The following is a 275,246-nucleotide window of genomic DNA, read 5'->3' as shown; positions in this document are numbered from 1 at the left end:
ACGATCCCAGCCAGGATTGGCTGCAGCTTTGGGGCTGAGGGTGGATTGGAGATCCTGCACATCATCAAAAGGTTCAAGGGCCAGAGCATCACTGGGACCCTCAGTGTCCTCCTTGACAGAGGGATTTCTGCTGAAATCCTCAAGCCACATCCTCAGAAGAAGGAGATGAGCCTGCTCCATGCAGAGGATTAAGTGTCCACCGAAACCTTGCAGAGCTGTCACAACCTTTGGGGGATGTTTCAGATGACTTTGTCAGGCACAAACATTGACTCCAGACTGTGCTGAGTTGGGTCAGTTAAAAACAACCTGGCAGCAGCCATTTCTGAAGAAAACCAGATCAGTTTGAGAAATATTTTTCCTTTCACGAGTTAAAAAAAAAAACAAACAAACAAACAAAACAACAACAAAACAAAAAGTAAAAGGTATGCATTTGCCCCAGCTGAGGAGCTCAAAAGGGACACTGAAGGGTTTGGTACACACAGTTCTCAACATGGAAAACAAGGCAAATAAGGGTGAGAAAAGCAAGTATTAATTGGATTAAAATAGTTTGGTGGATGTTTTTAGCAGCCTCTTAGAAAAACAGCTGTAATAAATCACTGGTGTGGATCAAGAACTCTACAGTTTGGCCAAAACATCTTGCAGCATCTCCAAGTTTTCTTTTGAAAAGGACTTTATTGAGCTTTAACCCCCACTGCCAACCAGTGGCAGAGCCAGGAATAAATCCTGGCAGTGTGAAATCCCACCTGGAGCAAACCCTGGCACTGTCAAATCCTGCCTGTCCCTACTGAGCTGTGCCCAAACAGGGACTTTCCCACATCAGTCCTGGCTGTCCCACTCCTGCCCTGAGGGGAGGGAGAGCAGGGACTTGGCAGTGTTTGACTGTTGATGGCCAGAACGTGGGGAATTTCCAACGGGATAATGGCCCAGGCTGTCCAAGTGCCCCGTGGGGATGATGTTCCAGCCTGGATGGGTTCCTGAGTGTCTGCCAGCAGCAGCACATGTGGGCAAGGATGATGATGATGCCCATGTTTGCTCCCTGTGGACCCTGTCTGGATGCCCAGGTGGGTGAGGATGAAGATGATGATGAAGCTCATGTTTCCATGGACCCCACCTGGCCCCTCAGCTCAGCTCTCAGTAGCTCAGGTCACACCATGAACTGGCTGACCTGGGAAGGGTTCCAGTGGGTCCCACAGCCCCATCCTCTGTCACCATTCCCATAATCTCTGCTCCTCTGAATTTCTCCTGAGTCTTCCCACCAAACCCCAGGGATTTTGCCTTTCCCAAGAGGCGGGATGCAGCAGGCTGCTCCCAGCCTTGCCATCCTCACCCTGAGCCTTGGCACCACCCAAGCAGTGTGCCTGTTCCCACCAGAGCTGTGACTGTTGTGCTGGGGCTGTTCTGGCATCAAAATGCTCCATCCCAATCTTGGGGAACTCCAGGATCTTCTTTTGTTGAAGCCTCCAGTGCTCAGCTGTCGTCAGGTGTGCAAAGGCAGGAGGAATGGCACCGCAGCAGAGTGCAGGGACACACATGTCCCCTCAAGTGGTGCCATAAAACCCAATATTCCCATGCCAGGCCTCAGGGATGAACCTGGACCCTGCCATCAGGTGCCTGGTGGTTTCTGCAGGGCCGGCGGGAGTAGGTGGTTCCAGTCTGCTGGGGTGACTCTGCCATTTGCTGCACTGGGTTAGGGGAAAAAATGGACCTGAAATTGTCATTGTCATCGATTACATCTCCTAAAACCCCTCAGTAAATGTGGACAGGGTTGGAAGAGGAAAGGGACTACCTGGGTTTGGATTTCTCCTTCAAAACTACCGCCCTGTTTTCTTTCCCTTGGTTTTCTCCTTATCCGAGAGACTCTGCCATACCCATCTGTGAGGACACCCTGCTCAGAGATCACAGCACCACAGCCTGGGAGCTAAACTTTATTGTGCAGAACTTGTGCCCCGGCTGGTGCCAAAGTCAACCTTTGAGTTTCTTCTGAGCCTTTTTTACCCTGTTCCTGCTCAATCCTGGTGCTCCTGCTCCCTCAGCTGACCTGGTAACACTTCATCAGCTCCACCACTGTCCTCTCCTCCTCAGTTTCCTTTTCCAAGTGGGTCTCCATGGGATGGGCTTCCCTCCCTGCCTCACAGCTGGCCAGGCAGCCAGGCTGGCCAGCAGCCTGACAATCCCTGCTCTGCAGCTTCCTGAACAAATCCTGGCTGCTCTCCTTCTCCGCCTGGCTCAGGAGAGCCACGTTCAGCCCGAAGCGCTTGGTGCCCGCCAGGCTCTGCAGGATCTGAAGGACGGCAGCTCTGTCTCCAGGATGGATGCTCTCTGCCAGCACTGTCAGGAATTCCCCCAGGAGGCCAAAGCCCACATCAGCCTGGAAGATCCTGCCCAAGGCCTCCCCTCCGAGCTCCAGCAAAAACTGGTATTTCTCTGTCCCACTTTTCAGGCATCTGCGCCAGTCTCGGTGAAATTCCGCAGCGGTCCCAGGCAGCTGATCCAGCTCCTGAAGGAGAAAGGAGACACTCAGTTCCTTTTGTTTTGTTCCCTCTTGAAGACTTTGATCCCCTCGCCTCGATCAGCCCATGGACAGCCGAGATGTTTTTACCAGGGGCTTTGGCAGCACAAGGAGCTGCTGAGGGGGAAAAGGGGAAGACAAGGAAATGCCAGGTGCCTTCAACCCTGAGAAACCAGGGAACTCCAGGGGGAAAAGGGAAGTGTGGATGAGGTGTGACACCCAGTATGAACACAGATGGCTGTGGAGTGGCCCCAACCCCAGCCAGAGTCAGACTCTGCCCAGCCTGGATCCACCAGCACTGCCTGGGAAGGGATCTCACAGAGATCGGGGCAGGGCAGGGAACACTCTGAGCACACAGAGGAAAAGCCAGGGAGTGGCAGAGAAAAGGTGGGAGATGAAAACCCCAGAAAATGTGCAGATGCCCTGTCTGGTACCACCTGGCATTGGTGGCTTTGTGGCAGAGCAGAGGCTGAGAGCTGAGCTCCAAGTGGCATTCCCAAGTAAAGGAAATCCCATTTTATACCAGTTCTAATGAACTGCTGAGCCCAGCCCCACTGGGTCACCAACACACAGGCTGAAGGAGGAGGCAAATGTGCAGCTTTTCTATAGCCAGGGAACAAAGCAAAGTGACACCAGCTGGGGCTGAGCACAGATGGAGAAGCTCTGGAGATCTGAGCCTGGTGCTGATGGAACCAGGAGCAGGATTTGCTTGGGGAGATCATTGCTCAGTCCAAGCAAACACTGCATTACTCAGGAGAGTTGCAGAAGATCTTACAATAAACACACGTCAATGAAACCCAGCATCATAAACAAGCCTTGAGATTGTTTATAAAGCAATCCATGAAATCGCCTTATCATGGGAAACATGGCCAGAGCCCACGGCAGGGGCAGGAGATGACTCCAATCACAAATGACTTGGACAGAAAATGTCCTGTCCCTGTTTCCCACTGCTGAGGGTCCCAGTGAGCTGGTCAGCCTTGGGCAGGATTAACCCAACCCAGCTCTTTTCCATGATCATTAAACCATGGGCAATTCCCTGTGCTCAGGGAATCTCTGCAGCCAGAGGCTGTTCCAGGGAGGATCCTGGTGCACAGCCCTGGCTCTGGGTCAGGCTGCAGCTGCTGGGAGCTGCTCCCAGCCAGGAGGGACAGCTCCCACAGACTGCTCCTGGGCACTGGGAGCTCTGGGTCCAGGGTGTGCAGCCAGGCCTCCATTCCCACAGGGATGGAGCGGACTCTCCCTGAAGAGGCCCAGCCTGACCCCGTGCTGATCCAAATTCCGATATTCCAGGGGCCTGGAGCATTGGCTCGCACCCAGAGTGATTCCTGAGTAACTCCTGCATTCCAATTAACGCCCAGATGATTCCTGAGTCATTTCCAGCTGTGGATGAGGCCCCAGCAACCGCTCCCTCACCTGTGGGATCTCCACAGCGTGGGCAGGTGCTGCCTGGGCTGGGGCTGCACAAGGATTCCACAGCACATTCCTCCTCTGTCCCAGCCTGTCCTTCTTCTCCAGAGGCTTCAGGTGAGAAGCCAGGACAATCTCCCTAAAGGGAACAGGGACAGGAGGGACACATGGCAAGAGAAAACACTTTGAGGCCTCAAGCTGCTCCTCTGAGCCAATTTCTGACTTTGGCTGTGTGGATCACCCAGAGGGGCTGGACAGGCCGGAGGAGCAGGCCCTGACTGATACAAGGATAAACCAGCTTAAAATCCCTGGGGAATCCCATCAAGATATTTGGGGCAGAAGCCACTTGAAAGTGTTTTCCTGCCCCTCAGGCATCAGGTGGCATGGGGGAATGAGACAGACATGAATCCATGAATGGAGTTTGAGCTGGTCCCAGAATGCCTCTCAAGGGTGGTCAAAGTCCTGGATCTACCTATGGATCCTGGATGGAGATGGACAGGGAGCCCCCGGATGGATCCATGGGGAATCCAGGAGTTTGGAGGGCACTGGGAGTGCCTAACACTGCCCCTGGAGCAGCCCTGGACACAGCAGGGACAGGCTGGGAAGGGCACAGGGGACACGTCACCCTCTGCTCCTGCTCTCCCAGCACGGCCTGGGGCTGTGGGGAGAGACGGGGGGGCTGGGCTGGGCTGGGAGAAGGTGGCATTGTCCTGGGGAGGGGACAGTGCCACTCCACTGCTGGCTACAGCCAGGCCACCACGGGTCAGGCACGGAGCAGGGACAGATCTCAGCCCACACTGGGCCATCTGAGGAGCTCTGGGCCAAATCTCAACCACGGCCGAGTGGGCTCTGTCCTCGGGGCTGTTCCGGGCACCCCGAGGCTGCTGCCCCTCGGGTCCCCCAGAGCAGTGCTCGGGCCATCAGCTCTGCGCTCAGACCTCGAGGGGTCCCGGAGCCGCCAGACGAGTTCCCGGCTCCTCCCGGGCCCCTCGGGCCGCTCCCCGAGCCCCGGACCTGAACTGGCCGTAGTCGGGGACGCCCTGGCGCAGCGCCCGCAGCTTGGCCTCGCCCTCCCGCTGCCGCCGCTCGTCCTCCGCCAGCGCCGCCCGCAGCTCCCGCTGCAGCGCCGGGAGCGCTCCGGCCGGATCCATCCCGGCCTCCATCCCGGCCTCCATCCCGGGCTCCATCCCCGGATCCATCCCGGGGCGCGGGCAGGCACCGCCGCCGCCTGCGGGACGTGCGGACAGGGCCGGCCTGGGGCACAGGGACCCCTCCTGTGAGACAGCCCTGCCGGCGATGGCTTCGAGGACACACTTCTGTCACAACAGCGCTGCCGGACTGGCCCGACAGCCCCGACCTATCGCGACAGTGCTGCCGTGTGACCCCCACTGTGACAGCCCAAAGGCCGCGCACGTGGGTGGCAACCGGGAGCCTCTCCCCTGTCGGAACCCTCCAGGCCCTGACACAACCCCGGCCGCGGGCCCGCTCTCTCTATCGCGACAGCCCCGCCGGGTGACGAACACCTCGGCCGCGGGGCCGCTCTCTCTATCGCGACAGCCCCGCCGGGTGACGAACACCTCGGCCGCGGGCCCGCTCTCTCTATCGCGACAGCCCCGCCGGGTGACGAACACCTCGGCCGCGGGGCCGCTCTCTCTATCGCGACAGCCCCGCCGGGTGACGAACACCTCGGCCGCGGGCCCGCTCTCTCTATCGCGACAGCCCCGCCGGGTGACGAACACCTCGGCCCCGGGGCCGCTCAGCGCCGCTCCCGCCGCCGGAGCGCCGGGGCCGCGCAAGGTCCTCGGGGCTGCCCCGGCCGCGCCTGACAGAACCGGCCCCGCCGCCCCGCTCGCCTCGCGGCCCTCGGGACGCTCCGGGACCGGTCCCGACCCGGCCCGGACTCACCCGGCTCTCCTCCAGCGGGCGCGGCGCTGGCGGCGGGCGCGGGACGCTCTGTCGCGACAGGCGGCGAGGGCAGCCCGGGGCCCTTCGGTAGCGGCGGCGCCGGCGAGAGCAGCGGCGGGAGCGGAGCCGGGGCAGGTGAGGGAGAGCGGGGCCGGGGCCGGGCCGGGGCTTCGGACAGGGCCGGGGCTTGGGGCTGCGGCAGGGCCGGGCTCCTGTGCCACGGGCCCGGAGGGGGTTCTGTCACGGCCCGCAGTCTCTCTCCCCGGCGCCCCCACCGATCCTCTTCCCGCCCCCCAGCATGGACACCGACCTGTACGACGAGTTCGGGAACTACATCGGGCCCGAGTTGGACTCGGACGATGACGACGACGAGCTGGGCCGAGAGGCCAAAGACCTGGACGAGGTGAGGAGGGGCAGCGACCCGCGGAGCCGGCTGGGCTCGTCCTGCCCCGGACCCGGAGCGGGTTCGGGCCCGCGGCTGCTCCTGCCCCGGGCGGGTCCGGGGACTGCTCAGTGTGGGGCCCTGAATTCCTGGCGTTTAAAGAATTTACAGAACCTGTTCCTGGGTAAGGAGAAAGACAGAGTTCTTGCTGGATCGCGGAGGGAACCGGGAGCTCCTGCGGCTGGGCTGGGTTTGGCGTCAGGCCTGCGGCGGGTCCGTGTCCCGCCGGGAGCCCCTCGGGAGGGAGCTGAGGCTGCCGCAGGGAGCCGGGTCCTGCTGGGGCGAGGCAGAGCAAGAGCCCACGGACACGGGGGGAGCAGAGGGGCTGCTCCACGGGGGAAATGAGGGAGCCCCTTCCCATGTCCTGCTGCTCTGTGGGGTGGGGGTTGTGTTACCGGCTCTGGTTCTTGCCTTGTGCTCTGTGGGGTCGCTGCCTGGGCCGGTGTCCGTGCAAGTCCGGGGGCTGTTCCTGATGCAGGTGCTGTGGGAGGAGCTGCTCCCAGATCACCTCTGTGGGTGCTGGGGCTGCTCTGGGGGTCCCTGGCTCGGGGGTGACCCCAGGCCTGTCCCCTCGGGGGGCTCCACAGCCGCTCAGGGCGAGCCTTGGTTGCAGCTGGAGGATGATGATGATGACGATGACATGGGGGAGCACGATGAGGAGCACCCCGGGATGGAGGTGGTGCTGCACGAGGACAAGAAGTACTACCCCACAGCAGAGGAGGTCTATGGGCCTGAGGTGGAGACCATCGTGCAGGAGGAGGACACACAGCCACTCACTGGTGAGTGGGGAGGGGGTGGAGGGAGGAGAAGGCTCTTAAGGATCCTTAGAAAGGGGAAATAATATTCCCTTCTGTCCTGCCCCTTTGGAGCCCCCTCATAGCCTCAGGAGCTCTGCCTGCTGTGTGCAGATCTGGGCACTTGTGGTTTTTGCAAACCCAGACAAAGGCATCTTTGGAAGAACAGGAATCAGCAGAGATGGGAAAGCTATTTAAGGGAGAAGTAAATGCATTTAACTGATCTCCTTTGATCCCTCTATACTGGAATGGCTCAGCTGGAAGGGCCCTGCAGTGACCACCTCCTGCAGCTTTGACAAACAGCTGAGGGAATCTGTCAGCCAGAAAACTGAGGGGTTGTCAGCTCAAGTTCCCATTCCGGGACTCCTGACCCTGCTGGTTCAGGGGCTCTGGGAACTGTTGTTCTGTCTCTTGTTTCAGAGCCCATTATCAAACCTGTGAAGACCAAGAAGTTCTCCCTGATGGAACAGACGCTGCCGGTCACTGTCTACGAGATGGAGTGAGTGTGGGGCTGGGGAGGCAGATGTGGGGGCTCTGGCTTGGTGTCTCACTGCCCTGAGAGCAGCCAATTCCCAGGTTCTGAGCCCAAAACAAGAGGAAGTGCAGGACAAACTATTTCACAGACATTTTACCTCCCCACCAGCAGCACAGGGTAGGGTTGGACACAAAAAGGGAGTCTTACCTCAGGGGCTGAGATCAAGCTCCATAGCAGCAGCTTGCAGCTCAGGAAACCTTCTTGGAATAATTTGGGTTGCAAGGGACCTTAAAACGCACCCATGCCATGGGCAGGGACACCTTCCACTATCCCAGCTTGCTCCAAGCTCCAGTGTCCAACCTGGCCTTGAACACTTCCAGGGATGGAGCAGCCACAGCTGCTCTGGCCAACCTGTTAAATATCCACACAGTCAGTGTGAAGCACACATCATATTGGATATTTTGGGTTGATCCCAGTCTCAGATTAGGTCCCATCTATTCCAGTTTCTATTGGGAATTTTTATGCTGCTGAGGGAGTGCAGAGTGCTGTGCAGTCAGCAGGACCCTGCAGCTGTGCTGGGTGGGTCTATTACTTGTGTCCCAAAGCAGCTTCTTGGACACCAGAGATGGGAGAAAACATCCTGGAAAAAAGTCCAAATGCATTTAAAATTGGAGAGGTAATATGTCAAATGAGTTTTCTGTGGAATAAAAACCATCCTTGGCTTTTTTCTGGTAGAAGTCTGGTGTTGGTCTGTGCATTGTGGTTGGCAGAGGGTCCGTGGCCCTGTACATGCAGTGTGTGTGTGTTGTCTCTCTTTGGGATGAGCAGATGGAGCTGTGGGGGTCTCCTTGGGCTCATCTCCACTCACCACTTCGTGGCCTGTCAGGGCTTTTCCCAGTTTGAATGTTCCTCCCCAGGTCACAGGAGCAGGTGTGGCTAAGCAGCAGTTCCCTGGTGGTGAGCAGTGCCTGTGCCTGGCACCCAGCAGCCTCGTGTTTTCCAGAGGGGACAGGATGTTCCTGGAGCTGGTGCTCACTCAGGGCTCCCTCAGCTGCCTGGGGCTGTGCTCAGTGCCTGGGGTTCAGCAGAGCTGGAGCAGAGCCCAGGAGCTGCTGGGGCTGGTTTTTCTCAGCCCTTGCTTTGGCTCAGTCCCTGACCTGAGCTCTGCATTATCCACCACTTCCCTGATCCCTGTGTGCTCTGCTCATTCCGTTTGTAATTAATTCATTTTTCTCCTATTTGTTGATATAAATGGTTAGGATGGGCCACGAGAAATTCCTTGTGGGTGGTAGCCAGAAACCTGCAAGCTTGGTATTGATTTCCCATTTAGCCTTATTTTCAGACCAATTAGGAAGGTTCTAATCGGGGTTAGTATTGATTGCTGTATTTTTTAGCTCTTAATCAAAACGTTTTACATTAAGAAGTCTATTGCATCAGTGAAAATTTAATCTGTTTAAAAAGGAAATTATTTGACAGCACTTATTCTCTGCAGGCCTCTGGCAGTGGCTGCATGTTTTATAGCTTCCCATTATTTTTTAGGGTTGGCAATTTAGGATCTCAATTATCTTTTGGCCAGCATCCATCCAGAAGTGACCAGCTCATCATTACCCAGCTCAGCTGCTGATTTGAAAAATACTTAATTCCTTAAGTCCCTGGAATGTCACTGTTTTAAGGCTTGAAAATCAGAATTAATGGTCTGTGGAGCCCCTGGCTGCTTCCAAAGCTCCATGGGGTGCTTGTTATCCAGCACCACGATTTACCTGACTGCCTGCCGTGGTTTGAGTGGAAGTGCTTCATCATCTGAGTACATGGATGTGATTTTTGCTCCAGTACTGACTAGAAGAGAAGAAAAATATTCAATAATATTCAGTTGCTGGCAGCTTTACCAGCTCCGTATCCTCCCACCCACTGCCATCTGTCTGGGACTCCAACTCTCTTGTCCTCCCCATCTGGAAAGTGGGATTCTTCCTCCGCAGGGCACTGGCAGGATAAAAGTTTGGCGAAGATTCAGGGGGCACCTTGGATAGAAAGTGTAGCTGAAAAGCAGCACCTACTTTTCTTAGACACAGCAGAAGCCTCCAACAGCCTTTTGTGTTTTGTTCCTGCAGTTTCCTGGCAGATCTGATGGACAACTCGGAGCTGATCCGGAATGTGACTCTGTGTGGGCACCTGCACCACGGCAAGGTACTGTGAATGTCCAAAATGCAGGGGTAGTGATGGTGACCTGCTGCTTTGCCAGCCCTCCTGGCCCCTGGTTCTCTGCAGCAGTACCTTCTGCTCCTCCTGCTCATGCACTTATTTATAGAATCCAAGGATGGTTTGGGTTGGAAGGGACCTTAAAGCCCACCCAGTGTCACCCCTGCCATGGGCAGGGACACCTTCCACTGTCCCAGGCTGCTCCAAGCCCTGTCCAGCCTGGCCTTGAACGCTTCCAGGGATCCAGGGGCAGCCACAGCTGCTCTGGGCTCCCTGTGCCAGGGCCTCCCCACCCTCACAGGGAGGAATTTCTTCCCACTATCCCACCTAACCCTGCCCTCCTCCAGCTTAAGGCCATTCCCCCTTGTCCTGGCACTAGGTTTCCCTGTGAAATTTGTAGATCTTTTTGTAGGTTGACTTTGTAAGTTTTACAATAGCCTGCTCAGCGTGCTCTGTGCTGCTGCTGGAGGGATGGAGTTGTGTTTGTGTCTGTCTGAAGAGAGGCACCTCCTTTCTCTGCTCTCTTCCAGACGTGCTTCGTTGACTGCCTGATAGAACAGACGCACCCGGAGATCCGGAAGCGCGACGATCAGGATGTGAGTGAGCTGCTGGGGAACTCCTGCCCTGGCAACACGGGGTGGCTTTTACACCCCGAGGGAGGGGGACAGTGCATGGGGACAGGGTGGTTCAGTGACTGGAATGTAGGATTGGGAAGCCAGAGCTCAGTCCTAATTCTGCTTCTGTCCCTTACTTGTCACCTTAGTGATGTGTCAGAGTTATTGTGTCCTGCTTCTAACTGAGCATCTGATACCAAAATGTCAGACTCTGATTTTTGTTTTGCCTTTGCAGCTCTGCTACACTGATATATTGTTCACAGAGCAAGAGGTGAGTGGTCTTGTAGTGATTTTATCCAGTTGTCTCGTGCTTTACTCACAGTTGTTGTAGGCAGTTTCCTCGTCCATTTTAACACCTTTCTGTGCCTTTCATATTTTGGTTATTTTCTTTATCAATAAAACAATCCGCTCCTCTTGTTTGCCTCAGGAAGATTCCTGATCCAACTTTCTTCTCTCATCTCCATGTATGATTTTATAACTTGAGTAATGTTAAATCTACGGCAGACTCACTCCAGTCTGGGGCTAATTCTTACTTTCTTTGAGAGAAAAAGGAGGAAAGGATTTGCAGCAGTGGTAGATGAGGAAAAAATTACTTCAAAATAAATAAATTTCTGCTTGTTTTCCTTAGCTCTGACTCCATGTGGTTGGGCATGAGTGGGAATGTTATTTTGTGTCATGACCAGAACAATTCTTTGAAGCATTTTTTTTTTCTCCTCTCAGTGTTTATACTCTGTGTGATCAAATCTTGTGCTTTGCTGTGTAACTTGGTGGCAGCAGAGGGTGAAAGCACAAACAAACACCCACATTCTGTCTCAGCTATTGCCTGTAGTACCTCCTCAGCTGAGATCAGGTGTGGAGGGTGCAGTGGTGGCTCACCAGTCTGACCAGTACAGATGGGAGAGCTGGGCTGGGTGCTTTGGTGATCTAAGGTTATTACTCTCTTCCAGGATGAATGTTTACTTCTTTCCATCTTTCTCATTTTTCCCTGATCATCTTCTATATCTGTATGTGGCGATCCTTGTGTTTCTGTACATGGTGATCCTTTTGTTTATTTTTTTTTTTTACCTGTAATTCTGGTTTCCTGTGTTTCAGAGAGGGGTGGGGATCAAGAGCACCCCAGTGACGATTGTTCTGCCAGACACCAAAGGAAAGTCTTTCCTCTTCAACATCATTGACACTCCAGGTGATTGTGCAGTCTTGAAAATCCTGCTGTGGGAAGCACTTGGCTGTGTTTTGTACATTTTATTGCTGACTCCAGCCTTGTCCTGAGCCTTTAGCTGAGTTCATTCCTGTGAAGTCACTTCCAGCAGTACTGACCCATAATCACCCAGGATGGTTTGGGGTGAAAGGACCTTGAAGTCCATCTAGTTCCAACCCCCTGCATGGGCAGGGACAAGTCAGGCTCATGTCTGTGATTATAGCTGCCCTGATTGAGGGCTGGTGAGGCTGAAGAGGTGTTTCACTCAAGCAGCACAGGTAGAATTTTCTTTCCCAGATATGGCCATGTGCAATGGGACCCTGCTTTGCTCAAATGCTGTTCCCCCACAGTGAGACTCAGCAAGTTCCTCAGGCCTCTGATAGGCTTCTGTGGAGGGAACATAATCACAGATCAATTGTAAGAAACTTTAGGGAAGAGGGTCTTGGGACACATCTGCTGAGCTACAGCTCAGGATGAGGGAGGTTAGAGCGCAGGAGGAGGCTGGGAGGAGAAGCATCTGTTGTCTTTGAGAAGCAATCTTCCTCCTTTTCCCGAAGCACTTGCACAGAGCTGTGAGAAAAACAGTCACAAATGTGAGGAAAAGTGCCTGTTAAACAAGTTGTGTGCAGTCTCAAAAAATATCATTAGAGCTGAGGCTAAATCCCCATGGGGAGCTCTGGCAGCTGCTCCCAGGTCCCCGTCTGAGGAGGAGCCATCTCTGTTCTGCCTCTCTGGGTACCAGCAACCAGAGGAATCTGCAGAGCCCCATGGCTTCCCACCCTGTGTGCTGCTGCTGCTGCACCAGGGCTCACTGTGCTTCTCACTGCCCACCTTTGTGTGGTTTTGAAGGTCATGTGAATTTTTCTGACGAGGTGACAGCCGGCCTTCGCATCTCGGACGGCGTCGTGCTCTTCATCGATGCGGCCGAGGGGGTGAGTGCCACCTTCTCCTGGGGCTTGCATCCCTCCCTCTGGAGTCTGTGCTCCTGCCTTAGCATGAAGGCCTGGCATGGGTTCAGCTCTCTGGGGTGAAGGGTTTTTGAAGGACGGTTTGGGAAGTGAGGGTGTTTTCCATCTGAACAGGCAGCCAAGCCTGCGGCTGCTGTGTCCAGACTGATGTGATGCTGTGGCCTGTAGGCTGATTGTCTGACTTGTGTGCATCTCCATCCCCATGATCCCTAAAACTGAGCAGGTTATTTATATCAGAGATGTCCACAGGGTTGGATTCAAGGAATTTGGTTGGGTTAGCACCTATTTCTGAATTTCAGGAGGATTAGGTGGTTGCTGAGCTTGGGCTTTTCTGCAGCCTGGCAGCAGAGTAAGGGTCACTGGTTGCCTCTCACGCCCCAGATAGCATTCTGGGGAGGCTTTCCTGGGGCTCTGAGCTTGCTGCTCCCCGCAGGTGATGCTGAACACTGAGAGGCTGATCAAGCACGCGGTGCAGGAGAGGCTGGCAGTGACTGTGTGCATCAACAAGATCGACAGACTCATCCTGGAGCTGAAACTGCCCCCCACAGACGCTTATTACAAACTCAGACACATCGTAGACGAAGTTAATGGTCTGATCAGGTGAGGCTGCTTAGGGTGCTGCATTGTTAGTGCTGCTGTCCCTGTCCCATGGCTCTCTGTGAGCCCTGCACGTGCCTGAAAACTCATCAGTTTGTCTGTTGATGTGTTGAGTCATACAAAATGGGCCAGGAAGAACCACTGGGAGTTCATCTCAGGTGATACATTGAATTAAGTAGGATTAGCTCTTCCTGGCAAACTCCAGGAGATTTCATTTCCCCCGCCTCATTTCATTTTTCCTCCATTAAAAAGTAGAGAAAGTGGACATATGACCAGAGCAGGGAATTTGTGCTCCCAGATGTCTCAAATACACTGAAATTTATCCAGGTTTATCCCAAATTGGAGGTTGAGATGTCTCAAAGCTCCTAAATACTTGCTGCAGAACTAAAAGGGAGTTTACTGTCTTAACTTTTGAACAAGGATTATTATAATTACTAACACAGTCCAATCTCCTTGCCAGCCCTGCGCAGGAGAGGGAGGGACATCTTAGCAGCCATGCATCATTTCTGTGGGTTCTTCTGCATCCAGGGACTTTTTAACGGCATTCTGCTCTTCAAGTGTGTGTGTGTGTTTGCACACAAGCTCCCTAGCATGTCTCTGTTCAGTGTGTGCTGGCATCAGGCAGCTGGGAGCAGGGTAATTCACCCTGCCTAGCATGGCTGTGAGCTCATTAAACCTGTTTGGATTAAATTATATCCCTATATTATCTTTTCCCTTATTTGGTTGACCAACTTGGCTGTTTTTTTAGAGGAAGAGAAGTTATCCCAGATAAAAAATCTGAAGCATTTGTGCTGGTAACTTTTTTGTTCTAGGATCTTTAAATCTTTGCATTAATGCTTGAAATTTATAGGCAGAAAATGTTCCTGACCCTGAGATTCTGATGGCAAGCAAGCTGCAGCCTGTTTAAAGATGCTTTTTGGCAATGCAGGCTCCTTGCCTGTCACTGCTGTAGGGTGTGGGAAGTGGGCTGAAGTGTCTTCTTTGGTTCATAACATTGATTTGATTTTATTTTTCTCCTCTCAGCATGTATTCCACCGATGAGAACCTCGTGCTGTCTCCCCTTCTAGGGAACGTGTGCTTCTCCAGCTCTCAGTACAGCATCTGCTTCACACTGGGGTCTTTTGCAAAGATTTATGCAGACACATATGGTGAGGATTAGCCAGAAACCTGGTGCACTTCAACATCTCATTTCCCAACCTTTCTTGTGGGGGTTTTCTAAGCCATTCAGCTTCCCCTGCACATGGCCAGTGTTTGTGTTCTGGAATTGCTGAGGGTTGAGTGGTGCTGCAGAGCTGAGCCTCGGGGGTTAAAAAGCAGAAACACAGTTTTAGCAAGATATTTTCTCCTGATAAATGTTTCTTGAGTCAGAAGCCAAGATTTTTTTCATACCCTAAGCAGAAATAACAAGCAGTTGAAGGCAGGTGTGTGTGTGTTGTGCTTTGCCTCCCTGTCAGCATCTCAGGAGCGAAGCAGTTAAGCTCTTCCTGCCTTTTCCCAAAAGTCCAAGACTCAGCTGCAGCTGGGCACAAGCTTTGCCCACAAGGTTTTGCACTCTTGCCCTCTTTCTTTTTTAAGAAACTGTCTTTTTCTGGCTTGGATTTAATTTTCTGCTCCCCAGGTGCCCACTCAAGGCAATCTGCCGCGTGTAGCAGCGGGCTCCGTGCTGGCATTAGCAGCTGCACAGCCCAGGTTTTTGAAGTCCCCCACTGGGGAATTTGGGGATCTGTAGGAGCTGAGAGCAGGGGAAGAAGGAGGTTGTAAAGCAGCTGGGCCAGCTCTTGCAGAGAACTTGGCCTGAGGGAGGATGAAGTTGTAGAGGTCAGGGACTGATGGTGTCAGGACTGTCACGTGTCCTGAGAGTTTGGAGCAATAAATGAGCTCCCTGAGTGTGTCACAGCATTAACTCCGGGCCTGCTGGGGTGAAACCCCTCCCTGGGGAGCTGAGGACAGCACAGTTGGCAGGAGATGCCAACGAGGTGGGGAAGGCAGGAGCTGAATGGGTGCTTGGAGTTGGGAATAGTGGATTCTGGTCACCAGGAATTGTATGTGCAGCCACCATGTGTCAGCTAACAAGAGTTAGAGCAGCATCAGTGTCCAGACTGCAGCCACCAGGCAATTCCTTGTGTTCACACATCTGCCCACAGCAAAATCTTGTTTGGAACCTGCTGTAGGTTCTCATTCTACCCTGGTATTTGTAAATTCACCATGACAGCCAGCACTGCACTGGACCTTCAGCGCTGGGTGTTTGGCTGTGTGCTCCCTGAGAAAGAGAAGGGAACCTGGAGATGTTTAGCAGGGCAGAAAACGCTGCTGCTGAGCCTGCAGGGCTGATGGGTGGAGGCCATCCCAGCACCTTGGCACTGCAGCAGCAGTCACAGCGTTCTTGTTTGGAAGTGCAGCAGATGAGGTTGTGTTCCTGCAGCACTCCTCAGCTCTGACCCTTTGGGTAGCAGAGAGCTGGAGTGTTCCTGGGAAGTGAGTCTGTGAACTGCATCTCCCTGGGCTGCTGGGGACATCCCCAGTGGACTCTTCTGCTCATCTCTGCCTGGTCTCCCCAGGACAGCACTTAATCTTTCACTCAGAATTGGGATGAGGCATTCACTCATCAGCATCAGTTCATTAAATTGAATCCTCAGGCTTGTTTTAAAAGCCAAAATATAAAGATTTCTAAGCTAAGAAAAAAGCAGTGACATCTGAGAGGCTTTTTCATTTGCTTTTTCCTTTAGGAGACATCAATTACCAGGAGTTTGCGAAGCGGCTTTGGGGCGACATCTACTTCAACCCGAAGACGTAAGAACTCTGTTTTAATGTTGCTTTATTCCTGGGTTTTGGCCTCCTTTCCCTGTAAAATGTGGACTAGATGACCACCCAAGGTCACTCCTGACCCTATGATCCTGTGGTGGAGTAGTATCTGGGAAGGGTTGAGTCAGGCCTCCTGGCTAATGTGAGTCCATGTGGTCCTCCTGAATCCCACAAGCAGGAGCAGAGAGGCTCCTCTGGCCTTCATTTGGAGTAAGCCTGACCCATGTGTCCCTGACAGCTTCCCAGGGGATTGGGAGGGAGAAGAGGATAAGCTGGGAGGAGTAGAGGCTGCAGTTCTTGCTCCTCACTCGCCTCTCTGGTCTCCAACAGCCGCAAGTTCACCAAGAAGGCCCCAACGAGCAGTTCCCAGCGCAGCTTTGTGGAGTTCATTCTGGAGCCCCTGTACAAGATCTTGGCTCAGGTCTGTGTTGGATCATTCTCCCTCCCACAGCTCCAGGCAGGAGCAGCTGGAGCTGGGCACTGGGTGGTGGCTGGTGGGTCCGATTCTGTCCCGTTTTCCAGCGGGATCTGCACAGGGTGGCCTTGGGGGTGCAGATTAATTGTTATTTCTTGCAAGTGCAGCTCTGTATTTAAAGTGAATAGAAAGTCCTTGCTCTTCCTTGTGTGCTCTGATAGCAGCCAAGTGACAGTGCTTGGACTTGGAGCAAAGATTCGGAGCTCAAGTCGGTTGAGGAGGAGTTGGGGGGGGCTCAGCCTGGAGAAAATGAGGCTCAGGGGGGACCTTCTTGCTTTCTACAACTCCCTGACAGGGTGGGGCAGCTGGGGGACGTTGGGCTCTGCTCCCAGGGAACAGGGACAGGACAAGAGCAAATGGCCTCAGGTTGTGCAGGGAGAGGTTTAGATTGAAGATTAGGAAAAATTTCTTCCCCAAAGGGTTGTCCAGTCCTGGCACAGCTGCTGAGGGCAGTGGTGGAGTCACCATGCCTGAATAGATTTAAAAGCCATGTAAATGCACTTGGGGACTAACATGATTTAGTGGTGGCCTTGGCAGTGCTGGGGAAATGATTGGACTGGATGATCTTAGAGAGCTTTTCCAGCCTTAATGATTGCACGATTCTATGATTTGACCCATCTGGCTCTTGTGTGAGCTATAAACCAGTGCAGGTCCAGAGCCCTGCGGGTGGTGGCTGGCGTGTGATGCTGCACTGGGGAGTTACTGACTGGGACCCCCACAGTGAACCTGAGAGTGAGACTTGTTGTCTTGCAGGTGGTGGGAGATGTGGACACAACCCTGCCGAGGACTCTGGATGAACTTGGCATCCACCTGACCAAAGAGGAATTGAAACTGAACATCCGGCCCCTCCTGCGGCTCGTCTGCAAGAAGTTCTTTGGGGAGTTCACAGGTACAAGCTGTTTGCCTTCTCCTCCACAATCCTCCTTATATCCCCAGTACCTCACACCAAGACTTCAGGGCTATATTTTGGCCAAGGAGTGCTAACTTGCACAGATCCTGCTCAATTTCCCAAATCTAAACTATGACACCACTTGCCTGCAGGACAGCCTGAGACACTGCTCACCTCTCCCCTGCTGCTGTGGGTGCTGCAGTCACCGTGGCTTTGCCTTGTGTTTATGGAGTCCATTTCTTTCCTCTACACTGGTTAACCCTGTCCTCACCAAGTGTTCCTGTTGCAGGCTTTGTGGACATGTGTGTGCAGCACATTCCCTCCCCGAAAGTGGGGGCCAAGACAAAAATTGAGCACACCTACACCGGCGGTGTCGACTCCGACCTGGGGGAGGCCATGAGCGAGTGCGACCCTGACGTAAGGAAACTCCAGTGTTTGCTCTGAGTGTGCAGAACCAAGGCTGACAGGCTCTGCTCCCCCTGCCCTGCCAGGGCAGCTGCCTCCCAGCCAGCTATCTGCACAGATTTGACTTGCAGCACTCTGAAACCTCTCATCCGACACTGGAACAAATCTCTTCACTCCAAGGAGCTTCAGCTGCCTGCCAGGGCAGCCCTGGAGAGAGGGAATTGTTTCACAGTGTTCAGAGAAGAAGCGGACTAGGTCAGGACTCCAGAGCATGTGGGAGCTGCAGGGTGGTTTTGTGTCCTTTTGCAGTCTTTTTGTCCCTTTTCCTTGAAGTTTGATTCTCTCTCCAAACTCTAAAAAACTGTATGGTGCTGATAAAAATAACCCTGTGTTAGTTAGTCAGCACCTTTCCTCTCCCAGCCCTGCCAACCCTTCCTCCTCCAACAGCTTGCACTGAGCTGTCATTCGGAGTTGTCTGGAGCCACCAACGCTGGCAGCTGAGTGAGAAATTTGCCTGTGACTTTTGCTCTGATGTCTGCAGAGAAAATTATTTTAATGAGTTGTGATTATCCACATAAAACTCCACAGTGGTGACTGTCACCACATCATCAGTGTGGAGTGACCTTGTGGCACTGGAAGCTGTGATCTTGGGGCTCTACCCTGAGCAGGTTTGCAGACCAGCAGGTGACATTTTTCCTTGTGGCTTTGTCCCAGCCAACATTTGCTGCTCTACAGGAGTAAGGAGAGGAGCTCCAAAAGAGTCCACCATGGTCATTCCAGGGTTTTCCATACAGGGCAAGGGTTTCCCGTGGCAGGCACTGAAGGACTTGACAAATCAAAACAATTATTTCTAAATTCCAGCCCATTTATCCCTTTTATCCACAAATCATAGAATATTCTGAGTTGAAAGAGATCCACAAGGATCATCAAAGTCCAGTCCTGCTAGGTCTGTGTCTGTTTCTTGACTGTGTTTTGGAAGAAGCTCATTTCTGTCTCTCTGTGTCACGGGAAGGGTCCCTTGATGTGTCACACAACCAAAATGTACAGCACTGATGATGGTGTCCAGTTCCACGCCTTTGGTAGGGTGCTCAGTGGCACCATCCATGCTGGGCAGCCTGTGAAGGTCCTTGGGGAGAACTACACCCTGGAAGATGAGGAGGATTCCCAGATCTGCACCGTCGGACGCCTCTGGATCTCAGTTGCAAGGTACAGAAAGCTCTGGTGATGTGCTTATTGGGAGAGGAGTCACCTGGAGTTGAGTGAGGGACTGGGAGGGAGGGAGAGCTGCCAGAGAGAGGGAGGAGGAAGGTGCTGGAAGGTCTGAGGCTGCAGTGGTGCCCTCCTGCCTTTCAGGTATCACATTGAGGTGAACAGAGTTCCTGCTGGCAACTGGGTACTGATCGAGGGCGTGGACCAGCCCATAGTGAAGACAGCGACTGTGACAGAGCCTCGGGGCAATGAGGAGGTACTGGGCCTGGCTGGCACTGCTCAGCCTTCCAGGGAGGCAAGGTGATGGGGTACAGCCCAAAAACTCCTCTAGTGGGGTTAAAGAATCCCTGTCTGCTCCCATGGTGAGGCTAAAGAATCCCTGTCTGACATGGTGCCAGGGCACAAGAGCCACTGAGGGAAAGAGAAGAGCTTCACATGCTGTGTATTACCCTGAGGACACATAGGGATGCAGTTTCAGCTCTTTGTCCTCTTGTTCCAGGCTCAGATCTTCCGTCCCTTGAAGTTCAACACCACGTCTGTTATCAAAATAGCTGTGGAGCCAGTCAACCCCTCAGAGCTCCCCAAAATGTTGGATGGTCTCCGCAAAGTCAACAAGAGCTACCCCTCACTTACAACTAAGGTAACTGCTGGGGGCAGTTGGATTAGATGATTTCCAGAGGTCCCTTCCAGCCTTAACTGTTCTGTGATTTTGTGTGTGTGGCTGTTTCCAGCCAGTGCTGGGGGCAGCCTCTGGGCTGATCTTCAAAATAATCAGGTTTTTTACTATAGGTTATTACATTTGTTGTGGGTCTTTTCATGCTGTTACAGTTGATCTCATAAATTATGTAGAAATAGCAGAAAAGTGTAAATCCAGCAGAAAAACACACACCCTGCTGTGCCAGGGAAGTAGCTTTCTGCAGAGCCCAGCAGCACTTCCTCCTGGAAAAGGCTGTGGGAGCTTTCCTTGTGGTGTTCTGACTCTTAACAAGTGTATTTAAGGCTGATCCTTCCTCAGGCTTGAGTAAGAGCCTGGGAGGCAGGAGCTGTGAGCAGGGGGGCTGCCAGCTGAATCCCTCTCTTCTGTTCCAGGTGGAAGAGTCTGGGGAGCATGTGATCCTGGGAACAGGAGAGCTGTACCTGGACTGTGTGATGCACGACCTGCGGAAGATGTACTCCGAGATCGACATCAAGGTGAGGGAGTGAGAGAGGGATTTTCCTGCTGGAAACCCTGGACAGGGTTTTGGTCCCCTCTCTCAGAAGGATGAGAAAAAGAACCTATCTGAATATACAGCATGGATTTTGTCACATTCCTGTAAAAGTAAAAAAAGGCTGTTAGGGTGTAAAAGGGCCTCTTACAGCCTGACTGTCACACCAGTGGGACTGAGAGTGGCACATTGGCTTGGAGAGGAGTTTTCTATATTCCAGCCTTCCCCGTGCTTCAGCCATTGACTGGCTAGCATCAAATAAATAAATTGAGCAGGATTTTTCATACCTGGAATTGAATTTAAATTTCCTGTCTCATTGGAAAGCCTCAGTGCTTCATACACAACCCTGATTAAAACAAGGCCAGTTGAACCGGTTTTTCCTTGTAGGTGTTCTGAGGTTTCAAACAGTCTTTTTACAAACAAAAAAGTACTGAAAACCTTACAAACCTTTTGTTCTTTTAGGTGGCTGATCCAGTAGTGACGTTCTGTGAGACAGTGGTGGAAACATCCTCCCTGAAGTGCTTTGCTGAGACACCCAACAAGAAGTAAGGGCCCTGGGCAAGCTGGGATGGGAGGGGGCAGAGGGAGGGTCCCTCCATCCAAGGGGGCTGTTCCCACTGGCTGTTGTCCACATGCCTGAGTGAGCAATGTCCCATTGACCTGAACTCCTCAGGAACACTCCAGAGTCCCAGGGATGTTCCTGTGCTGTGTAGGAGCTCTGAGAATAGAGGGAATAAAGACAGATCCACATCCTCCTTTTTCCCTAAGTGTCACACCTTCTCAGCAGTTCTGAGAGCTGTTCTGGGATCCTGGAGCAGGTGCCAAAGAGCCCAGTGCTGCCTTCAATAACTCCCCCAGCAGTTTCATGAGCAAGAGCTATGTCTTCTCTTATCCACGTGTAATCTTGGATTTGTTCTTCCCAGTGATGCCCTGGAGCCTTGCAGCTGCTCTCATCTCCCTCCTCCAGCACCTCACAGTTCATGTGATTGGAAGAGGGAGGCCTGTGAGGGAACATGGGGGAGTCTGTGTGCACAGGATGTTCCCATACCTGAATTTTCAGAGAAATCATGATCTGCTGAAGTTGACTCTCCTGTGTTCCCCTGTGGTTTCTGGTTCTTCTTGCCTTCCTTTATTCTGAGACAATCTCGCCATGTTTGGCAGCACTATTTCTGGGAGCAGAGAGGTTCCAGTCTTCACAGAATCACAGAATGGCTTGGGTTGGAAGCAACCTTAAAAACCATCTAGCTCCAAGCCCTCCTGTGGACAGGGACAGCTTCCACCAGACCAGGTTGTTCCCAGTCTTAGGTCAGGCTTTGATCTTCTGAGCACATGTGCTGGGGGCAGGTTTCAGGCATTGCGGGGGGGGGGGTTCTCTGAGGCAGCATCTGATGTGTGAGATGCAGCTCCCAGAGGCACCTTGCCTGGCCCATGGGCTTCTCCTGCAGCCCTGGACAGAGGCTGGACATGGGACAGGAGGGCTGGAACCACACTGTCCCTCAGCTGTCTCCTTCTGGGGCTGAGCACTTGTGCTGTGTTCACAAAGACACAGGAACAGCAGTGGATGCAGGTGGCTTCATCAACCCAACTGCCTCCAAGCTGGGTGCAGTCAGAGAATCACAGAATTGTGGCATTAGTAAGGTTGGAAAAAACCCTAAAGTCCAACTGTCAACCCAGCACCACCCTCCTGTTTGCCACTAAACCATATCTACAAGTGCCACATTCACATGCTTTTTGAACAGTTCCAGAGATGATGATTCTGCCACTGCCCTTTGCAGCTGTGCCATGCCTTTACAACCTTTCCTGTGCAGAAATTGTCCCTAATATCTCACCTAAACCTCCTCTGGCTCAACGTGAGGCTTCTTTCTTTCTCATCCTGTCCTTCATTCCCTGGGAGCAGAGTCTGACCCCTACCCCTGGCTGCCCCCTCTTGTCAGGGAGTTGTGGGGAGCCAGAAGGTGCCCCTGAGCCTCCTTTTCTCCAGGCTGATTACCCCAGCTCCTCAGCTGCTCCTGGTGCTCCAGACCCTTCCCAGCTCTGTTCCCTTCTCTGGACACATCCCAGCCTCTCCAGGGCTGCCAGTCCCTGTGGTCCTCCCAGTTAGTCTCATTTCCATCACTGTGACTGTCTCTCCTCAGGAACAAGATCACGATGATTGCTGAGCCCCTGGAGAAGGGACTGGCAGAGGACATTGAGAACGAAGTGGTGCAGATAACATGGAACAGGTATGAGTGATCTGGGAGAGCAGGAATCCAGCTGGAAGTAAATAACTGGGGAAGAAGGGGATGCTGGAATCTGCAGGGTGCACAGTATCAGGCAGCAGCCTCTGGGCAGGGATCCTGGTTTGGTTTTCCTGCCAGCCACTCTGTGAGCATCTCTGGCTGAGACTGTTTTGTGCCTGGAGAGAACAGGGTTGTAAATACATCGTGAGTTCAGGTCAGATTCTTGTTTCCTAAATCTTCTTCCCTTTCTCTCTGTCAGAAAGAAGCTGGGTGAATTCTTCCAGACCAAATACGACTGGGATTTGCTGGCTGCCCGTTCCATCTGGGCCTTTGGGCCAGACGCCACTGGCCCAAACATCCTGGTGGATGACACACTGCCCTCCGAGGTGAGGAGTGGGGGTCACTCTTCAGTGAGACCTTTGTCCTGTGGTGCCAAGAGGTGCCCCCTCCTCCCAGAACTTTCAGCAACACCCTGGTGCCTTTGGGGTGCTCGTTGTTTTCCACAGCTCAGATCTGCTACACTTTCCCCAAAATTATCCTACCCTGCTTACCAGGTCACCTGTTATTTTTCAGGTATTCTGTTTGGGCCAATGTCCTTAACTTGCCAAAACTTGCAACCAAATGGCCTTGCCTTTCAGGATCACCAAAACATGAGCTCTTAATTTATAGTGCTCTAGAAATTTTATAGTGCTGATGCTCTTGAGCTGTGAGAGGGAGGGGTGGACATTGGGTGCACAGGGGAGCACTGCTGCTGTTTTAGAAACTGGCTTTTAAACACTGAGTGTTACTGGCTGTGATGAGGTGTGGTCTCTGAAGCTGTGTGTCTGTCTGTCTCTAGGTGGACAAGTCTCTGCTGGGTTCAGTGAAGGACAGCATCGTGCAGGGCTTCCAGTGGGGGACCAGGGAAGGGCCCCTTTGTGATGAATGTAAGTGGGACCTGTGGGGAAATTGAGACAGTGGGATTGGTTAAATTCTTCCATCTGTAAGCATTCAGGTGTTCCAGGCTGAACAGGCTTGGGGCAGCCTGGTCTAGTGCAAGGTGTCTCTGCCCATGGCAAGGAGTTGGACTAGATCAGCTTTAAGGCTCCTTCCAACCCGAATCACTCCATGATTCTGTGATATGCAGGGTTATGACGTGGTGATGCATTCCCTGCTGGAATTAAATTTAGGAGAACTGCTGGTGGCTCTGGGTGTTTGGGCATCTGGGGATGTGGTTGGTGCTGGCAGAGAACGTTCCCTGGGGTCACTGGCTGTCATTTCTCCCTTCCGCAGTGATCCGCAATGTGAAGTTCAAGATCCTGGACGCGGTGATTGCTCAGGAGCCCTTGCACAGGGGCGGAGGGCAGATCATCCCCACAGCCCGCAGGGTTGTGTACTCTGCCTTCCTCATGGTGAGGGCCTGCCTGTGCTGGGCTGATCCCCAGGGACCTGCCTGGGGTGTGGGTGCACACTGACTCATTCACCCATCAATGTCTGCAGCGCCCTTGTGGGCTGGCACACGAGTCCTGCAGGCCTACATTGCAGCCTGGTGTGCATCTGCTCACTCTCCCCTTCTTGCTGCTGCTGGGCTTGCTGGGAAGGGTGGGCATGGGGGAGAGGGAGGCATGTGACTCATGCCCAGAGGGAGAAAAGGTCCTTTCAGTGTTTGTGATGTTGGTTTGGGCAGCCATGGGGCAGCAGGAACCCTGTAATCTCATCAGGAGCTGAGTTTGACCAAAGAACTTGAGCTGTGCTGGTGCTCCAAGAGGCTCAGTGGCTCGTGTCCCTGTCCCCTCACAGGCCACCCCTCGCCTGATGGAGCCCTACTACTTCGTGGAGGTCCAGGCCCCTGCTGACTGCGTGTCCGCCGTGTACACGGTGCTGGCCCGGCGCAGGTGAGCTGCTCCCACTGCCAGCAGTGGGGGTTTGCAAAGCAGCAGCATTGGGATCTGGGCTGTTGGAGAATTCCTGGCACTGGTGCAGAGGGTGAAGTCTCTGTGAAGTGACAGTTGGAAGCTTCCTGAGTGATCCTGGCCCCAAGCAATGTGGGGAGGGATGTTCAGGGTCACACGCAGCCTTTGGGTTGTGCCTGGTTCTTCCTGAGTGTCATAGAGGAGAATGTGCAAAGCACTGTGCTCAGCCCTGGGGCCCCAGCACAGGAAGGACTTGGACCTCCTTCAGTGGCTCCAGAAAAGGCCAGGAAGATGCTCAGGGGGCTGGAGTGACTTCCCTGTAAAAACAGCTTGAGAGATCTGGGGTGGTTCAACCTGGAGAAGAAAAGCTGCAGGGAAACCTTAGAGCCCATTCTAATGCCTAAAGGGAAGCCAAGAGAGCTGGAAAAGGGCCTGGAGTGCCAGGATGTCAGCACAACGGGTCCCTGGCCGGGTAATGATTGACATAGACTCCATGTATTACAGAAGGCTGATCTTTTTCTTTATTAAGAAACCCATAGCTTTTTTATACCCTAGTTCGCTACAGGTGGATCTAATTAGTCCTTAAAACACCATCACCATTGGCTAAAGATGGTTTCTTATCTCCATAACACATTCCACATGTTCACAATACCAGATGCAGCAAGATAGGATAAGAATTGTTTCTCATTCTTTTCTCTGCTCTTCTCACAGCCTTTCCCAGAAGATGCCTGGGAAAGTTGTGTGTTGCTCTCTGTGGCCAGAGAGCTGCTGCCACACCAGGACAAGGGGGAATGGCTTGCCAAAGAACAGGGCTAGATGGGATATTGGCAAGAAGTTCTTCCCTGTGAGGGTGGAGAGGCCTTGGCACAGGTTGCTCAGAGCAGCTGTGGCTGCCCCATCCCTGGCAGTGTCCAAGGCCAGGTTGGACAGGGCTTGGAGCAACCTGGAATAGTGGAAGGTGTCCCTGCCCATGGTAGAGGGGGGTGGAACTGTGTGGGGTTTGGGGTCCCTTCCCACCCAGACCAGTCCATGATTCTGTGACACATGGGAATGCTGATCCTTTGACACGTTTGCAGAGGCCACGTGACCCAGGATGCTCCGATCCCAGGCTCTCCCCTCTACACCATCAAAGCCTTCATCCCAGCCATTGATTCCTTTGGGTTTGAGACAGACTTGAGGACCCACACGCAGGGGCAAGCCTTCTCTCTCTCTGTCTTCCACCACTGGCAGGTGAGTCCATACCCTGGGGAGATGGGGAAGGGGGATAGGTAGGATCAGGCACCAGGTAGGTGCTCTCAGTGCCAAAGCTCCAACAGCAGGAAAGCTGTGGAGAGCATCCTCAGAGGATCTTGGGCAGGCTTAGTGCACCAGCTGTTCCATGTCTGCCAGGGCTTTGTTCCAAGTCCTAGTCAGGGAGCCCTGGAAGCTGCTGCTGGCTGAGCGTCAGGGTCCTGCAGTGCCTGGGGAGAGGACATTCCCCTTGGGAGGTGGGAACCTATTCAGGTCCACTTCATGCTCTGTAGCTTGGGCAGCAGAAGTCTTGGGGTGAGGCTCAGACTCACTGATCTGCCATAGGAAGTTGGATCTGTGCCACACTTCAGCTTTGCCTCTAGAGGTGGTGTTTTTAACCTGTAGAAAGCAAAGTTTGGGACAAAACTGTTCTCTGGCTACTTCTGTGTCTGGGGCAGATCAGGTCCTGTGGGAGCCACAGCTGTGAGGTGCACAGTGGTTTGGGGTACAGCTCCATGAGAGCAGCTGCTGCAGTCTGAGCCCTGGCCTAAAGGTTGATATGTCAAAGACCAAGGCTCAGCTCTGAAACAATAAGCATGCCTGGTTTGTGGAGGGGGTTGTGCTGACCAGTTCTGGCATGGATTGTTCTGTTAGGAGGTGTTATGGGGTCTTGCAGTACTCCCTGGGGAAGGGACGTGTCCTTGGGACATGTCCTTGGCGTGAGTTCTCAGCACTGTGTTACTGACTTCTCACAGGCATGATCACCAGCAGTGACATGAGTTTGTGTGCCAGGAGAGCAGATGGGGTGTTGGGGTGTCCGTGGGACCCAGGCATGGTTCCTGTTGCAGTTGGTGTCTCCAGGAGGTTGAACCAGCCCCAACATGATGCTCACACCCTGGTCCTGTGTTTCAGATTGTGCCTGGTGACCCCTTGGACAAGAGCATCGTCATCCGGCCGCTGGAGCCGCAGCCAGCCCCACACCTGGCCAGGGAGTTCATGATCAAGACCAGGCGCAGGAAGGTATGTCTGGGACAGATCCCTGTGCTGTGCCTCTGTCCCAGCAGCTGGGCTGTTGCAGAGTTGTCCCTTGGCTGTGCCACATCCCCTCTGTGTTCCCAGAGTGCTCTGATGGCCTTTGTGCCCTGGGACCTCCCCTGTACTGCCCAGCAGTGCCCATCAGTCCCATCAGTGACCCCAGTCCAAAACAGGATCCTGTGGCCTCTGCTGAGCCCTGCTCCCTCCCCAGCCCCTCTGACTCCTCAGTGGCCTGGTGTAGCCCCCTTGTCCAGTAGAAACAGCAGAACTGGTTTCTGTGCTGGTTTAGTGAGCTGGACTGAGGAGCTGCAGAGGGAATCAAGCCCTCCTGTGGGGAGCAGTGAGCTGGTAGATGTGCTCAGCAGCAGAAACCACATGTTTATAGGTTCCTGAGGAGTGTTAGATGCCTTCAAACTGCAGAGAAGCACCTCATGCCTTTTTTGGAGCCTGAAAATTTATCTTACCGGTGGGACACAAGGTCTCTTCAGTGGGCTCTCTGGGCAGTGGCAGTATGGGGAACAACCCTGGCTTTGTGTTACCTGCAGGGCCTGAGTGAGGACGTGAGCATCAGCAAGTTCTTCGACGACCCCATGTTGCTGGAACTGGCCAAGCAAGACGTCGTTCTCAACTACCCCATGTAACCCTGCTGCCCTGGCATGGGGGCTGAGCCGAGCCCTGGCTGGCACTGCCAGTCCTTCCCCATCCCTGCTTGCCCAGCCCTGGCTCCTGGAGGCTCAGGGCAGGCAGGGAGCTGCTCCTCAGGTCACTTCCATGGCTGTAGGAGTCTCCATGGACCAGTTGTGGGAATTTCCATACGGGGAGCAGCCCAGACCCAGAGCCCTGATCCATTTTGTATTGTTAGTCTCCAGCTGCTGTTGCCTCCAGTGAGGTTTTCCTTTTGGATGGGCTCCTCCAGCTCATGGGGCTGAGCAGTGTCAGTATGGATTCAGTATGGATATGACACACTGGGCCTCAACTGTGTCAAGCATTTCAGGCAGCTGAAAAAGGAGGATGCTGGTGGGGCAGTGCTTTACCAGCCTCCCCAGGAGGAGAAATGTGGCTTTGACCTTTCTGTACCCCTTTTTTGAACCCTTTTAAACGTTTAGTACAAACTTCCAGGGTGGGCTGTTTGATTGTGCCCAGACATGGCAGTGTTGGGGGAGGCTCTGCTTTCCCAGTGTGTCCAGTACCCGCTGTCAGGATTTCTCCCACCCTCAGCCCCAGTTCCCTCTGGCCTCAGCCCTGTACCACTCCCAAGGACTCCCTGTCTCCCAGCCATCCCACGCCAGCCTGTGGTAGTGAATGGACCAGCCACCCCAGGCCTATTTTTTTCCTTTCTTGCTCAATCTTGCCAAGTTTTCAGGGATTTCATCAGCTGTTCATCCTCTGAGAGGTTTTTGGTGCTCCCTCTCCACTCCCCTGCTCTGTCTCTCTGAACTCTGCCCCAGTTCTGTCCCAAGTGTGTGCTGTGGAACCAGGGCTGATTTACAGGGCTGAATGTCTCCTGGGGACATTCCTGCCCTCCCTGTCCCCTGGCTGCCCCAGCCTGGCCTGGCCTGGCCCTGCCCTGATGCTGCTGTGCCAAGTTTGGCCCTGGCAGCCTCGTTCATCCCAGCAACACCCCTGGGAACCTGTCCCAGAGCATCCCTGTGCTCAGTGGGGCTTGAGATGGCCCTGGGGCACCAGCACAAGGGGAGCAGAGTAAAGCTGAGGACAACCTCCTCCCCCAGTCCCAAAACCTGCCAGCTGCTGGTGGAAACTGGGAGGCACTGGGCTGACAGAAGCACGGGATAGGAAGCATCCATGGGAAAGCACATCCAGCCATCCCAGCAGGTGCTGGGTCTCTGTGGAAACTGCATCTTGTGGGGGATAATTCAGGCCAGTGGAGCATCAAAAGCAGGGAGGGGAAGGATTTCCTGTCAGCCAACATCGGCATCGCCCCCCAGGCCATGCTGCTGCCCCACCCCACGACCGGAGCAGCAGGCTCAGCTTTTCCAGGGATGCATCCTGCTTCTCCAGCCCTATCACCAGGCTCAGCCTTTCCTGCAGGGCAGTGCCAGGAGGCTCCCCTTCACCTCCCACATCTGCCCTGGCACCATGGCCTCACCCATGGCATGTTCCCCCTCTGTCCTGGGGAAAAGTGGGGCTCAATCCTGGCTTGGTGCAAGCAGAATACAACCCTGTCACCCCCATGGCCACGCTGGGGTTGCTGTCACCTCCCAGTACAGCCCAGCACCAAACTGGGCCCCCAGAGACCAGGCCAGGCATCTCCTGGAGCAAACCCTGGGATGCTGCAGCGGGATCAGTGTCCAGGGCTTGGTGCTCGGTGCTGCCCTGCACGTCCCAGGGCTCGGGGATTGCCCTGCCTCCAGAGCCAAGTGCTCTGCGCGGGTTTGTAGGAAGAAGACATCCATCATCCCAGCCTCGGGCTCTCCAGGGCTGGATAACGGGGCCGGACAGGGCCCTGGGGACACCCGCGGACGGGCATCGGTGCCGGTCGTGCCTTTGGAGAGCAGAGCCCCGAGGCTGCAATGCCCGGTGGAGCCCTGCGAATGCGGGCATCGCCCCGCCGGCAGCCCGGGAGAGGGCGGCGGGACGCGGCCGGGCAGGCGTGGGAAGGAGCCGGTTCTCACGCAGGCTCTTCCCAGCAGCTGGAAAACGCTGGCCCTGCGCACGTGAGCTGGGAATTTTCCGCGGAAACTGCTCTGCCCTGGCAGTAGGGGATTGCGGCTGGACCCTGACCCCGGCTCCTGTCATGCGGCTGGAATTTCCCCACGCAAAGGATCTGTGCGGGTGCAGGATGCCCCAAGGGATGTGCCTGCCCGGGCCGTGGCGCAAGTAAACTGAGGCATGCGGAATCACACCCTGAGGAACCGGGGGCTCCATCCGTGACACGAGTTGGTCAGGGCTCAGCTCTGGGACACGCCCCAGGGGATGTGCCTCCACCCCCAGCAAGGCCATCAGCAATGACTGACCCTGTGCTGACCCCCCCAGTTGTTCCCGTTTGTCCCCATCCCCAGCGTCTTGGGAGGACCCCACACAATGTGGCACCTTGAGCAGCCATCTCCTCGTGGGATGAGCCCTCACCCTGTGCCGTGTCCCTGTCTCCATCCTGCTCCTGGAGACCCTGACTGCAGTCCTGCTTCTACTGTCCTCATGCCTGTCTTGCTCCCAGTGCCTCCACCCTGGTCCTGGTGTCCCTGTCCACAGCCCCATTCCCACTGTCCACTGCTCCCTGTGTCCTTGTGCCTGTCCTGCTCCTGATTCCCCATCCCACTTTGCTTTGGTGTCCCTGTCTCCATCCTACCCCAGTCCCTGTTCTGCTTCTCAGTGTCCCTGTGCCCACCCTGCTCCTGCTCTCTCAATTTCCATCTTGCTCCCATTGTCTCCATCACCCATTCTGCTGCCAGTGCCTCCATAATTTTCCTACTCCCCATGTCCCAATCCCCCGTCACAGTGTCCTTGTCCCTTTCTTGATCCCATTGCCCCCATCCTGCCCCTGTTGTTCATCCTGTTTCCACTGTCCCCTTCACTGTCCTGTTCCCTATGTCCTTGACCTCATCCTGCTTGCAGTGCCTGTGTCCCTGTCCTGCTTCTGATTTCCCCATCCTACACTTCTCCTGTCCCTATCCTGCTCCCAACATTCTTGGTTTCCTCCCTGCTCCTGATGTCCCCATCCCCATCCTGTTCCTGGTGTGCCTGTCCTGCTGCCCGTGTCCCTGTCCCAGACCTCCACCCCGCTCTTGGTGTCCCTTGTCCCCATCCTGTCCCTTGCCTGTGCTCCATGTCCCATGCTTGCTGTTCCTGATGCTCTCATTCTGCTCCAGATGCCCCCATCCCCACACCTCTCCCAGTGTGCTCCTGCTGTCCCTGTCCACAGCCCTGCTCCCACTGTTCCCATTCTTGTCCTGACCCTCATGTGCCTGTCCCCATCCTTCTCCCTGTTCTTTGTCCCTGACCTGCCTCTGATTCCCCCATCTCAGCCTGCTCCCAATGTCTCTGGTCCCCACCCTGCTCCTGACAACTTCATCTCCATTCTGCTCCTGGTGTCCCTGTCCACAGCCCTGCTCCCCATGTCCCCATTCTTGTCCTGCTCTCCATGTCTCTGTCCCAATCCTGCTTCCTGTGTCCTCATTCCCCTTCTGCTCCTGATGCCCCCATCCCACCCTGCCCCAGTTCCTGTCCAGCTCCCTCTGTCCCTGTCCTCATCCTGCTCCTGCTCTCCCCATCCCCATCCCCATCTTGCTCCCAGTGTCCCCATCACCCATTTTGCTGCCAGTGCCTCCATATTTGTCCCACTCTTTATGTCTCCCTCCCCCTCATAGCATCTTTGTCCCCTTCTTGCTTCCACTGCCTCCATCCTGCTCCTGGTCTCCATCCACAGCCCTGTTCCCACTGTCCCCATCAGTGTCCTACTCCGTGTGTCCTCGTCCCTGTCCTGCTTCCAATGCCCCCATTCCAACCTGTTTTGGTCTCCACATCCCCACCCTGCCCCAGGCCCTGTCCAGCTCCCTGTGTCCCCATCCTCATCCTATTCTTCCTGTCCCCACCCCCATCTTGCTCTCAGTGTCCCCATTCTACTCTGCTCCTGTCCCTATCCTGCTTCCAATGTCCTTGTCCACAGCCCTGCTCCAGTGTTCCTCCCTATTCCTGTCCTGCTCCCCATGTCCTGTCCTGCCCTGTGTCCTTGTCCCTATCCCCCTGCTGTGTCCCCATCCTGACCCCGCTCCGTGTCCTTATCCCTATACCCCATCCTGACCCTAGTCCTGTGTCCTTGTCCCTGTCCCCTGCTGTATCCCCTCTCCTGGCCCCAGTGCCATGTCCCTGTCCTCTCTCCTGACCCCAGTCCCGTGTCCTTGTCCCTGTCCCTTCTCCTGACCCCAGTCCCCTGTCCCTGTCCAGTGTCCCTGTCCCGTGTCCTTGTCCCTGTCCCCTCTCCTGACCCCAGTCCCGTGTCCTGTGTCCCAGTCCCGTGTCCCTGTCCCTGACCCCTGTCCCAGTCCCGTGTCCCTGATCCCAGTTCCGTGTCCCTGTCCCGTGTCCCTGTCCCTGACCCCACTCCCATGTCCCTGTCCCGTGTCCCTATCCCTGACCCCACTCCCGTGTCCATGTCCCTGTCCCGTGTCCCTGTCCCTGACCCCACTCCCGTGTCCGTGTCCCTGTCCCGTGTCCCTGACCCCACTCCCGTGTCCGTGTCCCGTGTCCGTGTCCCTGTCCCGTGTCCCTGTCCCTGACCCCACTCCCGTGTCCGTGTCCCTGTCCCGTGTCCCTGTCCCTGACCCCACTCCCGTGTCCGTGTCCCGTGTCCGTGTCCCTGTCCCGTGTCCCTGTCCCTGACCCCACTCCCGTGTCCGTGTCCCTGTCCCGTGTCCCTGTCCCTGACCCCACTCCCGTGTCCGTGTCCCGTGTCCGTGTCCCTGTCCCGTGTCCCTGTCCCTGACCCCACTCCCGTGTCCGTGTCCCTGTCCCGTGTCCCTGTCCCGCCCGCCCGGGTCCCTCCGTCCCCGCCCGCCCCGGCCCGCGCGCGCTGAGGGGGCTCCGCGCATGCGCCCCGCGCCCCCCGCCCGGGCTCGGCGGCCGAGGGGCCCCGGCGCCGCCACGGGCCGGACCCGGTGAGTGGGGACTGAGGGCGCGGCGGGACCGGACCGGGCCGGGCGGGCGCCTGAGGGCACCGAGCGACGCCACCCGAGGGGCCGGAGCCACGGGGGACGGCGGGGGGCTGAGGGGACCGAGCGGCCGTTCCGGGGGCACCGGGAGGCGGGAGCCCGAATGCAGCCGCGGGCCCCGAGGGGACGGAGCCGCGGTGGGCTGAGGGAGGCGGGAGCCCGGAGGGACCGAGCCGGGCGCTCCGGGGGGATCCGGAGGCGGCGGGACGAGCCGGGCGCGCTCCGCCACCGGTGCCGCCGCGAGGGGCCGGTGTCACCCCCCGGCTCCCCGCGTCCTCCCCCTTCCCCGCTGCCTTCCGCGCTCCGGGACGGGCCTCTCCGGGGTGTTTATCCCGAGGGAAGTGAGGCCCGAAGGGCTTTCCCGGGCGGAGCGCCGGGTGCCCGCCCGCGGCTGCACGTGTCGAGCCCCTCGGTGATGAACGGAGCGCTCCCCGCGCTGCCGAGCGCGGGAACGGCGTGATCGCACCGGGAGACGCCACCTGTGCCACCTCCGTGCCCCGCTCTCCTCCTGTGCCACCTCCGTGCCCCCCTCTCCTCCTGTGTCACCTCCGTGCCCCCCTCTCCTCCTGTGCCACCTCCGTGCCCCCCTCTCCTCCTGTGTCACCTCCGTGCCCCGCTCTCCTCCTGTGTCACCTCCGTGCCCCGCTCTCCTCCTGTGCCACCTCCGTGCCCACCTCTCCTCCTGTGCCACCTCCGTGCCCACCTCTCCTCCTGTGTCACCTCCGTGCCCCCCTCTCCTCCTGTGTCACCTCCGTGCCCCCCTCTCCTCCTGTGCCACCTCCGTGCCCCCCTCTCCTCCTGTGTCACCTCCGTGCCCCCCTCTCCTCCTGTGTCACCTCCGTGCCCCCCTCTCCTCCTATGTCACCTCCGTGCCCACATCTCCTCCTGTGCCACCTCCGTGCCCACATCTCCTCCTGTGCCACCTCCGTGCCCACCTCTCCTCCGGTGTCACCTCCGTGCCCACCTCTCCTCTGCTGTCACCCCCGTCCCCCTCCCGGCTCCGGGCAGGCCGGGGCTCACGGATCCCGTGTCAGCTGCTGCGGCTCCAGTGCAGTCCCTGGAAGCAGCAGCTCCTGCTCAGAATTCCTTGTCTGGATAAACCTTCATAGCGCCGCTGGCAGCCGGAGCCAGCCCTGCCTCGAGCTGACGGACCGCAGCCGTGCGGTTTGGCATTGCTTGAGGAAATACTTTTCCAGCTCCAGGAGCGTTTGGACAAAGCTCTCAGGCACGTGGTGGGACTGTTGGGGGTGTCCTGTGCAGGGCCATCAATTTGGCTTGATGACCTTGTGTGTCCCTTCTCACTGAGGACATTCCGTGATTCTCTGTGCTTGACCCCAGTGCAGAGCATGATGAGAAGAATCCTGCTCTTGTGTCAGATGAGAGTTTTGGCCTCTGTTGGGCCTAACTTTCACCCAGCGTCATAAAATTTCACAGGAATGACATTTGTGCAGCTATTTTTACTGGCCTTTTAAAGGCAATTCTCACTTCTGTTGGTAGGAATTAGTCCTGACACTTTCTGGTCAGTGTGACCTTACTTCACAGTGAAGTGCTGATTTTGTTCCACCATCAAATTAATTACAAATAGGAGATAGTTCATAGGGATTAATTAGGGCATGGATGGACCACATGGATTCTGAAGCAACAGTTGATACCACCAGGTTCTGATTTTTCATTGGGTGTTTGATTGATATTTTGAAATGAGAGAGAGAACAAAACCCTTCTGTGTGACAGACCGTTGATTGTTGTTATTATTTCCACATTTCCTGCCTGCTCTAAGTCAAGGATAATTGGTTAAGAAAAACCCCAAACTGTCCCTTCCTGTTAGAAATCTGTGTCCTGGGGATGTTCAATGAACCAGCTGTCAGTGCAGTTACCAAACCCTCTGTTCTTCAGGTCATTTAAGGGAAAAAGTTGTTTTCTGTCAAGACTCGTGTTTAGGAAAATGCAAGGTGCCTTTCTCTGCATTTTTGGTACTTTCCGTGTCTGTTCCAAAGTTGTGCTTGTGCTTTCCTGAGGGAACAGGTCAGCTCTGTGCTGGAAAGCGGGAAGGGTAAGGAGTTTTAAAAGGGAATTTGAGCCTTACTGTGCCATTTGACTCCGAGGGAAAGTCCTGCATTTCCAGCAGTGCTTGCATTAACTCCGGCACTTCCGCAGCTCTGGGGAGCAGCGGGGACGGAGCTCTGTGGTCACTGGTGGCTCTGTGGGGGTGGGCTGAGCTGTCACACATTCTGGTGCCTGCGAATGCGCCGACAGCTCCAGCGAGGGGCTGGTCCTGGGTGGCACCGAGGTGACACGAGGTGCAGCAGTGAGTGCTGGGCTCTCCCCGTGGCTGGCCGGGGCTCTGAGCATGTCTGCGGGCACGGAGATGGCCAGGTAAGAGCTGAGGGGCTGGGGCTGGGCTGAGCGTGGGGTCTGCCCTCTGAGCCCTTCTCCGGCTCCTTTGGGGAGAAGAGCCCTTTGCAGGGTATCTCTCCAGAAATGGGAACTTCTCTGACATTTCCAAATTGAAAAGCCAGCGCAGGGGGCAAAGCAGGAGCGCGGTGACAGGTCCCTTTGGAGGTTTCACATCACATGGAACTTGTTTTTCAGGAGCGTCTCTGTTTTTTGGACTGTGTTGGAAACACAGCTGCTCCTTGGAGTTTGTCACTCAGCACCTCTTGTCTTTTTGAAATGGGTTTATCAAGGTTTAGATCAGTTTGAGTGATGAGAAGTTATTAAAAACATTTTGCTGACAAAAAAAGGGAACCTTACCAAAGGGTCTGACTGCCTTTAGTGCTTTCAGACTAGAGTTTGTACATTTGTCCTTCCATTGATGGAGGAGACTATTGAGTTATTACTAGTAGAAGCATTTCCATTTATAAATCTAAGTGTTTTCTTAATTTATACAACAATATTACATTTTTTGGGGGTTTTTTAAAGCAACTCACAGGTCTGAATGAAGGATTCTACACAAGGAATTGTCATGAAATACCTCTTTTCTAGATATGTACCATCCTCAGCCCTTCATTAAGGGACTTGTTTTGCCCCTCACTTCAAAGCAAACACCCAGCTCATCACAAATAATGTGCAAGTGATGCAAATACTGGTAAATAACTGGAAAATTTGGGTCAAGGACTGAGAGCAAAGCGCTTGCTTTGAACAAGGCAGAGAGGAGCCCCAAGAGGGTTGGGAATGTGAGGAATTCCAGGGGTCCAAGCCCTTTCTAGGGGGAAAGTTAAAACCCAGATGCTGAGCAAATTGAGACCAATTTTAAGAACTTATTTTGGTACACCCTGGAGAGTTTTAATTATAGGCACAGATTTTCTAAAGAATTCTGTGCTCCATTGGTGTGGAAATTATACTGTTTAGGTGAAACTTCATCTTAAAAAGTCTTTTCTGGGTTTGGATGGTTCTAGAGTTTACAAGAACAAATTTCTTATAAGCCCTGAAATTTAATCACTGATGGAGAGTTTGTGATGAATTTTAACAGCTACATTTGTTGATTTAGTAATTTGCTGACTGCCAGCAACTTCTGTGAGTCAAAAAAATCCCCAAACTTTCCTCATCCACCACTTTTGCCAAGGAAAGGATGAGATCCAGTGACTGAGGTTGTACCTAGGAGTGATCCAGCCACTTAGGATCGACAGAGCAGCTTAGGAACACCCAGTTAGAAGCTGGATAATCCAGAAGCTGCCTTCCTTGAGTGTGTTACGGATTGGGTCACTGAAAATCCAGTGCCTTGGTGCTTCTCTGGGGAACTGGAGCCAGAGAATCCAGAGCCACAAGGGCTCAGTGGTGGTGCTGATGCCTTGTTCCTGACCCAGCTGTGATGCAGGAGAGCAAGCAGTCCTTATGGGATGGTGAGCTTTCCATGGAGAGCTGCTGGAGCACCACAGAGTGTGTGAGCCCAGGCAGACCCTGCTCGCTGGGGTGAATTTTGGTGATTTGTGGTCATTGGCACCTGCAAGGGGCTGCTGGCTGAGTAAAGAAGTGATGGAATCAGGAGCTGGACTTGGATGATCTTTGTGGGTCTTTTCCAGCTCAAGATATTCTGTGATTCTCAGAAATCAGGCTGCAGCTTCATCTCCAGCATGGAGCTGGGGAGAGGGGGCTGCTCTTGTGGCTCTTTCCTTACACCACTTCACATGTCCAGCACCTTTTTTGAAGGTGGAAACCACAAGGAGCGTTGCCTTATTCAAGGTGCCGCTTTTCACTTTTCGTACCTCACCCTTCCTGCAGGGACAGGATTCCCTGAACCCCAGCAGGAACCCGGACAAGGGTGGTGATCATTAAACACTTGGATTGAAACCCTTGTGGATAATGGACCCCTTTGTTGTCCCTGCCGGGGGATGGGCACTGCTGCCTCATTAGGGGGAAGGTGATCCTTTGCTCCCACCCTGCTTCCAGCCTTTGTGTTCTGTGCTGCCACTCCACAGAGTTGACTTGTGCTCCAGATTTATGTATTTTTAATCTGCTTAATAGGAAGCAAATTATTGCCGTTAAAAAAGTTCCACTACAACTCCCTGATTTTTATGGTGGCTCTACTTTGTCCCTGCTGACCTGCACAGGGAAGCACATCCTGCCCAGCCGGTAGGGAGACTCCCTGAGATACAGATGGTCCCTGGACCCCACTGCCAGCCCCTCACAGGGGGCTGCACGGCCACCTCTGTGTGCCCTGCTTTGGAAGGGAGTGAAGGTTTTATTGCAAAAGCCCCTGGCATTTATCAGTGTTTCCAGCTGGTCTCGGCACTTCCCGCGGGCAGCAGGAGTGCAATTCCACTGTCCCGTGCTTGTGCCATGGAATAACAGGCTGTGCTTTTTATCGACTCAAGTTATGGTTAATAATGGTCAAAATGTATTAAATCGCATTTTGCTTGCTGTGTTCAGTATTGCTCAATACGTAAATGCCGCTCTTGAAAAAACCCATGTTTTTAAAATGTCAAAATCACCACATTTCCCATTCACTGCCCATTCTTGGTCCTGGTTTTGGGAGGCTCGTTGCTTTCCATTAAAAGCTACAAAAAGGAATTTATCTCCAAAATGCTTCTTGGAGGCGAAAGGGCAATGTTAGCATTTCCTTTTCTGACCTCCTCATACCATAAATAAGAATTGTTTTTGCTGCTCGGGTAGTGACACACAGTTTTTCCCAAATTCAGGACTGTCTGGAAGATCTGGTTGGGATTTTTAGAAACTTGACTTTGTTTTGGCATAAAATTAAGATTTCAGGTTTAAGTTTCTGGATGTGGTGTGGGATAATTGACATATGCAACGTGTGGCTGGGCAGTTACGATCTTACTGGTGATTCCTGGTGAAGGACATACTGAGAATGGCAAAAAGAAATCCCTTTTCCTTCTGCAAACATAGAGAACTTGGTTTCATACCTCAGTACTGGCCAGTAATTCCTCAGTGATTCTGTTTCAAGGAAGAGCGTGATTCCGTTTCAAAGCAGAACCCAGGGTTTTCAGCAATAACACAAGTTACAAGGTTTTCTGGCTATAAATAAAAATCTATATTTGGAAAAAACAAATAGTGTATTTATGGACAAAACTGTATTAAAGGAAATGTGATGGAAAAATTGAGTCAGATGAGCTGATGTATGAAGCATTTCCCTCTGGAGTCATTGGGCTGAAAAATGTTTTATATGCCTAAACTTGAACAGATGCTTCAGCACACACACACACACAGAGTCCTCCCCCGGTTCATATTAGCAGTTCTGCTCATACCACTGTGATTAATTCTCAGACCAGCCTGGTTTAGGCTCTTTTCTGGGAGCTCCAGGGTATTTCCAGATCATCCAGGTACTTAAGCCATGCTTAGCTGTAAATAAGCAAGCAGCCCGGATTATTAGCGGGATTTGTTTCAAGCTTTGCATTAGGCATGTGTTTAAATGACTCACTGAGCTGGGATTTACATTTTTACACGGGAGTGAAGGATTTCTCTCTATTACCTTGCCTAGATGGAAATTTGTGGAGTCAGCCAGCTTTTTTGCCTAAACAAGTCCATGAAACCAGCTTTGGGCTCTTACAGTTATTAATTCCAGCTTTTTAGTTACAAATTTGTCAGAAAACAAGTCTGAGTGTGCGTGCCTGACCTCGATTGAGATACTGAGGAGGACTGAAGGAGGGAAGGAGGCATCCATATGGATGACCAGCAGATTGTGCCTTGTGTCCTTTCCAGTCCGAATGTCGAATGCGCAGTCAGTGGTGCTGGAGGAGGCTGACAACTGCATTTGGTTATTTTCCATTGAGTCCCCGCTCTGGTGTCCTGCTCAGCTGTAATCTGCTGTCCTGGGGTGCAGGGTTTGCCTTGTAGGTGGCTGTACACAGCATTCCCTCTCCTCTGAACATCCCCAAAGTCTTCCCCAAAAGTGCCACGTCTTGGGGATGCTTCTGTCCACTTTGCTTTTCTGATGAAGGAATGTAGAAAAATGACTTCTGGCTGTGGTGTGCCTTGGGAATGCAGCTCCTGCAGGATGAGGGATGATGCTGGTGGCAGCAGGGGATGGAACTCCTGCCTGCGGTGACATCCCGGCATGAGCGGTGCAGCCCTGCCAGACTCAGAGCAAGCCATCGCCTGTGAAGTTCTGTATCTCTCTCATGCTTAAAATAGTCAAGAGCCTGGAAGGGTGATTGTATGTCTTGTTTGCCCATGTTCCCTTGAGGGGGAGTTTTGACTCCTTGTTAACTCCTGGAAGCCTGGCTCTGCTGTGGATTCAGAGACAAAAATGACACCCAGCACTGCGTAGTCCTGAGGTTAGAGATGTGTCTGGAGGCAGGCAAGGGGGGTGGGTGGAGGTTGTGCACATGGGGCTGGCCTTGGTGTCAGTACATTTTTTAATGACATAAAATTAAAATGGTTGAAGTTCCTTATGTGTCTTGCAGCTGTGCTGCCCTGCATGCAGCATGTCCTCCTAAAAATCAAAAAATGTCCTGATTGTCATGGTAAACATTGAAGTAGTTGAGAAATGACTGAATTTTACTTGCAGCAGATTCATTTGCAGGAGTTACTCAGCTGGTGCTCAGATATGGAGTTTAACTATTTTGAAATGAGAAGAATTTTCGTGGTGGAAACTGTGATTCCTGAGATATTATAAAGCAAAATAAAATTGAAGTGTTTGGGAGGAAGCACATGGCGATCTTCCACAAAGCCATATGGAAATTATCTTTATTCCATGGTTCGTGTGAAGTCTTTGCTCCTTCTGGAGCTGACTTGGAGCCTCCTCCTCAGTGCTGTCCCCAGCTTGGTTTGTATTCCTCGCCTGCTCTTGCTCTCTTTGCAATCTGTGACCAAACCGTATCGATCCGGGTGTCTGCGGAACCCAGCTCCCTGGAGGGCTGTGCTGGAGAGCCGTGGACAGAAATAAATCATGGCTGCCCTTCAGGTGTTCTGATTGCCTGGGATTGTCTGGCACATGCAGAATTCCAGGGGGCTGGAACTGAGCAGTGATCAACAGCCCCTGTACCAATTCTGTTCCCTTTGGTGTCTGGTGGTGCTTCTCTTTCAGCTGGTTCATGGAGGGGCTTTTCCCCAGCACCTCGGAGTCACTCACTCCTGGCTCCTTTGGAGCAGCCACATGGATCAGATGGAATCTTGCCTGCTCCAGAGTCCTGTTTCTGACCTGTCCCATGTAGGGGCTGCAGCAGAGCATGGGGGAAGCTCTGGACTCTCAACATGTGACTGCTTTGTGCCTACAGACTTACCCTTGCCTGAGGCACTGCCCTGGCTTTCAGTTTTTGAGGGATTTTCTTTCTCCAGGCTGCTCCAGGTGTCACAGCTGTTTCCTCCCTCAGCCTTCTTGCTTTTTTTCACTGTCCTTCCCCCCCCTTCCATACCTCTTCTCCAAGCTCCTTCTCTTGTCCTCTCTTCCCATGATAGGAGCTGGCCAGAGTGACCAGAGCCACACGCTGTGGGTGAGCCATGGGCACTCAGGGGGACATGGCAGAGTGACCAGAGCCACATGCCATGGATGCATGTCACAGGCACATGGTGGCACAGCAGCATGTGCTGGATGTGCTTGTCCTCTGACATTGGTGAAACTGTTTTGGGGCTGTGCTGAGCAGTGCCAGAGCATTCACATTGCAGCCTGACAGCCCCAAGACCTCCTGCTTGCTGAGGCCATCTCAGGGCATATCTATTTTTAGGTGAAATTGAGAGTTATTATTTTTATTCAATGTATGCACCACTTTATCCATGTGGAATTCCATCTGCCATTTTATTTCCAGGTTGCATAGACTCATATGGTCCCTGTGCTGCTCTTCATGGTTGCTTATCCAACCCCCCTTGAATATTTCCTTCAGGATTGTGGGTCACATCCAGACAGTGTCCTAGTCTGGCACAGCCAGCCTCTCCCTGTGACCCTTGCTCTGACTTCCCTCCCTTGCAGGAAATGACTGTTTACTCCTACTCCCAACTGTCTCTATACAGGGACAGTCCCTTTTCCAGTGGCCTTTTGGGGTCCCTACAGGAAGCCTCAGATGAGAGAGACTCGCAGAGGTTAAAACCCAGAAGATCTGGAGCCCTCTGTGGGGCTGGAGGTGCCTTTCCAGAAGCCACGCTGACTTTTCCCCTGGTTTATTGTATTTATACAGAGCATCAATGCCCACTAATTCTGCTCAGTGTCATTAGTACTGTGTGAAAGTTGGGTTTGGAGAACTACACTTTGCCAGGATTTTCTTCACAACGCCTGTCTTGCAGAGTTGACATGGCAGTTGCTTCCCTGTCCCAAGACAATTTTAGGAATGGCTGTACTCAGGCTGGGGTCCATCTCCATGCTCCGTTAACCCCTTGGTGGATCCATCCAGCCCTTCCTACTGTTGACTCCTCAGTTTGGCTCTTTGCTCTGTAACCTCCCCTCCAGTCCCTGCAGTGGGAACCAGTTTCCCAGCGAGTCTCAGAGGAGAGGGCTGGCAGTGAGCCTGGAACTGTTCCTGGTGCTGTGGCTTGTGTGTAAAGGAGTCACATCATTTTCCCTGGATGGGTTTGTCATCTCTTTTAGTGACATTAAAGCTGAGCCTCTTCCTGATGGTGGCTTTGTGCAGGGAGATTCTGTCAAGGTGCAGGTGGGAATCTGAAGTGGGAGTGGTCTGAGGGCTGGAGCAGCTCTGCTCTGGAGATGGGCTGGGAGAGCTGAGGGTGTTCAGCTGGAGAAGAGAAGGCTCTGAGGAGACCTTACTGTGGCCTTTCAGCTTATAAAGGGGCTTAGAAGAAAAATGGGGACTTTCTACTGTCTCCTGTAGTAATAGGACAAGGGACAACACTTTTAAACTGAGAGAAGACAGGGCTAGATGGGACATTAAATGGAAATATTTTACAATGAGAGTGGTAAGGCCCTGGCACAGGGTGTCCAGAGCAGTTGTGGCTACCCCTGGATCCCTGGCAGTGTCCAAGGCCAGGTTGGACGGGACCTAGAGCAGCCTGGGATAGTGGAAGGTGTCCCTGCCATGGCAGGGGGAGGAATAAGATGGGCTTTAAAGTCCCTTCCAACCCAAACCAGCCTGTGACTGTGTTAGGCAGAGTGGGTTCGATTGCTTTAACGAGACAATCCACCAAACAGCCAATGGTTCCTTATCAGGAGTGATTATCTGCAGCTAATTCCCCTTTGTGAGAGTGAACGAGCTGTGGCACAGCAGATGCTCAATCTGCTTTATATTCTTTATATTAAGAATGTTTCTGCAGGCAGACCTGCTGGGCTGTGTTAGGAAGTGGCCCAGCCCTTGGTCATGCCGAATAGAGGTGATCTGCTGGCTCCTGGTTGGAGCTTGAAGAGAACAATACAGAATGAGCATGAAGTTCACTCCGTGATTAATAAGAAGTCACCAGCCTCCTAAAATCTCGGAAGCTTGGAAATAAGCAGCTGGGGGAAGCTTGGCACTGTTGCCCTGACCGTAGTTGTGGCTGCAATGTCTCAGTGGGTTTTTCCTGCCTCCAGCAGCCCCACAACACAGTGCACACCATTCCCTGGTCCCCTTGTGCTCCCCTGTCCAGTCTCACGCCTGACTTAAGCACTGGGGAGGCTGATCTGCCTTCAATTTGCTGCTAATTGTCCCAGTCTGTGTCGATAATAAGTTAGATAAAATCCTTGGCCAGGGAAAGCAGTCAGGTGGAAAAACTGACCCGTCTGCCACTGTGTGCTTGGTGCAGAGTGCCTGTCACTGGGAAAAGGGCTTCTGGCCTCCCTTCATAAAACAGGAGTTATTTCCAGCTGTTCTCAAGGGGAAAAGCCCCAGTTGGTGTGTGTGTTTCCCAGCTGGAGTGATGGAGCACAGGGAGTTCATCAGTGCTTCAGGTCTCTTCCCAAGGGAGTCTCTAAGTATTCAAGTCTTTCAGAAATGGACAGTTTTATGTTTCTTATTTCATTACAGGGATTTTTTTTTTTCAACAAATAAATCACTTAGTGAATCTATGCATATTTATATTCTAAATTTTATCTTTGGCAAAATAAAGCTGTTAAGACTCCTGTTGAACTCAAGCTGGAGTAACATTTTAATGCCAGTATGGCAATCTGCTGCCTTACTCTGCTCCTTGTCTCAGAATAAACTGTGTGTAAAACCAACTTTATTGAAACAAAACTCTTCAGCTGTTTCTGTGGTTTAGCAGCAACTTAGGAGAAGTTGAAGCAGCAGTAGAGTGAGTGAGGTGCTGGCTTGTTGTGGACCTGTTCTCTGGCAAGGTGCTGTCCTTGGCTGTCTGTCCCAACACCATCCCCAGGGATTGTTGTGCCATTTGGCACAGCTGGCTGCTGTCCTGCTCAGCTTGGTGCTCTCCACCTGGGGAGGTGCAGAATTTGGTGAAGTCACAGGGGGCTGTGAGGCTCTGTGCTGCTCCGTGTCCCAGCATGGGAACAAACCAGGCCCAGTTTAGCAGAGCTGTTCCGAGTGCTGCCTGAAAGCACCAGCACGGCAGGGAGGGCTTGCAGTGGAGAGGCTTTGGTTTGCAGTGTCCTCCTCTGCCTCTGAACATCCTTCCCTCTCTGCAGAGCTGCTGTTGGAGAAAACGTGATGTGGATTTGGTGGAGTTGCAGGCTGAGGCGGTGGCTCCCACTAGACCAGACCGAGCTGGGGAATAAAACTCTTTTTTTTGAATGTAGGTCACAGAGAAGCAGCTGCCATGTTGCAGGATGGGTGACTGGGGACGTTGTGGCAGACTGTGTCGGGGTGCGTGGTATCTGTTTCATTTACAAGCTGTTCATGGTAGTTTTTGAGGCTTATCTATGAAGCAAACACTGTTGTGGTTTCTCTTGGCTGTCGTAAGATGGTGGTGGGAGCTTTAGGTGTTCATCCCCATCCGATTGCCTCCCGCTCAGCCAAGTGAGAGCCTTTGATTTTGATGTACAGGAGCCGACAGAATTGCTCTCTTTTGGCTTCTCTCTCCTTTCCTGAAATGGCTGTGAGAGTGATATTTGGGTCAGCTGCCTCCAGTGTGTCATTTTCTTTTGACACTCATCCCTCTGAGCACAGAGGAGGAGCCCGGTGGGGAAATGCTGTGGAGCTGTTGGCTGCAGTGGAATCGGGTGTAGTTAAAGGGGTGTTGTGGTTGTTTGAATCACTAATCACATCAAGGCAGGGAGGTCTCTCTGATGCCTGACTGGAATGGTCTGGGAGTGAGGATGGCCTTCCCCAGACCTCGCTGCCAGAGAGCTGGAGGGATCCAGGTAAGCACGTGGATGCTGCAGCCTCTCCAAAGGCTCCTGCTCCCCAGCAGCACGTCCCTCAGTGCTTCCCAGGGATGCAACACCCAGAGGTGCTGTGTGTTCCGTGCCTTCTTCCCTTTGGACCCTTGTGGGTCTGTCTGGGGAAACAGGATTGTTCCTCCTTGCCTCGCTGCAGTGCTCGGGGTCGTGGTCTGAGGTCTCGGGTGGGCCCAGCTGCTGCCATTCCCTGGGTGTCACAGGTGGGTTTGCATTGTCAAGGCTCTGCTCATCCCTGCCTGTCCCCAGGTACAGCCCTGAGTAGCAGTGCTGGTGCTGGGCCTGCCCACACAGGCAGAGTTTGCAGCAGGACCCTCTCCTGCCCTTTCCTTCGTTCTCTCTGCTGTTCCCAGACTGGCGAGCACGTCCTGAAAGGGGCTGAAGCCCTGGGATTTGTTGGCAGGTGTGTGCAGGATCCCCAGCCCTGATCCATCACACTCTTGCTTGAATTGCTGTTGGCCACTCAGGACCTGCCTTCTGTCCTTCTCCTCACTGCAATTTTTCCATCTTCACCCTTCCATTTGCCATATTTGTTAAAATAACTGCTGGGAACACAGTTCCCAATAGGCAGCAGTACAATATTTTTAATATTTGAATAATGTATTGTTGTATCATGCCAGTATGAGTAGCACTGTGTGGCAGTTGTCCCACACTGGCAGGGGGAAGGATCTCTGGTCACAGTTTCACTTGCTTATGTGGCTCAAGTCCCTGCAAGTTGTCCCCTCTCTATTATGTTCATTCTTACAGGAAAAAATGCTAAATTGCTTTGCTTCTGTAGCTGTTGCCCAGACTGTTCTCCACGGTCCCCAGGGAATGGTGGGCAATTGATGGTTTTTGAATGGTGGAAAATTGATACACAGAAAATTTCACTTAAACATAAGAAAAGCTTTTGTTTACTGTAAGCATGGTCAGATGTAGGATCAGACTGCCCAATCTGACTTTTCAACGTTTCTGACTCTGGAGGTGTTTAATAGGATCAGGCTGCCCAGAGAGTTTGTGGTGGAGTTATTTAACACCTGGCTGGACATGGGCCTTCCAACCTGCTCTGGTTGACCCCGCTTTGGGATGTAAAATGTGGTGGTTTAAACTGCCAGTTATCAGGACATTGCCCATTTCTGAAAGGGATGCATTTGGTACAAGGGAACTTAGGGGTTAAGCACTTTCAGAAGTGACTGAAATAAAACTCTTATCACTTACAAAGGGTCTGTCACAGCCTGAGACCAGTCAGTGTTGGGGTGTTTGGTCTCATGTTTTGTCAAGAGGTAGCACATTGTGTGTCTGAGCCAGGGTTTAGTAGCCCTGACTGGGGAGCACGTGGTGCCTCATCAGATGGATGCCTGGTCCAGGAGCTGCTGCTGGGAAGGAGAACTCCGGTGTTTGGGAGATCAGTGCTGGCTGCGTGTGATCATGGAAAAGCCTGCAGGATCCCTGTGGCGTGGGAGAATGGGAATTGACAGCTCACACTCAGGAGTGTTCTGTGCACCTGATGCCACGCTCACCCAGTCTGATGGTCACTTCAGCTGGTGGGAACAGTGTTTCTCAAGGATGCCCTCCAGATCTTTGAATTTAAGGGTATCAGTCCCCAGCCCTGTTGTTTGCAAACAGCCTGGGCTGGCAGTCCAAAAGCTCAGCATTTGGTTAAACACTTGGTCTTGATTTCAGAACAGCAGTGTTGGGCATTTTCTCTAGTATGGCTTGAACTTCAGATTCAAATTGTTTAAAAAAAACCAAAATTGTCTTTTACCTACCCTGTAGTTCCTTGTTTTCAATATCCAGATGAATTACACAGGGAAAGCTTCCCTGTGCTTTACTGGCTCCTCTGCATGGAGGAACAAGTGCAGCAGCACCAGGGCCAGGGGCAGGCAGAGCCTGGTGGGTCGTGCTGGACCTGCCAGTGCTGCAGGAGCCCAGTTCCTACGGGGGCTGCTCAAACCGTCTGGGCTCAGTGGGGTTAAACTGTGGTGAAAAAGAGCTGTGAGATGTGTGAGGCTGGAGGAGAGGGGAGAGGGGGAGCGCTGGTGGAGTAAACACTGGCTTGGTTCTGAGCTCCAGTAGCTCTTCCTTGCTGGGTTATTCCTCATCTGCCAGCAGGTTGTGCGGGAGAGGATTTGTTCCTGCTGCAGGCTCCAGTGCCAGCACTGTGCTGATCCCCAGGGTTTGGTGTCGGCGTGGCCCGGGCTGCCCGGGGAGCCGGGGTTTCAGTGCAGGCTGAAGCAGCACACAAGTCTCTGACCACTTTGTTTCCTCCTTGATCACATTTCACATCACCGCAGTGCTGCCATCACCTGGGGCTCCTTCTGCCTCCTCATACCTGGCATCTGCAGGATGGGTGTGAGGAGCAGCCTCGGGCTGGTATTAAGCTACAAGAAATGCCAAACTGGGAGCTCATTCTCCCAGTCTCTGAGCTGGAACACCTCATTCCCATCCTTCAGAAGGGATGCTGATTGCTGAGTCTGTGTGAAGGGATTCAGGCTGACACAGACCCCACAACAGGCCTCCAAAAATCTCATGAGGTGACAGAGACTGTACAGCCCAGTGTCCATTTCCCGTGGAGCCTGTTGTCACTGCAGGCTCCTGCTCTCAGATGAACTCGAGGCAGGCTCAGCTCGTCCTGTCCTCGTGCTGCTCGGGCGGACCCTGCTCTGCCCCACCGGGATCCGCACGTCCCGGGGTGGACACGTCCTGCCCTGGGCACTCTGCTTCCTGCAGCAGCACGGTTGCTGTAGGTGCACTAAAAGCTGGTTTGGGCCAGCACAAAACACGTCGTGATTTGAATTTTGTCACTGCGGGGGAGTGTTGCTAAAATTGTCACTTGGCTTCCCATGTTAGCAGTACCTAGAGGGCACGCTGAGGCGACCGGAGGTTCATGTCTTAGCTGCAAATTCCAGCTTATCTGTAAGCTGAATGCTCGGGTGGGTATATGTTGATTTTCAAAAAGATACGTACTTGACATCTTTATTTTTTTGACAGCGCAAGAATCTTATTATATCCCTACCTCTTACCCATATTTTCCTGTTCTATTTATATCCCACATAGGATCTGTGGTCTCATAATTCAGCGTGGGGTTTTTTAGATTCGGGGAATTGGTCTGGGAATCAGCAGAGCCTTGTTAGCATGCCTAGGATTGGAAGGCACCATTCAGAAATGGTTTCCAAATTGACATTGACATTGTGGCTTTTTCCAAACCATTCTCTGCTGTTGCCACGTGAGCCCTGCCAGATGACAGAGGATTTATTTGAAAGAGCGCTGTGTGCTCTCCAAAAAGTCCCAGCCTTCTCCTTCCTAAGTATTCTATAAGATTAAAAATAAAATTCAGTGCACTCTTCTTATTCCTTTTCATCTTTATTGCTGAAAACAGGAGTAAAATTGGTGGTGATTGAACCCACTTCCTTCACAGAGGATAGAAGGGTGATAGCTGTGAGTTCTCCTTTCCCAGGGATATCCCCACATCCTTGCTCTTGTGTCACTCAGGACAATGGACACTGGAATTGCTGCTCAGGGAATGCAGGTGGCATCAGCACAGCACTCACCAGGGTTCAGGATGTGTTGGCACCATTCCAGTACTGGGTCTGGCCATGGCTCTCTGCTTCCTTGAGCAGTAAAGTCTTCTTGAGCAGTAAAGCTCATTTTCCAGGTTGAAAAAAAAAAAAAAAAGGAACCCCTCTGCTTCCTCAAAAGTACTTGTAAATCATGTAATTTCTTACTTTTCTATGTAAATGAGATCTGAATGAATAATTAGCATTATTCATTCATCCTAATTCAAATACTATTTTAATTAGCCTGTGGGCCCAATTTCACTTTCATGCAGCATGAAACCTCTTTTGATTAACAACAGAATTGCCATGCATTTCTTCTTTTTTTCCTGCTCAGCACATGTCTTTTTAAACTGCTTAAAAACAAAACAAAACAAATAAATCATGAATAAATTAATCAGATTTCATTAGCATGACCTGGGAAGACATAATTTAGGGAGGAAAAAGTCTTCTGTAGATATATTCATTCTCCTTAACTCCTTCGTAGCCTTGAGGCTACAAAGCCTTCAGAGAAGCCTTCTCTGAGGAGGTGTGATGAAATATGAAAATTTAGGGACCCTCCACCACTCCCTGCCATCAAAGGCAGGGACACCCTCCACTAGACCAAGTTCCATCCAACCTGGCCTTGGGCACTTCAGGGATGGGGCAGCCACAGCTGCTCTGGGCACCGTGTGCCAGGGCCTCCCCACCCTCATGGTAGAATATCTCCAATGTCCCATCTAACCCTCCCCACTCAGAGTTGGAAAGCATTGTCCCTTGTCCTGTCACTACAGGCATTGATTTTTCTTACAGGCTCTGTTTATACTGAAAGGATTTCCTTCTCCGTGCTGAATGACCCCTGTTGTCCCAGCCTGTCTCCACAGCAGAGGTGCTCCAGCCCTTGGAGCATCTCTGTGGACTCCCACCAACAGGTCCATGTCTGGGGGCTCCAGAGAATTGCCCTCTTGCCTGCTGCCCACACTGCTTTGGATGCAACCCAGGGGACAGTTGGATTTCTGGACTGTTGCTGGTTCACATCCTGTTCTTCATCCTCCAGTATCCCCAAGTCCTTCCCTGCAGGGTTTCTCTCCATCCACCCACCCCAGTCTGTGCTGCTGTTGGGGGTTGCCCCAGCCCAGATCCCAGACCCTCCCATTGGCCGTGTTGAAGTTCACGAGGCTGCCATGGGCCTGCTCCTCCAGGCTGTCAGGATCCCTGGGAATGGCATCCCTTCCCTGCAGGATATCAGCTGTGCCCCTCAGCTTGGTGCCATCCTTGGACATGCTGAGACTGTGCCCAGCCCCACTTCTGTCATTGATGGAATGACATGAAAAGAGTCCTGGTACCACAGAAACATCACAGGAGAGCTTGGATTGGACGGGATCCACATGGATCATCCAGTCCAGCTCCATGATCCTCACAGGCTGCCTAGTGCTGAACCAAACCAACACTCCTTGCACCCTCATGCTCAGATGCTTTGGGCTGTAGCTGCCAATTTGTACTGGGCTGGAGCCAAGGGGCTCCAGTTTGCCCTGGGCTGGGCCCAGTCTGTGCCAAGGCAGGGCCAGGAGATGGTTCCAAAGGTGTTTGGGATTTGACAGCCCGGAATGAGGCTGCCTTGACACCCACCTGGTGCTGGCTGTCCTGCCCTCCAGGTGCCCTCCTCTCAGGGGAATGGGGACACTGCTGGAGTGTTGCAGCTTCCTCCTCTCCCACTGCTGTCCCTGCTACAGCTCAGCTGTCCCATCCAAGGGCTGGATTTTGAGCATTTTACAGTAACTGGTTCTCCACGGTGCAGTTCTTCCCACCCTGAGTGGTAGGAGGTCATTGCTGTTTGAGGAGAAAGCTGAAAGGAAGCAAAAATTTAAATGTTAAAATGTTTAAACTCATAGCCACCCCCCCCATGGGTTGGGTAGAGGAGAGGGCACCCCTGAGGGGCCATTCCCTGAGGGGCTGTATGTGAACAACAGCTGTGTTAACTCCAGAAATTCTTCACCTGAAGCTGATTTCTTTTTTCCCATATACCTGCTCCAAATTCTTCTTCATTCTCTCTGGATGTCAGCGCCTGCAAAGCTTTAATTCAGGAGCCAGCCCACTGTCAGAGATAAGCCTCCTGGTATTTCATCATGGGTCCTGCCTGCTCCAAGGAGCCTCCTCCGCTGGAAGTGCTGAAATGAACTTATGACAAATACAAGAAATGAAAGTCTCTCTCAAATGCACTTTCTGGCATGACTTAAATTAGCTGAAATTGCTGACATTCTGCCTTTCTCAGATGCGTGTCAGTGTCCATAGACTTTTCTTTCAAACACTGGAAAATTATTGAGTTAAATGTTGCCAGAACCAGCAGATGCAGGAGCGCGGGTGTACGTTGGGTGAAGGTTACTGGGATGTGTCTGGGTGCTGCAGCACGTGGAGGAGAGGCTGAACGTGCCCCTCCAACCTTGGCTGATCCCACAGAACGCAAGGACACCACCGGAATTCCACTTGGAAGTCCTTGGGTTTGTACTGCATTGAATTTGGATGGGCTGAGCCTTTCCAAGACTTAATGACTGTCATTTTGCTTGAACTAAAACATTTCCTTAAAGACCAGGAAGTTCTTTGCTTGCTTGTGGGTCCTCCCATGTTTGTCCCAGCAGCTCTGCTCTGGACTAGGACTAAATGGACAAAGTGACACTTTCTTGGCAAAGAGAATCAGCTCTTGGGCAGCTTCAGAGCTCCACAGCCAGGACCCACTAATTGGCAGGTCCTGGTTGTTAACCACAGATTGGGTAAATCCTCCTGCATCCCAGGGCTGTGGGAGCCCCAGCATATGTCTGTATGTAGGTCTGGCACTGTGCATTGATACAACTGGTGGAATTCGGGTTGGAATCACAGGAATGATTCCTGTGTTGTTGTTGCTACCTGTCTGCAAGCAGAAAATGCACTGTGAAAAGCTGGCATGTACCTTGAAGAAATTTCTTAGATGGGAGGTAGCAGCTTGTCTAAAAGTAAAGATTCTCTTAATGAAATCTGCACTCATTTCAAACTTCCCTGTCCTTAACTCCTGAGGAATGTGACAGTATATGAAAATTTAAAGGCTGGTTCCTGCTGTTACTCCAAATTTACATTGGCAACAGTGTTTAATTAATTTCAAATTTACTTAGTAGTTTACTTTCAGTGAAAAGTGTGGCCCTGACATTTTCAGCGAATAAGAATTAGCCTCTTAAACTCCTTTGGGTTTTGTCTCTTTTTTAGTTGATGAATCACGAGGTGTCAGTGGGGACGTGCCTGTCCTGTCAGTGCCCAGAGTGATGAGATGGGCAGAGCAGTGTGGTGAGAGAGGGCTGTTGGGGCTCCTCCCCTCTGTTAACCTCCTGTTCCAGATGTGGGGTTCACCTGCCTTTGCTGCCCACTGCCCTTCCCGGGCACGTGCAGGACCCCCAGACTCATGTGCCCCTCATCTGGACCCCAAATCCCAAGTGGGAAATGCTGAGTGTGGGGTGTCTGAAGCACTGTCTCATCCCACTAACACAGAATTCGGGTGGCAGAGCTGCTCTTGGGTGCCTTTCTGAAATGGGGGTGCCAAGCCCTTGCTGCGGGAAGGGGCTGCTCTGGGATGGGAACCTCTGGTCTCTTTGCCTGTTAAGAATGTGTTATTTCAGCCAGTGCTCTATGGAATGATGGCAGCAGGGTTGTATTGAACGGGAGCTTGGATGGAAGCCTTGGGAGGAATGCCTGCACCTCTAATAGCTGTTATCTATGGAACACATCTGATTCAAACATGTCTTTCTTCAGGGCTGAGTGCAGGTGTCCTGTCCACCTGCGTGGGGGCCGGGGATTTTTGACCTAATTGGTAATTTTGATGACACATCATGATCCTGACTCGTTGTTGGGATTCACTTCCATTTTCTTCCTACGTTTCCCAACTAAACAAATTGATCTTTCTAAATCACTCACTTCTAGGCATCTTCCCTGTCCCTCAGCTGGTTTTGAGCCTCCTGTATCCACTCTCTGATGCTGGAGCAACTGCTGAAGGATGCAGCCGCAGGCGCCCAGGGCTGTCTCGCTAACAAGGAGGTAAGATCACCCCCCTGGCTCCTGATTGACACAGCCAGGGCTCAATCCATCACCTGCAGTGTATCAGCAGCTCTCCTTGAGACCCTGATCCTTCAGGGGCCTCGTTCCCTTCCCTGTTAACTGACACCCACAGCAACCTCTCCCCTCTGCTGCTCCTGAGCTGCATTGAGTGTGGTTCAGGCAGTGGGGCTGTTCCAGGGGCCTCAGCCTCCCCAGCAATCCGTGTTTCCCTGTTCCACTGGTAACTCTCATCTCCAGTTCTCAGCCTGCAGACTCGTGTCCCATGGGCCCATTTTGTCAGCAGCCACTCCTCAGCTGAGCTTGGGAAGATCAGCCTGCCTGCCATGGATTTTCAGAACTGCTGTAATTGGGGATCTGATCTTGGACCTAATGTGGGAATCATTTGTCAAGATTTTTGTTACTTCTGATCACTTAATATGGCCTTTTTTAATATTCTCCTATGCTATTTTTTTCTCCCACTGTCATGAAGTGATAAATCAAATGTTCTGCACAGCCCATCCACACCATATCCCTGCTCTTGGCTTTTCAGTGAAACACTGAATTCCACCAGAGGGAGATCACATTGATATTCTTTAATTCTGCATTGCTTGCATCTTCTCACATTTCATTAGTTTGCCTATAAACAACTCTGTAGTTATGTGGAAGAAGTTGAATAGTTCCAAGCACTAGTTTTCTTCCAGTCTCCTGGAATTTCTTCAGGTCAAGAATAAATCCCTTTTAAGATCAGAGTGCTGGAGATTTGTCCAGTTCTGGGTTCAGGATCTGTCACCAAATGTTTTTCTGATGTAATAATTTATTTTAGTAATCTTTATGTCAAACTGATATTTGACATCATCAAAAGTTTTAAAATGTCTCATCCCTTGTTGCTCTAACAGTGTCCAACAGTTCTTCCCTTGTTTTACCACTTTCACTCCTTGGAGCTCCAGGAGGGCCTGCAGTGTTGCTGGGGTTTGTTCTAAATGTTGCCAGACTGGAGTTTCCAAGGATGGGATTTTTACTGTTAGGATTGCAAATTTATCCTGGAGTCATGGAATGGTTTAGGTTGGAAGGGACCTTGCAGCCCATCCAGTGCCACCCCCTGCCATGGGCAGGGACACCTTCCACTGCCCCAGGTTGCTCCAAGCTCGGTCCAACCTTGAGCACTTGAACACTTTCAGGGATCCAGGGGCAGCCACAGCTTCTCTGGGCAACCTGGAATCTGCAGGCTGGAATTTGGCAGAGTTGCCTCTGGCTCGCTGTGCCAGCCCCGCTCGGGAGCGAGGCCAGGCCCGGCAGTTCCGGCGCTCGCTCAGCTCCTGCCAGCGCGGTCCCCTCTCCCCTCACCCACCCACCACTCACTGCTGTGCAGTAGCTCTTCTAAAAGTTCTGACAGGTAGCTCTTTCTAACCAGGTTTTCACTACAAAATCCACACTGAAATCTTTTCTGACCCTGGGAGGAAGGTTTTGAGCCTCCCAGAGGGGCTGGACCCAAATCCATCCACAGGATGGTTCAAGCATAGTTAAGGGTTTCTTGGCCCAGCCCTGTCCTTAGGCTGGCCCTGCAGGGTGACACAGCTCAGGCCACCAGGTTGTCCTGCCTTTGCATCACAGGTGGGTTGGGCCATCCCTTCCTGAATCAGGACAGCTGGTACTGCCCTTGGACACAGCAGTGTCTCCTGTAGGTTGTGGCTGAGACTGTGATCACCAGCCCAGGCTTTAACAAATTAAAATAAATCCTCTTGTCGGCGGTGGAATGTGACCAACAGCACCCAAAAATCTCATGGGCACTTGTCTTCCCATCCACTGTGTTTTGGAGTCTTTAGCTTCCACTTTAAATGTTTTTATCAACCCGTGACATACAGAGCAGCTGTGTCTCTGTCTTGGGCTGGGGAGTAGCTTTGGGAGCATTTTTTTAATGAAAATATACTGAACTGCTACTTTTTCTTACAGCAGATTCCTCAAAAGCCTGCGGAGGAGACGTAGGATCTTCAAGCAAATTCTGGCAGCTGGATCCCGATAGCAGGTGGTGGTCACAAACATGGATGGGTGTTGGGTGTAAAAGTCTGGAGTTTTCAGATTCTCTTGGTTGAGTTTGAGCCATTTAGGCTCAAGCTGATAAACTCATAAATATTTGGGGGTTCTGTTTCTTTTTTAGATAAACTCATTTGACCACCATGAGTTGGAGTTTTCTGACCCGCCTGTTAGAGGAGATCCAGAACCACTCAACCTTTGTTGGCAAAATCTGGCTGACAGTGTTGATTGTGTTTCGGATTGTCCTAATTGCTGTGGGAGGAGAATCCATTTATTATGACGAACAAAGCAAGTTTGTGTGCAACACGGAGCAGCCTGGCTGCGAGAACGTCTGCTACGACTCCTTCGCCCCTCTCTCGCACGTCAGGTTCTGGGTGTTCCAGATCATTCTCGTGGCCACTCCCTCCGTGCTGTACTTAGGCTATGCCATCCATAAAATCGCCCGGATGGTGGAGCACAGCGAAGCCAGCAGGAGAGCCAGGAGGAGGAGCTTGCCCATCCGCTGGAAACAGCACCGGGGCTTGGAGGAAGCTGAAGATGACCACGAGGAAGACCCAATGATGTACCCAGAGATAGAGGTGGAGAGCGTCCGGGAGAGTAAAGAGAAGCAGAGCCCTGCCAAAGCCAAGCACGACGGCCGGCGGCAGATCCGGGAGGACGGGCTCATGAGGATTTACGTCCTGCAGCTCCTGGCCAGGGCCCTGTTTGAGGTTGGCTTCCTGGTGGGGCAGTATTTCCTGTACGGCTTCCAGGTGAGCCCCGTGTTCGTGTGCAGCAGGAAGCCCTGCCCGCACAACGTCGATTGTTTCATTTCCAGGCCAACCGAAAAGACCATTTTCCTGCTGATCATGTACGGGGTGAGCTGCATGTGTCTGCTCCTGAATGTCTGGGAGATGCTGCACCTGGGGTTTGGCACCATCCGGGACACGTTGAATGCCAAGAAGAAGGAGCTGGTTGACTCTGGGACCTTTAACTACCCCTTCACCTGGAACACGCCGTCGGCTCCCCCGGGCTACAACATCGCGCTGAAGCCGGAGCAGATGCAGTGCACGGAGCTGTCCAACGCCAAGATGGCCTACAAGCAGAACAAAGCCAACATAGCTCAGGAACAGCAGTATGGCAGCAACGAAGGGAACATTCCCGCCGACCTGGAGATCCTGCAGAGGGAAATCAAAGTGGCTCAGGACCGCCTGGACCTTGCCATCCAGGCTTACAACAACCAAAACAACCCCAGCAGTTCCAGAGGGAAGAAATCCAAAGCAGGCTCAAACAAAAGCAGTGCCAGCAGCAAGTCAGGAGATGGGAAGAACTCGGTCTGGATTTAACATTGACTCAGTTGATATGCTGTGGTTTTTTCCCCCTAGTTTATCATAACCAGCAGTCCCATTAATAATGGCTTCCATTAAGGGAATATTTGACTCTGCTGATTTTCAGGGATACCGTTGGCTCGTGATTCAGCCCCAGAAAGGGTTTATACACTGACTCTAGGACTTTAGAACTTTGTTCTTTTGTCTTCCAAGTCAGGAGACAAATAGGTATATTTAATTCATTCTCATTGAACGGTTTATGCTGTATGTACAGTATTATAGTACATTTATTATGCACAATTTTTTTTGTATTTGTACACTGGATCTGATGTTACACTTTTTATATCAACAAGGACAAAGCAATGGATAGCCATTAGCATTTTGTTAATTTTATTATTGTTGTCTGCAGTTATGTCATTGTTCTTCCTTGTTTTCCAAGTAAAACTTTTTATAAAACTTTTCTATGCTGCGTTTCCAAAGTGCCTTGAACATGCAGAAGTGGAGTCCCTGGGCAGCTCGTGGGCGAGGAAAGATTTGGGAAATCTCTGTCAGTGGTGCTTCTTTACTAAATTAATATGCTGCTTGCAACCTGGAAGTGTCATCCCATAAGCTCCTGTGTCCTACAGGCTCTTTCCTCTCTGGAAAATTACTTATAGGAAAAATATGTGTGAGTGTGTGTGTGTGTGTGTGTGTGTGTGTGTGTAGGGAGCAGGAGTGCCAGTTGTGGGGCAGAGAGGGCTCAGGGCTCCCTTGTGCAACAGGAGAGAGGAGACACTTCAAATTCCTGCAAAACATCCAGAAAAAAACGGAATAGAAGTGGCTGGATTCAGTAACTCGGCGTGTTTCTGTGAGAGTGATGGGAAGAGAAGTTTGTGAGGCCTCCTGTTGTGTAACTCCCCGTGCCCAAGGGCAGGCAGTGGTACCTTTTGGGGAGGATTCCTCTGATTTCCAAATGAATCGGGTCAGGTGGAGTCATGGTAGTTCTGTCTGACTGTGGAATCCCCTCCCTCTCCTGCAGCAGCACACACGAGCTGTCTGGGGAGTCTCAGCCCTCTCGGAATATCAATGATTCTGCCTTATTCCAGACCCCTCTTCCTTCCCTTCTGTCCGAGGAATTTTGTTCAGACAGAGCAATATGTATAATTTAGCTTTCTGCTTGAGAGACCAGTCCAATCTGGCATTCTGTGGGTTTGGCATTAAACTTGAATTTACAATTAGCAGAAGGGGAATGAGGGACTGATGCCTTTGGCTCTGTCTTTCTGGCAAGGAGCCGGCTCGGCTGGGAGAGACACTGATAAATGTCTCTGCTTTCTGCTGCTATTTATAAGGGACTCAGGACCTTGCTCTGCTCCCTTTCTTTTTTCAGGTTTCCATGCATTTTAATATCTTTTGGGGGCCTGTTTCAAGCAGGTCTGTTCTCTTTCAAGGCTACCTCTATCCCTTGTCAGAGCTGGGTCAGGAGCAGGATTCATCCCAGAATGATTTGGGTGGGAAGGGACCTAAAAGAGCATCTCATTCCATGCCCTGCCATGGGCAAGGACCCTGTCCACTATCCCAGGGTGCTCCAAGACATGTCCAGCCTGGCCTTGGACACTTCCAGGGATGCAGGGGCAACCACAGCTGCTCTGGGCAGCCTGGGAGAAGTGAGGCTCCGTGGAGGACGCAGATAAAACCCTTCCCTATTCCTCTCCTTCAGAATATCAGGTGCAGTTCTCCACATTAGATTCGTTCCAAGGGGACATGAGCATGCATTTGCTGTTCCCCTCTGCCTGAGCACCTCCTGTAAATGGGTGTTGTGATGAGTTGTTTCATTCTGTTTTCCCTCTGGGACACCAGGCAGGCCAGGCATGGGTCCAGACTATCCCTGAGCAACCTGGGGAGCCCCTGCTGTGCCCAGAGCCAGCACAGCCCCCGTGGGAGCCCCTCTGGAGCTGTGGGGACTCTGGGAAGGGAATTGCCCCCCTGGCCTTTGGCACTGACCCCTGGCTGCTCCGGAGAGCCGGTGGAGGAGTGCCAGGGTGGTGTCTCCAAGGAAGTGTGAGTGACCCGGGACGTGTGCAGCAAGTGGATGTGGGCAGGGCTGGCCCGGTGAGCTGGGGCTGGCTGTGTGGTCCAGGGGCACTTCAGCAGTTGTGCTCCTCTAATTAAACTGGCCTGAAGAAAGTCACAGTGATGGGCAGAGGCTCTGCCAGAGTGAGCTGAGTGTGTTTGGGAAGCTGGATGGAAACCGTGTCTGAAAGTATGAGGGAGAGACATTTGGAGCCTGGAGACAAGCAGGGCTGGTGGCCACAGTCCACTCATCACCCCCAGCACTTCGGTTGCTCTGTTCAGTGTCCCACATGGGTGACATTTAACCCCGTGTGGTGCTTTGGGAACAGCCTTTCCCCAGTGAGAGCAGGGAAAATCCTCCTCACTTCTCTCTTCCCAAACTATAGCAAATTCCTATTAAGGACTTAGAGCAGGCTCCCACCTGTTGCTCCCTGGTTTTGTGTTATTTCCCAGTTAATGACCTGTGTGAAGCTGCTGCCTCAGGGCAATCCTGTGGGCTTCTGCCCACCCAGTAAATCCCTGTTAATGAGCAGAGTGTCCACAATATTCCAATCCCAGTGCTGGATTCATTCTGAAAATCCCAAGTAATGGAGCTGTTTCTTGTTTTTTGTTTTCACTTTCATTGTGTACAAAGTGCATATTTGGGTCGAAGCTGAGTGTGTGTTGCTGGTTGTGGGGTCTGTCGCAGCTCTGTTCTGGCTGTGGGTGGTTTTGGAATATCAGACTTTGTTTTTCCTTTTGAAGAAACAATATCTGCATTGCTTTCTTTAAAATGCTCTTGTTTTGGCTTAATTTAGACCATTTTGAAATAAACATCCAGGAGAGACTTTGGGACAAAAAATGCTGGATGGAATTTGGATTTGTGGTGACATTCTCTGGGTTTGGAAAAAAAAAAAAAAAACATTAAATCCAGTGGATTACTCCATTCTGAGTGAGATGGCTTCTTTTTTCCAGCAAGAGAATATGGGGGGGAGGGAGAGGGATATTTAGTGATTTGTCTTAGCCACAATTTGGGATTTTTGTACGTGTGACCTTGTTTAGGTCGATAAAGACTCAGCTCAGAATTACCTGTGCAGCGACAAGAACAGTCGCGTTAGAAAGGGGAAAACCCACCAAGCTGGGAAGTCAGACCTTGGAAAAGGGTGGAAAAGAGGGAAATCTGCATTTATGCCTATGGATGAGCAGGCGGGCAGTGCCCGGCGAACCGTGCGGGATTTGCTGCCCCGGCTGAGCCGCGCGGCTCCTGTCTCAGGGCACGGCCGGGTGGCGGTGGCTGTCACAGGGTGGCTCCGCTGAGTGTCCCCGCTGTCCCCTCGCTGCCAGCCTGACCTCGGGCTGCGGAAGGAGGCATGGAGTGTTTGTCCTGCGTGCAGCTGGCAGGGAGCTGGGAGGGAGCTGGGTTCTGTTCCGGGGGCTTGGAACAAGGGCTGTTTGTCCGGAGGGAGGAAAGCGCCGCGGTGCTGCCCTGCTCCCGGGCTGCTGGGGCAGGAGGGGTGGCGGCCACCCAGGCCAGCTCCAGCACTGACAACTTCTCTTTTCTCCACTGCCAGGGCACCCGAGCAGCCCACAGACTGCCCAGCCTGGGAGAGGAGCACGGGACAGGGAATAACTTTGCCAGCTCCATGCCCGGGAAGGGCAGCACCAGCCTGAGCCACGGCACAGGCTCCAGTACAGGGATAACTGGGGCAGGGCTGCTGCTGGACCAGTGCAGGGATCACCAGGATCTGGGCTCCTGTTGCTCCCAGACCCCCTGCAATATTTACACACGTGGTTATCTCTGGGTGAGTCCCTGCAGGCAGCCAGGGTCCTCCAGCTCAGCCTTGCCCTAGTGGTTTTGGGGACAGAAGCCTCCGTTGAACAGCGAATTCACAGTGAGAAGGTCTGAAATTATTTTAACCACAGCTGAAAATGTGGGTACGGCCCCAGTACTCTGCCCTGGTGAGGCATTTGTGGGGCAATGGTCTGGTAGAAGCCCATCCTGCGCTGGTTGTGTTGGATCCTGTGCTCGGGAGGAGAAGCAGAGGTCAAAGCTGGGATCACACACAGCCACTGCAGGCTCGGCTCAGCCGCCCCGGGCAGATGTGCAGAGCTGCTGGAGGTGCCCCTGGGTGTTTGTGTAGCCTCCAGCTGCTGCTCCAGGAGGGAGCAAAGCAGCTCCCAGGGGTCCCTGTCACATCTGCCAGCCCCGGGCGGATGCCTCGGGTGCCTGAGGAGCTCTCCCAGCACCACACGTCTAGACGTGATCCCAGCGGAGGCTTTGTGGTGCCTGCTGACAGCTCCACGTCCTTTTCCTCTGCTGTGATGTGAGGGTAAGGGTATTGCCAGTACGAGATCCTCTCTGCAGAGCGATTTTCCCTTTGGAAGCATAGGTTGGGTGTTAAATATCGTTAAGTGTTCCTACCTGTAGTTCAGCTACACTTTTGTAGCAGTTTGCATGGAAGTGTGTTACATTCCTGTAGCTTGATTTGTTAATAATTCAAGAATTCCTGTCCCAGGAACACAATTTGCTGCTGTGAGGTTCCATCCAAAGGAGCTGTTCATTGAGATGTGCTCAGTGCCCGATCCTTGTGAATGGGACGTGCTCAGCTCAGACACTGTGGAACAGTTCCTGAGGGGCAGAGCCGTTTGCATGAGTTAAAGGATGTTCTGTAAATCCATAACTCAGTGTAATCCACCCTCCAAAGCAGCAGGGGAAGGAGCTTGGGGGCTTCTGCTCCCAGGGAAATTGTCATTCATTTTCTCTGTATCAGAGGAGGCTCCAAATACCAGTTCATCACTGCTCGGGAAATGACATTTTGTTTTCTGCAGCATGACATTATCGCTGTTGTGTAAATTCCATGTTGATAGCTGGGCAAAATGCCTTGGAAGGAGGATTTAAAGACATCTGATCAGTGCTTTCTGGGACGTGGGAGCCATTTCTGTGCAGGCCAGGTTTTGCTGTCCTCCTCCCTGTTGTTTTTATTGCACAGGATGTTCCAGTGACTCTTTGGCAGAGGACGTGGAGCCCAGGAGTGGAACCCCTGCAGCTGCTTCCACATGGACCCTGGGAGGGTGACACCGTGCCTGAGCTGTGACTGTGGCTGCCCTGAGGCCTGGATTCCCTCTGTGGGGTGAAGCATGGCTGAGCAGGAGCAGGAGCAGAAGAGGGAACCCACTTTTCCCCCGGAGCCCCGGCAGAGGTGGGTGAGGCTCGGGGGTGAAGCGATGCACACCTGGGAGTTGTCTGGAATGTGCTCGGCCAGGAGGTTCCTCTGGGGGTTCCCCTGGCAGTCAGGATGATGGATGGGATTCCTTCAGCCAGCAAACAAGCACTGGTGTTCTTTAGCTCTGCTGGGAGTGTTGGGAAGCACCAGGGTGGCTCCTGAGCTCTTGTCTTGCCCTAATTTAAAGATGTATAATGACTGAAGGGAGTTACTTCTTCCCCCCCACCCCCGAGTGTTTTTTTATCCTAGAAAATTGATATTCCCATTTATGAATGTTTGTCAGACTTTTTATAACATTTTTTATGAAATTGAAATCACCTGAAAAATTGTGATCAACAAACTTCTCAAAACACCTGTTCTGAACTGAAAATAGCTTTGGGAACACACCAGGGCCTGGAGTGAGAAGGGTCTGGAGTGGCAGGGCAAGGGGGAATGCCAGAGGGCAGGGATGGATGGGAGATTGGGAAGAAATTCTTCCCTGTGAAGGTGGGCAGGCCCTGGCACAGGGTGCCCAGAGCAGCTGTGGCTGCCCCTGGATCCCTGGCAGTGCCCAAGGCCAGGCTGGACAGGGCTTGGAGCAGCCTGGGACAGTGGAAGGTGTCCCTGCCATGGCAGGGGTGGCACTGGATGGGCTTTAAAACAGTCTTTTCAACACAAACCAGTCTGATTTTTATGGTTTTATATATCTGATATCTATATAATATGCACAATATAATAACCTCCAACTCTCCTGCAGGTGCTGCTGCCTTCAAGAGAGTTAATGGGAAGTTTGGGACCCTTCCAGTGCCAGGAAAAGCGGTGGTGACCAGAAGTGCTGCTGCTGCAGACAGGTAAGAACAGGTGTGAGTGAGGAAATTGGGAGCGGGGCTGGGCAGGAGTCAGGGGACACACACGGACAGGGGCCTGGCAGTGCTGAGAACCTTCTGTGCTTCAGGCCCAGAGGAGGGGCCCAGTGTGGGGATGCTGAGCAGTGTCTCCCCACCTGGTGCTGCCAGGAGCTCTGGGTGCTGCTGGGCAGGCTGGGAACACGGAGCTCTGCAGGTACAAAATAACCACCTCACCCTAAAGGATGGAGGTTTGTGGTGAGACAGAGCCCTTGGCTTACCCAGAACGTGGGATTGCCAAGGTGCCCCAAAGTTTCCTTTGGCAGTGTCTCCAAGAGGTCACACTGTCCCTGGGGGCTTGTGCCCTGTGCACAGAGGAGGGGGACAGTCCATGGCTGGGAGGGGGTGAGCTCAGCAGGGTGTGATTTAATGACTTGGTGGCACTCAGTGCTCTGGCCTGGGTGACAAGGGAGGTGAAGGGTCCGAGGTTGGACTTGATGGTCTCAGAGGTCTTTTCCAACCTCAGTGATTTTGTGATTCTGTGAAATGAAATGCTGGTTTAATTGTTGGCTCTGAAATCTGGTTTCTTTTCCCCTCTTGCCTTCCCTTGCTGACCAGCTGGATGGAGCAGCATAAGGAGCCTGCTGGGTTTTTAACAAAACAGTACATTAGGATGCTCTGCAGTGCTCAAATTTAGCCATTTTGGGTGTTTTGCTATCCAGTGAGGGAAGGGGAGGATCCTTGTGAAAGGAGATCGCAGAGAAGGTGCCATAGCCAGAGCAGGATGAGGAGAGAGTTCCATAAAATTCTCTGACCTGGAGGCTGTGGCAGAGCCAGGACCTTAAGAGACCTCAAACCTGATTTAACAAACTGCTCATTCTAGTTGTGAATTTAAATTCTCAACGACTAGGAAGAAAAGCTCAGGAAATGGGAAAACAAACCTTCTCCTTTGTCAGCTGCCAGTTTAACTTGGCAACCTCTGCTCCCTGGCCGCTGCCTCCGGCCGGTCCGTGCCGGGGCAGGGCAGGGCAGGGCCGGGCGCTGCGGGTGCCGCTGCCCCGCTGGGAGCCGGAGCTCGGCTGCCAGGGTGAAACGGGGATCCCGGGGCCCCCTGGGACCGCAGGGAGTGCGGTGACCTGGATTTGAACCGGGAGCAGCCGCACCGCTGCCGTGCGAGCAGTCAGCCCGGGATTGGGGTCACGCCGGCTCCGCCGCGGCCGCGCGGGGGTTAAAGCCGAGCTGGGAGCTCGGCCCACGCCTGGGATGACACGGGCTGTGAGCTGGAAAAGACCTACAAGGGATGCAGGCAGCGCCTGGCAGCAGGAGATGGCTCCTTAAAGGGCATTGGGAAATGTTGGTCGGTCCAGCCAGGGAATTGGGTTTCCCCCGTTTTCCCCGGGAAATCTGCGCCCTCCCCCCGGAGCTGGCGGCTGCGCAGCCAAAGTTAAAGGACAGCAAAGCCTTCAGTCCTGTTTCCGGGCCATTGGCTGGTGAAAATCCTTCCCTTCCCCTGCTCATCTGGGCTCTAACAGGCACTGGTGTGACTGCGCTTTGACCCCTGAGCTCCCCATTGTCCCCGGCGCGGCTCCATCGGATTCCCGCTGGGATTCGGCCCTGGTGCCGTGGGGCTGCTCCTGCCTGCTCTTCAGCCGCTGAGCTGACCTCGAGGCTCAGCTCCCCTTTCCTTTCCTTTCCTTTCCTTTCCTTTCCTTTCCTTTCCTTTCCTTTCCTTTCCTTTCCTTTCCTTTCCTTTCCTTTCCTTTCCTTTCCTTTCCTTTCCTTTCCTTTCCTTTCCTTTCCTTTCCTTTCCTTTCCTTTCCTTTCCTTTCCTTTCCTTTCCTTTCCTTTCCTTTCCTTTCCTTTCCTTTCCTTTCCTTTCCTTTCCTTTCCTTTCCTTTCCTTTCCTTTCCTTTCCTTTCCTTTCCTTTCCTTTCCTTTCCTTTCCTTTCCTTTCCTTTCCTTTCCTTTCCTTTCCTTTCCTTTTCCTTTCCTTTCCTTTCCTTTCCTTTCCTTTCCTTTCCTTTCCTTTCCTTTCCTTTCCTTTCCTTTCCTTTCCTTTTCCTTTCCTTTCCTTTCCTTTCCTTTCCTTTCCTTTCCTTTTTCCTTTCCTTTCCTTTCCTTTCCTTTCCTTTCCTTTCCTTTCCTTTCCTTTCCTTTCCTTTTTTCCTTTCCTTTCCTTTCCTTTCCTTTCCTTTCCTTTCCTTTCCTTTCCTTTCCTTTCCTTTCCTTTCCTTTCCTTTCCTTTCCTTTCCTTTCCTTTCCTTTCCTTTCCTTTCCTTTCCTTTCCTTTCCTTTCCTTTCCTTTCCTTTCCTTTCCTTTCCTTTCCTTTCCTTTCCTTTCCTTTCCTTTCCTTTCCTTTCCTTTCCTTTCCTTTCCTTTCCTTTCCTTTCCTTTCCTTTCCTTTCCTTTCCTTTCCTTTCCTTTCCTTTCCTTTCCTTTCCTTTCCTTCCTTTCCTTTCCTTTCCTTTCCTTTCCTTTCCTTTCCTTTCCTTTCCTTTCCTTTCCTTTCCTTTCCTTTCCTTTCCTTCCCTTCCCTTCCCTTCCTTCCCTTCCCTTCCCTTCCTTCCCTTTCCCTTCCCTTCCCTTCCCTTCCCTTCCCTTCCTTCCCTTCCCTTCCCTTCCCTTCCCTTCCCTTCCCTTCCCTTCCCTTCCCTTCCCTTCCTTCCCTTCCCTTCCTTCCCTTCCCTTCCCTTCCCTTCCCTTCCCTTCCCTTCCCTTCCCTTCCCTTCCCTTCCCTTCCTTCCCTTCCCTTCCCTTCCCTTCCTTCCCTTCCCTTCCCTTCCCTTCCCTTCCCTTCCCTTCCCTTCCTTCCCTTCCCTTCCCTTCCCTTCCCTTCCCTTCCCTTCCCTTCCCTTCCCTTCCCTTCCCTTCCCTTCCCTTCCCTTCCCTTCCCTTCCCTTCCCTTCCCTTCCCTTCCCTTCCCTTCCCTTCCCTTCCCTTCCCTTCCCTTCCCCCTTCCCTTCCCTTCCCTTCCCTTCCCTTCCCTTCCCTTCCCTTCCCTTCCCTTCCCTTCCCTTCCCTTCCCTTCCCTTCCTTCCCTTCCCTTCCCTTCCCTTCCCTTCCCTTCCTTCCCTTCCCTTCCCTTCCCTTCCCTTCCCTTCCCTTCCCTTCCCTTCCCTTCCCTTCCCTTCCCTTCCCTTCCCTTCCCTTCCCTTCCCTTCCCTTCCCTTCCCTCTTTGTCGCCGACACTGAATGTTCAGTGCTCTGGGAGGGGGGACACTCCATCCCCAGTGCTCCCATGCAGCTGCCCCTGGCAGGTCTCTCCCCCTGAGCTCCCTAAGCCTCTAAGAATCCTTACAAGTGATTTGGGGTTTGACCTGAGTCTGTTTTGTGGAAGCCCGAGCTTCTGCTCGTATCCTTATTCTGTGCTGTTGAGGGATCCCCTCTGCTGGTAGAAATCGGGTCAGGGGTCACTCAAAGTGGGCAGCAAAGGTTTCAGCTCAGGTATCTTTACCTAAAAGCTGAACAATCCTGGCTCTCCCCTGCAAATTCCTTGAACACTGGGTAACTCTGGGTGTGTTATCACAGGGCTTCCAGCACTTAAGGGGATAAGAGGATGGGGACAAACTCTTGACTGGTGCCCGTTGTGACAGGACAAGGGGTGATTGTTTTAAATTGAAAGAGGATCGATTTAGATTAATTTTAAGAAAGAAGGTTTTTATTACTGGGGTGGTAAGGCAGAGCACAAGTTGTCCAGAGCAGCTGTGGCTGCCCCTGCATTGCTGGAAGTGTCCAAGGCCAGGCTGGATGGAGCTCTGAGCAGCCTGGGCTAGTGGAAGGTGTTCCTGCCCCTGGCAGGGGGCTGGAGTGAGATGGGCTTGATCTTAATCTTCTGTGATTCTGTGATCAGCCCGAATGGCTCAGCAGCACAACCAGCCTGGGAGGTCACTGCAGTCACTGCAGTCACCACGACCTGTTGGGTTTGCCAGGCTGCCACAAACCCACAGCAGCTTTGTAAAGCTTTGTAAAGCTTCTGTGACCCTTCTTCCTGATCCACTCCAGTCCAGCCTGCCTGGCCCCTCCTGGTGCACCGAGGTGGAGTCACCTCCACTGTGGATGTGCTGTGCTTGGCAGAGCCTTGGCAGCTGGGTGCTGACTCTCTCCTTCTCCCCATGGCTGTTTCTGCAGTGCCCTGTGGAGTGTCAGCTCCACGTAAGGCATGTGGAGCCAAGAGCCTCTTTCCCCAAATGGCCTCTTTCCCATGCATGGATTTGTTTCTTGTTTCCATCTGGAGCTAAAAAGCAAAATTCTCATTGTGGGCGAGACAGAACTGGGATCTGCTTCCACCTGAGGTGTGCATACTCCTCCTGCTGAGCTTCTCCATGGTGACAAACCCGTCAACTTCCCTGAATTTTCCATGTATCAAATAAAGGCCTCAACTTGGAGAGGCTCAGTGAAGATGATCCATCACAGGGCACACTGTACTGGGACTCTGAGAGAGAGCCAGAGTGACCTCTCCTCTCCTCTCCTCTCCTCTCCTCTCCTCTCCTCTCCTCTCCTCTCCTCTCCTCTCCTCTCCTCTCCTCTCCTCTCCTCTCCTCTCCTCTCCTCTCCTCTCCTCTCCTCTCCTCTCCTCTCCTCTCCTCTCCTCTCCTCTCCTCTCCTCTCCTCTCCTCTCCTCTCCTCTCCTCTCCTCTCCTCTCCTCTCCTCTCCTCTCCTCTCCTCTCCTCTCCTCTCCTCTCCTCTCCTCTCCTCTCCTCTCCTCTCCTCTCCTCTCCTCTCCTCTCCTCTCCTCTCCTCTCCTCTCCTCTCCTCTCCTCTCCTCTCCTCTCCTCTCCTCTCCTCTCCTCTCCTCTCCTCTCCTCTCCTCTCCTCTCCTCTCCTCTCCTCTCCTCTCCTCTCCTCTCCTCTCCTCTCCTCTCCTCTCCTCTCCTCTCCTCTCCTCTCCTCTCCTCTCCTCTCCTCTCCTCTCCTCTCCTCTCCTCTCCTCTCCTCTCTCCTGTTTTTCACCAGGAACAGAGGTGGCACAGCTGGATGAAGCCCCACTGTGTTCCAGGATCATTCTTGGAGTAGGAAGCACCCCTTACTCCAGGTGTGAGTGCTGTGGCCAAGGGGCAGCTCTGTGCCAGGCAGGTGCCAGCCCTGGGAGGGTTTCCCAGCTGCAATCCCATTGTCCTGGTCTGTGGTCAGAATTCAGGTTCTTTTATTTGCATGGCAAATCAGGCCATGGTTTTTGGGGTGCTCTTTCCCTCCCCTGGGAGATAACCCCGTGGATCCATGGATGTCCCCCCATGGCTCACACCCCTCAAGACACATTTCCCCACCTCTCCACACTGCAGAGGTGCTTCCCGACCATCTGATGTGTCCTGTGCTCCCAGGGTGCCCCAACATCCCAGCTCTGAGCTGAGGGAGCAGCCTGAGCCTCCCTCTGCTCACGTGGAGCCTCCTCAGCACCCCTGGCCTGGGCCACGACCCCTCCCTGGGGACTCCTCGGGGCTTCCGTCCTTGTGCTCACCCCAAAAGTGGTGCCTGCCTCGTTGGATTAGAGCTGGGAAATCGCAGCCAGATGGTCAATCATGAGCTTCAACAACCAGAGGAGCAGGGATATTTTAGGTTCGAGGGTTTCCCATTATGCAATGGCACAGACACAGCGTAGGGGAGGTGTTGGGTTCTTCTTGCTTTGGGTTTACTAATAATGAGGGATTTGCTTGGATTTTTTTTTCTCAAGTTCAGGGTCTTGAGCAGGAGTCTGATGACGAGCAGCTGGGGGGAGCTGGGGGGGCTCAGCCTGGAGAAAAGGAGGCTCAGGGGGCCCTTCTGGCTCTGCACAACTCCTGACAGCAGGGGACAGGTCGGGCTCTGCTGCCAGGGAACAGGGACAGGAAATGACCTCAAGTTGTGCCAGGGGACATTTATGTTGGATATTGGGAAAATTTCTTTTTGGAAAGGTGGTCAGGCATTGGCACACCTTCCCAGGGCTGTAGTGAAGTCACTGGCCCTGGGGTGTTTAAAAACCTGTGGATGTGGCACTTGGGGGCATGGCTCAGTGGTGGCCTTGGCAGTGCTGGGAATGCTTGAACTCAGTGATGTTAGAGGGCTTTTCCAACTCAACAATTCCCTGATTCTCTGGTCTCAGCACGGGAACAGGAGACTGTGGCTTCTCCCGTGGGCTGCTGTGGTTGACCTTTGGCAGGTGCAGTAAAAGCAGTGGGTGAGGAGTGGAGATCAGAGCTGAGCACAGGGCCTGTCCTTGACAGAACCAGTGAATCTGGAGAAAGAAGGAGCTTGAGGACAGGCAGGAATGCTCTGTGCCTGGGGCAGCCACGGGGGGAGCTGGAAAGGAAGGTTTGTGATGCAGAGAAAGGGCAGCCCGGGGTGTTGGGAGTCTCTGGGCACCAGACCTGCTGCCTCCTGCAGCTTTTGTGGTCCTGGGCAGTTGGCCAGGGACCATCTCCCTTCTGCCAGGCACATCCAGCACGTTGTGGTGTCCTTATGTCCCAGCCCCTGGCAGAGGAACCCTGCCCTGATCAAGAGCTGTGGGTGTTGTGTGACCCTGCAGGGCAGTAAGCTCAGCTGGGCCCACTTAAATTCGTGGTTTTTGCCCTCCTGACCCTGAAGATTTTGAATAACTCAAGATTCAGAAGCAGCCAGTGCATCTGGAATATTTCTGACTCACTCATCACACTGGTATCTCGACACCAGCCCAAAATAACTCCGTGCTGTGGCACAGCTCTGCTGTGGATGGAGCAAAACTGCACCAAACCCCTCCCGGGGTGCAGAGCTGCCCCTGCAGCGACCCCGGGGGGAAAACAGCCCCGTTTGCTGCCAGCCTGGGCCTGGCCAGGAGGACACAGGGGTGAGCGGGGCCCGGTGCAGACCCTCCCTCACCCCCTGGTCACTGCCACAGCCAGAGGAGCCACAACCTCTTCCTCGCCCTATCCTGCCACGGGGGCAGAGCAAGAGGCTGATGGTGATCGCTTTAGTAAGGTGGGCTGGAGGCAGAGAGAGGCCCCCGCCCGGGGCTGGGTGTCCTCCCGAGGGAGCAGCACCCCGAGGTGCTCAGGCACCCGCAGCAGCCCGGGCTGGAGCTCAGCCTCGTCCCCGCGGGGAGCCGGGGCCGCTGTGTTCTCCTGCCTCGCCCCGGGGACACCCGAGCGAGTCCCGCCAGGGCTCCGCGGGGAGAGGGGCACGGCCAGCCCCACTCTGGGGGCTCTGGGGGACGTGGGCACGGCAGGAATTGTCCTGAATGCCGCTCCTTGTCCCCGGCGGGCAGAGAAGGGCTCCCCCAGGGGGGTGACGCTCGTGTGGTGACCCCTGACCAGCGCAGGACCCCGAGCAGGGATGCGCTGGGGTTGGCACCGCGGGGACACGCGTGGCCCCGCAGCGGCCTGGGGACGTCGGAGCAGCTCCCGCGCGTCCATGGGCCGTGCTGGGAGAGCCCTCTCCTGGTCGGTGTGCGAGGAGAGCGGCTGTGCCAGGGAGCGTGCCCGGCGATCAGCCCGGTGTGCCGGGGAGCCCGGCCGTGCCGGTCAGTGTGGCCGCACTGCCCAGCTGAGCCCTGGTGCCCTGCTCCATCCTCGCGGGTCCCTCTGGGGGCTGGGGACCTGTCCCCAGTCCCCTGCTGCCAGGACCTGCAGGGTGCTCACTCAGCTGAGGGTGGTGTCCCCGCGCTGGAGCCGCGTCCCCGTGCTGGGACAGACGGAGCCGTGTCCTTGCGCAGGACTCGCCATCCCTGTGCAGCCAGGTGTCCCCACAGTGGGACACGGTCCCCAGCCGGGCAAAAGCTGACAGGGAGGGAGCTTGGTGACACTCACCATGTGCCATCATCCCCATACTGGGAGCCACACCGGGTGTGTTTCCTGACTCAGCACGGCAATCGTGAGGGACAGGCCAGGCTGGAACGTGGGACATGGGGAAGACGTCAGTGAGAGGAGCTGGAGGGATCCAAGGACCGGAGCATCCTCACAGGTGAAATCTGGGGACCCTCCCGCCCCGCTGGCCCCGTTCCCTGCTCCCCACGCGGGTGAGAAGCGGAGCCCCATCGTTTTCCAAATCTTTATTGTAAATAAATTCTGCGACATTGCAGGAGGCGGCCGAGGCCGGAGCCAGGGCCGAGCCCGGAGCGGCGGCTCCGGCGGCTCCGGCGGCGGCTCCCAGCGCGTGCAAAGCGGGAGCTCGAGGCCGGGGGGCGCGGGGGCCCCGCCGGGCCCGGCGGTAGCGGAGCAGGCGGTGCGGGGTGGCGGCGGTGCGGCGGGGGGGGGGACGGGGGCCCCGCCCCGCTGTGCCCGTCCCCGGGACGGGACGGGCCCCTGGGAGCAGCGGGGGCTGGGGGGGCTTTGCTCTCTTGGCTCTGGAAGCACCGGGTGCCCCCCCCGCGCCGTGGGCCCTCCCGCCCTGACAGCGTTAAAATCATTAAGAAAAATCCCAGTATTTATATATATATATATCTATATATATATCTATTAATGTCCCCAAACCCAGTGACAACGGTGGCTTCTTGCTCTGAACTGGGGGTGTCCCCTCGCTGCAGGGAGCACCCCGGCGCTGTGGCTGTGGCAGCTGTGGGGACACTGTGGTGACAGTGATAGAGGTGGGGGGTTGATCCCAGACCCCTGATGCCCACGGTGGTCCCAGGTCCCCACGTGTCCCAGCCCAGAGCTGATACGTCACACAAGAAGCCACCACCGGATCCCAGCCAGGGATGTCCAGCCACCCCTGCCCTGCTGTCACCTCCCACCCTGTCCCCTGGGTTGCCACCACAGCCACGGCACCCGCGGGTGTCCAGTGGGGCTGTCACACCAGGCTGGGTGCCACCACACACTTTGGCCATGGCTGGGCTTGGGGACACCCTTGGTCACTCTCTGTCTCCATGGCAAAGGGACCCGGTGGTGGGCAGGGTCCCTGGCCATTGGGCAAGGAGGGAACACAGAGGGGACAGCCCCACACTGCCATGGACAATGGGTATCATCCCCCGTTGTCTCCGTGCTGAGTGTCCCCAGGAGCGTCCCCACACAGACAGACACACACTGGGTTGTGTCACCAAGTGTCACCAGGGATGTCCCCCCTCCATGCTGAGTGTCACCAGTGTTTAAAGGGACCAGTGTGGCCCCCAGTGCTCCGTGGTGCTGTGGTTTGGGTGGCTCTATAGAGCCACCCCATGCAGGGTGACATGTGCCACGTGCCACAGGGAGAGGGTGATGCCACCCCCCGACCTGCCATGGGGGTAGCGGACAGCCAGTCTGGGGGGAATGGGTGCCATAAGCCTGCCCTGGGGCTGGGGTGACAAGTGCCACCCAGCAACCTGCCCTGTGTCCCCAGCCCAGGGCTCACCCTGTACCCTGGCCCCCGGGAGGCCCTTCTGTCCCCCCCAACCCCAGTGTCACCAGTTGGGGGCTCACCTGCCTGAGCTGGGGACGCTGGGGAGGTCTCGAGGGAGAGCTGTCACCCGTGGGTGCCTGTCCCACCACTGGGGACTTCGGGCTCCATGGCTTGGGGGTGCAGCCGTGACATAGGGGATCAGGGGAGAATTTGAGGGGACAAACCCCACACGGGGCTGCTGAGCTGCTCTGGGGGGCAGGGAGGCACATCTGGGGGTGCAGGACTTGGCCCCCGTGGGCCCCAGCCCAGGCACCGAGCCGGGGGGACACAACTCCAGGCCTGAACTGGGAAAGGGCGCTGGCCTGGTACTGGGGTATACTGGCCTCGTCCTGGGGACACTGGCCTTGTCCTGGGGTACACGGGCCTGCCTTTTGGGGTCCCAGGGCCCCGGCTGGAAGATGCTGCTGGAGGGCAGGGGGGGATGTGGGCCGGGGCTCCTGCTGGCCCCGCAGGTACATTCATTCCTTCCTTCCTTTATTCATTCATTCATTCATTCATTCATTCCTTCATTCATCCAGTGCCGAGTGCCGCCTGCCCGGGGGGGCCGGGGGTCCCCGTACATTCGTGGCGGTGCGGGGGGGGCCGGGGGGCGGTCCCGGGTGTCCCCCCCGCTGTCCTCCTCGGCCGGACCCTCGGCAGCGCCGCCCCATTTAATTGCTGTTAATGAGGCGCTGGGGGGGTGGGGCAGAGCGGCCCCGCTCAGGCCCCCCCGGACCTGCAACACAGAAGTGGGGTGCGTTTAGTGGGGGGCTGTGACAGGGGGGTGACACATGGGGGGACACTGAGCTGAAATGAGCCAGCACCGGGGGGGGGGCTGCTGCCAGGCCCCCCCAGCCGCTGCTCCCCTTCAGCCGTGGGGGCACAGAGATGGAGACAGCACGGCCGGACACACAGCACACGGACAGACGGGCCCGGGGGCTCCCACGCCGTCAGGCTGCCGGACGGTGACGGTGACAGGGACGGTGACGAGACGATGGGGGGGACACGGTTACACTCCCTGCTGCGCCGGGTCGTACCTTCCTCGGCGGATGTTCCTTGGGGGGGTGGCAGGGGGAGAGGAGAGGAACATTAGTGCCACCCCGGGTCCCCGCTGTCCCCCCTGGTGCGTGCCCCCACCCCAGTGTCCCTGGTCCCACAGGCAGCAGCAGTGTCCCAGTGCCAGGCAGGAGCACACCCGGGGGGCCCCCGCCCCAGCACCCCATGCTTGGGGACAGACACGGCCAGGGGGTCCGGGTGACAGTGACACCCCAACGGCACATGCAGGCAGGGCAGGCAGGGCCAGGGGGCAGGCAGGGGCTGGGACAAGGGACCAGGCAGGGTCAGGGAACCAGGCAGGACCAAGGGGACTAGAGGCCACACCACGGGGGATGCCCAGCCGGGGGGACTGGCAGTGCCCCAGCAGGGCATGGCCTGGCCCTGGCGAGGTGACGGTGTGCAGAGGGGACGTGGCCGGTGACAGCAGCAGAGGGGACGAGCCATGCGGTGGCTGCTTACTTAAATCCCCAGCCTGTCCCCCCTAGGACGATGGCAGCCACCAGCACGGCCCCCGCGATGGAGCCGATAATGATATTGGTGCCACTGGGACCTGTGACAGATGGGACAGGAGGGAGGGGACAGGGTCACATGTCAGTGCGAAGGGGACATGGGGACATGGGGACATAGCCCCAGGGATGCCCCAGTGCTCCCTTCCCAGGGAGTCGGGAAAGGGACAAACCCAGCCATAGGGAACATGTCAGTGGGGAGGGGACAGAGGGACACCAGGACACAATCCAGGGCAGTCCCAGTGCTGTGGGGACCCAGGAGGGAGGCAAACCCAGCCATAGGGACCCACCTCAGTGGGGACAGGATGCAGGGACATGGGGACACAGCCCCAGGCATGACCCAGAGCTGTGGGGACCTGGGAAGGGGGGCAAACCCAGCCATGCCCAGCTGAGCTGTGGCATCAGGGTGGCGGGACGCTCTTGAGCCCCGGTGTGGCTGGGGACAAAGCGAGACCCCGTGTCCCCGCGGGCACACGGACCCTTGTATCGCTCCGTCTCCCCCGTCGGCTTCGGCTCAGGGATGGGGTCGTAGACGCTGCAGTCCTTCCCCGTCCACTCCGCCCGGCAGATGCACTTCCCCTCGTTGCTGCAAACCTGTGAGAGGACGGCGTCACCCCCCGCGACCGCGACACTCCCCGGGTGTCCCCCTGTCCCCGGCCCTCACCCCGTGGTCGAAGCAGATCTTCCCGTCCCAGCTGCCGGGGCAGGAGCTGAAGTTAAAGGCGGTGGCTGGAAGGCATTTGCGGTCGAGACAGAGCATTCCGGGCCCGCAGGGCGTCCCGTCCTCCACGTAGCTCAGGTCCGAGCCATCCACCAGCTGCACGTGGCCGCCCCTGTGCCAGGACAGCCGCAGCGGGTGACACCGGCACCCCCGGCAGCCGGAGCCGTGCCGGTGCCCACGGTGGCAGCTACCTGCAGTCCACGTAGCGGTTCTGGTGGTAGAAGGTGGTGGTGGCGATCTCCCCGCTGAGCTCCCCCAGCCGCGGCGACCCCGAGATGTTGGCGCAGAGGAGGAAGCCGCAGAGGACGTCCCTTCAAGGCAGCGGTGGTGTCACCAGGACGGCAGGCGGCACCGGGAGGGGCCGCGGGGACAGGGGTCACTCACTGCTTGTTGCACTGCAGCCAGCCCAGGCCCTCGCGCCCGCAGTTCCCCCGCTCCGTCCCCTCCACGTTCAGCTTCTCGTAGCAGAAGCGCTCGGCCGAGCCTGGCAGAGAGCGAGTGTCACCTGCCCGTCACCCCCTGCGTCCCCCCCGCCCCCGGCCAACACTCACTGCGGCCCCACAGCGCGTTGCACTGACGGTCCCGAGTTTTGCAGCGCCCGCCGTAGCACCGTCCCTGCGGGGACGGGAGACGGGTCAGGGCTGGGGGAGGCTCAGGGGACAGGAGCGCAGTCAGGGGTCCTGGAGGAGGCTCAGGGGCTGGAGAGGGGTCAGGGGACTGGGCAGGGGTGACGAGGCTGGAGAGGGGCTCACACATGTGCCCTGCAGGGAGGTGCTGCAGGGACAATGAGCCCCCCCCACATCCCCCCATGCCTGGTCCCAGGAGCACTGCCCCGGCTCATGTGGTGCAGGGATCAGAAGCCACACGTGTGCCCAGCCAGGGGACAGCAGTGGGGACTCAGGGCCCCCAAAACCCACACCCAGGCGTGTGTGCGTGGCTCAGCTGTGGCTGTGACTGCTGACAAAAAGTCACAAACTGGTTTGGGTTGGAAGGGACCTTAAAGCCCATCCAGTTCCATCCCCTGCCATGGGCAGGGACACTTTCCACCAAGGAAGGTGCCAAGCCCACGCAGGCTGGCAAGCCCAAGCCCTGTCCTGCGGGGTCTTGAACAGACCCAAATGCACTTCCAACATGCACAAGCCCTGATGCTGGAGCCTGTGGGGATGTGCCCAGGCTGGGCTGAACTCACCTGCTCGTTCTCACAGAAGTATCCATCCAGCTTGTGGAGGTTGGGGGGACACTGGGGGGACATGGAGAAGAGGTTGGGTGAAGCCACAAGGCCCCACGATGTGCTCCACCTTGTCCCCCGGCCCCACTCACCTGGCTGGAGTCCCCGGTGCAGGTCTCAGGGATGTCACACTCATTCACAGCCTCCCGGCAGGACACTCCACGTGGCTCGTACTGCCCGGGGCACAAACCCAACTCAGCAGGAACGGGACAGGACCCCACTGGATCCACACCTGGACCCTGGCCCCCCTGAGCCCGCTGGATGCTCCCAGCCCCGCACCTTGCAGCCCTTGCAGCAGAGCCCATCGCTGCACATGGCGTCGTGGGTCAGGGTGCATTTCTTGCAGCAGTTTCCCCCGCTCCTCGCACACTCCTGCCAGGACAGCAGCCGGAATCAGCCCCTGGCAGCCCTGCAGCCCCCCAGAACGGGAGGAGCAGCCCCTGACCCTGCTCACCGCCAGCGAGCCGCAGTCGCACTCCTCGCCCGCCTCCACGAAGCCGTTGCCGCACTCCGGGGGGTCCAGGAGCTGCCGGGACCGAGGGGGGACAGGACACACACACAGGGGAGCTGCTGGGCACCCCGAGCCAGCTGCTGCCATGAGCCCCCCGAAAAGGGCATCACGTCCCCGGGGAATGGCAGCACCCCCAAACTGCTGCCAGGCACGAGATTCCTCCCCCTCTGGGAGCTCAGCAGCAGCCCCTTGGCTGTGGCGGGGACTGGGGACACTGCGAGGGACCCCGGGAGCCGCCCCCAGAGCATCGGTCCCCACTGTGACCCCCAGAGGGGCCGGGGGGGGGGCGTTACCTTCAGGGGTTTGTTGAAGAGGCAGCTGCCGCCGCCGTCCTGCAGGAACTGGTTGTACTCATCGATGCTGCAGCGGGAGAACTTCCGTGGGAGGTAGTACCTGCGGGATGGGGGTCACTGTCACACCGTCACACCCTGCCCGGGGGCACTGCCAAACACGCGAACCCGGCCAGGAACTCGGCGATGCCCCCGGCGGCAGCGGTGACACGAGGTGTGGCAGTGCCACCCCGAGCGGCACCCACCCCGTGTCCTCCATGATGCAGCCCAGCCACGCGTCCGGACAGCGGCAGTCCCCTGCGAGGAGAGGAGAGGGCTGCGGCTGCAGACTGTCCCGCCGCCAGCCTGGTGGCACCGCGGCGTGTCCCCACGGTCCCCATGGCCCCGCGGGAGGTGGGTACCTGCGGCCGTGCGGTGCTTGTTCCACATCATGCCCACGTTCTGCCCCAGTGTCTGTGCCAGTGTCACCGCCATGGCCGCCACGTTGCCGTACTGCGCGGGAGCGACGCGGTGTCACCGCAGGGACCCCCGTCCCTGTCCCCAGCCCCCCTCGCGGGGGTCTCGCCGCACCCACCTCGTTGACGCCGCCGGCGCGGGCAGGGGAGCAGATGCCCCCGACAAAGGCGGTGCCGCTGCGGCTGCTCTGAAACGTCCGACCCCTGCGAGGAAGAGGATGGTGGGGACGGGGGACGCTGTCCCCGGCCCCGGGGGGGACACGTGGCCACAGCGCTCACGAGAAGAGGTGGACGGTGTCACTGTGCTCTGCCAGCCCCTCGCGCCGGTACTTCACAAACTCGTTCAGGATCTCCAGGGAGTCTTGGCCCATCCGGATCCGGTCCTCGGCCGCCCACGTCTCCATGGCCACCAGCACGATGCGAGTGTTGAGCTGCTCCTTGTAGATCTGTGAGGACAAAGGGACGGTGCTGGGGACGCGACCCCTCCCAGGGACAAACCCACCAGCTCCTGGGGATAAACCCCTGTGGACAACTTCTGGAGCTGGGCACACACATCCGTCACCAGGGACAATTCCCCAGGGACAAAGGACGGGTGGGACAAACCCACCAGGTGCCAAAGAAAAAAACAAGTGTGGGACAAACTCCCTGGGGCCAAACTCTCAAGGGACCAACCCAGCAGGTGCTGAGGACCAAACCCCGGGATAAACCACCAGGAGCTAGGGACAAATCCCTGGGAACAAATCCACCAGCTGCTGGGAACAGTCCCCTCAAGGATAACCCCCCCCCCCCCCCCCCCCAGGGACAAACCCACCAGGATGCGGGATAAACCCTCTCTCCAGGAATAAGCCCACTGGGGATAAATCCCTTGGGAATGAAGGGTAATGAAGGCCCCAAGGGACAAACCCTTCAGATGCCAGGGATTGTCCTCCCAGGGACAACCCCCCCAGGGACAAATTCCTTCCAGGGACCCCCTCTCACCATGTCAGCCAGGTTGACCACGGACTTGGCGAAGTTGCTGGTGAGAACTACGGACTTGCGGAGCTGCAGGAACTGGGGGCACACCAGGGCCAGGTGGGATTGGGGGGGGGGGGCCAGACCGACCCCTCACGGTCCCCGCCAGCCCCGGGAACCCCCCCCCGCTCACCAGCTGATGGTCGTTCACCACGGCCAGCTCGATGTACTTGGTCTCGCTGTGCACCGTGTGCTGGGCTCGGCGGACCTGCAGGGGGAACCCGCGGCTGAGCTGGCACCGGCACCCGGATGGGGCTCCCGAGCCTTCCAGGGATGTTTGGGATACAGGGAGTGGGCAGAGCCACTGCGTGGTGTTGGGATGCAGCCCCACCAGTATTCCCTGCACACCCCTGAGCCCAGACAGGAACAGCACTCTGCAAACACCCATGGAGGAGCCCGGCTGCACCCGCAGCCAACAGGCAGAAATCAAGCAGGGTCAAGCACACTTGTCCCCTGCCCGTGTCCTCTGTCCCCTGCTCTGTGTACCCCGATGTCCCCACTGACCTGCCGCCGCCGCCGCAGCTTTGGAATCCCAGCCGGGACACGCTGGCTCAGCGCAGGGAAGAGGCAGCCTGAAGGGAAGGGACAGAGGTGGTGGGACACCAGGACACAGGGCCGCTGAGGCGAGCGCCGCAAATCCCCAGGGACAGCTTTGTGAGAAGGCTCACCCAGTCGGGGGCAGCTGGGGATGCGCTGCACGATGTGTGGTCGAAGACCCTGCCACGGGGAGAGGTGTGTCACGGCCACGCGTGGGAGGGGAGGACTGCCACGTCCCCGTGTCCCCATGGCTGTCCCCAAGCCACAGCCAGACCCGTAAAGCCGCCTCGGGGTACTGAGGCAGGCACATGGCAGTGCCACCGCTCACCTGCCCGCGCTCGGCGCCCGCCTGGGGCTCAATCAGGTACGTGGCTCGGCCGTCCGAGAAGACCCCGCTGCAAACAGAGGTGAGCGTGTCGGGGTGCAGAGGGGTGCAGCCCACCGGCCCCCATACCGGCAGTGGGGATACTCACCGCAGGCCCTGGCAGCTGGAGAGAGCGGCGAAGGAGCGGGGCTGCCCCCGGATCCGGCCCTGGTAGTAGCAGTGCTCCCCCGCGCCCTGCGGAGCCGGGACGGGCGCTGAGCCTCGGGTCCCGCCCTGCCTCGCACCCCAGAGCCCCACCAGGCTCAGGGCTCTGGGGTTCACTGCCAGGCACCTTCAGGGTGTGCCTGGTGCCCACAGCACCCAGGATCTCCCGCTCGAGGAGCATCCCCCAGCAGCATGGCAGCACCCCACCAAGCAGGGTCAGCAGGCACCCAGGGGCACCCAGGGGCGGGTGGGGGGATAATGAACTGCTGGGGACCATTCCTGGGCTTTTGTGGGATTTATGAACTGGCCACCACAACCCCTGCACTGGCACAGAATGGCACAGCATGGCACAGCATGGCACAGCACGGTTTGACACAGCATGGCACAGTTTGGCACAGTTTGGCACAGTTTGGCACAGTCTGGCACAGCACGGTTCGGTACAGCATGGCACACATCTTACCGTGCTGTGGCTGCCGTTGCTGCCCGCGCCGACGTGCCGCTCCACGTAGTGGGAGGCGAGGAGGTGGCTGCCAGGAGCAGGCGGAGGGTAAGAGGCCGTGGGGTGGGGAGGAAGAGGAGGAAGAGGAGGAAGAGGGAGACGACAGCAGCGATCCACGTGCAGGGCACCACCCCAGTGTGGGAGACCACCCACCATCCATATACAAGGCATCACTCTAGCATGGGACCACCCCAGTTTGGGAGGGTGCTGGCATCCCATGGGTCCTTCTCCTCTCCTCTCCACCCTGGCTGAGCCCGCACGGCTGGGATGGCTCTGCACAGCTCCCCCAGCCCCGAGCACCCCCAGCTCCTCCCCTCCGCCCGGGGGGCAGCAGCAGCCCCGTGCCGGCTGCCCTGCCGGGACCCCCGGGTCACTCACTGGTTCAGCCGGAGATCGAGGGTGAAGGCTGAGCCGAAGGCACGCACCATGAAGCTCACCTGTGCCAGGTGCAGCCCCTGCAGGACAGCCAGAGCAGTCAGCCCCAGAAAAAATCATAACTAAAATCATCATTAAAACCCCAACCCAAATATGCAGCCTGTGAAGATGCACTTTTTTTTTTTTTTGACCGAAAAATTCAGCATAAAGAAAAACCGTGTGGTTTGTTTTGTTTTGGTTTGGTTTGGTTTGGGGTTTTTTTGGTTGGGTTTTTTTTTGTTTTTTTTTTTTTTTTTTTTAAACCCATCTCCCCTGAAGCACTGGGATGGCATCTGCATCCTATCGCCCCCTCCGCGGCTGCCGTGCTAGGGTGGGGGTGCCGGAGGATCCCCCGGCACTGGGCCCAGCCCGGCCGCGGCAGCCGAGCCGCCGCTTCTCCCGCCCTGCGGCGCCGCCGCTCCTGACCTAATTCCTGCCGCCGGCAGCGGGAGCCGAGCGCTGCGGAGCGGCCTCAGACCCGGCAAACTCGGCGCACGGGAGAGAGCCCGGCACCGGCTGCGGCTCCCCCCGGTGCTTCACACGGGAAACGGCAGAAAAGCCAAACCCATCCTGGCGTGCCCCGTCCCTTTGCTGGGAACCCGGCGCAGTTCGGGATGAGGACTCAGGGATGAGGAGCCGTCTGTCATCAGAGGGAAGGGATGTCCCGGGCCCCGACCGCTTCCCTGGGGTCCGGCAGCACTGCTGGAGAGGGCTCTGGCGCCGGGAGCCAGCCCCGAATTCCCCCGGATCTCGGCTGCTCCCTCCCGCCGCGACACCCCGGTTTAACACCTCCCTGGGCCCCCGCCAGCGCGGCGGCTGCCGCCGCTTCCCGGCGTCCGGCGGTTTCACTCGACGCCGGGTGTAAATCACCTCTGCGGCGAGAGCAGCTCCTCATCTCGCCTTTATCCGGCGCGCACGGGGATCGATAGGCGCCGGCCTCCGCGGCTGCCAACACCGCAACTCCCCCGTGCCGGATGGGGCGCGTGTGCTGCTCCCCGGAACGCGGGGACAGCCAGCCATGGGGTGCGGGTCACTGCCCGGTGCCCGAGCCTGGGCTGGTCTGGGCAGCAGCACTGGCTGGGACCTGGGGGCCGCTCCCACGCGGCCTGAGCCCTCCTTGCCGGACCCACGAGTCTGTTCCTGTGGGAGCCCTGCTCGCTATCTGCCCGCTCCCGTTTCATCTCTCCCAATACCCGCGCGCCACCAGTTCCCAAATTTAATGGGATTTTGCGGCACAAGTCCGTGTTCCTCCGGGGAGCATGGCAGCGGGATGGTCCCTGGGGGGACGAGGGCTCCGGTTCGGGATGCCGGTACCCACGCTCACGCTGGGGTGTGGCTGGGCCAGCGACGGCGGCTGCCTGGGGACCTGGACCTGCCACCTGCCAGGAACCCCGGAAAGGGAGAGGGTTGGGGGCTGTCGTTCACTCACGGGTCCTCCGCCTCCGCCTCCTCCTCCTCCTCCTCCTCCTCCGGGCTCATGCCTGACCCTGGTGTCCAACTGATGCTTTGGGACTTCTCCACCCGAGCTCTGCCCCACCAGCCTGCTGGGGTGGGTGATTTGGGAGAGCACCCGCCCTTCCTGCCATGCGGCCCGAGGGAGCCTCCGCGGCAGCGCTCCAGCCTGGGTGGCAGGACCTGCGGGAGAGGGGACAGGGTCGCGGCCACCCTGGGAGGGCTGGGGGGACAGGGGCCTGGGGAGGAGAAGGGACGAAGACACAGGGGCCTGGGGACAAGGGGACGTGGAGGGCTGGGGACGAGGAGGGACAGGGAGATGGGAACACACAGGGGTGGGAACACGAGGGGACAGAGTTGGTGAACATGCTCAGGGGGTGGCCCAAGCATGGCACTGCCCCAGAAGGGGACACTCATGTCCTGGATGGGATGCCCAGGGAACGTGGAGGGTGGGTACAGGGATTGTCTCAGGGTGCACTGCCGGTGAACATCCAGGTATGCCCAGGAGGGGACAGCCCAGCAAGCACCGGCTGGGAGGGGAGCCCAGGAGATGGGGGTGACCAGGAGGGGAACACAGCTGGGTGGAGCAGCTCAGGAGGTCTCAGATACAGTGGCATGTCCTGGAGGGGACACACAGGGGACATGGACGGCTGATAAAGTGATGCATCCCAGAAGGGGGCATGCAGGGGAGAGGGGGCTCAGAAATGCCATCACATCTCGAGGAAAGGTTCGGGTGGGGGTCGGCATATCCTGGAGGGGACATGCAGGGAAAAGAGAGGGCTGGAATGGGGACACATCTCAGAGGGGACACCCAGGGGACAGAGAGGGCTGGGAAGGGCCCACCGAATGGGAAATGGAAGACTGGTATGGGGACATGTCCCCTAGAGGGGACAACGAGGGGACAGCAGGAATGGTGCAGGGACACCTTTGGAGGTGACAGGCAAGGGACGCGGTGGGTGGCCGCTATGGGGACACATCCCAAGGGGACGTGGAGGGCTGCTATGAGGACATCTATGGGGCATGCAGGGAACGGGGGTTCCGAGACGGGGACACATCCTGAAGGGGACATGGGGGGCTGCTATGCGGCCACCTGCGGAGAGGGAGCACGGCGGAGGCCGCTGCGGGGACAGCGCGGTGGAGGGCGCGGGGCCGCAGCAGGTGCGGGGCCGGGGCCGGGGGGGACGCGGGGCTGAGGGGCCGGTGCGGGGCCGGGGCAGGTGCGGAGCCGGGGCTGCGGGGCCGGGGCCGGGCAGGTGCGGGGGGATCGCGAGCCCGGCCCCTCCCGGGGCTCTGCGGGGCGGCGCTGCGGAAAAATGTGTCGATGCAGCGAAAAAGCCGCAGCGGCGGCGGCGGGGCCGGGAGCGGAGCGGGGCGATGCGGGGCCGGGAGCGGGGCCGGGAGCGCGGCGGGCGCGATGCGCTGCCGGTACCGGGGCCGGTACCGGGGCGATGCCGGAGCGGGAGCGGGGCCGGACCTACCTGCCCGCGGGGCGAGCGAGAGCAGCGCGGCCAGCAGCCACCCCCGCAGCGGGCTCATGGCTCCCTCATGCTCCGCCAGCGGCCGCGCCGGGCCCGCCGCGCCGGGGACCGTCACCGTCCCGTCCGGCCCCCCCGCCCCGGGCCGGGCCGGCAGCGCCGCCCCCGCCCCGCCCGCCCGCGGCCCCGGGCCCGCCGGACCGGACCGGCACCGGCACCGGCAGCGCCGGCAGCGGCACCGGCAGCGCCGCCCCGCGCCCGCCCCGCCCCGCCCGGCCCCGCCGCCCCCGGTACCGGCCCCTTCCACCCTCCCCGCCCCGGCTGCCGCAGCGCCGCTGGCACCCGCGGCACTGCAGCACCGGAGCCCCGCCGGCATCACCCCCGGGCCGGCAGCACCCCCAGCCGGTACCGGAGCTCCCGGTCCCATCACCCCCGGAATGGTACCGGAGCCCCGGGCCGGCGCTGGGCACCCCGCACCAGCAGGGACCGGAGTGGAGCCGCCAGTGCCAGACCCCTCCCAGCTAGGTCAGACTGTGTCCCCCCACAGCCACCCGGGACAGGACACCAGGACACGAACACCCATAGGAGAACTCCCCAGTCAATCCTGGACCTGCCGAGGTCTGGAGCTTCGGGACAGAATCAAACCCCCCTCAGCCACTGCTGCCCCCCAGGCAGTGCAGGACCCCCACACCAGTACCAGCCCCTCCAGCCAGTCCCAAACCCTCCCAACACCAGTACCAGGCTCCCCAGCCAGTGCAGGGTCTCCAGCGGGGATTGGAGGCCCCCAGCCTGCACCGTGTTCCCCTCAGCTGGTACCCAGTCCCTGACCAGTCCCCAGTCCCCAGCTGGTTCCCAGCCATTCCCAGAGCCCCTGTGGATTGTCCTGGTGCTTCCAGCCAGTACCAGGACCCACACCATTATCAGAGCCCCCCAGCTGGGACCGAAGCCCCCAAGCAGCACCACCCTCCCAGCTGGAGCTAAGCCCCTGACTGGTGCCAGGGCTGGTGCTGGCTGTGGCAGCCCGGCTGTGCCAAGGGGATGGTGCTGGAACCAGGGCGTGCTGGTGCCCACAGCACTGGGAACATGGGGCGGTTCTGGAGCATCCCCAGTGGCTGGGTGATGTCACCCAAGGATTCTGTGGGGTCCCCACCCTCAGGAAGCACCAGAAACAGGAGTTTCTGCTCCGATTTTGGGGGAAGGCTGTGTTCCCTCCTGGTGGTAATGGAACAATTTTAGGGATACAAGCCCCAGTAAATTCCTGTTTGTCGCAGTGGGAGCGTGGGACAGCAGCATGGAGGGTGACACAGCTCATGTGGGGAGGCAGCACAGCCACAGGCACCCCCAGGAGGGGCTGTCCTGGAGGGCACAGAGGCTCCAGCCTCAGGTGATGGATGCACCAGCCATCACAGAGGGGGGGAATGAGGGTGACACAGACCTGGAGACCACCAGCCCCAGCTCTTCCTGCTGGGGGTGCCCAGGGCCAGCCTTGGGCAGGTGCTCAGGCTCCTCGTGGAGATGATGGGCAACCTCTGCCTGTGTCTGACTGGGGCACAGGGGCTCAGCTGAGTCACCAAGTGCTCCAGAGAGCGGAGGATGCAGGTGCTTCAGCGGCCCCAGCTCATCCCAGAGGTCAGCTGCCCTGGGAAAGCCCTGGGGCCCCCCAAAAGAGCAAGCTAGGGGCCCTTAACTCCCAGTTCACATCCCTCACCCTCCTCCAGGACAATTTTTTGGACCTTTTTGGCCCATTTTTTTTGTTACGGCTCCAACAAGTTCCTCTGCAGCTCAGCCCGTTACCCCCAGTGCTGGCAGAGGAACCGAAAGCTGAGAGGCAGCAGCATCTCAGCCTGGTTTGAGCAGAGGATGAGTTGAGGGTCACACTTAGACTGGGGGCCTTGAGCCCCACCCAGGCCGTGAGCTGGGGGTTGGCACTCACACACAGGGACATCTCCCACGGGGGCTCTGGGGGCTACACAGGAACAGGCTCCAGGAAGCAGCTCCTCAGCCACACTTGGGGTTCCTGGCTGCCAAATGGTCCTTTCCAGGCAGATCAGCATGGGGCAGGCAGGGCTTCCAAACTGGGACCTGCTGCCCTTGGACCTTCCTCTTCCTCCACACAGCGAGGGGAGGAACTGCAGCATCAGAGATGATCCAGCACCTGCTTGGCTCCTCAGGAGCTCTGAGGCTGCCAGCCCGAGGGGGACAGTCCCTCCCAGGGCCCTTCTGGTGCTCCTCAGCACCACAGGGACAAAGAGGTGCTCAGCCAGGCTGGATCTACACCCAGTACCAGGGAACAGCTGTTCTAGGAGGTGTCCCTGCCCCAGGCAGGGGGTTGGAACTGGATGATCTTAAAGTCCCCTCCAACCCAAACCATTCCAAGATTCTGTATCTCCAGCCTGAACACCTGATCCAAGGCCTAGAGGGTACCCAAGGGGCCATGAAGCAACTGCTTCACTCCCCCAGAGCAGGGACTCCATGCTGTAAGTCACTGGTCAGCATGAGGAGGGGGCAGATGGCACTTGGGGGTCCCTCTCCCCTCCCTGGAAGGGTCAGGCTTGGTGAAAGACAACTGCTGATCTCCCAGGTCAGCTCAATACCATGAGGTATCCCAGTCTCCAGAGGGGTCACTTGGAGCCCTGGTCACACAGGCCAAGGGCCTGGAGGGGCCATTCCTCTGTCCCCAGGGCACTCTCTGCTGTCTGAGGGGCACAGAGCTGGGCACTCCCTCCAGGAGGCTGAGCACACCAGGCCAGTGCTCCAAGCCCCTCTCCCAGGGATCACCTTCCTGCTGGGCCAGCCTGTGGCTGCAGGGACATCTCCATGGCAGAACCCCGAGCCCAGTGGGGTTCAGCTCCTGCCACAGTTTTGATCAGCCCTTCATTACAGGGGCTGCAGCAGGTAAAGAACTGGAGTTTGGCTGTTGCACTGGAGAAGGATTTAGCTCAGGAGGAACCTCTGAAGCCTCGTGTGTCCTAAGTCCCTGCTCTCACTACACAATCCCACTTCAAGCCTTCCCTTTGAGTCTGGAGTAAAGGAGGGAGTGCTGTCCTTCACTCAAGGACTGAACATCTCCAAGGACAGACAGACTCCACTCCTCTGGGTGCCTGGCCCAGGGCTATCCCACCCTCCTGGGCCCTGAGCCTTTCCTTTTTCCAACCTGCACCTGGAAGCAGCTTGACACCTGGCACCACAGAAGGGCTGGCTCCACTCTGCTTGGAACTGCCCTTCAAGAAGCCACAAGCTGCTTTTAGACACTCCAGAACATCCTCTTAGCCAGCCCAGTCTGTCCCTGACCTCCATCCCTTGGCCCCACACCCAGGAGAGGTGAACAGGCTCTCCAGTTTCTCCACACCCCTCCTTGCTGGGCACCACCTCTGCACTGGGTACAACAGCTTCCCAGTGCCTGCTGGCCACACTCCTCTGGCAAACCACGTTTGGGGTGATGTTCTGGGGCTGGACAAACCCCTGTGCCCCCGTGATCATAGTGCCCATTGCCCACAGACCCCTTCCAACAAAGCTTCCTCCACCCAACCCCTACTGCTCTGCTCCTGCCCCCAGACACATTCCATCCACAGTAAGGCAGAGCAGAATCTCATCCCTCCATTTTATTTCAAAGTTCAAAAGTTTGTAAAAAAACCTCAGACAAGTTGAAACCACCTGAAAATATGCAAAGACAACCCCCAGACCACATGAAGAGCACAAATCTTATCCCCATGACCCTCTTGTCCTAAGTCTTTGCAGCTCTGGGGACCATGTGAGAGGAGGAACAGGCTCTGCTCTCCCTCTAGAAGGGCGAAGAGCACATTGCCATTGAAGAGAGACTTCCAGAGGCACCACTGTGTCAGTGTCTGTGAGGACTCAGAGGAAGCTGCTGGCTCCAAACATGGCCAGCAGAGAGGAGGGAAGGACAGGGAAGCCACTGCATCCCCATCAGTTCCCACCAGGAGAGCTGCCCAGGCTGCCAGTGCTGTCCTCACTCTGGGATGTGCCTCCTGGTCCTGGCACAGAGGGTGCCTTGGTAAATCCCGCCCCAACCACTTCTCAGCTCCCACCGAGGCTCCAGAGAGCAGCCTGGAGATGTTTTAGCTGCCAAACAATGTCCCAGGTATGGGGAAAGAGGCTCCTCTGGTCTCTGTGCAGCAGTTCCTGCAGTTCTTGTCCTCTCGGCTTGCCCAGGCCAGCTCCGACTCCTTCAGCACAGAGCAGAGCTGAGACTCGTACCCGCTGTCCTTCACACGGACGTGTGTCTGCTGGAGCAAGTCCCTGTCCACAGCTGGGATCCTGCAGCCCTGGACACCTGAGAGGCTGGGGAGCAGCTGCACATCCCAGTCTGACTCCGAGGAGCTCCTGCCGAGGCTGTGAGCAGCCTCTGGGCTCTGGGGAGCAGGCGGGAGGAGGCTGGGGCTCTGCACCCGCTCCGTGCCCTGCCTGGGCATGTTGGGAGCTCCAGGGGCTGCTTCTTCTGCTGCCCTGACACGGAGTGAGCAGCAACATCTGGCTGCAGCCACAGGCAATGTGGGAGAGGGCAGGCAGCCAGCAGGGCAGCTGGTCCTGCTTGCTGTGCTCTCCAGAGCAGGCCTGTTCCCATTCCTGGGTGCGTTGTCACTGTCCCCTCCGCACTGCCTCCCTTGGGATCTCTCCCTGCTCCAGCCACACTCGCTGGCAGTGCTGGCTACAGCTGCCTCCCCAGGATCCAAACCTGCAGCCACAGCTCCCGGGGCTCCTGGCTGGCATACAGGGTCCCCAGGGCTCTCACACAGGCACAGATCCAAAGCAAGGGAACTGTGAGGTCTGCTGGAGAGCTCTGTACCCAGGGGCAGGCTGCCAGCCCCCACCACAGCAGGCAGGGCTGGCTCAGACACCTGCCCTGCACCCTGTGCTCCCATCCCACCACTCACCGGCTCCATCTGCTCACCCAGAGGGGAGAGGCCAAAACCCAGCTCCAGCCTGGGCCTCTTTCCCACCTGGGAGCTCTGTCTGGAGCACAGCTGGCGCTTCCTGGAGGCAGGCTGTGCTTGGGGAGAGTGGCTGACAGACCCAGGCTGTGTAAGAGATTCAGATAAAGAAGCCATTGCCCCTCTGACAGGAGTGTGTGCTGCACGAGGCTCCCAGCCCAGCTCAGGAGCCAAGCCTAAACCTGAAGCCCCCAGCCCAGCCTCCTCCATGGTACCACAGACCCCTCTGCTGAGCCCTGCTCCCCTTGGCAGCCACAGGGAGCTGTGCTTTGACAAGCCCCCTCCTCCTCTGGGATCTCTGATCCTGTCTCTGGGCAGGCAGGGGGAATGTCCCTGGCTTTTCAGGCCATGATCCAGCTCTGTATCCATTACCAGTTCCACAGCACTCTGCTCAGGCTGCTCCCCTTCCTTTCCCAGCTCTGCTGGCAGCAGCTTGATTCCTCCAGTGCTGCGTGCTTGAGGCACTACATGTTCATCTGCCAGGCAGGACCAGGGCACCCTGAGAGGAACCATCAGTTAATGCTCATGCAGCCCCAGCAGCACTCCCCCCAGGGAGACAAGGCCTCTCCTGCAGGGCAGGGTGTCTGCAGCCCTTGCTCAGGAGCAGGGAAGCACTTTTAGCCTGGTGAGGCTCAGAATGACTCTGCTGCTGGCAGAGATCGGCAGCACAAGGGATCTCAGCCTCCTCAATCCCAGTGCCCAGGCATGGGGGGGGGCTACAGGCTACAGAGCAGCAGGGTTTGAGTCAGATACAGGGACAGAAGAGCTATGCTCAGCTGCCCTTTCTAGTTTAGGAGGTACATGGGAGTCCATGGGGAGTTCCCTGAAGGAGAACCCCATGGAAATGCAGGAACATCTCCCATGGTTTGTCTAAGCTTTGCCCAGCAGGTGCCAAGTTGGTCCTGCTTCAGCCTCTGACTCCCAGGCACAGGGACCCCATTCCATGGATGAGCCATGCAGCACCCTGCTGCCTTTGGGCTCCAGGAGTTCCCAGATCCCCAGACTTACTTGGCCGACCACTCCACAAAGCTGTTGGTGAGCTGGGAGATGACACGATCCACAGGGATGTACTGGAACCTGTCCCGGGCAAACCTCTGGTGCTGGGGGCTCTGGAGATGCTGGAAGGTGGAGGTGGCAGAGGCCCTTTAACAACACTCAAAGCTTTGCCAGGAGGGGAATTTGCAGTATCAGGTATTTCCCACAGCCTAACAGACCAGAGGGCAAAGGGACAGAGCCAATGTCTGCCAGGTTTGGGAACACACAGAGTGTCCTGTTCCCCGCTCTTGCTGATGAGGAGGCTGTGTCTGGATCCAAGAGCAGCCCACAGCCTCCCCAGCAGCAGGAAATAGACTCCACCACCACTGTCTGGCACTAACAGCTGGGCTCTGAAAGCCCCCATGCTTGGCACCTTCCAGGAGATAAAAAACCTCCTCCCACCTTTTCAATCTGCCTGTGCCCCATGGCTGCCATGGAACAGCCTCTTCACCTTATGGATCATGCAATAGGATGATCCTTGAGGCTCTTGCACCCCAAGAGAGGAGCATGCTGTGCTCCAACCCTCAAACCCCCTGTGCTCTGACCTGCTGGTCTGGGCACACAGATATACCACGTTCCCATCTCAGAGGCAGATCCTGCTGGATGCAGCAATTCCTCCCAAAGGAGCTCATAGTGCTAACAGGCATGACATGATCAACAAAGCCTCTGAGTGCCCCCCACAACTCTTGCAAGGAACCAGGTCCCAGGGGAACCTTTACCTTCTGCAGCTCTTCAAAGGTCTCTTGGCAGCACTCACAAAACCCCCTCCTTTTCCTGGGCACGGTGACGTGTGTGGAGCGGGGGCTCTTTCCCTCGGCGCTGTGCAGGGCACAGCCTTCAGCACCCCTGCAAGGGACAGCACGGGGTCACCCTGCCTGAGCTGCCTGCAGCACCAGCAGGACCAGCACAGGGCTCCTTGTGCCCACGTCCAAAGGCAGGTGGTTCCCAGAGCCCAGGACCCAGCAGTGAGCAGGAGCAGGGTTAAACACTTGCACAGAAGGAGCTGCAGCCTACCTGGTTTGGCAGAAATTGGAGAGGCTTTTCAGAGGTTCAAATGGGCTGGAGCTTTTGGGTGCCAGGAAGTTGAGGTCAGGAAAGCTTTGGAACTGGTGATGCAAGGGCTGGAATTGCCTGGAAACAGCAGATCAGGACATCAGACTCATGGCAGTGCTGGCAAGGCTTCAGAGCTGTCCCTCCTCTAGCCTGGAGGGGCTCAAGGTGCCACCTCAGTTATGATGAGATGCTGCCCAGTGCTCTCCTGTGGCTGTGCCAGAGTTCCCATTTCTGACTTCAAATGAGAATGAAATTCTCATTCCATTTAACACATTTAAAGTGTTAAACCCAGTTCCCAGTAACAGCCCCAATGGAGCATGTTTTGGACAGAAGGCGAGTTTGCCTGCTCAGCCCAAATTCCACCTTTTGCCGCAGGGCAGAGTGGTGCAGTAGTTCCAGCTATCCCACTGCACAGGAGGGTTTTGATTCCCAGGCCACATCCCTCCCCTCACACTTCATTGCATGCAGCATGTGAACCCCAATATTTGACTCTTAATTGAGATGCCTTAAATGTTGCCTTTGGAATAATTAATTGGCCTCGTGGATGCTGGTAGAGTTACAGACTCCTCAGAAACACCACAGGGATCAGGTCCCCTGTGCCCAAGGCTGTCCTCAAGTTACAGGCCCTGACCTCCCGGGCTTCAATCTCACTCCTCACTGCCGAGGGCTTGGGTGGATTAAGTGACCTGCTGAGATCACACACGGAATCCGAGCAAGGAAGGAAACTGCTGTCAAGTCTTGTTTAACACCTTTTTTCTCCCTGACACACAAGACACCTGGATTGTTTCTCCAAACTCCACCTGCTTCCCCTCTAGGAGAGAGTCAGCTTCCCAGTGTGGAACAGGGTATGCACAGAAACCAGGCTCTGCCTCATGGGCAGAACAGTCCCTGGGAACGAAACCAGTGAAGGAGAGACCCCCAGGTTTTAGGGTAGGGTATTTAGAAAGGTCTCATTTACCTGCTCTGGTCTTCAACTTTCAGAAAAGGGGGCTTCAATTTTCCTGCCAGAGAGAAACCTGGTTAGTTTTCCTGGCTAAATTCCCCTACTTAGTCACTCATTCCCGAACAGAACTGGGCTCCAGAGCTGAGTGCATCGAACTTCTGGCACTGGTGAATGCCAAGTGGTGGCCAAGCACAGACGAAACAGCTCTTCAGGTGATCCTCAACACCCCTGGCCCCAAGTGTGCAGTGGGGTGACCAAACCCTAGGCAGCCCAACCATGGGACATTTCCACCTTTGAAAGAGTATTCAGCCATCCCCTCACATCTTTAATGCCTCCTCAGCCATACAGCCACTGGCCTAACCCCAAGCCTTCTGACTCCAATCCCAAGAATTGTCACACAAGCTCCCCCACAGTGTGCCACTGAGTATGAGAAGGGAACTCAGGAACTGCAGCAGCTGCTGCACTGGCTCAGAGCTCTGCAACAACTTCCAGCACCTTTTCTTCCATTCACCCTGCCTCAAGTGCAGAACCTGGCTCATCACCCTGGCTCAGGCCAGGATGGTGATGTCAAAGCAGCAAGAGATGCTGGAGACAAACCAAGGTGCTGCCAGCCAAGCCTGGCACCAGGACACTACTTGAGAGCAATATCTGGCCTCTGCTCAGTTCCCAAGGAGGGCAAAGAGCAGCTTTGCTTCCTTTGGAGAGCAAGAAGAGAGCAAAAGAGTCTCAGCAGTGCATTGAGGGAAAAGGTTTTCAGAGCCAGGCTGGGAGGGGAGGTTCCAAGGTCCCTCCTGTCCTGCAGGTATGTTCCACTCACATTACGCTCACCTTGGAAACCTGAGTCCTGATCTGGCTAAGAAACAAAAAACACCAAGGTGTTCCCACAAGGCATCTGCCTGACCCTGAAACCAAGACTCCCTCATGGCCCCTGAAGGGCGAGGAGTTTTGTTTTCTTGTGATCCTAGCACTCGATGCTATTTTTTCCAAAGATATTTCACCCTCCTTCCCCAGAAAGGCTGAGCCCACCTGTCCTCACCAGCCTCACCCTCTGCTTGCCTCAAATGTGCTGCTACGTCACTGAAGCTGCTATTTCAGTAATGGATCAAGTTTTTTCCATGCAAACACTGCCAAATGCTCAGCACTTCTGAGAGAGAGGCCACGTGCAGGCTCCAGATCCAGCTCAGATGGGTGCACGGGTCCTGTGTGATCCCAGCAGTGACAAACGGCTCCGATGGCACTGCGAGACCCCAGGCAGGCTCTGAGGCTTGTGCCCAGCACAAGTCTCAGAGCTTGCAGGCACAATCTGCCACATCCAACAGCTTCTCACGCCTTTCTTCAGCACCTTCCCCTCACCCCAAACTGGGAAATAACTCCCAAGTGTCTCACACACCATCCAGGTTGGAGTCTGCTCCAAACTGACGCACGCAGTCAAACAAGTCGCAGATCAGCTGACGTCACCAGTGCCAATTTCAGCACCACAACTGGCTCTTGTCTAATTGCAGATGAGAACCTGGCTGTTCCCCCTCCCTCCTCCCTGGAAGAGGAAGAGCCATCCCCAGATCGGTGTCTCAGCAGCACATCTCAGCCCAACAGAAGTGAGTGGGCTGGGAGGAACACGCTCGCCTCTGCAGGATGCATTATTCCTCAAAACCTCCTTTAAGCTGCTGGATTCAATGTGCAGCAGCACTGTCTCAGGTGCCTTGGGATTCTGGGAGCTGGCAGGAAAGGGTTTTTAGGATTTTTAAACATTGTGAAATCAAAGGTCCTCAGCTGTCCTGGGAGGCTGCAGCCAGACTCCAACAAGGAGTAACAGAACCCATTCAAGGGGAACTACCTAAAGAGTTGGCATATTTTGGGATTGCCAAAGGTTTTGATGTATTTCAAATTCTAAATGAGGCTTCTCCAAGCAGCTCCACATCTGAGCATAAACAGCAGCACAACTTCCAGGCCTACCTTTGCGAATTTTGGATCTGGAGGCAGGGAATTTCACCTAGAGAAAAAAGGGGCATATTCAGCATGGGAGCAGCCCAAGCACAGCTGCTGTTGCTGACCCCAGAGCAGCAGCAGCAGCCTCACCCACCACTTCAGAGCTCCTGTACCACCTAGAGCACCTCCCCTCATTCTGTCTCCCAAGTTACCCAGGGTTAGTTGAAATACAACATAAAGGCTGCCATGCCCCGTCCTTACATCCCACCTTCCCTCTGACCTCTCCAATGCATTAAGCAATCCTTTGGTGAGCCAGTGTACCAGCCATTGTCATCTTGCTTCACTTTGCTTGTGTGTGTGGTTTTTGCTTTCCCTACTAAATCATCTTTATCTCAATTCATAAACTTTCTCACTTTGTCTCTCCCAGTTCTCTCCCCATCCCAGGGGGATGCCAGATGGTGACTGTGTGAGGCTGAGTTGCCATCTGGGGTTAAACCATGACCCTTAGGGTCAAAGTCAGTATCAGCTGTGCTATGAATGCTGATACTTAGCAACAGCTGCCTCATTCTCACCTGGATTTATCCCCAACTTTATAAAAATTCTTTGAATCTTTTCATCTTCATCACTAACACAAACACCAGATTGGATCCACCATCCCCCTGACTGGCCCACTGGCACTGAAGCTGCTACAAGAACTGTTCAGAGCTGCCCAGGAACCCTGAACTCCTGAAATTGGCTGCAGGTAAGTTGTTACCTCTGTCTTCTGGCACTGCTTCCTTGCTCCTGAGATGGCTCGCAGCAGCTGCTGGGCATAGGACAACATTTCTGTGCAAGTGAGACGTCAAAGAGCCAAAGCTCAGCCAGGGAAGGGAGCTGTTCCCCTCAGACTGCAGAGCACCCCCCATGGCACTGGGAAATGCTGGAGCCTGCAGCCCCTGGCAGAGCATCTCCCCCAGGGAATGGTCCAAGATGAAGCCAAAAGAACACTTTGAGAGATAGCCCCCCATTTGCTCTCTAGCAGAGCTGGAGGCTGCTGGGGCTCTGCAGGAAGGAGACACTGGCAGGAGCCCTGCAGCACACAGAGCAGAGCCCAGGGACATGATCCAGACAGGCTCAGCCACAGCTGTATGTCACTGTCATCAGACACTCAGGAACCTTTTACTCCAGACCTATTATTAGTATCAGAGTTCCACCATCTGCCTTTCCCATCACCCTCTCCCCATCCATCACGGGGACAGGAGGTGCCTTCCAGAACAGGCCCTCAAACACCAGCACTTCCTAATTAAACCCGACCAAGTCCTGCCCTTATCGTGATTGTACTTCCAGGTTAATTAGTAAAAACAGTCTTTTTGGAACAAATTGATGTACTGACCAAGATACTGACATTTCCTAGTGTTCCACCTTCAGTACATGACAATGTACCCCGTGTTTGCTGTTGCAAATGTGACAGTGGCACATTCTGTACACACAAATCTGGTGTTTGAGGGCAGACCCGGCCTCGGCCAGGATGGCATCATTCCAGGATATTTGCTTGCAATTTCTTCCTTCTGTTCTACTCTTCTTACATCACTTCTGCTCCACCTGTCTCCAAAATCCCTCATTACCAGCAGCCTCCTTGCACCCCACAGTGAAGGATACCATCCACATGCAGGATCTGGACTCCCCACAGGCGAGCGTTGGCGAGGATGCTGCTGCCACTGCAGGTGTCCTGTACAGAGAGGTTTGGCAAAGCACAGCTCAAAGCACAGCCACGTGCAGCTCTAAACTGAGCTCAGAGCCCTTCCTGCTGCCCAACTGACAGAGCAGAGCGTGGCTGTTATTAAAATCAGGGCACAGCAGTAAAGGATCAAGCTCATGCTTTATCCATCCCAAATTAACAGCAGCATCTTGGGCAAATGTTTCATCCCTGCTACAGCATGAGCTTCTAAGTGCGCACTGAGATTTATCTGGCCACTTGTGACCTCAGGGAAAGGACTGCAGGGGAGCCTTTTGCCCCAGCTACATTGCTTAAGTTCTTCTTAGGCTAAAAATTCATCTAACAACAGGCCTTGTGTTAATAATTCTCTTGTGTTGAGCACCCAAATGGCTGGGGCAGGCCTCAGAGTACAACACTGCATGACATGGCTCCAGAAACAGCAGTGACCAGGAGCACCACACAACGTTCTACAGGCCACAAGCAACTGCTCTGTGCCTTCCCCAGCCCCAGGATCTGCTCTGTCAGCAGGGCAGGGGCACTGCAGGAAGGCTGGCACTGGTTCTGCTCTGCTCAGCAGAGCTCTGAGCACACCCAGTCCCAGCAGAGCCCATCCAAGGCTGCTCACCTGGTTCTTCATGGCCTTGTTCAGCAGCTCCTTCCCCCGGCTCAGCAGTGCCTGTGGAGAGAGGAGACATGAACAGGTCATGGCAAAGAGCTGGAGAGCAACGATCCCTGGGGATGCCCTCACTCTGCTGGGCTCTCTCTGCCAGTGGAGAGTGCCTTTCAGAGAATGCAAACTGCAGAGAGGACCACTCAACTGCACCACCAGCACCAGCCAAGGCTTGGAATTATTGACCAGCAGGGAAATGAAGGCTCCAGAGTGAGCCAAGAGGAAGCAGCAATTTAGCTTGGAAACTGCCTGCTGCATCATGGAATTGTTCAGGCTGGAAAAGCCCTGTAAGGTCATCAAGTCCAACCCCTCCCCAGCACGGCCAAGGTCACCACTGACCCATGTCCCAAGTGCCACACCCACAGAGGTTTTCAATCCCTCCAGGGATGGGGACTCCACCACTGCCCTGGGCAGCTGTGCCAGGGTTGGACAAGCCTTTCCATGAAGGAATTTTCCCTAACATCCAATCTAAACCTGCCCAGCACAACTTGAGGCTGGTTTTCTCTTGTCCTGTCACTTGTTACCTGGGAGAAGTGACCAAGCCCCAGCTGCTACAACCTCCCATCAAGGAGTTGTAGACAGATCAGGTCCTCCTGAGCCTCCTGTTCTCCAGGCATCTCAACATGCTGGCCAGGGTTAGGAACATCCTGGGAACTGATCCAACAGTCTCAGCAGATTGGTTCAGCTCTTTGTAAGGCAAGGGACAGTGCTGGGAGCCAGGACAGGGGACAAAAACTGGGAGAAACCTCTGCAGCTCAGGTTTCCCACTGCAAGTGGTTCAGCTCCAGCTGGCAGATTCCCCAGGCCTGGACTGAGGCAGCTGCCTTTCCCCAGTCACAGCTTCCAGCAGACACCACATTCAAGGTGGGATGTTGGAGTTTGGCCACAAGCATTTGCGAGCAGAAAGCCCAGCTCCAACAGGCAAATGGGACCAGGAGAAGCCCCTTCCTGCAGGAGGCTATCACAGATCTCCTCCCAGGATACAGGGGCTTTGCCCTGTGACTGTGAGTACCCAGAGTCTGCAATGGTTTTCCCTGTCTGTATTTCTCTGGCTTTTCTCACCACACCTCTGCCTGTTCCCTCAGGAAGCAGCCAAGGCCTCCATATCCCCTGCCCTTCCAGCAGATTTCCTTGATTACAGCCCAAAGCTGTGACATGCACGTTTGAGTAGACAATGATGGCAGACACAAAGAACTCTGGTTCTGTACAAAGAACCAGAGTATGAATAAGGACAGCCAAGGAAACAGGATTAGAGCAGGGAAAAAACCACACAGAATATTTCCTTAGAGCAGGAACAACTCCACCTTCCAAAACTGGCCCCAGATTCTACCCCACAGACTCCTTGGACAAAACCTTTGTAGCTCTTACAGTGTATGGTGGCTTCTGGCGAGGTCTGGTTGGGGTCCCTTTGGGGGCAGCAGGCACTGAGCTCGTGGATTTTGTGCCTTCTGCAGCTGGGCTGCTCTGCTTCTCCTCCCGAGGCCTGGCCTGGCCCTGCTTGGCCTCTCTGTTGCTGGACACCACGCAGGTGACTTCTTTGCTGAGGAAGCTTTCGGTCACCTGCAGCGAGACAGAACAGAGCAGCTCTGCAAGTGTCTGACCCCGAGCTGACAGAGCCCTGCTAAACAAAGCTGCTGGCCCTGGCTCAACCCCCACACAGCCAGGGGCTGCTGGCAGCAATCACATTCCTTCTTTCATTCCATACTGACCAGGAGATCCCGTGAGGCCCCAGAGATTCACTGCAAATAGTCACCAGAAATTCAGATCCAGACATCCACAACTGTCACCACCACCTACTCCTCACACAGTGCTTTCAAAAAAAAAAAAAAACCAACATCTGAGGAAAAGGGCCTGGACATCACAGATCAGCCTGGAGGAGCTCTGTCCTCAGGAGAGCATAACCAGTTTTAGAAAAATAAAAGAGAAAGTAAACAACTGGGCAAACAGCTCCACAGACAACAGGGCAGGAGGGAAGCAGAGAGATGAAACATACACACACCTTTGCACAGGAAAGAGGTGGAAACCCAAAAGTTGGGACACTAATGGTATTGTAAGCCAATAATGTCTTGGCTTCTCAGAATCTGTGCAGGAGGCAGAGAGTCACAGGGCCCAGGTGTGAAGCCCTCAGGAAGATAAAGATCTGGGCAGCCCAAAATCACAGCTGCTGAACAAGCTGGTTCTGCTCCATTGCAGAATCCCTGTAGGAGGAGATTCCCAAACCACGAAGTGGGTGTGAAGTGCCACAAGGGTCACTGCAGGCTGTGCTGCAAGCACAGAAGAGACAAAATCACAACCTCCCCATCCAAATGACACTCCAGAGTGTCACGAGCCCCATGCCAAGTTCTAGGTGCCACATGCAAGCCCAAGGTCACAGGATGTCCTGACCTGTGTCCTGAATTGCACACAGAACCTGGGCTCAGATATTGCTGCCAAGGAGCTGCTTCACAGACAGTGGCTGTGGTGTAGGTCAGTATCTTCACAGAAAACAGAGGAATGAGAGCTCCACTGCCAGAGGAGCTCATTTCAGAGAGGGAGGGCCAGGATGCTGTGTGATAGGAACCAGAAGGATGGTCAAAGTCTAAAATTATTTCCAAGTAACACAGCAGCTGCATAGAGGAGTAGCTGTCTGCTGGGAGCATAGGGTTCTCAGACTTGAGGATGCCCAGCTGGGAAAGAGATGTCCCAAGAGTGGGTGGCACCTCTGGGGGAGGGCAGAGAGAAACCAGCAAGTTCAGGACAAAGGTGCAATTCATGAAAGGGAAAACAGTGCAAGTCACCTTCCCCAAGTGTGTGTGCAGCCAACACCTGCTCAGGGCTGAAGGGATACAGCATCAGCAAAAACTAGAAGATCTTACACAGTGTGTGTGGGAATCAGAAAAACAGAAACTTCCACAGACACTGAAGGATTTGATCTACAGCCTTAGAAGAAGCTTAGATTAATATAAAAACACAATATACAGACATAAGACAGAAAATAGTAAAATTATGTTGCTATAGTTGTAAGTAAGAATATGCCGTAAGTGAGAAACTATATTGATAAGATAGTGAAAAGTTTATAATGTAGAGGTGTAGTTGTATAGAATAAGCTAAGAGTTTAGAAGTTATAATAAAAGCATACGTGTACATGTAAAACAGAAGCCCACTAGACAAAAGTATCCATAGTACAACAAAATTAAGTAAAGATAAGTTAAAAAAGCAAAATAAACCTTGTAACATCTGTCTATTAGTTAAAAAAATAATATATTGTCTTGTAACAGAAAACTTATAACTACTCTTTAACTATAACCAACAACTTACTCCTTTAAAATCTCACGACCTCTTAAACCAATATTTATCGAAACAATAAATCGTTCTTAACCCAAAAATAATCCCATTCCTTCACTACTAACAGCAACAATAGTGTGTACATTGTAGGATTTAAATTTTGAGGTTACATGAGATGATCACCTCAGAGAAATTAAAGGGCTTGAAAACAAATAGTAGCAACTGCTAGAACCAAACTGCACAAGAGCAATAAAGAGACTGAAAGATGAACAACAGGTACAACCCCATGCTCAGCTCCAGCTTGAGGGACTGAGATGATGCTACTTTTTGAAGGGTTTTGGGACAGGATAAGGAACTGATGAGGAATATCAGCAGCAAAGAATCCTGGAGGCCATGAAGAATGCCACAGGGCTTGACCCAAATAACAGCCTGCCAGGGAAAAGGGTCCAGATGGCTTTTCTGGGAAAGCCGTGATAAAAGCACACCGCTCCGGGGTAAGAACCTTGGATGGCATTTCCCTACTTTACCCTATGTTGAATTCCATTTGGAAGTCCCACAACCTCCCTAAAAGATTAAACTGCCACAGGCTGTTGTCAGCGATGAGGGGGAACCACGCACCAGTTACAAGCACCTGGAAAACGCGCCCCTGGCCAGGAACCATTTATCACTGGGTGATGGGGCACCCATCACCCCACAACCAGTTATCACCTCTGGCAGGTGCCCTGGGAGCGGCAGTCAGTCCCCAGCCCTGGGAAGCGTCCCAGGACCGAGTGACCATCACTGGAAGCACCTCCATGGCCAGGGAGCTGCTCTCACGGTGGTCACCAGCACTGACTGGTGGTCACCAGCACAGCCAAGAGCACCTGGAATGCTGGGAGCGAAAGAGGCTCTGTCCCCAGGAGAACATAACAAGTTTTAGAAAAATAAAGGAGAAGGGCAACAACCGGGCAAGCAGCTCCACAGACAACAGGGCAGGACGGAACCAGAGATGGAACACATAAACACACCAGTCCTCCCAGCAGCGGCCGGACCAGGCAGCCGGGAGCACCCGGGATGTTGGGAGGGAAAGGCTGGTCCCGAGCAGGGAGCCCCGAGAGAGGAGCGACCTCCACCAGCCCCCCGGGACTCCGGCTGCGGGGGGAGCCGGGAGGGAACCGGTCCACCGGAAAAATGAGAAATTCAGGAAACATTAAAAAATGAGCACAGTCAGAAAAGGAGCGAGGCCGCCCCAAGACACCCCCCTAGACCGCCCCCACTACCGGGGACCCCGCAGTCCCGGGTCACCCGCAGCCCCTCACGGCCCCGGCCCGCGCTCACCCCACCGAGCCGCCCGATGGCCTCCGCCAGGTCCCGGGCGCTGCGGCCGCTCGGCAGGTCCAGGTAGAAGGACTGTCCGCGGAGGGGCCGAGGGGAGGCCGTGCCGGCCATGGCCCTGCCCGGGCTCGGGGCCGTCGGGCGCCCGCCGCTTGTCCGTGTTTAAATTCCGCCGCCCGCCCCGCCCCGCACGGCGGCCGCGCAGGGACGCGCCGCTCCCCGCGAAACCGCTCTCCGGAGGAAGGAGAAGCTGTGCCAAGGGCGCGGGTGGCGCAGGGCGCACACGGGGCACACCGGGCCGCCCGCCCGGCCCCGCCGCTCCCGTCCGGGCACGGCCGCACCGACCCCCGGCCCCACTCCCTCCGCTCCCGCCGGCGCCACAAGTTTGTCCCGCCGCGGCCGCCGTCCCCTCCCTCTGAAGGCCCAAGATGGCGGCGCCCGGCGGGGCGGGCGCGGTCCCGATCCCGATCGCGATCCCGATCCCGGGCCCCATCCTGGTCCCGGAGCCGCCGCCGTTCCCGGCCTGGCTCGCAGCGCGGCTGGACGCGCTGGGGCTGGACCGCGCCGTGTACGGCGCCTACATCGAGGGGCTGCTGCGGGAGGAGGAGAGCGACGAGGAGCGGCTGGAGGCGCTGCGGGCCGTCCTGGCCGCCTGCCTGGTAAGGGGCGGGGGTCCCTCCGCGGCCCCGGGCGAGCGCGGTCTCGCCGTCCGCCCCGCACCGATGAACGCGCCGTGCTCCCGCCGGGGCTCCCCTGCAGCCCACAGGCGCCGGGGGGCCGCGGCCTCCACGGGCTCCGTGGCTCCGGCGGGGAGGACGGGCGGGCGGCTCCCCGCAGCCCCGGGCGCATCGGCCCCGTCCCGGAGCGCGGTCCCCCCTTACTGGGAGCACACCCACATCCAGGGGCTTTTTTTGCCCCCACCCGCGACTCTTGCGGGGTTTTCGGTGCTTGTTTGGGGGTGTTGTTGGCTGGGGAGGGGTTTTGTGCCAGGCTCGGGCTGTTGGAAGCCCTGTGGAAGGGGCTGTTCGTGGGGAGCACAGGGATCCCCTTGGTTTGGCTGCAGCGCTCAGGGCTCACCGCGAGCTGGACGGCCTGGCAGCGCCAGGTGGGCGTCGAGAGGTGACTTTTAATGGTAAATCCTCCGGCAGGAGGGTGTGGGGCGGTGCTCTCGTGCCTCACACACGCGTTGTCTGTCAGGAATCAGATCCCGCTGGGGCTGGGACGGACAGGAACAGCCGTGGGAGGGCAGGGCTTGCCTCTGCTCCTGTCAGATTCCTGGGAGCCAGGAGAGTGCAGGGAGGGATTTCCCTTCGATAATCCTCCTTGTATGATTTTTACAGTGTCTGTGTCTCGAGATTTTTCATAAATGGATGTTTCATAGTGTAAAATGTTAAATCATGAGTAGTGCTGATGTTGGGAACTGTCTGCTCAGTGGCTGTCGCTGATTTCTTCCCAAAATATCAGTGTGGGAGCACAAAACCCAGAGGGACTGGGTGGGTACAGCAGCTTTTTGTTATCACAGGTATGACACCATTCCTTCTGTACAGTGACTGTGCCATTCCACTTTTAGGGTTTCCTAAAAGTCAGAGCACCCTTCCCTGCCGGCCCTGTCCCCTCCCCACCCTGGGGCACAGCAGTGAGCTCGTTCAGCTGCGGCAGTGCAGCTTTGAGCCTAAAAGAGCCGGAGAAGCAAACGGTGCATCCTGAGGGATGGAGCCAGATGTCTTTGCAAAGTGCTGCTCTGCAGTAGTCGAGGTTAATTAACCTCCCTGTAATTACCAGACCTCATTTCATCCCCGTCACTGTGCCTGGCCCTCTCCAGGCCTGGGAAGTGTGTCCTGGCTGACCAGTGCTGCCTGGCCCTGCCACTGGTATTCCTTTTTCCCGACATTCTGGTTTCCTGCTGTTTCCCCTTTTCTGCTCAGTGCTGAGTTCCCTTCTGTGCTGCTGCTGCCAGGACTGAGCAGCTCTGGGGTTCCCATGTCCCTCCAGTCCAGGCCTGCCCCAGTCACACCACAGCCACAGCTGAGCTGAGCCTCGTTTGCAGTTTCTGACTCACTTTGATTTTTCTGCCATTCCTGTAAAACATAATTGTCTCTTGAGCCCTCAGACTTTGTAACTACTCTTTGTAGTCTGTTCTTTTTTAATGTCTTTTTTGTTTCTTTATTTTTAGACTCTGTGCTTATTTCTGTACTGACTTTTGAAACAGTGTTTTATTTGGTGAATTTGGAGGTTTTCTTGCTAAGTCTCTTCTAGTTCCATACACAAATTACAAGGGATTTTTTGTTCACTTGTTTGTGTTTCACAAACATAATTAAAATAATGTGACATCTCAGGTGACATCTGCTCTGATGTCCATGGTTCCTCAGTCCTGATCATGTCTTGCACTAGTGATTTTCTACCATTCCTAATCAAGAAACTTCAAATTGAGTTCTCTTTCTGTCCAGTTCTTATCTTTAAACCAGACAGAATCCACCTCCCTTGTATTTTCCATGGTTGATTTTTCTCTGTATTTACTGCATGCCAAACCAAGATAATTTCTTGTTTTTTGGAAATATTTGGTGGTGGCCCCTGAGCTCTGTGAGCCCCATCAGTGGCGTTTGGCTCTCCTGTGTTCCATGGAGCAAATGCCAATCAGTTCCAAGACATCCAGCACCTTTAGGTAACAAATTTAAGCAGGGGAAAAAAACACCTTCAGGAGCACAGCTGGAGAGAGGAGCAAGAAGCTGTGAGAGGAGCAGCTCTGCAGGGTCAGGAGCTGCTCCAGGCACCATGGCTGGGATTCCCCTGAGATTCTGTGGTGAGACCATGGTGAGGCAGCAGTGCCCCTGCAGCCCCTGGAGATCCACGTTGGAGCAGAGATTCACCTGCAGCCCCTGGAGGAGCAGGGGGATGTGTCCCACTGCCACTTCTAAGTCGTGTTTAATGTTCAGGCAGGTCATGGTGGAGCAGGATGTCCCTGCAGGTGGGAAGTGATGGTCTGTCAGCAGCAACTTATGATTTATCCCATGTAATTTATTCTCTTTAGTGAGCTTGGCGTGGAGTCACTGAGTCACTTCCCTGTGGCCTTGCTCAGGAAGAGAGAGGATGCAGGGCAGGAGGCTTTGGGAGCCAAGACCCCAGTGGCCTCCTGGGTGTGGGCAGGGTCGTGGCACCTGCACAGCCACCCTTGTGAAACCCACGTGTGTCAGAGCTGTCCATGTGCACAGTGACCAGACGTGGTGTGCTTGTGTCATCCCAGGGAAACCAGAGTCCTGTGTGTGTTTAACAGGAAGATTTGGGGTGAAAAGCTGTTCTGAGCTCACTGCTGGGCGTGCAGATCCTTTGTAGCCTCTTCTTTTCTTGTCTGACTGGTGCTTGTTTGAAGCAGCCAACTCTGTTCCAAGTCTGAGGAGTCTCTTTTCCCTTTCTAGGAAGAAGATCTCTTGAACGATGTGTGCAGGGAGGTTGTGGAGAGGTGGTCTGACTCCCAGGTCGTTGATTCCAAAGAGGAGAAAGAAGGTAGAGTGCTGTGCCTTGGGGTGCTGTGCCCTGCTCTCAGTGTGGGGTGACCTGCAGGGCCTCAGCTCAAAGGGAACTTTGTGTTTGTCCTGGTAGGAGTTAAGCCAATGCTGCCCCATGGCTGCAGCTCTGACCTGCCTCTCACTCCATTGCTGCTCAGTTACTCTTTCACCTGGCATGGGGATGAGCAGCTTCATTGTGGGCTGCACCAGCATTTGCTGCTCCTTGGGTTCATCATCCTGCAGGGGAAAAGTGGTTTTTGGTGATTTTTTTTTTTTCCTTGTTTGTGGGGGTTTTTTGCCTTCTGTTGTTTTTTAGTTTAGCATCGTTTTTTTTGTGGTGGTTGTTTTTTTTTTTTTTTATTGTTTGGTTTGGTTTGGTTTTTTTGGTTGGTTTCTGTTTTGTTTGTTTCCCCCCCCCCCCCCCCCATGTGTGTGGTTTTGGTGCAGGGTTTTTTTTTTGTGTGTGTGTGTTTTTCTATAGGATTTTTTTTTCTGATGAGATGGTCATTAAGGTCCAGCCCAAACCATTCTGTGTTTTTTTTCAGAAACCTCCTTTCCCAGTACATCCAGGGCTGTCTCTGCTCAGTGCTGGCACTGCAGCTATTATGGTATAGAAACCTGTGCTGCTTCTGTCTATGGCAGTCTGGAAAGCAGCTGGTTTGTGCAGCTGCATTGCCCCTGTGGAGAGCTGAGCTCTCCCTGCTGCTGCTGACCCCACTCACGTGTGTGTATTTCCTCTTCCAACATTTTCCCTTACAACTCTTTTTTTTTTCCATGAATGCTTGTTGAGGAAGCGCTGTGAGGCTGCTGATAAACTGTCACTGCTCCTTTCCCAGCCCCACTGTGCCTGTGTCCCCTCCCTGAATCCATCCCTTATCCTCAGCTGGGAGCCAAGACCTGGCCTTGTCCGTGTGTGGGGAGCTTTGTCCTGGTCCCTGTGCAGGGCTCTGGATGCAGTGGAGCCGTGTGCTGGGAGGATTTGTGGTTCAAGCACGGATCAGTGACATTGCAGTGGCACAGACCTGACAGGAGATCGTGACAATGGAACATCCCTTTGGTTTAAATCCTGCTTTTTGTTTGCTTTGCATTTTCTTGTTGCCTCTGGTTGCAAACAGCACATTGTCAGTGCCCGGTGTCACCCAGGAATGGCTCTGGCAGCAAGTCCCTGGTCACTGCATCAGCACCAGCATCCCCTCTGCCTCACCCCCTGCATGGACACAGTAGCTCCACCACTCAGCAGCTCAGTGGCTTTCCCCAGAAATCCTGGAAGTCTGCTCTTGGTCTGACCTTGCCTTTGGCTGGGGATAAGGAGAAGTTAATGCTGTTCCATGCATTAAATAAAATAAATTTCTCTTGAGGACAAGTGACTGATATTGCTGGAACTGCTGCTGGGCTCCTCCTGCTCCTGCCAGTGCTCACAGGGATTTTTCTTGTTATAAAAAGGCAGCACAGTGTGTCTGGGTTCATGGAATTCCAGGGTGAAATTCTATCACTGGGGTTCCATAAAAGGATAAATCCCTACTGAACTGTGGATCCACTCAGAATAACAGAGTTCTGAGGATAAGTGATTAACAGACTAAAAAAAAAAACTGGCATAAAAACCCAGATGTCATTTTAGGAAATGGGCAGTGGAATTTCAGTGTTAAAAGGTAAATCAGCTGTTGGTCTCTCTTGGTTTGAAAGAAAGGGAGAGCATGGAACTGATCCCTCACTTCAGGTTTTCAGAATTTCTCTTTGATGGGGTTAAGTACATACTTAAATAAACTTATTAAGCTGCTTTGAAGTGGAAGAGAATGTGGTTTGGAGTCAAATGGATTTTCATTAGCCAGAGCCTTGACTGATCCCAGTTTCACTGTGAAACTTCCCTTACTCCAGGAATAACAGTGTCTGCTCCAGGAACAAGTGTCTGATGGTGGCTGGGTGCAGCACATGGAATTCCCCCTCCAAGAGAGAAGCCCTATCACCTCAGGGTGTCAGCCCCATACTGGCCCTAGCCAGCCCCGTCCCAGCTGGAATTTCCCAAAGCAGCTGGCTTTGACAGCACCACTAATGCCCTTGGGAGAAGCTCAGGGGTGTTTTTGGGTGAGACATCTCCCTTTGGGTGGGTGCTTTTCCCCAGGACAATGTCCCTGCAGGACACGGGCTGGGTGGAGCTGCAGAGGGAGGAGGCAGTGACACCAGGGGCTCGGTGGCCGTGTCTGTGGCCTGGGCTGACACTGTCACTCCTCTCCTGCCAGATGAGGTCCAGGCCATTGCCAGCATGATGGAGAAGCAGGCCAGGATAGTGGTGAAGCCCAAGGAGGTGTCCCAGGAGGAGAAGCAGAGGAAGGCTGCGCTCCTGGCCCAGTATGCCAACGTGACCGACGAGGAGGAATATCCTTTTCCTGCACTGCTCGGGGCTCTGAGGGACATCACCTGCTCAAAAGCTCCTTGAACAACAGCGCCCTCCCAGCCCTGCAGGGTCCGCTGGGGAGAGCTGGGGAAGCCTTGCAGTCTTCTTTGGATAAAATAACTGCCATGGACAAAGCATGGAAGCTCCTTGTTTGTGGAGTGATGCAAGCAGATGCTCCTGGGAGAATGTTTGTCCCCACCAGCACGTGGCTGTGGCGCTTTGCCCAGCCCAGGTGTGTGGCAGGAGAGCAGTGAATGCCCCCATCCCTCAGCAGCTGATGCTGAGTTTCTCTCTTGCTTTCCCAGGAGAAATCTGCTGAAATAATCCTTTACAGAGAGTGTGTGGAGTGGGAGGGTTAGAAGTTAACTCTTCGTGGTGCTGAAGAACGAGCTCTTCCCTGCCCAGCAGAGTGAATTGTAGGCAACTGCATCTGGCCCTGGAGCAGCAGGAGCTGAGGGTGGGAGCTGTGCATACCTGGTCTGTGAGAGTCCAGCTGCTTCTTCCTGGCTTTATAAGACTGTTATTTGAGTGAAGTGTAGCTGTAGAGAGGCACAAGATCATTACTGATGTCTGTGTTTCCTTAATTCTCTCACTGGTGGGGATGAACAGGATGGATTGACGACAGCTGTAAATATTGGATCAGAAAAATGTATCCTTTGAATTCCTGGTGACTCAGGCTGCTTGTCAGGCAGGCAGCCTCCATGGTGAGTTTCCTCTCCTTCTCTCCCTCTGCTAGTCTCCCTGTTTCTGTAGGGCCACCTTTTAAGCTTGGGGATTGTTTTTCCTCTCTGTGTGCCCTGACCTTGCTCACAGTGACAGTGACAGTCCATGTACTCTGTGTGCAGCACTCACACCAACCCTGCCATTCATTTCCTCTTCCCCTCTTTCCTCTTCCACCTTTTTGTAGCTTCATAGAACATGCTTATTGATAAGGACAATGCTCCCAGAACATCAGTTCAATGTTAGCTGGTGTCCAGAGAGGGAAATCGTGTCAGGAATGAAGCTTGGCAGGCTGTGGTGCAGCTGAACACTCAGGGTGGGCAGGACCAAGGGGCCTGTGTCTGTCTCAGAATTGGGACCGTCCTTGAGCTCCCAGCTGGCAAATTTAAGAGGGAAGCAGGTTTTATCACATAATTAAATATGAAACCTAAGTTATTCTTGTTCCTACATTAGGGACATGTGTGTACCTGTCTGTCTGCACATACACACCATGTATGTACACGTATGTATGTGTTCAGGCATGTCACACAGAGCTGCAGTGAACACACTCGAGGCTGTGCCCTGTGTGTTTGCTTCTTTTCAGGTTTGTGGAGGTTTAACATGTATTTTTACACATCAGTCTTAAGAACCAGTAGGCAACCTAATTTTTCTAGGAGAAAAACATAGAATCACTAAGGTTGGAACAGCCCTCTGGGATTGAGTCCAACCATTCCCCCATCACTGCCAAGGCCACCACTAACCCCTGTCCCCAGGTGCCAAAGCCTGACCACCCTTTCTGTGAAGCAGTTTTTCCAATATCCAACCTAAATCTCTCCTGGCATAACTTGAGGCTGTTACCTCTTGTCCTGTCCCTGTTCCCTGGGAGCAGAGCCCGACACCCACCTGGCTGTCCCCTCCCGTCAGGAGTTGTGGAGAGCGAGAAGGTCGCCCCTGAGCCTCCTTTTCTCCAGGCTGAGCCCCCCCAGCTCCCTCTGCCACTCCTCATCAGACTTGTGCTCCAGACACTTCCTTCTCTAGGAGTGGGTGTTTTTTCAACCTGACTTTTCTTTCTGGAAAAGCAACCAGAGATTCCTTCTCCTTTCTGCATTCCTCATTTCCCAATTCCTTACCTGCCTGGTGAGGAAGTAGGGAGTCAGAAGGTGAGGGGGGAGGTAGAACAAACTTCCCATATGCCAAGGCACCTTTTCACGTGACCTCGGCTAGAGCGTTGTCAGCCCTTAGCCTGCCCCAGCACTGTTCCGAAACACCAACGTGGAGGATGTCCTGAATGCCAGGAAGCTGGAGCGGGAGCTGCTGCGGGATGAGTTCCAGAAGAAGAAAGAGCAGGATAAACTGCAGCGGGAGAAGGACAAGCTGGCCAAGCAGGAGCGGAAGGAGAAGGAGAAGAAACGAACACAGAAAGGCGAGCGGAAGCGGTAGCTGGTGATTTCCAGATGGACTCTCAAAGGATAAAATTAATTCTGAATATGGTGTGTGTTTAAAAAGCAGCAAGAATTCCAGGCACGTGGCTGGGAGCAGTTCTTGGGAAGTGGTGCCTTTTTTTTTTCTTTTTTTTGTTTTGTTTTGTTACATAGCAGAACAGAATCTCTGAGCAGCTCCTGGACTCAGTGTGCCCTGTGCTTGTGGTATCAGTGCCCCAGTCAGTGTTCGTGGCCAGTGTCTCTACCAAAGAAGGGTGAAGTGATTATGTCCGTGTTGTTAAATTGATCCATTTTTACTTCTGACCACCTGGGAGCAGAGCATGGTGTAGGAGCTGCCCCTGTACTGGCTGTGCCTTGAGCTGAGCCTGTCCTGCCATGAGCCAGTACACACTGCCCCAGGGCACACATGAATTCATTGACACAAGCCTTGAAAAACGTCTTTGCAAATCACTGTGTTTGCAGTGCTGAGGCCAACGCTCTGGCCCTGCTCGGGCTGGGCTGGGGGAGCAGGACTGGAGCTGAGATCAGCACAGAGCAGTGCTGGGCTGCAGCAGAGGAGCGAGATGTGTGAAATAGAGGTGAGCTGCAGTGATGTGACTGCATCACCTGTGGACTGTGAGTGACGGAAACACTGCCCAGGCAGGAGCATTGGCCTCAGCAGCAGCAAACCACACTCCTAACACAGTTTTAAGACTCCAGAGAGCTGGAAAATGGTGCTCCCCGATGTTCTGTGGGGTGACCATGGACTGTTACTTCCACAGCTGTTGCCAGGGTGAAGCTCTGAAGCTGGTTTGGCACAAGCAGGGTGAGCAGGGGATGCACTGGGATCACTGCCCATTGGCACAGCTGCCATCAGAACTGCAGTGCTCCTCCTGAATGCTCCTCCTCCCTCCAAAGGGCTCATCCCTGCTGCTCCAGCCTTTTTGTGATGGTGTTGCCCACTGAGGAAGAAGAACACTAATCCTGTGAACTGAGGGGGAAGGAGGGGCTGTGGGAGGAACAGGTATGCCTGGGCTCTGTGCTGCAGCATGCTCTGGGTGCCTGCTTGCTGTGGTGACCTGTGCTGAGCTCCTGTGCTCCTGCACTCCCAGGGTGCCCAACCCAGCACTGCTTTCAGCACTGCTCTGGCTCCAGGGCTAGGCCTCCCCCTCAAGCTGCTGCTGTGTGTGCGTGTGAGTCTCCAACTGCTTTGTCTTTGGACTTGAATAATAAATCTTGATTGGCCAAGAAATGGGTTCCTCTGAATGATGTTGCCATTCGTGATGGCAGTGCCAGTGGTGTGTCCTTGCTGGCCCCTTGCCCAGCAGCAGCATTTCTGAAGGGTTGCCTGTTGCTGCCTTGGTGCAGATTCAGCTTCATTCATGCCTTGTTTCTCAGGGCTGTGGTGCCCTCTTTCCTGGGAGCTGATCCAGCTGTGCTGCTCCCCAGGGCTCTCTCCCCAGCCTGGCCTGGTGCACTGTGGCAGTTCCTGGTTGGTATTTCAGGTGGCTCAGGCAGCTGCCAGAGTGTGGGACTGCAGTGGAGCAGGGCAGGGGGCAGCTCTTGAGGGAGGGAGTATCACTCAGCCCCAGCTCCATGGGCCAGCTCTCACTTCCTGGTGCCCTGGAGCCCCACGCACCAGCCCTGGGCTGAGGCTGGGCAAGGCACTGGCTCTGCCTGGGCTGAGGCAGCCCTGGCCACCCGCGGGGCTCAGGAGGCTGGCAGCAGGGGGATCTCACCTCCTGCTGGCATCCCACTTGCTCTGGCAGCAGCTGCTGCCCATCTTTGTCAGTCAAAGTGGCTTTTCCTGGAGTTCTGTGACCTGGCACTGAACTACCCAGCCCTTGGCTTCCAAGGAAAATGCAAGCTGAGAGCTGGAGCTGCCTACCTGCACAGGCACAGCCCACCTGAGCCTGTCACAGCCTCCTTAGACCTTTGGTTGTGAGGGTCAAGGGAAGGGCAGCATTCACCTCTTCGGGAGAGGAAGCCCCAAGCCTGTTCTGCCCACTGCTGTGCTCCAGAGCCTGTCCAGGAACAACAGGCTACACCGTGTGCACATCCACAGGAGTCTGCATGGATGCAAGAAGGGCACAGTCACACACAGTGGGAACTGGCTCCCACAGCCCTGCAGATCCCTCTGCAGGCACCACTGTCCCCTGCACTTGCAGCCAGGCACAGGGCTGGGCCAGACTGTTACGTCTGTCTGGCTAAACCTCACTCTGCTGTTGTAAAAGGCCCTGTCAGGGACAGGGATCAAGAGCAAGGGCAACTCCAGCCCTCTGGCTTCTAGCAGCTGTGCTGGGGCAGAGTGGAACTGCAGCACCATAGCAGCAGCCAGTGGTGTTGGAAACTGAAAGTGAGCTGATGCTGCCCAGCCCATGAGGCTGCAGGGCTGCCCCCTCTGCCCACCCCACGGTCCTGCCCCTGCCCCCTAGAACTGTGGGCCCACCCCTTCCCGTGCCAGCAGTTTGTGCCATGGATCAGGTGCCCAGGCAGGCAGCAACTCAGCTTCTGGAGCTCCAACCACTGCTGCTCCATCCAGGACAGTCAGCAGTGCACAGCACAGAGTTATTTATAGAGCAGGAATACTCTGGACTCACCCCTAAGATTCCCAGTGCAGATGGCAGAAATGCTGCATCAGCCTTCCCTGGCAGTGCAGAGCTCGGAGCTGAGACATTTGCAGGGAAGAAACATTTCCTACTCTGGCTCCCCTGGCACGTCCGATGTTATGGTCATAGCTGTCTCCAGAGAGGCATTTCAGCATCCCCACTGCTTTATCCCAAACGCAGTTCCATAACAGGCTGAATGCTTCCCCCTGGTACCAGTTCAGGCTCAAGGAGCCCAGCTGGAAACATACTTGCAGAACAGAAGCTCTTCAACAAAAATGAATTTATTGCTTATAGACAACTCCAGTCAGCACAGTCAGTTTTGCTTTAACATCAACACAGCCTGGGCCAAACTGAACAACCCCCAGTGCAGTGGCTGTTAGGAAGCTGTGCTTCTTCTGCCCCACTCACCCGGCAGCACTTCTGTCGTTGCCGTCATCACACCCCACCTTCTGCTGAGCCTTTCTCAGTAGTTTCTAATGACAATTTATCTGATGCCATCACCCCTTCTGCATATCAGCATTCCCAGCAGCAGGAAGAACAGAGCCATATCGGTACCAGGGTGTGCAGGCATGGTCAGCTCAGTAACTTTAACCCACTGGTTAAATGCCACTCTGTCCCAAGCACCAGCGTTGGGTGCTGGTGAGTCCATCACTCCTGCTCCTAAAGACTGAGAGCTGCAAGCAAACACCAGTGCTGGGAGCTGCCCAAATGCAGAAGGGAACTAAGAAGTCTAGAAGTTGACAATCAAATTTCAAACCAAACTAGTAACTTTAAGAAAATCCAAATTTCAGAACTTGGCACGACCTTTTCTGAAGTTAAATTAAAAACAACGCTCATTATTGAAGCTCCTTCATAGCTCTGCAGGACAATCCTGTCTGCCTGTCGTAGTTTGATTATGCTTAAATACTTTACAACAGTAGTTCATTTGTTCCCAAGAGCATTCCAAATATCTGAACACATTCACTAAATTCATGGTTTCACACAGCAATTCTGCTCTACTGGTAATTTAGTGGCACCTGGTGCATATTGCCTTTCCCAAACGTAGACTTTAAAATCTCAAATTCATAAATACTTGTATTTTAAATATCTAGTTTTACATGAATATTGGGTATTTCTAGCCTTTTCCTTTCTGTTTCCAGGTTTTAGTTCAATAAGGAAACCATTTTACATCACAATCTGATCTGACACCAACCTCACACCCCATCACACCACAGTCTTTAAGAATCATTATTTAAAAACCTATTTCCTAAAGCAAAACTAAAAGGAGTTATGGGGAGAGTTGGACACCAGGCTTCACCTGCAGGAGTTAAATAATATCTTGGCTGTCAATGAATTAGTCTGATTATTTTTTTAAGTTAACATTCACCAGTTTGGCTTTACAACATTCTGACCCTGCCCATCACGTTAACAGCTTAACCTGAGAGCCCTTAAGGCAAATCTCACTTCTCATCAAGATACAGCTTTAAATATGAACTTTAGCAGTTGAAACTTTGAAGTAACTAAAAAGAAACAAAAATTATGAGGAATTCATGTCTCCTCTCTCATACACACTGCACAGCAGGTCTGTGCACGGCCCCGGGGCTCCCTCTGCACCCCCTTCCCTAGGCCCTCGTGGGGCTGCGGCCGCAGCCGGGGGGGTCTCGGCTCGCTTCTCTTCGGGCGCTGCCCCCTCCTGAGGAAGTCTGTCCCGAGCCCGTCTGCCAGCGGAGGGTTTGAGCAGGGTCATCTGGAAGGCGCACCACAGCACGGTGCGCACCTTGCACGTGACCAGGCACAGGGCTCGGAGCGCCGTGGCCAGAGCCAGCACCACTGCAGAGGGAGGAAACGGCCCTTTAGTCCTGGAGCACTGCTGGGGCTGCCCTCGGCCCACACCTTCAGTCCCTTTCATGTCTGACCTTGTCTGTCCCTTTACAGATTTATAAAAGCTGCATCTGAATTTCTCTGCCCTCACAGAGTGAGGCAGGTGTGCGGTTTTTAGGTTCCGAGTTTGTTACAGAACCTTCCTGCTGCAGCTGCACCCCAGGGCTGGGGTGCTCCTTGTACACACACACACAAATGGCACCTGGGCCCCCCTTCTGGGTCACAGTGGGGTCCTTCACCTGTTCTGCCAAGAAATCCTTAGCATGGGTGAAGGAACAGCTCGTTTGGGACATTGGATTAAGCACACAGGTCATGTTCTGTGAATGGGTATTGAACCATGGAGCTGTAAAAGGCCACCTGGGCTGTGGTCCCGTTATTCTGGCACAGCCTGCCCAGAGAAGCTGTGGATGTCCACCCCTGGAAGTGCCCAAGGCCAGGCTGGACAGGGCTTGGAGCAGCCTGGGATAGTGGAAGGTGTCTCTGCCCATGGCAGAGGTGGAACTGGATGAGCTTTACGGACCCTTCCCACCCAAGCCATCCTATGATTCTGTAATATTGGATCAGATGGAATAGAAAAGTGCTGTGGAAACAGGGCTGGGGAAGACTTGCTCCTGGAACAAACCAGAACAGCTTCAGGCCTTACCCTCAAGGTTTTGTCTGACAGAGCAAATACAGTTACGGCATCCAATAATTTACTGTTCAAAAAAATCCTCCCCAACTGCTGCTCCAGGTTCAACACCCCAAGACAGCAATGGGAGGCAGAGGACTAAGCACCATCCCTCCAGGTAAGTAATCAGATCCCACTGTGCAGAGCCTCCTCTCCTCTCCCAGCAGCTGCACTAAGAAGCTGGATTTCCAGGTCTGACAATTCCTTCCCAGACTACTCTGTTCCAAAGACAATTATTTTCATGGGCTACAACACCCTAAAACCCCCTTCACTTTAACAAGTCCCATAATCTTCAGTCAAGGTAAAGAGAAATAAGAATGATGGGGAACTGGTGAAAAGAAAGAATACTGCAATGTATCTTCTGAGGTAAACTTGAGAATTACAGAACTGCATGATGGGACACTCCAAAGAAGTAAAATAATCCCTGTAATTCAGATGTAGAAAGAACAGCAGAAAGGATCAGAAGATTCAGAAACATAAGACAGCTTCTGACACAAGGTAGGAGGTCAGAGTGTCGCAGGGAACAGAAATTTACCCTGACTCCCATCTCGGAGACAAGGGAACCTGCCACTCTGCCTGTGCACTGGTGAAAGGTTAAGCTGAGTATTTGGCTTTTTTGGGACACCATTAAGAATGAAAACTTTCTGCCCATTGTATTTTTGTGCATCCACTCAAAATATGATTTGTAATTATGCCAGTCTAAGACAGAAGATGCTTGAAGAGGAAGTCCATTTGTAACCTAAGGCTATCTCAGTCACTTTGGGCAGATTCAGTATGGAGATACCAAGGAAGTTCTAGACAAAGACAGAGCTGGAGGTTCCTAAGAAGAGGAATATGAGGAACAGGGAGAAGCAAGAGGCAATAGCTTAATAACACCTCCAACCCCTGAACGTGTTATCAAAAAAAACCCCACTAATTTTTATTCCTAGTCAGTTTATTAATGGAATGACCACCTCCAAATTGATTTAACCTATTTATCTCTAAAATCCAGTTTAGTGTCTCCTCAAACCCTCATCCAAACCCCACACAGTCTGCCCTTGACAAAATTCTAACATTGAAAAGTAAGTTAAAACTTGAATTACAACTCCCTCGCTTATTTTTGCAAGATGTTCAACTTCCCAGCTCCCTTATCAATGTACATAAGCACAGCTGTACCTCTCTCATCCTGGCACCTGGGAGGACCGTGCCGCTGCCGACTGGAAGCATTGACAATTTCATCCTTCCTCTGAGCCTGCACCACGTGGATCGACTCCAGGTGTTTATCCAGAGCAGCGGAGATGTTGGCGTGGAGCGGAGAACTGCGCAGGCGCTCCATCTTCCCCAGTAAAGTCACAACCTAATGAACAATTCACATCTTACAGGGGTTCACACTGTACTCATCCACACTTACAGGAAAATTGACTAACTAAGGAGAACAGATTAATGATAATCATTACTTTCTTTTGAGAGCAGTTCATGAAGTTACAGCTGAAGCAGTTTTAAGTTCTTACCTGGGATTTGTTATCTCCAAACCCAAAGCTGTGGTACAGCTGGGTGTGCAAAGCACAACAGCAAAGCTACAACACCCCAGTAAGGACCCCCAGGTTACTGGTTAATACCAGATCTGTACAGCTTTGAGACACCCATGAACAAAAGGTGGTTTCAGAACAATGTCCATTTCCCTGAATTCAAAGCACTGGGGTCCTCCTTTCTCACAGCACTGCTGCAATTTCTGGGTGAAAACCCAGATGGGCTCCTTGTGCTGTGCAGGGCAGCCTGGGCCAGCAGCAGTCACAGCTGCACTGGGAAAGGGAAACCTGCTGTGGAACCATGTGTGGGCTGACTTTGGGATGAACACTCAGCACTAAGGGAGCTGAGAACAAACATTCAGAAATAATTCAGGTTTGTTTAGTCCACTGAAAATGTGCATCTTTGTTGTCTTATCTTACATCAGTCACATCACTTGTGGGTTTCCCCATGGTGAGTGACTCCTCAGCCACAGTCACATAATGTTGAGAACCTCGTTACTGGTCTGCAGAAAAAGAGAAACTAAAAATCCCCAAACTGGGATGTTCCTCGGGCCATGGCTACATTTAATGCCTTAAAGAAATGCATGTGACTGTCAAGAAGATTTAACTGGATGCTCTGACTATGAAGAGTTAATCCCAGATTCAGCCAACTCAGCTTCCACTCAAACTTTTGTACCAGGGTTACTCTCTGGCCATCACCGAGATTCCTGATGTTAGAGTCCAGGTTTAACAGCCCCACTCTGCTGTTGAGCATTCTTAAAACTACCTAAAAAGGTACTTAACAAGGGTTTGAGGTGCTGTACACTGAAGTTTGGTTCCTCAAATGGCTACAGAGGCTTAAGCCATGTTTTGGAGGCTGTTTTAAATTATCAGGATAAGGGCAGGCAAGCCTTCTAAACATGGAAACTAAGGCTGTTCTTTTGGGATTTGTAGAGCAGGAGTTTTAGTACACTAAGCCCATCCATGTCTTTCAGTCCATCCCTCAGCTGGATGAGCAGCACAGGCAGCTCCTGCAGGCAGTGAGCAGACACAGCTCCAGGGATTATTTCTCCTGTGAGAGGCAGGTAGGACAAGCTGCTGCTCCTCCCTGCTGCCCAGTGGCTGGCCCAGCACTGCTGCTGCCTCCAAACCCAACATTTCCCAGAACCATTTCACCCCACAGCCTCTGGCAAGGGGGGACAGCTGACAGCTTGGCTTCTGCTTCTCCTTGCCTACAGCACCAGCACCATGGCTCTGGGCCTCAGGAGTGCCACAGCAGCCCCTCACCATTCTGATGGCAGAGTCTGTGTTCCCTCCTCCCCCAGCTGTCACCTCCCCAAGGACCCTGGGGCTGTCAGTAGCACCGTGGTTTGCCCACAGAGCTCAGCAGATGCCAGTCTCCCTTGCCCTACTGGGTTAAAGAGCAAATTGGTAACAGAAAGTCAGGCTGAAGGTGCATCAAATAATCATTTGATGATTAAAATATAAAATATATCAGACTCTCAAGCAAATATGCATGTCAGTATCTTCCAAACATTAACTAAACCTGTTTTTTCCCACAAATACCTCCTCCATCACAGTGTCTCCAAATCCAGAGTGAACATTTCCCTGCCGAGCTGCTCTGAATGCAGCACCCCTGAGAGCTGTGACAGGCTCCAGGACTGGATACTGCACCATGTGCACGCTCCTGCACCAGGAACCACATCCTCCTGACACATGGAGATGTAACTGTGAGCCTCAGCCCCTCTCTGGTTCCCTGGAAACAGCACCCTGGAGCTGCAGAAGCTCTAACAGAGACTGCTGAAATGCTATTCCCTGCACAGCAATGAAGAACAAAGCTATTTTGGGAAAAGCTGCTCTGATCATCTTACCTATCTCACACTGTACTCTAAGTTCTGTGGGATAAGTTCAATAGATTTTTTTTAGTCCTACAACTCACTCTGGCTTGTTCCCGTAGCTGATCCACAATTAAGCGATCAACCCTTGATGGATTTGATGTCAGCCTTGGAATTGGAATGTTGTTAGTACTGGAAACCTTCTTCCCTTGGAAATTCTTAGCAAGAGCTGATTCAATCTGCAGGAAAACAAAAGAACAGCTCCCTCAGAATGTACACGCAGAGTGTGCTTCATTACAGAAACAAGAAAAAATACCAGGTTCAATTTCTTTCCATCAGGGTTTTGGAGATTTTTAAAGGAGACAATGAGGATTCAGGCATTTGGGATTTAACTCTCTGGTGAGACAATCACCTGCTTTAAGTGAACAACTGCTTTACTCAAAGCAGTTCAACTAAAGCAATCGTGCCAACACACCGTGTTCCAGCAGTGCTATGTCTGCTCACTCTGACTACAGCCTGTACTGGTTTTGCCTGGAAATAAAATGGAGGCAAGTCAGAATTACAGGGAAAAAAAAAAAAAAAAAGACCAAACAGATGTGGATCTCACACATAAAAATAAAACTGTTTCAGTCAGCAATTAACCTAATTTTTGTACAGATTAAACTACAGAAAGATATTTTCCTAAGCACCCTGGTGTAGTGGAAGGTGCTCCTGCCTGTGGCAGGTGGGTGGAGCTGGATGGTCTTTAAGGTCCCTTCCAAACCAAACCACTCCAGGATTCTATATTTTATTTAGCCATCAGAAAACTATTTTGAAAACTGTTTGCAAGATTCCAAGTTTCCATCACTTGTATCCCCTTGTTATGTCACTCTAAAACATCCATAACAACATAGAATTAGCTAAAACTGATTTAAAACTGCAATTCTTGAATGGTTTCACAAGTGGTCCACTATCAACAAGAGCATGGAGTGCCAAGACAAGGGGGAAGGGCTTCACACAGAGAGAGAACAGCTTTAGACTAGATGCTGTGAGGGTGGAGAGGCCCTTGCACAAGTTTTCCAGAGAAGCTGTGGCTGCCCCCTGCCTGGAAGTGTCCAGGGCCAGGTTGGATGGAGTTTGGAGTAGCCTGGGATAGTGGAAGGTGTCCCTGCCCATGGCAGGGGGTGGGACTGAGGGAGCTTTACGGTCCCTCCCAACCCAAACTGTTCTGGGATTCTGTGATAAGGCTGAATTTCTCCCACCATGGCCCCTGGCCACGCACATGCCAGCTTTTTCTCTCTTGCACTTTCCATGCACCCCAGACACCACCTCTCCTCCTTAAGCTGGGCTCACTCTTCCTCAACCCCTCTATACAAAGCAACTACTGGCTTTTGTCAGGAAACACCACCAAAAAAATCCCCCATGTAACATCTTCTTGGAATTGGTTTCTTTGTAGGGGCTGGCACAGGAGAATTCCCCAAGGCCCCACTATTGCCAGGTGACATTTGGCCAGCTTCCCCCACAGACAACCCCAGGTACTGAAATTCCAACCCCATCTCAGCTGGTGAAACAAAGACAGGTTTTCCCACAGACCAAAAAAGGCAACTACTTTTAGTAGGGCTGCCCACAGCACTACCTGAGCCTTTTACTGCAAGGGTTTTAATTAAATGATCCTTCCCTCAGCCTCTGTTTCTGGGAAAAAAAAAAAAAAAAAAAAAAAAAAGAACCCCTTCAAATACACCTTAGGGTTTAAACCTTCAGGGAAACAGGAGATAGGAATTCAGTATAGCTTCTAAAAAATTGAATTGGAAGAATTAAAGTTTTGTTTCAATTCAAAACATATTTACTGGATTTGCTTTCAAAGTTCCAGAGGCACTGTATTTATCATATTAATAAAAAAGGTATAGCACATCTTTGTTCATCTTTGCACATGAACACACCTTCTCCAGCCCTGGGACTGGAAAAGCCCCTGAATTCCTGCTTTTAGTGCAACGTTGCATACAACATTAGCTATGCTTCCAGCCAGGCTACAAATCTCCACACCTTTCACTTTCTATCTCAAAACAAACAGAGAACCAAACCTGTAACTTTGAAGTCCCATCAAGCATTTAAACTCTTAACAGCAGAACTACCCATGGTCTGTGACTGCACTGAGCAGCATGAGATCCACATCAAATCTGTGATATAATTCTAGTTTGGTTTTCTTACCTTCTTTCTTTCTTTCTCCAAAGCTCTCCACTGCTCATAACACTCTTCCAGTCTCACATGCAGCTCGCTGGCAGGCCCGCTGCGACTTTTAACTTGCTTTTGAAATCCAAATGCTGACACAAAACCAGAAAGGGCATTGTCACCGTACATCTTCCCCGTAAAGCAGGGGTAGAGGCGTTTGAGATCATCCTGGGAGAATAAGGTGTGAGGCTCCATCAGAGGCACCACGGACCGGCCCAAGACGTGAGCAGATCTCATGGGGAAGGTGCTGGGGCCCAGCTGCCAGTTCCGCCTGAAGTCACCTACCACACAGTTGGGAATGCCTGGAGCCTGCAGGCAGCTCCCAGCACCAATGGCACTGGTGTCCCCGTTCTCTGCCCCGAGATGCAGCTGCCCCTGAGACTCCAATAACTCCTGGTACATGTCCTGAAACACCCCATCCGCCTGGTTCTGCCCTTCCAGATCACAGTGCTCACTCTGTGGCTTCAGCTGGAAACGCTGTTTGTTCAGATTGTCAATGATCCCCAACTGCTGAGCCAAGTAACTGTCACAGAATCCATTTGGCTGCTTCAACTTCTTCTCACTGAGGTACTCAATGAGGTTCTCTTCCCCACCCCTAACCAGGGCTTCCATGCACGCAGCTGCCCGAGATCGCTCTGCAGTGCTGTAGCCGAAGTCAAGGCTGGAGAGGAATGTGTTGTCTTGACAGTACTTGTGAAGTAAATTACTGTTTAAAGGCAAATTTGAAGATGGCAACTGAAAAAAATCATTAGAATGACGAGAGCTTTTTGGAAATGCAGGCGACTGATTATTCAGTTTCAACAAAGGACTTGGATTCTGGAAGGGGCCAGAAGCTGTGGGTTTGGTTTGGATGTTCATCCACCCTGGCCTGGCACTAGAGCCTGCTGAGGGGACTGCTGCACTGGGCAACAGTGGGAGTGATTTACAGAATTCAGGATTTTGAAGATCGGCCTTGGAAAACTGCTGCTTTTCCACACCATTATTCCCTGGACAAGCTGCAAAAGATTTTAGCCCATATTCAAATTTTTGCCCAAAATCAGTGCTGAAGGAAGATTCGCTTGCAAATTGTTTTTCTGATACAAGTCCTACAGACTTGGGAAATGTAAAGTCATGCTGATCTGAAATTGTATCTTCAAATTTTTTCTGAGTGCCTGATTTAACTTGAAATAACTTAGCATAGGGCTCTGCATCCAGAGATGGTGCCTCAGGGGTTCCATTTACCAGCTTTCTATTTTCTTGGAGGCTGCAACTGGTGCCCTTGTTGGGCTTTGCTTTACCAGCATGAGAATATTCAGTGTATCTGGTATAATCTGTGTTCTCATTGTATCTGTGACACTGTGGAAGGAATGTTTCTGCCCGCTTTGGGAGCACCTGTGCATCTGCTCCTTTGGGACACACCTTCTCCCTTCCATAAGAATAAGCATCGGCTCCTGAGTCTTTGATTGCTTCTGAGTACCCAGCCTGGGCTGCAAAGGTGTTTTTCAGGTAGGGGTAGTTCTGATATACAGGTGTTGTCTTCATACTCTCATTAGTCTGCAAGTTGCAGCCATTGGCACGATCGCTCCTGGCAGAGTACAAGCTCTGCTCTTCCAGGTCCACGCCGGCAAAGCCGCGGTAACAATCGTCTGCTTTCTGCTGTGCCACCAGAGTGGGACTCTGCAGGAACTGCTTGTCAGCAGCAGGGAGGGACTCACTGCCATAGAAACCCTGCTGGGGCACTGCTCCAACAACTGCCCTCCTGGCTTCTGGCAACAGGTCATGGTGCTCCATTCTGGTCATGCTCACTGGCCACACTGACTTCAGGGTGGGAGGGCAACTCCTTGAAAAACAAGAAACACGTGGTTAGACACTGATCTGTGCTGCTGCTCTTCATTTCCAAACACAAAACAAGGTTTAAGAAACAAATGATTCCCAAATAATTTCTCTCAAATGATTCCAAGATATCTGACTTCAACTTCTACCCGGTCCTGTCATCCTCAGTTTCCCATATCTAGCTGAGAAAACTGACTCTGCCTTGTCTAAACACACCACCACAGCTCAGGAGCTATGGACAGGCCCTCAAGCTGCAAGGGAAATGTACACACCAAACCCTGGTCCGTCAGTCCTGTCCATCATCACCAAAATACTCCTGGCTCAGCACCAAGTACAGGCACCCAGACTGCCCTCAGTCTTCCAAAGCCATGTCCCAGCACTCCAGAGAAAATCCTTCTCTCTCACCTCACTTGTGCACTGCTTCCTGCAGGTAAAGCCAGAGGCAGCATCCCAGCACACCTCATTTCTTTCTACTAACCAGAATGAATTCACACAGGACCATCAAGACCTGACTGCCAAGGAGAACTGTAAACAGACTAAGTGAAGGGGAAATTGTTCCTGGAAGCCACTGCAGGCCAAATCTGGGAGTACTGAACCAGCCTTGCTTGTCCATAGCAAAGGAATTACTGAGTTGTCTCATGATATCAAGACTGACTCTGAAGTTTTCCCTGATTTCAGCCACATAACTCAGCACCCATAGAGAAATCACTGGAATTGTTTGGGAAGACAGAAAGGAAAAGCAGTGCCTGGCTTGGGAACCTGAGAACTGGGCTCCCCTGTTTCTTAGACCTGGAAAAGACAGAGAACTCTGGAAGTATCATGGGGATGCTGGACCTGCACCCTTCTGTGTCATGTTGTTATGACTATGGAATTGTCTCTTCTGGTGCAGGAATAGAGGCAAAATAAACCTGACATTTAGAAACACAAATATTGCTTAGGTAGCACTAACAGGAAGAAACGTTAATTTTGCATGGAAATTTCTCCTGCCAGTTCAGACAAATGTGAAGAAGTCTGTGTATTTTTTCTGTGGATTGACATTAATTAAGAAAGAAACCTAAAGTCTGAATTCAGTCTTGATTAAAATTAAAAAACAGACCAAGGCATACATCCAGGGGATTCATCTGAATACAGCATGTCCACAACGCTTGTAAAGATCTTATTTAAAAAATGCCAATTAACAAGTTCTGTAAATACCAGAGAGCCAGAAGCTGCCATGCAATGTAAGTGCCTTGAGAAAAGCTTCCAAGTATCCCAAGTGAAACGCTGGAAGATGAGGGGAAGGGAGAGAAAGCTCACAGAGCATGAGGCCTGGCCAGCAGCAGATGGAGCTGACTCAGGAGCACAGTGAGATCAGAGAGGAGAATTTCTGTCACCTGCACTTCACTCACCCCTCAGCAAAGCACGGCTGTGGTTTGTCTTGTTCTTCCAAGATGTTTGACACGAGTCCATACAAATCAGTTTCACTGCCATAATCATTCCTTTCGGGCTGAATCCTGAAAACCAACTGCGTATTAATAAAAAGAATTCCTTCATTCAAAGTACTTCCTATGTTAAATTAAACAGAAAAATATAATCCATCTACTCCAACACACACACACACTCCCTGACAAGGATGACTACCTGGACTTCAGGTTAATTTGAGGAGCAGCAGGCTGCTTGGTGTCATCTGTACACGTAGACCAAGGGGGGTACAAAAGGGAAGGATCCACGGGTGCAGAGTACTCTGATGTTGAAAGGGAAGAACTGTAGGCCTGAGGCAACTCCACATTTTCTTCATTCTGCATTTAATGTACAATAAAAGCATTTGTTTAATATGAAACACATCAAACTGTCATTTTGTCATTGTACATGCTTGTAACTGAGCTCACTCTTGGAGGAACCAGCACATGAGAAGTAAGCAAGCCACACACTTGGAATACAACTATTTCAGGCCATGTTAATGTCTTTAAGCGGAATTCTCTGTCCCTTCCCTTGCTCTCTGCTGCACATAGAAGCTGATGGTATCATTCTCACCTTTCACCCCTCTCTTGAACACAAACAGATGCTCTCAGGTGTGCTAAACTAGTGTTGCTTAAGGCTTATGGAAAGCTTTCGTATTTTACATCCTGCCTGGCAATTGTTTAAGAAGAAGGTGCTGGAGCTGCACATCACAACTTTTTTGTCACTCAGCTTTGTGTTCTGTGTGTCCTGAGCTGACCTTTGCTGGAAACTGAGTGGGGGACACCTCCCCAGCCACCCAGAGAACCCCCCAAAAAGTCCTAGGCAGTCATAGTAACAAGTATTGGTACTGGACTTGTAAGATGCTCTCTTCTGTCCCACCAGACACCAAAGTCAGGAGCTGTTCACATCTGAATGGAGAATCCACAACTGGGGCCAAAGACTCAATTATGGTGGTCCTTACCACAGGGATTTAAGAACAGCCCAAGGTTTTTGGAAAACAATGTAAAATTGTGTACCCTTGGGACTGGAATGGGAGGCATCACAAAAAGTATAGCGAAGAAATATGAACCACAGTGTGCATCCACAGATCCAGCCTCAGCCTTCCCCAGGACAAGCTATAAAAGGAACACAACAGGAAATCATTGGCAAATAGATTTCTCTCATTGCCATGGCAGAATGGGTATCAATACTTATTGGTAATAGCTGATGCATTTCCTGGGGGCCTGAAGCTTTTCCCTGCCAAGCCAACCAGGCTGAGGAGTTTGGTGAGGTACTACTGAAAGAGATCATTCCTAGGCACACGATACCTACAGGTGTGTCAGCAAACTGTCCTAGTTCTGGCCAGGTCAGGGTTAATTTTTTGCAGTAGCTGGGAAGGAGCATGGCCAGGACCCAGAAGTTATTCTCTACCACCCAACTTCATTGCCTGGGGTGGGGGAAAGGGGCTCTTTTCCAGGGAGAAGGGGATCCTTCCAGTCAAGAAAATGTGCTAGAGGGAGCCATCCAGTATTACTGGAAACTTTTCCATGTGAATCCTTCCCTGTACCCTCTACAATGAGTGCTGTTGCTGTTACCTTCCCTTTTCTTCTGTCATTGCTGCTCCCAGTAAATTGTTCTTACTCAGCCTGTGATCTTTGCCTTTTGTGCCTCCAATTCTCCTCTCACTGTGCCAAAGCAGGAGGGGAAGGGGAGAGTAGGGGAGATCAGTGTGTGGTTTGGAGAGTCTCAGTGGAAGAACTGAACTGGGAAGTCTCATTCCCAAACCAGGACAGCCTTAACTGGCACCCAACAAACATGAGACACGAAGGGTTGGGTTAACAATGGATCTGCCCAGAGCAGGCTGGAAACAAATCTGATCCAAGCATTTGTTGTAGTGGGTATGGAGCACCAGGCTCTGGGGAAGTTGAACAGTACAGTGGACTGTTAAAAACCACACTGGAAACAGTGGGTGGTGGGACCTTCAAACATTGGGATCTACATTTAGTGAAGGCCACCTGGTCAGTGAACACCTGAGGCTACACCAATCCAGCTGGCCCTGCCATCAAAACCTCCATGTATCATAGAAGGAACAAAGGACAAAGAGGTCTGAGATGTTGCTACCAGCACTATTGAGGGTCAGAATAACACCTCGATCCAGAGATAAACTCAGTCCTTTTGAAATCTATACAGGAGACCTTATCAGGTAGTCTCTTACAAACCACGTTCTGTGAATATCTGGGCCAAGAACACTCGTGTAATTACGTTATCTCTCTAAGGAGAGTTTTGTCCTCTATCAGCAAGTACTTTCACTGCAGAAATCTAATTGATCTGGACCTTCCTGTTCATGACATCCAGGTGGGAGATTGGGTCTAAGACCATGGAACAATGAGGCACCAAAGGAACACGGGAAAGGACCATACCAGGTTCATTTCACAACATACACAGCTGTGAAACTTCAAGGACTAGAGCGTGGAAGCACCATTCAGGACTGAAAAAAATACAGGACCAGGTAAGTGAGAAGTCACCTCCTCTGGATCTTCAGGACTAAAAAAGTTAAAAAGTAACTTCATGAACTGTGCCCGGGAAGAAGGCCTGTCTCACACAGAACTTGAATGCCCTCAAGGGGTAGTAGCAATTCCAACTCAGTAATTATTTTAGACAAACACAATTGCACAGACCAGGATTGCCAAGACAGTGCCAGATGTCAAACTTGCTATAATGGTGGTATAATTTTATACTGGTTAGGATTCTTACTGTGACATGTTTCCCTGAATTACCTTAACCTTTCTGAATATGAAACTTATATATGCAATCCTTTTGTTCTTTCTTGTCCGATCAAAGACAGTAACAAGAAACCAACTGTACAATTGTTTAAGGAGGATGGAAGAGAATTTAAATTATTAATCATACAACTAGATGGGAATCTGACAACACACGCTCTCTAAAACTTCCTTTGATGCATAAGGAGGATGAAAGAAAATATCATTGCTGAGCTATAGGAGCTATAGAAGCAGAAGGCCATTGGATACAAGTAAAGGTAAAAGGAAACCCCTGACCATTAATACCTCCCAAAGCACCTCAAATCTGGGAAATCCGCCTGTATGCAATTAAGGAAGCAGGCAAACAACAAATGCTATTTGACACTGACTACACTTAAAACTATAGTATATAATATTCATGCTTTTATTGCTCCAGACCTGATCAATAATGGAACCACAAGGCATCTAACAGGACACAGAGCATGGACCCATTAAAAAAGAAACAGATGACAAATCACAGGTGTCAGCACCTGTGCAGCACATGAACAACAGCTGAAGGAAATACAATTGAAATTCAAGATTTCTGCCTAGATATGGAACAGAACATCTGTAATTTTGAAATTCCACCACTGATTAATATAAAAATGATACTCAGATACATGAGTAAAAGGTGAGTATGCTTTAGTACTCGTTGTGCAGATATAGAAATAGATAATTAAATCACATTCTAATTTTTGTGTTTGTAAATTTATCCAGCTCAGAGATTCTAACTATTCAACCTCCAGTAGCTTCCTTTCAACTAATAAGAAAACCCCTGCATCTTAATTTCAACTATACAACCTAGCCCTATGGGCATGAGCCTTATGCTAGTATAGAAATTGCTACAATGTAAAAAATTGCAAAGGCAGTTAAAAGCAGCTAAAAACAATAGCAGAAACGCTATCTTACTATCCATAATGGCACTAAAGAAATCCACGAGGTAATGGAATGAGCAAAGAAAGATGGAGATCGCCACAGGAGGGATATTTTATTTAAGGCTGCACAAGCTCAGTGACTGCATAAGGCAGGCAGGAACTGTGGATTAGGCAGGCAGGTTTATGCAAACTTTAGTGTGTAAATTCTCTCGCTTTTCACTCTTTGCTGTGCTTGGCTTGTGGGAAACTTCCCCAGGCACCATGCACAGAATAAACAATGTCTCCTTTCTCAACCCAACCCTTCATCTACACTTAGAAAGTTCTTAAAACCAGCAACAATATTAGTCTAAAACATCTGCTCCAGTTTCTACTGGTTGACCCCTGACATGAGTTAGGAATTAGATACTTTTTCTCCTCATCATTACAGAGTGTTAAGGTACTGAAAAAAACTTACAGCTAATTCTTTTCTTGAGGAAAGGCATTATATCCTGATTAAGTGAAAAGGAACATCTTTCTTATCTGTTTGGTTTAGACACAATAGGCCTTCTTAGCTCTCAGTAAGTGAAACAATAAATGGTATTTTTGCAGGGTTAAATGTCAAAGACTCACAATACACTCCTTTGTGGAGCAGAGTAGTCTGACAAAATAACAAGTCCTGGATGGAAGAAGGAGCAAGTTTGGTCTTGAAGGTACTGGGAATGAATTTTCATTTGAGTCTTTTACCTCAGCGAAAATTTATGCCTATGAAAGGCAAGAATTCCAAGAGAGCTGACATATTTAGCTTCTGTCCTGGCATTTTCTGCTGATCAGACTAAGAACTGGTTCATACAAACACTTGGACTAAAGAAATATCTGAGGCAATAGCTAACGTTCTCCTTCTTACTCACTTTCCAGTTTTCCTAAAAGAGGAAAGTCTTTGCTCCTCACTCTGCCTCCAATTGTTTATGCCAACAGAAGAACAATTACCATGAACATCTCACCAGAACAATGGTGAAATACCAGTTTAATAAACATCCCCTACAGCTTCATCAGTGACTGCATTAGAAAAGCCATTGTCCCCTCTGATGAAAGTTACAACAATGAATATTTACTACAGTTACATCAAACACTGTGATTTATGTTCACCAGTGTAAGCAACCACTTTAGAAACATCTTCTGACCATTTTGTTCACAAGCAATCCAAACTCTTACAGAGCTATAAAAATAATCAATAATCAACTGAACCTGTGACTTGTAGCAGCCATAGAGCGAGGCAGAGCCCGGCAGGGCGGTGCTGAACACGTCCGGCGGCCTCCCGCCCGCTTCCGCGCTGCCCCAGCAGCGGCCGCCGCCTCGGAACGCCACGTTGGGCTGCGGGGACAGAGAAAACGACAGGGACATGAGAACACACAGAACGGCATGAGGGGCTGCAGGGCAGGAGAAGGACAGGGACATGAGAACACACAGAACGGCATGAGGGGCTGCAGGGCAGGAGAAGGACAGGGACATGAGAACACACAGAACGGCATGAGGGGCTGCAGGGCAGGGACATGAGAACACACAGAACAGCATGAGGGGCTGCAGGGCAGGGACATGAGAACACAGAACGGCATGAGGGGCTGCGGGGACAGGGACATGAGAACACAGAACGGCATGAGGGGCTGCAGGGCAGGAGAAGGACAGGGACATGAGAACACACAGAACGGCCTCAGGGGCTGCAGGGCAGGGACATGAGAACACACAGAACGGCCTCAGGGGCTGCAGGGCAGGGACATGAGAACACAGAACAGCATGAGGGGCTGCAGGACAGGGACATGAGAACACACAGAACGGCCTCAGGGGCTGCAGGGCAGGGACATGAGAACACACAGAACGGCCTCAGGGGCTGCGGGGACAGGGACATGAGAACACGCAGAACGGCCTCAGGGGCTGCGGGGACAGGGACATGAGAACACACAGAACGGCATGAGGGGCTGTGGGGACAGGGACATGAGAACACACAGAACGGCATGAGGGGCTGCAGGACAGGGACATGAGAACACACAGAACGGCATGAGGGGCTGCAGGGCAGGGACATGAGAACACACAGAACGGCCTCAGGGGCTGCGGGGACAGGGACATGAGAACACACAGAACGGCATGAGGGGCTGCGGGGACAGGGACATGAGAACACACAGAACGGCATGAGGGGCTGCAGGACAGGGACATGAGAACACACAGAACGGCATGAGGGGCTGCAGGGCAGGGACATGAGAACACACAGAACGGCCTCAGGGGCTGCGGGGACAGGGACATGAGAACACACAGAACGGCATGAGGGGCTGCGGGGACAGGGACATGAGAACACACAGAACGGCATGAGGGGCTGCAGGACAGGAGAAGGACAGGGACATGAGAACACACAGAACAGCATGAGGGGCTGCAGGGCAGGGACATGAGAACACAGAACGGCATGAGGGGCTGCAGGGCAGGGACATGAGAACACACAGAACGGCCTCAGGGGCTGCAGGACAGGGACATGAGAACACAGAACGGCATGAGGGGCTGCAGGACAGGGACATGAGAACACAGAACGGCATGAGGGGCTGCAGGACAGGGACATGAGAACACAGAACAGCATGAGGGCTGCAGGACAGGAGAAGGACAGGGACATGAGAACACACAGAATAGCATGAGGGGCTGCAGGGCAGGAGAAGGACAGGGACATGAGAACACACAGAATAGCATGAGGGGCTGTGGGGACAGGGACATCAGAAAAGTCATAATTACACATAGAGACACAATTATAAACAGAGCTGACAGTTTTGGATTTTATACCAATGTTAACTTCTTTAACACTTCTAATTTACTGCTGGATTCTGTTCCATCTGAATTTTCAAGGATGTGGTTCTATGTATGGATGTAAAACACTTTTCTATTTACCCTGCAGGAAAAGCTGAACCTACCAAAGCACAAGAAACTCCAAAGGTGTTCAGAGACAGAGGGGGTGCAGATCAAGAGGAAATTTGCACTCTCCCTGTTTCTACCAGCTGAGCTTCCCAACATCAGAGCCTCCACAGGGGAACATCAAACACAAAAGAATGCTCACACAATCATGGCGTGGTTTGGAAGAGACCTTAAAGCTCATCCAGTTCCAACCCCTGCCATGGGCAGGCAACCCCTCCTCCAACAGCAGTAGAGGAGTTATTCAGCCTTCACACAATCCTGGACACCTCTTGCCCTTCCATCACTGCTCCCAAACACTGTTTAAGTTACGTGATGGCATGGATCTGCATTTCCAGAGGTCAGGACCTGGAAATTTCCTACAACACACACTCTGAGAGCTGCGGTAGGAATCTGCTCTGTCCTGTAACTATGGGAGAAACAACTCCAACTAGAGGGACACCACTCCAAGTGCCAGAAACCACAGGCCAGCAGGAGCAAGGAATAAGAACAAACAAAAACTGAGAGCTCTTCCCTTCTCCCAAGGGTGAGGCACAAAATGAAAAGCTAAACTGGAAAGCTAAAACCCCCTTTAGCCAACAAATAAAAAAGTGAAGTTACTGGCATATTACCATTGCAGCTCATTTGGAATGATGAATAAATTCATTAAGCCAAAGTTTCCCAGGATCAGGGTTCTTAATAAGTTCTGCTCTCTAGAAACACATCCTTCTGCAGCTTCCTGAGGATGCACCAAGCGATCTTCATTGTAGCTCACACCACTGTTATGCCTGGTATTTTTCTGTGGTTTTCTGGCACATTTTCCAAATAAATGAACACACTGAGTTATTGTGGAGCTCGGCTCTATGTCCTGAGCTTACTGTGCCATGTTTTCTCCTCATAGATTGCCATTCACAGGGACACCTAACTCGCAAAGTCTACGATCCCACAGAACAAGGGCAAACTTGTAGGGCCAGAGGCAGCCCTAAGACACCCCCAAACCCACACTTCCTTCCTTTTTCCGCAAACAGGTGTTTTTCAGGGTGCTGAGGCGTATTTTCCCCACAGGCCTGAGCTCCGTGTCTCACACCTGCTCCCACACGGGAAGGTGCCGGATGCCGGAGGGTGTAGCGGGGCTCGGACACCCGCCGGGGTCGGACCTCGATGCCTCCTCAGCGCCGAGGGGGTCACGCCCAAGACAGCCGCGGCGGCCCGCCGGGTGTGCAACGGGCGGAGGCGCACAGCCAACCGCAGTCCCCATCGCGGTCCCCATCTCGGTCCCTGTCCCGCTCCCGTCCCTCACCTCCATGGCTCCGGGCCGGTCTCGGCGCGGGCCCGCGCGGGGCGGCCTGAGGCGAGTTCCGGCCGTTGTCCTCGCGCCGGCCCAACGGCCGCCCCACCCCGCGCGCCCCCGTCCATTGGCCAGCGCCCGAGGCGCTCGGCCAATCAGCGCCCGCGCGGCCGCCTCGCACCTCCCCGCGCAACGTGAGCGGCTCTGCTGGCCATGCGGTGACGGCCGCCCGGCGAGCAAAGCGCTGCGCCGCGATTGGCCCCGCCCGCCGGCGCGCAGCCAATGGGAAAACAGATCGCTCGTGCCTCCCGCCAATGAGCGGCCGCGGAGGCGCCGCTCGCCCGGAGACAGCGCCCCGAGCGGCCCCCGGGCCCTGCCACCGCTTCGGGCCCTGTCACCTCCGGGCCCTGCCACCGCCTCGGGCCCTGTCACCTCCGGGCCCTGTCACCTCCGGGCCCTGCCACCGCCTCGGGCCCTGTCACCTCCGGGCCCTGTCACCGCCTCGGGCCCTGTCACCGCCTCGGGCCCTGTCACCTCCGGGCCCTGTCACCTCCGGGCCCTGCCACCGCCTCGGGCCCTGTCACCTCCGGGCCCTGTCACCTCCGGGCCCTGCCACCGCCTCGGGCCCTGTCACCTCCGGGCCCTGCCACCGCCTCGGGCCCTGCCACCGCCTCGGGCCCTGTCACCTCCGGGCCCTGCCACCGCCTCGGGCCCTGTCACCTCCGGGCCCTGTCACCTCCGGGCCCTGTCACCTCTGGGCCCTGCCACCGCCTCGGGCCCTGTCACCTCCGGGCCCTGTCACCTCCGGGCCCTGCCACCGCCTCGGGCCCTGCCACCTCCCCGAGCCTGTCACCTCCGGGCCCTGCCACCGCCTCGGGCCCTGCCACCGCCTCGGGCCCTGCCACCTTCGGGCCCTGTCACCTCCCCGAGCCTGTCACCTCTGGGCCCTGTCACCTCCGGGCCCTGTCACCTCCGGGCCCTGCCACCGCCTCGGGCCCTGTCACCTCCGGGCCCTGTCATCTCCGGGCCCTGTCACCTCCAGGCCCTGTCACCTCTGGGCCCTGCCACCGCCTCGGGCCCTGCCACCTCCCCGAGCCTGTCACCTCCGGGCCCTGCCACCTCCGGGCCCTGCCACCGCCTCGGGCCCTGCCACCGCCTCGGGCTCTGTCACTTCTGGGCCCTGCCACCGCCTCGGGCCCGTCACCTCCCCGAGCCTGTCACCTCCGGGCCCTGCCACCTCCCCGAGCCTGTCACCTCCAGCCCCTGCCACCCTGCCTGGGCCCTGTCAGGCCCCTGACCCTGTCACCCCCGGGTCCTGTCACCCCTCTGCACTTTGTCACCACCCCACATTCCACCACTGCCCCGGCCCAGTCACCCCTCCAGACTTTTCCACCTCCAGACCCTGTCACCCCCCGACCCTGATGCCCCCAGCCCCGTGCCGAGGCCGTCCGCAGCCGCTGCCCCCTCCCAGCCCGATAAGGAATCCATTCAGGGCCGGGCCTGGAGCTGTGGAATGGGCTCTCAGCCTGAAGCCTCTCCAAGCCTTTGCCCAACAAAGGGCCCCGGGGACCTGTGGCCAGCCAGGGACTGGCCACTCAGGACACAGCAGGAGCTGGTGACCCTGACTCTCCTGCACACATGCTGTAAGGGTGTACAAGCCAAAGATTTCCTTTGTTTGGGGTCCCTCCTCAGAGGCACCAATTTGAGCTGTTATTTTGCTATTTAATTATTGCACCAAGATTAGATAATCTGGATTGAGATGGCTGAGACTGTGCTGTGGGAAGCCTGGTCTGACTGTGTGAGTGTGGGGGCTGCAAAGGGGCTTTGGTGCCAGCTCAGGTGGTGACAGTGACGGCCGGAGTGGCTCCTGGATGGTCGGACAGCCCTTCCACAGCAGCCCTGACCAGGTGCCAGCTATCTCCCCAGTCCTCATCTCTCACAGGAGCAAGAGGAACCCTTTGTCACCCGTCACCAGTGACACAGCTGTCCCAGGTGCCCGTGGCAGGATCTGCGCCCTGCTGAGGAGTCCCAGAGCTGCTTGGCTGGAGGAGAAGCCGCAGGGGAGCTGGGACAAGCAGGGGGTCACAGCCTGTGTTTGTTTATACTTTTCATTGTTGCTGCTGGTTTAGATACTCTGCCAGTGCATGAATATCATTGTTCTCACTGAAAATGACTGAGAAAAACCCACAAGCTCTGAAGCCACACCCAACTTGTTTTCACTTCTAAAGATACTTTGTTTTGCTACTCCTCAAGCTGTTTTTAAGGCACGTGGAGACACCATTTTTGCTGCTACCCCCATCTGAGTAACTCAGGGCAGTAAGAACCCACAGAGGCAGACGTTATTTTATGAATTGTGGTCTCTTGTGCTGCCACACACCTCTCACTTCCTCAGTGTGTGCTGCCAGCCTGCAGGATCATGGGGAGGGCAGCAGGGCGAGCCTGGGCAGCCAGGTCTGCCCAGCCCCTTCCTAAACCCACCCAGGGACTGCAGACACAGATGTTCTGTCTGCTGGAAGCCAGAGGATTCACTCCAGGAGATGAGGGGGTTGTCAGCGAAGATCTTGGCTCCAGAGTGTGTCCCAGACCCCAGGTCCAACTGCTGCTCCCTGCCCCACGGAAGGGCTGTGGGTCAGAGCTGTGGGGCAGGGATTTGGAGCTGGCTCTGGAGCAGCCGGGTGTGGGCTGCCTTCCCCCTTAGTCTCAGATCTGCACAGGAGTCGGTGTGATCTTTGTGCTTGGTTTGGGGGAGCTTTGCTTTGTTTTTCTCCCCCTTTTAAAATGGTGAAAAGTGGGGAAGCACGACCACTGCCTCCCTGTCCCCCTCAGCTATTCCCTACAAATTCGTACATTGCTTTTCCTGCATTTCTTGCTGCAAGAGACTCTCTTAAGGCCACAGAGCAGAGATCTCGGAAGCTGAGAGCAGCCAGAATCCTCCCCAAAACTCATCATTGAGCCAGAGCTCACTGCTGGGCTGAGCCTCCTGGCTGGCCACCTTTTCCAGCTGTGCAGGACAACGGTGTCAGCACTGTCACCTGTCGGGGTCTGGCCACTGCCACCCCGAAGCACAGGGCTTGTCTGCAGTATTTAACAACCACCTCCCAGTGCTGTGATTTCTGTCGAGGGACAGTAAAAGTGCTCAGCTGCAGGCAGGGGCTGTTGCAGAGTCTCACTGCAGGAAACTGAATCCTTGCCCTGCTGGGATCGGCCCATGGCAGATTTAGGCACTGACCCCATTTCTTCTTCCCCTCAGGCCTGTGCTGTGCACTGAGGCACATCCACGGCCTGGGGCACCAACCGCTTTGGCCACTGTGGTGAAGTCTCCTTGGTGCTAGTTTTCCATGGACCTGGCAACCCCTCTGGGTCCCACCTGACTCTGGTACCTGTTCAAGGCAGTAACCAGCAGTTACAATCAGTATTAATATTTTATTATGCTGTCAAAGCCCACGCAGGAAGCTGCTGGGACAGGCTGCTAATGCGTTAAAGCTGCCAGGATGTTTGGGGTGGCTTTGCAGACACCACGGAGCTTTGGACTCTCAGAACACAAAGCCCAGAGCACAGCTGGGATTTCATCTCTGGCTGAACATCACACAGGGGGATGAGCTCTGTGAAGAAGCCATTGTCACCTCTCAGCAGCACTCCTGCAGTGTGATCTGCTTCTCCAGAGCAAAGCACAATTTCAGACACACCCCACATGGATCCCCATCCCGAAGCCTGGCTGGAAGCTCTGGGTGCTCAGGCAGGACCCGGCTGCGCAGGAGCAGATGCCCTGTGGTGAGCCACGGGCTGGAGGAGCCCTGAGCCCCGGGCACTGTGACACCTGCGAGGGGCTCGGGGCAGCTCTGAGCTCCCGTTACCGCCTCCCGGGCTCACACACAGCTGTGGCTGTTATCAAATATAAACAATTAGTGCCAGCCAGGTGCTGCCGAACGGGAAGTCCCGTCAGGGAAACAGTTAAGCCATTAGATGTCATGGAAGGAGACCACGATGCCTGGTTTACAACTGCTGCTGTGCGGCCTCTTTGGAGCAGGAACAGAATTAAAGCCGGATTAAAAATTAAATTAAAACAGGATTAAATAAAAAAAAATGTACAGAAAACATTAAATTAATAGTGTTTTATTCTATGTAAAAATACAGGATCCTATATGAATAACATACAAAATGCTATACAATATATAATGCAATTATTATTACTATATAAGTATTACTACAAAATTATGAGCAATTATTATAAACATTATTAATTAATCAACACCACATTAAAATAGAATTAAATAACTTAAATAATTAATCAGCGGTTGCCGGGCGGCCCGGCCCCGCTCACCCTCACAGCACGGCGCTCGGCCCATCCCGCTGCAGCGCGGGATAGGGACCGGGACCAGCCGAGCCGCCTCCAGGCTGCCGCGGCATTCCCGGCCGGGCACCCCCCGTGTCCAACCGGGCATACCGGCACCGCCGGACCCCGGCCCCGCCCACCCCGCCCTATTGACCAATCCGCGCGGCTCTCCTGATGACTGACAGCAGGACGTCCTGCCCCTCACCGCCAGGCCGATGGGCGGGGCGTTCCGTGACGCGCCCCTCAGTGCCTTGAGCGGCGGGCGGAGCGACCAATGGGAAGGCGGAGCTGCGCAGGGGGCGTGGCCTCACCAGCCTCGAGGCCCCGCCCCGGCGCGCCGCGGCGCCTGCGCTGCACCGCCCCCTGGCGGCCGCGGGGAGGGCCTGTCGGTCGGCGCTGCGGCAACATGGCGGGGCGGGTAAGTGGGGGGCGCACGGACCGGCCGCTGTCGCCCATCCCCTGCCCCCTCCTCCGCTCCTGCTCCTCCCTGCGCCCCGCGGCTTTGCGAGCTTCTCGCAGCCCCGCTGCCAGGAGATCGTTCAGCCCTGGCGGTCCCCCGGCAGCGCTGTGAAGCTGTGGTGACCCCCTCGCCCCCAGCGGCGTGGGGGGTCCTGACGGTCCTGTGAGGCTGTGGAGACCCCCTCAGTGGTGTGGGGGGCTGGGGGGTGACCCCTCTGCCGGTGTTCCCTCTGCCGGTGTTCCCCTGGGCTTTCGGGAGGCTGAGGTGGCCTCTTGGTGATGTGGCATGTGGGACAGGACTGGGGTTCCTTCAGGAGCCGGGGCAAGGGTGACCCGTCTCCTTGTGGGGCAGGATTTTAGGGTCCCCCAGGGGTGCTGTGGGACCTGGGTGGCCCCTTGGCGATGTGGGGTGTGGTACAGGACTGGGGTTTCCCTCAGGAGCAGGGTGACCCCTCTCCATGTGGGTGTGAGGCAGCATTTAGGACTCCCTAAGGGCGCCGTGAGGTCGCCTTGTGGGGTGCAGAGCTGAATTTTGGGGTTTCCTGGAGGTGCTCAGAGGCTGTGGTGACCCCTTGGTGCTGTGGGATGAGCTCCCTCAGGAGATGGGGTGCCGCCTGTCCCTGTGGTGTGGGGCAGGATTGTGGGGTCCCCTGAGGGTGCAGTGCAGCCCAGGGTGTCTAGGTGCTGCTGTCAGGATTTAGGGTGCCCGGGGTGCTGTGAAGCTCTGGTGACCCCTCTCTCTTTGGGCAGGGACCTTTAGGGATGCTGTGACAGGGGGTGATCCCTTGGTGCTCTGGGATGTGGGGCAGAATTCTGGGATTCCCTGTGGGTCTGGAGTGCTCCTGTATCCATGGGGTGTGCAGCAAGATTTTAGGGTCCCCTAAAGGTGCTGTGAGGCTCTGGTGACCCCTTGGTGCTGTGGGATACAGGGAGATTTTTTTTCCTGTGGGAATCAGCCAGGTGCTGTTTTATAATGTGGGTCCACCTTTTGTTGTGCGGAAACATCTTAAGGGTTGTGCAGTGTTTTTTTTCTGTATTAATGTAAAAAATAAAAAAATCCCTTATTAGTGATAGATCACATCAGCAAGTGGCCAGGAAGGCTTTAAAATGTGAAGGAACAGCCTTGACTGAAATCCCTTCTTGTGGCGCCTGCACATCCCCTCCTTTTCAGGTGTCCAGGTGCTGCAGGATGTGTTTGGGTTGCTCTGCTCTTTGCCAGGAGCTCGGTCATGCTTTGCTGGGTATCAGCCTGGGAAAGTCACATTTTTCATTCGTGCTTGCCTCTGGCTGGAATCTTGTCTCTAGGCCAAGTCATTCACTGGTTGAAATGCTGGAGAATTGGTTTTTTCCAAGTGCTTTTTGCACTGTGCTGGGCTGGTGGATGGAGGGCAGCTGGTGCAGTGCTGTGGTGCAGAGCAGGGGTGAGAAATCTGGCCTGGTGACGTGCTGTGCATCACAGGTGCTCCAGTGCCACCCCTGAAATGTGCTGAGTAATTGAGAAAAACCCCAGACAGACAGACAGACCCATTTTGTGGTTTGTCTCTCGTTGAGAGCTTTTCCTCTGTCCCTGCTCCAGATTCCTGGTCACACCTTCTTCATCTCACCCTTTGCACTTACCCAGGAAATTCTGTGAGCCTTGACTGGCTTTTTTCAGCGCTCTGTTGCCCAGAACAGGAGCCCAGTGCTCTGGTCAGTGGTGAGATCCTTTTACCCACACTGGATGTGGTTCTGAGACTCCCTGGGCCTAACCCAACCTGGCTGCAGTGGTCCTGCCCCCTGAGCCCTCCCAGCTGTGTCCTCAGGGAACACCCTGGTGCGTGCTGAGCGCTGGGATTGGTGACTGGGGATGTGGGGAGGAAGGAGAGGGATCAACCTCAACTTTATTCTTCTGCTTTGAGCTTTTCTGCTACTAAAAAATGTGAGACAAGTGTGCCTTTATTTGACCAGTCTGGAAGCCTGGTGAAGGAAAGGGGGATTTATGTGAATTTAAAGGAAAGATTGATGCTTAGCTGCATCCTAATCTGGCAGTTGGATGAGTGATGCTCTCCTTGGGTTATCAGGAAGCTTCTTAGTATTCAGTGTTTTCATGATTTGCCTACAAATGCAGTTGTTGCAGAATTATCAGGTTGTTTAATGCTGCAGAGAGAATCCCTAAGCTGAGTGTTCCATCTCACTCTCCAAGCTAGGTGTGATCCTTCGAATGCTTTTCCTCGTGAGCTACCAGGGGAGCTGCCTGCTCCTTCCAGCTGGCCCGTGGGCCAGCAGCAGTGCTGGGGAGGGTGGGGAGCAGGGGGAGCAGGCAGCAGCACCCCGGGGCTGCGACCCCGGAGCTGTGTCGGGGTAAACACGGAACATTTGGTGGGAGGATGGAGGTGTGTGATACCTCCAGGCACAACAGGTGAGGCTGATGCAGGAACACAGGTGCTGTTCTGTTGTCAGCGTTTTTAACAGGTGCTTCAACCTGCAAGATGGGAAGAGGAGCTTCAGGGACTCCTCCTGCCCTGCAAATCTGTTCTGCAATGCCATTTAAAGCTTAATCTCTTTTACTGGACTGGTGTGATTTGATTTGTGCAGTACATTCTCACAGGGAGAAATGAATGGCTGTCCTGATACACGAGAGAGACAAAATATTTAAACTTCTAGTAACATTTTGAATAATTCAGGTGAATGATAAGCCAAATCTGGTTAATTGTGTGATGCTGTTTCAGGTGTGTTACTCTGCTCCCCTAATTGCACTGGATCTCTCCACGACAAGGAAGAGATGGTGATTAGCAGTGATTGAAGTTTACAGGAAAAACAGTTTATGATGATTAGAAATAATGGCTGTTTCTGTAATAATTTATTCTGTATCTCTGCATGGGGATCATTAGGCATGCAGGCAGAGCAGTGAGGCATCTGCAGGAGAGGGAATGGTGGGAAGCTGCTGTGTCTGTAGCTGGTTATGGACCTCTTGCACCGAGTGGACCCCTGGAAGTTCACTGGCGCTGCCTGTAACTAATTGATTTGAACTACATCAGGAATTAGTTCCCAAAGGGATCTAGGAAGGCCAGATGATTTCTGTGCCTTGTTCCAGTGAGTGTCAAGCTGTGGATGCAGCACAAGCTGCATTTCTGCCTGTGTCTGCACAGGCTGGAGAGCTCCATGGGACTGGGGGGGGCAGGTGGGTCAGTGCTGCTGGCTCCTCTGACACCCTGTGTGTGCAGGTGCTCATGTGGATGTTGGTGAGGATCCCTCAGCAGACACTGGTGTGGTTTTCTTTAAGGAATATGAGATTTGTAATAGCTGAACTTGTGTAACAGTTCATGGTTAGAAATAATGGCTGGTTTAGGGGGTGTCCCTGGTGTAACACACCCATTTTTGTTCCTCTGCTCTTTGGGGCTCCTTTGGGGCAGTGCTGCCTTTAGCCCAGTGAGAACAGACTCTGCACTGTTGGCTCCTCAAGAAGAGATTCCCTTTGTGTTGGGTTGGAAATGCTTTGGATTCACTCAGGTACTGGATGGTGTCTGACCCTGCAGAGTGGTGCTGTCACTCCTCTCACGAGCCTGAGACTGAGCACAGGGTCCTGCTGGCATCTGGTGACACCAGGTGTCCAGTCTAGAGGTGCAGCAGGAGTGGGAAGGTGGTGAAGGACAGATTGAGGCCCTCGATGCTCTGTGCTGCCAAGGGCAGGGCTGGCCTAACCCCGCTCTCTTCTGCTCCCTGAAGCCAGCACAGAATCCCAGAATGGTTTGGGTTGGAAGGGACCTTAAGCCCACCCAGTGCCACCCCTGCCATGGCAGGGACACCTTCCGCTGTCCCAGGGTGCTCCAAGCCCTGTCCAGTCTGGCCTTGGACACCTCCAGGGATCCAGGGACAGCTACAGCTGCTCTGGGTGCCCTGTGCCAGGGCCTCCCCACCCTCCCAGGGAAGAGTTCCTTCCTAACATTTAATGCATATAATATACCTGAAACAACACTAAACAATTAATAATATTTGGTATATTATTTGCTTGAATTATTTAAAAATACTTAAAATGTAGACAATGTGGTTTTTAGGTTGGATGGTTTGGTAGGGACTTTGAAATAATGGGGGCTGGGCTTTATGTTTATGGGTTAAAGCTGTAAGGTGGTTTCTGATAACATATGGAACCAGCCTTCAGAGATGCAGGGGTTGTCAGGCAACTAAAGAAAGGTTTATGAATCAACTTAGCTCCTTCTTGCAGCCTGGTACGGTTCCTGCTATCGTCACTTAGTTTTTTTTGGTATTTCCTAGTGTGTAATATGAAGAAATGGGTTTTTAGCAATGTTTCGGGAAAATGGGAGAAAACTCTATTTGAATCTCTGTTTCTGTGATGACTTTTGCAACCTTGTAACTGTCTTACGAAATCATCACAAATCAACCTGTGGCCTGCTTTCAGGACTTCTGCCTTGCTGAATTATTTAAAATAAAGTCACATAATTTGTTAAAAACTCTAAAATTATTTAGAATAAAATTCTGAAGACTTTGTGAATGTTTGTGGGCATATCTGGCCCTGTCATCTTCGATTAATTTGTTGCTTGGCTCAGTGTTGCAGAAGCAATGTGTCCTAAGCTTGGGCTTAAAGACTCACTGCCAAAGGGAGATGTCACTGCTGCCTCTTCATCTCCAGTTTTTGGGGTGCTGGTGTGTCACACCTCTTCTATTATGTGGACCTTACAGAATAATTAAACTTAGGTAATATTTTTTTTTTAGTAGGAAAAAATCTTTTGAAAAAGTCAGAGAATCTTTTTGAGGATCATTTAAAGTGTGAACTTTGTAAGTATTACATTTAATGTTTTTTTTTTCCCCAGAGCACAGGAAGATCTTCTCTTTTCCTCTCCTGTTCTGGGTTCTGTGCCTCAGACCACAGAGGTCATTCAGGAGAAGACCCTGGGGCTCAGGATAAATCCTGACTGAATTTGGAAGAAGTTCTGGCATAAAAGCAGATCTGCTTGAGTCCACAGAAAAGCAGTTGCTAGACAGTAGTGGCACTTCTGTTTTGCTGGATTACCCACCAGGCAGGACGTAGTTTCAGTGCAATGAAATTACCATTGATTTTTTTTTTTTTTTTTTTTTTACATGAAAACAACTAAAATGTCAGTCCCCATGTCATGGAGGGACCTTGTGTTGGTCCAGCATTGGTGGACACGTTCAGGTGCCCTCACAAGTGCAGGAGGAGCTTTAGGGAGAGCTGGTGCAGTGACAGCCCTGAGCAGTGGGACAGAGATCTTGGGGACTGCAGTGGCTTTTGGAAGGATGAGGGTCAGCCTGGGGGCTCTGCACGATGTGTTCAGGATGCTGTCTCACATCAGGGGGGTTCTCTGGCAGAGACCAGAGTTTTGTGATGAAACACCTGTGTTGACCATCTCCAGAAGGTTTTCACACCCCCAGGAATTGGAGAGCTATGTTGGAGAAGGTCTGTGAACAGAAAAAGCCAAACAAGAAACCCAGTTGCTAAAATTAATGGAAGAGCTTCTGTTGCAGTGCCCTGGAGCTGTGTCTGAGCCAGCTGATTGTGCTGCTGCTCATAAACCAAGGCTGGGTGTGCAGTTCCTCAGGCACTGCTGCCCTGCTGCTCTGCTCCTTCCTGCGCAGGCAGATCCTGCCCTCAGGGAGGTCAAAGGTTTGAAGTATGAAAAGATTTAACACGTTTCACCTGTCTCCGGGGACGCACTAAAGCAATGACCTTCTATCAAAAAATCTGGAGTAATTGATGCCCTGGAGTTGTGTCATGTGCTTTTTCTGTAAAAAATAGAGCAATATTTGCAAGCTGCTGCATCTTAAACTGCTGGTGGCTGTTTGGTACCTCAGAGTCGTGGGGAGTTCAGGGCCAGGTGTTGCCCTGTGCCACTGCTGGGACAGCAGCATCCTGGGCTTTCACAGGGCAAATTCCAAGGGGGATATTTTTAACATTAACGTATATCGCATTGTCCCTGTTGCCATTGGGTAACTTTTTAAAATAAATGGAACAAAATTTGCATCCATGAGGTGTCCTCACTGCTCATGTGGCAAAATCCTGTGACCTGCATCCTAGGCCCTCAGCTTACTCTGGTGGGGTGCTGGTTCATTCCCTTGGCATTTTAAAAAGATGTTTAGATGCAATGCAACAAGCAACAATTCCCTGTAATTAAATTGTTGATCATCCTGGCTTGAGAAAGGAATGTGAAGCAACATCCACTCAAAAAATGGATGTATTAATTAAAATGCATGTATCCTGGGTCATTATTGCTAAATAGGAAGGTGGAGCTGCTGTTCCTGCTGAGCTGTCAGAGAGCAGCTCCCTGGTTCTGTGGCACAGCAGCTCAGGTACAGGTGTATTTCTTAAAATCACTGATTATATTGTGAAGAGCTGATCTGGAGAAGGACATCTCTGGGCAGAGCAACCTGTGTATTTCGACTGTAGATGCCCTGCTTGGAGAAACTCTCCTTTAGCACTCTTGTTTCTTCAGCTCTGTTGGATCAGGCAAACCCTTGGAGCTCTGTTCTTGGGACTGTAAATTGTCTTTCTTGTGATGTTGACAAATATTGGCAATAGCAGAGCTGGATTCCCAAAGCTGTGAGCACCTCGTAACTGCAGGTAAACAGCGTTGGAGTGACAGAGCTGCCCCTGCAGACCCGAGTTCACCTGAACTTTGCAAACAAAGGGAAGCAGCAGTAAAACCCTGTATCCTTTAATTGTGGGAGAGGCTCTTCTGCCCTGATAAGGTGGCTCTGGAGTGCCAGGACAGGCAGTAATTTCCGGATTCAGGCCCAGAGAGCACAGGGCTGCTCTCAGAGAGAGAAACTGGGAAATGTGTTGAGTGTTTGATAAAGAGTGCCCAGTGAAGGGTGTCTGGTTGATGCCTTGAGAGGCTCCCTGGAACAGAGGCTAGACTGTGTTAAAGGAATAAAGAAGGCCTTCAAAGGATACACCATGGGCAGTACGAGAGTCTGCCCTGGCTCCACCCAAGATGGACACAAGGTCACGAGTTTTCACACTTTTATAAGTTTTGGTCCATTTATTTATTGTTGTTAATTGTCCAATTACAGTTTCAGCTTATTAAGTCCCATCCTCCCAGTTTGCTCTCCTCAATTCGCTGCTGTTTGTACTTTTTGGACCTTCTTGGGCTGGAAAAGGATTGTTTTGTCTAACTAAACTGTGAACTTGCTAACACTTTATATGAAGTTCAGAGTTATATACTAATGCAGTACAGAATCTGAAAGCTAAAACTTTCCTGTGTCCTGCTGCCTGTCTGTGCTGGGGGAGAGCTCTTGCCAGGCAGGGACGTTACTGCTGCCACAGGCAGACAACATTTCCTGTTCCATTTCCAGCCCTGGCTGATGCAGGAGGTGCTGATGGGAGCTCTTCCCTCTCTCCTCCTCGGAGCTGTTTGGGTTTCTGCGGTGCAGCACGATCACGGGAGGTGATTCCTTTGTCAAAAATTTGAATATTACTTCTGAGATTTTAGCTTCCCAATGCGTTCCTCTTTATTAGGAGAAGAAAGTTGGTATTTCTGAGTTTGTTGTTGAGAGAGAATGCAGCTCCTTCCTGAAGAGAATAAAAGCTTCCAGCAAACACAGAGCAGGTAGAATGGCCAGGCCTGCGCAGGGAGTCAGGGCTGTGTGTTCCAGGGACAGCAGCTTATCCTGCCAGCACAGCCACTGCAGGTTTGGAAGGGCCTCTCTGGCCAGGCCTCCAGAAAGTTCCTTATGGGTTGATCTCCTCTTGTGGCTGCAGAAATATGAAAGCTTTATTCCGTATTTTTTGACATGTCCAGAAAAAGCCTCTGCAAGCTAATAAACTTCATTAGTTAATTAAAAAAAAAATATTTAGAACCACAGCATTTAGGACAACTTGTGTTCCTGAGCCTGGTCCCTGATGGTGAGAGCATGTTGTCATTCCTTTTATGAATATTACAGAATTGTTCTTTAGGGGAGCCTTGGTTTTGGCTTTGCTGTTTCCCCCTGTCACAGAGCCAGCTTCCCCTCCAGGTCAGGAACCCACTGTTACCTGACAGCCAGGAGCTCTGCTGGTGTTGCTGTTTTATGGCCATCTCTTGTGTCCTTTGGTGTTGAGCTGTTGCTCAGCTCTGTGGTGGGTGTAGAGAGCAGGCACAGTCCTTGGGCTTCCCCTGAGCCATCTCTGCAGCTCATCCTCCTGCTGCAGCTGCTGCTTGTCCCCTGTGTCCCCAGGTGTAATGTCCACCTTGGCTCCTGGTGTCCCTGGGATCTAGAGATGCAGGCAGAGCTTTGTGCGTGTGTTTCCTGTCAGGAGCATACTCCTGGATAATGTGTAGGGTCTGTGATTCATCATGTCAGTTCCCTATTTATCTTTGAAGCTCCTTTGACATCATAATTCTTCCTGTCAGTATTCAAACTTCATTTTATTGGCAGACCCGTGGTGGTGAGTGAGTGTTTGATTTGGAGTCAGCCGTGGTTCCACGCAGCCCACAGAGGCACCTCTGCTGGGGCTCTAGGGAGTGTGGACTGCACTGCTCACCAGGAATTACACCTCTGCAGGTGTGTTACACCTCTCTGCCCTCTTTGGGTGATGAGGCTCTGGGCTCGGAGAGACTTTGGTGCCCAGCAGCTGCTACAGGAAAGCTTGTGTGCTTTTTGGAGCAGGGATTCCCATCTCAGTGCAGCTGGCAGTGGGCTCTGCTGGGGAAATGGAAATGTCTGGTACCCAGAGTTGTCACGTCTCCTCTGCCAGCACCTGTGTGCCAGAAATTCCATCTCTGTGCACCTGCATATACATGGGACGTGTATCTGTGTCTGTTTTACACCATAGAGATTTTTGAACATACAGTACTTGAACAATGTTTGTCTTGTACAAACCATGTGAGAACAGGGCACAGAATCAAACCTGCCTCAGCTTTAGAGGCTGTTTCATAATCTCTTGCTCAGCATTAGGAAATAAAATGAGTTCAGTTGTCTTGGATGAGGAGCATCTTTGCCTTAGCACTTAATGTTTCAGCTCATCTCAGTACCAGCTGTCAGCCCTGCTCTTCAGTCATTACCACCACCTTATCTCTGTGGGGAGAAACATGTTTTTCCTTGGCTTCCTCTACCATCAGCCTTAATGATTCACAAGAGGTGAATTGACAAAACACAAAAGGTGTGGTTTATGTATGTGTGAAAATATCCAAATAGCAGCACCACTTTCTGGGCTTTGGCAGGGGTTTGGACTGGATGATCTCCAGAGGGCCCTTTCAACCCCAACTATTCTGTGGTTTTGTGAACACGTGAGTTTTGTATTTTCTGTGGAGGAAAACGAGTCCTTGCAGCTTTGGGAAAAAAAAAAATCTCTGAAAGATCAGATGTTGTGGTGATTGTTTCTATTATGTAGCTGTTTGTTCTTCAGGGCAACATTTCTTTGTTAAAATGAAATGTGCCATCGTCATTAAGCCTCCTGGGGTTTGAGGCAATGTTACTGCTTTGTCACAAACCCAGAGGTGGGGTCCTTCACGTTTGTCTCTCAGAGTGAGATTTATCAGTGCATCACATGGTCTTGTTTTCCTCTTGGCAAACAGAAGGAATGCTGGAACAGGCCTCTGTACAGGTCTGGGTTTAATAGCAGGTGCTGCCTGGCTGATGCTGGATGATGGATGCTGGGAATGCTTTAGCAGTGTGCAGTCACCAGCTTAGGACTGTGCTGTCCTTGGAGTCTCCTCTTTGCAGAAACCAGAACAATCCCTGGAGGTATTGGGAAGATTCTTTCGCCTAATTTAACCCCTAATTTGACTTCTTTAAGCCAAATTTATCTGTGTTGTGGATGTGGGTATAACAGCAGCCTGTGAGGGTGTGTGGGTCACCTCCAGCCTGGCAGTGCCAGGGAATGACTGCAGCAGGTGGCATCTGCTGTCACCTGCAGGAGCTTGCTCTCTGGTTTGTTAGAGCTGTCTTGCCTGGTTGCCAGCAGTAACATGCCAGTGTGCTTAAAATTAGTTTTTGTAAATCTACTTTGAGATTTCTAGGAATGCTCACAAGGATTTTCCTGCCCCTCTACCCTGATGTGGTGTGTCAGTGCTGGCAGTGGGTGTGGGATGGCAGAGAGGGGAGAGGGGCAGGTTCTGGGAGTCCTTTTGCTGCTGTCCTGGGAAGCTGGAACCCAAAATGCAAGAGCTTGAAGTGTTCCTGACAGCAGCACCACTGGCATATGCCAGCCATGTGTTCCAGCCCTGGACTGCTGCGTTTATGCCAGGAAAGCTTCCTCAGGAGCAGCCTGTGCCTGTGTCCTGGCTGTGACAGCTCAGCTGCTTGATAGAGACAAAGATCCATCCCTGGGAGCAGCAGCTCTGGGATATGAGCTCTGTGGGGAGGCCAGGTAAGAGGGAGCCCCTGCAGCTCCCCACAACAGCGTGGTCCTCCTTCCTGCCTGGGTGATTTCCAGTTTAATTGTCACCTCTTTGTGACCAGATTTCCTCAAGCTGTCCCTTGTGGAACTCCATGCCTGGGAGCGAGACCCCTGTCTTGCAGCTGTGTGATGTTAAAACCTTTTCAGAATATAGATAATCTTCTGAAGAGCTGCAAAATCTTGGAGCTTGAGGAGGGTGTGTAGTGGAGGGCTGGGAGCAGAGGTGCTACCTGAGATGTTGGCCAGGGAGAAATGGGCTCCTGCCACACCCCAGGAGGAGCATGAGCCGGGCTCTGGGGTGGTTGGCACGGCCTCTGCTGCTGCTGCAGCCACGTTATTTCACGTGTCAGACACCCAAGGGTGTTCTGCCTTCATCCCTGCTGTGCTGCAGAGCTTGCAGTTGTTGCTGGGTTTGGAATGCACTCCTTGCTATTCCTGCATTTCCTAAAGCTCTGTGTTCCCAGTGCAGCTGGGAATGCAGCTTGGCCGGGCGCTCGCCGCGTGTAGGAAGCAGTTTGTCACCGAGGATTAAAAATGCACTTGAGGACTAGTGCTGTAAAAAGGTTTAATCCAGGAGCTCCGTGTCCACTTTTCTCCAGAAATATCCCCTGTAATGCGTTTTATCAGGCCACGTCCTTCACAAAACTGTGCCCTGCAGATGATAGCAGAAGTGATAAAATGATGAATGTTTGCTGTGAAGTGCCCCAAGCCAAGGGGCCTCAGCAGACAGGCTGTGTATCTCATAAATCCACTGATGGCATATATTTTATTACAACAACGTTTGAGTCTTTTATTACACTCAGCATTCAGATAGATAAATCTGCTTCAGGTCTTGAACAAAAATGGAATCTTTTCTGGTTGTCACATATGTCAAGGGCAATTGAGCATTATTTAGTAAAATAATGAGTTGATCCTTTTCTAAATAGCAAGTACTTGAGATAAATCATGTTGTGCCATAAAACATGGATCATAAAAGTTGATCTGAACTTTAGAGCAGGCTGGCTGCGGGCCACACTGAGGGGGGAATTTCTCAGATTCTTGTCCCAGAGGGGCTGGGGGAGGAAAGCTGAGCAAGGCAGTAACTCCTGGGAAATGATTTAGATGTGTGTGTTGGGATCAGTGCGTTTCCTGTGCTTGCTGCTGGGATTTAAGGGTGTCTTAAGAGAAAATCCCTCCTGAATTACTTTTAGCAATAGGTTGACGCTGTCAAATAGTTTCTGTTGTGCTGCCTGCAAATTTGTATCTGATAGAGGTAGCTGTGCTTTGATTCTCAAAAATGACACCCTGGGGGGCACGTTTAGCTTTTCCCCAAATGAAATTTCTTCAGTTCATAGCTATGCTAGAAACATCCTGCCTTTTGCATCCCTTTCTCCACTTCCGGAGGCGTTTTGATCACAATTTTCATCGTTCAGCCATTGTTTTGTGGTATGATTCTGCAGCAGCAGGTGGGGTGAGGGTGTAGGATGGGGCTGAGGTCCCTCTGCTGTTCCCCCATGCTCCATCCTGCCTCATGATGGGGATGGGCAGCTTGGGCTGGGAGTGCTGCTATTTCCATTTTTAATTTCTGATTGATGAGTAACAGTGGAAGGGACAAAAATTAGCAGATACTCCTGAAAAAGGATTGGTCCTCTGATGTTAGAGAATAAAAAGAGGGGGAGGACTCCCCCACAAAATTTGTTGCAGTATTTTTTTCATATTGATAGGCTGGAATTAACTATTTTACCTAATTTTCTTCAGTGTGTTGCGGATCTGGGATGTTTCCTATAGAGTAGAAAATATCCACATGTGATATTTCTTTTGAGAAGTGATACAAAGGGATTGTGGGGTTGGATAGCAGCTGGCTGAGGTTAAACCTTCCTGTGGACTCTCAGTGCTGCCCTGTACTGCACTGGGTGAAGGGATTTATGGAGAATGGATATGCTGAAATTCCAGTTTTCTGAGTTGTGTTCAGGGAAGAGGGAAAGTCACATCTTTATCCCTCCCTTCCTCCCCACATGGGCTCTGTGACCCAGCCCAGCACTTTGAGACAGGGTTGTAGGGGAACTGCTCTGGCTCCAGGCTGCTTTTCCTTAGCAGCTTCCAGAAGATCCCAGTGCCCTGTCACTGTGCAAGAAACACCTTCCAGGAAATGCTGATTGCCTGCTGCCTTGTGCCAGCACTGGGGGAAGCTTCACAAGTGCCAGGGTTCACTTGCAAATTAACAGTGTTTGCCTTTCAGGCTTTCTCCCAGGTAATTTTAAAGTATTTGTGTAGGTAGGGTAGAAAATAGAAAGTACATATTAGTCCCAAAATGCAGTGCTTTGGGATACAAATGCCTGTGACATGTGGAAATGTTTGGAGGAGCTTGTTGATACCAGTGGGCTCTGAGAGTGTGCCAGGACTCAGGAGACCTGTTTTGTGCTTTTGCAGAAGTCTTCATGCTTGGCTTGGTAAAGGAAAACCAGAATTCTATTTGACGTTTTTTCTACCCCTCTCTTGTAGCCTATGCAAGCAGCGAGATGTCCCACTGACGAGCTGTCCTTAACCAACTGTGCTGTGGTGAACGAGAAGGACTTCCAGTCTGGGCAGTAAGTGTGCACTGTTGCTCTTTCAGCTTTTAACCAAAAAGGAATTGTTTTCAAAATCTGTGTGGAGGGGGAATGACATTTCATGTTTGGAAAGGTGAACACAGCAGTTTGATTAACAAAACTTGTGTGTCCTTAGAGAGCAGAACTTTCAATGTGGCTCTTTCTGGAAAAGGGAGATGCTGGAAGAAGTGTTGTTGTTTCTCTAATGTATTTCTTTCTTGGGAACTGCATCTGCTTAACTAATAGAATAATTATTTTAATGAAGTACTTCTTGTGATAATTTTTGTTTGTTTTGGTTTTGCTATTGCTCCTGCTACATGGTGAGAATATTTGAACTATTTAAAAAACGTTTTTATCATTTTATTGTGTTACTTGTGGCATCCTCTCACTTTCACATCATTTGGGAGTGCTGAGCAGAGCCAGGAGAACTCTTGTTCTCAGGGTTTTCATGCACAAGAACAAAAGGGAGAAGCAGCCAGAGTGTGAGCACAACAAGCTGGATTCTTTAATTGCAGTTTTGGGGTGGCTGACGGAACCCAGCTCTGGGGTTTACTTCTGTTAGGTGGAAAACACCTGCATTGTTCAGCTCAGCCCACACAGAAGGGTTTTGTGTTACAAGAAGCCAATTCACATAGTCAGATTCTTTGCTTTGCTGCAGCTTTAGGGAAGCTCTGACAGATTTCAGTGTGTAGGTTGTAGACAGAAGTCATTAATTTCAGCTGAAAGGGAATATCACGTGCAGCACAAGGCAGAAGGGCTTGGGTTTGAAAAATGGGAAAATTGTTAAAGGAGATACTGAATGATATACCCACCTTTATATAAAATACCTGCCCCAGGTGAGCTTGCTAAGGGTGGAGAACACAGCAGTGCTGAGCTGCAGGAATGCAGGGATGTGTTCAGCCTGTCCGTGCTGTCAGCCAGCTCTGCTGCCCTGGCATCTGTCATGGCTCTGGAGCGATGAGCTGAACTGTGAGCCCACCTGGGGTACAAAATGCCAAAACCAAACAAAACCACTCCCTAAACCAGCAGAACTTTTTGAGTCAGAAGCAGGTAAAAGTGTCTGCTTGGGCAGAAAAGTGTCCTGGTCTTTTCAAAGTATGGTTTTCCCCAGGTTGATTTTTTTTTTTCAACGTAATTGAGTTACAAAAATACCTGAACTGAGCATTGTACCTCATGCATTATAAAAACTTTAATTTCCTTCAGTATGGATGTCCTGCAGGGACCCAGCTGCCAGCCCTGCAGCCGGCTGTGTTCCTTTCGCTTCCGGAACCCTCTCTCCTGGCATTTGTGGCAGCATGCAGGAGGCAGTGCCCTGGGATGTGCTGGCTCAGCAGGCTGGATGTGGTTCTGGCTGTTCCCATGCCCCTGGGAGCTGTTTATTTCTAGCAGTGGTGCTCACACACCAGCAGTGTGTTTGGTCAGGAGCAGATGCTGCAGATGGCTGCGCAGTGTCAGAGGGAGCGCGGGCAGCTCCTGGTGTTGGCAGTGCTGGGGCTGGAGCTGGTGCTGCATTGCAGCTCCCTGGGGCCAGGCCTGGCTGCAGCTCCCTGGGGCCAGCCCTGCTGCAGCTCCCTGGGGCCAGGCCTGGCTGCAGCTCCCTGGGGCCAGCCCTGGCTGCAGCTCCCTGGGGCCAGGCCTGGCTGCAGCTCCCTGGGGCCAGCCCTGGCTGCAGCTCCGCCGGCAGCGCCCCTGGCTCGGGTCCCTCACCACGCTGCTTGCTCAGGAGGGTTTTTGGTGATATCTCCACAAGGGCTCTGCTCTGTTTGCTGCTGGGGGTGTAGAGCTGGAGTTTGCCCTTGGATCAAGGAGATGGTTTAACCCCAGGGTGCTGCTGATCATCTTCTCACACTTCGCTTCCTGCACCCTGTGAGCTGGGCAGGGATGAGTCAGTGCTCGGGAGTTCACACCAGGCCATGCACTGTATGGTCCCGGTTGTGGTCTGTAATGGTTTGGGGAGTGGCACCATCTTCATCCTGTGTCCTGCTTCTACCTTGAGGACTCTTGGTGCAGTTTGGAGAGAGAAACCAGTTCTGAACACAGCCAGGCTGTGAGGGGATAGCAGTCAAGGCAGGCTGTCTCAGTGGCAGGATTTTGTTCATGTTAAGAACTGCTTGTTCCCTTTCACATGGGAAGCCCATCCCTCCTAGGCCAGTTTAGTTTTCTGAGGAGCCCTTGCTGAATGATTGCTCTGGGTTTCCAGACACGCACTGCATGGGATGAGATCCCTGCTGGCACCTCCGCATGGATACCTGAGTCATCCCCTCCCTCACAGGAGCCCTGCTCGTGCTTCAGCAACAGAAAATCTGATGCATTCTCAGGTTAATTCATGTCTGCTGGAGTTTCTCTTGGTTTGCTCAGCCTGGCCAGCAAATTTCCCAGCAGTTTCCTGGGCCCAGTTTCCTGGAGCCCTTCCTAAGAGCTGGCAGCACATGGGTTGGATCTGACAGTTGCAGGCGAGGATTTACACATGGAAGAGAGCAGCAGTTCCTCCTGGGAGAGCTCCGGGAGCTGTCTGGCCCTGGTGATTTGTTGTTCCTTTTGTTAGTGTATAACCAGAAGCTCTTAATGAGTTTGAGATTTCCCCCCTGTGTCTTCATGAGCTCTCTGAGCTCCTTCCTGGTGAACATCAGTGTAGGAAAATGCATTTAGTTTTTCTGCTGTTGCCTTATTTTGAGCATTTGTAGTACTTAGGTTGCTTACAGCTTGTTGGAAGCTGCCTGTTCCCGTTGTCTTTGAGAAGAAACATGGTTGTTCCTGTGCCTTATGCAGATTTTTCTCACAGAACCTGTCAGGATTTGACCTTTCCTAGTATTTTCTTTCAGAAAGCTGATTTTTTTTTCTCATTTTTTTCTCTTTGCTTTTTCTTCCTGGCATCTATTTGTCTGTTGCCAAGCTCTGCTGTCTTTCTGCTTTGATGGAGATGGTGAATGGGATGTCCCAGCTTAGTAACTGGTATCAAATCTTTGTGGATACTCCTCCCCAATATTTTTACCAGGCATTGTCATTTTCTTGCATTTTGGGTTTTTGAACTGAAGCCCAGCAGTGATGGAGTTTGTTTCTTCCTTCAGAGATGCTGAATCTCTGCATGTTGAAGTCACTGTTGTGTGCACTGCTCAGGACCCACTTGGAGCTTTACAAAGCTTTAATTTTGGGTCTCTTCCTGTGCCATGAGCTGCTTCCAGTCAGGTGTTAGTTGTCATCAGGTGCATTTTGTGATATTCTGAATAAGTATTTCTGAATTGTAGCTGGAACTTGTTTGTTGCCTCCGGGCATGTTTCTCTCATACTCTGCAGTGTCACACCTTCCTTTCCAGTTGGTTGTGTGTTGATACTAAGTTGGATTACTCAGAGTGATACTGTGCTGGAAAACTCCTGCTTTCAGTCCTGGCCTCCTGGATAGTTCTCTGCTTTACCCACTGCTCAGTTTGAAATGAGCTGTCCTTGGAGCACTGTTCCATCCAGGGAGGATCACTGCCTGTTCCTGCTGCTGGTGCTCTCTCTAATCATGGAATAACACAATGGGCTGCAAGGAGACCTTGAAGATCATCCACTTCCAGCCCCTGCCATTAGCAGGGACACCTTCCACTATCCCAGGGTGCTCTGAGCCCTGTCCAGCCTGGCTTTGGACACCTCCAGGGATCCCCTGGGCACCCTGTGCCTGTGCAGCCTGTTCCTGGCTAATGCACCCCGAGGGGATCTTACCTACATGTGCTGCAGGGATGTGCTTCTGGCTCCCATTGAGCTCATTGTCCACCTGGTTCCCAGGGCTTCTTGGCCCCCAGTGGGCCCCCAGCCTGCCCTGGTGCATGTGATCGTTCCCCCCAAGTGGAGGACTTTGCATTTTCCCTTATTGAGCTTGATTGGGATCTGTTGAGGTCCCTCTGAGCAGCAGCACACCCAGGTGTGTCCCCTGTGGGCTGGCTGAGGAGCTCTGTCCCTTCAGCTGCTCAGAATGAAAGGGTTAAATAGTTTTGGCCCTATGTGGACTCCTGGGGTGACCTCCTGCAGTGGGATTTGCACATCCCAGTGACCTGCAGTGGATTTGATGATGTTTGCAGCAGTTCATTTTCCAGCCTGTCTCCCTGCCCAGTCTGTATCACTGCAGGCTCTGAGGGTGGTTGTGCCAGGCAGTGTGGAAAGTTTGCCAGTGTTGGGATAAATCCAGCTCTCCCTTCAGCCCCAGAACTCACCATTTCATTGGAGAAGGCTGTTGTGCTGGTCTGGATGGATTTTCTTTTGTAAATCCACGCTGACCATTCCTAAATCCATGCTCAGAGTGACTCCCAGTCACTTTCTTGTGCTTTAATCTGTTTGGCTGCCTGGATTAGTTGCTCCATCACTTCCCTAGGGAGTAAGGTGAGGCTGACCAGCCTGTAATTCCTTGGATCCTCCCACGTGAAGGCAGGAGTGACATCTGCTGTCTTCCAATCTTCATAAATCTTCCCTGGCTGCTGTGCAGCACCAATTAATGCCTTGTTCTCCCCTGTAACATTTGTATGGAACTTCACCACCTACACCAAGTTCCTGGATTTATGCCTGGGGCAGGAGGAGGAGGCAAGGGAAGGGTGTCCTGGCAGCTGATGGGTGATTTTGGGTCAGAACCAGTGAGGACTCAGCTCAGTGTCTGCCTGAGCTGGGAGCTCTGTTGTCACTTTGGTGAGTTGAAAATGCTTCTGACCCTGCCAGGCCACTGAGTGCCAGCAGTGGGTGGGGTTTGCAGGTGACAGCTGGCCGTGGCTCCTGCTTTGGGCTGCTGTGGCTCCTGCTTTGGGCTACATTTCCTCTTGTCTCCAAGGGCCATATGCTCCTTCCTGTGGTGTGGCTGGAGCTGTTCTGCACACAGGATGGAGCCAGTGCAGATCCTCACTTGCATGGTGCTGGATTGGCTGGGCATGTGCAAATGGAAGTACAGGGAGCATATGTGCATGGAAAACATGGGCTGCAGGGAGGGAGGAGGGCCAGGAGTGTGCACCTTGGCTGCCAGCACAGCTCATCCTGCCCTTCCTGACCATGGGGTTGGTGAGGGGTAAAATCCCGTGGAACTGCTGCCTGGTGTACCCAAGGGTGCTCACAGTGCCAGCAGCTGTGAGAGGAAGATGAGGTGAACCCTGATTCCACCATCACCCTGCTGCCAGAGCACACAAATCCCAGCCTCCTTTGGTTTTGCTTTCTCATGCCAGCAAGCTGTCTGCCTGTCACATGATAAGAGCTATCAGGCATAGTCTGAGGAGAGCTAGAAGCAGCTTTTGAGTATCTTTGTTGCTGACAGCGTCAATTCTGAGTGTGACAGACAGACACATGCCATGGCTGCTGCTGTGTCTGCTCCTGCCTGCTTGTATTGCTCTGGTTTTATAACTGTTCTATGATGGAATCACAGCACCACTGAGGAAAAGGTCTCCCAGATCATTGAGTCCAATGCCCACCTTGTCCCCAGCCCAGGGCACTGAGTGCTACATCCAGGTGTTCCTTGGGCACCTCCAGGGATGGGGACTCCAGAGCTCCCTGAGTAGCCCCTTCCATGATGTTCTTCCTGATGTTCAATCCAAACCTCCCCTGGCACATCTTGAGGCCATTTCCTCTCATCCTGTCCCTGTTCCCTGGGAGCAGAGGCCAACCCCCCTCCCATCCTGGCTGTCCCCTCCTGTCAGGGACTTGTGGAGAGTGAGAAGGTCCAGGCTGAGCCCCCCCCCCCCGCCAGACCCTTCCCCATCTCCATTCCTTGGACACGTTCCAGCCCCTCAATGTCTTCCTTGCAGGGAGGAGCCAGAACTCACCTGGGTCCTCGAGGTGTGGCTTCACCAGTGTTGCAGTAAGGTAGAAAAATTATAAAGCAAGACCTGATAAAATCAAGCGTGCTCTCCTAAAATCAGTGGCTGGTCTTGTCAAGCTAGCACTTTGCAAGTTCCCATGTGAAAGGAATCCTGGTGTGAGCAGTTAATTAGCATAACAATCTATTCCTGGGTGAAAAACAGCTAGCACCTGTATAAACTGTTTTTATACTGTTGGAAAAATGAGAACTATCTTTTATAAACCATTTTCCCTGCACATACACCCCGGGGGTTTGAGTGACCAATCAACACAGGGTAACAGCTTGTTACTAACCAATAAAGTAATTGGCAAGAAAGATACTGACCAACTGGAGTCACCCACGAGGTCTGTAAAAATGTATAAAAACCAGTTATGTGAATAAAGAGGGAGCTTTTCCACCATGAAGAACATGGAGTCTGCTGATTTATTCCGATACAGTATTCCTGGCACAGGGGACAATCCCTGCCCTGGGCCTGCTGGCCACTCTGTTTCTGATACAGGCCAGGTGCCCTGGGCCTTTTTTGCCCATCTGGGCACACACCAGCTCCTGTTCAACTGCTGTCCATCAGCACCCCCAGGTCCTTTCCCACAGGGCCACTTTCCAACACTGATGCTGTTTTTCCAGCCACACAGATGCTGTCTTGAGTTCAAGATCAGCTGGTCACTTGTGCCAGGAGGAACAGCCCCAGGGCCTATGTGATTTTACATTTTGTACAGAAATTCCTCCCATTTTTTCCTGCTATCAAATTTCTAAACAATACACTCAGATCCCTGTACAGGCTTTGTATCTACTTCTTGTTGGCATCACTGCTGGGGATGGTGTTGTGTGGGGGTAAAATATTGATGCTTTGAGATGTGAAACTTGTGTTGATTTTTAGCTGTGGCAGCCTTGGTGGTTGTGGTTGTGGTTTGGTTCTCTCTCATTTGTACAGTGCAATCCTGAAGTAAAGGGCTACTGGGGGGATGTAAATATTAATTTTTGGTGCAAAGTCTTGCAGTTGGGCTTTGAGATCACACTGTATCAGTGAGGGTGGTGGGCTCTGTCACCCTGCTGTGTGTCTGTGTTGGGCTGTGGCTCCAATACTTTTGGTTTTCCTGTGTAGCCCCAGAGATAAACTGGGTGTTTCTTTTGAGCTCTCACAGCACTGTGAGCAATGCAGAACCCTTATCGCCCTGATTTTTAAGACTTTTCTAAAGCCTTCTGAGTTTACATTCTTGTAGAAAACTTTCTCACACAACCTTCTGTAAACAACCTATTGTTTTGCATTCTTTCATAGAGGTGGAGAAATTTGATGTACAAGTAGTTTGTCCAGTGTTGGTGGAGAGGTGGAACGTTCACCCTCCAATCCACTTGGCACCTTTTGAGAACTATAAATAATTAGAGTCAGAAGAAATAAATTAGTCTCTTCATCATGACCATAGCTGTAGTGTGTCATTTTATCTTGTGTCATCTAGTAACAAACCCTCCTGGTACACATCGAAGTAAAAGACTGATCTCTTTTCCAGACATGTTGTGGTGAAGACCTCTCCCAACCACAAGTACATCTTCACGCTGAGAACCCACCCCTCGGTTGTCCCTGGCAGCATTGCCTTCAGCTTGCCCCAGGTATGGGATGGTTGGACTTCCTACTCTGCTACAGAATAAGCAAAATCTCTTTTAGGATCAGGATTGAAGATAAGTTCTCTAATTGGAATAAGTATATGCTGCAAATTTGATTTCTGCCAGCAAAAGTTCAAGGGTACTTGTACTGCAATCGAAGTGACTGTGCTTATATTGCTTTGATATATTTTTAGTGCATGGTGGGATAAAGATACTGGAAAATGTGCAATTTAACCTTTTAAAAATCCACCAGAAATAAACTATTTGGAAAAGAAAAGCCTAAGCAATATCTGCCCTTCCTTCTGAATCTTTATTCTTCCCCATTTTCCCTTGACTTTAAAGGGTTTCTTTGCTGTGTTTTTCATTTTTAAGACCTGCTGGAAGTTTTATTGACTACATTCAGTCATTGTTAGTATTTTTAGATGAAAAGTGCAATGAAATGCATAAAAAAACCTCCAAACCCCTTTGTCTCCTCTTTCTTAATTAAGTCATCATCAGATGTTAAATGATGGTTAGAATAAATAATGAATGTAATTAACTTCTAAACTGAAAAATGAAGCTTGTAGCTTTTTACTGCTCACGCTGTCTCATCCCATGAACCTGCAGCAATTGTCTCTGATTCAGTGCTTTCATATCTCCCTGCCACTCACTGCTCCAGAGCCCAGTCTCTGTGCTGTAAACACAGGAGATTTTTTTTTTCTCAGCACATCTTGGCAGAAGCCCTCAGATGACATTTTGCCTTTTGATGTGCTGCTGGAACTGGGTCTGTCCCGGTGAGTGGGTAGGGGCTGTTAAGTTCTCCAGTGTCTGGCTGTGGTTTGTGATGCCCAAAGTGCCCAGCAGTGACCAGCAGGAGATGTTTGTGCTGTTCAAGTCAGTGCACTCAGGTCTAGGGCTGATTTTTGTATGTTGCAGTGGTTGTGGAGCCAGGAGAGCCCATCTGCCAAGGGGTGAGGCCAGGTGCTTCCCTTGGAGAAGGGGCTGTGCAGGGAGTGTTGCAGCTTCTGGGAGGTGAATGCTTGATGTATAGGACTGCAGAGCTGTTGGGGTTGGAAGGGGCCTTTAAAGGCTGTCTGAGCAGGGACATTTCCCACTAGACCACTTTGTCTACAGCCCTTGTCCAATATGACCTTGAATGTTCCCTGGAATGTCTCTGGGTAAGGTTTTACCGTTTTCACCCTGTCTGAATTCACCCTCTTTTAGTTTAAAGCCACTTCCCCTTTTTCTTTTGCTACAGTCCCTACTAAAACTCTGTCCCCTTAAAAAGATTTAAGCCCACTTTAACTATTGAAGGGCCACAATGAGATCCCCCAGAGCCTCCTCCAGGCTGAACAGCCCCCATTCCCTCAGCCTGTCTCCAAAGCAGAGCTGTTTCAGCCCTCTGAGCACTGGGGCATTCCTGATACTGCATTTTAATTTTAAAATTCCCAGTATTTCCCAGAGCCTCAGATAGTTGCAGTCAGTCTCACACCCACTGTGTGTTTACTGCTCCTGTTCAGGGATGTCTGTGCTCTGAGGCCTCCAGAATATCTGTTTGTTGTGCACTCACTATTCACGTGGAGTTCTTGACCACCTTTATTCTGTGGTAATCTTGACTCTTAACACTGAAAGCTGTGACAGATTTTGTATCCTGAGAGCCTAAAACATGAATTGCTGCACAGTGATGACAAACCTTTAGCAGAAACCAGCCAAGTGAGCCTGGGGGTTGAGCTGTATCTCTTGCCACAGAGAAGATCCTGACAAATCCTCCCCCAGAGGTGCTGGCACTGCCCAGGCTCCCCAGGGAATGGGCACGGCCCCGAGGCTGCCGGAGCTCCAGGAGCCTTTGGGCACCACTCCCAGGGGTGCCCAGGCTGGCATTGTTGGGGGTCTGAGCAGGGCCAGGAGCTGCACTGGATGATCCTTTGTGGTCCCTTCTAACTCAGGGTATTCTGTGGATGTTGGGGAGGGTGTAAGGGGAGAAATGTTTGCTTTGTAAGCAAAGTTATGGTGTTCCTTCTCCCAGACAAAAAGGCAAATACAAATGACCATAAACTACAGCTTTTCAAATGTGATCTCCCTGGAGCTGTTTGTAACAATACCCACCTGTGACTGGTGCCTTTATTTGATACCTGAGGGGTTGTGAACATGGCATAGCCTGTGATGAGGGCTGTGAACACACTGCAGCCAGTCTGTAACACAGCAGCAGCCACTGGGAAAACCCATTTTTACAGTCATCAAGTCAGAACTGCTGGAATTGTAAAGGTTATAGATTTTTTTGTGTCACATAATTCATGAACCATTTCCCACTTCTGCAGTTCCATGCAGCACAAGCCTCTCAAAATGAATTTCCAAGGGACCTAAAAGATTTGAACAGTTTCATTCTTGCTGGTTCTCTTGGTTCAAGTAATACTGCACCTTGGAGCACATTAGAACAAGCTTTTAAAATGCTCATGGGGTGTGTAACAGCCATTCTGGTACCTCTGGAGTGCTCAGAACTTGGGCTTTGGTAGGAAATTAGCAGAAGGACAAAAAGCCCCATCCAGCACCACAACTTCTGCCTCCAGAATGATGAGGAGACCAGTAACCTGAAGGAGGTTGGACAGAACAACCTTCTGAGGTCACAAGAATTATTTGGAGAGATTATTCAATGTTTTTGACTTGTTTCCTGTTAATTTGGGGGTCTTTGGGATATTCCATTCTGCCCCTTTTTTCTGCTGCTGAAAGTTCTCCAGGGATCCTGCTCCTCTGGGTGAGGAGGCTGCCTTTGAGAGGGCAGGTGTTTGTTCTGCAGGGCAAGTGTTTGTTCTGCAGGGCAGGTGTTCTGACCCTTTTGTCTTGTTTTTCAGAGAAAATGGGCCGGCCTTTCCATCGGGCAGGAGATCGATGGTGAGTCAGTCAGAGCGATTGGGATGTGTTCATAAAGCTGAATTCATGTTTCCATCCTGAAGGGAAACTGAATTGGGAACTCACAGATCTCCAGTCCTTCTCCAGGTGATGTGAGGCCCTTGGTAGTGAAGGAGCTGCTCTCCTCTCCGCAGCTTTTCTGCTTTTAATGTTTTCCAGACCTGGGCAGACTGTTTTGGCAGTTTCTCCAGATACCTGCTGGTATCTCAGCGGGGCTCTGTGTGGGATGTCAGTGTCCACATGCAGATATGAACATTGAACATGTCCTGGATAGCCTCTTCTGGGTCTCTGGGGAACACCCCCACTAACAGAAGACACCTCTTGTCCTTGGGGAATTTCTTGGCACCAGCCCTGGGATGAATGGGGATGTTCTAGTTCCAGGAGCAGCAGTGTGCCCTGCAGTGCTGAGCTTTGGGAGCAGCACTGATATTTGCACCAGTAACTCACCAGAATATTCTGCAGGAATGGCTGTGAAGGGCTGAGGTGAATTTCTATCCCTATTTCAAGTCTTCCTTGAGCCTTCCTTGGTGAATGTTTGGAGGAGAGCAATTAGCTCTTTTGTCACTTTGTGCTGCGTGTCACTATTCCCTCTGCTTTGGATCACTGTCAGGTACAGGTGCAGCTGTTGAACCTGTCTGTAGCTGCTGGAATGCTGACCAGACTCCTGGCAGCAGCTTGTTACAGGAGGGTCTCCATGTTCTTTGCTACAGCAGGTCCAGGTAATGGATCACATTTGTTCTTTGGACCATCAGGAGTCACCTCTGTGCTCCTGGAGAGGGCAGCTCCTCCTCTGCCTTGCTGGGATCCTGCTCTCTGCACTGAACACACTGTTCAAGAGGCCACTGCTTTGCCTTAGAGTAGCTTGCAGTCGTTCCAGGGAATTCCCTCCTTTGGGCCTGTGGGCAGAGCTGATGTGTCAGGATGAGGAGGGCTGAGCCTGAGGAGTGGTGTGGCTGTGTGTCTTGGTTTAAAAGCAGGAGCCTTCCTTGAAATGGAAAATGTAAACCCTCTCCCTCCAATTTAATATAATTTTGAAATTAAGGGGCTCTCAGGCAAAGATATGGGAATAGGAATAACAGTTCTTTATTAGGAAAAATAAAAATACAAATGCAATACTACAAAAAAAGAAAACAAACCACTGGCAGAGTCAGAGCAGGCCCTGGCAGGCTGTGGGTCAGGGTGGTGGCAGCAGTGCCATTCCATGGTGGCTCAGCCCTCCTGCAGTGCCAGCTGTGCTTCTGCTGGAGCAGGATCCTGGACAAGGCTGGAGTTTTCCTCTGGAGCTCCAGGGCTGCTGGAGATGGGCCTGGGCTCCCTCTGGGAATGCAGTGGGGAAGGAAGCTGCTCCTCTGGGAATGCAGTGGGGAAGAGCTGCTCCTCTGGGAATGCAGTGGGGAAAGGCTGCTGTGCTGTTCCAAGGTCAGATTGGATCCAGGTAGGAATGCTTGGCTCCTCCCCTGGGCAGAGCCTCTCCCCATGGGATGATGGAATTTTCTCAGCCATGCAGGGACACTCAGTGGCCATGAACAGCAGAGATCTCCTGGAGGGAGGATTGGCTGTGGAAGAGAGAATGAAAACTGCCCAAAGAGCAGCAGAGAGCTGCCCCAGCTCTGACAGATGGCAGTGGAACACACACCCTCATTTCCAGCCTCAGACACTGTGGGTGTGAGGTGCTCCTGGGGAAGCTCTCTCCTGGCTGTTTGTTTTCCCAGCTCCTGTGGTCTCAGCAGGTCCCTGAGCAGGATCAGTACTCGGATGTGAAGTCTGATGTGTTTGTAGGGGCAGGCTGGAGTGGGGGGTCTCTGCCTCTCTGGATGTCTCACAGACCAGGATTTTAACCTGGAGAGGAAGGCTGGGGGAGACCTTCCTGCTCCATACAGTGACCTGGAAGGAGCTTGGTCTCTTCTCCCATGAGAAAAGGGACAGGATGAAAGGAAGCAGCCTCAAGTTGTGCCAGAGGAGGTGTAGGTTGGATATTGGGGAAAATTTCTTCAGAGAATGGGTTGTAAAGACTTGGAACAGGCTGCCCAGGACAGTGGTGGAGTCACCATTCCTGAAAATGTTTGAAGAACTGGTGGATGTGGCACTTGAGGGCATTATTTAGTGGTGACCATGGTTGTGGTGCTGGGTTGATGGTTGGACTTGGGGATCCTGGAAGCCTTTTCCAACCTTGATGATTCTATTAATCTGTGATTTTTTGCTAGCTGGTCTTATTCTAATTGAAGAAGGACCTATACGGGGGGAAGAGTCATAAATTAATTTGTTTCTCATCCTTGTTTGGCTGCTGATCATGTGCCAACTCACAGGTCAATGCTTTTCACTGCTCAGATCTTTTGGGGAAAGAAGCACTGATATTCTGTGTGATCAGCTCTCAGAGCAGTTTGTGACTGTCCTTGTCCTGGGCTGTGCTGTAAACCTTCCAGCTATGTGGGAGCCTGTGTTAACAAAAATAATGCAGTGATTCTGTACAGAGTGACTAAATGTCATCTGACTCCGTGCTGGGTGGAAGGGATTTGTAAAAACATTCTGCAGGCAGGGAGAAGTGTTCACAAACACAGTGATTTCCCAGGGCTTGTGCTTTGTCCTGGTCCCCTGATAATGTGGAAGCTGTGTTTTAAATGTCAGTGTAAATGCAGCCCACAGCTCTGTGGAGCAGTGATGAGTCCTGTCGAGCCCCTGATGATACAGTAAAGGTTTTCCAGGTGAGTGGTTTTCCTGGTGGGAAGGCAGAGTGCCCTGATGGATCTGTCTGTCCTGCCTTCCGTGCACTCCAGCTGCACCAGCTCCTGTGTTCCCAGCAGAGATGCCCAGCTGGAGCCAGGGCAGGCTGCCTCAGGTGCCTTCCCACCCCAGGGAGGTTCCTGCTGCATTCCCAGAGCCAGGAGGTCCCTGCTGCATTCCCAGCCTCTCTCTGGGACATTCCAGGCTCTTGGAGCTGGTGCTGTACTCTGCTGAGTGCACTGCAGCCCCATGCTGGGGGTTCCCCTCAGCACTCAGTCCTGCTGACACCTCAGGCCTGTGATGTGACCAAATCCAGGGGCTGATATTCCAGAAGCTTTTATTTGACAAAGCCATGAGGTTCAGCAAGGAGAAGGAAGCTGCTCAGAGGTGACCTGTAAGGTGAGAGGAGCTCCTGGTGTTTGCTTGCAGGACCAAAGGGATAACCCTGCTGCTGTATCCCTTTTGAAAGAGCTCAGTGCAGTAGATCAGGAGTAGTGTTGTCATCTTTATCCCTGTTTCCTGGAAGATCTGTCTTTGGCAGCTCCTCCCACGGTGGCCCGTGCCAGGAAGGGTGTTTGGTGTGTGTGCTGTGTGCTCTGGTCACACCTTCAGCAGGAGACAGGCTCTCCTTGTTCCCTTCTCGTGCACAAGTCCTGGAGCAGCCCATGCTGGGGGCTGGTTTTGCCATCACACCTCAGCATCTGCGGGTTTGTTCTGGAGCCATTCTGCTGCCAGGGGCTGGCCAGGAAATCACAGATGGAGTGAAGCACCTTTCCCACATTCCCCTTCTCCTACTTCATCCTTACTGCTGTAGCAGAGGAGACTTTGTTCTCCAGATTCAAAGCAAACCTTTAATGTTCCTCAGTCTTCTGGAGAATCTTTGGCTTCTGCTGCAGCCTGCTTTCTGGATTGCTGGGCCTGCCTCTTTGTGAGGTCCTGCCCTTGGGCCACCCATGCTGGGCAGTGTCCCTGGAGCTGTGGGTTGTGCTGCTCTTTCCTTTCCATCCTCTTTCCCTCTTTCCAGCCCGAGTGGCCTCGTTTCCCACGTGCTGTACCTGTGGGATCAGGGTGGCTGTGACTGTGCAGTGCCTTCCCTGCCCCTTGGCTTTCTGTTCAGGGGATTCTGCATCACTGAAGGAAACCTGGAAGTGTCAGCATGGGCCCAAGGGCACCTGTGGGGTAGGGGCTGTTTCCTCAGTGTCAGGGATGGACAGTTAATGATGTGCTTTGTTTGGGCTGACAGATTGCATTGCTCCATTTGAATGTGCAGCAATTCACTTTCTGCTGCCTCATCTGGAGAGCAGCTTGGCAGCCTGTTGCCACAGAAAACCAATGATGGCCTCTTGTCACTGCCTTTGGCCAAGGCTACCCTTAAAGCTGCTTTTGGGCTTCCTGGAGATCTGTCCAAACCCTTGGGTGGAGATACAGCCATGTGGGACCATAGCATGTCTGGATTTGCTTTCATTGTCTTCATCCCCCAATGTCTGTGTGGTGTTTGAGCTGTTATAAAGGTTTATTAAGAGTTTCTAGAGCAATGCAGGCATTTTCAGTGAAAAATGGGACTTTTCAGTGACAATTTTACTGTATTTTTGACCTTGTAGTTGAACATGGGTTAAGAGAAGTAAGGGTCTCTGTCAGAAATAATATATTCATTTTTACCAAGTGAAATTCTCAAGGGAAGGGTGTGTATTGCCAAAAGTGTTTAATGCACTGGGGGGACCTTGCTGTCCTTAAATGTGCTGTTTCTTGTTTTTTTTCAGTTTCCTTATACACTTTTGACAAGACCAAGCAGTGCATTGGCACCATGACCATCGAGATCGACTTCCTGCAGAAGAAGAACATTGACTCCAACCCCTACGACACAGACAAGATGGCTGCAGAGTTCATCCAGCAGTTCAACAGCCAGGCCTTCTCCGTGGGCCAGCAGGTGGGCTGTGCTCTGGGGCTTTGAGGCTACACTGGGCTAAAACACCTCGTGCAGGCTTGTGAGGGACCATCTGAGGGTGCCAAGAGCTCTGCAAAGGCTGGGTGAGGGGCAGGAATTGTTCTTTGTGTGAAGTGATGCCTCAGGTTTTAGATTTTATATTTTTCGGTGCTGCTTTAGTGGGTGGGTCTGGGCTTTATATTAGGGGATGGTGAGCTCTGTTCACAGAGCAGGGAGACAAAACAATTCCTTCTCCAGCTGGGCACCAAGGACAAATTATCCAGATCTCAGAGCAGAAGCAATGTGGACTGAAGAGAGAAAAACAAGAAGGATGGGACTGCATGGGCTGGAGCTGGAACTGGACAATGAACTCCAACATGCAAATGGAGCAGAGCTTATAAAAGTGAGAGACCCCGTGACCTGTGGGGCATTTCCTGACCATTTTGGTTCACCTGGGGTGTAGCCCTGGCTGGGCTCTGGTGCTGCCCAAAGTGGATCCATTGAGGCCTCCTAATAAATGCCTACTTTATTCTTTAGCTCCTGCAGTCTCTGCTCTAGCTCAGCCTTCTCAAGGCATCAGAAGGATGTCTTCATGAAAAGTAAAACCATTGTGACTTTCACTGAGAACATGGGCAGAGGGGTTTAGAATCTGCCCTATCCAAAATCTGTGAGGAAAATCTCAGGGCTTGGGAGAGTTTGGGTCTCTCTGCATGGTGGCCTGGTTGGATGTGAGCATGGCAACTCCTGGAATCTTTTGGGAAGTCACTTTTGTCTCCTTCTCTATAAGATCAAGATGAACACCAGATTTAATTCATTCTCAGTGGCACCCTCAAAGTGCAGTGCATTTTATTATTCTGAAAGTGTCCAAGGCCAGGTTGGACAGGGCTTGGAGCAGCCTGGTATGGTGGAAGGTGTCCCTGCCCATGGCAGGGGTGGCACTGGATGAGCTTTAGGGTCCTTTCCAGCCCAAACTTTTCTGGAATTCCATGATTTATTGCTGCTCTATGGACTTAAGCAGCGAAACAAGGATGAAGTATTTTTCTTGAGGACCTTGGAAAGCTGATGTCCCTGTAATTGAGCCTGCAGCAGATGGGCTTCAGCCCCTGCAAAGCCCTGTGTGATAGCCTCTGCTTTGCTGTGTTCTCAAAACAGGTCAAGGTTGGTCACTCATAGTATTTACACCTTGCACTTAAGCTGGTTGGAAATACAAACTCAAGGAAAGGAAGGCAAGGCTGCAGACCCAGCCTGGTTTTCGGTGGGATGGACCCTACTTCTCATTACATTCATTCTGTTTCTCATTAGCACTATTCCTGAAGTGTCCTTGTCAAGCTGAAACGCAAAAGATCTGAAAGTTTTGAGCTAAATTGTTCTCCATGACTAGCACCAATTATTGAAGTGAGAGAAAAATGTCATCAGATGATACAGAACACTGAGCTGGGGAGAAGGGAAGGGAACAGATGATTTTCTTGGAAGGAGAATTTTTCTTTGAGTTTTTTCTCCAGCTGACTTCATGTTCTGCAACTTTAGGTCTGTTACTCTTATATTGGGGCAGGGAAAGAACATGGTCAGCATTCCAGAGCTTTCCAGGGAAGAACCTGCATGGGAGCTGCTGGGTGGTTAACTGAGTGTTCAGGCCTCTCTCCCTTCAAATCTTAGTAGTCTTGTCAGAATCCTTTTTAGCTTTTTTAAATGAGATTTGTTTTCCCTTTCCACAGCTGGTGTTCAGCTTTAATGACAAGCTTTTTGGGCTGTTGGTGAAGGACATGGAAGCCATGGACCCCAGCATTCTCAAAGGGGAGTCTGGAACAAGCAAAAAGCAGAAGGTGAGCTCCCAGGAACTTCTGTCCTTTCCTTGGGGACTGCAGAGCTGCAAGTCCTACCAGGTCATGCTACCAAGAGCAGTTCAGGTGATCTGCCTTTGGAGAAGTCACACGTCTGGCTCATCTGCTGTGTCAGAGGAGACAAAGAGCATTGTTTGCAGTTCAGTGCAGCCTCCACTAAACTACAGGGCTGGGGAGGATACAGGAATAGCCTTTTGGGCTTTAAGTACTAATTCATGGAAACAGCCTCTCTTGAGTTTTTTTGTCTTCCACATTTGTCCAGTTTTGATTTTTCCTTCTGTAGAAAGGACATGATTTTATTATCTCCTTTGCTTGCTAGATCTTGCTGAAATAAAATAGTTGGGTTTGAACTGAACCAGTAACTTTAAAAAGCCAGGTTGTTGTGCCTGGTGAGCTTCTCCATTCAGTGGTGTTTGTTTTAGAGGAGGGGTTGGTATTTTTCATTCTTCCCAGGAAGCAGAGCTTTTGCTGCTTTTTCTTGCCGTCTGTGGTGTTCTTGGAGATACCAAAGGAGCAATCTGAAGCTGGGTCTAATGGTAATTAATGTAACTATTTATTTTCCTTCCCTTTGCAGATCGAGGTTGGTTTGGTTCTTGGAAACAGCCAAGTTGCCTTCGAGAAAGCTGAGAACTCCTCTCTCAATCTGATTGGTGAGTTCCTGCACCCACAGAGAAATAATGCTTGAGATCTTCTGCTTTTCAGGCCTAGGAGACTTCATTGCCTCTGGGTTGTTGTTTGTCTTCACTCCTAGGCTTAGATTAGCAAGGCCAAATGGACCAGTAGATCCAGCAGATCTGTTTGATCTGCAGCTGTTTGAAATATTTTAACTCTTCAAACATCAGAGAATGATGTTTTCAGGGACAGTAACAAGCCAACAGCTCTCTCATTAAATTTAATTAAAAGAGAAGGGATTAGGAAATTGAGAGCTTTTTAAAATGTGTGGTCAAAATGTCAAAGTCCTGCTGTTTGGAAGGCCATGGGAGCTGCAGAACAGCACTGGGGGTTGTGTGGAACTGCTTCCAGGAGTTTATTCACACTGCTGGGAACTGTGATTTAAAGAGACAGTTTCTAAAACCTCAACAAAACAAATCCCTGTGTGCAATATCACACTTGGCCATCAAAGAAATTAGGGAATAATTGGTGTGTCCTCCACACATTGCTTTAGAAAGAAACTGCTGTAGGGGTTGGGTTGGATCTGGAGTGTTCCATAGAGGCTCCAGGTGGAGTGGTGGGTCCTGGGCCCTGGAGTGGGCAGTGAGGCCCTTCCCTGCAGTGCCTCTGTGTGCCCTGGGACTGGGGGGTTTCCTGGGGAACAGGGACACCTGCTGTTCCTTTGGCTGCTCCTTTCTTACCAGTGGTATGAGGTGGGTGACTCTTTCCAAGCTGCAGCTGCAGATCCCTCCCTTGCTGCTGCTGTGGCTCTGGCTGTGATTCAAGGCCAAACAGTATTGTAAATGCAGGTGAACCCTGGTGGGAAGAAATGCTGATGTCTGACTCCAGCTCAGAAGGCTGAATGATTTCTTTATTGTAACTATACTATAATACTTTAGTATACTATTTAAAGGAAGATACTAAAACTACAAACCTACTTTTTCTAACTACCAAATCTAACTCAAAACTCGTGTGTTACTCGAGAGTCCAGCCACAGGTGGGTTGGATTGGCCATCAGGCTCAAACAATCCAATCAAGCACTCACCCCAGGTAAACAATTCTCCAAACATATTCCACGTGGGAAAACAAGGAGCAGAAATAGAAATTTTCTCTTTCTTGTCTCTGTGCTCCTCTATGAAAAAATCCTGAGAGATACAAGAATGTGCCTGCCACAGAACAGATACTTCTATTTAAATTTTTTCTTCCCTGTTTCGTTCCTTCTTCCCAGAATCCATGAGCTAAGGACACTCCTCCTTTTGCTGCTGCTGTTCCACAGATCAGGAGTGGCAGGTGCAGGCTGCTGGGAGGGGGCTCAGGGAGCCATGAGGTTTATTCTTGCAATAGGCTTCAAAGCACAGCTCTGCTTGGCTGGAAGTGCTCAGTGCTGTGAGTACTTTGTACAGGAATAAACCATCTGAGGGGAGCAGCCACTTAGGAAAGGAGAATTCAGCTCATCCAGCACTGCAGGAGCTTGTGGCAGGGGCTGAGGTTTGATGCTGCCCTGAAGGGCCACATTTGGGCTGGGACTTTGTGTCCTGTGGCTGCTTCCCGTGCCCCAGTCGCTGCAGGCAGCGGGAGGATGCGAGGCTGTTGTGTAACCACAGCTTGCACCTCACCAGAGTTTTGGTCTGCACACTCATCCTGTGCTGAAAGCCTAACACAGCTCTGTGGGCTGGGCTGTAGATGGCTGTAATTAAGCATCCTAACGAGGCTACAGCTGTTAATAGCACCAAATGGAACTTGCAGGGGCAGGGCAGCGAGTTCCCACCTGTGACTGTGGGATTCCACCCGTTCAGGTTTCACTCTGCTGCCAGGACAGCTGGGGGCAGTGTGAAATAACCCTGTTCACTGAGTCACAGCCCGCAGGGGATTGTACCTGGTTAATATTCAGAGCCATGTAATGACCTGGGATCTCCCTCTTGGCACCTGTGGTCCTGTGGGAGAGCTGCTGCTTTGGGAATAGGGACCCTTCCCCAGGATTCTGTTTCATTGTCTTCAGACAAGACAAAAGAGCTTCTTGTGCCTCAATTTACTTCTGTCAAATTGGTACTTCATTTAATCTCCTCATTGATCTGAGGCAGAGCTGCTTAATGTGCTTTGTTGGTCTCTGGGGAATTGTAAAGTTCTGAATAATTAAATTGTGAGAGAGGAGATGAAAGTGAAGTGAGTGTCACTGAGCTCTGCCTTCAGTAAAGGGCCTGCATTATTTCAATAGAAAAGAATTGTAATAATTTTTAAAAAAGCCAATTCTGTTTGTTCTGTTTAGCATAAAATTGTGTTATGAAACCATTGGAAGAGGTTTTAATCCAATCTGCAAGAATGTTACTGTGCTGAGGTGCAGCCAGAAGGGGGGAGTGTAGGCCAAGCTCTGTGGGAGCAGGAACAGCCCTGGCTGAGGGGTCTGACCTAAAAGCTGGAGTGCAGCACTGGGATAATGAACACAGGGGAATTGTGGATTGGTGCTCCCTGCAGGGCTGTAGGTGCTCTGTGTCCCAAGTGCTGCTGGGCTGTCCCTGGTATCTTACCCAGAGGCACATTCCTGTTTGTTTGTTTTGCCGCCCTTGGAATTGAAATATTGATTCCAGATGTGTTTAGACCAGGATTAAAGAGTCTGGTTGAGCTCACACAGAGCTGCTGTTTGCTGTACTTCTGGACTCTTGGTGCTCATTCATTATCTGGCTGAACTTGAAATACCTCTTAGAAGAGCTTGTGGAACAGAGCAGTAAAATGCACCCTTGTTTGCTAGGATTGGATATTGGGCAGGAATTGTTCCCTATGAGGATGGGGAGGCCTTGGCAGAGGGTGTCCAGAGCAGCTGTGGCTGCCCCTGGATCCTTGGCAATGTCCAAAGCCAGGTTGGACAGGGCTTGGGGCCACCTGGGATAGTGGAAAGTGTCCCTGCCCATGTCAGGGGTGGCACTGGATGGGTTTTAAAGTCCCTTCTGACCCAAAGCCACCTGTGACTCTGTGATTCTGTGGTGTTCTAGGGTGGGAATGCCCCCCATTGGGAAAACCATTAAGAGCCAACCCTTAAACCACTGTGCAAGCCTAAGGAAACATCCTATTTCTGCAGTAGTTGAGGATAATTGGCAGTGTCTTTGCTTTTTCTCTGGGTTGTCAGATCTCTGTGTGTTTCCCTGGAAGCTGAGGATGCTGACAGCCATATGGAAGGTTGATCTGACTGATAAAAGTGTCAGTGCTTGTCTATAGACTCCCTTGAATAAAGCTAAGGTGGGACTACATTGATTTGCCAGCATCCTTCCAGGAGCATTTGTGCCTGTTTTCTGCTTCCTGAGCACCCGGAGTACTCTCAAGCTCCTCTGCAGAGGGAGTGGGGACTCAGTGAGGCTGTGATGCCAGTGGCCCATCAGCAGCAGGGAAAGGAGGTGGTTAAAGGGCTGCAGATCTGTGTTCAGGGATATGGAGTGCCTCTGGAAGAGGTTGTGGAACAGCCAATGAGCTGTGATGGTTTGCCAGGACTGGCCTTTGTTCTTCTGAGTTGTAAAGGAATTGTTCTGTGTAACTTTGCTGCAAATTGCTCCGGTGTCTGGGGACTGAGTGGTGAGTGTGCTGCTCCTTTCCAAGGGATTCTGGAGAAGGTTTGGAGTGGTGCAGATCTTAGAAAAAAAATCAAGAGAAACTGTAATAAAGCATTAAATTAGAGGAAGAGGGTGATACACTGGGAAGGGCCAGCCTGTCTTGTCTAAGGGCAGTCCTGCCTCATGATCCTGCTGGAGTTCATTACAGCAATCAGAAAGCACTGGCAGCAGGGCTGACATGGGCTGATAGTCACAGCTCCTCCAGCAAAGTTCTTTGTCAAAGTTTCTTAAGAAAGAATCAAAACAGAGATCTGTGGGAGAAAAGGTCCTTGCATGAGTCAGTGAGCGATGAAAGGGAAGGAGGAAAGAGCTGATGTCAGTGGAGTTCAGTGGGAATCTCTGCTGGGCCTTTGCTGCTCATTGTAATTATTGAATAAGCTGGGAAAAAGCTGGAGCAGTGAGGTGCCCGGGCTGGCCCTGACTGAGCTCAGTGACTGAGGCAGGAAATGGCAGAGGAGATTCAGTAAAAGAACTGTAAATGATGTGTGGGAGGAAGAGCTCTCCTGACCTGGGTAAAACTGATGGCTGTAGAGGGCCCACATCCCAGGCAGGATCAAGGGAATGCTGCACCCATCTCTGCAGTGTGAGCCCTGTTGTTAGGAACTGTTAAATGTGGCTGCTAAGAATGATCACATATTGTTCTAGAGGGATATGAACAAAGCAGAGCATCCATCATTCTGTACCTGTATTGAAGGTACAACCAAACTGCAGCACCTGCAGGTCCATTAGCCTGTCAGAGGGTGTTGGGAGGAAGAGAGAAGACAGAGAGGAACAAGGGTTCCAGCGTGGAGCTGCTGCTGCACAGGGAAGAACAGCTGGGGACTGGGAAAGGCGGGACTGAGGAGGATGCAGGACAAACCTGTTGTCATCCCAGGTGGCCTGGAACAGGGTGGATACTGGTTCTGGCAGCAGCCACGTGAGCTGGGTACTGAGGTTATGTGGGTCCAGGGGCACCTGGGTGAATCTGTGGCAGAGAAATCTACTGTGGATTCTTCAATGCATAGGAGCAACACCTGGCTGGAGGAAACCCTGAACTGAGCAGTTGGGAGGCTGGGAATCATTTACCAAGCTGGGTCCCTGGTGTCCTGTCCTTGTGTCCTTGTCACAGTGTGTCCTCCTGGCCGACGTTTGAAATTGAGCACAGAGTTTGTGGGATGGGGTCTGACCTGCAGCGCTCTTCTGGTGTCTGTTCCTGTGTGTGCTGCAGTTCTGCTGAGCTGTGTGTTTGAAAGCATATTTTGGCTTTTGCAGGTAAATCAAAGACCAAGGAGAACAGGCAGTCAATCATCAACCCCGACTGGAATTTTGAGAAAATGGGCATTGGAGGCCTGGATAAAGAATTCTCAGATATCTTCCGAAGAGCTTTTGCTTCACGAGTTTTCCCACCTGAAATTGTGGAGCAAATGGGTGAGTATAACCTGGAAAAGTGTGGCTGGGGCACAGGCTAAAGGCCTGTCCCTGGTGTGTGAGGGCTGGACACAGCTGACACCCTTGTGCTCTGTAACACAGCAGTTTCTGAGAGATACAACTGACCACCAGAGCCTCTTCTTCCCCTGGTGCTCCCAGATGTATTTTGGACTCTTGTTGCTTGGCTGGGGAAGGGAGACAAACCCAACACAAACACTCAGCCCTGCACATGGAATGCCTGAAGGAATCAGACACATGGTTTAACTGGGTTCTGTTCTGGTGGAACTGAAACTGGGGCTCTGAGCACCCTGGTCTGGTGGAAGGTGTCCCTGCCCATGGCAGGGGGTTGGAATGAGATGGGCTTTAAGGTCTCTTCCAACCCAAACCATCCCATGGTTCTGTGAAACTTTCCCTCCTTGAGTGCTTCATTTATCCATAGCAGTGACACTGCTCCTGTTCCTGACTGCCTGGCCATGATCTATCCATGCAGCTCAGAGGAAATTTTGTCTTAATGCTCCTGCCATAATCTCTTTTACATCCCAGTTCTCCTGGCAGCTGCACCATGAGCCCTGTCCCCCCCAGCCTGAGCCCAGTAAACCCAGCCTGGGGTGTGAGTTCTGCTGGTCAGGCAGGATGCAGAGGCCAGGGCACGTCCTGGAGTCTGTGAAATAAAAGCACAGATTCTAAATATAACTTCTCTTTTTGGGTCAAGGGAAGGAAAGGCAGTCCCAGTACTTGGTAAACATCTTCTGGCAGGCAGATAAATGGTGCAGAGTTTAATTTTTAGTAAGCAGTGTGCAGCTGCAGGTGTCTGATTCTGTCACAGAACGTGGCTGGGGATGTTCTGGCTGCTCCTTGTTCTCGGAATATAATCTGTGTGGGCTCCTATTTGAACTTGGAATCCATAGCAGTATAATTTCTGTGTATGTTTATGTTTCTGATCCCTCTCCCCACAAATGAAGCAATCAAGATTTTGATTACAAAACAGATTTCCATCAGGAGATACATCCTGTTTGTGCGGGGGTGTGTGGAGCGTGTCCGCTTCCAGTGCCTGTGGAATTGATGCAAAGTAAACTTCCCTGGGATGTGCCTTCAGTCTTGTCTTGGGGGTTTGGACACGTATGAGGAGCTATGGAGAAACCCCGGGGCTGGGCCAGCCAGTGCCTGATTCTCTCTCTCCTGCCTTTTAATTCCTGTTGATCTGAGAGCTGAGGCCTTTGGGGGATGCTCTTGGGTCTCGTGGGTTTTGTGGCCGTGGGCAAGATGCAACTGCTCTGCTTCTGCTTGAGAACATAAAATGCTTAGATTTGTTAAATATTTAACTGCTCTGCAGAGAGAAGAAATAAGAGAAATGGTGCTGCCTGTGGAAAGAACAGCTTTTACCCAGAGGCACTGGTGTCCAGCTCAGCACTGTTGCTGACAGCCAGCCTCCTGTACTTGAAATATTTTTACCTTTTGAAGCAGCTATTGTGTGTATTCATGAAGTCTTCCCATGGAGCTAGGCTGAGAGAGCTGGGGCTGTTCAGCCTGGAGAAGAGAAGACTCCAGGAAGATCTTAGAGCCCATTCCAGTGCCTAAAGGGGGCTTATAAAACAGAGGAGAATGATTTTTTTACATAGACAGATAATGATTGGACAAGAATGGGAGTGGTTTTAAACTAACAGTGGAGAGATTTGGGTTAGATATTGGGAAGGAATTGTTCCCTGTGAGGGTGGGCAGACCCTGGCACAGGGTACTCAGAGCAGCTGTGGCTGCCCCTGAATCCCTGGCAGTGCCCAAGGTCAGGCTGGACAGGGCTTGGAGCCACCTGGGACAGTGGGAGGTGTCCCTGCCATGGCAGGGATGGCTTTGGGTGGGCTTTGAGATTCCTTCCAACCCAAACCATTCTGGGATTCTCTGATTCTGTGGCTGCAGTACAGAGCCCTTGGCTGGGACCACATGTGAAGGTAGAAGATAACTGGTGTTGTTTAATAAAGGAAGACAAAGATTATGTGAAGGACCACTGGTATTTGGATTACCCTGGGCAATGAATTAAAGGTGTGCCCCATTAAATTACATTAAATACAAATACCCTTACTGTGCATGTTTATACCCAGGCTGCACAAAGAGACATTTTTCAGGGAAGAAGTTGGACTGGGAGCAGAGCTCCTGAGCTCTGATTAACCCCAGGGCTAAAGAGCTTATCTGAAATTTGAAAAAACAAAAACTTACTGACATTCATTTTCTTTGCCTTAGTTTTAACTTGCTCTTAACTATATTTCAGATCTGAAATGTCAGTGTGACAGCTGTTCACCTTTGTGAATAATTTATTGGGAAAGGAAAAGATGGAATTTGCTTGCTCCCTGGTGCTGCAGTGCTCACCCAGTTGTGTTCTTTGCCCAGTGCTCCCAGACTGCAGCTTCTATGCCAAATGCAATAAATATTTCTGTCCATAACTACACAGAGGCTCTATAGACCCTTCCAGCATTACTTGCAATTTGTGTGTGGTTTATCTAACTTCCAAGGAATGCTCTGGGTTTGGAGCACATAAATCAATGTTAGTTAACCATATCATCCAAGGAGGGAAACACTGCTCTGCTGGTACAAGCCTTGGTTTATCCAAGAGCAGAAATGTTAGATCAGCCCCAGCTGGGCACTCACCCTGCCCAGGCTCCCTCCTGGCCTGGAAGGGGCAGTTTGCTTTTCCCATCTGTGGATGTCCCAGCCCTGCTCTGGTGGCTTTGGGCTTGCATGGCTCTCTAGGGAGCTAATACAGCTGGCAGCGAAAAGTACTATTGATAAAGACAATTTATAGGGTCAGTATTCAGCTAGATCTGCTCCCTGGTTGGTGTGATGTGACAGAATCCCAGAATGATTTGGGTTGGGAGGGACCTTGAAGCCCATCCCATCCCTGCCATGGCAGGGACACCTCCCACTGTCCCAGGTGGCTCCAAGCCCTGTCCAGCCTGGCCTTGGGCACTGCCAGGGATCCAGGGGCAGCCACAGCTGCTCTGGGCACCCTGTGCCAGGGCCTGCCCACCCTCCCAGGGAAGATTGATGCTTGACTCCTGATAATCCTGTGGCTGCCAAATGGAATTAAATCCTTACCTGGATGAGGTTTGAGGAAGATGTCTGGGAACATTTTAGTGCCTCACTCGTAGGAATGACACTTCTGAGGAAGGAGCAGTAGTACCTCGGGGCACTGTGGAGGGAGATACCAGTCAGTTCTCCCTGGGGGACAGCCCTTCACAGCCCTGTTTCCAGGGAATCCTTCTCCTTTCCAGGCCCTTTCAGGATGTCTGTGCCAGCTCAAAATAAAACTGTGTCACTCTGTAGTGAAGGGAGTCTGGCTTTGGTTACTCTCTGCTGAGTTCAGAGCATCCTCTTGCTCCAGCTAAAGCTCCTCTGTTTATTTGACAAATGTTGTGTTTTCTTCCCATCCATGGTAGATGCTGGTTTTCTGCTGAGACTTTAAACCCAGCTCATTCAGCAGCTTCTGCTCTTGCCTAGAACAGTCTTCTCTCTTCTTGTTGTTTTTTCTTTCCCCCTGACTCCAACAGATATTTAGACACTTGGAAGAACATTTTTGGCATTTGGTGCCTGGAGCTGTAACTTGCAACAAACCTGTAAAGTCCCTTCTCAGACCTGAAAACAAAACACTTGTGCTGACCCTCTTTTCCTTGTTTAAGAACACTCTGGTGTCCCCAAGCTCTGAAACAGAGTCTTGACTTACAGCAGGGAAGGGATTTCTCTGACTCCTGTGGCACATTAATTGTTGTAGAGGCCTCAAAGAGCAAATTCTGCATGGATATGTTGTTATGGTTTAATAACAGGTAGAGAAATGTTTGGTGTTACAGGTTATGTTCCGTCTAAGAGACTGAAATGGAACCCAAATTCCCCATCCTCTTCTGCTACCATAAATAAACCAAATCAGACTTTTTGAAGGTGGTTTCTGTTTCCTGGGAGCCATCTTCACCTGTGCTCTTGGCCTGCCCTCTCGGGATCAGTTGGTCTCAGAGCTCTGTAATTCTGAAGTCCAGCTCATGATGGAGAAGTGAAGTATTAACAGAACACAAGGGGAACATTGAAATGAGCAGACACTCAGATTATTTTCTTCCTCAGATTCTGTCTGAAGTGGAGGCTTGTCTGTTAAGCTGCCTTAAAAATTAATGCATTAATGTTCTCAAAGTACTCAGATACTGTAGGAGAAGAATAATGATGGAAAGGTTCTCACCCAGCTTTTCTGAAAATAGGGTAATTTTAATGAAAAATCAGTGTCAGGCATGTCTAACCTCAGCTGGGGTGCTGGGAATGCCAGGCCCTGCTGGGCAGCGTGTCCCAGGGCTGGGTGCTGCTCTCAGCCTTTGCATCCAGTCTGCTCCTGTCTCTCCAGCATTCTCCAGGGCAGCTCTGGGATTCTGAGGCCATTTCTATAACCTCTACATCACCCATCATTATTTCTCCTCCCTTCCCTGCTCAGGATTGTGGTGCCCAACCCGAACCATGGATCCATTCTGGATCAGCAGGTCCTGGCTGTGCCTCGCTGTCTGGGCTGGGGCAGAATCCTCACAGGGACTTTTTTTTTTTTTTTTTTTTTTTTTTTTTTTTTCAACATGCAGTTCATTATTCCTCTCCAGTTAGAATGCATCAGGTTACACGGATTTCAGATGAATTTAATCCTGCCTGTGTGTTTGTAGCTCTTGGCTTTGCAGTGTGCAGATTTAATTGGAGCATTCTGTTCTGTTCCATCTCCCAGGCACCACATGCCACTAAATTCAGGATGGATCATTTCTTGCTGTGCTTTAAAGTTTGTGGGGTTTAATCTGCTTTTCATCCAGCTCTAACTTCATTCAGCTAGTGCTTTTCCTGCATGTCTAGGAGGATGTCTTAACATGCATTTATATCTTTAGGGAAGTCTAAATGTCCTTCTCTTGCTTTCTTTGTTTCCTCAAACCCTTTGTGTGGGGACCCCCACATTTTCCTGGAGGGAAGTTGTCTCAGACTGGCCTAATAAAGTTGTTCTGGAGTCCTTCTGTAGTTGTTCTGTAGTCTTGTTTTCTTCTACCTACTTAAAAAGACATTATCTCAGAATTTTCCAGCTATCAGGTTAGTGCTAGGTCTGTACAACACAGTCAGAAAACAGCTGAGATTGAAAGGACCTCTCAATTTAGTCTAACCCCACAGTTCTCTCCCTTTTCCCTTTATAACACCAGGGATGACATTCACCATCTTCCCTCTGGTTTCTCACCCACCCTGTTCAGATTCTCACTGACTTTGAGAAGATTTCACCCACTCTGAGTTCCCTTGGGTGAAGTTCATGCCCAAGTGATCTGCCAGTATCCAACAGTTGTGGGCTCTTGTGTCCCTTGTTCTTTTTCTGCTTCTGTTTCCTGTTCCTACCCGTTTGTCACTTTTATTAATATCAGCTGTCACACAATGTGTCAGCTCTTCACTGGTGTAAATAAGTATGTAACAGCTTGAACTCAGCATTTGCTGTTGTCAACTCTTCTTCCTTGCTGAGAATGGACCAGTGCTTTCTTGCTCTTCTCCTCCTAGTGGGATTTAACCTGAAGTGCTCTGCTCACCCTGAGGCTCCTGGATCCAGGGCCAGCCAGGCTGAGTCTGGGCACTGAACTCTTCCTTTGGAGAGAACAGTGAAGAAGTCCCTGTCATCTGTCACTTGCCTCCCCTTCTTAAAAGCAGAGATTGACTTTGGTATCCCCCAGGGATGGAGAAGAAAGTGAAGGAGCTGATGTGTAATTTGTTCATGTGTTGGGTTGCTGGATGCAGCCTTTTTGTCAAAAGGGATGCAGTACAACTGGAAAAACTTTGGAGGAGGGCATCAGGGTGGGGGGACAGGAAAGCTTCTGGACACAGAGTGAACTGACTTGAAGGACTTCAGTCCTTGGAGAGATATGAGACAGGGGGCTTCCAAATTCTGCACAGTCACCAATGAAAATGATTCCCTTTTAACACAGGAATGTGGGAATGTGGCAGATGGTTTGGAGGGAGGGGAAGGGGCTTTACACCAAACCTGCAGCAAGGAATTTCTGCATCTGGTTCTGGGAGGGCTTTGCTCCTGCTCCAGGTGGCTGCAGGGGGTTTGTTGGTGGCATCACCATGGTCTGGCACCCCCAGTTTGTCCCCAGCTTGGAGCCCTGGGGTGTCCCTGTGCTCCTGGGGTGTCTGTGTGTGTTCACAAGGCCGAGGTGTTCTGCAGGTGTTCCCACATCCCAGCATGCTGGCTTTCTAAGCAGATGGGAATGATCCAGCTTTATCCCAGGAAGCAGGGAATGCTGGTGGCATCTGTGTTACTGGCATCCAGGTGGGATGGGGCTGTGAACATCCTGGCTGTGCTCAGCTTCCCACAGAACCTGCCTCTGGAATTAGGGATCTTTCTACAGCGCTGATGAGAGACATTTACTCTTTGCTACTGTGCTGACTTCCCTTAGTGCTTGGTTTTGTTTGTTTATACTCTTACCAAAATCCCTTTTCCTCAGCATCCTGATGCTGTTTTTGTAGCCAGAGGCATTCTGTTGGAAGTGTCTCTCTGAGATGCTGATTTATTTTCATTTCTAGCACATTCCCTCAGAAATGGATAAATGCTCTTGTCATAAATCTCATTATTGCCTCCTGATAGATGTATGCACTGAGCTCCTCAGAGCCAGTGGGATGTGGTGAGGAATCAGTTTCCAAAGGTACGTGGAGAATTTCACTTTGTCTTCTCTTTCCAGTGGCAAAAGATTTGATAAATCAAAACTCTGACCATTGAGAAAATAAAAATTCCGGTTCAGGTGTGGCCCTTTCCCAGCCCCAGCTTTGAATTCAAAGCAGACACTCTGGGCTTACAGCATGAGAGGAGAGGGAAATTCCACCCAGCTCTACTTTTAGGGAAATTTTGCCTGCGTGGCAGGTGAAGTCTGGGAACCCTGAACTTCCTGTAACCTGCCCCAAGATGAATGTGCAGAGATAAAAATCTCCCTGCTGTGCTGGGGCCTTACCATCCATGCAGGTTCCTGGTGGTGCATCCGAGTGATCCAATCACACCAGAATGCTTTGATTTTAATTAAAAGGGGAATTACACTCCCAAGTAGAAAATCCCTGTTACACTAAATCAGTTCTTCTGATCTCTCCAATAAATTGAAGAAGGAGAATTAAACAAATAAACTTTATCTTGTCTTTGGGCAGGTGATGTTCTGGGTCAAAACAGTTTGACTTCCATTGGTAACACCAGTAACTCTCCCATTCTCAGCAGTTTTTATGAATTTTCCCTCATATTTTTTTCCCATATTTGTATGTTTGAGTTCCTGTTAATGTCCCTATTCAGCCTCTTAACTGTCATTGAATGGCATAATTTAAGGATCAGGTTACAGCAATGACCTTTTTTTGGAGCTCATCAAATGATGAGCTGAACTGGTTGATGTCTGCACAGCTGTAATTTGTGTTTAGAAAGATTCTCATAATAGTATTGACATTTGGGCCACATTGGTGAAATCAGCAGAGGGGAGATAAACTTAATCAAAATTCCTGTGTGGTGCAGAGGATCCCACTGTGATTTGAGAGGTAACATTTGTGATTTGTCATCACCTGTCTATTTTAATAAAGTCCTGCTTGTCCTTAAAACTTTGATTTCAGCCAGGTGAACGTGGCTGTAAAGGGAAATGTCTGCTGGAGTTGCTCGTGGCAGTTTTAGTTGAAGAGGAACTAATTGCTTTGGGTTCAGGAATGTTCTGCCACCTGACTCAGACCCTGCTCTCAGTGTTGCCCATTCAGTGGCAACCAAGCCTTGCAGCAGGTGGTCAGTGATGTCCTCAGGGCTCAGGGAGGAGCTTGGATTGTCCAGCAGGGGCTGAGCTCATCTGGGTAAGGCTGGGGGATTGTCCCAGGGACCTGCTGGGCTCAGAGCTGGGGTTTCTCTGAGGAAGACTCCAGGACCCAAGGGAACAGCTGGAGCTGTGCCAGGGGAGGGTTTGGTTGGGTATCAGGGAAAGGTTCTTTCCCCCGAGGAGCTGAATTTTTAACCATTTGTGCCCTCATTTGGGGTTTTCCAGAAGATTGGGGATATTTGAGATGATTTTGCTGTGGAGTCGTGGATTTTTTACCTTGGGAGAGGAAAACCCAAAGCTCCAACCCACAGGGGGAGGGCGATGATCTGGATTTTATGTTCCTTTTATTGACTTAATCTTGAATTGCTGTGGGAAGTTGAGTTTTTATCCATTTCCAACCTCATTTGGGGTTTTCCAGAGGGTTTTGGGGTTGGATTTGGGATGATTTAGCTGTGGTGCTGTGGATTTTTTGCCTTCCTGGGTGTGGGATTTGGGGCGGAAAACCCAAGGGAAGGAGCTCAGTGTGGCTTCTATGTTCCTTTTATTGAATTAATCTTGAATTGCTGGGCACTGCCCAGGCTCCCCAGGGAATGGGCACAGCCCTGAAGCTGCCAGAGCTCCAGCAGTGTTTGGACAGCACTCCAGGGATGCGCAGGCTGGGATTGCTGGGCTGGGACTGGATGATCCTTGTGGGTCCCTTCCCACTCAAGAGTATTCCAGAATTCCTTTCCTTTTCCCTTGAACAGGAAGAAGGTGAACATTCTGGGAGGTTTCTAAGCAGATTTGGCCAAGCCAGTTTGTGTTTTGTGTTCCAGTCTCCCCGTGGGAGATGAGATTCTGGCTGTGGGTGTTCCAGCTGTGCCCTCTGCTGTGGCTGGGGCAGCTCATGCACAGAGGGGAATGTTTGAGCTTTTCAGAAAGTTCAGATTTTTTGGGCTGTGGAAGAGAAGCTTCTGGAGGGCATGACTCAGTTGTACTTTTTCTAGAAGAGAGGTTGGGAGCTGCAGGAATCCCAGAATCATTAAGATAGGAAAAGACTCCCAAGACCATGGAGTCCACCCTGTGCCTGATCCCAAACTTGTCTCTAGCCCAGAGCACAGAGTGCCACGTTCCTTGGACAAGGGCATTCCTGGGACATCTCCAGGGATGGGCACTCCAAACCTCCCTGGGCAGCCTCTGCCAAGGCTTGACCACCCTTTCCATGGGGAAATTCCTGCTGCTGTCCACCCTGACCTCCCCTGGCCCAGCCTGAGGCCGTTCCCTCTCCTCCTGTCCCTGTTCCCTGGAGCAGAGCCCGACCCCCCTGGCTGTCCCCTCCTGTCAGGAGTTGTGCAGAGCCAGAAGGTCCCCCCTGAGCCTCCTTTTCTCCAGGCTGAGCCCTCCCAGCTGCCTCAGACACTTCTCACAGGACTTAGAAGAAAACCAGAAGAACCAACCAGGCCTGGACTGTTGGTGTTTGTGTTGTGAACACCCTGGCACAGCCTCTCCCTGCGGTACCATGGCCCTGCCTGGCTGGGCTGGGAGCAGAGCCCTGACCTGCCAGAGCCCTTTGGTGGCCTCTGTAGGCCTTTGGTGGTCTCTGTAGGGCTTTGGTGGTCTCGTGCTGGAGCCCAGGAGCTGTTGGAGCATTGCTGTGTTGGGATTTCCCTGCAGAGATCACTTGTCAGCACCACCCTGCCTGGTGCAGTTTGGTTACAGAGGAGATCATGTTCCCCCACGGTAACAATGCCCTCATGACAGGGATTTGACAGGAAAAGCTTTTAATTTATCTGTGCCTCACTCTCTCCCTTGTGGTATTTGTCTTCACTGCCAGTTTATATTGTTTATGCTTTTGACTCACAGATGCCTCAATGCTGACTCATGAGTTCTTAGCCACAGCTCTGGATTTCTGTAGTAAATTTTTTATCTGCAGAGAAGCTCAGCTTTATTGCTGGGCTTACCCAGTGCAGCACTGCTGCTCTCTGGGCTTTGGGAGGATCAGCTGCTCCTCGTGGCAGTGTCCTCCTGGAACTTCACTGCAGTGAGTGAACAGCCAGAGAGAGAGGGAGGAGAGCGTGTGGGGTCACAGGAATTAAGTAATATTGAGCTGTTGTTCAGACTGAAATCAATTCTTTATTGCCATAACCTTCAGGAGTAAGTGAAATCACAGCAGAGTGTTGGGAAGGTGATAAGGGGTAAGTGTTTGTCCTTTACAGGCAGAATTGCCCTGAGGTGTGAGCAGCCCTGAGGGCTCTGTGGGATGGGGTGAGGTTACCATGGAGCTGAGACAAGCCAGACACCAGGAGGGAACTCATCCTGTGGGGTGACAGACAACTCTGTGTGCTCAAGCTCCTTAAGCCTGGCAGAAACTGAGCTCAGGTCCCCTCAGTCTGAGCTTGGGGCCATCAGTTTGCTGCTTTTTGTTGATTTTGCTTTTAATGTGCATCCCTAGCACTGCAGGGCTCTTGTTGGGAGGGTTGTGTTCTTAAAGAAGTCAATGCACAAGAATGGAGTAAAAAAGAGATTTTCATATATTCATTAAAAAATGGAAAAAACCCTCTGAGTCCCACCATTCCCCAGCACTCCTGAGGCCACCACTGACCCATGTCCCCTCTCTCCTCTGAGGCTTTCCCTGAGCCTGGTGCTCAGGTGCTGATACACCATCTCCTTCTGCAGGGTTTTCCAGCAGCAAAGGTTTAATCTGTGCAGTTAAAGGAACAAAAGAAACCTGGTTGTGGACAGGGGCTGGTGCCACAACCTCTCTTGGCACAGTGTGAGGCAGGGCAGGGAAGTTGGGGCATAAGGATATTCAGAGACAGCATAGTGATAAAACATGTGCGGCTCACAAGCTGTATGTCCACAATTCCACAAATCCTTCAGGGAAACTCTTCTTGTTCACACCTGCAGCCTCTCCCAGGAGCTGTGAGCACACCTGGCACACGTGTGCCTGTCACTGGCTGGGATGTGCCCTCAGCTTGCAGCAGTTGCATCCTCTCTTTCCCTACAGGAGGGAATTTAAATTCTCATACACAAAGTCCTGTTCTTGAACAAATTAGAATATTTCAGGTCTTTCTAATTACAGGTCAAGGATTTTGGGCTGATGGTTCTGATGATTCTTGGAAGGTATTTTTTCAGTTTTCTCAATATTTATTCTATGAACTTGCAGCCAGAACTGGATGTGGGATATGGGACTCGCCAAAGCCCAGTACAAGGGTAAAAAGTTTGGTGTTTTCACATAATATTCTTCATTTTCTCTGTCAAGAATCAGATGAGTGTGTTTGACCTGTGTCTGCTTTGCTTGGTGTGCAGACTGTAAAAACCAGTATCTGCAGCCCCTCTCTACCTGGGGGTGAGCAGCATCCCTAGAACCTCCTCTTGGTGAGAATTCTGTTATTCCCAACTTCCTAAGGGATCTCTGGTGCTGTGTTCCTGACCAGGAGTTACAGGTCAATGTGGCTGATGAATGGAGAGCACTTGAGTTGTTCTAGAAGTTGTTTTTCCTTGGCACATCACTGGGATGATGCTGATCCAGCCGGTGTTTGAATTTCTCTGACAGCAGCACCGAGCAGAGCTCAGGCCCATCTCTGCCAGCTCCCTGGAGAAGTGCCTCCCTCAGTGCTCTGTGGCTGTCCCCATCCTCTCTCAGCCCTTATGGTGCCTCAGGTTTTAGCTTTTCTATTTTTCAGGTTCTGTGCTGCTTTAGTGTGTGGCTCTGGGTTTCATATTATGGGATGGTGAGCTCTCTGCACAGAGCAGGGAGACAAAACAATTCCTTCTCTAACTGGGGACCAAGGACAAATGATCCAGATCTCAGGCCCAAGAGCACAAACAACGTGGGCTGAAGAGAGAAAAGCAGGATGGGACTGCATGGGCTGGAGCTGGAATTGGACAATGAATTCCAATGTGCAAATGGAGCAGAGCTTATAAAAGTGAGAGATCCCATGACCTGTGGGACATTTTGTGACCATTTTGGTTCATCTGGGGTGCAGCCCTGGCTGGGCTCTTGTGCTGCCCAAGGTGGATCCATTGAGGCCTCCTAATAAATCCCTGCTTTATTCTTTAGCTCCTCCAGTCTCTGTTCTAGCTCAGCCTTCTCAAGGCATCCCTTCCCTCTCCTTGCAGGCTGCAAGCACGTGAAGGGGATCCTCCTGTACGGCCCCCCGGGCTGCGGGAAGACGCTGATGGCGCGGCAGATCGGGAAGATGCTCAATGCCAGGGAGCCCAAGGTGGTCAACGGGCCCGAAATCCTCAACAAATACGTGGGGGAGTCCGAGGCCAACATCCGGAAGCTGTTTGCTGATGCAGAGGAGGAGCAGAGGAGGGTAAGGATACACAGGAATGGGGCGTGGTGGGAATGAGACCCGGAGAGGTCTGGAATCTCAGAATTACTTCTTGCATTAAAGGCAGAGTTGTTGGTACCCTGGTTACTGAGAATTTTAGACTTTCTGTGCTGTCAGGCACTGACCCCCAGGAGAACTCTGCACTTGACCTGAGGCTGTGGAGAAACTTCCAAACTGGAATGATAAAACTGGGGTTGTGGGTGTGGAGTTCATTAGAAATGTGTAATATCACATGGTGGAAAACTTAATGTTTTAGAATATAGTAACATATATATATATATAAAAAACAAGATAGAGGTTTTAGAGAGGAGGCTGGTCCTTCTTCTTCACCTTCTTCATAGGTTGAGGTAGTATTGTGTAATTAGATAAAAAAGTCTGCATTGTGGACCACAGGTTAAAAGTAAAAATAATTGGGTTAAAAAAAAAAAGTTATTGGGTTAAAAGTAAAAATAATTTCGGTGTCATTTCTTAATTAGACAGTTTATCCTTAAAAGACCTTACAGAGAGAGACGACTCGATTTTTTAGTTTGTTAGAGTGAAGTGCTGTAAAACTCACACTTTGTGAGACTCTAACATAGGTAAGAACTAATAAACATGTGAGTACAAACAAGAAATACCATCTCACACATTTAATCCCGACCCTAGCAAAAAGAAAATACGACTCAACACACAGCCACTGCTTGGCTTGTGGTTATGGTTATTCCTGGTGAGTTGTGGAGTATTGGTGTTGTGCAGGCTCACACACAGTCAGCTGTGAAAGGCAGCTGGGCTCCAGCCAGCCCTGCAGACAGGGACAGTGTGCTGAGATTCCATGCACAGTTATTTGGGAGTAATATATAATAATATATAATAAATACAGCAGTGCCCACCCTGCTTGCTTTGGGTCATGTGCTGTCACATTCTCCAAAACTCCTTAAAACTCAGATTGTGCAAATTTTCCTGTTTTTTTCTTTTTTTTTTTTTTTGTGGGAGAGACATAATTGAATCTGTTTGGATTTTTCTTACGAAATTAAACTGGCACATAAGCTTTCAGGTTTTGGGTTGCAGGCATATTGGTATGTTAGAGCACTTGAAGTGTTATAATCAATACATGGTTAATTTTTCTCAGCAGAAAACTAATGGATGAGAATAATGTCTTGAAACTAGAGATCTTTGAAACTGGAAGTGAAGATAAAGATTCTGTTTTTTCCAGTGATGTTTTTTATCCATTGCTTTAGCTGGCTTTCAAAACCCCAATCTTTAGTTTCATGTTGTAAGTACTTCCTTTTTGTGTGCTATGGTAATTTTTCTCTGTTGTGGATCACTTGATCTTGATAGATTTTTCTGATAAAGAAAATCAAATGTCAGGCTAGTCACAGTTAAATACAGGGAAGTCTTTTTAGAAGTCATTAGCAAATGATCCCTTAATTTTATTCAGCTCACAAGACTCAGATTTTGGTGGTGACTTGAAATAATTTAATTTCTTCAGCAAAGGGTTTATTAGTCAGTCAATCAGCTCTGTGTGGTAACACAGACCCACGTGAACAATCTCCTGCTCCCTGGTGGCTGCAGTATCTCTGGGAGCTGCTTTCCCTTGGCAGTAACACATCTGTTAAAATGCACTCGATATCGGCCGCAGGGGCTGCGCCTGATGACAGCTGGGAGATTAAAAAGGTCTCCAAAAGGTTGGCATTGTGCTGCCTGTGCTGGGGCAGATTGCCAGGGCCAGCACATGCACCCAGTGATAACATGGTCTGCATTGGCCACAAAAGATGTTTTAGAGGTGGAAAATGAAGGGGAAAAGCTTCATAATGTAGTCACAAAAAGCATCCTGTTCTCTTACCAGCTGCAACTGCCTCACCCCTGAGTGAACCTGGAAATGGCAGTTCTGGGCTCCTTAAAAATATTATCAACAAAGCTGCTCTGGCAAGCTGTGTATTTACCAAGTTCAGTCCAGCCTGGGGTGTTCCCACCCTGGTGCATCCCTCCCTCCACAGACAAGCCTTGTTCCCTGTGCCTGGTACCTGTCCCTTTCCCAGGTGCTGAGTGCTGGGACCCTTTGAGCTTTGGCCTTTGCTCGGCTTGCTCAACCTCGTGCTCTTCCTTAAAACCTGTGTAGCTGCAAAGTCCTGAGTTTGGGCAGAGCCCCCTGAGCCTCCTGATTTGGAGATGGGCAGGATGTTCCCCTGGAGAGGGGTGAGATAACACACACACACACACACACACACACACACACACACACATGTGTGATACTGAGCACACAGTGCTGTGTCTGCGTGGCTGAGCTTGGTGTTGATTTTGGATTGCTCTCAGCAATCAGACTGGTGACACTCCTGACACGTCCTCTCTCCCACAGCTTGGAGCCAACAGTGGGGTGCACATCATAATTTTTGATGAGATTGATGCCATCTGCAAGCAGAGGGGCAGCATGGCCGGCAGCACCGGCGTGCACGACACCGTGGTGAACCAGCTGCTCTCCAAAATCGATGGCGTGGAGCAGCTCAACAACATCCTGGTCATTGGTAGGTGGGGCTGCCTTGCTCTGTCCTAAGGGCTGGGTGGGCACTGTTGCCCTGATTTTTAAAAGTGTTAAGTTTTCTTTTATAGTTACTTTGAAAGTGTTAAAGTTCTCATAAAACTTCTTTAGCCTTCTGATAATGCTTACGTATTTGAGAGTCAGAGTTCCCACACAATTTCATGTATAAATAAAATAGTTTACATATTTCTCTGTGGGTGGAGAGAAATGATTGATTGATCTTTGGACCGGTGTGGTTGGAGAGGTGGTAATTCCATCCTCCAATCCACGGTCACCTTTGGAATTCTATAAATACCAGATGTTTGAATAAAACTGGGTCTTTTTCTCTTTGGAACTTACCAAGCTCCTGTGTACTCATTTTGTGTCCAATAGCGACAGGGCACTGCTGGGGTTTGCCTCACTGCAGGTCAGCTGAGGTGCCATGGCTGCTGTTGGAGCAGCATCAGCAGCGGGTTGAGAGGGAGATGCTGCTGTGGTTGGCAGATATTGCTGCTTTCAGCAATTTCCTTATTTAGTTTTTGATAAGGAGGGTTTAATAGTTTAGGGAAACCTGCAAGGACTGATAGAATTGATGTATCAGCCCGTGGGGGAGGGGGGCTGCTCCTGCTATGCTTGTCCTGCTGCAGGAGCCCTGCAGGCACTGCACAAGGACAGGCCATGAGCACAGGTTTGATCCCCCTTGACTCTCCCTCTGGGCATTTCCCAGCATTCCAGAAGATGAGTGCCTTTTGTCTGTTTTCTTGGGACTCTTTGAGTGTCTCCCTGGCTCTATGGGCTGTACCAGGGGCTGGAAACCCCCTCAGGAAGCTCAGGTAACAGTGTTTTGTTTTAACTTTGACTTCAGGAATGACCAACAGACCTGACCTGATTGATGAGGCCCTGCTGAGGCCAGGGAGGCTGGAGGTGAAGATGGAGATTGGTAAGCACACTGCAGATCCCAGTTCCTCAACTCCATGAACCTAAGCAGCAAAGCAAATACAGATCATAATGTGAGCCAGCCATCCCCAGCATGGCTCAGGTGCTGAACTTCCTGCAGCTCTCTCCAGAACATAAATTAAATCAGACCAATAAAGTTCCACTTTGCACTTCCCTACTGATAAACCTGATCTGAGTTTCTACCCAGCAGAGTGGGCAGGGATGGGCAGGCAGGACCCTGAATATTTGTGTGAAGGAAAGGAGGCAAATAATGGTACAGGTCATTCTTGGGTGGGAATTGCAGGAAGGCCAGGCAAGAGCACTGGGTGAACTAAAAGTGGGCCAAGAGCTTGGATTGCCATTTCATCTGGCAACTGGAAGAGCAGCTGTCTGTCAGTAACTAGAAAGCGACCTTTGTAACTGTGCACACCCAGTGCAGGGTAAATTAGGGAATATCTGATCATACAGGCTTTGTTAAGAAAGTAAGCCCAGGTCATCTTAGATTAATGAGAACAAATCACTGGCTTTGCATTTGAGATCAGAATTTGGTCAGTGAAGGTTATGGTGGAGCCTAAAGGGTGACTGGCCTGGGGCCTCAGTGCTGAGGTGACAATTCCCTGAAGAAAGATGGAGTAGAGAACAGCCTGGGACTGGTGAAAAGCTCAGTGATCCTGGAATGAATTATCAGGTGACAAGGACTGAATACTCTGGGTACTGTGCATGTTGTAAAATGTCCTTTCACATCCCCTCAACACAAACATTGATCAGTGCAAATATCAGATCCTTGGAGCAGAGCCTGGAAGGGGCTGAGCACAGTGGGGCTCAGGGTGATATGCCAGACTGACAGGTTACACTTGTAAGAGAAGGATCTTCTGTATCTTCTGAAGCCATTGTGGGCTTCAGAAATGACTTGCTAAGGTGCAGGCTGGGAAATGATCACCTCAGCTGATGAAAAGGAACATTTTATAGGAATGATATGGACCATGTGAAGAGGAAAGTCAAGGCTCTGGATTTTGGGATAGTAAACTTTCAGTTGATTCAGTAATTAGTGGATGTGACCCCTTAGGAAAGGGGATAGAGGAGCAGAACAGATTTTACCAGGGCCTGTGGTGACAGGGCAAGGAGCAGAGACTTAATGGACAGAGGACAGGGTCAGATGGGGTATAAGGAAGAAATCTGTTATGGACAGGGTGGTGATACCCTGGCACAGGTGCCCAGAGCAGCTGTGGCTGCCCCTGGATCCCTGGCAGTGCCCAAGGCCAGGCTGGACACTGGGGCTTGGAGCAGCCTGGGACAGTGGGAGGTGTCCCTGCCATGGCAGGGGTGGCACTGGGTGGGCTTTGAGGTCACTGCAACTTAAACCATTCCATGGTAATTGCAAGGTGGGAGCTGGATCGAGGGATGCCAGGGGACTGACCAGATTGTCATTCCTGGTGTGGAAATCTGAGAGCAACCAACTTGGAGAAACCCTGAGGAGAGAAACTCAACCTTGTGCTGTTCTCTCTGGTTTGGTGGTGACACTGTTCAGTTTATCAGTTAATGTAATTGAATGTTCTCAGTGAAAAGCATCATCAAATACCCTCATTGTGAGTGCAAGCTGCTTGTGGTGAGAAGGGGCCTTGGAAGGAAGGGATGTTGAGGGGAGGGACAGGGGATTTGCAGTGCTGTGCTCAGGGGCTTGGGTGTGTTCTCTTCCCCATCCCAGGCCTGCCAGACGAGAAGGGCCGATTCCAGATCCTGCACATCCACACAGTGAGGATGAGGGAGCACCAGCTCCTGGCTGAGGATGTGGACATTGCAGAGCTGGCCGTGGAGACAAAAAACTTCAGTGGTGCTGAGCTGGAAGGTTTGGTTCGAGCTGCTCAGTCCACTGCCATGAACAGACACATAAAGGTCAGTCCTGTCATCTCCTACTGGGACAAAAAAGGGAATATAATTATGTTTGGAATATTGAGTGTTTACTTGCAACTGGAAAGTGGCCTATCAGTGTACCTTAGGAGATGAAAGTCATGTGTGCACCACCTTTTCCCTGTGCTTTTCTTTCATTCTGAATTCCCTCTTCCCTCTCCTGCCCTCCAGGTGCCTCTTGCACAGCTTGGTGGGGTGGAAGGAATGGTTTTTGAGGATGTTTTGCCAAAACCTGAAAGTCTTGAGCACAGTTTGTGCATTGGACCCAGGAGACAAGGTGGGAATTAGAACAGCCATTTATAGGGAGGCTCTGCTGGAGCCTGAGCAGCTCAATGTGTTCATAAATGTTCTGTAAGGAGGGGGAGGTTACCATCTCAGAGCTGGTTTGGGGGCATAAAGACAAAGGTCACCAGTGGAGATCTGCAGGGGGCATTTGGAAGGATGTCAGTGAATTTTAGGTGTCCCCTGGGAGAGAGAATTCAGACAGGTGGAGGCAGGGATGGGGACAGGGGTCAAGTTCTTGGAGCTGGAATGGTCTGGAAATCCCAGCTCAGTCCTTGTGAGTGAAAATAGGAAAACAGCAAGGTTAGAATTTACCAGGAGAGGTGAACAGCAAAAGTGGGGCTGTGATTACACCATGGATCAAATCCCTGGTATACTTGGATCGTGCTAGAACCAGGGTGTGGAATGGCAACAGGGGGTTTGAGGTACAGGAGGGTTTTCTTTGGAAAAATGGTTCAACTCAGATTCCTCAGCTTGAAGAAAGCATGGGGAAGGGTAATGGAGAGTGTGCTGGGATCAGGGAATGGGGATGGCTGTTCACTGTTTCCTCATGCAAGAACCAGAAGAGCAGAGGAGATGTGCTTTGTGTGGAGAAGGGTTCCAGCCATGGAAGGAAGTAGTCTTGGCGGAATTCAGAGGGCTTTGTTCAGTCTTCCATTGCAGATAAGTGCTGACATGGTGATCCCCCCACGTCCTCTGGCTCATGCAACCTTCCCAAGTCCCTCTGTTCCCTGGGAACACTTCCCTGCCTTCCCAGTCCCACTGGCTGGGGGGGTCAATGTATCTGCAGGAGGGAGTTCAGGGCCATGAAATGTCAGGGGTGTGAAGGCAGATGCAAAGCTCAATATTCAGGGGTGTTGAAATACGAGATGATGAGGTGGTGAGGAAGGAGCCTGAGGCACAGCCCCTGCTCCCCTGGCCAGGACTGGGGGCAGCTCCTGCAGGGAGAAGCCCTGTGGACATCAATCCCACAGCATAGGGACTGTAAAAATCTGCTCAGCCTCAAATGTGAGGAGAGCAAATCACACTTTCATTTAAGTGAGAAATCATTTGCTGCTTAGACATTTGTATCTCCTGGGAGTGCTCTTTCTAAAGGGAAAATTACTCTTCCTGCTAATTAGTCTTGTATAACCAGAATATTTGACAAGTTATTGTTTCATATAGCAGAAAGCCACAAACATCATCACTTTCTCATTTTCTTGTGCTCTGTCTCAAAAAAAAAAAAACAAAACAAAACAAAACCAGCACTTCCCTTTGCAGGCAAAACATTTTCCTTAAATAATTAATTTTGCTTATAGCTGATGTTTTCTCAGTGCTTGAGCTTTGGGTGACTTTGGGGAGCATTGGTGTTTTGATCTATTCCCCGTTGTGCCAAGAAATCATGTGGGGAAAAGGGGAGATGGCAATGTGCAAATGTGAAAGAGCAGTCCCCTCCTCTGGGGTGCTTTGTGATCCACATCTCAGTAATGTATGGATGTATTTTCCACATGGGAGGTAGCCACGTGTTATTTTGCTTTTCAGACACTTTGACATAGTAATTTTGGGTAATATTCTTTATTCTGAAGTTGCTTCTAGCTAAATGATGCAGTAAAATACTTTATTCTTTCCTACAAGTACTGAAAACTTAAAATATACATCACAGGCCTGACCTAGTTTTCAGAAGCACCTGTGAGAAGCAAGAGCACGAATGGAAAATGAAGGGACATTGTCTTCTGAGTCATTTAAACTCTTGTGATTTTCTCTCAAAGTGTGTGTGTGAAAAATTAAAACATGAACTCATTAAAGGCTGGGGAAATAAGAGCCCCCCTGGTTTTAACTGTACACACAACTTCAGGAATTTATTGAGTGTTTCAGGTACCTTCATCTCCCTCTGCAAAGTAAAAAAGTGATCACCTGTACTGAAGATCCCCTCAGTTGTTTATTTGTATCTGTGTTTGTGCTTGGTGGGTGTTTTTGGGAGAAGGGACTCTCATTTCAGCCATTCTCTGGCTGCAGGTGTGTCTCTGGCTCAGCAGGATTGGCCAGGCTGTGGTTGCTGGTTAGGGGCTGCATTTGCTGCTCTTCAAGACAAGCACCATGTCATTATTTTTATTCTTATTTTTCCTTCCCATGCTCAGGTGCACTCTGTTCTTGCAGGTCCCTGTTGGAGGGGAATGTCTGAGACACATCCCTGAGGGTTAAATGCAGTTTATTTGTCTTAGTTCCCAGCTCCAAAGAGTACCTATGTAATCCCAGCAAGTTCTAGAAGTTTGAACTGGGGTGAGGTCAGTCCCACACTGGCACCAGTCTGAGCCTCACTGACTCCTGGTTTGCAGCACAGCAGCAGCAAGGATGGGCCAGAGCTCCAGTCCTGTTCTTAGCTGGGGTGGTGTCTCTGGAATGGGGGTCACAGACACCCTCTGCACTTGAGCATCACCCAGTGGGGTGGGACAACTGCCCTGAGTGGCTCTGTGGGGCTGGGATGTGGCGCTTGGAGGTGGGGATGGCTCCAGGGTACCCAGCAAATGCCCCCACAGAAGCATTTTTCTTACTGACCCAGAGCAGCCACAGGCTGAGGCTGTGGAGGGAAGCTGGGGATGAGCTGGGTGGTGCTGCTGGACCTCAGTGTCCTTTATTGCCTTTCTAGGCCAGCAACAAAGTGGAGGTGGACATGGAGAAGGCAGAGAGCCTGCGAGTGACCAGAGGAGACTTCTTTGCATCCTTGGAGAACGACATCAAACCAGTAAGTGGGCACTGTGGGACTGCAGGACCAGGCACCCAGTGCAGTCAGTGATGGGAGAGACACTTCCTTTGGGGTCACACAGCAGTGGTGCCCCATGGGCTGGTGTGTCCTGTGTTGTGAAACTGGGGAGCTCTGAGCTCTCTGCGTGCATGCTGCTGCCCAGAGAGTCATGAAGAGAGCTAGAACAGATAAAGAACAGCTGGGGGCTTTCTTCTCCTGGTCACAGCTTTCCATTTTAGGCCACTTCAGTTCCTGGGTGACAGCTTTACCCTGGGCTGTAGGAGGAGGTTTAAGCCTCATTTCTGAGAATTGACTCCACACGGTGTGGAGTCAGAACCCCCTGGTAACCTGCACTGACTAGAACTGCTTGTGAGGGCGTATGAAAAGATGATTCTGAACGTGCCTGGTCTCCACCTGTGTTCAGCCCTCTGAGCTGGAATGCTGTGAGTCACCAGGAGCTGTGACTGTCTCACTTCAGCATCTTCCAGAGCCTTGCTCCTGGTCATTTTTGTTTAATTGTTTCATGGTTTTTCTGATGGGATGAAAAATTCTTTGGTAAAAGAAGTGTTCCCTCTCTTCTACAGGCATTTGGAACCAACCAGGAAGACTATGCCAGCTACATCATGAATGGCATCATTAAGTGGGGGGACCCAGTGACGAGGGTGTTGGATGATGGGGAGCTGCTGGTGCAGCAGACCAAGAACAGTGACCGCACTCCCCTGGTCAGCGTCCTGCTGGAAGGTACAGCTGAGGGGAAACACGTGGGAAATCCCCTCTGGAGACTGCTCCTGCTCACCTCTGACATCCTGCACCTGCAGCAAACACCTTGGGGGAGAAATGGAATCGGGCTCTTTCAGTTTGCTGGGGTGAAACTGCTTTGGATACTGCAGAAAACTGTCTGCTCAGCCAAAGGGAATGCTGTGCTTGGAGCAAAGGAGAAGGGAATGTACCCACTAAATAACTAAAATGTACCCAGTGAAGAACCTGAATTTGGCTGGTTTACAGTGGAGATGTCTCTATCTGAGTCAGTTGCCTAAATTCTCTGAAGTCACTGGAGAGCTCATCAGTGCAATTAGCTGAGTTTAAACAGCCACATTTGGGTGTCTCTGTCAGTTAAAGGTGGATTCCCTCTATCCAGACTGTTACTGCCTAAGGAGAGTTTTCAGATATTGGAAACTGGTTCCAGTATCTGTGTTACAGGTTTTGGAGGAGAATTTGTTATATTGGAGTAGAATTTGTTACTTATCTCTTCCCTTTTTCCTTTCCCAAAGTCCCAAAAGATGTGTTACCACTGTTGCTTATACTATGTAGCTTTGGAGTTAACCCTGAGTAATTCTTTGTGTTAGTGCCCAGCAATTTCTTCTGTCCCTCCAAACTGATTCATGTTGGCTGCATGGATTCAGGTGTGTCTTTGGTCTCTGAATTACCTTGGTGTGAATTCAGGCAAATAACAAATTGCCTTTGCCAGCATTTCCCTGGTGTGCCTGCTGCTGACTTGTTTGCCAAGGTGCCAGCAGAGATCATACTGAGACAGGACATCAGCTCAAGAAATCTATCCTAAACACAAACTCACACATTTTGGTGCCATGGCTGCTCCTACAGAAAGTGTAATGGCCTCTTCTGAGTAGTGGCAAATCATTCTGCATATGCTCAAGTAGTTCCATTAATTGCCTTCACGTGGAGCATCGGGTTGCACCAGGAGTTAGTGTGTTCTTTCTGCAAGCAGGAAAAACATTCATTTCACACTGCAGATGCACTGGATGGAATTCTAAACATACCCTAAGTATCATTCACACTGAGCATTGTCAGAGCTGTTTTCTCCCTTGTTTATTCCTTGTTTGTCCTTTGCTTCAGGCCCCCCCCACAGTGGGAAGACTGCTTTAGCAGCAAAAATAGCAGAAGAATCCAACTTCCCCTTTATCAAGATCTGTTCTCCTGATAAGATGATTGGATTTTCTGAAACAGCCAAGTGCCAGGCCATGAAGAAGGTACGTGTGTGTCGTCCCCTGTGCCTGGTGACAGCCCAGTTCTGGGTTCTCTCCTGGAGAGAAAGGTGAATTACCCTTGGGATGGTGTTTCTGCTCTCTCTAGGCCTGGAAATCCTGCATATATTTATTTATAAGGTTGGATGAATCAGAGAATTGTAGAATGGGTTGGGAGGGACTTTAAAGCCCATGCAGTGCCACCCTTGCCATGGGCAGGGACACCTTCCACTATCCCAGGCTGCTCCAAGCCCTGTCCAACCTGAACTTGGGCACTGCCAGGGATCCAGGGGCAGCCACAGCTGCTCTGGGCACCCTCTACCAGGGCCTCCCCACCCTCACAGGGAGCAATTCCTTCCCAATATCCCACCTAACCCTGCCCTCTGGCAGTTTGAAGCCATTCCCTCCTGTCCTGCACACCAGACTCCTGTCACAGTGTTTGTGTGACACTGAGTGTCTCAGGGAAGGTTTCAAGTCTCAGTTCTGGTGTGTGATCCTGGCAAACAGTGCAGCAGAACAGATCTGGGATGAGCAGGTCTGGAACTCTGCCTGTGGAGGGGGAGGCAGGAAGGGCTTAGGGCTGCACCTGGGGGAACAGATCCTGCCTGGGTGGGACTGGGACCGTTCTGAGGTGGGGTCTTCAGATAAACGTGAGGTTTAGCAGCCTGGGGAGCTGAATGTTACTCTGAGTACATTGGTGCAGGGTTGTAGAGTTTGTAAGGGAAGGAAGGTTCTTAGGAGAAGCAATGGAGGTCCAGTTTGTGACTTGGATTCCAAAAGGAGCCTTTGGATTCACTGGAATCAGGGTTTGCTGGAGCAGGGCTGCAGCACCACTGCTGTCCTTAGTGCTGCCTCCTGCTCACACCCAGAGCTGTGCAGGACACTGTGCTGCTCCAGGCAGGGTGACTGGGGCCGACATCCACACCTGGGTCAGTCCCTTCTCTCTGCAGGCTGCTGTTCTGGGCAGTACCCAATATCCAGCCTGAGGAGAAAAGCTTCACAGCTGTGTTACAGCTGGGGAGGTTCTCTGTGTGTGTGTGTGACATTATCAGTGTTGCCCCAGCTCCAAAACCAGAGGAACAGTGCTGGTTTCTCCCTGGCTTACAGTGAACCTCAGGGCAGCTGCTTGTTGCCAAGGGTGGGGGGGTTAAATGAATAAATAAACTAAATTTGTGGAGATGGTAGTGTTTTATTGCCTGCAGGGAGCTTGGTCTCTCATTACCTACCTGTTTCATTCCCAGATTATTCCTCTCAGTGCTGCTGTGTTCAGCTGAACCCACATCAGCAGGCCCAGCTGTGACTGTCACAGTCCTGTGGCTGAGGTTTAACACTGAGATATTTCACTGTTTTTCAGATCTTTGATGACGCCTACAAGTCCCAGCTCAGCTGTGTTGTTGTGGACGACATTGAGCGACTTTTAGGTGAGTCAGGAGGAGGGAGAGCTGTGCTGGCTGCTGCAGAAATATTGATGTATTTGCAATGTTGAAACATTGCAAACTGGGAATTATCTGGAACCATTTACTTCAGGGGCATTGAACTGGTTTTGATACAGTGAAGTGGCTTAAATGTGCATCTGCTCCATGGACATTAGAATGTGTTTTTCCTTTCAGATTATGTCCCAATTGGACCTCGGTTCTCCAATCTGGTTTTGCAAGCCCTTCTGGTGCTGCTGAAGAAAGCCCCCCCTCAGGTAAGGCAGGGGTGCCCTGTTCCTGCAGGAATGGGACAGTGGGAGCTCTGTGGCTGCCTGAGAGCTGCCAGTGCCATTAATGCTTTGTCTGAGTCAGCCACGTTAATCCAGCCTGCTGCTCTTCATTCACTTGGACATTTCTAGGATAACCACAAGGGATTCAGCTTGAAATATCTGATTACTGGGGGCTGAATCTTCTGCAGTTAGTCCTAAAAATACTGACTAAGGAAACCAGTTTAACCTTCACCATGTAAAGCTGAATTGTGCCAGCTGCCTGCCCCCTGAGGAGCTGTTCAGGCCAGATCCACCCTTGGCTCAGCCACGTGCTCCCTCCCTATTTATAAATCAATTTCTGTGCAATCTGTGATTGTGGCTGTCAGGGGTTTAATTTGTTCTTAACTTGAAATATCAGGTGTTAATTACAATGATTGAGGGAAGCTTAAGATCTTGTCTCTCGTGCTGATCCTGTCTGTTTGCACTTTGTGTGTCGATGAGATTTAAGAACATCACAAGTGCTGAGGGTTCTGCAGCTCGTGCTGGGTGAGACAGGCAGGCTGAGACTCCTTTCTTGTTTGCCATTTTCCTGTCCTTCACTGCGTTTCTGCTCTGTGTGTGAGAGATCTGCATGAATAAATAACATCGTAACAGGAACACCTTGAAAGTTGGTGTCAGGAAAAAGCAGAGAAGCGCAGTCTGGCTGAAGTCAGTTTTTTGTCATGTTTAATATCCTGGCACAGGAGCGTGTGTGTGAGTGTTGTTTTCATTAGAGAGTTTGGTGAAAAGACCTTTCAAATCCAGGACTTTGAACTAAATTGTAATGCCACAGGCCTTGAGTTCCCTGTGTGACTGTCAGCCTGAGAGAACAAAGATTTTCCCAGCGAGCTTTCTAGGCCATGTGAAGTCTGTAGCACAACAGCATCCAAGTTTTATCACATGCTTGGAACAGAGCAGCTGCCTGTGTGCAGCAGCACAGCCAGTCCTGGTCACCTCATCTCCTGTAATCCCTGACCTGCTCCAGGCTGTTCCACAGTGCCAGGACATGGCTGTTCCATAAATCAACAGGGAAAACAGAACTTGATTTGGTTCAGCTTTCAAAGGAACTTAAAGTATTAAATTGTCCATTTGCTCATTGCATTTGGTGCTTGCTTGCTGCTGCTGGGCTGCACTTTGAGTGGCACCTGGGGCTCCCAGGAGCAGGACATGGGCTGCAGCTCACAGATATTTGCCAAGTTTGCACTTGTTGCAGAGATTTGTGCTCAGCAGGGTTTGAAATGCCCTGGGGGCTGGGAGACTCTGCCTTGACAGCCAATATTATGGTGACTTAAGCCATAAATTGTTGAAGGGTAGAGAGTGAGTTTGCTGAGGAAATGTCACTGGTTGATTGATCATGTGGGTTTTTTTCTTTTCTTTTCTTTTTTTTTTTTTTTTTTTTTTTTTTTTTTTTTTTTTTTTTTTTGTTGTTTTTTAAGTGTCCAGTGTTGGCTTTGTGGGAGTCAGGACATGGGGTGAGCTGGGCCCTTTGGGCTGCACTGCCCTGGCAGTTCTGGGGACAGGGCTCTTCCTGGTGTGGTTGTAGTGAGTTCCCTGGGATAGCTGTGCATGTGGGGATCTTGGGCACTTGAAAACCCAAAGCTGTGTGTGAGAAATAGAGTTGTGCAGGAAAGACCTTTTCTGCTGTGACAATTTACTGTTAAAAGGGTTGGATTTGGGCACAGAGACTCTTTGGGAGTTTTGAACTCAGTAAGGAATCCATGATGGAAATAATCCTGAGGGTTAATCAACACCTTCCGAGTCCCCTCTGTGATTACAAGTTGCCTTGAGGAGCAGTTTCTTTGAGGGAATGGCTGATCTCAGGGGGTTGCTGGAATTTGAGATGCAGATACAGGCTCTAAGTGCATGAGCAGCATCAGTGGGACTGACCTGCGTGGGGACAAAACACTGTGGATTTCTGTGTGACTGGGATCATGATTTAGGATCATTCCTTGTAAAAATGGGATGTCCTGGGACATCCCTGTGCTGAGAGGCTGGGGAGACAATACCTGTTACCCTTTGCTTCAGTGTTTCACTCGTGGGGGGCACCTGAAATACTGAGCTCATTTCAAAGAATCATTGGGTTGGGAGGGACCTTAAAGCCCATCTCATTCCACCCCCTGCACTTCCAGGGATCCAGGGCTTCTTTGGGAGTTCCATTCCAGGCCTCCCCACCCTGACAGGGAAGAATTTCCTTCCAATATCCATCTATCCCTGCTCTTCCCCCTTGTCCTGTCACCACGGCTGCAGCCACTGCTGTGGCCCAGATTATGAATTCACTGGGGTGTCACGTCACTTGCAGGGATATTCTTGATGTGCAAGCAGCTCCCTGCAATCACTGCAGGCTCTGTGTGGAAGAGAAGCGTTTCTGGGATGAAATGTTATTAATTATGCATCGAGGTGTGTGTCTCTGTTGAATTGAAGCTGCCTCCCAGGCTCCACTCTTCTGAGGGAGGCTGGATTATTGGAACGTGGTGTGGGAAGGGCAAACACTTGAAGGTTCTGGTTTTCTTTTGAGAGTAAACACTTTAAATAAACTAGAAACCTCTCTGAGCTTGCTTTAAATTGCCAGTCACAGCTCCTGCTTGTGGTTCCACTCAGCAGTGTTAAATAGTACTATCTGTTACTGCTGCTTCAAGAGGACTGAAAACCATTCCATTTTGTTCAGCATCTTTTTTTAAACCAATTAAAAATCTTTTCTGAAATGCCTTGAAGAGAAGAAAATAAACCATGTTCTCTTGGGTCTTTAATTCAATCAAGTTTGCCTGTGTTGTGCAGGAGCAGGGACTGGGGGATGGAAAGGCTGAAAAGGGCTGTCTCAGCAGGGAGCCGAGCAGGAGAAAAAGCCTTCCCTGAGAACTGAGCAGCAGCAGCTCCCAAAGCCGGGGCTGCTTCATCTACATGCAGAGTCACACGGGGCCTGGAGGCTCTCCCCAGCCCCACCGAGGTTCACATGTGCCTCCCTGCTGCTTCCCAACAATCGGCCTGGGCGGAGGGACCCTCAGCATCCCCAGCGAGCCAGAGCGGGCTGGGCGGGCTCAGGGAACGTCTGCCTGGGCAAGGTGCCCTCCAAGGGACACCTGCTCCTGGGGCTGCCCTTCCATCACTCCCAGAGCCCCCAGCCCCTTCCCTCCAAGGGACACCTGCTCCTGGGGCTGCCCTTCCATCACTCCCAGAGCCCCCAGCCCCTTCCCTCCAAGGGACACCTGCTCCTGGGGCTGCCCTTCCATCACTCCCAGAGCCCCCAGCCCCTTCCCTCCAAGGGACACCTGCTCCTGGGGCTGCCCTTCCATCACTCCCAGAGCCCCCAGCCCCTTCCCTCCAAGGGACACCCGCTCCTGGGGCTGCCCTTCCATCACTCCCAGAGCCCCCAGCCCCTTCCCTCCAAGGGACACCTGCTCCTGGGGCTGCCCTTCCATCACTCCCAGAGCCCCCAGCCCCTTCCCTCCAAGGGACACCTGCTCCTGGGGCTGCCCTTCCATCACTTCCAGAGCCCCCAGCCCCTTCCCTCCAAGGGACACCCGCTCCTGGGGCTGCCCTTCCACTGCTCTCTGAGCCCCCAGCCCCACTTTCAAAGTGAGATTCATGCCTGGGGATGTCCTTCCATCACTCCCAGAGCCCCCAGCCCTTCTTCTTGAAGGGAGACTCTCTTCTGCTCCCAAAACCTCCAGCCCCTTTTCTCACTGGGACACTGGAGGCTTTTGACAATTGATGAAAGTTACAGGGAAATAATCTCCTTGTTTGATGTAATCCCAGATGCATTCTTGATTCCACATCACTTGGTGTGAATTGGAAGCAATTCCAGTCACCAGTGATGTTACTTCTTTGTGCACAAACCTGGGGAATTGTGTGTCTCCCTTTGCATGTGAGGAATTCCCAAGACCCCAAACACAAGGATAAAGGTGTACAAGGGTCCTGGGCACAGTGAGCAGCTGGTGGGTGACAGAGGCACCTCAGTGTCACCAGTGCCTGGTTCCAGCAGAGCTCCAGCTCCCCTTGCCTGGGGCTGGCTGGATTTGCTGAAATTCTGTAGCTGGGGACTCCACTGACTTGTTGAGGCTCCAGCTGCTCACAGCAGAGTCTGTAACTGTGTCATGTTCTGGTTCCCCCTGGGCAGAGATGTGCTGCCTGCTGGCAAGTGGCTGCTGTGGTAGAGGAATCCATGCTGGAAAGTTTAATTGGTTCAAGAGGCTTCTTCAAGTCCCACAGTTCTGTGCATGAGAACGTTCTTCAGTCAGGTAAAATTCCTGCAGCAGAGGGGTCAGCTCTGGGCTCATCCCTTTCCTAGAAGGCAGAAGGGCAGGACACACACCTCTGTTCTGTCCCCCTGTCAGCACAGAGGGATCTTGGGCTCCAAGCTGGGCCACTTTGCCTAAAAACGGACAGGATGAATTCAGGTCTAAGGCTGTGCCTGTGTCTGATCTCTGGTGATGGAAGAACTGGGCTGGAACTGCCCTGGTTGTGAATCTGACACCAAATCATCTTAAGCTGTTCCTCCTTCCTTGGTAATTTACTCTCATGTTATGCCTGATTTTTGGAAGTTTGGCTTGAATCCTGATTTTCTGTGGGCTGAACACGTGGCACATTGCCTTCACTATGGCTGCTGTAGAAATTAAGGATGAAAAAAGTGAATTTTTCTGAAAATGGGACCACATAATCAGTACATGAAGGCCTGTGCTGTGTGCTCTGGGGTGACCCTGCAGGAGCAGGGAGTGGCACCATGGCTCCTTCCAGCCTGAGCCATCCTGGGATCCTAAAACAAGAGCAAATCCCAGGAAATCAGTGCAGAGGAGCTGGGTGAGGGCAGCCTTTTCAGTTTGATGGCCCTTCCTGCTGCCTCCATAATTCCTGGGGCAAGCAGTGCTGCCCTGGGGGTTCTCACTTGTTTGTTGGGTTGCCTGAAAGTCTGAGGAGCTCGAGGGACTCCTGCCCTGTCAGTGCTGGGGTCACTCTGGCTGCTTTCCAGGGGTCAGGTTTAAAGGATGGGAGTTGAAGGCATGGCTTCTGAGGAAAGCAGGGAAAAATCAGGATCTTTTGGGTGGAGCTGTTAAAAATTTGAAATACTTATGAGGAGTAGCCATCTGTTCTGAGGAGCTCCCAGCCACGTCAGTGGTTCAGGGACCTGGGAATAGATTTTAACAGAGATATCTAAAAATTTCTCATGGATCTGCCCTCTGGGAACTCATCCTGGTGCTTTTCAACCTTGTTAAGCCTTTCCATTCTTAGCACTGTGCGTGCCTGAGTCCAGCTGAGCTGTTGGTGAGAGCAAGCACACTTTAGTTCAGTTTATCTGATGCTTGAGAATTCCTTCTTGTGCTCCCTGGTTTCTGAAATGACAAGCAGCAGTCTCTCCCTCATCTCCTCTACACCACCTATGATTTTATAAACCTCTCTGTTTTTACCAAGGATCTATTTAGGGAAGTTATTCCCTATTTCTGATCATCCCTGGTCTTTCTTTGACTTCTCCAACTAAACAGAATTACAGAAACATGGAATGATTTGGGTTGGAAGGGACCTTAAAGCCCATCCAGTGCCACCCCTGCCATGGCAGGGACACCTTCCACTGTCCCAGGCTGCTCCCAGCCCCAGTGTCCAGCCTGGCCTTGGGCACTGCCAGGGATCCAGGGGCAGCCACAGCTGCTCTGGGCACTCTGTGCCAGGGCCTGCCCACCTTCATGGGAAAGAATTCCTGCCCAATCTCCCATCCGTCCCTGCCCTCTGGCAGGAGGAAACCATTCCCCCTTGTCCCAAGTCCCTCCCCAGCTCTCCTGGAGCCCCTTTAGGCACTGGAAGCTTCTCTAAGGTGTCTCCAGGCCCTTCCCTTCTCCAGGTGAACGTCTCAGCTCACAAATGGTGGATTTGAAGTTGTATTTGGAACAGGAAGGAACTCCTGGATTCACATGGCACAATGGTGATCCTGTTTTGCTCTTTTCCTGTTCTCAGTCTGTCCCAGTGGTCGCACACAGAGTGAGATTGAGCTGGTGTTCCCACAGAATTCCCACAGGGACCAGTGCCAGTGGTTCCCCCAGTGGTCACAGGGCTCTAGAGCCCTTCCTGTGTGTGCAGCCATCTCCCCCTGCCCTGCTGGCTTTGGCTCCAGCTGACTCGGGCTGGCACTGGCTGGGTTGGCCACCACTGAACTGGTCCTTTAGGAAATGTTTGCTGGATGAGTCCAGAGCATGGGCAGCTTTCCTGGGAGGAGGAGTGTGTCATCTGGGCTCCAGCAGCTGGGAAGGAAAGGCTGAGACTGAGATCAGTCATGGACACCTGAAGTGCCAGCAGGTAAAACTCCCCTCACTGGGGCATTCCTGTGCTGCCTGTGTCCTTTCCTGATGAAACTCCGAGCTAAATTCCATTTTTATTGTGATCAGGCACAGACTTCATTAATGTATGAGGGCAGCATCCCTCAGGCAGCCACTCTGAGGTAGTTATCCTCTTGATTGATGCCTGATCAGTGTGCCAGGCACTGTACACATGCTGGGAGCTATATTTGGGGAACAGACACTGCCTGGGTGCAGCTGAGAAGTTTTTTCCCTCTTAAATGCTCATAGTTCATGGGAAACTGTTATTAACACAGCCCCTTGCCCAAGCTGTTCAGGATTTTGAGAGTTCCATACAGTAATAAATAAGTTTTTAGGAGAACCACTTCTGAAGCAGATGGGTCTGGGTGTTCCAGCACTTGCAGGAGGGGTTGTTCTGTGTTTTGGAGGCCTCAGTTCTGGTCAGGAGTCTGTCCTTGCCTTCCTCTGTGTCCTGGTACCTCAGCTGTGTAGCAGTGAAGCTGTTGGAGGTGCGTGGCATGTGTATGGATGGTTAGGTGTCTTGAACAGGTTTGAACAGACAGGTGTGTGCTATGGAAGGCAGGAGCCTCCCTTGAAATGGAAAATGTAAACCCTCTCCCTCCAAATTATTATAATTTTGAAATTAAGAGGCTCTCAGGTGAAGATATGGGAATAGGAATAACAGTTCTTTAATAGGAAAGTTTAAAATACAAATGCAATAATACAAACAAAAAAACCAAACCCACTGGCAGAGTCAGAGCAGGCCCTGGCAGGCTGTGGGTCAGGGTGGTGGCAGCAGTGCCATTCCATGGGGGCTCAGCCCTCCTGCAGTGCCAGCTGTGCTTCTGCTGGAGCAGGATCCTGGACAAGGCTGGAGTTTTCCTCTGGAGCTCCAGGGCTGCTGGAGATGGGCCTGGGCTCCCTCTGGGAATGCAGTGGGGAAGAAAGCTGCTCCTCTGGGAATGCAGTGGGGAAGAAAGCTGCTCCTCTGGGAATGCAGTGGGGAAAGGCTGCTGTGCTGTTCCAAGGTCAGATTGGATCCAGGTAGGAATGCTTGGCTCCTCCCCTGGGCAGAGCCTCTCCCCATGGGATGATGGAATTTTCTCAGCCATGCAGGGACACTCAGTGGTCACGAACAGCAGAGATCTCCTGGAGGGAGGATTGGCTGTGGGAGAGACAAAGAAAACTGCCCAATGGACATCAGAGAGCTGCCCCAGCTCTGACAGATGGCAATGGAACACACACCCCCAGCTAAATCTTTCAACCTAAGACATTAGGATTCCTTGGCTAAGGGAGCAGGAATTCTCCTTTGCTGAGTTTCAGGGTCTGCAGCATCAGCCACAGCAGCACCATGGGAGGAGCAAGAGCTCCCTGAGGAGAGGGTGGTGAGGAAATACAGAGCAATGACAGCAAAAGGAGGCAGAGCTGAGATGAAATGTTCCCAGTCAGTTCTGCTGCTAATCCCTGAGTGCTCCTGGAGCAGTTCTGCTGCCCTGCCAGGGGATCTCAGCAGGCTGAGGCACCTCTAAGCCCTGTCTTTGGGAGCAGATGTCTCTGTTTGGGCCACACCTGTGGGCTCAGGAGCAGGACGTAGTTCTGGGGACTCATCTCACACAGCTTCCAGGTTGGTGTTTACACCCTGTTTTACCAACCCTTTCTGTAGTGGAAAGCTGCTGGAATATTGTCTTTGTGCAGGCAAAAAGCTTTTCTGCTGCTGAGCATCTCTTAATCCTCTTGGTCTATGCAGTGCTTTAGCTGGAAATCTCCCATGGGGGTGTTCCTGTCCATGGCAGGGCGTGGGACAAGAAAGTCTTAGGGTCCCTTCCAACCCAAAGCATTCCATGATTCCATGGTTCCTTGAAGATGGGGCCCCAGTGGGGCTTCCTGAGTTCCTGTGGGAGTGAGGATCAAACTCCTTTCACTTTCCCTCCACTGATTGTGTTGGGTTTTCATCTTGCCAGGCAGATCTTCCTGATTTGGCTCAAACTTGTAAAATGCTGTAATATTTTCCTGGCCTTGCTGGACCATCAAAAAGGAAACAAATCCTGTGCAGTTGTAAAGCTGTGGCTGTGCAGGATGTGGTGGGAGCAGCACCTGTGGAATGGGTCAGAAATACCATGGAGTGGCTGTGTTGCTGCTTCCTGAGGACACTGTGCCCTTCCCCAGGTGACCTGCAGGCAGTGTTGGGTCCTCAGCCCTGAAACATCCCGCTGCAGTTCTAAAGCTGCATTTTCAGTTCAGGAATTGGCTGGTATTCCCTATTTTCTCTTTTCCAAAGAGGTGGCTGAGTGGTGCTGTGGTGCCTCCTGAGCTGCCCACGGGGATTCACTCAGGAGGGGCAGCACAGTGTCCCCTGCAGAGTGTGACACTGGTGACCTGGGACGTGCTCTGGTTCCACCTGCCTGATGTTCCTTCCCTTTGCTCTCTTGGATTAAAACCAAACTTGGAGTGAGCACTGGAGCTTATTCCCAGCTCAGGATCTTGCTCAGTGTCCAACACCTGGAGCAGAATCTGTTCAGTGAGTGCAGGGAAGAACAGACCCTGTGCAGATGCACTGTGCATCAAATATGTGTTTAAATAGGTTTTCATCCTCTGTCAAGGGAATGCAAAGCAGTCACAGGGTTCATTATGGAAATAGATTTTAGGGTTTGGTTTTGTTTTTATAATGAGGAAGTTTTGTGTCATGAAGTTGAAATACAGAACTTGCACAGAATCACAGAATATCCTCAGTGGGAAGGAAACCCCAGGGATTATCAAATCCAGCTCCTGGCCCTGCACAGACACCCCAAAATCCCAGCCTGTGCATCCCTGGGAGTGGTGTCCAAATGCTCCTGGAGCTCTGGCAGCCTTGGGGCTGTGCCCATCCCCTGGGGAGCCTGGGCAGTGCCCAGCATCCTCTAGGTGGGCACTGGACATTCCCTTCACTCCTGGAGCCTCAGTCAAACTTCTTGGACAGCAAAAGAGGGGGGTCCTTGGCCAGCAGGCCCCTCCCAGCTCCCTGTGTACTGGGACAGAAAAGGGACTGGTGATCCTGCCTGACTATCCCAGCAGCTCCTTCTATCAGCCAGTATTGATCAGTGTCCAAACCCTGCACAGGAAATTCAAATAGCAGTGGAAAGGGCTCTGCAAGGTGAACAAACAGCAGTGGATTTGCATTTGCAGCTGATGTTTTGCACAACTTGCTCTGTTATTCAGAAACCCTGTTATTGCCTGGGCCAACTCGGGGTTGCTCTGTGCAGTCTGGATTGGGAATTGGAGGCTGCTGGAGTGGGACTGTGCTGTACAGCTGCAGGGGGAACTCAGGGACTCACAGCAGCCTCTGCTCAAAAGCCTGAGCTGGAAATCCACTGGAACTGCCTGTGCAGGAGCAGGGAATTCACTGTACCCACAGATTCCTAAAGACAGGCTGTTCCCCCGAGAAGTCATTTGTAATTCAGCTTTTGGGAGTGGGAGTTTGCTCAGGCTTTTAAATTTAATGAGGATCCAGCTATTTATAATGATGGGTTCAGAAGGAGCTGTGAGTGTGGTGCTGCTTTGTGCACCATAATTCTTGGACCCTGTTGGTGGCATTGCTCCGAGAGCTGATCCTGGTCTCCTGTGGCTGCTGTTGGTGACTTCAATTACTGACAGATTTAATCCCATTAATTTTGTTTGAAGTGGGTTTTTAAATGGCCATTTCCCATTCATCATTTGTAGTTAGCTGAACCTTCTCCAGGCTGGTTCTCTCCAGTTTTTCCTTTCCTGACTCTGGCTCCCTTGCCTGGACAGGGCCGCAAGCTCCTGATCATCGGGACCACGAGCCGCAAGGACGTCCTGCAGGAGATGGAGATGCTGAATGCCTTCAGCACCACCATCCACGTGCCCAACATTGCCACGGGGGAGCAGCTCATGGAGGCTTTAGAGGTAAGGAAAAGTTCAAGGATGACAAAAGACTCAAAACTTGCTGGCAGTGAGGGATTTTGCAGTAGCTGTGTCTGGTAACACCCATCCCACTTGTCGTCATGTCATAACATAGCAGTTCTGAGGCTTTTCAATTTGCTTTTTAATGAATTAAAATAAGGCAAAATTAGAGAACAGTAGGTCTGGGGAATGGTTTGTGGTCTGGATTGAAACATTCCAAGGGCAGGGAAGTGGGTAATGAGTATAATTGGGACACTTAAACAAAATGTGCCTGGAGGTGCTGAGCTCTGAATTGGAACAGCATCAGCTGAAGGTGTTTGGTGCTGAGGAATAATAAGTTCCTTATAAATTCCTACCTTCAGTGTCCCCTTATTCTGTGCCCTAGTGGGAGTTGTAGTGAGTACTGAAAGCTGTTAAAATAAACTGAACAGGCAAATCTTTGGTGCCATTGGCAAACTTGTCCCAGTGGTGGTATCACTGGAGCCTGAGAGACACAGACACTCCTGCAGCAGGTGTGGAAACTCCCTGTGACTTGACCCACTGTTTCCTTGTAGACCCTGATCTGGAGAAGACCTGGAGTGCAGCATAAAAGCACAGCACTAACTGTTGGCTAAGGGATATTATGGAAAAAAACATGAGGGAATTAAAGAATTTTTTTTGTGTGTTTTGCCTTGTCTTAAGATACATTGCAACAAATTTTCCTTCTCAGCTAGTAAAAGCTTCTAGCTACCCATTCTCTTTCTCCCAAGGTAGGTACCATTATTCCTACTCTCAGTCTCCTGTTGTTTTTTAAAATGATTTCCCCCCCAGCTCCTGGGTAACTTCAAAGACAAGGAGCGCAGCACGATTGCACAGAACGTCAAAGGGAAGCCGGTGTGGATCGGGATCAAGAAGCTGCTGATGCTGATAGAAATGTCCTTACAGGTAGGAATGGTTCTGGGGAGGAAGGACTGGGGCCCTAGAGCAGTCCTGGAGGTTCCCTTCTCTGCAGAGCCCTGGTGTTGGTGGGAGCCTTTGCATTGGTTTAATTGGGAAAAGAGTTGCAGTGAGGGGAAATGTTCAGAACAAAGAAATCACCACATCTTGGTCCACAGAGATGTTTAAATCCCCACTCGTGCCCATGGGCTGTTCAGAGCTGCACTTCAGAGCATCTGAGCATCTGGCTATGGGAGGGGTTGGATTAACTCACCTTTCATGGAATTTCTTTTCTCCACCCAGCATGTTAAGATTGCAGATAGCAATCACCTCAGTTTTTTTTTTTTTTTTAAAGAAGAAGGTGCCTGTGCAGGTGTATGTGCTCTTTCCCTGAAGAAGATAAATCTGTCAGGCTGTTCAGCTGCTCTTCTCTTTATTTACCACTTTCAGCACTTTAAAGAAAATAATTGCAGAGGGTAGAACTATGCATCTCTGAGCCCTCCCCCGCAGCAGCACCCATGCCTGGAGCCAGCCAGCAAGCTCATGCTCATGCTGACACGGGCTGAGGGTGCAGCCCTAATCCTCCCCTGACATCCCCGTGCTCCCCCAGCCCCCCCTGTTCCCATCAAATGGATTTAGTGCAGCTGAGTGAGCTGTTCTCAGATCTTCCTCACAGAGGCAGGGCAGAAGTGAAGAGACTTGTAGTTCAGAGCAGACGAGTCGTGTACCCCTCTGTTCACTCCTCACAATTCTGTTAAAACTTGCTCAGCACTAAGGATATGCTCTGACTGCATGTCACCTCAGGGAATAAAGTCATTTATCTAGATTACTTTTTCCTCTTCTTCCTTGGCTTTTAATTCCATACCTAGAGGCAAGTCAGTAAGTCATTGCTCACATGTATTAAATGCATTTAAGGGGTGCTGGCCTTCAGGGACTGCCGGGCTCTGCCGCGCTCGTGCTCCCTGAGCTCTGACAATGGCTCCCTTCTTGTGACACAGGACGTGCTCTTGTGCTGCTTTCTCCTCAAGTGCTGGTTGTTTTCAAAGCTGAAGGTGGAGGGTCTGTAAGTCATGGGCAGTTCTGAGTTCTGAGGTGGGAATGCTGACCCCAGCCCTGTTCCCAGCCTGGCCCCTGTGCCTGTTCTGCTCCTGGGGGACAGTTCTGGGCACCACAATGTCATAGGGATAGAAAGGAAGTAGAGAGTGTCCACAGGAGGGACCTGAAGATGGTGAAGGGTGTGGAGGTGAAGCTATAGGAGGAGCAGCTGAGGTCACTTGTTCAGCTGGAGCAGAGGAGGCTGAGGGCAGAGTTCAGTGGGGCTGCAGCTCCTCCTGAGGGGCAGCTCCAGTCTCTGCTCTGGAACAGGGACACGAGCCACTGTGACCAGTGACACTGTTGACACAGAATCCTCACTCTGCCTGAGGCTGTGCAGGCAAGCTGCTCTTGGGCATTAATTTCTTTCAGCAGACCATTGTTGTGTAGGTGAGTCCAGGACCAGCCAGGCTGGGAGGAGACAGGCAGAGCTGGGACTGTGCCCTTTCTCACACACTGAACATCAAGCATGAACTGGAGCCACTGAGGGTGTCCCTTTGCTTCCCGTGGAGGGTTGGCAGCAGGGTGGCTCCTGCTCTGGCACTGACTTAGGTGGTTGTGTAACAGCAGAGGTAACAGCATATGGCAGCTAAATATGAACCAACTCTGTTCCAAAAGGTCTGAGGTGTTTCCATGACTCCATCTGCTGAAGTGCTATAAATACAGGAGAGCAGTGCAGGCTCTCAGTGAGCAGAGCTGGGATCTGGGCACTGGGACCCACAGAGAGCTGAGATCTGCCAGGCTCTTACAGGAAAGCACAATTGCACTAGGTAAGAAATCCAGCACTGCATCTTGTTGTCACTGAGTTGTACTACAGCTTTTCAGAAGGAGAGTTCATCCTGAAATCACTTAAAAATTCCAAGTGATGGAAGAAATTTCTCAGAGCTCAGCTGATTAGATGCCAGGTGACTGAATTCTTTGTAAAAATGTGCACATTGTGTCTTCCTCTGAATCTAATGGTGGGCTTTGTTTTGTTAAAGCAGTGGCTCCACTCTCAGTTCTCTGCAGGGATTCCTGCAGAGGATTATTCAAATAACTTCCAGTGTGTTTCAGGCTAAAGTCACAGTGAACCAGACCCTCAATATCAAAATCCTTTCTTGCGATACCTGAACTGCTCTAGTCCCCTGGGTGAATTGTCACCTTGTTTATGAGCTGTGTAACCCCACAATTTCTGGCAGCCTAATTTCCCCCAAACTCTGTTATTTGTGTTCTTGACTTTCTTTAAAGCACATTTGTGTACACTGAGTATCCTGGAATGATTCTGTTCTTGTTCAAACAAAGCCTTTGATCCCTGGATACACTCAGGGCTTGCAATATGAATCCACAAGTGTTTGCAGTGGCCTTGGCTGCAGGACAGGGCCACCTCCAGTGCTCTTGGGTCCCACACTGGCTTCAGCCTGCCCTGGCTAGTGCTGGCTGCTCTCTCCATGGCTGGGGGCTGGTTCTCCTGCTTCCTCTCCCTGCCTGTGTTGTTGCTCTTGGACCTTGCTGGCAGCACTCCCAAAGCCAAGGTCTGTCTCCTGAGCCTGGATGAGTCAGGCAGTGTTCCCAAAAGCCCCTTCTGGCACCTCCAGGGTTTCCTGATTGGTAACTTCTGTTTAGCATAAATAAAGCTTAATCAGCATAAATAAAACTTAATCTAAGCTGCTTGTCTTTAATGTATCTTAACTTTCATGGGAACTTTGAAAGATCACTATAGAATATTGCCTGCTTTATTTTAAACCAAACACTGCACCTGGACATGCTGAGGGTTTGGGGTTCATGGCAGGTTTTCAGGAGCACTGGGGGCTGGTCACATCTTGGTGGAAGATCTCCTTCTCTGGACAGGAGACTTACAAGCTCCCTTCAGTTCCTTTGTTTCTTGAGGGGTCCTGGATGTCCTGGGGATGCTGCAGTACCCAGAAAGGAACATCCATGTGCTTGTCACCTCTCTGAGCTCTGTCACAGGGTCGGTCCCCACGCTGCTGTTCCAGAGAATCTTCCCCCCAGTCTGGCAGCAGCATTTCCTGTTTCACAAAGCACCAGAGGGGTCCAGGAGTCCTGACCCTGCTGCCCCTGTGCTCCACTGACTTCAGCTTCTGCTCCTTCCCAGGCAGATCATCCTCTGGGGTATGTGGCTGCATTTTTAATATGAAATTTGATCAGGTTTGAGTCTTTGTGGCCTTTCAGCTGCCAGCTGTAGTCTTCTGGACAAGGAGCTGTGTGTGCAGGTAAATGCTGTGTCTCCCCAGGAGCCAGTGCAGGTTTTGGACTCTGTGTCCATGGACAGCCTTGGTGTCCAGGTGGAGAGGGGTGGGAGGCAGCATCTTCCATTTAAGGAACAGAACAATGGCCTTGGCAAGTTTGAATTCCAGCTGGTGGCTTTGGAACAGGTTTTCTAAGGATGAAAAGAAGAGATTGTCTAACTGTGTCAGGTCCTGATGGGTTTTTAGCAGAACCCTCTGGCTGGACCTTTGTTATTTCCTGGTTGTGGTGACTTCCCGTGGTTTCCTAAAGTTTCACCTCAGCATCTGCTCTGAAGAAGCCCTTTCAGAAGGAGACACATTCAGTGTGGTATCTACAAACACACCCTGTGTCTGTCTGAGAAATCCCTTTCCAGGCAGTTGTCCCCAGACTGTACTGGTGTGTGGGGATGTCCCAGCTGGCATTTCCCTTCACTGAGCTGCATGAGGGGTGTGTGGGGCTGGATCTCCCTGCAGCTGAGGCTGCCTGAGTGGCAGCACCAGCAGCAGGGCAGGATTCTTCTCTCCTGATGCCATCCCACACCTGCAGGCTCAGGGTGTGCCTGGCCCCAGCCCTGTTGGTTACTGAGGAGCTTCAGGAATGTTGGCTCCAGATGATGCCTGGCATGTGGGCACACAGGGACTTGTGCCCCTGAGCCCAGCTCCCTGGGCCCAGCTGTTTGAGCAGTGTTCAGTCCATTGGGCTTGGTCTGTGAATGACACCTTGTTTGTGGGCCCACCTGGGGCTGGGCTCAGGCTTTATCCAGAAATGCCAGGGACATTCAGAAATACAGGAAGGGAGGTCCTGGAGTTGTCATGGGGCTGTAGGATAAGTGAGGTCAGAATGCACCTGGGAGTCTCATCTGTTGGCTGTTGGGAAAGGGGGTGTTGGGAAAGGGGGGTGCCCAGGCTCCCCAGGGACAGCCCTGAGGCCACCAGAGCTCCCAGGGATGCCCAGGGTGGGATTGTTGGGGTGTCTGTGCAGGGCCAGGAGTTGGACTGGATAATCCTTCCCCATGGGTCCCTTCCCACCCAGGGTGTTCTGTGCTCAGTCCAACCTCCTGCTTCAGCAGGATCAGCCACAGGGTCAGAGCAGAGCCCTGTGGGTGGGGAAGACTCAGGACCCTTTGCCAGGTGAGGGTCCCATGCTGGGTCTGGGGGTGTGGATTGACCTGTGGATGCCCCCAGAGGCAGGGGATGTCCAGGTGATCAGTTCAGGGCTCATGTGCCAGCTCCTGTGCCAGCTGCCTTCAGCCTTTCTGACAGAACCACGGAGTCACTGAGGTGGGAAGAGCCCTCCAAGTGTTCCCTCAGCACTGCCAAGGACACCACTGACCATGTCCCCAAGTGCCACATCCCCCACAGAAAGGGGAGACTGGCACAGTGACAGGTGAGCTTTTCCTTGTCAGCTGGGAGAGGCTGTGGAGAAGATTTAGGCTGGAGGGACCCTGCAGACACCCTCTCTCTGCTCTCCTGTTGGGTGGTACCACAGTCCCTCTCAGTCCCTGGGTATTTCACATTCCAAACACTCTGCTGGGGGAGTTCACCTTTCTTCTCTTCCTGGACCCTGACTGTTGCCAGTGCTCTTTGCTGCTTAAACCCCAAATGAAATGCTCAGTGATCCTCAGTAAGTTCCTCTAAATCTTCTTGTTTCAGTGAATTTATTTTTCTGATCTAAAAGTAGCTCAGCAGTTGGTACTGAGGAACTGGCCTTGCTCTCCTATCTCACAGCCATGGGAGATTTTATATTTTTAGGCTTTTCTTAGCACAAAGGAGAAATTCTTGCTGGCTCTTTCTCCCCCGCATTGCTGGGACACTGTTGCTGGTTTAGGATTTATTTTCTTCTGAGCTGTTTTTGAAGGCATTTGTGTTGCTCTCCCTTGCAGCAGTCAGAATTTTAAATAGATTGCTTCTGCACATCTGGGATGGCAGGAAATTCTCCTTGAGGGATGTAAAATGGATGTGATGTGATGTGATGGAGGAGTTGCAGACCCACGTGTGGCTTCACTGGTGGGAGGCCGGGGCACAGGCTGACACTGCTTCCCCACTCCAAGGATGAGTCCCCGTTTTATGTTTAAAGAGGCTGGCCTGTGTATTGCCAAGGGGGTGATGGAGCTGGGAATCTCACACCAGGTGACTTCATAGATCCATGTGCTGGCTGTTCCCAGAGTGAATCCCCTGTGTTGTGAAGATACAGTTGGTGATGGAATTTGCAGAGGGAACACAAGTTGGAGTTTATAGGACACAAGAACTTTTGGAATACGACACCAAGATTCTGAGAACCAGCAGCCTCTGATTTCCAAATATTTATAGTCCTCACTTACTGTATTTTGGTGCAAATCTAAGGAAGATTTCCGTGGAGTCATTCCATGAGAGGATCAGCAATCCTGTGCACCAGCACAGGGGACAGATCCAGCTACAGCTAGTGTCCTCCAGCAGCAGCTGGAGTGTCTCCTGAGCAGCTTGGGTGTCTCCTGAGCTGTCCTGCCCTGCTGTCCCTGCTGTGTCACGATCTGAATTTTCATTCAAATATCCTTGATAGGAAAGGAAAATTCATGAGATACAACATGTCAAGTGTTACAGGTGGTTACATCTTGGTGCTTGCGAGGTTTAGGGTGAACAGTAGGAAAAATCTCTTTGCTGGGAGGGTGGCACAGCTGAGAGCCAGGAATCCCAAGGGATGGAGGATGGCCGTGTTTGAGCATGAATCCTCCCTGCTTAAGCAGGGATGGGAACCCAGGGATGGAAACCCCATTCCTGTTGTCCCTGTCCCTGTCCTGGAGGAGGCAGGGCTGCTCCCTGGGCGCTGTTCCTGGTTGATGGATGCACAGCACTCACTGGTGCTGCCCCTTCTGGAGCCTTGTGCTGGCTCAGGTTTGTGCTGCCCCTGCCCAGCCCTGGAGCTGCTGCACCTCAGAGGGGAAAGGAGCCCTCAGAACATCCTCAGTCCCTTTCCTCCTGTTTGATTTGCTGCCCCAGTTCTGGGAAGGGGTAGATGGAAACAGACTGGCCTGGCTGGAATTGGCAGCAGGGTGTGGGTGTGAGGTGCCATGGGAACAGGGTCTGTGCGTGCTCCCATCTCCTGCCTGTGGCACACACAGCCTGTGCCACTCACCTTTTCTGAGCCTGCCCTGGCAGCTCCAGAACTCCTGCACAGCCAGGCTGGTCCCTGCTCAGGGCAGGACCAGGCAAAGCAAACACAGCTCCAGCAGCCTTTGTGCCCCAGTTCTACTCTCTGTGACCATTGACAGGACTCAGGGAAGGGCTGGAGCTGTGCCTGGGAAGGTTTGGTTGGATCTCAGGGAAAGGTTCTTCCCCCAAAGGGTGTTGGCACTGCCAAGGCTCCCCAGGGAATGGTCCCAGCCCTGAGGCTGCCAGAGCTCCAGGAGCTCTCAGGGATGCCCAGGGTGGGATTGTTGGGGTGTCTGTGTAGGGCCAGAAGAGGAAATGCTGTGCCCTGGAAAATAATCCTAGAAAGTCGCTGCCTGGCAATTCCTGTGGTCCCACTCCATCAGGAGGAGCAGGCACTGGGCTGTCCATGCAGGACTGGACACTCAGCCTGTCCCCAGTGGACACTCAGCCTCTCCCCAGTGGACACTTGTGATCCTTGTGGGTCCTGTCCAACTCAGGACGTTCCATGATTCTATACTTTCCTTTTTGGCTGCTGGAAGGATTGCCTGGCACTAATGGGGATCTGTTTGGTTTGGTGTTTAGATGGATCCTGAGTATCGGGTGAAGAAGTTCTTGGCTCTTCTGAGAGAAGAAGGAACGTAAGTACTTTTATTTTAAAGCAGTGTTTAAATTCTCTTTTCTGCTCAGAAATGAGCTGCTCTGAGGGGAGCCTGCAGTGGGTGGATCTGCTCTCATTGTTGGCCCCTCTGTATTGTCAGAGCTGTAGCAGATCAGTTCTTAGAGCAGTTTGGGAGGGGGGAGGTCCTGAAGTTTCGGGAACCTGCATGCCTGAATTCTCTGATTTTCTGAATTTACCCTTGACTTTTAAAATGTCCATGAAATACTGGGCCAAAATTTACCTTTCTTTAACTAAAGTAAATCAAAAGAGATTCTGCTTGAGTTAAAATCCAGCTGTTTATCTAAAATCTGGAGTTTTGGTTTCTTGTGTCTGCTGTCTGAGAGAAGGATGTCCTACTCTTTCCCCATAGGTGCCACAGGGAGTAGTTGAGCCCAGTGGGACAGTGGCATCTCCTAGAGAATGACTTTCTAATACATGTAGGGCAGTACCTGTGCTGGGGAAACACACCACTATCTATCCTGGCTACATGTGAGTGGGTTCCAGTGTGTGCTTGATGCTTTATACATGTGCATGATGCTTTCCTGATGGATCTGGCTTCTTTTGCAAGAGTCCCTACCCTAGACTGAAGGTGGACCAAGTGCAAGATCAACAGCTGGAAAAGTGACCAACCTGGAGAACAAACACTGGGATCTTTACTCTTCTGTGCTCAACACACTGGACAAAGTGAAATGCTCCCCTGATCCCCAGAGCCCCATGTGGAACCTGCATGTGTAGTGCAATACAGTACCTTTATTCTTTGTCTTTCATATTCTGATGTCATGTGGAAGTGTCTCCTGGAACACTGTGCTTCTGTCTCTGTGCATTTTGGGGTGAGCAGGGGGAATGTCCTGTGAGGTTTGGGGCTGACCCTCACTTGTGTCCAGCATTCCTGCAGTAGGAAAGAGATTCTGGCTTCCAATAAACCTGCCAGTCTGGTGGAGGGATGCTGAAACACTGCTCTGCCTGATCCTGGTCAGGTGAAAGCTTTTTGTGGTGTCACCCCAGCCCTCACTGAACTCTGAGCCAGACCCACGCCCCACAGACAGAGCCCACAGGAGTCCAGCTCCAGGAGTGCCTGGATGCTGCACCCACTTTGTTTATATCCAGGTATTTTGGGGCCTGATGGGACCCTGCTGGTGCCACTGGGGACTGGAAGAGGGCAGGGAAATGTTGATCAGAGTAGAGGAAATTTCCAAATCCAGTATTTAAGGCATCAAACCTTGTTGTTAATTCAACAGCAGTTTTAGCGATGCTGGTTCCAGCCTCCAGCTCTTCCTGAGTTCCTGTAGTTGGCAGCTTTGGTATCCTCCAGCCTCATTTTATCCCTTTTTCCTGCCATGTTACCAAAGGTTGAAATTCCTCCTTAGAGACAGAGAGGAAGCCAAGCTCTGCAGGTGCACGAGATGTGTATGGCCATGTTTTTGCACTGAAATAAAGGAATGTATCAAACCTTGCTCCGCGCTCCTTCCCGTGCTCCTGTGGCCTCAGGGAGATGCTGAGGCTGCTCCCCTGGGCTCCACTCCTTCCAGAAGGTTCCTGGAACATACCTCAGTGTGGTGGGGCATGAAATCAAAGCCATTTAGCAGATGTTAGTCAGTGTAGCTTCCTAAACTCGACCAGACCCACTGTAAGGGCTAGCAGTGGTGTCCAGAGGGGTGTTCCCAGGGAAGGAGGGTGCCCCACGTCCTCCCAGGCCCAGGTGGAGGTACTGTTGTCCTCAGTGTGCTCACAGCAGTTGGAGTGTTTCAGCCACTCCACTCTGCTCCTCTGGCAGTGCTGTTGTGTTGTGATGCTGTTGTGAGTCCCAGTGGTGGTTCCCTCTCATTTTGTGTATGATCTTGTGAATTTATTTGTTCCTCCCTTCCCTCTGCCAGTCTGAGTGACAGCAGCACACAGTAACTTATATTTCAGAGTAAATGATGTAAACCTTATCGTGTCTGTGTCCAGAACTATATTGATGAATAAATATCTGGTTTAATTGCACATTCAGTGGATTCAATAAAAAGCACAACTCCTTGTGATGACCTGGGTGCCGTCTGTGTCTGGTGCTGGTGTGTGTGAGGAGCAGAGCTGCTCCTGGGCTGCTGCTGCCAGAGGGGTGCTCAGAGTGTGCCTGAGTGTGGATGGATTGAATTTAGCCCAGCCTGAGTAGCTGGCCCCTCTTATTCTGACAGAAGTTAGTGAGAGCACTCTGGTCCAGCCCATTCTGGAGCTGTGTGGGCTCTGTGTGTGTGGGGTGGGGTGGGGGGTATCCCACACCTGGGGAAGGCTGGAAAACCAGGCTGGGCTGCTGGGTGTGACACCTGACCTACTCCAACCTCTATTCCAAGATCTCCATCTGAGATGTTCCCTGCAGGTGGCACAAGGGAAGGGCAGTACCTTCCCACCAGCTGTGTGTTCTCCGTGGCTCCTCCTGGCAGAGAGGCTTTAAATGTATAATAAATGCACAATATTGCTTTCAATGTAAGGGCCGGATTCTTCACCCCATTCCTTACCCTGTTGCATCTTGAACTTTCCAGAAATGTGGCCCTGAAATGGAGTTGTTGACCAGAGGCAGATTTGAAGGTGCTGGGATGGGTTTTGGGGGCACGGTGTGGGGTGGAGGAAGGTTTTGGGCAGGTGGGCAGACAGGGACAGCTTCACCCCCAGAGCTGTGAAATCCAGAACCCTCCATGGGCCAGGTTCTCTGGTGAGGAAGGACATGTCAGTGGTGGTGGCACCAGCAGAGACACCCTGGCCATGCACGTGGATCCATGGGATGGCTTTGTGTGTAATCTGGGGGTCAGGGCAAGAATATGAGTGATGGTGTATTCATTTTGCCCTTCAGACAGGTACATTTGGGACCAGTGCAGTGGAAAATGGTGTGCACCTAAAAGCATTGCTGATGTGAGGGGATGCTGCGGAAACACCCACAGAATTATTCATGGACAGGAGAGTAGGTTTTTATATGAGAAAATGTGGATCTTGGTCTGTCCAAAGCATTGGAAGGTGATTCAGAGGCAGCCTGTGAGTGAGTACACGTGGGGAGTGTGCAAAGTCTGGGGCCTGGTTTGATCCATTGCTTAATTTGATCTCCTGGCTCTGCACAGCTCCTGCCAGGAGGGGACAGCCGGGGGGGTCGGGCTCTGCTGCCAGGGAACAGGGACAGGAGGAGAGGGAACGGCCTCAGGCTGGGCCAGGGAGGGTTTAGATGGGATATTTGGGAGATTTATTCATGGAAAGTTGTCCAGCCCTGGCACAGCTGCCAGGGCAGGGGTGGAGTCCCCATCCCTGGAGGAATTGTGGGGTTGGGGACAGGGACCAGTGGTGGGAATGGTTGGACTCCATGATGTTAAAGGTCTTCTCCAACCCCAAGGGTTCCATGACTCTGTGCTGAATCTCAGTTGTGCACACTGTGCCCTGGCACTCCCTGAATCAAAATCTCAGCATTCAGCTGCAAAATCTCTTCTTTTTGCCATCATTGTCTTGATTTCTGTAACAGATACTCCTGCCCATGCCAGGGAGCTGGAACTGTGTGACCCTTAAGGTCCCTTCCAACTCAAACCATTCTGGGATTCCATGATTCCATGGCTGTCCCTGTCCATGAGCAGCTGGGTCATGACCCACTGCTCTCTAGCTGTTCAGCAGGACCCTCAGAGCCAAACCACACAAGCTGGCAAGTGCATATTTTTGAATTTTTACCTTTTCTTTAATGACGTACCACAAAAAATGGAAGTTGAAATATATTTTTCTCCAAATATATATATTTATATAATATATAATCTTAGTTAACTCAAGTATATACATTGTATAATAAATAATGCTTATAAAAAGAGAAATTTTCTGAATATAAAATAAAAAAAAATTGACCTCTACAACTTTATACAAAACTTTGGATACAGCAGATTGATGGAAAAAGATCTTCCATTCAGTGCTAGAATACCTGGCTACAGTAAAATAATTACAAGGCAATAAATGTTCTATTTAATATTAAATACCTTTTTCTTGATTAAAAAACAAACAAACAAAGAAGGGATTTTGTTTAAAGTTGGGTACTGGGAGTCTTTCCAGACATGGGATTTAATATATACTTTAAATAGATGCATATCAGAGGACAGCGTGGCTCGGCTGGGGGAGGCTTTTGGAGCTCTCTGGGATTTGAATTTTCGGGAGCAAAGGCTCCTCTGAAGGGGGTCTGGAGCTCGTCCTGACACTCTGCACGGGAGGGACCTGGGGTTCTGCTCTGCCTGAGGGCCCCCCTGCTCCCTGCCAGGGGTCTCTCCCCTTTATTGCTCTGTGCAGCTCCAGGGGCTGCTCATTCCCAGGAGAAGAGAGAGAGAGCGGAGCAGCAGCCCCAGCCCGAGTGGCCACCATTCCCTGGAATTCACTGACTGGGGTGTGTTTGAGCCTGGTTGTTGGTCCTGGAGCCCACCAGGACAGAGGGAGTATTAATTTTTTAATTTCACGGGTCAGTACTCCTGGAGAAGGTAAACCCAGGGAGAGGGGATGTGCTCAGGGACAGGAGGTGGCCTGGGGAGCAGGGGGGGACAAACACTGGTTCTGCTGTCTGGGAAGGGCCCTGGGATGTGGTGGGGCCCAAATCCTTGCTCATGGCACAGGGCCTCTGTGCTTGGGGGCACTTCCTGGATGATTGCTGACAGCTCAGTAAATGCCATGGCAGGGGAAGGCTCTGCCCAGCAGCATTGTGCTGGGGGACCACAACTGGCTGGAGGGAAGGCTGACAAGGAGGCTGGGACAGAGATTTCCTCTCTCCCTGGAGTCTCTCATGTTCAGGGCTGGTGCAGCAGCTCACCTGGCAGGTAACCTGTCCCCAGAGAGATCCCTGAGCTCCCTCTGGGATGTAAAGTCATGTTAGGGAATGTTTAGTCAATAGGTACTGCCCTGATCTTTAAAATCCTCTCCTGGGCAGCTGCACGGTGAGGAGGTGGCTGGGACGATGCTGTCCCCTGTAGGAGGTGGCAGCAGTGCCCTGTGCCTGCTCTTGTCCTGGGCCAGGTGCCAGAGGGTCAGCTCTGGGCTCTGCCTTCCTGAAATCCTCCATGGGAGATGTGGGGCTGTGGGGAACAGAGTGGGCAGAGGGGAGGGGGAAGGAGGGAGCACCCGTGGGCTCTGTTGGTGTGCTCAGACAGGTTTGGTTCTCCAGCATCACCTCGGAGCAGGAAGGAGGGAGCTGGGCTGGGATGGGGGCTCCTTCCTCTCCCCACTGCATCTGCTGAGACCAGGACAGCAGCAGCTGGGGGAGCTTTGTGAAAAATCCATTTCCACCTGACCCCCGGATTGGTGCCTGCAGGGGCTGTGGAGCAGGACAGAGCTGGGAGCTCGGGGGTTGCTGTGGCAGCAGCTCTGCCTCGTGAGGCTGTGCCTTGCTGGGACTCAGCTGACCCTGGTCTCTGCTGCCTGTCCTGTCCCTGCTCTCCCTGTCCTGTCCCTGCCCTCCCCAGACAGCCTGTCCTGCCCGAGGGATCAGCAGTCGCACCTCGCCTGGGTGAGGTGCCCAGAGCCTTCTCCGTGCCCTGGGTGTGTGCCCTGGCCAGGGCCACCAGGAGTTTTGTGCCATCCTCTGCAGTGTGAGGCCACGTGTGGGGCTGACCGTGGGGCTGACGGACCCCTGGGCCCTGCTCTGGAGCAGCCTCCACCAGTGCAGACCCACCTGTGCTTACTTGCAGGTGTGGACGTCGTAGACCCGCGTGCACTCCTGGCAGCTCACGTAGCAACACCAGTGGAAGATGCAGTGACACTTCTCCTTGCGCTTCTCAGTCCGGGTGTTGTGGCCCCGCCCGCAGCACAGGAGGTCGCAGCCGTCGATGCCGTGGGAGGTGACGTTGCACGTTCTGTCCCTCGTCCCAAAGGAGCCCGTCTCCGGGTTGGGCTCACAGAAATTGGGGGAGTTCTCGTAGTAGACCAGGTCCCGCTCCGTCGGCGGCTTGAAAAGCGCGTACTTGGCCCTGAGAGTTTCTACCCAGCCCCGGGACTCGCGGTGCTTCTCCACCACCATCTCCGAGGCGCTGTCATATTTATCCTTCAGGTAGTCCCCGATGGCCCGGAAATCGGGCTGGGCCCACCAGCAGGTCTTGACCTCGCAGCTCCCCGAGAGCCCGTGGCACTTGCACTTGAGGTGCATGTGGTCCAGGATGGTCTGTCCGGGGGAAAGCACAGTCAGCAGCAGCGGGTGGAACGCGGGGTTTGCTCTCCATCACCCGCCTGTGCCACCTGGCTTTAAATGTCTGATCTAAGCTTGGTCTGGGAAGCCTCACCTTGAGTTTTGGGGGCAGTTTTGGGCCCCACAACATTAAAAAAGGCATTAAACCACTAGACAGAGTCCAAAGGATGGGGAAGGGCCTTATGAGGGCACTTGGTTTGTTCAGCTGGAGGAGAGGAGACTGAGGTTGGACCTCACTGAGGTCCTCAGCACCCTCAAGAGGAGCAGTGGATGGTATCAATCTCTTCACTCTTGTGACCAGTGACAGGACCCAAGGCAATGGCTGGAGCTGGGCCAGGGGAGGTTTGGTTGGATCTCAGGGAAAGGTTCTTCTCCCAGAGGGTGCTGGGCACTACCCAGGCTCCCCAGGGAATGGTCCCAGAGCTCCAGGAGTGTTTGAACACTGCTCCCAGGGGTGCACAGGGTGGGATTGTTGGGGTGTCTGTGCAGGGCAGGAGCTGGACTGGATGATCCTGTGGGTCCTGTCCAGCCCAGGATATTCTCTGGTTCTATAATTCTGTAAGCACAGGCTGGTTGGAGATGCTGGGGGGCTTTAAAGATCTCCAGAGATGTCACACTACAAAAGCACAGCTGAGGTGGGCAGCTGCTCTGATCTTCCAGCCCATCTAACCCAACCCAACCCAACCCAACTCAACCCAACCCAACTCAACCCAACCCAACCCAATGCAACCAACCCAACCCAACCCAACCCAACCCAATGCAACCAACCCAACCCAACCCAACTCAACCCAACCCAACCCAACTCAACGCAACCCAACCCAACCCAACCCAACCCAACCCAACCCAACCCAGTGCAACCAACCCAACCCAACGCAATCCAACCCAACCCAACGCAATCCAATCCAATCCAACCCAATCCACTCTATTCTAATCCAGTCTAACCTAATCCCAATGTCTGATCCTTTTGTGGGGGTCCTTCCTGTCCTACATGTGTGGACAGTCAGAGCCCAGAGAAACTGAGGGCTGGAGATGTTTCTGAGCCCTGTGGATAGAGACTGATCCCTGTCCTCTCCTTGCAAATGACCCTTCATTTATATCCCAAGTCCAACAGTTTGTACGAAAAAGTGTGTGAAACTGGGAATCTACAGAAATCACCAAAATCTCCTTTGTGCAGAGCAAAATAATCACTGATTTTGAACAAAATTACTGGAGTTTGGTGGGGGATTTTTGTACTGGAAGCTGTCAGGCTTCTCTCCTTCCACCTCTACCTGCTGTGGTATGGAAAACCCATATCAATGTTAGCTTCAAGCACTGATGGAGAGGTCCCACTGGGTTTGAAATGACCCAGGGCAGGCAGAGGCCCAGGTACCTGCTGACTGCAGGAATGGAATGGAATGGAATGGAATGGAATGGAATGGAATGGAATGGAATGGAGTGGAATGGAATGGAATGGAGTGGAATATTCCAGTTGGATGTGACTGTGACTATCATCTACTCCAAGGAATCATTGGGTGGGATAATGTTATAACAGGGAACAAGCAGGAAGCAGGCACTGGGAGGAAAATTCTCTTCATCCAGTGCTGACCTGGGGTTGGGTTTCTATACACGGCCTTGGAATGTGCTCAGGATGTCCAGGGAAGCTGTGGCTGCTCCACCCCAGCAATGTCAAAGGCCAGGTTGGACGGGGCTTGGAGCAACCTGGGATAGTGGAAGATGTGCCTGCCCATGGCAGAGGTGTGGAACAAGATGGGCTTTAGGGTCCCATCAACCCAAACCATTCTGGAATTCTGTTTGCACTGGAATCAAGGAATATTTTAGCTCTTAACCCTGCATCTGTTTGGAGGGAGAGGAAATGCTGTGCCCTGGAAAATAATCCTAGAAAGTCGCTGCCTAGGAATTCCTGTGGTCCCACTCCATCAGGAGGAGCTGCACTGGGCCATCCATGCAGGACTGGACACTCAGCCTTTCCCCACTGGACACTCAGCCTGTCCCACTGCACACTCACCGTCCGGCCGGCCTCGTTGTTGTGCCTGTTCATGGCCGAGCGCGCGTCCGGCCGGTTCTCCCGCGCGTCTGCGAACTCCCGGGACACCAGCACGCCGAAGTCGGCGTCCTCGCTGCATCCCCCCCACTTCCAGCCGTCCCCCGGGGGCCCCTTGTGGTGGGAGTCACAGCCACAGATGGTGGAGGTGCCCTCGGCGCAGGAGCGGGTGACAGCGAAGGCCACCCCGGCCGAGGCGATGGCGTGGACGAAGGCAGATTCTCGTGTGGCTGCAGAGACACAGAGCCCGGGGGTCATTGGTCAGTGCTACACTGGTGTTCTCCTTCCAGACCTCCCCCAGCAGCACCTAAGCCTCATTGCAAAGCAGTAAGTTATTTTGTTAATTTGTTAATGAAGGTTTCCTGGGAGCTGCCAGCATTGCCCTTGGGCAGGAGGAGGTGGGGCAGAGGTGTGACTCCAGCTCTGGGGGTCACACGTGCAGCATGTCCCAAACACAGGATCCAGGATTTGATCCAGCATGGGTGCTCAGGGCTGAACAAGGCATCAGTAGCAGCTTGAGGGGCCTCAGGAGAGAGTTACTGGAGTAATTCCTGGCCTGGGAACCCAGAGAAGGGCTCCATGCCAGGGGTTAGAGATGGAGGAGCTCACTGACCTGAGGAAAGGTTTTGGATGATGCAAGACACACTGTGGGAGAACAGGAGTTTGACCCTTGGCCTCAGTGGCTGCACTGACCCAGGCTCTCCCAAGCACAGTCAGTATTCCAGAACCAACTTTCTCCCTGGGGACACCTTTTGGCTCAGAGCTCTGCAGAGGTGCAGCTCCCTGGGCAGTGACACTGGGCTGCTTCGGCCCATCTATCAGGATGGAGACTTCAGGTCTCTAAATCCAGAGCAGATGCTGGAGTCAATCCAACTTTGTGCCAGTGTGCAGGAGGCTGGGAGGGGCTGGAGGCCGGAGCTCAGGGGCTGTGGTGCCCAGGCTGGAGGGCTCTGACTGCCTCGTGGGTCTGGGGTGATCAGATCATGGGAACAGTCATCAGCGAGTGTGGGATGAATCAGAAATTTCTGCTGAGAAAACCACCTTGGAGCCAGTCCCCTCCTTCCAGAGCAGGAGCCACGAAGGAGCCATCTCTCAGCTGTCCCTTGCATCCCTGCCCTGCTCCTGCCTGGGGCCCGGGGACAGCAGGCCCCTCTCCCCAGCCTCAGTCTCTCTGCAGAGGTGGGTCTGGCTCCCAAAAGCCAGGTTTGCCAAGCTGAGCTGATGCCAGCAGAGCAGGCTCTCAGGGGAGGTGGCTGTGGGTGGGTGCCAGCTGTGGGAATGTGCAGCCCTGCCCGGGGACCTCCCAAATGGGATCTCCAGCCAAGGCTGCTCAGTCCTGGCCGTGCCGGCAGCACCCCGCTGAGGTTTTCATCTCCTTTCAGTTCAAACTCTTCCCTCCTTGCCCTTCCCATCTCTGATGTGCCAGCAGGGATCCAGCCTCTACCCAGCAAGGTTTTCCTCGGGGATCTTTCACCAGCTGCTCATTCTGGGACCACTGGGGGCTGTGGGCAACGGTGGAAGGTCCCTGCTCCCAGTGAGGTGTTTCAGCCTGACAAAGGCTCTTTGGGTGGCCCGTGATCCAAAGCAGATCAGATTAGAGGAGCCAGCGAGCCCTCCTGGCCCCAGCCCAGGACAGCCCGGGGACAGCGGGAGGACACGAGTCGCTCTCGGGACAGATGTGGCTCCGCTTTCCCTGGGAGGTGTGAACGGGCACGGGGAGCAGGATCACTGCGGGCTGGGCTGGGGCCGAGCCGGGGCTGGCAGTGCCCGCCGGGCAGGGCCGCGATGGACACGGCTCCCGCAGCTGCCCCATGTCCCCCGTGCCCCTCGTGTCCCCCGTGTCCCCTGTGTCCCCCGTGCCCCTCGTGTCCCCCGTGCCCCCTGTGTCCCCCGGTTCCCCCCATGTCCCCCGTGTCCCCGTGTCCCCCGTGTCCCCCGGTTCCCCCCATGTCCCCCGTGTCCCCGTGTCCCCCGTGTCCCCCGTGTCCCCATGTCCCCATGTCCCCCGTGCCCCCCGTGTCCCCCGTGTCCCCCCGGACGGTGCCGGCGCGGGGGGGAGCGAGCTGCGATCAAACCGCTCGCCTTGAAATTCTCGCCTGGGTCTGGGCGAGGAGCTGGGAGAATTTCCCAGAGATGAAATGCGGGAGCAGCGTTCCCAGAACCAGGGGAGGGGCTGGCGAGGGAGGATTAGAGCCGCCTTGACAGTGCACCACTGCGACTGTCTCCCAGCCAGGCCCGTTACCTGCTGGGACACTCAATTTGCCATTGTTCCCGCGGTGTCACACTGTATTACCAGCATAATGCGGAATGTTTCCGCCGGCCAGCGTACCCACGGCACAGAGCACTGGCATTCCCCAGGAGCACCTCGTAGCAACGGGGCAATGTTCCCCTGTCCTGCCGTCACCCTCCAATCCCGCCAGCCCGGCTGGGAAATCCCTATTGATGGCGCTCCCCAGCCCCCCAGAATGGCTAAAGGGCGTGTGAATGCGGCAGCGATTTGAAACGACTGCGGCGCTGCGATGGTATCGCTCGCCCTGCCTCACAGTAGGGGAGGAAGCTTAGCTCTTTCTCATCGGTATAAGCTTATTTTTCTCTCTCCCTCTCTCCTTTCCCTCCCCCTCCCTTTAAGCTGCTGAGTTTATATCAAGCCGGCCCCTGATCCCACACACCCCTGTTTAGATGCAAATGACTGCGAGTGTCATGGCTGAGAAAAGCCGTGGGTTATCGTGGTGCGGGTCTGCCTTTTCACAGCTCGTGTCAGGGGCTTAGCCGAGCTCACGGGGACCCCCGACGGCAGCCCGGGCCCAGCTGCCGCCCCTGCACCTGCCCCGGCCCGGGAGCATCTTCCCGGAGAATGTCCCCGGGCTCTCCCCGGAGCAGGAGAGGAGCCAGGGCAGCCCGGGCTGAGGGGACAGGAGCACAGCGAGCGGGGAAAGGTGCGAGCCTGCAAAGGCTCCTGCCGAGCTCCGGCAGGTCCAGCCCTGGCCGCCCCTGCTCCTCTTCCCAGCCCAGGAGTCGCTGTCCAGCTGCCCGCGGGGCACTGACAGCCGGCCCTGTCTGGGTGCCAGCTTTAACCAAAATCACGGATTTCATCGCTAGCCCAGAGAATGGCGATTGCTTCCCCCTCCCAGCAACGTGTGGCTGCTGGCTCAGCCCTGGTTTGGGCAGGACTTGGCTGGAAGAGCCATTGGCTTTAGATAAGAGCTGACCTTATTTTACAAAGAAAAGGGAAAGGAGGGAAGGGGAAAGCAGGTTTTTCTTCCCTCCTTATCCCAGACTGCACACCTGCAGTATAAATCAACTTGGGGAATCTGCTTGTAAAAACATGATCTTACCCCACATTCAGAGATTGGTTTTTGGATTTTTTTTTTTTAATGGCCTGGGTTAGAAAAGAAGACATGGAAAAAAGAAAACGTAGAATCACAGAACCATAGAATAGTTTGGGTTGGGAGGGACCTTGAAGCCCATCCCATCCCACCCCTGCCATGGCAGGGACAACCTTCCACAGTCCCAGGTGGCTCCAAACCCCATCCAGCCTGGCCTTGGGCACTGCCAGGGATCCAGGGGCAGCCACAGCTGCTCTGAGTACCCTGTGCCAGGGCCTGCCCACCCTCACAGGGAAAAATTCCCAATTCCCAATCTCCCATCCATCCCTGCCCTCTGGCAGTGGGAACCATTCCCTGTGTCCTGTCCCTCCAGGCCTTGTCCCCAGTCCCTCTTCAGCTCTCCTGGAGCCCCTTTGAGCCCTGCCAGGGGCTCTGAGCTCTCCCTGGAGCTTCTCCTCCCCAGGTGAGCACCCCCAGCTCTCCCAGCCTGTCCTTGCAGGAGGATCATCAGTGGCCTTAGGCAACCAAAGCCTGGGCAGCTACTGCAGCCAAAACCTTGTGAGTCTGACTCTGGGGTGGGAAATGTGGAGAAACCCGGGTGGGTGAGGGCAAAGCCTTGCCAGGGCTGTTGTTCAGCAGCTCCCAAATGGGTTCAGACCCTGGGGTTTCCCTGAGCTGCTTTTGGTGTTCTTTGCCCTGCCAGGGGCTGCAGGAGGAGAGGCTGGAGCTGTGGGTGACACTGGGGAGGGAAGTGAGGTGGGGATGGGAGGGGAGGACCTGGAGGCAGGAATCCCTTGGGTATTCTGGGAGGGCAGCCCTGTGCCCCCACACTGGCACCAGTGCTCACAGCCTGGAGGATGTCCCCAGGAGGAGCAGCCCAGGAAGGCTTGGACACATCCTTGGACACCGTGTGCCAGGGCAGGGTCTGCTCAGCTGAGCCCTCCCACACTGCTGCTCTGCAGGCTGAGCCCTCCTTCAGTGGAAGTGACCATGGTTAACATGTGTGCAGCTCCTTTAAAATGAAATTATCCTGTTTCTTTTCAGGCTCTGTTAGAAATGATTTTCGATGCTGTTGTAATGAGAACTGCACCTTTGAAGCTTTTCCAAAATAGCCTCAATTTACCTGAGGGAGCTGAGATTATGCAAGCTAATACTGACAGGGGATTTCACCCAGGTGTTTGTGAGGTGAAACCCCTACCCTTTGTTGGCCAAATGCAGCCTGTGAGCTGTGGCAGGGATTGTTTTGGTTTGGGTTTAGGTTTTGGTTTGTGGGGCTGCACCTCTGGGTGTGCTGGAAGTCAGGAAAAGGGAACATGGCTAGGGTGGCCACAGGATCCAGATTATGGGCCCAAAACTCTTGGTTTGAGGACCACCTAAAGGGCTCCAGGAGAGCTGGAGAGGGACTGGGGACAAGGGATGGAGGGACAGGAGCCAGGGAATGGCTCCCACTGCCAGAGGGCAGGGATGGATGGGAGATTGGGAATTGGGAATTTTTCCCTGTGAGGGTGGGCAGGCCCTGGCACAGGGTGCCCAGAGCAGCTGTGGCTGCCTCTGGATCCCTGGCAGTGCCCAAGGCCAGGTTGGACAAGGCTTGGAGCAGCCTGGGACAGTGGAAGGTGTCCCTGCCATGGCAGGGGTGGCACTGGATGGGCTTTGTCCAACCCAAACCAGTCTGTGACTCCTGTTGCTGCATCCAAAGAAGAAGCTGAGTTGGACCAGATGCTCTTTGAAAGGTCCCTTCCAGCTCAGGCTGCTCCATGAAGCCCTGAAGGCCCAGGAGTGTCCAGCAGCCCCTGTCAGGGACAGGCAGGGCTGCTCCCACCCTGCCCACAGCTGACAGCGCCTCTCACTTCTGTCACCAACCTTGTGAGCTCAGCCACATCCCCTTCTCTCCTCCCTCAGCTGAGGGAGCGTGGCTGGAAAGGTTCTGGTTCTCCCTGCAGTGACTCCTCTGCTGCAGACTGGGAATCTCAAAGGCTCCGTGTTCCTCACTGCCACACAATGACACCAGTCCCATCCTCAATCCGCTCATTAATTTTGAAGGCAGCAGGGAAAAGACACGAGCACAGTTCAAAAATGTGAATAATCCTCACGATCAGATGGGCTGGGCTTTGATGTGTCCTCCTTTGCAGATGATGCTGTTTATTTTTAACTGCTCCACTTACAGGTTAGTGAGACATGAGGATAAATACGCCCTGGGAGCCTGGCAGGGCTGTCTGGAGATGTGTCACAGTGGGATTGGGAAAGCTGAATATCCAACGAGCTCACTCATTTTTCTCCATCTGTCAGAAGAGTTTCAGAGCTCTGGGTGATATTTTACCTTGTCAGCTCGGGGTGCGTGGAGATGCTGAGGCAAGTCCACACATGAGGCTTTGCTCGAGTCCCTGCAGCCGAAAGAATCTTAAAATATTCCCCATAAATTCAAAGTTCAGTTTGCTCATTACAGGGAGGATGGTTCAAATCTAATCTTTAAGTGCTTTCCCGCTGACAGAAATGGTGGTGAGAGATTTTCAGTGTCTCAGTGCTTGAACAGTTCTTTCATAACTTGTTTAGAATTTTTATGACAGTTTCTTCGTGACTGTTTTTTAAGAAAATTAAAACTCTCTGATCTTTTAAGTGCTGAAATTTAGGACAGGCTTTTATGAGGCAGCAAATCAAGAGTGTGTTGAGCCCTGCTGACAAGTTATTTGGTAGTAAATACAACAGTTACCCCAAAATACACCCTGGCACAACAGAGGGGAAATGAATCTCATGGTGCCTATTAGTGCTCTAATAAGGTTTGACAATCCTGGTTCCTGCAAAGAATCCCACATTAACACAAAGGAATGATTTTCACTGAAATACTCGACTGACATTTCAGGGACCTGAAACGATACCTAGCCTTACTGGGAGGCTGAAACTTGAAAAAAAGAATATCATGAGCTGCTTCTTTGCAGAATACTGGGGCTTTGTAAGAAAGGTTCACCAGAACTCCTGCATTCTCCAGGGCACTGTTGGGAAAGAGTCCAAAGTCCTGCTCTCACCCCAATTTCTCCAGTTCCTTGAAGTTTGTACCATAAAATCCCCATTTCCAAAGCACCACTGGAAACAATAATTTCTGTGCAGTAATGAGAATCTGGGTTGCAGGGACCCAGTGCTGTCAACACCCAGGAAGAGGAGGAGGAAATGGTTTTGGTTGTGTTCACGAAGCTGTAAAACCAAGATATCACCTGTGGATGTGCCCTGTGCTGAATGTGGCACAGAGAGAACAGAATCCACGGGAGAAACTGGAGATTTTTATCCACTGGGAGTTTCTAATTCAGCACTTGGTCCAGTTTTGTGGGAATGCCTTTTAATCTGGGCTCTGGGACATCTGAGATGTGGGACAGGTTGTCATGGAGCTGTGCTGGGGAGGGTCAGGCTGGAGCTCAGGGAAAGGTTCCTCCCCCAGAGGTGCTGGCACTGCCCAGGCTCCCCAGGGAATGGGCACAGCCCCGAGGCTGCCGGAGCTCCAGGAGGGTTTGGACAGCGCTGCCAGGGGTGCCCAGGGTGGGATTGTTGGGGGGTCTGGGTAGGGCAGGGGTTGCACTGGATGATCCCTGTGTATCCCTTCAAACTCAGGGAATTTTGTGATTCTAGGATTTGGCCCTCTGGCACCTCCTTCCAGCCTGTTTTGGGGCCCTTTCTCACTTTTCCCAGTGTATTGCCCCATGATCTCAGTGGGAATTCCAATTTTATGGTGCCTCATCAATGCTCCATTGTGCCTGATCCGTGCCAGTTTAGAAAGGTGGCATTTCAGGAGCAGGGAATGAAGAGGAGTTTGGAGAGAGGAGAGGGAAAGCGAATTTATAACCTCTCCTTGTTTCCTGCTTTTTGGGCTCATTTGTGACAATATTCATTGAAATCCCATTGAAAAAAAAAGATTTATTGAACTAAGCCTGATCAGGACCATGGATTTCAACCATGGCTCCTCACTGGTGGGGAAACCTGAGCCCAGGAACCTCCTGGGGGGGCAGTTTGTGCTTCAGTGGCTCTGCCTTGATCCCAAAGAGCTCAACCACGTCCCCTCTCCTTGGCTTTTCCCACGGGTCTGCTGGACCCTGTTTGGAAATGCTGCATGCCCAGGGCAGGGAGGTGGAGCCCACGATTCCAGAACACGTGAGAGTGCTTGGGGCTAAACCTTCCCCTTCCTTTCTATCCTCCCTGGCTCTTCTCAGCTCCTGGATGAGAACCTTTCCCTCATTACCCCTTGTGGTGGAACACGCCAAAAACTTGGAAGAGAAAGAAATTGGAGAAATCAGGGTTGAAAGCTGGCACATCAGCCCCTTTCCCTGTGCAGCAGGACAATCGTGCTGTATCCCAAAGCCCAGGGGAGCCGTGCCAGCCCTGCCCCAGCCCCGCTGCCCCCCGGGGTTACCTTTGTCCAGGACGGGCCCGAAGATGGCCAGGCTGTCGTCGATGGTGGTGCAGTTCCAGCGGCGGCCCCGGAACTGGTGCTGGCACTCCTGGATGCCCAACTTCACCCCCTCGGCCACGCTGGGCATGATCTCGATGTAGTTGCGGCAGAAGCGGAGCTGCTTCGGGACCAGGCCAGGGATGGAGCCGCAGAGGATGGGCTGGGACCCCAGGGAGCTGTACTGCTGGCCCAGGGCGAGGGACCTGCAGGGACAGGGACAGGGGACAGCGTCAGGGCTGGGGAACACCCCCATGCCTGCCCATGCCTCGTCCTGGTGCCACTGATCACCCCAACCCTGCCCCCCACCATCCCCAGGGGTGTGGGAAATGGATTTGTAGGGAATTCTCCAAGCCTGGCAGAAGGCTCACACAGTGTGCATCTGTGTGCAAACCTTGAGATAAGAAATGCTGGCTCAGAAATGCCATGGAACAGGACAGACATTGCTGAGAGAGAAATGGAACCAGAAACAAGTTTCAAAGGATGGCCTTGCAAATAACACTAGATACTTCGGAGAAATAAAACTATGAAAGATGTATTGGAGTAGGACCCACGAGGGGTAATTTTAGATGATTGACTTTAAGGCATTTACAGCATGGGGTGGCAAAAGCTGATAGGCCAAGGAACACTTACAGTGTGTTGTAATTAGGGAATGGTCGGCTTCTGATTGTGATGGAGTGAATTATAACATCTGTACTGTCTCACCCTTCACATGAGACAGAAAATGGAATAAAAGTTTTTAAAACATCTCTCAGTTGCCCCATCTCTGGGTCAGAAAAAATGGATTAATCCAACACAGGGGGAGTTTGATGAGCCAAGAGCTCAGGGGAACAAAGTTCTGAAAGCCAGGGATTCCTGAGCACAGAACTGCTGCTGATGGCCCTGCTGTGGGAAGGTTTGACAATCCCGGGCCTTGGGGGGCACAGAGGGACCCCGCTCTGCATGGAGCCATCCTGGGTGCTCCAGAGCACCTGAGAGCTCCCCAAGGGGCTGGGGGATCTGACAGGACCTGCCAGGGACTGGACCCAGGGCAGCACCACCTGGAGCCTGGGGGACACCCTGTGATCTCTCAGCTGTCAGGAGAACTGACACGAGAGCTTCTCAGCTGTGGCCAAAGTGGAAAGTGCCCTGGCCAAGGCTGAGTTCAGCAGCAGGGGGATCAGCATTCCTGCACAGGGGCTGCTCTGGGGTCAGAGGTGTCAGTGCCTCTGTTCCAGGCTGGCTGGACACCTGTGCAGGTGACCCTGGCAGAGACTGAACCAGCACAGCTCCACCTGGATGGACACCAGGCTCAGGGAGCAGCTGTGAGCTGGGGACGGTGCCAGACAGGTTTGAGAGGATCCTTTTACTGCTCCAAGGAGCTGCCAGAGGTCCAGCATCAGACTGTGGCAAGACTGGGTCAAACTGCTTATTTGGCCAGGAATTGTCACTGAAGGGTGAAGACACAGAGCCTAAAGAGGCACTGAGGCACCTGGTGTTGCACAGCCTGAGGTGTCCCTGCAGAAGGTGGGCTCAGAAGTGTGTGAGCAGCAGCTCTGTGCCAGAGTGACCATCAGGAACTCAGAGCAGAGACCTCACTGTGCAGGCACCACTGTGGGCAAATGGAAGGAGTTCTGACTCAGCGTGTTCTCAGCCCGTGGTGGGATTGCTGGGGTGTCCTGAGCAGGGCCAGGAGTTGGCCTGGATGATCCTTGTTGGGTCTCTTCCAGCTCAGGAGATTCTCTGACCCCTTGATTCAGTTTCTTTTGGACTGGGAGTGCACAGGCAAGAGCTGAGTGAGGCCCCAGCAGTTCTGAGCAGCAGGGCAGGATCTCCTCCCTGTCCCTGCTGTCCCTGGGGCAGCCCTGGTGGCCCTCTGTGCTGTCCCATGGCTGCTCCACAGCCCGGTTTTGGTGCAGCAGCACACCCAGCTCTTGCTCTGCACTCTTTGCTGGCTGCCCCCAGCCTTTGCAGTGCACGGGGCTGTTTTCTCCCAGCTCCCTTGGTTGGAGTTCATCCCATTCCTGTCACATTCCAAGCACCTGTGGTACCAACCACTTCCCCCACTGCGTTTGTGTTTCTTCCTCAAGCTCCTGGAGACTGTGTGGAATAAAACAATCATTTGTAGTCCTTGGTTTATCCAGGCTGGGAGAGCCCTCAGGAGGGCTCGGAGCAGGGCCATTTCCAGGTCACATTTGGGCTCTCAGGGCCTTGTCCTTCCACAATTTGAGCCCCTCCAAGGACAGAGATGCCACGGGACACATGGGTGAGTGTCCTTACCCAGAGCTGCTCTTCCAGGCTGGAGGCTGAGCTGGCATCACTTGATTTAATTACACATGAATGATTTTAAGGATGTGAAGGGAATCCCAGGGTACCTGCTCAGGAGAAATGTGTCTGCTGGAGACACTGACTGGGGGGACCTGACTCCCACCCCTGCCCCAGTGCTGGCCTCTGCCACAGCTCTTGCTCCCTGCTCCTCCTGCCCCTCTCTGCCCCCTGGGGCACCTGCCTGAGGCTTCAGGCAACCTTTGGGCTCCACATCTCCCACTCTTGGATGGGACACGTGGAGGCAGCCAGATGTGGCTGGGAGGCAGCAGCACAATGGGCAGTGCCTTGGGACTGGCTCCCAGAGCTGCTCTGTGCTTCCAGCTCCCTCCCATCCCATGGGATGAGGGCTCAGCCCTGCTGGGACGAGCGCTGAGCTCCGAGGAACAGACCCTGCCCCACAGGTGCAAGGAACAGGCAGCACCTTCTCTCCAGCCATCACCTCATTTTCATTTTCCTTCTCGTGTCAGTCAATCTGTGATTTCCCCACTGAAACTTAGTTATAAAACCTTCATTCCTCTTGGCCCATCATCCAGGTGTCCCCAGGAGTGCTGGGAAGACACAGAAGTCAGGAGCTGTGGCTGAGGGGTCCCTGGGCCAATGATTTCCTCATAGAGTGGCTGAGATGTGAAGATGAAACAAAACCTCTTTGAAATCCAGATCTGGGATCCCAGGGACAAATCTTGTGTCCTACACAAGATGTTAAATCTAAAATCTCAATCACCAGAGTCAAATCTAAATCAGAGGAGTTAAATCTTCATCACAGGAGCTCATGGGGATGAAGGAAGCACGTAAGGAGAGGAAGTGTCACAGGGTGAATTTGAGAGATGGAGGAAAAGCACAGTTTTAAAGGCACAAACACAACCCCAAGGCTGGCAGCTGCAGGACTGCCAGATCCCATTTCCCTCTCCTGCTCTCTGTCCCTCCTGGCTCCCACGTTGCTGTGGCTCCCATGGTGTGAGGGATGGATGTGCACAGAGGGGCTGGCGCTGTGTCTGTGGGAGAGCAGGGCATGGCTCCAGGAGCAGTGCCTGAGGCAAACACACACACAGCACACCCCTTTACTCTTCCTCTGCTCCATCCCTTCAGCCCCTCAGGAGTCCTGGCCAGGCTCCTTTTGTCCCCCCTGACGGTGCCAGGCACAGCAGGGCTGTGGATCCAGCAGTGGTGAGCTGACTGTGCTCCCTTGGTGTGGGATGAGCCCCTGAAGCCCTGGCAGTGAAAGTTCTCGTGCAGCTCCTCCTTCTGTGGCTGCTCCTGGGTCCCCTCCACCCTTGGGGAGCTGACTCTTCCCACTCCCCAGCCTGGAAGGAGCTGTGCCTATTGTCCCTGCTGGGTAATAATTAGCATTGACTCACTGACTTTAGAAGGTTGATCAATTGCTTTATTGTACTATACTGTATTATACTATTAAGAAAAACTTCTCACTCTTGCAGACAGTCTGATACAGACAGACCAGAGTGGTTAATTGAAATCTAAACACCATCACTACTGGCCAATTAAGAAATCACCCTTTGGTAAACAAATCTCTATAACACATTCCACGTGTGCACAACAAGTGCAGCAAGTGAAGATAAGAATTATTTCTCTTTTTTTTTTTTTTTTCTCTGAGCTTTCTCACAGCCTCTCACAGCTTCCCAGGAAGCAGCTGGAAGCAGATGAATTTGAAGAACTCTTTTTTTCCCTCCCATGCCAGGACAGCTCCAGCCCCGTGGCAGGAGAGCTCTGGGCTGTCACTAAGGGCACATCTTGTCCCCTGGAGCACTCCCTGCATTGCAGCTCTCCCTTTCCCCTCCTGAGGGATCTCCCACGGAAATGGGGACAAGCTGCAGGGATCCTGGGCCCCTCTGTGCCACTTGCCCTGACAAGGCACATGGAGGGATGCAGGGAGGCAGGAAGAGGCTCTCCCTGTGGATAGACTGGCAGAGGATGGATTATTTTCACTCTGAGTGTCTGATCCAGTGTCTAAACCCACCTTTCTAACAATTTAGCCTGACAAAATTGTTAGAAAGATTTTACATTTTCCTCACTGGAGCCTCCAGCACACCTGGAGATGCACGAGGAGCTCCATGAGTGCTGCACAGAGGGTGCTGCTGGTCCTGGTGGCTCCTGCTCCTCCTGAATTCCTCCAGAGCCATGGCCAGCAGCACTCCTTGAGAACTCCCAGGAACTCCAACGAAGCTCTTTGAAACTACAATAGCAAAATCCCAGAATGGTTTGGGTTGAAAGGTGCCTTAAAGCCCCTCCAGTGCCACCCCTGCCATGGCAGGGACACCTCCCACTGTCCCAGGCTGTTCCAAGCCCTGTCCAGCCTGGCCTTGGACACTTCCAGGGATCCAGGGGCAGCCACAGCTGCTCTGGGCAGGACCTCTTTCCTCCCACAGCAGCACAGAGTTACTAACACGGTCCTGCTTGGCTTCTGACACCAGTCAATGCCTCAGATTGATCCTGAGGCTCTCACACAGCACTGGGGAACCAGCAGGAAAGAGCAGCTCACAGCTGGGACCTTGTTTGCCACCTGCTCCTTTGGGAAAACCTGTCTCTGCCTGGAGGGGGGTTTATCACACAGGTCTGAAATGTATTTGGTGTTTTCCAGTTCTGGTCAATGTTTCTGCTCTGAGCAGTGGCACTGGTGCCTCCTGGCCGTGCTGGCCTGGGGCCACAGCGCTGGGAGCAGCAGTTTCCATCCTGGCTCTTTCTCTGTCTCACACCTGCTGCAATATTCACCTATTTCAATTCTGGTACTGTGCTGACTGCAGCCCTTTGTGGGCAGGGGAGCACACAAATTCTTGGGTTTGTCTGAAGATCAAGAGCAGCAGGAGGGAAAGTTTTGCAAGTCAAAGCATGCAATGGATGTTCACATCTGAGGGGAGAAATGTCAGGTCTTGACTGAATGTGGAGAACAGACAAAACGTGACAGAATTCCAATGAGGAGAGGGACTGGATAGCAGCTTTTCACTCCAGAATCACCCTCTGAGTGTGTCTGGAGGTTGGAGCTTTTCCATAGAGGGGACACCTGTGTCACCACAGACTCCCCACCCAAATATGCAGTCCTTGGGGGTCAGTAAAACAGACTAAAAATTAATTTTTTAAAAGGAAGTTCAGCTGCCTGAGCATTAGAGGCTGATGGCCCAGCCAAGGGTGAGGGCCAGGGCAGGAATGGGATCTTTAACTGTCCTGGGAAGTGTCCACAGATTTTACAGCCCAGTGTGACCCCTTGAAGCAGAGAGCTCTTTTTCCACTTGGTGTGCTCGGAAATGACCTCGTTAAAGAGTGTGCATGATCTGAGTGTATGATCTGAACAACACTTAGCACCCACAAGGCCAGATCCCATCCCATTAAACTTCCCCCTTAATGTAGTCACTAAGGGCCATAATCCTTTTAAAAGGCAAAAGTCCATCTAGAAATCACTCCCAAACCTGTGGCTGCTTGGAAAGAATTTAATCATCACTCTGAGAGCTCCCCTCAGCTCAGGGTATTTAAATTCCTCTGGGTCCTGGGTGATTATTGGCCATGCACACGGTGGTGCCTCTCCGTGACCAGCACACCTTGGGAAGGGAAGCCGTGTGCAATGGGTGGGAAAAGGGGTTTGTGAGCAATGCTGGTATCACAAAAATGCCCTCAAGGTCACCTGAGGCTGGCAGGGCAAGCAGGTAAGAGACCAGGACTGGGCAGGCAGCAGTGGGAGCTGGAGGGTGGGATCAGCTCCTGGTGAGCCTGGCTGAGTGCTGGGCTCACTGCAGAGGGGCCCAGGCTGCTCTGCCACCCTCAGCTGGGCATTTGCAGCTGCCAGAGGTGGCGTGGGGCTTTCTGGAAAGCTCCCACTAAACTGCTCAGATCTGCTGGAAAAAGCAAGGAGTGAGGGCAGAGCCCTGAGCTGGGCACTGCTCGTGGCCCCACCGCTCCATCCCTGGGGCTGAGGCCGGGAATGCCCAGGCCACCCTCGGGGAGCAGAGAACAACCCCCAGGATGGCCCCAGGGTGGGGATCCCCTCCTGTCCCCTGGGGGATCAACCATGGAGGGATGGAGAGATGGAGGAAGGGAGGGAGGGATGGAGGGAGGCAGGAAGAGGTTCTCCCTGCAGACAGACTGGCAGAGGATGGATTATTTTCACTCTGAGTGTCTAATCCCAGGGAGACTGAAAGGGAAGGAGGTTCAGGGGTGCAGTGATGCAGCAGAAAGGGAAAGCCAAAACAGGGAAAATCCAGGGGGAAGCATCAAGGGCAGTGTGGGCCCTGCTCAGTGTGAGTGTTTGCACTCAGGGAATAATAACCAGCGTTTTATGTATTTCTCATTGTGCTCTATCAAACATTAAAAAAAATTGCCAAACGACACACAGTAATGACAGATCATCCTCCCAAAGAGAAGCATCTGGTTGTGCTTTATCTTCTTCCTGTACTCTAAAAAAAGTCACTGTGGGATGGGGTTTCCCTGTTTCCCTTTAAAAATGCACCCAGATCCTTCAGATTTAATGAAATTTAGGGGCAAAGAGGGGAGAACATCACTCAAGCCCCAAGCATTTGTTCAGGGCTTGTGTCACCAGGTGGTTTCTTTACTGAAAGCAGGAGTCACATGTGCTTGGCTGGGGCAGATTTTTGTGTCTAAACCCCAAACGTGTTTTCTCCAATCTCCCAGTGACCTACCCAATAATTGGTGCCACTTTTGCCATCTCCAAATCCTGAGTGCTGCTGACAATCACTGCTGCTCACGTGGCAGGAGGGTGCTCCAAAACCCCCAAATCCATCTGCTGGGCTGAGTCTCACACGGTGAGCAGCCCCAGGAGCCTCCTGCCCTGAGCACACGGGGGTGGGGATGAGCACAGGGCAGGTGAGAGAGGAATGCCACCGTGCCAAGGACATGCAAGCCAGGGAGATGTCCTGGGGTGGGACAGGAATTCTGGGTCTCCTGAGGCTGCTGCCAAGCACGGAGGGTTTGGGAACCAGAGGTTTTCCCCACTGAAGCTGGGTCTGCCCTGCCTGTGGGCTGAGGGCTCCTGCTCACACTCTTGTTCCCTCTCTTGGGTTCAGGACCCATCTTCTGTAAGAAGAACTGACTTACTGCCCTGTTAGAGTTCTAGATACTAAACATTTTACACTTTCTATGCTAACAAACTCTTAACTCCCAAGAAAACACTACATTTAACCTAAAGCTGTGGAAAAGGCTTCCAAAATTAATTGACAACAGTAAAATTACAAGTGTGTAATAACACCAAGTAAAAAACTTAGAGTTTAAGGGTTTAAAATATAGTAATATGTATGAAACAAAATAAAAGTTTTAAACCAAAAGCTAATCCTTCTTTTTTACCTTCTTCTTCCTTCTTTTTCATGATTTTAAGTAGTATTTTATAATTAGACGAAAAAGTCTGCATTGCGGACTTCTAGTAATTAGTTATTATGTTAAAAATAAAAATAATTAAAGTGTCAGTTCTTAATTAGTTATTGTTATTAATTAGTTCCTGGGAGCTCTCAATAGTTAAACTATTTCTTAATAGTTTAACCTTAAAAACATTATAACAAAAAATAGTTAACCATTTTATACCTTATTAATAAAATACTACAAAACTCACTGCCTATGAAACTATAACATAGATTTAAAAAAAATAGACATCTAAACCTAAACACAAAATATCATCTCAAAAACTTCAATCCCAACTTCAACAAAAAAACCCAAACAAACAAAGAAACAAAAAGAACCACACCAAAAAAAAAAAAAAAAAACCCAAAACCAACCAACCAACCAACCAACCAAAAAAAAAAAAACCAAAAACCAAAAACCAAAAACCAAAAAAAAAAAAACCAGAAAAAACCCCCAATAAACCTCCAAAACTCAACATTTAATGGTGTCCTCTGTGAGGACTGAACTCATGACCTTCAGAACATGAGATCACTCCCACAGCTGGGGCTGGCCCTTGGCAAGCACTGGCCTGTGTGGCTCCTGGATTTGCTGAACCATTCCCAGGGCCGGGGCAGAGCAAAAGCTGCTGTGGGAATCCCTGAGATCTGGAAGAGGCAGGAGGGGAGACCCCGGAATTCCCGGAGCTCAGCACCTTGGGATCCCCCTCTGCCAGCTCCTGGAGCAGGCAGTGCCTAAAACCCACCTGAGCAGAGGGAGCTGAGCTCTCCCTCAAAGCCCTGGGGAGTTTTGGGGTTTAGAAGAAGAGCAAATGCAGAAAAGGAGGTGAAGGTGTGGAGCTGCAAGGGGTGTGCTCATCACCACAGTGAAAGCGATTCCTCCCTCCCAGGGTTAGCCCCCCTCACATTTGCTGCTGTTTCTGGTCCCACAGCCATTCCTGATCCACACAAATCCAAACTCACCAGCTCTCCATGCCAGTGGGGTGCTGCCCAAGAAGTGCCCCCTCCACCTGGCTGTGCTGAGCAATTCCCTCTGCAGCTTCCCCAGCCCCACAGAGCTTCCCTGCCCCACAGAGCCCCAGCCCTGCCCCACCAACAGCTTTTCCAAACCTTTGATTAAATTTTGTGAATTTTTGGGGTCATTTGTCTCCTCTCACAATCTTCACCCACAGCTCCTGTGAGTGAATGGGCTGAACGTGCCCAGTTTGAACCCAAACCAGTCTGAACCCTCTCCTGATGGGTCAGCGTGGGCTCAGCACATCCAGGGGCCTCCCTGGTGCTGGTGGCACCCGGCTGGGAATGCTGCACCCAGAGGGATGTGCAGGAAAGGGACATTGTCCAGGAGATGTGACCATGTGCTCGGGGTTGTGTGGCTGAGGGGTCCCAGGAGAGGAGGAAGGGCTGGGCAGGGTCAGTGGGCAGGACAGGAGGCTGAAGGGGTCCAACAACAGCCCACAACCACTTTTGGGGCAGTTCCAGATGTGGCACAGCCAAACTCTTCCCAGATGATGGGAAACAACTGGAAGCACAGCTGGAAATGTAGGATGGGCATGAGGAAAAATTCCCTTTGCAGGTGCCCAGCAAAGAGGGGGGATCTCATCCATGGGGGTTTGGGTTGGACACAGCCCCCGCTGCCCTGGGATGGTGCTGGGGATGTCTCTGCCCCAGGGAGGTTGGGCTACAGACCTGTCTCAGGGGGTGTGTGTTCCACTGCCATCTGTCAGAGCTGGGGCAGCTCTCTGCTGCTCTTTGGGCAGTTTTCTTTATCTCTCCCACAGCCAATCCTCCCTCCAGGAGATCTCTGCTGTTCATGGCCACTGAGTGTCCCTGCATGGCTGAGAAAATTCCATCAGCCCATGGGGAGAGGCTCTGCCCAGGGGAGGAGCCAAGCATTCCTACCTGGATCCAATCTGACCTTGGAACAGCACAGCAGCCGTTGGCCACTGCATTCCCAGAGGAGCAGCTTTCTTCCCCACTGCATTCCCAGAGGAGCTGCTTTCTTCCCCACTGCATTCCCAGAGGAGCAGCTTTCTTCCCCACTGCATTCCCAGAGGGAGCCCAGGCCCATCTCCAGCAGCCCTGGAGCTCCAGAGGAAAACTCCAGCCTTGTCCAGGATCCTGCTCCAGCAGAAGCACAGCTGGCACTGCAGGAGGGCTGAGCCCCCATGGAATGGCACTGCTGCCACCACCCTGACCCACAGCCTGCCAGGGCCTGCTCTGACTCTGGCAGTGGTTCTTTTTTTTTTTGTTTGTATTCTTGCATTTGTATTTTTAATTTTCCTAATAAACAACTGTTATTCCTATTCCCACATCTTTGCACGAGAGCCTCTTAATATCAAAATTATAATAATTTGGAGGGAGAGGGTTTACATTTTCCATTTCAAGGGAGGCTCCTGCCTTCCTTAGCACACACCTGTCTGTTCAAACCAGGACACAAGGCAAAAGAGCAAACAGCATTTCAGCAGGGATAAAACAGCCCCACACTCAGAGGCTGCTGCTGTTGGACACAGAGCATTCTCACCCTGACCTGTTTCACAGCCTGTGTGCTCTGAGGGGCTGCGGTTGGCTCCTGTCACCTGGGAGAAGCCTTTTCCTTCAGACAGGAGCATGGAAAATCCACATCCAGCTCTGAAATGGCCACATGGCTCAGTTACCCTGAGGGTGGTGACTTCCAGTGGCACCACTGGAGTGCTGCTCCTGCCTGGCTGGGACAGCGAGGGCTGCAGGTCCTGGGAGGGATCAGTGCTACCTGAGAAGTTTAAGTTCTATGATGTGAAAGATTTTGGAGAAATGCAGATATTGGCAGTGCAAACAGGTGCAGACCAAGGGCAGAAGAGTCTCAGTGAGGTGAAGGTTTGTTGGGGAGGTGAGATGGGTGCCAGGAGGTGTGGGGTGCACCAGGGTTTCAGAGAACAGCTTTCCTCCTGAGCTGACACTGAGCTGAAGGGATCTCCTGTCCCCCTGTCACTGGGCAGGGTTCACTGCTCCCCTTTAAACTCCAGGGGCTGTAACCCAGAGAAAGTTCCCAGGAACTGGTGGAGAGAAGGAGGCACTGAGGGGGCTCAGGTACTCTGGTCCATGTAGAGTTATTGTAGAGAGGAGGTGTCACACCCCACAAAAGCTCCCCTGACCCCACAGAGAATTGGGGAAGGACTTGGATGAGGTCAGTTGAGCCTGCCCCTGGGTCCTGGACAGTGCAGTGCACATGGGCCTCAACTGGGTGAAGGATGACCAAGGACTGACCCCCAGAAGGTTTGTGGAGAGATTTTTGCCCCATGAACAGAAATAAATCTTGTTTTATTCCATTTTTTTCCCTTGCCTCCTTTTGCCCTGTAGCCATGGCATGAGCTGCTCTCCTGTGCGTGCACCCACCACCCACATCTCTGCTGCCATTGTTTGGCAGTTTTACAAAATAATGTAAGTGCAGGTGGGCTGGGCTGCAATAAATGGAAATAGAAGAGGGTGTCTCACAAGACCCAGGTGTTCCCCTGCCACTGACCCTGGGCTTGGGGTTGCTGAGTCAGAGTTCTGATGGTTTGGGAAGTCAAAGGGATTTTTGCTTTGATCCAAGAGATCACAGAACCACAGGATGGTTTGGCTTGGAAGGCACCTTAAAGATCTTGTTCCAACCCCCTGCCATGGGAAAGGATGTCACCCACTAGACCTGGTCCCCCAGGGCCCAGCCTGTCCTTGAACACTGCCAGGGCTGGAGCATCCTGACTCCACTGAATGGGTGGGAGGTGCTTCCAGGGAGGACCAAAGGGAGCAGAGATGGAGCTGCAGGTCTGAGCCCTTCTGAGAGGGTGAATTGTTACCTTGACCTTGCTGCATCAAAGCCCTTCTGGGTGGAAATCAGCTGAGTTTGGCTGAAGAAATGTAAAACCAACCCCCAGAGGACACCTGAGCTGCAGAGCTGCAGAGCCCATCTCTTGTACTGGAATTGTGTTTGGGACATGGGGAGCTCAGAAATTCCTATGGAAAGGGCAAGAGGAATGGGGGATGCCAGAGCATGAGGTCCTTCAGCAACGCTCTCCTGGTGGTCTGGGGGGAACAGGGAGCTCTCTTCTCCCCCAGCACTGGGCAGGATGAGCTGAGGGAGGAGTGACCAGCTCCAAGTTGAGCTGCCAGCCAGGAAAAGCCATTGTGACCCCCTGGTACTGAGCAAAGCCCAGGAAATGCTGGCAGAGGAGCCTGGTGAGGTGTCTGGGGGTGTGAGCCACAGCCTGGGCACAAGTGTCACCTCTCTGGGAGCAGGCAGGACGTGCCACAGCCCTGGGGCTGCTGCAGGCTGAGCCTCTGCCACCTGCAGTGGCATCTCCAGGGGAATGCAGCCACCCCTCACATTCAGCAGAGGTAAATGAGACATCCAGGGGCAGGAGGACAGGGTGGTGTTTATGGAATTGGATTCCTCAGCTCTGGGATTTGCCTACAGCTTCCCTCCTGGGCGTGTTCAGGGTGGTTCTGTCCTTCTGTTTCCTCCGTGGAGCTCTGGCTGGGGCTGTGCTGTCTCACCCAGCTCAGGATGCTGCAGGCACTGCTGCAGGAGCTGGAGTGGTTTAAGCCTCCTCCTTGTTGTAAATGGGATGTTAAACACGGGAAGGGGACAAAGGAGCAATAGCAGTGAGCTGAGGCAGAGGCTCCTTGTGCTGACAGTTTGATCAGTCTATTGGAAAGACTTCTGAGAGATTATTTAGTTACAGTGGGAAGAAGGGGAAGATTAAGACTTTGTGTCCAGCAGAAGAGGGCAGGACAATAGCTGGTGAGTGGGAATTCAGACCAGGGGACTGCAAAGGTACAAATCTCAAAGCAAAAGACCAATGCCCAACACTTGTTGCAGATTCTCTTACACTGAGTGTCCTCAAATCCAGCCTGTGCCTTTCTGAAAAGAGCTCTTGGAGTCAGGACAAGTGAACTGCTCACCCTCGGGGTGAAGGGATCACACTCAGGGGTCACACTGACCTGCCTGCCTTTGCAAGGGGGATTTTTCCCTGCCCCCTGTGCCCGTGAAGAGGGAGAGCCCACTCAGTGGGTGTTGTGCTAGCAGAGGAGGGTGGCACAGGAGCTCCTGTGTAGGGGGGATCAATATTATCAACATTCCTGAATGTATCAATATTCTCTAACTAAAGCTGAAGTCCTCCAGCAGCCTCTGGTAAAACCCTGCGGTGGGCAGGGCACAGGAGTTCTGCACACCATGAGTCCAAGGCGACTCAGTAATTTCAAATAACGCTGTGCTAACTGCAAAGCACACAGGGACCCCAGGCTCCCTCATGCAGGGCTGGAGGAAGGACAGAGGCTCCCCAGATGGGCTGTGCTGACCCCTCCAGTGCAATGGCTCACGGTGCTGCAGGGTTCCTTGAACTCACAGGCACTGAGGAAAATTCCTCTGTCCCCTGCCGATTTTTTCCCCTACTGCTCTATTCCTTTGTGACCCAAACAAGCTTTGTAAAGAAATTGGCTTGAAACCTTTCCCAAGTGCTCTGTCTGCAGCTCACGTTGCAGAAACATCCACAGCCTGCAAACCCCGGAATCCTGGGGCTGCTCCAACCCCCAGGTGAGGCTGGTCCCTTCCCTGCCCTGCTGTGTCCATCTTGGCACCTCTCCTACAGTCTCTCCTGGGTTTTGACTCCTGATGGCTCAGGAGCAGAAACAAATTCTGCTCCAGAGCCCTCCTGTACCTCAGGCTTCCTCAGAACTCCAAGTTCAGTGTCCCTGGGCCAAACCTGGGTCATTATTGACCTTTCACAGGCGTCCTGCCCACCCCTTGCCTCCCACCCATCCCCACCAGAGGTAATCTGCTCTGCAGACACAACCCTGCTTTGGCATTTCCAGAGCTGCACTAGAGAACCATGGAATCCCAGAATGGTTTGGGTGGGAAGGGACCCTAAAGCCCATCTCATTCCATCCCTGCCACGGGAATGACAGTCCCAGGCTGCTCCAAGCGCTGTCCAACCCGGCCTTGGACACTGCCAGGGATCCAGGGGCAGCCACAGCTGCCCTGGGCACCTCTGCCAGGGCCTGCCCACCCTCACACCAGGAGCAGGGAGCTCATCCTTCCCCTGTACCTGGCACTGGTGAGGGCACACCTGGAGTGCTGTGCCCAGCTCTGGCCCCTCAGGTTGGGAAGGACCTTGGGACACTCGAGCGCGTCCAGAGGAGACAACGAGGCTGGAGAGGGGCTGGGAACACGAACCCTGTGAGGGACAGCTGAGGGAGCTGGGGGTGCTCAGCCTGGAGAAAAGGAGACTCAGGGGTGACCTCAGCACTCTCCACAGCTCCTGAGAGGTGGCTGTGGGCAGGGGGGGTTGTCACTTTCTGCAGGCAGCACTGACAAATCCAGAGGACACAGCCTCGAGCTGCACCAAGGGAAATTTAAGTTGGATATTAGGAAAAGGTTTTTTACAGAAAGGGTGATAAAAGTTCTGGAATGGCTGCCGGGGGAGGTGATGGAGTCACCACCCCTGGAGGTGTTTAACAAAGCCTGGATGTGGCACTGGGTGCCAGGGTTTAGCTGAGGTGTTGGGGCTGGGCTGGACTCCATGGTCTTGGAGGTCTCTTCCAACCCAGTGATTCTGTGATTCTGTGAATTCCTTCCCAATATCCAGTCAAGCCATTCCTGTCACTCCATGCCAGCTGCAGCTTGCCCTGCCCACTCTGCTTGCCCTCCTGCTCTCAGATTGTTCCTGGCTGGGCAAAGCCTTTTGGGGAGATTCAGCGTCTCAGATGAGGACCTTGGTGGTCTCCTCTTGTTTCACAGAGCCCATGTGGAGCCAGGAGTGCTGCCTGAGAAGGGCCCTGGCTCCTGTGAGAGCTGTCCAGGCATCTGTCTGTTCTGGAACTCAGCACAGCCCTGCTGTGCTGTAGATCTCAGAAAGATCCATGGATTTTTTGTAATTTTTTTTTTCCTGTCAGAGAAGCTCACATTCATTTCTCACAGGCAGATGGAGATCCCTGGGCACAACAACTGACAAAGGGCTGGGGCAAAATGACACCCTTGGCAGAGAACAGGGGCAACCTGTGCTAAATCCCCACTTTTTTTTTTTTTTTTTTTTGCTTTTTTGTTTTGTTTTGTTTTGGTTTTGTTTGTTTGTTTGTTTTTGTTTTTGTTTTTGAGTGAGGAGGGTCTTAACTAAAAGAAAATAAATGCCTGATCCTCAGGAATGTTCCTTGTTGCACAAATAAAACTCTGGTCACATGGTGTGACTCAGTGGCCAACATCAGTTCTCCAAAAATGTGTTGGTTCTTGCCAGGGACCTGGCACCAAGAAGCACAAGAGGTTGTCTGGTTGTGGCTGGAAAACTAAGTTGGGTCTCAAAGTCCTGACAGTTAAAGAAATAATGAAATTCAGAGGCTTGTGTGGAGCACAGAAGGAAGATGAAGATATTGGCTTGTTGTTAAATGAGTTGAGCACAGGAATTTCAATCACAGCATAATTAGGAGATAATCCTCTCCTCTCCCTGCCAGCGGCTGGCTTTGGAGGCAGAATGAGGATCATAGAACCACAGACTGGTTTGGGTTGGAAAGGACTCCCAAGATCATCTTGTTCCACCCTGCCATGGGCAGGGACAACTTCCACTGGACCAAGAGGCTCCAAGCCCCATCCAGCCTGGCCTCAGACACCTCCATGAACCTCCTGAACCTCAAGAAAAGCAAATGCAAGGCCTTGAGGCAGGGCTGGGACAGCCCCATGCAGCAGGACAGGCTGGGGGCTGACTCAGTTTGCAGAAAAGGACTTGAGGATCCTGATGGGCAACAGCTGGAACAGCTGGATGATCAGTGGTGTCCATGCAGTAAAAAAGGTCAGCTGCAACCTGAGGCTGCATTAGCAAGACTGGAAAATCGAGGGATGTGATTTTCTCACTCTACTCAGCCCCTGTGAGACCACAGGTGGATTCCCACCTCCAGTCTGGGGCTCCCTAGGATGGGCAGGCCATGGACACAGAGGTGGGAGCGCAGTGGAGACCAGCACGGTGCTCAGGGGGCTGCTCTGGGCAGGCTCTCGTGGTGAGAGCCCAGCAGATGACCCTGGAGATCAGATGAACCTAAGTGATTGCTCTGTGGCACTGTAACTCAGTGAGCAGTGGCCCGGAGTGTGGCTGTGTGCTCAGAGATGGGGGCTTTACTGCAAACCCTGCTTGTGCTGGTTCCTCCTCCAGCCAGCAGAGAACAGGCACACCTGGGAGCTCACTCCCCATTTTTCCATGGGAAGTACTTGAGCTGGAGAGACCCACCCACATCAGTGCCTCATCCATCCACTGACACTGAGAGGTGGCTCAGGGAACCCCCTTTGGGTGTCCTTGTTCTGGTCACCTCCCCCCGAGCTCGTTTCTCAGGCTCCCCTTGTGCCAAACGGAGAACATTTACTTTTAGGCCATGATCCACTGCCCTGTTTCACCTGTTCCCCTCTGAGGAGGTTCTTGCACTGCACTCTGGACACGTGGGCTGGGCACTGGGTGTTTGATTTTCCCAAATGGCCCTTCCTGACTTCCATCCCCACTGGAGCGGGATGAGGCTGCAAGCACCAACCAGGCAGGTGCTTCACCTTTTAATCAGGTAACCTTTTGAACAGCTAAGCAGAAAGCCACCAGGCTGCTGGAAAAGCCAGGGGGATGTTTCTCCCACAAGCTGGTGCAGGAACACAGCCCAAAGTGATGCCTTGAGAGGGCTGACCTAGAACAGAGACTGCAGGAGCTAAAGCAGGGATTTTATAAACTCTGCTCCATTTGCATATTGCAGTTCATTGTCCAATTCCAGCCCCAGCCCATGCAGTCCCATCCTGCTTGTTTTTCTCTCTTCAGCCCACGTTGTTTGTGCTCTTGGGCCTGAGATCTGGATCATTTGTCCTTGGTCCCCAGCTGGAGAAGGAATTGTTTTGTCTCCCTGCTCTGTGCAGAGAGCTCACCATCCCCTCATATGAAACCCAGAGCCACACACTAAAGCAGCACAGAACCTGAAAAATAGAAAAGCTAAAACCTGAGGCATCACAACCCACAGCAGTGCCTGTGAGAGCCTGGAACCAGCCTGGCATTCCCAGATCATTCCAGAGGAGCTGTTTTGGAAGCCTTGGATGTCACAGCCTGTGCTCAGGTGGGGTGTGCCTCCAACAGAAATGAGGATGCTCAGGGAAGAGTCCCAGGGGTGGGCTGGGTCTCACTGTTGGTGGTACCACACTCAGTACCCCCTGCACCCTCAAACACCTGTGCAGGGGAACTGTGCAGGTAAATGGGGTGGGGTTGGCCCTTCTGGGGGCTTTTCTGCCTGGATAGGAGCAGATTCAGAGGATGAGACTGGGAAGAGTGGAGCTGGAGGAGAGCATCAGGGGAGCATTCAGCCCTGCCTGGCAGTCCTGGGTGTTGTGGGGGCAGGTAAGAGCCCTAAGGATCATGGAGATGATCTCTGCAATGGCCTGTGGGGCTGTGAAAGCTCTGCACAGCTGGTGGAGCAGCAAAGGTGGTTTAGGGTTGGAGCATCTGATGTACAAGAGACTGGGACAGCTGGGTCTGTGCAGCCAGGAGAAAAACCCAAGGAGAGACCTTGTCAGTGTGTGGAAATAACTGCTGGGGGGGAGGGTGGAGAAGCTGCAACCAAACTCCTCTGACAGGACAATGGGAACAAAATGAAAACCACGGAATTCTCTCTGAGCATGGGAAAACTCTGGTTCCCTGTGAGTGTGGTACAACAGGTGACCTAGAGAGCCTGAGGAGATTTCATCCTTGGAAACACAGCCCAAGTGAACACAGCCTGGGCACCCTGCTCTGTCTGACCCTGCTTTGAGCAGGGCTGAGCTCTGTGATCTCCAGAGGTCACTTCCAACCCCGACTACCCCTTGATTCTGTGATTAAAATTCACTTCTTTGGCAACACACCATGGATGTGTTGCTGAAGGACCCAAAGCATTTCTGTGGGGCTTTTAGGACAGATCTGCCTGAAATCATTCTGGGATCCACCACGTTTTGAGGGCAGGACAGGGAGACGTGGCAGGGTGGTGGTGGGGAAGAGTGGAAAGAGAAGAAGGATGTCCTAGGTGAGTTCAGTGTCATTGTCACAAAGACAAGGATTGTTGAAAACATTCCAACTTGCCTGCCTGAGCTTTCTGGGACAGCTGGGAGCTGAAATTGCCATGGCTCTGTCCAGAGCCAGTGTCACTGCTCAGGTGTTGGTTTCCTTAGCTTTTACAGAGGTGAGGCAACTGAGAGGCATTTAAAAAGATTTTACATCATTATCAGTCTTGATGAAGAGTGAGACACAAGAGATGTAAAATTCAACACTATTCTATTAGCAGCTAACCAATTTCTTGGTTACAATACCTTATAAATGTTTTTTAGCCTATTAGCTTTTGCTACACAATGCTGCTATTACTTTTAACACTAATCACTTCTATTTTTACTTCACATGGTCTTGTTACAAAGTATCTTTCACAGTTCTAATTCTCTAAAAATATCTGGCCTTTTTCAAAAGGCCACCTTTTGAAACTTGTTGAAAGCTGTTTCTGGTTCAGTCTCTCTCTCAATAATGTCACTTCTGCTCCATGGCCCCCCTGAGCCAGCACACCCTATCTCAGTGTTTACACACGAATAGACAAAACTATGGAAACTTTCTGTCAAGTTTTAAAAATCCTTTGCAAATGCATTTCCCACATTCGGGCAGCTCCTTCTCCTCCCCTCCCCACCTCTCCTTTCTGCCCTTTCCCTCCTGTGTCCTCCTTGGTCAATACTGAGATGGGAATGATCCAAAATCCCAGTTTTCCCAGTCTCCTGCTTTTTTAGCACCTGACCCTGAATCAGGTTCTGGGTTCTCATTTCCAGTTTGGGTTCTAACACCCAGCATCACTTGTGAAAAATCCCACCCTAAAAGCCATTAACTTTCTGATGGGAGGATGTCTCATCCCCAAAATGTCACCTATTCACAATCCCTTTGCTCAGTCACAATTTCTTTTCTCCATAAATCTCCCACCCCTGGATTTTTCTGCTCCACTTTGTTCTGTTGCTCATTTTAACCCTCTTGCCTCATGCTGCAATCTCAGCCCCCCCTCCTCGAGTCACCCTCTCTGCTTTTCTGTTGCCAGCCAGGGTGACAGAGCACCAGGGGGGTTTGGACACCACTCCCAGGGATGCCCAGGGTGGGATTGTGCAGGGCCAGGGGTGGGACTGGATGATCCTCGGGGGTCCCTTCCAGCTCAGGACATTCTGTGATTTCCTGGAGCGGGGCAGGACAGGAGGGGGCACAGAGAGGGGTCACTGCTGCAGTGCTGATGGCACTGGGGCCTGGGGGGGACAGAGAGATTGCTGGGGAGGAACTGGGGCCAAAATGCTCCTCAAATCAGACTGGGTGTGAAGAACAGCCCAGCTGAGATTTTGAGGCCTCAAGAGGCCTCGTGGAGAAGTCAGAAGTCGGCGCAGACAGCAACAGGAGCTCTGTCAAATCCCCATCCTGCTCGGTTCGTGGCAGAGTTTGGGGTCACTCAGAACTGCCCCAAGTCCTGACAGGGAATCCCCTCTGTCCCCTCCTGGCACAGAGAGGGCAGAGACAGCAGTGGTCAGTGGTCAGTGGGGGCAGTGGTCAGTGGTCAGTGGGGGCAGTGGTCAGTGGGGGCAGTGGTCAGCTGGGCTGCCCATCCTGGGCACTGTGGCTGAGACTGAGGCACCCGTTCTGTCTCAGCTGGAGGAACTGGATCTCAAAGTGTCTTGTGTCAGATCCAGAATGGAAAAACCAAATGGAACGAAGTCAGACCCGCCCCAAGTTCTAGCAGGGAATCCCTCTGCCCCCACAAGAAAGGGCCCGTGGCAGGGCACGCAGGTCCCTGCAGGGCCAGCAGCAGCCCCGTGCGAGCAGGGCCGTGCCGCATCCCTCGCAGCATCCCTCTGCCACCGGCTGTGGATTAGTGTTGCTGCAGCAACAGCACTTGTGTGAGATGAGCCCGTTCTGGGCGAGCTGCTGCACTTGGGGTGACTCAGGGCCCTGTCATGGGCTTCAAAGTGATTTGGCGTCTGCTTCCAGCGCTTTGTCTTGGCATCGCACACGGGCTGGCTCCGAGCGGTGTGCCAGAAAGGGGGAGGCGGGGCTGGGGCTGGGGCTGGGATGGGGATGGGATGGGGATGGGATGGGGATGGGGATGGGGATGGGATGGGGATGGGGATGGGGATGGGATGGGGATGGGGATGGGATGGGGATGGGGATGGGATGGGATGGGATGGGATGGGATGGGATGGGATGGGATGGGATGGGATGGGGATGGGGATGGGGATGGGGATGGGGATGGGATGGGATGGGATGGGATGGGGATGGGGATGGGATGGGGATGGGGATGGGATGGGGATGGGGATGGGGATGGGATGGGGATGGGATGGGATGGGATGGGATGGGATGGGATGGGATGGGGATGGGATGGGGATGGGGATGGGGATGGGGATGGGGATGGGGATGGGGATGGGGATGGGATGGGATGGGATGGGGATGGGATGGGGATGGGATGGGGATGGGATGGGGATGGGATGGGGATGGGATGGGGATGGGGATGGGGATGGGGATGGGATGGGGATGGGATGGGGATGGGGATGGGATGGGGATGGGGATGGGGATGGGATGGGGATGGGGATGGGGATGGGGATGGGGATGGGGATGGGGATGGGATGGGGATGGGGATGGGGATGGGGCTGGGATGGGGATGGGATGGGGATGGGGATGGGATGGGGATGGGGATGGGGATGGGGATGGGGATGGGATGGGGATGGGGATGGGATGGGGATGGGGATGGGGCTGGGATGGGGCTGGGATGGGGATGGGATGGGGATGGGATGGGGATGGGATGGGGATGGGATGGGGATGGGGATGGGGATGGGGATGGGGATGGGGATGGGGATGGGGATGGGATGGGGATGGGATGGGGATGGGATGGGGATGGGATGGGGATGGGATGGGGATGGGATGGGGATGGGGATGGGATGGGGATGGGATGGGGATGGGATGGGGATGGGATGGGGATGGGGATGGGGATGGGATGGGGATGGGATGGGGATGGGATGGGGATGGCGCTGACCACTGCTTCCTGCCCCCTGACCCCTCTGTCCTATCTGTGCCAGGAGGGGACAGAAGGGATTCCCTGTCAGGACTTGGGGCAGTTCTGAGTGACCCCAAACTCTGCCACGAACCGAGCAGGATGGGGATTTGACAGAGCTGGGGCTGGGGATGAGGATGAAGATGGAGATGAGGATGGGGATGAGGATAGGACTGGGGATGGAGCTGGGGCTGGGGCTGGGGCTGGAGCTGCTTCTCCTCGGCAGGAGCCTGAATGAAGTTGCTGACAAGGGACTGGGTGTGCCCAGAACCGGGTCCTGCATTGTTCCCCGCACCAGATAGAAATGTTATGTTCAGCAATGCCTGCTCAAAGCAGTGCCACTCTCGGTTTGGAAAACACAATCAACTGATTTGCCATGGGAGAGGATCTATTCTGCGGGGACTGTGATAATATTATTCGACCCGGAATTTACATAAATGCATATGATTTGCATATGCAATTGTAGGCTTCCAGGCTGTGACGGCAATAAACACAGCGAGATTTCCAGCGCTGTAAAACCTTTCCTCCAAAGAGAGGCGCTGGGGTTTGTTTGGGTCCTGGCAGGGCTGTGAGCGAGGCCACGGCACCTCCCAGGGCTGCTGTCCCCTCGCTGCCACTGCCAGCCCTGCCTGCCAGCCATTCCCAGCACCACTCACCTTCCTTTCCTGCCTCCCTCCCAAAGCTGGCACCGGGGAGGGAAATGTGTCCTGCCAGGGACAGGGGACAGGACACTGGGCCCAGAACGAGCATCAGAAACCCAGGGAAGGAAGGAAGAGCTCTCCACTCAGGCCAGTGAGAGTGCTGGTCATCTCCCACTGGTCATCTCCCACTGGTCATCTCCCACTGGTCATCTCCCACTGGTCAGCCAAGCCCTCCAGCCATGCCTCCAATTTCAGGAGTCCCTCTGGGGAGGCAAACTCCACTTTGGGGAGTCCCTTTGGTGGTGGTGGGTGGCCTCAAGAAGTGGTTGGTGCCAAGTGTCCCGAAATCACCCAGGGTGAATCACAGTTTGGCACTGGGAAGCAGCTTCCCAACACTCAGACATCATGGAAAACACCCCGTGGATGGGAGTTGCCACATCCACTCAGCTGTGCCACAGTCTGGGGTGGCATCAAAGGGGGATGCCTGGGCTGCCTCTCTTTGGAGGGTCCTTCCCTGCACCCTGAGACCAGCACTGGAGTCCCCAGGCTGGTTCTGCTCCTATGGACAGCCTGGGGTTACCCCAGGAAGGACAGAGGCATGGAGGGGACAGAGGGGACAGTGTGGGCAGTGGTCAGTGTGGTGAATGGTCAGTGTGGGCAGTGGTCAGCGGGGGCAGTGGTCAGTGTGGTGAATGGTCAGTGTGGGCAGTGGTCAGCGGGGGCAGTGGTCAGCGGGGGCAGTGGTCAGTGGGGGCAGTGGGCAGTGGTCAGTGGGGGCAGTGGTCAGTGGGGGCAGTGGTCAGCTGGGCTGCCCATCCTGGGCACTGTGGCTGAGACTGAGGCAGCGGTTCTGTCTCAGCTGGATCTTAAATTGTCTTATGTCAGATCCAGAATGGAAAAACCAAATTGAATCCTGTGGAAACCAGATCTAGAACCAGTGCTGGTGGTTTCCTGTGGTGAAAAATTAGGCTGCTTTACTACTGGGTACTGTTGTTTTCTTTCCATGGAGAGCAAAACACTTGGAGTGGAAGGTTCTGGGCTCTGGAAAGGTGTGAGACACAAACTGCCATGAATATTGCAGGAAAGACTGAAGCATGTGCCACACTGGCTCTGCTCCAAAGCTCAGTGTAGGTGGTGCTGCCTCCTTCCCAGCAAACCTCAGCTCTGTTGGGAAAGCACCACGGGGAACAAGGCAAGGGTAAAATTTGGCTCAGCCCAGTTCCAGTCCCAGCAGGGATGGGATGTGGGGATGATGCCTCAGGTTTTAGCTTTTGTATTTCTTAAGTTCTGTGCTGCTTTAGTGGGTGGGTCTGAGCTTCATATTATGGGATGGCGAGCTCTCTGCACAGAGCAGGGAGGCAAAAATATTCCTCCTCCAGCTGGGCACCAAGGACAAATTATCCAGATCTCAGGCCCAAGAGCACAAATAACGAGGGCTGGAGAGAGAAAAACAAGCAGGATGGGACTGCATGGGCTGGAGCTGGAATTGGACAATGAACTCCAACATGCAAATGGAGCAGAGCTTATAAAAGTGAGAGACCCCGTGACCTGTGGGGCATTTCCTGACCATTTTGGTTCATCTGGGGTGCAGCCCTGGCTGGGCTCTGGTGCTGCCCAAGGTGGATCCATTGAGACCTCCTAATAAATCCCTACTTTATTCTTTAGCTCCTGCAGTCTCTTTCTAGCTCAGCCTTCTCAAGGCATCAGGGTGGCCCGAGCTGAAGTTGGCTCTGGATTGTTGTGCTCAAGGACTGTGAGTGAGGTGATGCTCAGGGGTTTTCTCAGCCCATGGTTTGTGCACCCCCTCAGCCCTTCCTGGGAACATGCCCCACAATCTGACTACACACTTGTCTCAGTTAATTTTAATCCCAGAAGTCCAATATTTTCACCAGGCAGCAACAATAAGCTTTTGAATAAATGAAATGGTGGCTTCTGGGCCACTCCAGTCAGGACAAGATGTGAGAAATGTGCTTTACACCCTCCAAATGGAAAAGGGATACCAGCAGCATCCCTAGGGTTTAGGGTTGGCCCTGGAGCACAGCTCCTCTGGGCACCTCGACTGATGTGCTGGGCTGGATGTTGGGAGGAAGGAAAATATCTGGGAGCATCCCCAGGGGAGGGGACTCTTGCTGAAGAGGCCCCTGGATGATGAATTTCCAACTAACCAAAAATCTGGGGAAGAAGGAGGAGGTGGGGGATGTTTGGAGTTCTGGTATTTGCCTCCCAGGTAACGCCCCCAGGTGATGGAGCCCTGCAGGAGGCTGAACCCCTGCCTGTGATGGGCAGGACTGAAGGAACTCCTCACCTGGCTTTGCTTGTGTGTGCAGCAGCTTTTCTTTCCCTATTAAACTGCCTTTAGTTCAAGCCATGAGTTTTTATGCTTTTATGTAGGAAATGGATAAAAAAAAACTTATTAAAAACTACATAAAAAACTATAAAAAAAAATACAGTGTAGTAGGGCCCAAGAGGGGTAATTTTAGATGATTGGCTTTAAGGTATTTACAGCATGGTGTGGTCTGATAGACCAAGAAATGCTTACAGTGTGTTGTAATTAGGAAATAGTTGGCTTCTGGTTGTGATTATGTGAATTATAACATCTGTATTGTCTCACCTTTCACATGAGACTGAAAATGGAATAAAGGTTTTTAAAACACCTCTCAGTTGCCCCATGTCTGGGTCAGAAAAGGACCTAATCCAACACTTTTACTCTTCTGACTCTTTTCCCCATGGCCCTGGCAGGGAAGAGCAGCAGTGTGGGGCTTGGCTGCCCACCTGACCCAGCCCACAACAGGTTCTTAAATCTGAGCAACAAACTGTTCCTCACCACACTCTTGCCATCATTTGTGATCTGCAGGATCTGTTTTGTATTCACTTGGAATTGTGCAAGCAAGAAATCTAAATATTGTCTCCTCACCTGAAGAAATTCAGCCCTTCCAGTCCCTTGTTGGGTTTTTGGTGTGCTTTCCTCATTTTATAGGAAATGCAAAGATCTGCAAACACACTGGGGCTGCAACAATAAGATAAATAATGATTGAAATAATGTCATGCTGGTATTTTCTGTCCTGAGACAAATCCAACAACAGCTCCTAAGAGACCTTTCCTATCACTTACCAGCCAACATGGCCCCAAAAATCTGGGCAGGAGGAGGAACAGAAAAGGGAATTCTTGTAGATTTTGCTCAGCTTCACTTCTTGGTTACTGAGCACTGAAACAGCACCTGCAGACACCATCCCATAATTCATGTCTGTCAAAGTGGCCCTAACAGAAAATCTGACCTGTATCAATGTTGTGCAGATTTGGGACCCTTTTCCCAATTTGCATTATTTCATGGCCATTTGCAATTAATTTGATTATTCACTGGGTGCCATCCACTCCTGTCTTCTGAGGGTTTTTTTTTTTGTGCTTTACCACCCTGAGCAGTGTGGCCATGACCAAACTTGATCACAGAACCCCCACAAAATCATGGGATGGTTTGGGCTGAAGGGATCTCAACGCTCATCCCATCCCAACCCCTGCATGGGCAGGGCCAGCTTCCCCTAGCCCAGGTTTGTTCACAACTCTTGATCTCTTTTCCCCCACCCCAACCCTTCTCTGCTGGACACTCTGTGTCCTTGCAAAACTCTGACGTTGTCTCCTCACCAATGTAAACAATCACATTTTCTCTATTTTGTAAAAAAAAAAAATCTCATCTGGAGTTATGAGAAATATCATTTACTGCCAGAGTTTTTGGTCAGGAACAGAGATGAATCAATTTGAAAAATTAGATCTTTTCTTACAGGTTTATTATTGCTGACAAATTTATTCTCTTTAATCATTGGGAATATGGATTTTTCCCAGCCCAAAACCAGCTACAGTAAAGTTTAACTGAGTTTGAAGCTGGGGAGGTGGGTGAAGGGATGGGGACCCTTTCTTAGTATTTTGAGTAAGGCCAGGGAACTGGGGAGTTACTGGAGCCTGATGTGACTCAAGAAACTGAAAGCCCAACCTTAAGGCAGGTGTTCTTTGAGCATTCTAAGTCTTTTCCCACTGAACACTTTCCTAATGTAATTCATTCCAGCACTCAGGGGAGATTTTACACCCAGCTGTTCATTTCCCCAGGTGTCACCAGCAAGCCTTGAATTCACAGCCTTCAGAACCACACCAGAAGCCTGATTTTCCACTTTGTGTGTGGTTTCCACCCAAGCAGAGAGGTCAAGGCACGTCTTGAGCCGAGGTCTCAAGGCTCGAGGTGGAACCCAAGTGTTTCCTGCTCCAAGCCCTGGTCCACGGAGCAGCCTCAGGAGCTGGCTGGGTGCTGGGCTCAGGGCTCTAGGGGGAGGCACAACTAAAGCTCAGCCTGGGTTTACACCACAGACCGGGGCTCCTGTCCCACGAGGAGCATGGGCAGCGTTAGGACTGAAACGAAACCCCTTGAGCCAGGACTCCTGGACTGGGCTGGGCAAAGGCAGCTCCTGCAGAGCAGGGCTGTGGTGGGAGGAAACATCTGCACTCCACAGGGTCACAGCACAGCTGGGCGGGCTCATCTGTGTCCTCTGGGCACCAAAGGCTGATTTTCAACAACTTCCAGAGCCTCTGAGCATGGCCATGGTGCTGCTGTGCCCCTCTTGTCTGGCTCTTCCCAGCCCTCCTGGCTTTGGGGAAAGGGACGTCACAAAGGGGCCACTGCTCCCCAGAGGATGTGAAAATCACAGCCCCAGCCCCAGCACACAAGGGAAGGGTCTCCTTTGGGGGTTTTGCCTCCAAAACTGTGATCCTGAGCACTGCACCACTGTTTGAGGCAAAAGGTCTCTTTAATATCAACTCCCAGCTGCTTTTACGTTCTCACTGAACCAACAGAAGCAGCAGCCTGTGCCCCACCAAACCCACAAAGCAGGACTTGGTTTCTGGAGATCTTATTTGTAGATTTGTAAGGGGAAAAATGAGCAAATTGAAAGGAAAAGTAAAAATATAGACAGCCATGGCTCGGTGTTCTGCATAAACTCCCTGTCAGACAGACAAGAGGTGAATTTCATTAAAAACTTATTAAAGAGGACTTGGTTGTCACCAAACCTAATCAGGCCAGAGCAGATAACATGCAATGATCAGAATTTAAAAAGACAATTGAAATATTTTGCAACAATAAAAAAGCAAAGCAAAACAAAACAAAACCCAACAAGAAACCCCCCCTAAAACATCCAAGAGACCTGTGCAGGTAAAACCTGCCTTGCAAAGGTGCCCCCGGCAGCAAGAAACTCCCACAGCGCAGGGAGGAAGGAGGGAGGAGTAAAGAGCTGAGTGCCCCTTGTTAGGACTGTGAAAAGCTCCTGGGGCATTTTAAAAGGACCACTGCAAATTTCTTAATTATAAATCTCCACCATATCTAGAAAGTAACTTCAGGAAACTTGGGTGACTCTGTGGCATAGAAATGGGATCAGAATAGAAAAACCTTCAGGTTTTGTCACCCAACATTAACCCTTCCTGCCCCAGTGAGGGTCTGTTTGTTGAAAAGGGGGCAGAAGATCTGGAGCCTGAGCCAGGGTGGTGCTGGAGGGCAGCAGGGAAAGTTTCTCATTCAGAAGTGTGAGCACTGGGAAAGGTGCCAGTTAGACTTGATTAGATTTGTAAGATTAATTAAAAGCAGACAGGTTCAGTGAATTGTGAAAAAGAGAAACAAGCAAATTAGCAAATCAGGAAACCTATCTTCAGAAATGGAATTAGAGAATTAGAGACTTTGGCTCCTTTATCAGGGCAAATTTGCTTTTCAGAGCCTGATTCTTTCATGTTTCAGGGATAGCATTTTACTATTCTACATAAAAGTCATATATAAAATAGAATTTTAATAATAATTTATAACATATATATTTCACAGAATCAAAAAAGAAAATATAATAATTTTACATTAAAAAGATTAAAAAAAAATACAAAAGTGCCAACCACTAAAAAACGAAACACGCCTCTATAAAAAACACATGCTAAAACAAAAAAAAATCCTCAAAACTTACTCTTTTACTTCCAACCTAAAAACGAATAACACCCCACTGACAGCCCTGGTGATGGACAGGCATTCCCAGGCCTGGAAGCCCTTCCAGCCAAGGCTCCAGTCCCTGGCTGTGGATTTTTGGTGCCTCAGCAGCAGCCTCGGTGTCTGCTGGACGTGGGACTGGAGAGAGGGACCCCAGCCAGGACAGGACCCCGTGGTTTGCAAACAAACACTGGTTTTGGGGTTACTTTGGGATTTTTGACCCAATGGGATTTCATTCCCATTTCTGGGTATGGTCCCAGTCAGTATCCAGGGAAGAGAGGGCTCCTGGCTCCTTGAGAGCTGAGGGCTCCCAAGATCTCTGTGCCAAGGGAAAGCTAATCCCAGGAAAAGATGGAATTAATATTAAAAATGCTGGAATAATATTAATTCCCAGGAATTAATATTAAATATTAATATTTTCAAAATTAATATTAAAAAGCTGGAATAATATTAATTCCCATTAATTAATACTTCAACAGAACCTATCAGATGTGACAGACCACAATTGACTAGACCTGTTTTGGGACTTATAAATGATGAACTTTCTTTGCTTTTTGATTTGTTAAGAGGGAACTGTGACATTACTTCTCTGGGATTTCTAACAGCTGAATCCCAAAGGGCTCTCCTGGACTGCAGCAGGCTCAGACCAGCACCTCTCTCTGTGTGGGCCTTCTCAGAGAAAAAAAAAATCTCAATGTTGCTGTTCCTGCAGAACCATCACCAAACACAGCAACAAAGCCTGGAATGGCTCAGATTATAACCAGAGCCAGAAAAAGATTATTATCCATAGAGCAACCCTCATTTATATTTCCTTCAGAAAAATTGTTTTTATTTTAAATATAGGCTGTTTAGATTTTTAATACCTTTTGTGTTAATAATAAATGTTGACTTACAACAAATCAGGGCACAGGTGGTGTTAAAGGGCTCCAAGTGTTAATCACAGCACAACAAACACAGAAATCTCAGCCTGTGTCCCATCCAGACATTGCCTTTATCCTGAAAACTTCACCCAAACAACCTTAAATAGCACAGCCTGGTACTGGGAACCTCTCACCACATCCAGCATGGCTCTGACTTCACTGCAATCATCAGGATCACTGAACCACTGCCATTTGTAGACACAAAAATGAAAGATCAGGTCAGTAAGAATAAAATTGCAATGCCAACAGAAGGATGAAATTCAGCTTCAGGTAAGTGAGGGAACATGAGTTGTGTACGTGATGTGTGAATTTTTTAGCTGAGTTCCTGACAAGTCCTCCCCATTTCAGGTCCTCTGGGAAAATCCCTGACAGAGCCTCTGAGTGGTGATGGGAATGGGATGAGGCTGTGGGCATGAGCAGGAGCAGGTGAACATCAAATTTGTCACATCCCAACAAAAGCCAGTGAAAAGCAGGTGTCCAGTCTGGAGCTGCTGGGCTGCTCCACCCACCAACAAACTGAGGCCAGGAGGCTCCAGCCCCTCAAGATCAGGGCTGAGACAGAACTTCTGGACCTCACAGAAGGGCAGCAGCAGCAGAGGGTGCCTTGGTGACTTCCCAGAGCAGAACCCTGGCTCAGACATCCCATCACAGTCCCCTGGCTGCAGATCAACATCTCGAGGTACAGCTCAGAGCTCTTCAGAGCTGAGCCAGGTTGAGCACAATTCCATCCACGCTGCACTTAGAGCTGCTGCCTTTGGGAAACTCAGAGGAAGAGTGGCCTTAAACACAGCAGGGGTGTCAGAGCACTGCATTGCAGTTTGCAGGTTCCAGTCTATCTACTGGGACAGGATCACACCCATGTGGACACAAAGAAAATCATGAATCCATCTTCAAGAGGCCTTTGGTATGAGCTTCATAATGTTGTAAAAATGATAATGGCTATTCAGTGTTTATGGAATGAGCCTTGACTTTCATCAAGGACTGTGATGTGTCCACACTGGTGAATGGCTGGACTCTGAATCCAGAATTCTTTCTATCTTAATGCTCAAAAATGTTCCAAATTGATATGGTGTCACACATTGAACCAGCAGACACCAGTGAGACAGACCAGCCAGTTCAGGCAGCTGCTGAAAGCTCCTGCTGGACAAGCCAAGGGTGCTTCACTCAGGCCTGGCACGAATCAGAGGGCAGGCCCAGGCTGAGCCAGGTTGCCACAGGCACAGCTTGGGCTCAAGGCAAGGCTGGCAGGGCAGGGAGGGTCAGCAGTGAGGCAGAGAGAGGGTCAGCCCTGGCCCAGCTCAGCAGCACTGCCAGACGTGCTGGGGGTGCTGAGCTGCTGTCACACCAAGGGCTCTGTCCCCAGCAGCCCCCAGGCCTGAGCAGCACACCAGGGGGTTCCCAGAGGGCTGATCCTGAGCCTTGGACACTGAGATGAGAAGCACAGGTCAGAGGAAAATGCCACTGAGTTAAAACATGCCAGAGATAATGGAAATGCCGTGCCTCACACCTGCATGTTCCGATAGACAGCTCAATTCTTTAGTCTTTATTACTTCCTTTGTAAGGTTTGGTGTTTTTTTTTTTTTTTTTCCCTCTAAAACTGGCCACTTGGACATTTTCCTGCCTTCCCACATGACATCCAGCCATGCTGAACTGTTTGAGCTGGCAATGGAAGGGTCTGATGAGCATCACTGAGACTCAGATCACCAGTGTGAGGGGGAAGAGAACCTCCTGCTGCTGCTCACAGCCCCAGCACCCATGCAGGGAATGTCCATCTGTCCCCCAGGACAGCAGCAGAAATCAAATGCCCCTGGGTGTCAGCTAGAGAATGAAGGTGAAATTTAAAAGTCAGGATGATTTAGTGACCCTGGGCTCAGGCTGCCCTCAGGGAGGGAGGGGGGTCTGGAGACACCTCCCTGGGCTCCCACAGCCCCCTGAGAGAGATGAGTGAGAACAGGAGCTAAAATCCTGTCCTGACCCAGCTGGGGTGGCTGTGCCTGGGCCCAGGAGTGTCCTGTAGAGCAGGGGGGCAGGAGTGTGGATATGACAGTCTGGTCAGAGAGAGAAAGCCAAATAAGCTTTCCCATTAATTGGTCTAGGAACTTTTAGGGAGGTGGAGAGAAAGAATTGTAAGCTATCTGCAGGTGGCGCTTATAAAAAGTTGTTTTTCTCATGTTTACCCTAAAGGGTGTCTTAATTAACAAATCATGTGAAATGTGTTGATTAAATGACCAATCAGGTCCACCTGTATCAGACCAGGCTATGTCATCCCTGACTCCAGGGTGACACAGGAGGGGCCTCCAGGTTTGTCCTGGGGCTGTGGGGCTGTGGCTGCACGTGGGTTGGAGCTGCTGGGAGCCCTGGTGAGGGCACAACCCCCATTAGATGTGTCCTGGGAATGGAGGGACCCAGGAGCTGTCTGTCAGGAGGAACCTCTAGGACCACCTTTGGTGGCACTGGCCTCAGCAAAGTGTGCCACAGCCACGGGAGGGGAGCCTGAGGGGATCCCTGGAGGTCTCTAGGCCCAGCTCCTGCTCAGAGTGGGACCAGCCAGGGCGGTGCAGTCTGATCCTACAAATGTCCCTCCTCACCTCCCTGCAGCAAGGAGGGTCCCCTCAGGAATGAGCCTTTATTTGGCAACTGCCCTTTGCTGGATCGTTCAGCACTGGAGAGGAGAGATCAGCCCTGTGCTGCTTGGGAGAGCCCTCCAAGCAGGCACAGCCTGCCCTGAGCAGCCCTCACCTCCCCTGGTCTCTCTGCAGGACCCAGGACCTCCCTTTCCACCCTTCCAGCCCCACTGGCCACACTCCAGCTTCTCTGCATCTCTCCTGAGCTGCCTCCACACAGCAGAACAGAAGCCCCAAGTGCCCCTCAGCCCACTGTGTCTGAGGTGAGCCCAGCTGTGAGCTCCTGTTCTGTCACCATCCCCTCGATGCCTCAGGTTTGAGCTTTTCTATTTTTCAGCTTCTGTGCTGCTTTAGTGTGTGGCTCTGGGTTTCACATGAGGGGATGCTGAGCTCTCTGCACAGAGCAGGGAGACAAAACAATTCCTTCTCCAGTTGGGGACCAAGGACAAATGATCCAGATCTCAGGCTCAAGAGCACAAACAGCGTGGGCTGGAGAGAGAAAAACAAGCAGGATGGGACTGCATGGGCTGGGGCTGGAATTGGACAATGAACTCCAACATGCAAATGGAGCAGAGCTTATAAAAATGTGAGACCCCGTGACCTGTGGGACATTTTGTGACCATTTTGGTTCACCTGGGGTGCAGCCCTGGCTGGGCTCTGGTGCTGCCCAAGGTGGATCCCTTGAGGAGATCCTTTTAATAAATCCCTACTTTATTCTTTAGCTCCTGCAGTCTCTGTTCTAGCTCAGCCTTCTCAAGGCATCACCCTGGCTCTGTCAGGGGGTGTGAGTTCCTACCTGACCCCATCAGGTGAGAGCTGGGGCAGAGGCTCAGCAGGGAGCACAGCTGGCACGGCACATCACTGGTTTGTGGCCTCCCCCACCAGCAGCTCCAGCTGAGAGGGTGGGGTGGCCAAAAATCCCCGAGTTCCCAGTGCCTTTAGCAAGTGCTTCACTTTGGGAAATGCTGCTTTTAGCGAAGGAGTCAAATGAGGAACAACCGGTTGCAATTAAGCAGCCTCTTCAGAGCTCTTTGTGGCCACTTAAATTTACTTCTGACTTCACTTACAGGACCGGTAACAGAGGTTTGTGTATTTCTGTGTCTTAAGGGCAGAAAGGCTTTTGAGTCGGAGCCCTTCTCCCTGGGCTCCTGTGGCTCCAGGCTTGCCCTGGCCCTGTCCTTGGGCTGGGGCACTCCAGGAGACACAAGGGATTCATTTCGGAGGGAAGGAGACCTCCAGGAGGTCAGCAGTGTCCCAGTGCTTACTGCTCTGTTCTGCCACACTCTGGGAGCATTTTGAAGCTGTTGTTGAGCTCAGGACTCCACTGGCAGGGGTGGAACAAAACGTCCCAAACCACGCTGGGATTCTGCACGGGGGAGGACCAACACCAGCAAGAGATGCCACCTGGAAGTCCTGCCAAGTGCTGGGTGTGCCGAGGCTCAGAGCTGTGCACCCTTGGAGATCTGCTCTGGCACTGGCTGGGGCTGTGCTGCTGCTCAGGATGACCCTGAGTCCCAGCTCCAAAAGCTCTGGTTCTCATGGCATGGATTGACCATCCCACTTGGCAGGGTGGGGATAGGGATTCCCACTGGCTAAACCCGGCTGGGAAAAACGCTGAAGAAAACCTTGAAGCCCACAAAACCCTTTAGAGCCACAAGATCCTGAACACTTGTGGCCAGTCAGGTGCTGAGGGCTGCTTTCATGGACAGCCACAGGTCAGGCCAGCTTTGCCCCTCACTGCCCACAGCCCCACTGCCCCCTCTGCCCCCACCCACACCACTCCTGGGGGGTCAGGAGGAGCAGCAGCCTGGCCTGCATGGCCCCACCACAGCTCCCCATCTCCTCCTTCTCTTTGAGCAGCACTAACCAGACAGCCAAAGCGTTGGACACGTCTGTGAGGGAGCTTTGTTGGCCTCAGCTCCTCCTGTCAGCACTCACAGGCAGCATTTCGCTGACCTTTTCCCATCTGTGCCCCATTTGTTCCCTCTCACGGCTGTAATGGGATGGCAGCATGTGAAGAAGCGTTGGACCCGTGTCAAAATACCTCACTGGAGGTTACATCCACAGCCTGAGCCACCTCTGGAGCTCACTCAGAGCTGCCTGGCCGGGGACAGGGCGATGTCAGGGAGTTTCCAACAACCCAGCTGGGCTGAAACCCCCTCTTGGCTTCTCCATCCTGCTGCCACCAGCAGGTCTGGACCCTGAGCTCTGGGTTTGCAGCACAGGGACCTTCCCTTTGCTGTGCAGCCTGTGCCCAGAGCTGGGGCAGGACCCCCCTGCAGAGCTCCAGGGCTGCCCTTGGGCTCTCCTCTCTCTGGACAAGGTGGAGGACCACGTCCTTCCCTGGCCCCTCAGTGAAACACGTCCCACAAACCCTCAGCAGCTCCATCCCTTTGCCTTTATCCCCTGCAGTGTCACTGCTCCTGGCATTGTCTGCCTGCACCGTGGAGCAGCAGGATTGTTCCAGCCACCCCAAACCCATTTCCAAGGTGATCACACCCCATTCTCATCGCTCTTCCTAGGGCACACACAAGCACTTCCTCCCCCCCACAGGAATAAACCTTTTTCTCAGAAAGGATCTGTTTTGATGTTGCTGCCAAAACATTCCCTATCCAGCAGGAAAATCCCCAGGAGGGTGGTGCCAGCAGGACAGGGCACTGCCTGTCAGCATCCTTGGGGTGCTGCCACATGAGCAGTCCCCCCTGAAGGTCTCGAGTTTACAGAGCTGGGTTTAGCTGGGGGTAAGGAAGCCCAGGGGAGCCCCAGTCCAGCCTGGCCTGGAGGGCTGCAGGACACCAGCACAGGGGACCAGGCTGATGCTGAGCCCCACCTTTGCTCTCCTTGCCCTGTTTTGGGGTGTGCTGAACCCTGCAAGTGGGGCTCATCCCCCAAAGCCTCCTTTGTGCCTGCCTAAAGATCAGAGGATCAGGAAGACAGCTGGAAAATGATGTATTTTTAAGAGCATAGATAACACCGTGCCAGAGTCCACCACACAAACCTCATTTCCACAGAGCAGATATTGAAAGCCTTCAATGGGACCAAAGGAAACCTTGAATTTGTGTGCTCTGGGAGCATTGTCTGTGCCTGAGCAACAGGGACCCCTGGCCCAGGTATTCCTGCCCTCCTGCTCCCTCAGCCTTCAAGAAATCTCTAAAACCCCACAGCACTTGCAACCTCAGCCCTACATGGGGCACCTCCTCACGTCCCTCCAGAGCAGCAGAGACCCTCTGGCACTTTAGTGTTGCCAGAATCTACAAAAATATGTAAAACCTGGATCTGTGGATGAAATTCTGTGGAGAGTGTGTTCGACTCCCTCCTTTCCCAGGGATGCTGCTTGCCATGCCCCTGGTGTCTGTGCCCTACATCCTCTGCATTGTTCCTTTGGGGTGAACTCAGAGGGGTTTGGGAGAAGGGAATGGGGCAGACACCTGTCTGCAGCATTTGCTCCTGAAAACAGGCACAGAAGACATTTTGCTCACGGGGACATTTTTGCTTCACAGGGGAAAACGAGACCTTTTCATCGAGAAGGTTTTGGTTCCTCGCTCTGAGAGTTGAAACCCTCCTTGATTTGGGCATTAAATCCTGATTTCTATCAAAGCCTGAGGCAGCTCAGGGGCTGGTGGGATGAGCTGATGTCATGGCGAGGTGTCCCTGCCCCAGGCAGCTCCTGCCTTCAGACCCAGCCCTGGCACCCTGACCTGTTCCACCGCGTGCCCTGTGCCCGCACAGCGGTGCCCAGATGGGGGAGAAAAGGGATGGAAGGAATCAAAGTGCTGCTGTCTCTATTTCAGGAGCCTCCCCTGCCCGGGGCTGAGGGCCTGAAGTTCGGCAGCCACGCTCAGGGCGAGGAAATAATTTAATTCTCCAGGAAAACCTGCTGTGATTTAGCCATTTCATGAACCTGCGGAGCTTTGAAACGCTTCCTGAGCGGGGACTTCTCATTGTGCTCTCAGTCTTTCTCCTCTGGAATGGCACATTCTCATTCCCAAAGTCCACGGTAATAAATGGATTATTAAAAAAAAAAAAAAAAAAATGTCTTTTCCCTCCTGAATTCTAAATATTCCCAGACATGGCAGTCCATTCCCAAGTTCACTCCCACCTACTTCTTGCCATCTCCATGTTGGCACTGAAAGGATCTAATTCAGTAATAAAGAAGAGAGACTTTTCTGGAAAGGCGAAAATAACCCAAGAATCTCAGTAGCACCAAATTCCACCATCTCCCTCTTTTCCCTACGGATCATCAGGCTCACAGCCCCTACCTGGCACATACAGAAACTTAACAAGAGATATTCCAGCAAGAAATCCTACATAAAGACAGAAATAAACGGAAATATTCTGTTATGCAACTCGCTGTCTGCTGGATTTAAATGACCTGGAATATTTAATTCTATATTTCTTGTTCCAAAGGGCTTCCGATTGCATTTTGTTACTGTATTCATTCATATAGAGTTAGATTTATTTTTAAAATATGTAACTCAGGTTACTTATCAGCCTCATTACAAGATACAACCAATTCTTTTAAAATTTATTTTTCTCGTCGGTGCAAGGAAATTAGCAACATTTCCTCAAATAAAATTAACAAGATCCACCTTTGAGCAATTTTACTAATGAATGTTTTCTCAGGTGCCATTTGCGTTATTTGCCGGACTAAATTCACATGACAGAATGCAACAAAAGAAGGGAAAGAAGTCCAAAAAACGCAGCAACCAAACAGAAAATAGAATTAAATTTTTTTTTTAGGATCAATTGCAGTTTCATGGAAAGGAAGAAAACCCCTGTGGCAGAGTCGTGCGAGAGACAAAATTCCCATTGCACAAGGAAATAAAACCGCATCCTTTCACATCTGAACCAGGAGCCCATCGCTATAGTGCCGAAAATGGAGAAATTAAGAGTGGTAGGGAAGCCTCCATTTGTGCAAAGGGAAACCCTTTCAAAATAATCCCCAAACTTTTCACTGATTTCATTAATTACTGGTCAAATCTGAAGAAATTACACTTCAACTCCACCATGCAGCCGTGGGCAGCTCCGCAGGGCGAGGGGTGAAAAGGAAGGAACACACAGCTCCCATGGCTAATAATTAATGAATTCATTAATCAATCATAGGGAGAGGAAGGGCGAGGGGAGGAAGGAATCTTACCACCAAATTGGGTAACCGGCTAAGACCTTTGTGCCATTGAAGAGAAAAGACAGAATTAGTCCAAGCAGGTGGTAATCCATTAGTCCAGGCTGGTGCAAGGGGAAAATCGCCGCGAAGTTTTCAGAAAAACATGAAGTGCCAAAATGAAGAATCCCCCTCCTCCCAGGAAAAAAAAAAAAAAAAAAAAAAAAAAGGGGGGGGTAAAAAGAGTGAAGCCAAGTCCCTCGTGGCTCGGATGACTTTCTGGCTTGTCAGAAACACACCTCTCCAAGCCTTTCCCCCGTAGATCATCCAAAAGCGTCTATTAAAAAGTGCAGGGCTCGGGGATGTCAGCAGGCGGCCAATCAGACCGCATGGCCCAAGGTGAGGGATGAGGCTCAGCCCAGGGCTGTCAATCACCCTCTCCTCCCCCTCCACCCCACAACTTTGTTCCGAGCCCTCGCTGCCACGGACAAACCCTCTGTGCACCACACTCCACTGGGGCACTGCGATTTGGGGTGAGGATTTTAAATTTTTTATTTTAAATTTTTTTTTTCCCCCCCAATTTCACTTGGAGCCCAGGATGTGCTGCCCCTGAATGCCAGGACTCGGCAAGGTAAGGATGAAGGGTGGCTCGTGGTGAGGGGTGGCTGTGGTCGAGCTTAAACTCACAGTGGGAGTGAGACAGAACTTGTTCTTCAGATGGGCAGGGATGGGGGCACAGAGAGGCAGAAAATCCTCTGCATGTGGTAGTGTGGGCAAAACTGGTGATAAAGTTGAAATGAAACCTGCAGTGCCCAGGTTTTCAGCATGTGGGGGTGATGGATGGAGGGGGGAGCAGGGGCAGTCTGGCTTTCTATTGAGAAAAAAATGCCATGTCATGTTGAGAGGGGAGCAGGCAGATGGGGACGTGTCCCACGAATGGATTGCTTGTGAAGTGCATCTCTGGATGCAGGAAGATGAAAATATTATCAAAACCCCACACATGTAACCCTAAAAAAAAAAAAAACAACCAAAACCCTAATCAGTTTCATGATTTGCAAATAGACCCAACAAAGATGTTACTTAAAAATCCTTGTTATTGGGTAGAAAGCCTGTTTTAACAGGAGCTATTGTGCAGTCGGAGGAGATGACTCGACAGAATGGGACAAAGAAATGGGAGAAGCAAAACAAGTTGCTTTTTCTCGTAAAGCATCTCAGCAGCCACAGCTCTGCTGTTGCCCTGGGGTGGAACCACCTCGAGATCAGGTGCTTTAAGAGCAGCCAACAAATCAGTTTACTTCAGATACATGGCAGTAATGGAGATTCAAGGTCCTGTCTTGGGCAGCTCAAGGCATCTCAGGGTTTTGAAAGCTCTAGACCTCTGGATCTTAAGGCTCAAGGCACAAACAAATTCCTCATTGTGTTTAATCACACACTGGCACAGGGAAGCTGTGGCTGCCCCTGGATCCCTGGAAGTGTCCAAGGCCAGGTTGGACAGGGCTTGGAGCAGCCTGGGATAATGGAATCTGTCCCTGCTCATGGCAGGGGTGGAATGAGATCTTTAAGGTTCCTTCAACCCAAACCATTCTATGATCCTGTGATGCACCTGCCTCTTGCTTCTGCCATTCTTGATTGCCAGCTCTGCCTGATTTTGGTGTTTGGGTGCTGAGTTGGGGCAGTGCTGCTCTCAGAAGGGGTGGTTGCTGTCCTGGCCATGGCACACCCAAGGGAGGACACAGCAGCTGCTCACTCTTCCCCTCTCCATCACTCCCTGCACCTGCTGCAGGTACTGTGAGGCCAAATTCCTCCAGACTTACTCCAATGGGTTTTCCAGCTGACTGTGACCCACCATAGGTATTAAAGATTCTTGTTCTTTTGGGGGGTTTTGAATCCCAAAGGGGATGTTGGGTGTCCTGGCAAATCTCCCTGGAACCCAGATGGGTTTTATTGAACTGGGTCTAAGAAAGCAGCAATTGTCCAGTGAAATTAGGGGACACATGGATTTAAGCTGCTCCAGTAAATTTAGCACTAGCTGGAAATCTTCTCCAGATCTTGAAATTTACTGCCCATGTTTTTAAGCATAAAGATGGACCCTGGTGTGGAGCTGGCCCAGCCAACTTACCCAGCCCTAAAGAGATTTTAGTCGCAGTTTGGGGTTAGTGTGGGACAGGAACTGTTCCAAACAGACCCTTAAGATATGACCCACCTGTTCTGGAGCTTAAGGGAGTTTCTCAGGATGGATGAAGGTGTCCCTGTCTGCCTCATTCCAAGGCCAGGGAATGGTCCCAGGCAGTCTTCCCTTACTGCCCAAACAAAGCCCTGGCCTGTGTGAAATGCCCTGAAGCACCTGTGAGCTGCTCTGGCAAAAGCAGAACTGGAAGTGCTGCCCAGGTTTGTATTGGTGGATGTTTTGAAGCTGCACAAACAGAATAAGGATTTAAAGTACCAAGGGACAGAATTTTTGTCGTTGAAGTGTCACTGCTAGAGAGGCAGCAGATGGAGAGACTGAAGTGAGGTGTCTCAGGTGATGCTGGAGGTGGCTGAGCCCATGGGAGAGGAGAAAGTCCTCAGACACTGTAGAAATCCAGTTGGGGAAATCTGAATTGACGTGTTGTTAGTTGGAGACCATCATCAAGGTCTGGGTGGACCTGGCAGTGCTGGATTAATGGTTGAACTTGATGATCTTCAAGGTTTTTTTCAACCTCAATGATTCTGTGGTGGCTGAGACATTCCTGTCCATCAGACACTGGGGAACACAAAATGCTCCTTATCCATTTCTGGGTGCTGGTATTTATAAACCAAGCCAATAACGGGCTACAAAGTGCTTCCTCTGCAGGAACTAGGAGGGAAAGTGACCCCAGACTCAAATTCAGAGGTTTATTTGCTATTGTGGTGGGACAGAGCTCTCAGTGTGCCTCGGGACAGGCTGTGCTACAGCAAGAGCAGAGACACAAAGCTCCCACACACTGACGTGGCCACGGGCAGGTCCTCAAAGATGCACAGTGAAGGGCTGATCCCAAGCACACTGAATTCATGGGAATGCTCTCCATGGCTCTGACAGGTGTCTGAGGAAGTTTCTGGAGATGCTCATCCCCCCAAATCCTTTAACTTCTCCATTCCACTGCTCTCTGAATATCTGCTTGTCCCAGCATCATAAGGAATTTGTGTTGCCCCATCTTTTGTGAGGAGACTGTGTTTGGGGCGTGTCTGTAATTGCTTTGAGTTGGAGATCCTGGGAGCAGAAAGTCCTGCCTGTCCCTGATCTAACTACAGGAGACTCTTGGCTCCCAGATTGTCCCAGTGAAATGAGCAGAAAAACGAGCAGAAAACCACTGGCAGTTCTCAGCTGTGTCTTTGGCTGTGTCAGCCTTGATCCCCAAAGCCTTGAGGCAGCAGGCACGGCTCCCCAGGGAGGAGGACCTGTCTCCCAGGGATGAAGACTCCATTGGCTGTGAAGGGAACAGACTCACTTTGAGTCTTCTCTGATGCGAAATGAAAATCTGATGCGTACATGCTAAAATTATCCTGGGCATATTTCATGCTAGCCTGAACAAATATTTATAAGTTCTACAGCAAACATTAATTTTAAATGTAATTTCTAAGAGCAAATGACAGTTACCCAAAAGAGTACAATTTCAAAATTTCACTCATAGATACCTCCTTGTGCTGCTGAGTGACAGTTTTATTAACTGAGGGGCTTTTCAATCACATCACTCTGTCTAGTTTGGCAATATTGACTCTCATAGCCCAGTTTCAATATGCCCAGAAATGAAAGGAATTGAGGAAGTCAGAGGTTTGGCTGCTCAAGAAAAGTCCTGCTGCCTTTACAATGTCAGTACAGAGGTCCTTGTGTGTCGTGGGACATTGTGGCACTGCAAGCTCAGCTGCTGGAGGGGATCCTTTGGTTTATTCCAACAGCTCTCAGCAAAGGAGCATTGTGATCCCATTGGAAACGTGCCTCTCCTTCCCCTTGGGCTCTAACTGTGCAACTTTGCCTTCTTTTAGCTTTTCCTCCTTTCTCCATCTGAACGTACCAGCAGGAAGAGACCAAGTGCCTGGGGAAGGTGATGGGACCATGGAGTCTCCTGGATTTGTGCTCAGTGTGGATTTCAACACGTGGAAGGCTCCAAAACTCAGACCCCTCCTGGTGGAGTCACCCCAGGCTCAGGGTGATGTGAAGAGGACAACCCACACCTCACAGCAAGAGGTGGATGACTGGGATGAGCTCTCAGAGGGGGTTGAGAGCCCTGGCTCAGAGTTTTGGGGATGGCAGGGGATGTACAAGGCCTGTGGTGCAGCCCTGAGCAGTGAGAGGGGTCAGAGGGCTTGACCTGCAGGTCCACCCCAGCTCACAGGTGAAGGGTGGCACAGGTGGGTGCTGAGGTTGAATTTCAGTTCTGGGCATGGCCAGGAGCAGAACTGGAGGTGGATCTCTTGGACAATGGTCTTTTAAGGTTAGCAAGTCCTAAAACAAGCTGGGCTTGCTGGTTTGAAGACCTACATTTTGTTATTAGAGTCTAAAGTGTAAGTTTAGACTTAAAATAGGACATTAGTACTCGGATGGCTCACCAGCCCTAAGGTAAATAATTGTAGACAATCTGTAAAGAGCTGAGGAAATCCTTCCTCAAAGCTTGATGAACTGTCTGACTCCTTCCATCTTAAAGTACTGAAATCCTGAGGGCTCTGTTTGCTGCTGACCCGTGACAGGTAACATTAACAATCCCTCTAAACTTCCCTGCTCTCATTTTTCTTGGCCAAACCTCTCTCCTGGATCCTTGTGTTCCCTCTGGCTCTTCAGGCTCTGCTCCTCTGCTGTTCCTGGCTCTTCACCTCTGGTGGGGATGCTGTGAGTTGGTGTTACCTGGGCTGCTCCTACCTGGGCAGAGCCATCCTGTGACAACACCTCTGGCATTAACAAAACCCTTGGCCACTGCTTTTACTGGCTCAGCAATAACTTTATGGCTCATTTTTTTTTCCCTGCAAATATCCTTTACCTCACTCCATTTATTTATAAACTATTCTAAGTAGAATTCCTCCACTTGGGATATTTGTTGTCTACTAGTGATGGTATAAACCCTTTTGAGCCAATTTCCTGCAATATCCCAGTCTTGTGGCCAAGGCCCTGAGATTTCTGGTTTGTTTGGGGTTTTTTGTTTGTTTTGTTGGTTTTTTTGGGTTTTTTTGTGTCTTTTTTGTCTTGTTCTGGTTTTTTACCCCTTTAAGAAGGGAAAACGAAATATATATTTTTGTTAAAAACTTGATTTTTTTAAAAGAAACCAAAAATATATTTTTATTACAAGGGAAAGGTTGCATTTTAAAACATCAGCAGTGTAACCTTCTGTAGTACCTGTTCTCATATCCAAATCAAGAAACTTGTGTTGTGTTCTCAACTTTCCTAAGAGCTCCTCACATGATTTTGCTGGCCCGGGTTCTTTATCTGTCCCTGGATTTCTTGTAAACCTGGGGAAATCCCATTTTCTGTGTGTATCCCAATTGGTGCTCCAGGAAGGAGCTGCCTCCCCCTCTGTGCAGCCCTGAGCTGGAACACCCAGGGACAGCTGTGAATCACAGGCTTGATAAATTCTGAGCAGACAAGCAGAGGAGCAGAACTGGAACCCCAGATTTCATATCTGAAGGGCAGAAAAAGGAGAAATGGTGCTGCCCAGGGTTTAGTTCTTCTCCTTTCTAGTCACAAATATCCTCTGTGGCTCGGGGATCACAGGAAATGAGTGAAGTGGAAGTGCTCCTCCAGCATTGCCAGAAATCCTCTGAGGACACTTCACCTCAGAGCCTGGGTGCCCATGAACTGGAGCAGCTACAGACTGTCAATAAAAACACCTTTCTTTCACTGTCATCCACTTCAATTCCTTCAAACTCTGTTAGATTTTCAGATCTTTCCTTTATTTTCCCAAGGAGATGTTAAAAAAAAAAAAAACAAACCAACAAAACCCAACCCTAATGAAGGCCTAACACATGGGTTTTAGTGGCTATGGCAACGTGGAGCACAGAGAGTGAGCAGTGAAACCCATCTCAAACTTCAGTAATCACAAGGACTTTATTATGTCTGACTGGCACAGATTTGCCTGAAATAGTGTTGGCATCACGTGGGGTCACTGCTTTGGGCTGACAGAGTTTGGGTTTTAGCTTTAAAGTGTTCTCTGTTCACCTCCTGCTCTTCTGTCCATGCCATCCCTGCTCCAAGTCATCCCCACTCTCTCCTGGAGTAAAGGGAAATCTAAGTCTGGTCCTCTAGGACACTTTTCCCATCAGCCATCAGCTCTTAGTGGGAAAATTATTTCCAGATGCCACTTAGGGCTCTGTTCAGTCTTCACCTGAGCCACTTAGGGCAGTCTAAGGAAAGGTCCCAGAAGGTTTTCTTGCACACTGATGTGATTTTTGCGGCAGTTTGAAGCAGTAGCTGGGGATACAGGGTAGGCATGAGTAGGATGGGGGAGTCTGTGCAGAGCCCCAGCTGCCAAGGTGTGTGTGAGGGGTCTGGGGGTGAACGGGAGGGAGCAGGGCTGGGTGAGGGAGGTGAGGATGTGCCAGAGGTGTGACAGCTCTGGCTGGTGGGGGAGCAGCCTCAGGGGTCTCCTGGAGCAGCCCCACTGCACAAAAAGCACTGTAAGGCCAGTTCCTGGTGTCCCTCTGAAGCTGGAAGTGAAGAGAAGTTTTCACCTCGTGTTTGAGGCAGCCTGGATCCACGGGAGAGGCTGAGCTGCCTCTCAGGGCTGCAGTAAATCTGACTAATTGGAGCTGAGCACATGAAGGAACTACGCCCCAGGTCCTGGGCTTGTTGAAGGCAGCTCTGTCTACCTTGACATCTGCAGGAATGCATCCCAGGGAGGGGGGAGGGATGGGGAGCAGAGGAGCAGAGTCATTCCTCCCCTTCCTTCTCTCCTTCCCCAGGACTCCAGCCCAGCAGTATCCTGGAGACTGGTAAAAGAATGAGACCAGCTATTTTTTGCTGCAGGCTGTGATTTTCCACGATGTTGTAGCTGGAAATTGTGGAGCCCTGTGATGTGGGTGAGTGGAGGAAAAGGAGATTCATGGATTTCCACCCGTGCTGTGCTTTCCCTGGGCTGTGGCTGGCTGTGAGTGCCCTGGAGCACTGCGAGGATTGGAGAGCTCCTCTTTGCTGAGCTGCTGTGCCCACAGAAAATGTTCCCACCTGGAATCACGGGATGAGACTCAAACAATGTCCTGAGCTGGAAGGCAGCCACAGGGATCATCCACTGCATCCCCTGGCCCTGCCCAGACACCCCAAATCCCACCCTGGGCACCCGTGGCAGCGCTGTCCAAACCCTCCTGGAGCTCCGGCAGCCTCGGGGCTGTGCCCATTCCCTGGGGAGCCTGGGCAGTGCCAGCACCTCTGGGGGGAGAACCTTTCCCTGAGATCCATCCCAACTCCCCTGACACAGCTCCAGCATTCCCCGGATCCTGTCCCTGTCACAGAGAGCAGAGATGGAGCCTCACTCCCCAGAGCCCAGATCTGCTCCCACCCCAGCCCTGGCCGTGCCACTGGGGAGGTGTCAGAGCCCAGCACAGGCAGCACAGCACAGGAGAAGCTCTAATCCATGGGCTTTGCTTCTTCCCCTGGCTCCAAGTCACTGCACTCCTGTGCCATGGGTGCTGCCAGGGAGGGGTGGGTGACACAGATCACAGATCTTGCATGTGGGCTGTCCCCTGCTCTCACAGAGGGTGCAGTGGGTGCTGGATCTGGCAGTGCTGTGCTTGGCCAGGACTGGCTGTGCCAGGGCAGGGGCCCTGCAGGTCCCCAGCAGCCCCTTCAGCCCCAGCACTCGGTGCAAGAGGGGCTCTGCAGAACGGGGGTGCCAGGCTGGGCTGCCCAGGATGGGGGTGCCAGGCTGGGCTGACCCACGCCCCTCCCGAGACAGCCCAGCCTGGGGGGAGCAGAGTCCCCATTTCTGTCTGAGCACGCTGGGGATGGGCTCAACTGCAGGAAGCCAAAATTCCGGGCAGGAACGAAGTGGGACAGGAAAAATATCCTGATGTGAAGCTGGGCTGGGGCTGAGCTTGGACTGGGCTTTGCTGGGCTGGGCTTCACCGAGCTGGGGCAGAGTTTGGACTGGACTTTGCTGGGCTGGGCTTCACCGAGCTGGGGCAGAGTTTGGACTGGGCTTTGCTGGGCTGGGGATGGGAAGGGGCGAGGGCAGCTGGCTGGAGGCAGGCAGGTCTGGAGCGCTGCCTGCCGAGCAGCCTGGTGGGGATTCAGTCCGGGAAGTTTTAATGACACAACAACAACAACAACAAAAGAGGAAAGAGGGGAAAGGAAGAAAAGGCTCCTGCAGGGCTGGTTGCCACGGAGACCCCAAGGAAGTTTGAACCAGTCCTGCTCTTTTCACAGCCGCCTTTGAGCCAAGGAGGGAATTATGGCTGGCCATAAAAGGGGACATGTGGCCCTTTGCTCACAGGGTCCGGCCTCTGCAGTTATGAGCCTTCAGCTCATTTTCTCTCTTGTAATTGTAAAAAAAAAACCCTCCTGCAATTATACATTCAGATCTCAGAAAAAAAAAAAGGGGGGGGGGGTGGGGGGAAATCTAGGACAAGTTGTGCATCCTTTGCCTTGGGACCCATCCCCACAGGGCAGATCGCTGCCTCTTCCAGCCCATTATTCCCCCAGCACAGCCCTCCTCCCCTGCTTTACTGCACTCGGGGAATGTTTCTGTGCTCAGGGCTCACTCACAGCTCACAGTCTGTCCTCACACCAGCCCCAGCTCCCTAAGAGCCTCCACGAGGAAGGAGACTGAAGGCCTCTTCCAGGGAAACTGGACAGAGCTTTCTTGCTTGTCACAGCCCTTGGGTTTTTGAGAGGGATCTGGCTGACCAAGTGCCAGGAATTGAAGTGAAAGGGATAAATTCAGCTCTGTGCTGCCACCCCGATTTCTCCAGTGACAGTTGCATAACTCAACTCAACTCGTGTTGTAGAGCTCATCTTGGGTCTTCCGTGTTGGATTAAGGATGCATCTTTCCTGGTTCTATTTCTCTAAAGTATCTAACCTTATTTACAAAACCATCCTCTGAAACTTATTTCTAATGCCATTTCTCCCTCAACAATGTCTATCTTATTCTATAACATTTCTAATTCTACATTTCTTACCTCAAAGTTTACATATAAATACACACTATGTGAACCTTCTATCAGACTTGGAAAAAATTTCTACAAATCCATTTCCCACATTCCTCACCTCGGGGTTAGAGCTGAGCTTTGCTTGCACTCCCAGCCCACAGGGGACGTGCTGCACAAAGTCCTGCTCAGGCCCAGGGGGTGTCACAGGTGAGGGACCAACAGGCAGAGGGAAGGACGAGGTGCCACAAGGGACAGGAGTCTCCTGCAGGGGTAGGACAGCACTGGGAGCACGGCACAGCACAGCTTGCCCCAGCTCCTGGCTCAGCAGAGCCCAGCTCTGCTGTTTCATGGATCCTTGGGGTATTCAGCTCTTCCTGGACCTTTGGTGCTGGGAGGGTTGTGCTGAGCTGTGAGAGCTCAGCTGGCACAGGGGTGGTGGCCGAGGTTGGGACTGGCTCCCCCTCCTCAGGACTTTGCTCCAGAGCCCCTTTCCCTCTCTGGGGCTGAGCTGAGGTGTTGGATGCTGTGACCTGAATGTGGCAGAGGGACAGAGGCCAGGCCAGGGCCCTGCTCAGCCTTTCTGCTGCTGAGAGCAGAGCCAGGCACTGAGTGGGGCTGGAGGCTCCAAGTGCCAAGGTAGGGTATGACTGTGCAGATCTCAGTTTGTTCCCATCTGCTTCTTGAGTTTCTTAAATCCAGAACTGTGCTTGATGGGGTCTTATAATCCAGAGAGTCTGTGGGATCTCCGTCCTGGGAGGTTCTGGAGACTGGGGCAGACCATGGGAACTTCCAAAGACTCCTTCCAACCAGCACTTCTGTGAGAAGAAGATGCTGTATTGCTTTGTAAATACTGATTTAGTCCAGTTTTTGTGTGTGATAATAACACAAAACACTGAAACAGTCCAGAGCACCTTCACAGGAATCGTCCCTGCTACAAAGCCAGGACCCTGCTCCCTCCTCCTGCAGCAGGTAAGGCAGTGACACGCTGTGCATGGGGCAAGCAGAATGACACCCTCTGAAAAGCTGTCCTGAGGGTGGGCACAGCCCTGGGATCCCAGCAGGGATTCAGACACGGACCCTGCCAGCTCAGCAGGAGCTGAATGATGCCCCTTGTCTTGGTCTGAACACACAGGTGTCTGCTAAGGGAGGCAGGAGCCTCCCTTGAAATGGAAAATCTAGGTCCTCTCCCTCCAAATTAATATAATTTTGAAATTAAGGGGTTCTCGGAATAAAGACATGGGAATAGGAATAACAGTTCTTTATTAGGAAAAATAAAACCACAAATGTAATAGTACAAAAAAAACCAAACCACTGGCAGAGTGAGAGCAGGCCCTGGCAGGCTGTGGGTCAGGGTGGTGGCAGCAGTGCCATTCCATGGTGGCTCAGCCCTCCTGCAGTGCCAGCTGTGCTTCTGCTGGAGCAGGATCCTGGACAAGGCTGGAGTTTTCCTCTGGAGCTCCAGGGCTGCTGGAGATGGGCCTGGGCTCCCTCTGGGAATGCAGTGGGGAAGAAAGCTGCTCCTCTGGGAATGCAGTGGGGAAGAAAGCTGCTCCTCTGGGAATGCAGTGGGGCAGAAAGCTGCTCCTCTGGGAATGCAGTGGGGAAGAAAGCTGCTCCTCTGGGAATGCAGTGGCCAAAGGCTGCTGTGCTGTTCCAAGGGCAGATTGGATCCAGGTAGGAATGCTTGGCTCCTCCCCTGGGCAGAGCCTCTCCCCATGGGATGATGGAATTTTCTCAGCCATGCAGGGACACTCACTGGCCATGGGCAGCAGAGAATTAATAATTAATGGTCCATTAACAGAAGATATCTCTTGGAGGGAGGATTGGTTGTGGAAAGGATAAAAAGTGAAGCTCTCGTATCTTTTTAGCTCCATGAAGTTCCATGAAGTTTCTGCAGTAATTCCTCCAAGGGTGGCACACTTGTCAAGCTCCATGACAGAAGGATGATGCTCAGACACTGAGGGGTGCAAGTTCTTTTGATTTTTCTCTGAAGACAGCAGATAACTGCCCCATGTCTAACAGATGGCAATGGAATACACACCCAGCTACACCTTTCAACCTCAGATACCCACCAGCCACCCCAGCCCCAGTGGAGAACCTTCCTGCTCAGGAAGAACTGACCTTTAATGAAGGCAGGGGAATATCTTTAAATGAAAAGCAGTTGCATCAATTGACACTCAGTTGGACAAATGTTTGCAGACAGGACTGTGCTGCCTTTGACAGATTTCCGTGTTCTGGGCAGCTGGATCTCCTGTTCCCACTGTGCTCCTGGGACACACCACCCTGCATCCCACCCTGCTCCCACCCAAACTGCCCCTTGCTCCCCAGCTCCTTCCACGGTCCTGCTTTGCAGAACAGCTGATAATTTTCAGGCTCTGCACTTGGCACTTCTGCAGGGCTTTGCCTGCTGTCTTCAGAGAAAAAGAAAAGGAACTTGCACCCCTCAGTGTCTGAGCATCATCCCTCCCATCATGGAGCTTGACAAGTGTGCCACCCTTGGAGGACTTGCTGCAGGGGAAGCTGGAAATTCATGGAGCTAAAAAGATACCAGAGCTTCACTTTTGATCCCTGTAAATCCACTTCTGCTCCATAACAAGGCAAAAAAGCCAACTGGAGCATTCCCCATCAGTGTGGTCCTCTCTGTGCCCATCCCACAGTTTTCCCAATGCAGAGAGAGTGGTGGGGGTTCCTCAGGTGGGGGATCCTCAGGTGGGGGTTCCTCAGGCTCTCCTTGGTCACTGCTCTGGCTTTTCTGTCCCTGTCACCACAGCCTCATGTTCCCCCCCTGCCCCGGGTTACCCCCTCAGGTACCCTGGTGTCTTGTTTGTGGGGCTAAGTGATGAATCACAGCTGTAAAAATAACCTTTATTGGGAGGAAATATCTATTTACCTCAGTACCACTTTTATCTGCAGCTCCACTTGTTTTATTATCATATTTTTGGTGGAAAATGTGTTCAGGGGGGAGAATTTCTGTGTGTTGGAGCAGGATCCCTGTCTCTATGATCACAGTGGGAGTTTGGGATTCAGAAATGGCACAGGCAGCATCTTGTGTCCTGCTCACCCTTTTGCAGCCAGTGGCTGAGCCTCAATCACTTGAGTTTCTCAAAGACCATCTTAATTTGACAGGAAGGCTCTCCCAAAACGCAGTGAGGGTGGTGCAGTCCCTCCTGCTGAGCAGATGCCCCCACCTGAGCTCCCGGTCCTGGCTGGATGGGGACCTTTCCAGGAGAGCTGGGGACAGTGGGACACAAGTGCCACCCAGTGGGCTGTGACAGCCGCCACAGAGTCACGGGGGTTTGGGTGGGAAGGGACCCTACAGAGCATCCCATGCCATGGGACGCCTCCCATTATTCCAGGTGGCCCTGTCCAACCTGGCTTTGGACATTCCAAGGATCCAGGGGCAGCCACAGCGGCTCTGTGTCCATTTGTGGTGTGGCTTGGAGCCCTGGGTCACTGATTCTCCCCTGGCCGCACCACAGACAAGCCTGGGCTGCCCAGCAAAGCACAGGTATGGGGTCTGTCCACAAAAACACCTTCCCCAGGGCCGTGGGCTCCTGGCAGTGCCCATCACTGGGGTGTCCCAGCTCTGAGGATGCAGGAGGACAATCAGTCTGGAAGAACCACACCTGAAGGACAAGCCTGTGGATGGGCTTAGCAGCTGGTCTGCAGGCCAAACGACTGAGTTAGCAGCAGACGAAATTGATAAAATACGAATTTATCCATTGCAAGGAAGAAAGCAAGGCCAGCATGGAAACCAATAAAATAGACACATAAGGGGTATTTGCAGTTAGAGGATACTTGCCTTAGTGAGCAGTGTACGTGCCTAAATAACTTGTTGTAAACTCTTGCCAATTGATTATTGACGTTAATTGCTTTGTACCAATAAAATACAATTATTGGTACAAATAAATAAAAAAGCTATTGCTTTGTCCAATGAACACAATGAGCTGTTTTGATGTAACTAATGACTTATGATCACGCTTTGTTAGAGGTATAAAACTTGGGCACAACTTGCAATAAGGAAGAAGCCGTTGTTGTCACCGCACAAGTGTGTGTGTGTGTGTGTGTGTGTGTGTGTGTGTGTGGTGTGTCCCTACAGCGGCACAAGCCCACTGCACCCCACCTCCCGCAGCTCCGTGGGGTGGAAGTGCTCCAGGTGATGGGGGCAGGCAGAACCCGAGTCACCTGGCAGCTCACCTGGCACGGTGTCACTGCGGGGTGAGGGGTCCCCGGGAGCAGACCCCCCCCCTCAGCCCAGCTCGGGGGCTCAGAAAAGGCGGTGGGCTGAGTCGGGAGGGCCGGGAAGAGCAGCGAACAGCTTT

General features: G+C 52.3%; 10 protein-coding genes across 15 annotated transcripts; 5 read left to right on the top strand and 5 right to left on the bottom strand.

The window, feature by feature from the left end:
* Positions 1 to 428: 428 nt before the first annotated feature.
* Positions 429 to 5,720, bottom strand: CCDC103 (coiled-coil domain containing 103). The gene is made up of 3 exons (XM_053965090.1): positions 4,931 to 5,720; positions 3,923 to 4,055; positions 429 to 2,497 (listed from the first exon to the last, which is right to left on the bottom strand). Exons 1-3 carry the CDS (start codon positions 5,113 to 5,115, stop codon positions 2,030 to 2,032), a joined length of 786 nt encoding a protein of 261 aa, XP_053821065.1. The 5' UTR covers positions 5,116 to 5,720; the 3' UTR covers positions 429 to 2,029.
* Positions 5,721 to 5,800: 80 nt separating this feature from the next.
* EFTUD2 (elongation factor Tu GTP binding domain containing 2) lies at positions 5,801 to 27,579 on the top strand. Of its 2 annotated transcripts, XM_053965087.1 has the most exons (28): positions 5,801 to 5,956; positions 6,119 to 6,224; positions 6,877 to 7,042; positions 7,478 to 7,556; positions 9,641 to 9,716; positions 10,259 to 10,324; positions 10,578 to 10,613; positions 11,435 to 11,525; positions 12,390 to 12,472; positions 12,942 to 13,108; positions 14,129 to 14,253; positions 15,832 to 15,895; positions 16,238 to 16,328; positions 17,136 to 17,271; positions 17,561 to 17,688; positions 18,689 to 18,882; positions 19,030 to 19,141; positions 19,385 to 19,525; positions 19,975 to 20,076; positions 20,553 to 20,635; positions 22,226 to 22,312; positions 22,569 to 22,695; positions 23,148 to 23,235; positions 23,582 to 23,700; positions 24,089 to 24,183; positions 25,278 to 25,431; positions 26,344 to 26,451; positions 27,012 to 27,579. In XM_053965087.1, exons 2-28 carry the CDS (start codon positions 6,120 to 6,122, stop codon positions 27,105 to 27,107), a joined length of 2,919 nt encoding a protein of 972 aa, XP_053821062.1. In that variant the 5' UTR covers positions 5,801 to 5,956; position 6,119; the 3' UTR covers positions 27,108 to 27,579. The 2 variants fall into 2 exon arrangements, with proteins under 2 accessions (XP_053821062.1, XP_053821064.1); XM_053965089.1 differs by lacking the exon at positions 5,801 to 5,956 and having other exon boundaries at positions 6,055 to 6,224.
* A 4,426-nt stretch (positions 27,580 to 32,005) lies between these two features.
* Positions 32,006 to 55,165, top strand: GJC1 (gap junction protein gamma 1). Of its 3 annotated transcripts, none has more exons than XM_053965478.1 (4): positions 32,006 to 32,078; positions 51,252 to 51,365; positions 53,319 to 53,388; positions 53,521 to 55,165. In XM_053965478.1, the coding sequence occupies exon 4, from the start codon at positions 53,540 to 53,542 to the stop codon at positions 54,719 to 54,721; it is 1,182 nt and encodes a 393-aa protein (XP_053821453.1). In that variant the 5' UTR covers positions 32,006 to 32,078; positions 51,252 to 51,365; positions 53,319 to 53,388; positions 53,521 to 53,539; the 3' UTR covers positions 54,722 to 55,165. The 3 variants fall into 3 exon arrangements, with proteins under 3 accessions (XP_053821453.1, XP_053821451.1, XP_053821452.1); XM_053965476.1 differs by having other exon boundaries at positions 53,316 to 53,388; XM_053965477.1 differs by lacking the exon at positions 32,006 to 32,078 and adding an exon at positions 34,422 to 34,505 and having other exon boundaries at positions 53,316 to 53,388.
* A 15,823-nt stretch (positions 55,166 to 70,988) lies between these two features.
* On the bottom strand, positions 70,989 to 80,911 carry ADAM11 (ADAM metallopeptidase domain 11). The gene is made up of 26 exons (XM_053965294.1): positions 80,766 to 80,911; positions 79,265 to 79,470; positions 77,800 to 77,876; positions 77,383 to 77,449; positions 76,867 to 76,952; positions 76,722 to 76,788; positions 76,525 to 76,573; positions 76,361 to 76,428; positions 75,990 to 76,064; positions 75,824 to 75,895; positions 75,125 to 75,291; positions 74,965 to 75,049; positions 74,792 to 74,882; positions 74,636 to 74,687; positions 74,394 to 74,493; positions 74,044 to 74,115; positions 73,869 to 73,961; positions 73,682 to 73,762; positions 73,551 to 73,601; positions 72,913 to 72,976; positions 72,746 to 72,845; positions 72,553 to 72,672; positions 72,305 to 72,473; positions 72,120 to 72,234; positions 71,594 to 71,684; positions 70,989 to 71,133 (listed from the first exon to the last, which is right to left on the bottom strand). The coding sequence occupies exons 1-26, from the start codon at positions 80,821 to 80,823 to the stop codon at positions 71,088 to 71,090; spliced, it is 2,322 nt and encodes a 773-aa protein (XP_053821269.1). The 5' UTR covers positions 80,824 to 80,911; the 3' UTR covers positions 70,989 to 71,087.
* Positions 80,912 to 84,349: 3,438 nt separating this feature from the next.
* Positions 84,350 to 97,803, bottom strand: DBF4B (DBF4 zinc finger B). The gene is made up of 11 exons (XM_053965109.1): positions 97,619 to 97,803; positions 94,406 to 94,597; positions 92,993 to 93,043; positions 92,310 to 92,379; positions 91,426 to 91,496; positions 90,699 to 90,735; positions 88,761 to 88,803; positions 87,764 to 87,880; positions 87,469 to 87,595; positions 86,723 to 86,832; positions 84,350 to 86,213 (listed from the first exon to the last, which is right to left on the bottom strand). Exons 1-11 carry the CDS (start codon positions 97,727 to 97,729, stop codon positions 84,842 to 84,844), a joined length of 2,301 nt encoding a protein of 766 aa, XP_053821084.1. The 5' UTR covers positions 97,730 to 97,803; the 3' UTR covers positions 84,350 to 84,841.
* Positions 97,804 to 98,028: 225 nt separating this feature from the next.
* On the top strand, positions 98,029 to 105,695 carry CCDC43 (coiled-coil domain containing 43). Its single transcript, XM_053965110.1, has 5 exons — positions 98,029 to 98,274; positions 101,029 to 101,116; positions 103,356 to 103,491; positions 104,104 to 104,159; positions 105,462 to 105,695. Exons 1-5 carry the CDS (start codon positions 98,044 to 98,046, stop codon positions 105,647 to 105,649), a joined length of 699 nt encoding a protein of 232 aa, XP_053821085.1. The 5' UTR covers positions 98,029 to 98,043; the 3' UTR covers positions 105,650 to 105,695.
* A 2,809-nt stretch (positions 105,696 to 108,504) lies between these two features.
* Positions 108,505 to 127,374, bottom strand: MEIOC (meiosis specific with coiled-coil domain). 2 transcript variants are annotated; one of them, XM_053965107.1, is made up of 8 exons: positions 127,189 to 127,374; positions 124,425 to 124,550; positions 119,729 to 119,886; positions 119,497 to 119,601; positions 116,276 to 118,115; positions 114,193 to 114,327; positions 111,922 to 112,102; positions 108,505 to 110,048 (listed from the first exon to the last, which is right to left on the bottom strand). In XM_053965107.1, exons 1-8 carry the CDS (start codon positions 127,369 to 127,371, stop codon positions 109,756 to 109,758), a joined length of 3,021 nt encoding a protein of 1,006 aa, XP_053821082.1. In that variant the 5' UTR covers positions 127,372 to 127,374; the 3' UTR covers positions 108,505 to 109,755. The 2 variants fall into 2 exon arrangements, with proteins under 2 accessions (XP_053821082.1, XP_053821083.1); XM_053965108.1 differs by lacking the exons at positions 108,505 to 110,048; positions 111,922 to 112,102 and adding an exon at positions 114,501 to 114,619 and having other exon boundaries at positions 114,243 to 114,327.
* Positions 127,375 to 127,405: 31 nt separating this feature from the next.
* LOC128800048 (basic proline-rich protein-like) lies at positions 127,406 to 128,686 on the top strand. The gene has a single exon (XM_053964925.1). The coding sequence runs from the start codon at positions 127,406 to 127,408 to the stop codon at positions 128,684 to 128,686; it is 1,281 nt and encodes a 426-aa protein (XP_053820900.1).
* A 3,371-nt stretch (positions 128,687 to 132,057) lies between these two features.
* Positions 132,058 to 211,909, top strand: NSF (N-ethylmaleimide sensitive factor, vesicle fusing ATPase). Of its 2 annotated transcripts, none has more exons than XM_053965203.1 (21): positions 132,058 to 132,140; positions 144,996 to 145,081; positions 152,395 to 152,494; positions 155,317 to 155,356; positions 159,856 to 160,022; positions 161,735 to 161,842; positions 162,435 to 162,510; positions 167,362 to 167,517; positions 179,424 to 179,623; positions 181,977 to 182,142; positions 183,001 to 183,075; positions 184,777 to 184,964; positions 187,888 to 187,983; positions 188,568 to 188,724; positions 189,838 to 189,971; positions 191,320 to 191,386; positions 191,576 to 191,655; positions 201,735 to 201,869; positions 202,677 to 202,790; positions 209,810 to 209,865; positions 210,454 to 211,909. In XM_053965203.1, the coding sequence occupies exons 1-21, from the start codon at positions 132,129 to 132,131 to the stop codon at positions 210,470 to 210,472; spliced, it is 2,232 nt and encodes a 743-aa protein (XP_053821178.1). In that variant the 5' UTR covers positions 132,058 to 132,128; the 3' UTR covers positions 210,473 to 211,909. The 2 variants fall into 2 exon arrangements, with proteins under 2 accessions (XP_053821178.1, XP_053821179.1); XM_053965204.1 differs by having other exon boundaries at positions 210,256 to 211,909.
* Positions 211,910 to 215,162: 3,253 nt separating this feature from the next.
* WNT3 (Wnt family member 3) lies at positions 215,163 to 261,952 on the bottom strand. The gene is made up of 4 exons (XM_053965393.1): positions 261,873 to 261,952; positions 225,809 to 226,050; positions 218,051 to 218,316; positions 215,163 to 216,021 (listed from the first exon to the last, which is right to left on the bottom strand). The coding sequence occupies exons 1-4, from the start codon at positions 261,950 to 261,952 to the stop codon at positions 215,542 to 215,544; spliced, it is 1,068 nt and encodes a 355-aa protein (XP_053821368.1). The 3' UTR covers positions 215,163 to 215,541.
* Between the last annotated feature and the right edge of the window lie 13,294 nt (positions 261,953 to 275,246).

The sequence above is a fragment of the Vidua chalybeata genome, chromosome 26, assembly GCF_026979565.1.
Source record: "Vidua chalybeata isolate OUT-0048 chromosome 26, bVidCha1 merged haplotype, whole genome shotgun sequence".
NCBI classification, from domain to species: Eukaryota; Metazoa; Chordata; class Aves; order Passeriformes; family Viduidae; genus Vidua; species Vidua chalybeata.
The sequence above is the reverse complement of the archived record's forward strand: the minus strand, read 5'-3'. Positions and strand labels throughout refer to the sequence as shown.

Bases quoted from the DNA above. Each gene is read 5' to 3' on its own strand.
- CCDC103 (XM_053965090.1), bottom strand. From the start codon at position 5,115: ATGGATCCGGGGATGGAGCCCGGGATGGAGGCCGGGATGGAGGCCGGG. The intron at 4,056-4,930 runs GTCCGGGGCTCG...TGTTCCCTTTAG, and splicing joins CCCGACTACGGCCAGTTCAG to GGAGATTGTCCTGGCTTCTC. The intron at 2,498-3,922 runs GTGAGGGAGCGG...TTTCTCCTTCAG, and splicing joins ACGCTGTGGAGATCCCACAG to GAGCTGGATCAGCTGCCTGG.
- WNT3 (XM_053965393.1), bottom strand. From the start codon at position 261,952: ATGGATTACCACCTGCTTGGACTAATTCTGTCTTTTCTCTTCAATGGC. The intron at 226,051-261,872 runs GTAAGATTCCTT...CTGTCCCTGCAG, and splicing joins GCCGGTTACCCAATTTGGTG to GTCCCTCGCCCTGGGCCAGC. The intron at 218,317-225,808 runs GTAACCCCGGGG...GTGTCTCTGCAG, and splicing joins CGGGCCCGTCCTGGACAAAG to CCACACGAGAATCTGCCTTC.
- DBF4B (XM_053965109.1), bottom strand. From the start codon at position 97,729: ATGGCCGGCACGGCCTCCCCTCGGCCCCTCCGCGGACAGTCCTTCTAC. The intron at 91,497-92,309 runs GTATCCTTCACT...TCACTTGCACAG, and splicing joins CCAGATCCTGCATGTGGATG to AAATGTTGTCCTATGCCCAG. The intron at 87,596-87,763 runs GTAGGCTGCAGC...TGTCCCTTGCAG, and splicing joins TCCAATTTCTGCCAAACCAG to GGGTGCTGAAGGCTGTGCCC.
- NSF (XM_053965203.1), top strand. The intron at 189,972-191,319 runs GTACGTGTGTGT...ACTGTTTTTCAG, and splicing joins AGTGCCAGGCCATGAAGAAG to ATCTTTGATGACGCCTACAA. The intron at 191,387-191,575 runs GTGAGTCAGGAG...TTTTCCTTTCAG, and splicing joins CGACATTGAGCGACTTTTAG to ATTATGTCCCAATTGGACCT.
- MEIOC (XM_053965107.1), bottom strand. From the start codon at position 127,371: ATGGGGACCGCGATGGGGACTGCGGTTGGCTGTGCGCCTCCGCCCGTT. The intron at 124,551-127,188 runs GTGTGAGACACG...CTGTCCCCGCAG, and splicing joins ACCTTCCCGTGTGGGAGCAG to CCCAACGTGGCGTTCCGAGG. The intron at 119,602-119,728 runs GTAGTCATCCTT...GTTGGTTTTCAG, and splicing joins CAAATTAACCTGAAGTCCAG to GATTCAGCCCGAAAGGAATG.
- CCDC43 (XM_053965110.1), top strand. From the start codon at position 98,044: ATGGCGGCGCCCGGCGGGGCGGGCGCGGTCCCGATCCCGATCGCGATC. The intron at 103,492-104,103 runs ATATCCTTTTCC...TAATTCTCTCAC, and splicing joins AACGTGACCGACGAGGAGGA to TGGTGGGGATGAACAGGATG. The intron at 104,160-105,461 runs GTATCCTTTGAA...AGCCTGCCCCAG, and splicing joins AAATATTGGATCAGAAAAAT to CACTGTTCCGAAACACCAAC.
- LOC128800048 (XM_053964925.1), top strand. From the start codon at position 127,406: ATGGCTCCGGGCCGGTCTCGGCGCGGGCCCGCGCGGGGCGGCCTGAGG.
- EFTUD2 (XM_053965087.1), top strand. From the start codon at position 6,120: ATGGACACCGACCTGTACGACGAGTTCGGGAACTACATCGGGCCCGAG. The intron at 7,557-9,640 runs GTGAGTGTGGGG...TTGTTCCTGCAG, and splicing joins GTCACTGTCTACGAGATGGA to TTTCCTGGCAGATCTGATGG. The intron at 13,109-14,128 runs GTGAGGCTGCTT...TTCTCCTCTCAG, and splicing joins GAAGTTAATGGTCTGATCAG to CATGTATTCCACCGATGAGA.
- ADAM11 (XM_053965294.1), bottom strand. From the start codon at position 80,823: ATGAGCCCGCTGCGGGGGTGGCTGCTGGCCGCGCTGCTCTCGCTCGCC. The intron at 77,877-79,264 runs GTGAGTGAACGA...GCTGTCCTGCAG, and splicing joins GAGGCGGAGGCGGAGGACCC to GGGCTGCACCTGGCACAGGT. The intron at 76,065-76,360 runs GTCAGTGGGGAC...TTCCCCCTGCAG, and splicing joins AGCTGCGGCGGCGGCGGCAG to GTCCGCCGAGCCCAGCACAC.
- GJC1 (XM_053965478.1), top strand. From the start codon at position 53,540: ATGAGTTGGAGTTTTCTGACCCGCCTGTTAGAGGAGATCCAGAACCAC.